This window comes from Schistocerca piceifrons, chromosome X (genome assembly GCF_021461385.2).
Source record: "Schistocerca piceifrons isolate TAMUIC-IGC-003096 chromosome X, iqSchPice1.1, whole genome shotgun sequence".
Lineage (NCBI taxonomy): Eukaryota > Metazoa > Arthropoda > Insecta > Orthoptera > Acrididae > Schistocerca > Schistocerca piceifrons.
Window position 1 is genome coordinate 833,010,666 of NC_060149.1, and position 288,358 is coordinate 833,299,023.

The window sequence follows — 288,358 nt, forward strand, 5'->3', positions numbered from 1 at the left end:
AGCGACGTCCATGTCAGAAAGAGGTGCTCAAACCATCACAGTATTTCCAGAGAGCAGGTTTACATCGAATATAGCTGGCATATGACAACATATTAGCTGCAGCCAGTTATTATGAGGAAGGAAAACTCACAGAAGGAAGGCGTTTAGAATTGCAAGGTAGTGGGTTGTTGATCAACGGTTCTAAGTGTGATGTTATGCAAGCTACGTTTCATTTACCGGCCATAATGATGTGAGGTACTCTGTTGAATATATCACAGCCACATCTGTATTGGCCAGACAAACCTCTACAGATGTTGTGCAAACAGAACATTACCATCGTGAATGATGCTTGGTAACCCAGCCTGCACCATTCATGGACTCAGATGATAGCCGTGGTAGAACAGCGAATCACAGTAAAACAATTGTTGCAGCATGTAAGGCAGCATCAGGATAGCAGACATCAAGTAACTGTGTCCTTCAGTGACGCAATTCCTAATGTCATTGACTCTGATTTTGTTTGGCTTATCCTTTACGCAACTGAGACGATGAGTCATTCAAAAACCTAATTCAGCGACGATTCGAGTTCCCATGGCCTGAATTCCCTGAATGAGGTATGGAGACTAGATTGCTAGGTTCAGGATTAATATGGTAATTGTGTAGTTGGTTGGAGTCGAGGGGGGGGGGGGGGGCACTCAGGCGAAAACGCTTGCTATTGGGTGGAGCGCCGTGACGTCATGACGAGGACCCTAGGGCATCGCAGCCGTATGCTTACACGACAAATGCGCCACTTCACAGACTTAGTGCCATGTTACTTGTTCATTTTACTTTCGGTTTCGTTCGATACGCATCTGTACAAGTCAAAACAAGGGTTTTGTACACATTAAGAGTAAATAAATGATAATTAAGATGAAAAATAACTCGCTCGTTTGATGAAGAAGCACATGTTAATGTAGTCTGTTTCTACTGCCATTTACCGGACGACGATGCAATCCATAACTGCTTCCTCTTTGCGGCACATTTCTTCCAACTTTGCTTCTTGATTGAGATGTAATCCATAACTGCTTCCTCTTTGCGGCACATTTCTTCATTTCTTCCAACTTTGCTTCTTGATTGAGATGTCTAATAGTTATAAATGTTCTCGTTTTTACGTAATGCGTAATAACTGCTCCATGAACCTCAGGAAACTTTTGTTTTAAAATAGAGCACAGAGACTTTACGACATTTTTTTGTTTACACACTCCATTTCCGTGAAAATCAGCAAATTCTTCTTCAAACTGACACACTCTGTTTTGCCAAGCTGGCGTTGGAGTGTAAAGACCACCACGAGATATAATTGATATTCAGTCTGCAGCATGATCTCCTTCACTTTTTGCTGCTGGAAAGCTTAGTGATTTATCAATGTTGTGGCACTTAAATGCAATATAGCCTGCAATGTATTATACCGCATCTGGAAGAACATCTGAGATTACAGAGTCATTCCCTATTGTTACCACATCTGTCAGTAAATTTTCTGCCACATTCACAGTTTATGGGATTTCTCGTAGCGGCGCTTCGTCAACAACATTTACACAGAGCTCACTGGAAATGAAACTTAGGGATGCAGAATCCGGGTCGACGTCACACTGGGAAGATTCTGTGTTTAATTCTTTAGTAACTGGCGTTTTCCCAAACAAAGAAATAGTACTTGCATTACCCGTCAGTATAAGGAGACGTATTCTGTTCCTTACGGCACTTCAAAAGGTGTAGGATTGTTATAAAAAATACCTAATCCTCGTACCCTAGAAAAAAAGTTTTCCAGGCAATCTTGATTCAGTCTACAAGTTAATATATAGCTAACTTTCATACTTTTCAGACTTTCGAAAAGACCAAAGAGAGATTTTATTGAAGTTATGAAACCTTTTGGGAAAGGCAACATTCTTTCTTTGGCACTAACGTGCATTGTTGAACAGATATCTAAGAACCTCTTGAAAGTATTTTCTTGAATTGTGAGATTCATTCCAAACCCACTACGCAGGGGTGAGCATTCATCTTTTGGAACTCTAGAGTTCAGGACATCAAAGACGTCGTTAACGAGTTCAATAAAATTATTTTCAACACCTTTATGAAAAACATACTTCAAAGCCTGAGCTGCTCGTCGTAAAAATAGGCGCGCTGCCATCCGTACATTCTGCCTTGCTCGTCCAGTTACGTTTAAGTGAGCTTCACTAATGTGGTGTGTTATCGTTAAGTCACTCTTTTGATGCTTTAAAAGTTCCTGTACAGCTGCCTTAGATATTTTGGATCCATCAGGTACCGTAATGCCTGTATCCAAGAAATGGTTCCGTAATAGCTTTAACAGATGTGGTACATCGAATAAAACCTATACATTCCTGGTGTCGTCTGCTGGATTTACAAAATAAGTTCTTTCTGTAATGACAGACAGTTCCTTCCAAATTTTTATATTTTTTCCGCCCATATCACACGTCACAGCAACAACACTGATTCCTGATTCCTCAACTGCCTTAATGATACTCTGAAGCAAATTACTAGTCATCACAGTGTCGAAATCATAATAAAATGGTTGTTTCAACTGCTTACACAACCCATGTATCATGCAGACTTGTACATTGGAATGTGGTCCGACTACTACGTCTTCAGACGAATCGTAACATATGTGGCCATCAACATTCATTTCGTCAAATGTCAGAACTGCTAGTCTCTCTTGAGTAGTAAAAGTGTGTGACTTGGCTTTCAATAAACACAGGAATCTTCAAGAATTCCCGGTCTGCATTTAAATTCCTTCGTCCATTTCCGAAGGGTTGCCATGCACGGTAAAGGGATTTTTCGCTTTCGCAAATAAGTGTATGCTTTAGGTGACAGGGCTCTTAAAGTCAATGCATGGGCAATGTCCCCTGAATTCCACGTTACCCTTTTATTTTCGTTTAATAGGCATCTTATTTGCGCCGGTGTAAAACACTTTGACAAATACACTATTTACACTTTTGTGCAATTTGACTTTTCTGCCCGCTTCAACGAAAGAACACGTCGGAGATCGTTCGTTTTACTTCGTAAGGCTGCATCACATTTTTTTTTAGTGCCGCTTCTTTCTATGCATTCAGTTTTTTTTTAAAGTTCAATCTCGGCCCTCAGTTCCTTAATTTCCAAATTCTTATTCACTACTTCAGTGAGTTCATGAACGCAATCTGTACATGTGGTTCAGTCGACTTTCTTTTTTTTCGGTGACAGTTTCTAGTCGTCAAAGCTCGCTTTTGCAAACTTCTTGCTCCACAGCGTTGTGCACAACTTCCAGATCCCTAAGGAATGAATTTAATTTTACTTTTATTATTCCTAAAATTATTTACCGAGTAGGCATACTATTCATAAAAAATTTTAATAAGTACTGGGCAACTGGAATAATTTCTCACTAAAAATCAGATAAATTGACAAAAGCGATAAAATATCAGTGGCATAAGCGGCTACAATAGCTTAAATTCATAAAATGTAAAAATAGAAATTGAAGAGGATATACAGGTTGTTGTTGTTGTTGTTGTTGTTGTTGTGGTCTTCAGTCCTGACACTGGTTTGATGCAGCTCTCCATGCTACCCTATCCATATACAGGCATACGAAGTGATAAACTCCCACACAGGAATCTGAAACCATACCACCACGCTACAAAGTCAACTTGTCAGTATCAGCTATTCTTACAGAAGTAATCTAAACAAATTACGCGAAATATGCTGATTTTGTCGTTTGAATTATATACTAGCTTTAAAATAGTTAACATATCGAGAATATGTAAAAATAACGGGTATTTCTACGACAAATGAAGCTATTATATCCAGGAGGAAAAGCAAATACACCTGAGCAACATTATTTATTGCCTGTACTATATAGTGAGTCATTTACTCCCGTAAAGGAATATAGTAATGCGCCAAAAAGCGTAGCATTTATGTGAATACGTTTGTATTACGGTTATTTTTCAGTTTCAATTATTTAAAGTGTTATGTATGTGCAGACGTCTTACCCTTTCGTTTGCATCACCGCGTTCCGCAATTTCTTCTCCATGCCAGCCCGGAATGTTTATGCAGGGGATTGTTGTTGGTAATAACTCCTTTCTTGAAAGTAACCCTAGAAGCTCATTTCTCAGATCCTGTTCATAATCGTCAGACCGAAAATGAGCTGAACACACTCGTGCCGTTTTACATTCACTTTGTCCTTGCGTTTGCATCTAACTATCCATTCACGTTGAAAGTGCTCATCTTTGGAAAAAACGTGATAAATAACGTCCGTCGTCGTTCGAGCAGTATTAATGCAATGTGCCACGGCACAGTTACAATGACCCTTGCTCATGACGTGTCTCAAAACAAATTACTTTCATTGGATGTACACTACCACTTACGTGTTCCACTGAATGCACAGCACTGCAGCGTCCTCTCCATGACGTCAAAGCGCGCAAGGGGGTCTGGGAGTTTTTTACTCACTTGGGGCCAGAATGGCCTACCTGCTTTTTCTATATACCTTGGGTAGGAGTAACTGGTGTAGCGGTAACTATATTTACTTATGGATTGGGGGGGGGGGGGGAATATTCTTAGCAGGAGACCTGGCCCAAATAAGACCTGAGGGGCTGGTTCTTCTCCTTGGAGTGGGGCACTGTGACGCACCTACCAGTTTTTAGCTAAAATAATAAGTTGTGAAAAAGCTGCCATGACGCAATGCATTAACAGCAGCAGTTTGGTACCCACAAGTGTGGCGACATATGGTTCAGATTAACATACACACATACAGGGATAGCAAGGAGAGGCTAGCCACGGTCAGTAGAAAACTGCAGCGCACGGCGGTAATGACTGTGGGAGGTGGGTCAATGTCACCAAATCATGGCAAGTCACTTATTATGGACAACATAACTAGAGGCCAGGTTTTAGCGAAACAAATGTGTATTGGAGCAATAGAAATATGCCTTGGTTTCGAGGCAGAGGAAATTGTATTGTTTTTATTTTATTTATTTATTTATTGATTTATTTAACCTGGCAAGATTAGGGCCATCAGGCCCTCTCTTACATCTAACCAGGCATTCTACTTATTTTACATTCATATGTTTTAGTAGGCATGTTAAACTACATCTAGTACAAAAAGTGAGATAAACAATTTGAAAGGTACACCTGGAAAAATACATACATATAGAGTTTATATTCTTAGGTCACAAGTACTGTTATAATTAGACATTATTGAAGAGACAGATTTTAGATAGGAGTGCCGGCAGCACGGAGTATGAGGGAGACTCATGGTGAAGGGAGGAGAAGAATAGAGACATGATGAAACATAATTAAGGAAATATAAAGGAAAAGAAGATTGCGTGGCTAATAGAGAAAGATGAAGAGGAAGGCATCTCAGGAGCAAGATAGGAGACGCTAGCTTTGCTATTTGACAGATGAGGGGATTGTCCTTGTACATTAATTTTGTGGAGAACTTTGTGAGGATGATAGTAGGAAATGCTTCAACTTCTTCTTAAAAGCAGCAGGAGATCGAATTTTGCGCAAGGTAAGGGGCAGTTTGTTCCATAGGCGGACAGCGGCAACCGAGAAGGAGTTTGCAAAAGTTTTTGTTTTGTGAGTGGGCACAGTTAGGATACCAAATAAGAGTGACCTCGTGTTTCGATTATGATGACATGACAGGTTTTTAATCTCTGAAGCAAGGTACTGGGGTGCTTGCGCGATGAGGAGTCGGTGGAGTAGACATAGAGTGTGGTAGTCACGCAATTTGTCAGGCCGCAGCCACCCTAGCTCGGAGTATGAAGCACTAACATGATCATATCGGCGAATGTTGCAGGTGTAACGCACACAGGCATTCATGGTTAGCTCTAGCCGTCTTTTGTTTTCACTACTCATGCCTTGTTGAATCACATCACAATAGTGGAGGTTCGGTAGAACGAGTGCTTGCACGAGCTGGCGTTTCAAGTCCTGTGGAAATATGTTCCGAAACTTTTTGAGAGCATAGAGACAAGCAGACGTCTTTCGGCACACTGCGACTGTATTCTCCGCCCAGTTGAGATGCTCATCCAAAGTTACACCCAAGTTCTTCACTGTTTTCTGATATGGTATTGGAGTACCGTCGAGCAGAATAGGAGGTAGCCGTTCGCGGAAATCTGAACTTATTAATTTCTGATGGGCTATTAAGATTACTTGCGTCTTTTTTGCATTTAGTTTAAGCCCCAGGTTTTTCGCCCATCTCACTACTGAAGACAGATCATCATTCATCTGAGCGATTGCAGTGTTTACATCTTCAGGTCTGACACTTAGGTAGAGCTGGAGGTCGTCGGCATAGAAATGATATTTACAGGAGGACAGAACCGACGAAATATCGTTGACATATAAAGAAAACAAAAGTGGTCCTAAGACTGATCCTTGTGGCACTCCCGAGGAAACATGTTTCCAGGAAGATTTTTCATTTACGCAGACAACACATTGCTGTCTGTCTTTTAAGTAGCTTTCAAACCATCTCATTGCACTATCAGAGAAATTAAGCTGTTGCATTTTTCTGAGCAATATGTCAAAGTTAACAGTGTCAAAAGCTTTGCTGAAGTCCAGTAGCGTCAATATTGTTGCCTTTCGATTGTCGATGGCATATTTCAGGTCATCAGTATTGTCGCCATAGTACAGCACCACCACCATGATGCCAATGGCTACGCCATGCATCAAGACAACTAGGTATCACTAGCAGCAATTATAGGTTCAAGACAAGGTTGCACCTGACACTAGCACTAAGTTCGTTACAGGAGTTGGCGACAAGGTCGAACCAGCCTACCGTCCATAACTGCTGCCACCAGCAATGAATTCCTAATGAAACTTAGTGCCTCAGCACCAGCTACTGTCTGACTCTTGCCAGAAGTCAGAAACCTTACACAGACAGCTCCATGTGCTGCCGAGGTAAACACGTGTGGAGTCAAAGGCAAATGGGGGCTTCACAGCACTGAGGAAAGTAGATCGCTGCTGACTTCGTGGCCATGGTCTGCAAAGGCCACGCATTCCATCAGCACCACAGGATGCCTACATAGCACCCAGAGCAGAAGCCGTCACCCAATGTCAGTGATGGCCAGGGACAACCGACTGAGGCATGTTCACCTCATTGGCGTGCAACACATGATGTATGGGAATTAAACACAGGAATTCTCTATGGTCAAAAGTGTTTCCATTGCGCCTACCAGCATATCACCCCCCCCCCCCCCTCCCCGAGTGCAACTGCACTCTCCAGAGAGGTATCAGAAGTGGGATTGTCAGCATAACCCTGATGCACGATGTTGCAATGGATGGAAGTACATGTATCATGAAATTCAAGAGCGCTACATCCTTCAATACTGCCAGCTCAACCACCGTAGTAGTTACTTAGTCTTACAAAACAATCGATCACGCACACTGAACTGTTGCTATTTGTGGTATCGTTTACATTCCTTTTTGGTACTCTGTGTAGTCCGGTATTCCTCAAGGTCCTGACCCTGAGTTTGTATTACCGCTATCTTCCTGCTCAACCCAAATGCATTTCCATGTTTTTCCCCACAGTTTGGGGATTATTTCGCAGTCAAATTCACTGATTTTTAATGGTTACCTCATCAGTCTACTGGTTGGTTCTTTCACACCTGGTAACCACTTCAAAGCAGCATGGTCTGTCATTACCTTGAACTTTCCATCACTCAGGTAATACTGGAAGTATGTTACTCTGTACACCGAGCTAAGCATCTCACTCTTTGTTGTAGGATAACTACTCGCTGCTCTGTTCAATTGACTCAATGAAGGAAAAAAAAGGGAAGAAAATGGAAGTTTCCTAACCTTCAATCTCATGAGTCAGAACACACCCAAGAAATTGATTTGATACATCACATGACAATATGAATTCTTTCTAAATGTCTGGAAACACCAACACCAGACTCAATGTTAACACCTTTTTCAATGTGACACACACTCGCCGGCCGGAGTGCCCGAGCGGTTCTAGGCGCTACAGTCTGTAACCGCGCGGCCACTACTGTCGCAGGCTCGACTCCTGCCTCGGTCATGGATGTGTGTGATGTCCTTAGGTTAGTTACGTTTAAGTAGTTCTAAGTTATAGGGGACTGATGACCTCAGAAGTTAAGTCCCATAGTGCTCAGAGCCATTTGAACCATTTTTGACACACACTCCTTTGCACTGCTCTGACCACATGAACTTAATACCCTTTTCCAAAAATTCTGTAAACTGTGGTGCTATATTCACAAATCCCCTCACAACAACCTTCTACACTCCTGGAAATGGAAAAAAGAACACATTGACACCGGTGTGTCAGACCCACCATACTTGCTCCGGACACTGGGAGAGAGCTGTACAAGCAATGATCACACGCACGGCACAGCGGACACACCAGGAACCGCGGTGTTGGCCGTCGAATGGCGCTAGCTGCGTAGCATTTGTGCACCGCCGCCGTCAGTGTCAGCCAGTTTGCCGTGGCATACGGAGCTCCATCGTAGTCTTTAACACTGGTAGCATGCCGCGACAGCGTGGACGTGAACCGTATGTGCAGTTGACGGACTTCGAGCGAGGGCGTATAGTGGGCATGCGGGAGGCCGGGTGGACGTACCGCCGAATTGCTCAACACGTGGGGCGTGAGGTCTCCACAGTACATCGATGTTGTCGCCAGTGGTCGGCGGAAGGTGCACGTGCCCGTCGACCTGGGACCGGACCGCAGCGACGCACGGATGCACGCCAAGACCGTAGGATCCTACGCAGTGCCGTAGGGGACCGCACCGCCACTTCCCAGCAAATTAGGGACACTGTTGCTCCTGGGGTATCTGCGAGGACCATTCGCAACCGTCTCCATGAAGCTGGGCTACAGTCCCGCACACCGTTAGGCCGTCTTCCGCTCACGCCCCAACATCGTGCAGCCCGCCTCCAGTGGTGTCGCGACAGGCGTGAATGGAGGGACGAATGGAGACGTGTCGTCTTCAACGATGAGAGTCGCTTCTGCCTTGGTGCCAATGATGGTCGTATGTGTGTTTGGCGCCGTGCAGGTGAGCGCCACAATCAGGACAGCATACGACCGAGGCACACAGGGCCAACACCCGGCATCATGGTGTGGGGAGCGATCTCCTACACTGGCCGTACACCACTGGTGATCGTCGAGGGGACACTGAATAGTGCACGGTACATCCAAACCGTCATCGAACCCATCGTTCTACCATTTCTAGACCGGCAAGGGAACTTGCTGTTCCAACAGGACAATGCACGTCCGCATGTATCCCGTGCCACCCAACGTGCTCTAGAAGGTGTAAGTCAACTACCCTGGCCAGCAAGATCTCCGGATCTGTCCCCCATTGAGCATGTTTGGGACTGGATGAAGCGTCGTCTCACGCGGTCTGCACGTCCAGCACGAACGCTGGTCCAACTGAGGCGCCAGGTGGAAATGGCATGCAAGCCGTTCCACAGGACTACATCCAGCATCTCTACGATCGTCTCCATGGGAGAATAGCAGCCTGCATTGCTGCGAAAGGTGGATATACACTGTACTAGTGCCGACATTGTGCATGCTCTGTTGCCTGTGTCTATGTGCCTGTGGTTCTGTCAGTGTGATCATGTGATGTATCTGACCCCAGGAATGTGTCAATAAAGTTTCCCCTTCCTGGGACAATGAATTCACGGTGTTCTTATTTCAATTTCCAGGAGTGTATATTAATTACTGAGACTCATAAAAGATTGTAACTCCTTGGTTGTTCCTGGTACCAGAAACTCTTGCACTGCTTGTATTAATGTAGGATCAGTCCTCAAACTGTTCTCTTTAATGTTGTGTCCTAAATAGTGACTTCTTCCAGGGCAAAGTGATATTTTTCCGTGACTGGTGTCAAATGGGCAATTAGCAACCTCTTGAACACTTCCCTCGGTCGTTGTCTATGCTACTGCATATTCCTTGAAAAGACAATTAAGTCATCATGATACATCAGAAACTGATGTGATTTTAATCCTTTCAACACAGCAAATAACTGTTGGAATGTTTGAATGTCTATTGGCTATGGCATGATCCTGTGTTAGACTTTCTGCATCAACATCATGCTTATTAAAATCAATTGACACATATCGGTATATGTAGCCACACCCTTTTATTTAAGAATTTTATATGTTTTTGGGCATATACCTCCATAAGCAAGCATTAAGTAGAATTTAATCTGGTATGTAAAAGACAATGTCAACAACAATGACCTGGCAGGACACAGCCAGTAGCCACACCTCATGTTGACTGGCTTGGTGAAGTAAAGTCACCTCACTGGTCACTTTATTGTTTTTAGAACTGCCTGCGATCCTAGGGTCTCCATGTGAACAGCAGCTTTATAAGCCAGGAGGTGTACAGAATTTGCAGTACTGCTGGCCACAAACCCCTCACTGTGAATAGGTAAGGAATGCAAGGAATTAAAAAAAAACCTTTAAATAATTTGTTCTCATTTATTTCACACTTATTCACTTTATTTAAGAAATAGTTACAACAATGTATTCTCTAAAGAACCAAGTTCTACGTGGGCCAACCCTCTCCTTTTTGGGAGGGAATGATAGATACAAGGAGTCAATTACGAGAACGAACATTGCGGCTGGACCACCATCAGATCAATGATGGACCACGGTCTGTGCATTCCTTTTCTAAACCATTATTGCATTCAAAATTCTTTACCTGTGCTACTGCATGGAGAACTGTATGGCAGCTCCCTCTTCCAAAACATGTCAGAAGTGCATTGTTTACGTGAAGTAGATATTCAGTTAAAAAGGTGTGCGAGGAACGGGTGTGTGACTATGTTCCATTAGAATTACTCTGATGTTCCGATGAAAACTTACAGTAAGGAATGGAGCAATCACACAGACTTTCTAATCAAACTGTTTCCCTACACAGGCAACTATTTTATGATGTGTCCTGTTAACGAACATTAACATTCCATATCTCCCTTTATACTGGTGGGTCTCTCTCTCTTAACATCTACTGGTCAATTGCACATTACATAGGGTGTGGTGGTTTGGCAAGTCTTGTACCAAGCTCTTCCACAGGGATATGATCCCTGTAACAAGAGGTTGGGTTTGGGAGTGGCATAGGGATGGAGTAGGATGTGGAGATAGGGGTGGGTGGTGGAACACAACTTTGCGAGGGGTGGGAAGGATCTTGGATTTGATGTTCCTTATATCATGGCATGATGTTAGATAACCCAATCCCTGACCAAGGAAGTGGTTCAGTGTTCCAGTCCGGGTATTTGGTGTCAAGGGGGGGGGGGGGGGGAGGGACTCCTTTGTAGCTGGTACTTGAGGACGAGGGGGGGGGGAGGAGGATTTGGGGTGTGTGGGAATATGTGATGGGAAATCTGTTTGCTGACTAGGTCTATGGGTTAGTGCCTATCTGTGAAGGCCTTTGTGAGACCCTCAGCATACTTGACAAGGGAGCTGCCATCACTACAGATACGCCATTCCCAGATGGCTAGGCTGTCCAGAATGGTTGTTTTGGTGTGAACGGGATGGCAACTGTCAAAATGCAGGTACTGTAGGTGGCTGGTGAGTTTAATGTGGGAAAAGGTGTGGATAGAGGCCTCAGAGAGGAAGAGGTCAATGTCCAGGAAGGTGGCATGTTATATCAAGAAGAACCATGTAAAGTGGATGGGACAGCTGTTGCAGTTGTAGAGTAATGAGCATAGGGTTTTCTGACCCTAAGTCCAGATCATAAAGACATTATCAATGAACATGAGCAAGATCAGGGGTTTGGAGTTTTTGGGAGGCTATGAAGGGTTCCTCTAGACAGCCCTCAAACAGGTTGGCAATGCCGGCAGCCATGGCAGTGCTGCAGATTTGTTTATATGCATTCTCTTCAAAGGAGAAGTAGTTGTGTGTTAGGATACAATTAGTAAGGTGTATGAGGAATGAGGTAGTGGGTTTTGAGTCTGAAGGACATTGGGAGAGGTAGTGTTCAATAATGGCAAGACCATGGGCATCAGGGATATTGTATAGGGAAGTGGCATCAATAGTGACTAGTACAGATATAGGAGGTAAAGGGGGTGGGATGGTGAAGAGTTGATGAAGGAAGTTGTTGCTATCTTTGATGTCAGAGGCTGGATTTTGGGCAACAGGTTGGAGGTGTTGGTCAATAAGAATCTAAATTCTTTCAGTGGGAGCTGAATACCTAGGAACAATGAGCATCCAGGATTGTTGGGTTTGTGGATTTTGGCGAGCATGTAAAACATGGGTGTGCAGAGTATATGTTTTGAGAACGTGTATGGCTGTCTTCTCTTCTGCTGAAAGGTTGGTGTTCTTGGGAAGGGGCATGGGGAAGGATGGTGATGCCAAGTTGGAGGTAAAGAATTCTTGGAAGGCGACCAGTTGGTGGTTAGGTGGAAGAGGGGGCAATTGTGGTTAGATCATGGTATGAACTGGGAGCGGCAGGGTTCAATGTTGGGATTAGGTTGGGGGCATTGGTGGCAAAGAAGTGTTTACATTGCAGTGCTTGGGAAAAGGAGAGGAAGTCTTTGACAAGTCCAACATGGTTAAATTCGGATGTAGGGCTGAAGGCAATGCCTTTGGATAGGACTGAAACTTCTGTGGGCTGAGGGTCTTCGTGGAACAGTTAACAACACTGTTCTGGGACTGATTCAGCTCTGGATTTAATGGAATGTTTGAAGGGAGGTTTGGGGAATCTTGCAAGCTGAAAGATCAGTTAGGCATGTCTAGATGATATAATGTGTTGACGAGGAGGTGCACTGTGGGTAGGATAGGGGTTGTATACTGGAAGGCCAAGGTGGCACTAGGATGTCAGCAGGCTGGTGATTCGAGTGCTCTTCCAGGTGCTGGAGTGCAAGGGATCAATTTCAGAGATGTATGTAGTAGTGAGTGCACAGTAGCATTATCTTGCAAAAGGAGCAAAGGTGGGATACATGTGCCAAGGGGGGGGGGGGGGGGGGGGGAGTTTACAGGACTGATGGAATCTTGAAAGGGTGAAGGTCACAGTGACAGGAGGGGCAAGATCCAGAAACAGGAATGTTTATACAATCATGCTCATAAATTACGGATAATGCTGCTACATGGTGAAACGACACTCTGGTGGGTGGTTTGCAGATTTAAATCGCCTTGGGGTATGACCATGCAGTGCATTTGATCTGCAGATGTTGCACGGTGGCGCTGGCAGCAGTCCACATACACAGAGGTGTGTTGGTGCATGTCAGAGTACGGTGCAGCAAGTGTGCAGACGTGCTAATAGTGACTGTGTGTTGAAAATGTCTCAAAGAACACATATTGATGAAGTTATGAGGAGTAGAATGCTAGGGTGACTGGAGGATGGTCAAACACAGCAGGTCGTAGCATGGGTGCTCTGTGTGCCACAAAGTGTGTTCTCAAGATTATGGCAAAGACTCCAGCAGACAGGAAACATGTCCAGGCGCTACAGTACGGGACGTCCACAGTGTACACCACCACAAGAAGACCGATATTTCACCATCAGTGCCCACAGACAGCTGCGGAGTACTGCAGGTAGCCTTGCTTGGGACCTTACCGCAGCCACTGGAACAGTTGTCTCCAGACACACAGTCTACAGACGACTGAACAGACATGGTTTATTTGCCTGGAGACCTGCAAGGTGGATTCCACTGATCCCTGGTCACATGAGAGCCCGTAAAGCCCAGTGTCAGGTACACAGTATATGGTCATTGAAACAGTGGTCCCAGGTTATGATCACGCATGAGTCCAGGTATAGTCTGAACAGCGATTCTCGCTAGGTTTTCATCTAGCGTGAACCAGGATCCAGATACCAACCCCTTAATGTCCTTGAAAGGGATCTGTATGGAGGTCATTATTTAATGGTGTGGAGTGGGATTATGATTGGTGCATGTACACCTCTGCATGTCTTTGACAGAGGAACTGTAACAAGTCGGGAGTATCGGGACGTTATTTTGCACCAGTATGTCCGCCTTTTCAGGGGTGCAGTGGGTCCCACCTTCCTCCTGATGGATGATAACGCACAGCCCAACCGAGCTGCCATCGTGGAGAAGTACCTCGATACAAAAGATATCAGGTGAATGGAGTGGCCTGCCTGTTCTCCAGACCTAAACCCCATCGAGCACATCTGGGATGCTCTCGGTCGACATATCGCTGCATGTCTTCAAACCCCTACGACACTTCAGGAGCTCCAACAGGCACTGGTGCAAGAATGGGAGGCTACACCCCAGCAGCTGCTTGACCACCCCATCCAGAGTACACCAACCCGTTGTGCGGCCTGTGTACGTGTGCGTGGTGATCATATCCCATATTGATGTCGGGGTACATGTGCAAGAAAAAGTGGCGTTTTGTAGCACAAGTGTTTCGGGACAGTTTTCTCAACTTATCACCAATATCATGGACATACAGGTCTTTGTCGTGTGTGTTCCCGATGTGCCTATGCTATTAGTGCAAATTTTGTGTAGTACCACGTTGTGTGGCTCCAAATTCTGCAATTATCCTTAATTTATGAGCATGAGTGTAGTTAGGCCACTGTGGGGGCGATGGGGAGGGGGGGGGGGAGGATTACATAGTTCAGGCAGCATTTGAAGATAAGAATGTGGGACTTGATTTTAGTACGAAAAGGGATACTTTTCTGAATAAGTACAGAAATTCCAATCCTCACTTAATGCCTTAGGCCCCTCTCAGAACCTCTTCCTTAAATCCATTTCCCTCCTCACCCTATCACACCCACCTTCTGCTTGCTCCCCAAAATCCACAAACCCAACAGTCCCAATGTCCCATTGTAGCTGGTTATTGTGCTCCCACTGAAAGAATTTTCATCCTCACTGACCAACACCTCCAACCTGTTGCCCAAAATCTAGTGTCCACATCAAAGATACCAACCACTTCCTTCACTGACTTAACTGTCGCCTCACCTATACCTCCCGGATCCCTTCTCTTAACTGTTGATGCCACTTCCCTATACACCAACGTCCATCATGCCTGTGGTCTTGTGGCTATTAAACACTACCTCTCCCAATGTTCTTCAGACTCCAGACTCATTCCTCATACAAGTCACTAATTATATGCCCACACACAACTATTTGTTCTCTGAAGGGAAGGTATACAAACAATATCATTGACACTGTCATGGTCACCTTCATGGCACCCTCTTATGCCAACAAGTTTATGGGATGTCAAGAGGAAATCTCCTTTGACTCTCAAAAACCCCAAACCCCTAATCTGGTTCTGGTTCACTGATGACATCTTCATGATCTGGACTCAGGGCTAGGACACCCTATGCTCATTCCTTCACAATCTCAACACCTTGCCTCTCATTCAATTCACTTGGTTCTTCTCAATCCAGTGTGCCACCTTTCTAGACATTGACCTCCTCGTGTCTGTGGGTTCGATCCACACCTCTGTCCACATCAAAACCACCAACCAACAACATGACCTGCATATCAACCGTCGCCATCCCTTCAACACAAAAATGTCCCTCCCACATAGCCTTGCCACCCTGGGATAGCATATCTGCAATGATGGCGGTTTCCTTGCCCAGTAAGCTGAGGGTCTCACGAAGGCCTTCACAGAGAAGCACTATCCCCAAGACCTAGTCTGCAAATAGATTTCCCGTTCCATACTTCCACATACCACAAATCCTCCCACCACCTGCAAGAACCAACTATACGAGTGCCCCCCTCATCACCCAGTACCATCCTAGACTGGAGAAACTGAACTTTTTTCATCCTTCGTGAGGGATCTGATTATCTGTCATAATCCTGTGATATGAGGGATATTCTACCCAAGATTCTTGCTACCCTTCCTGAAGTGGTGTTCTGTTGCCCACCTAATCTACCTTTCCTAGTCCATTCCTACGCCACTCGCAATCCCAACCCCTTGTCACAGGAATCATACCTCAATGGAAGACATTGGTGCAACATCTGTCAATACACCCACACAACACTTCCTATTCCAGTCCCGGCACAGGCTTATCCCCTACCATCAGAGGCCAGGGCACTTGTGAAAGCAGTGATGTCGTGTACCAGCTCTGCTGCAATGTGCGCCTGCTTATTTGGGGGGTAACATGCTTGCCTCCCATGCAAGCGGGCCCAGGTTCGATTCCCGGCCGGGTTAGAGATTTTCTCTGCTCGGGCATTGGGTGTTGTGTTGTCCTCATCATCATTTCATCCTCACCACCGGCACGCAAGTCGCCCAATGTGGCGTCGACTAAAATAAGCCTTGCATTTAGCAACCGAACTTCCCCAGATGGGGCCTCCCAGCCAACAATCCCATACGCTCATTTCCATTTTTTCTGCTGCAATCACTGCTCAGTTCTTTATATTGATATGACAACCAATAAGCTATCCACCAAGATGAATGGCCACTGCCGAATGGTAACAAAGAGAAAAGTGGACCACACTGTTTCACAACACACAGCTGAACATAGCATGCTTCATTTCAATGGTTGCTTCACAACCTGGGCCATCTGGATTCTCCCATCCATCACCAGCTTTTCTAAGCTGTGCAGATGGGAGTTATAGTCACAACACATTGCTCACTCACAGATTCATCCCAATCTCAACCTCCTACTGTCTTTACACCCTCCACCCATCAGTCTCTGTCCTATCACCTCCTCACCCTCACTGTGCACTGCTCTCTGCCAATGCACCTACTAATCTTTTCCCCCATTTCTGCTCCTCTCCTTTCCACTCTTTATTCTTTCCCTGCCTTCCCCACAGCCTCCCAACGTGGCACTGGGTAACCTTGTCTGCCACCTCTAGCACTCTACCAGGCAGCCCTGTTTCCCCTTCACCCATCCATACCCAGCTAGCCCTCCCCCTTCCCTGCTCCACTATGGATTGTTGCTCCCATTCAACACACTTCAATTTCAGTCTGGCCTGAACAGCCAGTCTTTGTGTGTGTGTGTGTGTGTGTGTGTGTGTGTGTGTGTGTGTGGGCACGCGTGCACGACGCATATAAAACAGGGGGCATGAGATAATACATTAAACTTCATTAACAACATGTTCACTATACTTTTATTGCTAAATAATACATCTTTGTAAACAATCTTTTACAAATAGCATCTCAAATAAACGATTTTGTGGATAAAGCAACAAGTTTGGCAAATACATTTGTGATGAGCTTGTATATTACAAGTACATTCCTGCTGAAATCATTGTTGTTTGTAATGTATTTCTGACAAATTTCTTAGTCTTTCTGCAGCCTGCTCTGGAGTTAAATCACGTTGGCACTGTGCCAGCATTTCATATCTGAAATCATACAGAACAATTTATATAAAAATTGTCTAATTCAGTTGCAAAAAAACATTAACACAATTACTCACCCAACCATAAATTTTTTTACAGTTGCTGATCGAAGGAGGGGAGGATAATAAATCCCATGGAACAGCCAATGATCACCATTGTCTTTGTATGGGCCAGTAGGAGCACCTTAAACAGAAAAAGTAAAAAAAAAGTAAAAGCACTACTTTCCAAATGTCTTCTCTTCACACAAAAGTGTGTGCAGGTGTAATACAGTAAACCACGTTTTCAACAAATCTCTGGGAACACAAATTTTATTTCCATAAATAGGGTCTTTGTCAAAGTACATGGAAGGAGTGACCCAGAATCGTAATTCAAGCATATTTAGGTGGTGTAAGTGCTATTTAATTACAAAATTACCAACATGTTGTGCAAAAAATTTAAATACAGTAAATATATATTTATCACAACTTTCACAGAACACATCCTTTTTCTATATACCAAGAAGTCTTGTTTTTAACTCCTAGCATACAATAGTCAAAGAAGTTGTCGCTCCAGCTGGTTATAAGTTTTAATTAATTCATCTGCATTAAGAGAGTAAAAAAAGTTCCACACAGTACCAATTCCTTGGTCAGCAGCAAAATTTGATGCAACACCCCCTTTTCTTCTTCTCCTTCTTCTTCTTCATCACTGCCACCTCCCATCTGTGTTCCATCATAGGCATTTCACTTGCCCCACTCTCAGTTACGGAAGTCAGAGTGTCATCAACACAAAAAACAATGTCCTAGAATGTTGTATTTTCAGAAATATCGGTTTTGCTACTCCAGTCTTCTTCCGGAAGTATCTTCAACAGCAATTGATGTACCAGATGTGCCTTTGTGATACAATTTAACACAGTATCTTGTGTTAGGCTACAAAATTCCAGATGGTAAAACCATATGCATAGGTTGCACAATAATCAGTCCTATCAGTTTCATCTTCTCAAAGAATGAAGTTGACATCTACATGGCTGCGACTCTATATTTGACATTAACGGAGTGAATTATGCTTAGGTCCAGCAGCTGCAGATGACTTGTGCAGTTTGGAGGAACAACACAACATTTGCATTCCTCAGAAAGTCGAAACGTCAATCATAAGTACATTTTCCCTTCCTGCTGTGCCCATCTTGGCATCTAAATGGCTGAAAAGTCAAAGATTTATCATCCTCAGGGACTTCTGTTTCAAGTACAAAGTAGCGTTTTTGTGTTCTGGAAACACCTAGAAATTAATAGTGGGGGAAACTTTTCACTTGTCACACTATTTACCTCCGTGACATTCTTCTCCCTTCCTAGAACACAATTTTGCAGGAAGAAAATGATAAAAGAAGCCAGTTTCATAAGCCTGAAAATTTATCTGTTAATATAAAGTAATGTTCTCCCAACAGCTTACACTTTCAATGACTAGAGTCTCACTCTCTCCACTTACATTTTGAAACGACAGATTATGATGTTTTTTAAAAAGATTCAACCACCTGTTTGACGCACAGAAATTTTCAATGATGATCTTCAAAGTGATTTCAGCTCAAGGGATTGCTCCCTCTCCTGGAGAAACATTAATGGTCGCTGGTCATTAGTCCTATGTATGGTAGCACTGGTGGATCCCACGTCCTCGTTGTGTTGTCACATCCTCTTCAGTATAACGAGTTTCTCATTGCATCTTTGCAGTCATCGAGTGAGTCTTCAGTTTTCTTCAATAAGATGCCTTCACTGTCAACCTTTGCCTTAGGACTGTAGTAGAACTTCATACGGAGGACATGGACAATGTCTCTGCATTTTTGTCTTCTGGATTAAGGGTGATAATTTTTAACTTCGCAGATGATGTCCCACAAGCAACGAAATTCCACGAAAGGGTTTCTTGAAAGGCAGTTAATGTCCCTGTGTTTGAGCTCATTTTTGTATATCACTGTGATGACGAACTCCACAAGCCTCAGCACCCATCTCACCAGTTAACAGAATCGATTTTCCCAACATACTTTTCCCCATCACCATACAAAGATACCATACACTTGCCTAGCTGCTGACTCCATGAAAACTAAGCGAGGAAACCATCTATGGAGGTGAGGCCGCTACCCAATGGAGCCTTCTGGCTAATCAGCACGTCACAACAGTGAACTGTTTGATGGATAAATACAGCTGGACCTTGATAATGGCCTGACAAACTGCAAGGCACTCTTCCTCAGTTGTACAGTAGTCCATCTTGGACTTGGAAAGTACTCTCGAAGCATAAGTTACAATTTTTTAGCATCTTCGTGAACAGCATCTACTTCACAACAGATACCATCAGTGTGAAGTGTGCCTTGCAGTCTTTGTCACTGAATGCTGGGACTGAAGATTACTTTTGTGCATCCTTAAGAGCAACGAAAGCTCATTTCTGTGCCTCACTAGAGGAAAATTTGGAGCATCCCTGCAATACTTCTTGTAAGGGGGTATGCTTTGGTACAGAAATCCTTTATGAATGAGTAGATGTACAAGCACATTCCAACAAAAGCTTCTCACAACAAAAGAGTGCTGCCGAGTTGGAAAACTTTTGTGCTTTTTTTTCTCGAGATTGAGGTGGACTAATTGTCATTTATTAGATGACCCAAGATTTTTTATTTATTGGGTGGCAAAGAGCTTTTACAGGTTCATGCAGGGTCCTGCAGTTCGAACACACTTCAACAGGCTGTAAGGTGACTTACATGTTCTTCAAACATCTTTGAAAAAATGACATTCAGTTAGCAAAGACACGGCATCCATTTAATGTGTTCAAGCGAGATGTCCACCAAATATTTCAAGGTGGCTGGCACCATACCTAATGCAAACGGCATTACTTTGAACTCATAAGAGGGCATCCGCAGTTATGAAGGCAATCTTTTCCCAGTCAGTTTCATCAGCACTGACTTACCAGTTGCCTGTCTGCATGTGCATAGTTGAGAAATATCTTGCTCCTTTCAAGCAGCCTACAGTGTTATCAACGCACACAATGGGTAGACGTTTTTCCTGATTTTTTTTTCAGTTGCCGGTAGTTGATGAAGACACGCTATGTGCCATCCTCGTTCTTCATGAGGGCCACAGGAGAGCACTAAGGGGGGCATGGAAAGTACAATGATGTCATCTTGCAGCATCTGCCACAATTCTTCCCAGATTATCCGTCATTCAGCAGTGATATCCTATACATATGCCGGTTAATTGGTTGATGATATTCAATGTGGATGCAGTATTTTATGATGGACCACTTAGTATCTCTTTTCTGAAGTCCAGATATGAAAGCATTCAAAAATTGGTGCAGAGCCACTAACGCTTGCCGAAGTTGTATATTGGTCAAGCAGTTTGATAGTAGCTTCGTCCTCTGCATTGTTTGCAGTGATAGTGGAGCACAATTCGTCATTGGTGGAATGAAGTTGTCTTTCCTGACTGGTCCAGCTGTTCCTACGCACATACCTTTACATGTGAGTTGTGGCTACTTGTGAGATTTAGTGATCCAAAGTTCTGGATCACCTACCTGCTTGTAATTGATGCTGGCAAGTAGATTCCTTTCACAAGCCTGAGTAGCTTTTTGCAATCGACAAAACTTTACAGTTTAGTTGAGCATCTGGAACTCATCTTATTGATGATGGTGGGATAACAAACATCTTTAACAGCAAAAACTGTCCAGAGCAGTATTTTGTGTGTGCTTGTTGAAATAGCTTTGTCAATCTGGTACATTTATTTTCCACTGTCGATGACTACCTGTGACGTCTTCAAGAAGTTTCATCTGTGAATAAAAGGATTGCCCCGAGTTGACTAGCACCTGGGCAGATTGGCCATCAATGATGATAACGAGATTTCTTAAGATTTTGGGGATTGTCGTGCATGGAGGGTTTCCATCTATGATAGCCTCACCTCCATAGATCGTCATCTCACTTAGTTTTCCCATATTTGGCAGCTATGTAAATGGATAGTACATCTGCAGGGCTATAGGAAATAGCATGTTGGGGAGCAAGCTTGTCTAGGGTATGGCAATGGGCTTTGTCCCGCATTTCGACTATTATCATCTCCGGTTGCCTGGCATTAATAAAATGGTTGTGACGGTTGATGTCTTTGGTGTAACTGTCGTAGGAAACTTTACTTCTTTCTCTGCAGCAGCATAAAATGTGTCCAGGACATCTACAGTAGCAACATAATGGTGTGATGTCCTATGTCCACCAACATCTGTTCATTTTCGGGGCGATATACTTAGTGGAGGAATTGATTGTAACTGCACTGATGGGTGCTAGGTTGTCATCTGACAGCTGCATCATAAGCCCAAGTTCACTTTCATGATTCATTCAACTGTTGGGGGAGTGTGTGTCTTTGGAGCTTACGAGCGCTCAACGGCAAGGTTATCAGCAAACTGTTGAGGGAGATTGGTGCTAAGAATCTGCTTCAACATTCTATATTACCTACTGATGTCAACATTTATGGCTGCTATATCTCGCTTACTTGGTCCAATGGTTGTGGCTGCAAAAAATGCTTTCTCTCTTCTCTTACAAGCTAGTGCACAAGAGGTGGTCTTCCACTACACTTGATGAATTCCTCAGTTCTTGTGACAAATGTGGATACAATGACTAAAATAGTTGTCACATAGTGAAGAGAAAAGCTATAAAATGACACTCACTCACTCCCACTTGCACTTGCTTTGACCCACACAACTGTTCTATCTCACAGGCCTTAGGACAATGAAGAAAGGGTGGAAAGTGCTAGACCTGGGGTTAAACTGTAAGTACAACTAAAGAGAAGCTAAAATAATGGCACAGGGAAATGTATATGGCTGACCACTTACAAAAGACATGTGTGAGCCAGTATCTGTGTTAACATATTACGAACATCTTCCTAAAATTTTAGGAAACAAGTTGAATGCATCACTAAACCTCAAAACTCTCATCACATTAGTTTGAATGTTACTTAAAATACACTCCTGGAAATTGAAATAAGAACACCGTGAATTCATTGTCCCAGGAAGGGGAAACTTTATTGACACATTCCTGGGGTCAGATACATCACATGATCACACTGACAGAACCACAGGCACATAGACACAGGCAACAGAGCATGCACAATGTCGGCACTAGTACAGTGTATATCCACCTTTCGCAGCAATGCAGGCTGCTATTCTCCCATGGAGACGATCGTAGAGATGCTGGATGTAGTCCTGTGGAACGGCTTGCCATGCCTTTTCCACCTGGCGCCTCAGTTGGACCAGCGTTCGTGCTGGACGTGCAGACCGCGTGAGACGACGCTTCATCCAGTCCCAAACATGCTCAATGGGGGACAGATCCGGAGATCTTGCTGGCCAGGGTAGTTGACTTACACCTTCTAGAGCACGTTGGGTGGCACGGGATACATGAGGACGTGCATTGTCCTGTTGGAACAGCAAGTTCCCTTGCCGGTCTAGGAATGGTAGAACGATGGGTTCGATGACGGTTTGGATGTACCGTGCACTATTCAGTGTCCCCTCGACGATCACCAGTGGTGTACGGCCAGTGTAGGAGATCGCTCCCCACACCATGATGCCGGGTGTTCGCCCTGTGTGCCTCGGTCGTATGCAGTCCTGATTGTGGCGCTCACCTGCACGGCGCCAAACACGCATACGACCATCATTGGCACCAAGGCAGAAGCGACTCTCATCGCTGAAGACGACACGTCTCCATTCGTCCCTCCATTCACGCCTGTCGCGACACCACTGGAGGCGGGCTGCACGATGTTGGGGCGTGAGCGGAAGACGGCCTAACGGTGTGCGGGACCGTAGCCCAGCTTCATGGAGACGGTTGCGAATGGTCCTCGCCGATACCCCAGGAGCAACAGTGTCCCTAATTTGCTGGGAAGTGGCGGTGCGGTCCCCTACGGCACTGCATAGGATCCTACGGTCTTGGCGTGCATCCGTGCGTCGCTGCGGTCCGGTCCCAGGTCGACGGGCACGTGTACCTTCCGCCGACCACTGGCGACAACATCGATGTACTGTGGAGACCTCACGCCCCACGTGTTGAGCAATTCGGCGGTACGTCCACCCGGCCTCCCGCATGCCCACTATACGCCCTCGCTCAAAGTCCGTCAACTGCACATACGGTTCACGTCCACGCTGTCGCGGCATGCTACCAGTGTTAAAGACTGCGATGGAGCTCCGTATGCCACGGCAAACTGGCTGACACTGACGGCGGCGGTGCACAAATGCTGCGCAGCTAGCGCCATTCGACGGCCAACACCGCGGTTCCTGGTGTGTCCGCTGTGCCGTGCGTGTGATCATTGCTTGTACAGCCCTCTCGCAGTGTCCGGAGCAGGTATGGTGGGTCTGACACACCGGTGTCAATGCGTTCTTTTTTCCATTTCCAGGAGTGTACATATATATACCGTTTGGAAAAAGTGGAACACCATTGCCAAGAGATGTGATCACTATGAAATTTATTCAGCTGATTAGGGATATGACAGTACAAAAATGATTAGCATTACTGAACTGTGCATGCGCTGTGAGTATGGAACTGCAGTGCGGAGTAGTGCCACCAGGTGCTGCAATCAGAGCTGCTAGCTGTCATGACATGGAATCAAAGAATTCCTGAATATGCTTCTGGGGAATACTCAGCCACATAGCTTGTAGGCATGTCCGTAAAGCATTAACTGTCGCTGCAGGAGGACCTGAACAAACAAAATGCCGACAGAGCATAACGCAAATATGTTCGATGGACGACATGTCAGACAAATGGAAGCACTGGAACCCATTGTTCTTTAAAAGAGGTTTGCACATTCCTGGCCACATGCTACCAGGTGTTGTCCTGTTGAAATATGTTATGCTGAATAGCTTGCATGAGGTGTCCTGCCTCGGGCTGTAAAACATGTCTGATGTAGCGGTAACTGTTCAGATTTCCCTCAAGACGTTGGAGGCGAGATCGCGTGTTATATGAAATGGCGACCCAGAACATCGCACTTGTTGGGGTTTGACCACTATGCTTCTCAAAAATGTAGTCTGTCCAATTGCTTACACAATGGCGACGTCGATTATATATGTAGCCATCACTATAGGACATGGTGAAGTGGGACTCATCCGAAAACATAACATTTTGGCACTTATCACACCAGTGTCGACGTTCAGATACCCATTGCAGTCTGCAGTGTTGGTTGTTCTAGTCAATGGACGCCAACGCAATGGCATACATGCCATCAGTCCAACCCGCAGAAGACGCCATTGAATCATCGACGTGAATATGTTCACACTTGTTGCAGTCCTCTAACAACACGCAACACAGTGGATGAAGTTGTTCTGTCTGTTACGCCCAAGCGGACAAGGTGGCAGTTGTCTCACACTCTGTCGGCACAGTATGACCGTCTTATCTCTACTGGTTCCTCATACGCCTCTCTTTTGAAGCAGCATGTACTGTACGAGCCTTAATGTGACAGAATGTCAGACCCGCCTCCCGGAGACCAATCATTCTGCTCCGTCTGAATGCCCTCACATGTCAATATTCCACCCTGTGATGCTGACGAGGCAAAGTGGCACTTTTTTACGTGTTTCCACTTGTATGATGGCTCTGCAGTGACTGATCATTGCGTAATACTGGCCTGTCCAGTCACACAAAAATGGACGCTGTCTCTGCCACATAAATTACTAATCATGGTTACATGTCTCTATATGTCCTCTTATGGTGGTTTGTTGCAGACCATTGCTTCTCAGTCTTTCGCTTTTTAAAAACAGTAATCTACTATCCCTTTTACATAAAAATAAGGAATTTACATGTGAATATTATTCCTAATCAGTCTTGTTTTTCTGAATCTGCATACGAGCTGCATATATATCTAATCACTAAGCACTCGGTTGTTTATGGAGCACAGACACTCATTAGGACGCTAGTTAATATCCCAAAATTGTTGAGATAGAGAGGACTCATTACGCCGTAAATGTTTGAAGGGCGAAGTTCAATGTTTACAACGGCACTGCATTGTCGCTTCATCCTTTACTGGCTGTGGGAATTTACTGAAATCTTCGTAGTATTGGTAATGAGCCAGGATATCTGCTTCGCAGTTGGCAAGAATGATGACAAATCGGCCTCTTCAACACATCGCCAGATCTATTCTTCTTTTAGATACGTGCAGCAAAATACGTTGCTCATGACTCTGGGCTGCAGAACATTGTTCCTGGTTCAAATGGCTCTGAGCACTATGGGACTTAACATCTTAGGTCATCAGTCCCCTAGAACTTGGAACTTCTTAAACCTAACTAACCTAAGGACATCACACACATCCATGCCCGAGGCAGGATTCGAACCTGCGACCGTACATTGTTCCTGAATAAGTGGTAATACCAGTATTCTTCTCAGTGTCTCTTCTTCTGCTGCTACAATCCCTTTTTTTAAAAAAAAAAAAAAGTCTTAAGAAGACATAGCTCTGTTTTGCATGTCTAGATGGTATTTTTCACCTTCTTGAGAGAATGGAAATTAGGGAGTGCCCTTTGATCCCATTCAAATGGTATGTCCAGGAAGTGTTTAAAGGAAAAATAAGGATCTGTACAACAGTTACGATGGTTGGGAGGATTTTGGAAGGTTCTTCACTGGTGTTTCTCCGCCTTGACGATACTTCGTTGCTGCACCCTGATGATTCAGAGAGAGGGAGTGGAATGCTTGTTAAGGTCTTTACCCCACTGCTAGTGTGACATGAGTGCCGACGACTTGCTCCACAATTCTACTTAGAGCTGTACAGACAGACGTGCCATTGCTGTCGTTAGCTGCCGCTCGCTACGTGTCTTGTCAGAGAGTCGAATCCCCTGAGCTGCGCATTCCCCAAGGCGCCGCAGGCGATTATTCACCTTTATCGGCCTGCTTTCCAGCAAGTGCCAGGCATTTTTGTCAGTTACAGTCTCCTTTCTGGCGCATACCAGGCATTTGTCATTTGGCGGTGCCAGTAGTCTCTGCTGTCGACGGGATCCCTACTTGCTGTAGACCCACAACACCATGCTCGCCATCCTTCGCTCTGCTGATCATGCAACGGAAAATAGTACTGGTGTGCTTGCCCTGTGAAGTGCTCAGCATCTTTGTGCAGGTTAACAAAAGCTCTCTTAGTTACATATTATACACAACATTAAAAACATGAAAGTATACTCTCGTGACAAATCTTTACAATTTCCTACTATGAAGCAGACCTATCTTCATCAAAAAGAAATTGTTTTATGGAAATGTTACTATTCATAAGAGGTTCTGTTTATCACACAAACAAACCAAAATAAAAACTCTACCGAATAGGATAATACATAATCTATATTCATGGTACGCACTTCATGTTTTCAGAGCAATATTCTTAAAAACTAAATTCATCACCATACAGACCAACAAAATTTTACAAAGATAATAGTTTAATTTTTGTATCCTTTTTTCCTACCCCTAGACACATATTTTTGGTGTGGATAAAAAGTGGGCGGTGGTTCGAGATAGTGGGTTGGGTTGTGGGTTGTTTGTGGGAAGAGACCAAACAGGGAGGTCATCGGTCTCATCGGATTAGGTAAGGATGGGGAAGGAAGTCGGCCGTGCCTTTTCAAAGGAACCATCCCAGCATTTGCCTGGAGCAATTTAGGGAAATCACGGAAAACCTAAATCAGGATGGCCGGATGCGAGATTGAACCGTCGTCCTCCCGAATGCGAGTCCAGTGTGCTACCACTGCGCCACCTCGCTCGGTAGAGATAGTGAGACAGGTAGATTGCCACTGCACATTCTACTTGACGTCGCAGCACTTCACGCAACTTAATGCCACACCAAACGGCTTCTCTATATCTCTAAATAGTGCTACCTGCATTGTCTGACAACAGATGCGTATATCACCTATTCCGTATTGCATGTCTTTTTCTGTTAATGTATCAGCTGGTTCCCGCGGAAGTTCGAGTCCTCGCGCGGGCATGGGTGTGTGTGTTTGTCCTTAGGATAACTTAGGTTAAGTAGTGTGTAAGCTGTGGGACTGATGACCTTAGCCGTTAAGTCCCATAAGATTTCACACACATTTCAACATTTTTTGTTAATGTATGTTCCATTCTCACATCAGTATTCCCCATATTCAATTTCATTCTCTGTCTCATGTCATTCTTCTGAGATGATCTACCGAAAAGCTCTGTTTTTCGTCATTCAGTGCTCTGTGAACAATATCATATATGAAACTGAATAAATAAGTAAATTCTCAATACAGATTGCTATATCCTTAGGCACATGGTAAGATAAACCTTTTTTATCACCAGTTTTATCTCTATTTGGCTCTAGTTGGAGATACTTGTGACGTCGATAAAGTTCACTTTCCCTTTTTAAACATACGGTTTTGTGGTCTTTTCTTCTTCCTTTCGTTAAGATTTTAATTTTTGTCTATAGTTTCCATTTTCACTTATTATCTTTCTATTGGGCTCTTCTCGTTGACTGTTTCATTTTCTGTACAAGTTATCATTTGTACTTCTGCGAGTCTGTATACAGAAAATCAAATTTTGTTTACTTGCCTTACCTACGTCGCCTATTATCTTCCAGAAATGACTGTCGTGCCTCATGACTGGTGGTTGTCTTTTTCGATTTACGCTATGATTCTCGATAAGTCACATAATTCTCCCATATTCATGGCTAATCCACACATTTCTGAGCTCCAAAAGAATATATATAAATTCTATTTATAGATACCACCACACCTTCCTACCATCTCCCCAAACCCCTCTGCAACCACATAATTATCACACTGTCGATAATCCCCCAAAAAAATCCTTATAAATTCACGAAAATACTGTGCAGATGCATTCTGGTGTGCACCCAAAATACCATGTTACGTCCACAACGACAGATCCCTACAGACTACCGTCAAAATGCGTGATCTCCTCCATCCAACTACGGCTCCTCACTGACCTACTCTGAACTAGTGCCAATCCTCTACCACTTTCGCCAACTTTCCCATAAGATGTTTTGGTTCTGCACGTAGTGCGTTCTTACCCTTTCACACAGCATGCATCAGTAATTATCTTACAGCGGACACAAAAATTACAAGAGACTCCGCTGATACTACTAAAGCTCAGGCTATTGCGAAATCCATTAATGCTAAGTGAAAAGAGAGCAAAGCTATGGTGACGAAAGCAGACAAAAGAAACGTCATTGTGATTATCAATGATGTAGGTTATGTATCAAAAACTGAACAGTTGTTTGCTGAGAATAATATAAATCATGTTAATAAAGATGAACCAAGAAATTTAATCTCGCCCTCAGAAACGAAATAGGTAAATGCAATTTTATTTTAGTTGACTAAGAAAAGTGACATGTGAAAGTAATGAAACTAGTATTCCGAGACTGCAATCACAAATAAAGACACATAAAATAAATAAGACAATACGACTGATAGTTGACTATGGGGCCTCACCCACTTATGCACTGAAAAAACTCTTAACCAAAAAGTTAAAAGAAGCATTTGTCAAGGGAAAGTCTACCACTATAAAAACAGTCACGAACTTTCTTAAAGATAAAAAAAATCCCAAAAGATTATATATACATTAATATATCAATAGGCGAATGTTAGTGATCATAAAAAACAATTTGGTAACGTATTACAGGTTAATACAAACAGAAATAGTGGAATTAATTGAACTTCTAGCGTTGTCACTTTCCTACAATTATTTCCAGTTTAACAGTAAAACATATCATCAAAACGAAGGGTTAACCTTGGCTGTTAAGCCTAGTGAGGACGTCTTTTCATAAATAATTCAGAAATAAATTCTTTCATCGGCAGGAGCAACTCACTGGAAAAAGCAGTTTGTTTCAAACGATATGTAGATGATATTATTATTCAAGGGGACCATACCGTGGTTCAGGTCGAAAAAAATCGATCTTCGGTTTTCATCATATTTCGGTAGATCAAGGTTTAATTTAAGTACTCTGAAAAGGATTTTGCTGAAAAAAATTTTTTCGAGCTTTTAAAGAGCATTTTCCTACCACGTGTGTTTATGTGCCAAGCCCACTTTTCTGTCACCCACTTTCTGCATATATTTCGGATCTTTATATTCCCAACATTGGACGTTAGGAATTCTTTTTTTACTCCCGAGTGTGTTGGCTATCTTTAGAATGCAACCGTCGGTATTCTTTTGTTTCTGCTGTTTGTAAACAACACGCTTTCAAACATTCGGTTAGTTTTGTTCAAGTGTGATTGCAAGGAGTTGTTATACTTACGTTTGCAGTGCTTGTTTATGTGTGTTTTGTTGAGTTTATTGAAGATGAAACGCAAAGGCATTTTCAAGAAACGACAATTTAGAGGAAACAAGTTTAGAAAGCTTTCTGTACAAGAGGTTATGTCGCCTGGCAACGAAGTTTCTAATTGTAATTCTTCAACAAGTGCATCATCATAGAAGCTCTCACCATTTCAAGAGAGTTACAACGAATTTCCTGTAAGTGACAACACCCAGTCCCTAAGCGGAGAAAATCTCCGACCCAGCTGTGAATCGAACTCGGGCCGTTAGGTATGACATTCTGTTGCACTGACCACTCAGCTACCAGGGGTGGACTGTAACTTAGTGGTATTGTATAAGGTGGTACTCTAAATGGCTTGTGTTCTTTGACTTCAAATTTGCATTGGAAGTGTTTGATACTGCCTCGCTTAAGTAAAAACGCCTCTACCTCGTCCAGCAAAAATTTTCTAATTAAAATGGTTCAAATGGCTCTGAGCACTATGTGACTTAACTTCTGAGATCATCAGTCCCCTGTCCGCCCCGGTAGCTGAGTGGTCAGCGTGACAGACTGTCAATCCTAAGGGCCCGGGTTCGATTCCCGGATGGGTCGGAGATTTTCTCCGCTCAGGGACTGGGTGTTGTGTTGTCCTAATCATCATCATTTCATCCCCATCGACGCGCAGGTCGCCGAAGTGGCGTCAAATCGAAAGACCTGCACCAGGCGAACGGTCTACCCGACGGGAGGCCCTAGCCACACGACATTTCCATCAGTCCCCTAGAACGTACAACTACTTAAACCTAACTAACCTAAGGACATCACACATCATGCCTGAGGCACGATTCGAACCTGCGACCGTAGCGGTCGCGCGGTTCCAGACTGTAATGCCTAGAACCGCTCGGCCACCCAGCCGGCTTTTCTAATTCCCTTTCACTTTCATCTGGAATGTCTTTTACTCCTAATAATTTCCCATCGATTTCTTTACGTACTTCAAACAGGAGTTCTCTAGTGATATAAGGTGATTCCTCCCTTTGTACATTGTTCTGGTTGCTCATCATCCTTGTCTGACATCAGCCTTAATTGGTTATTCATTACTGGTATTTCCTGTAATTTCAGCCTTTGCTCAAAGAGCACTGTTCGTCTTTCATTCAGAAAATCTGCACCTATTATCGTGCCCGCCGTTAATTTCTATGTAATAAAGAAATTGGCTTCGATCTTTTGACCTCAGCACGAAAGAGTTAACCTTTTTTGTTCACTGGCATCCGCAGAATAATTTTTGATGAGACCCTTCACTTTAATCTTCTTCGTTTTCAAAATCTGTAATTCTTCATTAGCATTTCATTGGTTAAATAAGTTCTCCGAAATCGAGGTTAGCTCGCTTCAGCTGTCTATGACTATATTAATTGAGATTTTTGCTACCACGGCCTTCACAACTGGTTGAATCGCGACCGGTTTGCTTTGTTCTTCCTCATCTCCCTGCATTAAAGCATCCTCCATTGAATCATATGTGAGTCGTTTCAGGATTTTTACCTGAGAATTCGAACCTTGTGTAGGATATGTCTCGACCACTATCTCTCTCCCTTCTACAACTTCTTCTCCACATTTAACTTCATCTTCCCTCAGCTCAACTAGATCTGCCTCTTGTTTCTTCGTAGAAACTCCAAAATAATTGCATCTAAATGCCCTTATTATATCTCAGTAACTTCCATCATTGCACACATTAGGACCTGTGTACAATTGCAATTTATCTTCAGCTGTGCATTAACATCCTTGAGTTCGTTTTCCCTGGTCTTAACCTCACATAAGTCGGCAATTCTAATTACTTCGTCCGTATTCTCTTCTCCCGTTGTGCCTGCCTCTGGTAGTTTGTTTTCCTCGTCGGTATCCTCCCAATTAATTTCTCCCCAGCCTGATGTTGTCATTTTCCTGCCATCGTTTGATCCCTATGATCCTATTTCACTCTATGGTACATTATCCTCTTGGAATGGCCGCACCCTAGTTGCAGTATTAAATAACTCTGCAATGCTAATTACTTTATCTCTTAACTCGACTTCCGTTATCCTTGCCTCTTTTTGCTCTGGTAGTCCATTTTTCACGAAATCTTCCCAACTAAATCGTCTCCAAATTGATGTTCGTTGTATTTCGCCTTCTTTCGGTCCATGCGATTCTGTTCCTTTATCTTTCACCTCTCGTGTCAAGTGTTTATTTCTCTCGTTATGCTGCTGGCTTGCCTGGGTTGGTGCGCTGTTCTCCTTGGCTTGAGCGCTGTCTCGTCAATTGGAACATTTATCGGGGTTTGGTGGCCTTATCTCCACTCTTCTTTCGGTCCTTCCTGTCCTAGTTCGACTTGTGGATACGGGTATCGCTGCTGGAAATTTGTCGGCCTGTTTGCCCTCCAATATCCGCAGCGATTGCCGTTATTCCCTCTGTAGCAATTACTGCCATTCCTGGGTGGATAATCGTTGCCATTTCTTGTCCCATACCATAACTACCTCTTTGTTCGAATCTATTGTCACTTCTTAGCGCTGAGTTATCACGCGGTTCGTAATAGCTGACATTCCTTCGTGCGGTCCCCGCCGCATTTCGCGGTCTTTCATTTACGTTTTCACGCAGGTTTCACTTTTTTCTTCCCTCATCTTCCGAGACTATGAATTCTAGTTCTCTCCAAATTCCTTTGAAGCCTTCCACGTCATTGCCTCCGCGCCCTACCAATGACTGTTGGTATTGTGGCAGCTTCATGGTACACAACTGAATCAATTCTCCATCGTTGTATGGCAGATCTAAACGTTGGTTTTTCTTTGCCATTGCTTCGAAAAATTTTAGAAGGCTCTTCTCTCCGGAATTTTCGAAGTATGGATTTTGTAGTAGTTCATGCTTCACCCTATTTTGCGCTTCACTCGACCAGTGGCGTGGACGAAACATATCTCTGAAATCTTCATATGATCGACATTTATCTGCTACGCTTTGCATCGTTTCTGTTAATGTTCCAGGCAAATGGCCACATATAAAGTCTAGTTTGTGTGTTAATGTCCAATGTTCTGGTAGTCCTACTCTGAACTGATCAATGAAGGTTCGTGGATGCAGTGAGGTTCCTTCACAGAAATGCTGAAACTTCCTTACAGAGAGGAAATGATCATTGTCATACCTCGTCATGGTACCATAAGAAATTCGAGAATCCTTGGCGCTTCAGTTTCCGATCATTGCACGTGTCAGTCTTTTACGTTGTGGTATATCCAGTGGATATCGCCCACTGTAACTTGCATGATATCGTTGCAATGGGACGCAATGACTTCCTTCCATTGGCTCTGCGGGAATAGCGGTATGCATTACGCTATTACCTTTGCGCCCTTGCAATTCCCTGTCATGTATTGGCTCGGTATCTTGCCTGGCTAATCTTGCCACTTCTTCATGTGGTTCGAATTCTACCGAAAAGTATGCCTGAGGTATCCGATGTCTTAGTGGTGCCGTCTGCTCTTCGGAAGTTTCAAAACTGCCTGTGGCATCGCAGGTGGTCGGCTATCGCGTGACTTCTTCCCCGCCTGTGACTGGAATTGTATTTGCACGAAATATTTTTCCATTCCTTGTAAAACTTCTTGGCTTTCTGGTGGCGTTATTGACTTAAAAGTTGTTACAGATTCAGAGCTTGTACAATCCTGATCGCTTCGCTCTTGTGTAGTTCGCAACAGTTCTTCCCTGAGTTTTTCGAATTGGTGCTTTGTTTTCGCTTCTACTCCCACGATGCGAGTATCGTACCTCTTGAGGACCGCTTTCGTGACGTGTTTTTGCAACACAGTATATTCAACTATTTGCCGTGCTGTATCTGCTGCTTGGCGTGTAATTGCATCAACCTATTTGCTTATCTTTGCAATTTCACCGTGGGTATCGTCACGTAATGCTTTGTTGTTTTTGTGTTAGCAGAAGAGCCAACACAGTGTTACGAGTGGAGGCCGAAATGCACGCGTTTTAGCTCACGCAGGCTGGCGTAAGGAGGGAAGAACGATACTGACGTGAGATAACAAGGAATGAGAATTCAGAAAGCGGACGTAATTAATTTCATACTTAACTTTAATCCATTAATGATGAACGTCGCTCTTGGCGGTACATGATTCACAATATTATCTGTTCAGAATACATTCTTGAAGTAATTATAGTAACTGAATATGGCGCCTTGCTAGGTCGTAGCAAATGACGTAGCTGAAGACCATGCTAAACTGTCGTCTCTGCAAATGAGAGCGTAAGTAGACAGTGAACCATCGCTAGCAAAGTCGGCTGTACAACTGGGGCGAGTGTTAGGGAGTCTCTAGACTAGACCTGCCGTGTGGCGGCGCTCGGTCTGCAATCACTGATAGTGGCGACACGCGGGTCCGACGTATACTAACGGACCGCGGCCGATTTAAAGGCTACCACCTAGCAAGTGTGGTGTCTGGCGGTGACACCACAGTTGTCATCACATAATGTTTTGACGTGGTCACGTAATGTTCATTGAGTATCTGGTGTGAGTGGAAAGAGTAGCTGCTGTTGAGGAGTAGGTGCAGAACAAGAAGAGTCCTATAAATAACCGAAATTACAGTAGGAACGTAAATGTTAGAAGTATGGAAGTTCAGAATACACGATTTAATTATCGTAGTTAAGTCTGCGGTAGTGGTGAAGGAGGTAGACAGCCACCACACTTTCGCGATAATTGTTATAATGAAGGCAGAAATATAAGTAGTGTACCATTGAGACAAGGCGGAGAGTAGAATGCTACCCAACCTGATTCTGAATCGAATGAACACAGGTGCTGTGTGATAAATTAAGTCCCATCTATGAGGAAACTGGCGCTCAAAAATGGTTCAAACGGCTCTAAACACTATGGGACTTAACATCTGAGGTCATCAGCCCCTAGACTTAGAACTACGTAAACCTAAATAACACATCCATGCCCGAGGCAGGACTCGAACCTGCGACCGTAGGAGCCGCGTGGTTTCGGACTGAAGCGCCTAGAACCGCTCGGCCACCACAGCCGGTAAACTGGCGCTCACCGGGCGGAAAGAGTGACACAGCCAGTAACAAAAACACAGTCAACAGTCAGTCAGTCAGTACATGCAAACCGATAACAGGGATGATGAAATAGGAACAGATAGTAGCAGTAGTGTGTTATACCACTCTCATTATCTAGTTGACCGCATTCTGGACACATTAGAAAAGTGGGACAAAAAGGGAAAAGAAAATCCCGCAGATAATAGGAAAAAACAAATTAACTGGTTTTAACCAAATGAGGAAGAAGGTAAAGTAAAGACATTTGCGACAGTGATAGCAATCTGAAGATTAAAGTTTCGATGGAGGAAGAAGAGTCAGTTTTGCAACGTTTTGAGAAGGAGCAGTTATTAGATGAAGGGGGTAGCAGTAATAATGAGGTTAAGGAATCTGTTACCTGTGTTGAATGGCCACAAACTGTAAAAGCAGGCGACAGCATCACAGATAGCAATTTTGCACAGAGATGCAGTTGCTCAAGGGTAGAGAGTATTTTAGCTGATGTGCAGCAAACAAAAGTACAGGAAGTCTTCAAATGCTTTGATTTAAAATTAGTGGACAAGTTGGAAAAGGCAGCTGCGGATGTGGAGCTAGATGACCACGTGAATCTAAGTGTGAATGTACTTGCAATAGACGAAAATACTTTAGTTGGAAACAGACTGAAAAAGATTTATTAGAAGACTTTCTTGATGAAACTGTTCAAACTAGAATAACTCACCCTATTTTTAAAACTAACAGCTCAGGAATAACAGCGCGTTGTCTTCTTCATAACGGCTGCGAAGTAAGTGCTTTGTCCCAAGTATTCTATGATTATAATCCTAATAAATATAAGTTATCTGTCATGAAAATAAGTGGCTTAAGAATATTAAGTACTAATGGAAAACTTCCTAGACCAGTACAGCACAAAGCTTTGATACCAATTGGTGTAGGTATAATAGATCGTCCCTGTTTAATCGTGTTTGGATTAAGTATCGAAATGTTGATTGGTACAGACCTTTTAATTAAATATCGCGGGCGGTGTGGCCGAGCGGTTCTAGGCACTTCAGTCTGGAACCGCGCGACCGCTACGGTCGCAGGTTCTAATCCTGCCTCGGGCACAGATGTATGTGATGTCCTGAGGTTAGTTAGGTTTAAGTAGTTGTAAGTTCTAGGGGACTGAGGACCTTAGATGTTAAGTCCCATAGTGGTCAGAGCCGTTTGAACCATTTTTGAGCGCCAGTTTCCTCATAGATGGGACTTAATTTACCACACAGCACTTGTGTTCATTCGATTCAGAATCAGGTTGGGTAGCATTCTGCTCTCCGCCTTGTCTCAATGGTACACTACTTATATTTCTGCCTTCATTATAACAATTATCGCGAAAGTGTGGTGGCTGTCTACCTCCTTCACCACTACCGCAGACTGAACTACGATAATTAAATCGTGTATTCTGAACTTCCATACTTCTAACGTTTACGTTCCCACTGTAATTTCGGTTATTTATAGGACTCTTCTTGTTCTGCACCTACTCCTCAACAGCAGCTACTCTTTCCACTCACACCAGATACTCAATGAACTTGTTTAGCGTTGACTTTACCAGAGTCTAGAGTGTTTACGGAGCCTTTCATAGGTAATTAGATGGGCAGTAATAATGATGCATGGGAACTGCTTATTATGGTAGTGCAGAATGAGGGATATTTGCGGGAGGATAGTGAATTCGGGAATGTTGTGCAACATGCTATTGTGGAAGTAAACTATATCCTGGAAGAAATGGTGGCTAAGGTACAGTCAATAGATCAAATTTCTGATGAACAAAGTATTCTCAAATATGCCTGGTGAAATTAAAGGCTATGAATGCCGTTTGAATGTAAAGCCTGGACAGGTACTTTTCAAGAAACCGTATCAGATACATGTTGCGAAAAAGGAAGCTGTTGGAAAAGAAATTCAACATCTCTTGGCATCGAGTGTCAATGAGCAAGCAGTGAGTGAATATAACAGTCCTCTTGTTGTCCTAAGCGTGACGGAAGCGTCAGATTAGCACTTGACGCACGTTGCTAAATGAGATTGTGATAAGAGAGAGTGACTACCCTCAAAATATGGACGAACTGATACAAAACTTTCGATACTTTACGTATCTTACGTCAATGGACATAACATGTGGATACTGGAATTTGCCCCTGTGAAAAGAATCTCGTAAGTATAAAGCCTTTTTGTATGAAGAATAGTGCTACCAAAATAAAGCAGTTCCATTTGGATTAAATATTTCTGTGTGTGTCTTTGTAAGAGTGATGGCTCATATATTGAGACAGGAATTGTTAGACCACGTGATTATTTGTGTAGACGATATACTGTTGGCAACTTCCACGTGAGAAGAACATGTAGGTCTACTAGACAGGATGCTAGAAGCTATAGAAAAAGGAGGTATGAAATTAAAGCTCGAGAAGACTGAGTGTATTAGAAACAAAATAAAGTTTTTAGGCCATGAAATTAAGAGGAATGGTATATTACACGATCCTTCCAAATTCTCAGTCACTAAAAAGTTTGAAGCGCCCAGGAGTAGAAAGCAACTTAGATCAGTGTTCGGTATGTTCGGATTCTACTGCCGTTTTGCAAAAGATAGCTTGTTTAATGCACTTTGTCTACTCCAAATGTTGAAGAAGAATACCCCATGGGTGTGGACAGAAGAGTGTTAGTCCGCTTTTAAAGAATTAAAAAACTGTTTGCTGAGTATTCCACTATTACACTATCCAGATTTTTCAAAAACTTTTTGTTTGTCAGTTAACGCGAGTGGTTACGGGATCGCAGCTGAGGTGTTTCAGATGGAAACAGAAGGCGACAAAAAGGTACACAAAACAATTGCATTTGCTAGTCGTTCTCTACAGCTTGCTGAGCGAAATGATGGAATTTTGGAATTAGAGGCACTGGTTATTGTGTTTGGTACGCAAAAGTTTGAGTATTACTTGGTAGGCCACAAGGTGATATTATATAGTCATCACAAGCACTTACATTTTCAAAAATTTGCAAATTGAGCATCCAAGACTATCAAGATGCGCTATGTATCTTTAGCAGTTCGACCTTGATGTTAAATAAATCCAAGGGAAGGACAATCTGTTGGCAGATGGGCTATCAAGAAGTGCTGAGTTATCCAGGGAATCGGAATCTTCTTCTTCTTCTTCTCAGCGATCACAGGCCCTGTAGACCACGCGCTGCATCAACGATCTGCTTCCACCGCCTTCTATCCTTCGCAGCCTCTCTCCACCCTGCGGAAATTCCTAATGCTGCGATGTCCTTCTCTGTGTCATCTTTCCACCTTGTACGAGGTCGGCCCAATGGTCTTGTTGCCTGGAGAGTTCCTTCAAATGATTTCTTGGTGATTCTGTTGTTCTCCATTCTGGCCACATGTCCAGCCCATTGCACTTTCCTCCTTTTTAATTTCTGGATGATAGTGGGTTGGTTCATTAAATGATAAATTTCATTGTTGTTTCGAATTCTCCATACGCCATTCTCCAACACAGGTCCCCAGATTTTTCTCATTACTTTTCTTTCGAAAACATTCAGTTTTTCTCTTTCATTCGTTGTAAGCGTCCAGCTTTCTGCACCGTACAGTACTATGGGGCAGATGATAGTGTTGTATATCTTCATCTTTATGGTATAAATCACCTGCATAACGCAGCACTTCTTGATAGCCCATCTATATGTGGGGGGGAGTGTGGTTAATTTTGTGGGTGCGTATTAAGGAAAATTTACCGAAAAGAAATTTCATTTAAAATAGGTCAGCCATAGTAACATCACTTGTTTACAAAAAATTTTCATAAGAATACATAGGAGATGATGTGGTGAAAGAGTGCTGAGGTACAGAGGCGAGCGAGTGTGCAAGGGCTTACCACAGTTTACAACTACTACTGCCTCGTCATCATAATGTGCCTGTGCTTAATCTACCAAGAACTGCATCATAATTTAAGAGCGTTAGTCAAAATATACGGTTTTAAGAAAATATAAATGGCGCTCAGTAATAAAACAAGAAACCTATAAATGGGTCAGAATACGCAAATGCATGTGACAATTAAAAGTTACAGGTGGCAACCTGATCAGAGCAATATTTTGTTCAAAATCGGCATTTTTACGAAAAATTGAAGGCGCGAAGTGGTAGACTCAGAAAGCTGAAAATTGGTATATAGCCTCAGTTTCATTTAAAAACGTTAAATACGCTGAAGCGCCAAAGAAACTGGTATAGGCATGCGTATTCAAATACAGAGATATGTAAACAGGCAGAAGACGGCGCTGCGACCGGCAACGCCTATATATGACAACAGATGTCTGGCGCAGTTGCTACAATGACAGGTTATCAAGATTTATGTGAGTTTGAATGTGGTGTTATAGTCGGCGCACGAGCGATGGGACACAAGATCTCCGAGGTAGCGATGAAGTGGGGACCACCAGTCCAGATATCAGTCTGAATGGCGGGCGAGAGTCAGCTTAGGATGCCACTGTTGTCTGAGGCGTCTCCAGACATGTCTTGGCTGGTCTTCGGGGCCCAGTTCGAAGTGGGACTCATCACTGAACACAACTATACCCCAGTCGATGAGATTACAGGCCGAATGTGTTCGACACCACTGCAGATGGGCTTGTTTATGTACAGAGGTCAATGGTAGTTGGTACAAGGGGTGTTGTGTGCTCAGTCCACTTTCTGTCACTCCCCTATTAAAGATCCTTGTTGTTGCCGAAGCACCAGTTGCACATTAGATCGATGATAATGATAAATCTGGGATTCTGAGTGCCTCTCTGACGATTCCTCCGTTCTCACTTTCTGTCCTCTCTCTAGGTCGACTACTTCCTTCTTCACACTGTGTTCGGTTATGGTTCACACATTCTTGGCAACACCATCGATTAGTGGCAGCTCTGCTGTTCAAATTATGAACGATTCATTGCTTACTCCAACTGTTTTTTTTTTTTTTTTCTCTCTCAAATGCAGACATCTGTGTATATTGTTGACACACCTGTCTGGGAGGCATTGTTACTGTCCAGCTGAGTACACGGAACGAAGTTCTCAAAAGACTTTATGTCCTGGTATCGACCTATCCCCTGTTCACCTTCCCTTGCCAACTGCACAGTGATACTGCCTGTCAGTGTCATATTCATCCATTAACCGCAAAAGTTTAAAATTTTGCTTTTTCTGTCGACACCTGTATGACTATCGATTTTGAACTAATTTGCCTAACTCCTTCATGGTGAGCCTTTTTTTGTGTCATTGTCGCTACAAACGACGCCGAATGTTACCTGCCTGAACACAGAAAGTGTCACTGACGGCTGTCCAGGCTGAACAGCTATTATGTTAGTAGTTAGTCATTGTTCACTGTGTTAGTTTAGAGCAGTGTATAGAGCTTTTAAATCTGTGTCACACCTTTTGTTCAAACTGAAGTACATTATTTATATAAATAATTGTAGCTTGTTTAGCATTCTGCATTTTTAAGTACAGCATTACCTAGTGACCAGACAGTTGCGTGTGCGAGCATTCCACCTCAATACAGCAGCTGTTTTCTGTGTAGGCCACCAAATTTAATTGGTGGTGGTGGTGGTGGTGGTGGTGGTGGTGGTAGTGATGATGATGTTGGTTTGTGAGGCGCTCAACATCGTGACCATCAGCGCCTGTACAACTTCCATATCTTTCCATGTCCAGTCTCGGCACTTCCCAAATGATGATGAGACAATGAGGACAACACAAAAACCCAGTCCCTGGGCGGAGAAAATCCCCAACCCAGCCAGGAATCGAATCCAGGACCCTGTGATCCAGAGGCAGCAACGATTACCACTAGACCACGAGCTGTGGACAAAGTATTTGGTGAATACGACATATACCTTTCTATAACTAAAAATTTTGGCGGAGAATACAAATAAATTTTAATACTAGCTGCTCTCTCAGCGTATAGACTCGGCGACATGAGGCAATGGAGTTAGTCTGCGTTGGGAAGGGTCAACAAGTTTATTATTGTGACAATGAAAGTTTTCTGTCTTCCCCATTGATTTCTGGAATATGTCAGATCAGTAAGGACGCCATTCTGATAGGAGTAAAAGTTCTGTACATTAGTGCCAGAGCTTCCTTCAGTAGCTAATCACTTTCCTAACTTATCAGTCACTTTGCAGGCAAAACCATATGCTTTCTCCAGGTTCTTGAAGAAGACTGGTGTGCCTCAGCTGTCACACACAACATTTGGGTCGTATCCAAACTGGTGCAGTAATTTCTGAGGGAGATGGACTACCTGGAGTTATGTTGGTGTAGACCGGAATTTTAAACAAGGACGTGAAAGGTCAGACTTGTGGTACTCTGCCTACACACACTCATAAACAAAACCATCTCTATGGGAACATTAGACCTTATAGTATTAGAATTAAATGAAACCAGTTTTGGATTTGAAGGACTCCCTATGACCTGGGACAAAATAATGGCTATTTCAAGACGCAATGTTGCAGCAGCCCGTCTGATCTAATACTTTTTGCTATAGAGTAACACAAGAACGACTGAAACAAATAATAACGTGAACAATACTCTCACAATGCAAAGCAGCGCTGTTGATATGATATTTTGATAACCAGACACTCATTTAAATATGTCTCCTAAGCTACAACGATAGGTTGAAGTATCTAGTAGATAAAAGATGTCTTTACTCTATCTCTTCGCTCAACTGAAAAATTTCTTCAGGTTGCTTATAGGTATATCCAGAAAACCTTTTTCAGAACCTTTTCCAGAATCTTCTAGTAAATATGAATGGTCTCCTACGGCTTTTTTTACTGTGTAAGGACCGTCAAACGAAAGACAAAACTTTGCTGTTCTCTTCAAATCAAATCGGACTGTGAGCTGTTCCAAATAAGAACAAAGTCATCAGCTTAGAAGGGATGAGCTTCAACTTTGCTGAAATGACGTAGTGTATTACTTCATTTTGTGTATTCAGATTAGTTGGAATGTCATTCACCACACTATATTGTGGTTAATTTTTCTACCTCTAGGGAAAACAGTACTACAGGGTTTCTGGCACCATGGTGCAAAAAAGTCCTGTGGATCGTGATGTTCCGTTGGTAAACCAGCATGCACCATTTGAGGAACGGAAGACAAATTGGAGGGAATGCCTTGGAATTTCCTGCACTGCGGCAGCACTACGCTCAGCTAAGGTGACAATTTCTGCCATTAATGGAGGCTGACTAACACTGTTATTACGATTCCGTTACCAGCTCCGCTTCCTGGCTACCTGTTATTCTTTGCGACCTGAATTATCATTATCTGGTTCACCTGCGTGTACTGGTGACAAATTATTTTATGCAGGTCAACTGTTAGGACGTGAAGTGTTGATAGATTTAGGTCATTTGTTACCGGAACACTGCGCCTGCAGCACTCATAAGAAAGACTGGGATCGAAACATGGTAATGACTGGAGTGGACTTAAGCAGTATCAGTGAAATGGCCATACACCGACATGTAAGGATGCAACAGGTGGAATTAAATGTATCATGCACCTGTTCAGAGACAGAGCAGAGCGACGTCCATGTCAGAAAGAGGTGCTCAAACCATCACAGTATTTCCAGAGAGCAGGTTTACATCGAATATAGCTGGCATATGACAACATATTAGCTGCAGCCAGTTATTATGAGGAAGGAAAACTCACAGAAGGAAGGCGTTTAGAATTGCAAGGTAGTGGGTTGTTGATCAACGGTTCTAAGTGTGATGTTATGCAAGCTACGTTTCATTTACCGGCCATAATGATGTGAGGTACTCTGTTGAATATATCACAGCCACATCTGTATTGGCCAGACAAACCTCTACAGATGTTGTGCAAACAGAACATTACCATCGTGAATGATGCTTGGTAACCCAGCCTGCACCATTCATGGACTCAGATGATAGCCGTGGTAGAACAGCGAATCACAGTAAAACAATTGTTGCAGCATGTAAGGCAGCATCAGGATAGCAGACATCAAGTAACTGTGTCCTTCAGTGACGCAATTCCTAATGTCATTGACTCTGATTTTGTTTGGCTTATCCTTTACGCAACTGAGACGATGAGTCATTCAAAAACCTAATTCAGCGACGATTCGAGTTCCCATGGCCTGAATTCCCTGAATGAGGTATGGAGACTAGATTGCTAGGTTCAGGATTAATATGGTAATTGTGTAGTAGGTTGGAGTCGAGGGGGGGGGGGGGGCACTCAGGCGAAAACGCTTGCTATTGGGTGGAGCGCCGTGACGTCACGACGAGGACCCTAGGGCATCGCAGCCGTATGCTTACACGACAAATGCGCCACTTCACAGACTTAGTGCCATGTTACTTGTTCATTTTACTTTCGGTTTCGTTCGATACGCATCTGTACAAGTCAAAACAAGGGTTTTGTACACATTAAGAGTAAATAAATGATAATTAAGATGAAAAATAACTCGCTCGTTTGATGAAGAAGCACATGTTAATGTAGTCTGTTTCTACTGCCATTTACCGGACGACGATGCAATCCATAACTGCTTCCTCTTTGCGGCACATTTCTTCCAACTTTGCTTCTTGATTGAGATGTAATCCATAACTGCTTCCTCTTTGCGGCACATTTCTTCATTTCTTCCAACTTTGCATCTTGATTGAGATGTCTAATAGTTATAAATGTTCTCGTTTTTACGTAATGCGTAATAACTGCTCCATGAACCTCAGGAAACTTTTGTTTTAAAATAGAGCACAGAGACTTTACGACATTTTTTTGTTTACACACTCCATTTCCGTGAAAATCAGCAAATTCTTCTTCAAACTGACACACTCTGTTTTGCCAAGCTGGCGTTGGAGTGTAAAGACCACCACGAGATATAATTGATATTCAGTCTGCAGCATGATCTCCTTCACTTTTTGCTGCTGGAAAGCTTAGTGATTTATCAATGTTGTGGCACTTAAATGCAATATAGCCTGCAATGTATTATACCGCATCTGGAAGAACATCTGAGATTACAGAGTCATTCCCTATTGTTACCACATCTGTCAGTAAATTTTCTGCCACATTCACAGTTTATGGGATTTCTCGTAGCGGCGCTTCGTCAACAACATTTACACAGAGCTCACTGGAAATGAAACTTAGGGATGCAGAATCCGGGTCGACGTCACACTGGGAAGATTCTGTGTTTAATTCTTTAGTAACTGGCGTTTTCCCAAACAAAGAAATAGTACTTGCATTACCCGTCAGTATAAGGAGACGTATTCTGTTCCTTACGGCACTTCAAAAGGTGTAGGATTGTTATAAAAAATACCTAATCCTCGTACCCTAGAAAAAAAGTTTTCCAGGCAATCTTGATTCAGTCTACAAGTTAATATATAGCTAACTTTCATACTTTTCAGACTTTCGAAAAGACCAAAGAGAGATTTTATTGAAGTTATGAAACCTTTTGGGAAAGGCAACATTCTTTCTTTGGCACTAACGTGCATTGTTGAACAGATATCTAAGAACCTCTTGAAAGTATTTTCTTGAATTGTGAGATTCATTCCAAACCCACTACGCAGGGGTGAGCATTCATCTTTTGGAACTCTAGAGTTCAGGACATCAAAGACGTCGTTAACGAGTTCAATAAAATTATTTTCAACACCTTTATGAAAAACATACTTCAAAGCCTGAGCTGCTCGTCGTAAAAATAGGCGCGCTGCCATCCGTACATTCTGCCTTGCTCGTCCAGTTACGTTTAAGTGAGCTTCACTAATGTGGTGTGTTATCGTTAAGTCACTCTTGATGCTTTAAAAGTTCCTGTACAGCTGCCTTAGATATTTTGGATCCATCAGGTACCGTAATGCCTGTATCCAAGAAATGGTTCCGTAATAGCTTTAACAGATGTGGTACATCGAATAAAACCCATACATTCCTGGTGTCGTCTGCTGGATTTACAAAATAAGTTCTTTCTGTAATGACAGACAGTTCCTTCCAAATTTTTATATTTTTTCCGCCCATATCACACGTCACAGCAACAACACTGATTCCTGATTCCTCAACTGCCTTAATGATGCTCTGAAGCAAATTACTAGTCATCACAGTGTCGAAATCATAATAAAATGGTTGTTTCAACTGCTTACACAACCCATGTATCATGCAGACTTGTACATTGGAATGTGGTCCGACTACTACGTCTTCAGACGAATCGTAACATATGTGGCCATCAACATTCATTTCGTCAAATGTCAGAACTGCTAGTCTCTCTTGAGTAGTAAAAGTGTGTGACTTGGCTTTCAATAAACACAGGAATCTTCAAGAATTCCCGGTCTGCATTTAAATTCCTTCGTCCATTTCCGAAGGGTTGCCATGCACGGTAAAGGGATTTTTCGCTTTCGCAAATAAGTGTATGCTTTAGGTGACAGGGCTCTTAAAGTCAATGCATGGGCAATGTCCCCTGAATTCCACGTTACCCTTTTATTTTCGTTTAATAGGCATCTTATTTGCGCCGGTGTAAAACACTTTGACAAATACACTATTTACACTTTTGTGCAATTTGACTTTTCTGCCCGCTTCAACGAAAGAACACGTCGGAGATCGTTCGTTTTACTTCGTAAGGCTGCATCACATTTTTTTTTAGTGCCGCTTCTTTCTATGCATTCAGTTTTTTTTAAAGTTCAATCTCGGCCCTCAGTTCCTTAATTTCCAAATTCTTATTCACTACTTCAGTGAGTTCATGAACGCAATCTGTACATGTGGTTCAGTCGACTTTCTTTTTTTTCGGTGACAGTTTCTAGTCGTCAAAGCTCGCTTTTGCAAACTTCTTGCTCCACAGCGTTGTGCACAACTTCCAGATCCCTAAGGAATGAATTTAATTTTACTTTTATTATTCCTAAAATTATTTACCGAGTAGGCATACTATTCATAAAAAATTTTAATAAGTACTGGGCAACTGGAATAATTTCTCACTAAAAATCAGATAAATTGACAAAAGCGATAAAATATCAGTGGCATAAGCGGCTACAATAGCTTAAATTCATAAAATGTAAAAATAGAAATTGAAGAGGATATACAGGTTGTTGTTGTTGTTGTTGTTGTTGTTGTTGTGGTCTTCAGTCCTGACACTGGTTTGATGCAGCTCTCCATGCTACCCTATCGATATACAGGCATACGAAGTGATAAACTCCCACACAGGAATCTGAAACCATACCACCACGCTACAAAGTCAACTTGTCAGTATCAGCTATTCTTACAGAAGTAATCTAAACAAATTACGCGAAATATGCTGATTTTGTCATTTGAATTATATACTAGCTTTAAAATAGTTAACATATCGAGAATATGTAAAAATAACGGGTATTTCTACGACAAATGAAGCTATTATATCCAGGAGGAAAAGCAAATACACCTGAGCAACATTATTTATTGCCTGTACTATATAGTGAGTCATTCACTCCCGTAAAGGAATATAGTAATGCGCCAAAAAGCGTAGCATTTATGTGAATACGTTTGTATTACGGTTATTTTTCAGTTTCAATTATTTAAAGTGTTATGTATGTGCAGACGTCTTACCCTTTCGTTTGCATCACCGCGTTCCGCAATTTCTTCTCCATGCCAGCCCGGAATGTTTATGCAGGGGATTGTTGTTGGTAATAACTCCTTTCTTGAAAGTAACCTTAGAAGCTCATTTCTCAGATCCTGTTCATAATCGTCAGACCGAAAATGAGCTGAACACACTCGTGCCGTTTTACATTCACTTTGTCCTTGCGTTTGCATCTAACTATCCATTCACGTTGAAAGTGCTCATCTTTGGAAAAAACGTGATAAATAACGTCCGTCGTCGTTCGAGCAGTATTAATGCAATGTGCCACGGCACAGTTACAATGACCCTTGCTCATGACGTGTCTCAAAACAAATTACTTTCATTGGATGTACACTACCACTTACGTGTTCCACTGAATGCACAGCACTGCAGCGTCCTCTCCATGACGTCAAAGCGCGCAAGGGGGTCTGGGAGTTTTTTACTCACTTGGGGCCAGAATGGCCTACCTGCTTTTTCTATATACCTTGGGTAGGAGTAACTGGTGTAGCGGTAACTATATTTACTTATGGATTGGGGGGGGGGGGGGGGAATATTCTTAGCAGGAGACCTGGCCCAAATAAGACCTGAGGGGCTGGTTCTTCTCCTTGGAGTGGGGCAGTGTGACGCACCTACCAGTTTTTAGCTAAAATAATAAGTTGTGAAAAAGCTGCCATGACGCAATGCATTAACAGCAGCAGTTTGGTACCCACAAGTGTGGCGACATATGGTTCAGATTAACATACACACATACAGGGATAGCAAGGAGAGGCTAGCCACGGTCAGTAGAAAACTGCAGCGCACGGCGGTAATGACTGTGGGAGGTGGGTCAATGTCACCAAATCATGGCAAGTCACTTATTATGGACAACATAACTAGGGGCCAGGTTTTAGCGAAACAAATGTGTATTGGAGCAATAGAAATATGCCTTGGTTTCGAGGCAGAGGAAATTGTATTGTCGCCATAGTACATCACCACCACCATGATGCCAATGGCCACGCCATGCATCAAGACAACTAGGTATAACTAGCAGCAATTATAGGTTCAAGACAAGGTTGCACCTGACACTAGCACTAAGTTCGTTACAGGAGTTGGCGACAAGGTCGAACCAGCCTACCGTCCATAACTGCTGCCACCAGCAATGAATTCCTAATGAAACTTAGTGCCTCAGCACCAGCTACTGTCTGACTCTTGCCAGAAGTCAGAAACCTTACACAGACAGCTCCATGTGCTGCCGAGGTAAACACGTGTGGAGTCAAAGGCAAATGGGGCCTTCACAGCACTGAGGAAAGTAGATCGCTGCTGACTTCGTGGCCATGGTCTGCAAAGGCCACGCATTCCATCAGCACCACAGGATGCCTACATAGCACCCAGAGCAGAAGCCGTCACCCAATGTCAGTGATGGCCAGGGACAACCGACTGAGGCATGTTCACCTCATTGGCGTGCAACACATGATGTATGGGAATTAAACACAGGAATTCTCTATGGTCAAAAGTGTTTCCATTGCGCCTACCAGCATATCACCCCCCCCCCCCCCCCCCGAGTGCAACTGCACTCTCGAGAGAGGTATCAGAAGTGGGATTGTCAGCATAACCCTGATGCACGATGTTGCAATGGATGGAAGTATATGTATCATGAAATTCAAGAGCGCTACATCCTTCAATACTGCCAGCTCAACCACCGTAGTAGTTACTTAGTCTGACAAAACAATCGATCACGCACACTGAACTGTTGCTATTTGTGGTATCGTTTACATTCCTTTTTGGTACTCTGTGTAGTCCGGTATTCCTCAAGGTCCTGACCCTGAGTTTGTATTACCGCTATCTTCCTGCTCAACCCAAATGCATTTCCATGTGTTTCCCCACAGTTTGGGGATTATTTCGCAGTCAAATTCACTGATTTTTAATGGTTACCTCATCAGTCTACTGGTTGGTTCTTTCACACCTGGTAACCACTTCAAAGCAGCATGGTCTGTCATTACCTCGAACTTTCCATCACTCAGGTAATACTGGAAGTATGTTACTCTGTACACCGAGCTAAGCATCTCACTCTTTGTTGTAGGATAACTACTCGCTGCTCTGTTCAATTGACTCAATGAAGGAAAAAAAAGGGAAGAAAATGGAAGTTTCCTAACCTTCAATCTCATGAGTCAGAACACACCCAAGAAATTGATTTGATACATCACATGACAATATGAATTCTTTCTAAATGTCTGGAAACACCAACACCAGACTCAATGTTAACACCTTTTTCAATGTGACACACACTCGCCGGCCGGAGTGCCCGAGCGGTTCTAGGCGCTACAGTCTGTAACCGCGCGGCCACTACTGTCGCAGGCTCGACTCCTGCCTCGGTCATGGATGTGTGTGATGTCCTTAGGTTAGTTACGTTTAAGTAGTTCTAAGTTATAGGGGACTGATGACCTCAGAAGTTAAGTCCCATAGTGCTCAGAGCCATTTGAACCATTTTTGACACACACTCCTTTGCACTGCTCTGACCACATGAACTTAATACCCTTTTCCAAAAATTCTGTAAACTGTGGTGCTATATTCACAAATCCCCTCACAACAACCTTCTACACTCCTGGAAATGGAAAAAAGAACACATTGACACCGGTGTGTCAGACCCACCATACTTGCTCCGGACACTGGGAGAGAGCTGTACAAGCAATGATCACACGCACGGCACAGCGGACACACCAGGAACCGCGGTGTTGGCCGTCGAATGGCGCTAGCTGCGTAGCATTTGTGCACCGCCGCCGTCAGTGTCAGCCAGTTTGCCGTGGCATACGGAGCTCCATCGCAGTCTTTAACACTGGTAGCATGCCGCGACAGCGTGGACGTGAACCGTATGTGCAGTTGACGGACTTCGAGCGAGGGCGTATAGTGGGCATGCGGGAGGCCGGGTGGACGTACCGCCGAATTGCTCAACACGTGGGGCGTGAGGTCTCCACAGTACATCGATGTTGTCGCCAGTGGTCGGCGGAAGGTGCACGTGCCCGTCGACATGGGACCGGACCGCAGCGACGCACGGATGCACGCCAAGACCGTAGGATCCTACGCAGTGCCGTAGGGTACCGCACCGCCACTTCCCAGCAAATTAGGGACACTGTTGCTCCTGGGGTATCGGCGAGGACCATTCGCAACCGTCTCCATGAAGCTGGGCTACAGTCCCGCACACCGTTAGGCCGTCTTCCGCTCACGCCCCAACATCGTGCAGCCCGCCTCCAGTGGTGTCGCGACAGGCGTGAATGGAGGGACGAATGGAGACGTGTCGTCTTCAACGATGAGAGTCGCTTCTGCCTTGGTGCCAATGATGGTCGTATGTGTGTTTGGCGCCGTGCAGGTGAGCGCCACAATCAGGACAGCATACGACCGAGGCACACAGGGCCAACACCCGGCATCATGGTGTGGGGAGCGATCTCCTACACTGGCCGTACACCACTGGTGATCGTCGAGGGGACACTGAATAGTGCACGGTACATCCAAACCGTCATCGAACCCATCGTTCTACCATTTCTAGACCGGCAAGGGAACTTGCTGTTCCAACAGGACAATGCACGTCCGCATGTATCCCGTGCCACCCAACGTGCTCTAGAAGGTGTAAGTCAACTACCCTGGCCAGCAAGATCTCCGGATCTGTCCCCCATTGAGCATGTTTGGGACTGGATGAAGCGTCGTCTCACGCGGTCTGCACGTCCAGCACGAACGCTGGTCCAACTGAGGCGCCAGGTGGAAATGGCATGCAAGCCGTTCCACAGGACTACATCCAGCATCTCTACGATTGTCTCCATGGGAGAATAGCAGCCTGCATTGCTGCGAAAGGTGGATATACACTGTACTAGTGCCGACATTGTGCATGCTCTGTTGCCTGTGTCTATGTGCCTGTGGTTCTGTCAGTGTGATCATGTGATGTATCTGACCCCAGGAATGTGTCAATAAAGTTTCCCCTTCGTGGGACAATGAATTCACGGTGTTCTTATTTCAATTTCCAGGAGTGTATATTAATTACTGAGACTCATAAAAGATTGTAACTCCTTGGTTGTTCCTGGTACCAGAAACTCTTGCACTGCTTGTATTAATGTAGGATCAGTCCTCAAACTGTTCTCTTTAATGTTGTGTCCTAAATAGTGACTTCTTCCAGGGCAAAGTGATATTTTTCCGTGACTGGTGTCAAATGGGCAATTAGCAACCTCTTGAACACTTCCCTCGGTCGTTGTCTATGCTACTGCATATTCCTTGAAAAGACAATTAAGTCATCATGATACATCAGAAACTGATGTGATTTTAATCCTTTCAACACAGCAAATAACTGTTGGAATGTTTGAATGTCTATTGGCTATGGCATGATCCTGTGTTAGACTTTCTGCATCAACATCATGCTTATTAAAATCAATTGACACACATCAGTATATGTAGCCACACCCTTTTATTTAAGAATTTTATATGTTTTTGGGCATATACCTCCATAAGCAAGCATTAAGTAGAATTTAATCTGGTATGTAAAAGACAATGTCAACAACAATGACCTGGCAGGACACAGCCAGTAGCCACACCTCATGTTGACTGGCTTGGTGAAGTAAAGTCACCTCACTGGTCACTTTATTGTTTTTAGAACTGACTGCGATCCTAGGGTCTCCATGTGAACAGCAGCTTTATAAGCCAGGAGGTGTACAGAATTTGCAGTACTGCTGGCCACAAACCCCTCACTGTGAATAGGTAAGGAATGCAAGGAATTAAAAAAAAAAAACCTTTAAATAATTTGTTCTCATTTATTTCACACTTATTCACTTTATTTAAGAAATAGTTACAACAATGTATTCTCTAAAGAACCAAGTTCTACGTGGGCCAACCCTCTCCTTTTTGGGAGGGAATGATAGATACAAGGAGTCAATTACGAGAACGAACATTGCGGCTGGACCACCATCAGATCAATGATGGACCACGGTCTGTGCATTCCTTTTCTAAACCATTATTGCATTCAAAATTCTTTACCTGTGCTACTGCATGGAGAACTGTATGGCAGCTCCCTCTTCCAAAACATGTCAGAAGTGCATTGTTTACGTGAAGTAGATATTCAGTTAAAAAGGTGTGCGAGGAACGGGTGTGTGACTATGTTCCATTAGAATTACTCTGATGTTCCGATGAAAACTTACAGTAAGGAATGGAGCAATCACACAGACTTTCTAATCAAACTGTTTCCCTACACAGGCAACTATTTTATGATGTGTCCTGTTAACGAACATTAACATTCCATATCTCCCTTTATACTGGTGGGTCTCTCTCTCTTAACATCTACTGGTCAATTGCACATTACATAGGGTGTGGTGGTTTGGCAAGTCTTGTACCAAGCTCTTCCACAGGGATATGATCCCTGTAACAAGAGGTTGGGTTTGGGAGTGGCATAGGGATGGAGTAGGATGTGGAGATAGGGGTGGGTGGTGGAACACAACTTTGCGAGGGGTGGGAAGGATCTTGGATTTGATGTTCCTTATATCATGGCATGATGTTAGATAACCCAATCCCTGACCAAGGAAGTGGTTCAGTGTTCCAGTCCGGGGTCCGGGTATTTGGTGTCAAGGGGGGGGGGGGGGGGGAGGGACTCCTTTGTAGCTGGTACTTGAGGACGAGGGGGGGGAGGAGGATTTGGGGTGTGTGGGAATATGTGATGGGAAATCTGTTTGCTGACTAGGTCTATGGGTTAGTGCCTATCTGTGAAGGCCTTTGTGAGACCCTCAGCATACTTGACAAGGGAGCTGCCGTCACTACAGATACGCCATTCCCAGATGGCTAGGCTGTCCAGAATGGTTGTTTTGGTGTGAACGGGATGGCAACTGTCAAAATGCAGGTACTGTAGGTGGCTGGTGAGTTTAATGTGGGAAAAGGTGTGGATAGAGGCCTCAGAGAGGAAGAGGTCAATGTCCAGGAAGGTGGCATGTTATATCAAGAAGAACCATGTAAAGTGGATGGGACAGCTGTTGCAGTTGTAGAGTAATGAGCATAGGGTTTTCTGACCCTAAGTCCAGATCATAAAGACATTATCAATGAACATGAGCAAGATCAGGGGTTTGGGGTTTTTGGGAGGCTATGAAGGGTTCCTCTAGACAGCCCTCAAACAGGTTGGCAATGCCGGCAGCCATGGCAGTACTGCAGATTTGTTTATATGCATTCTCTTCAAAGGAGAAGTAGTTGTGTGTTAGGATACAATTAGTAAGGTGTATGAGGAATGAGGTAGTGGGTTTGGAGTCTGAAGGACATTGGGAGAGGTAGTGTTCAATACTGGCAAGACCATGGGCATCAGGGATATTGTATAGGGAAGTGGCATCAATAGTGACTAGTACAGATATAGGAGGTAAAGGGGGTGGGATGGTGAAGAGTTGATGAAGGAAGTTGTTGCTATCTTTGATGTCAGAGGCTGGATTTTGGGCAACAGGTTGGAGGTGTTGGTCAATAAGAATCTAAATTCTTTCAGTGGGAGCTGAATACCTAGGAACAATGAGCATCCAGGATTGTTGGGTTTGTGGAATTTGGGGAGCATGTAAAACATGGGTGTGCAGAGTATATGTTTTGAGAACGTGTATGGCTGTCTTCTCTTCTGCTGAAAGGTTGGTGTTCTTGGGAAGGGGCATGGGGAAGGATGGTGATGCCAAGTTGGAGGTAAAGAATTCTTGGAAGGCGACCAGTTGGTGGTTAGGTGGAAGAGGGGGCAATTGTGGTTAGATCATGGTATGAACTGGGAGCGGCAGGGTTCAATGTTGGGATTAGGTTGGGGGCATTGGTGGCAAAGAAGTGTTTACATTGCAGTGCTTGGGAAAAGGAGAGGAAGTCTTTGACAAGTCCAACATGGTTAAATTCGGATGTAGGGCTGAAGGCAATGCCTTTGGATAGGACTGAAACTTCTGTGGGCTGAGGGTCTTCGTGGAACAGTTAACAACACTGTTCTGGGACTGATTCAGCTCTGGATTTAATGCAATGTTTGAAGGGAGGTTTGGGGAATCTTGCAAGCTGAAAGATCAGTTAGGCATGTCTAGATGATATAATGTGTTGACGAGGAGGTGCACTGTGGGTAGGATAGGGGTTGTATACTGGAAGGCCAAGGTGGCACTAGGATGTCAGCATGCTGGTGATTCGAGTGCTCTTCCAGGTGCTGGAGTGCAAGGGATCAATTTCAGAGATGTATGTAGTAGTGAGTGCACAGTAGCATTATCTTGCAAAAGGAGCAAAGGTGGGATGCATGTGCCAAGGGGGGGGGGGGGGGGGGAGTTTACAGGACTGATGGAATCTTGAAAGGGTGAAGGTCACAGTGACAGGAGGGGCAAGATCCAGAAACAGGAATGTTTATACAATCATGCTCATAAATTACGGATAATGCTGCTACATGGTGAAACGACACTCTGGTGGGTGGTTTGCAGATTTAAATCACCTTGGGGTATGACCATGCAGTGCATTTGATCTGCAGATGTTGCACGGTGGCGCTGGCAGCAGTCCACATACGCAGAGGTGTGTTGGTGCATGTCAGAGTACGGTGCAGCAAGTGTGCAGACGTGCTAATAGTGACTGTGTGTTGAAAATGTCTCAAAGAACACATATTGATGAAGTTATGAGGAGTAGAATGCTAGGGTGACTGGAGGATGGTCAAACACAGCAGGTCGTAGCATGGGTGCTCTGTGTGCCACAAAGTGTGTTCTCAAGATTATGGCAAAGACTCCAGCAGACAGGAAACATGTCCAGGCGCTACAGTACGGGACGTCCACAGTGTACACCACCACAAGAAGACCGATATTTCACCATCAGTGCCCACAGACAGCTGCGGAGTACTGCAGGTAGCCTTGCTTGGGACCTTACCGCAGCCACTGGAACAGTTGTCTCCAGACACACAGTCTACAGACGACTGAACAGACATGGTTTATTTGCCTGGAGACCTGCAAGGTGGATTCCACTGATCCCTGGTCACATGAGAGCCCGTAAAGCCCAGTGTCAGGTACACAGTATATGGTCATTGAAACAGTGGTCCCAGGTTATGATCACGCATGAGTCCAGGTATAGTCTGAACAGCGATTCTCGCTAGGTTTTCATCTAGCGTGAACCAGGATCCAGATACCAACCCCTTAATGTCCTTGAAAGGGATCTGTATGGAGGTCATTATTTAATGGTGTGGAGTGGGATTATGATTGGTGCATGTACACCTCTGCATGTCTTTGACAGAGGAACTGTAACAAGTCGGGAGTATCGGGACGTTATTTTGCACCAGTATGTCCGCCTTTTCAGGGGTGCAGTGGGTCCCACCTTCCTCCTGATGGATGATAACGCACAGCCCAACCGAGCTGCCATCGTGGAGAAGTACCTCGATACAAAAGATATCAGGTGAATGGAGTGGCCTGCCTGTTCTCCAGACCTAAACCCCATCGAGCACATCTGGGATGCTCTCGGTCGACATATCGCTGCATGTCTTCAAACCCCTACGACACTTCAGGAGCTCCAACAGGCACTGGTGCAAGAATGGGAGGCTACACCCCAGCAGCTGCTTGACCACCCCATCCAGAGTACACCAACCCGTTGTGCGGCCTGTGTACGTGTGCGTGGTGATCATATCCCATATTGATGTCGGGGTACATGTGCAAGAAAAAGTGGCGTTTTGTAGCACAAGTGTTTCGGGACAGTTTTCTCAACTTATCACCAATATCATGGACATACAGGTCTTTGTCGTGTGTGTTCCCGATGTGCCTATGCTATTAGTGCAAATTTTGTGTAGTACCACGTTGTGTGGCTCCAAATTCTGCAATTATCCTTAATTTATGAGCATGAGTGTAGTTAGGCCACTGTGGGGGCGATGGGGAGGGGGGGGGGGGGGAGGATTACATAGTTCAGGCAGCATTTGAAGATAAGAATGTGGGACTTGATTTTAGTACGAAAAGGGATACTTTTCTGAATGGGTACAGAAATTCCAATCCTCACTTAATGCCTTAGGCCCCTCTCAGAACCTCTTCCTTAAATCCATTTCCCTCCTCACCCTATCACACCCACCTTCTGCTTGCTCCCCAAAATCCACAAACCCAACAGTCCCAATGTCCCATTGTAGCTGGTTATTGTGCTCCCACTGAAAGAATTTTCGTCCTCACTGACCAACACCTCCAACCTGTTGCCCAAAATCTAGTGTCCACATCAAAGATACCAACCACTTCCTTCACTGACTTAACTGTCGCCTCACCTATACCTCCCGGATCCCTTCTCTTAACTGTTGATGCCACTTCCCTATACACCAACGTCCATCATGCCTGTGGTCTTGTGGCTATTAAACACTACCTCTCCCAATGTTCTTCAGACTCCAGACTCATTCCTCATACAAGTCACTAATTATATGCCCACACACAACTATTTGTTCTCTGAAGGGAAGGTATACAAACAATATCATTGACACTGTCATGGTCACCTTCATGGCACCCTCTTATGCCAACAAGTTTATGGGATGTCAAGAGGAAATCTCCTTTGACTCTCAAAAACCCCAAACCCCTAATCTGGTTCTGGTTCACTGATGACATCTTCATGATCTGGACTCAGGGCTAGGACACCCTATGCTCATTCCTTCACAATCTCAACACCTTGCCTCTCATTCAATTCACTTGGTTCTTCTCAATCCAGTGTGCCACCTTTCTAGACATTGACCTCCTCGTGTCTGTGGGTTCGATCCACACCTCTGTCCACATCAAAACCACCAACCAACAACATGACCTGCATATCAACCGTCGCCATCCCTTCAACACAAAAATGTCCCTCCCACATAGCCTTGCCACCATGGGATAGCATATCTGCAATGATGGCGGTTTCCTTGCCCAGTAAGCTGAGGGTCTCACAAAGGCCTTCACAGAGAAGCACTATCCCCAAGACCTAGTCTGCAAATAGATTTCCCGTTCCATACCTCCACATACCACAAATCCTCCCACCACCTGCAAGAACCAACTATACGAGTGCCCCCCTCATCACCCAGTACCATCCTAGACTGGAGAAACTGAACTTTTTTCATCCTTCGTGAGGGATCTGATTATCTGTCATAATCCTGTGATATGAGGGATATTCTACCCAAGATTCTTGCTACCCTTCCTGAAGTGGTGTTCTGTTGCCCACCTAATCTACCTTTCCTAGTCCATTCCTACGCCACTCGCAATCCCAACCCCTTGTCACAGGAATCATACCTCAATGGAAGACATTGGTGCAACATCTGTCAATACACCCACACAACACTTCCTATTCCAGTCCCGGCACAGGCTTATCCCCTACCATCAGAGGCCAGGGCACTTGTGAAAGCAGTGATGTCGTGTACCAGCTCTGCTGCAATGTGCGCCTGCTTATTTGGGTGGTAACATGCTTGCCTCCCATGCAAGCGGGCCCAGGTTCGATTCCCGGCCAGGTTAGAGATTTTCTCTGCTCGGGCATTGGGTGTTGTGTTGTCCTCATCATCATTTCATCCTCACCACCGGCACGCAAGTCGCCCAATGTGGCGTCGACTAAAATAAGCCTTGCATTTAGCAACCGAACTTCCCCAGATGGGGCCTCCCAGCCAACAATCCCATACGCTCATTTCCATTTTTTCTGCTGCAATCACTGCTCAGTTCTTTATATTGATGTGACAACCAATAAGCTATCCACCAAGATGAATGGCCACTGCCGAATGGTAACAAAGAGAAAAGTGGACCACACTGTTTCACAACACACAGCTGAACATAGCATGCTTCATTTCAATGGTTGCTTCACAACCTGGGCCATCTGGATTCTCCCATCCATCACCAGCTTTTCTAAGCTGTGCAGATGGGAGTTATAGTCACAACACATTGCTCACTCACAGATTCATCCCAATCTCAACCTCCTACTGTCTTTACACCCTCCACCCATCAGTCTCTGTCCTATCACCTCCTCACCCTCACTGTGCACTGCTCTCTGCCAATGCACCTACTAATCTTTTCCCCCATTTCTGCTCCTCTCCTTTCCACTCTTTATTCTTTCCCTGCCTTCCCCACAGCCTCCCAACGTGGCACTGGGTAACCTTGTCTGCCACCTCTAGCACTCTACCAGGCAGCCCTGTTTCCCCTTCACCCATCCATACCCAGCTAGCCCTCCCCCTTCCCTGCTCCACTATGGATTGTTGCTCCCATTCAACACACTTCAATTTCAGTCTGGCCTGAACAGCCAGTCTTTGTGTGTGTGTGTGTGTGTGTGTGTGTGTGTGTGTGTGTGTGTGTGTGTGTGTGTGTGGGCACGCGTGCACGACGCATATAAAACAGGGGGCATGAGATAATACATTAAACTTCATTAACAACATGTTCACTATACTTTTATTGCTAAATAATACATCTTTGTAAACAATCTTTTACAAATAGCATCTCAAATAAACGATTTTGTGGATAAAGCAACAAGTTTGGCAAATACATTTGTGATGAGCTTGTATATTACAAGTACATTCCTGCTGAAATCATTGTTGTTTGTAATGTATTTCTGACAAATTTCTTAGTCTTTCTGCAGCCTGCTCTGGAGTTAAATCACGTTGGCACTGTGCCAGCATTTCATATCTGAAATCATACAGAACAATTTATATAAAAATTGTCTAATTCAGTTGCAAAAAAACATTAACACAATTACTCACCCAACCATAAATTTTTTTACAGTTGCTGATCGAAGGAGGGGAGGATAATAAATCCCATGGAACAGCCAATGATCACCATTGTCTTTGTATGGGCCAGTAGGAGCACCTTAAACAGAAAAAGTAAAAAAAAAAGTAAAAGCACTACTTTCCAAATGTCTTCTCTTCACACAAAAGTGTGTGCAGGTGTAATACAGTAAACCACGTTTTCAACAAATCTCTGGGAACACAAATTTTATTTCCATAAATAGGGTCTTTGTCAAAGTACATGGAAGGAGTGACCCAGAATCGTAATTCAAGTATATTTAGGTGATGTAAGTGCTATTTAATTACAAAATTACCAACATGTTGTGCAAAAAATTTAAATACAGTAAATATATATTTATCACAACTTTCACAGAACACATCCTTTTTCTATATACCAAGAAGTCTTGTTTTTAACTCCTAGCATACAATAGTCAAAGAAGTTGTCGCTCCAGCTGGTTATAAGTTTTAATTAATTCATCTGCATTAAGAGAGTAAAAAAAGTTCCACACAGTACCAATTCCTTGGTCAGCAGCAAAATTTGATGCAACACCCCCTTTTCTTCTTCTCCTTCTTCTTCTTCATCACTGCCACCTCCCATCTGTGTTCCATCATAGGCATTTCACTTGCCCCACTCTCAGTTACGGAAGTCAGAGTGTCATCAACACAAAAAACAATGTCCTAGAATGTTGTATTTTCAGAAATATCGGTTTTGCTACTCCAGTCTTCTTCCGGAAGTATCTTCAACAGCAATTGATGTACCAGATGTGCCTTTGTGATACAATTTAACACAGTATCTTGTGTTAGGCTACAAAATTCCAGATGGTAAAACCATATGCATAGGTTGCACAATAATCAGTCTTATCAGTTTCATCTTCTCAAAGAATGAAGTTGACATCTACATGGCTGCGACTCTATATTTGACATTAACGGAGTGAATTATGCTTAGGTCCAGCAGCTGCAGATGACTTGTGCAGTTTGGAGGAACAACACAACATTTGCATTCCTCAGAAAGTCGAAACGTCAATCATAAGTACATTTTCCCTTCCTGCTGTGCCCATCTTGGCATCTAAATGGCTGAAAAGTCAAAGATTTATCATCCTCAGGGACTTCTGTTTTAAGTACAAAGTAGCGTTTTTGTGTTCTGGAAACACCTAGAAATTAATAGTGGGGGAAACTTTTCACTTGTCACACTATTTACCTCCGTGACATTCTTCTCCCTTCCTAGAACACAATTTTGCAGGAAGAAAATGATAAAAGAAGCCAGTTTCATAAGCCTGAAAATTTATCTGTTAATATAAAGTAATGTTCTCCCAACAGCTTACACTTTCAATGACTAGAGTCTCACTCTCTCCACTTACATTTTGAAACGACAGATTATGATGTTTTTTAAAAAGATTCAACCACCTGTTTGACGCACAGAAATTTTCAATGATGATCTTCAAAGTGATTTCAGCTCAAGGGATTGCTCCCTCTCCTGGAGAAACATTAATGGTCGCTGGTCATTAGTCCTATGTATGGTAGCACTGGTGGATCCCACGTCCTCGTTGTGTTGTCACATCCTCTTCAGTATAACGAGTTTCTCATTGCATCTTTGCAGTCATCGAGTGACTCTTCAGTTTTCTTCAATAAGATGCCTTCACTGTCAACCTTTGCCTTAGGACTGTAGTAGAACTTCATACGGAGGACATGGACAATGTCTCTGCATTTTTGTCTTCTGGATTAAGGGTGATAATTTTTAACTTCGCAGATGATGTCCCACAAGCAACGAAATTCCACGAAAGGGTTTCTTGAAAGGCAGTTAATGTCCCTGTGTTTGAGCTCATTTTTGTATATCACTGTGATGACGAACTCCACAAGCCTCAGCACCCATCTCACCAGTTAACAGAATCGATTTTCCCAACATACTTTTCCCCATCACCATACAAAGATACCATACACTTGCCTAGCTGCTGACTCCATGAAAACTAAGCGAGGAAACCATCTATGGAGGTGAGGCCGCTACCCAATGGAGCCTTCTGGCTAATCAGCACGTCACAACAGTGAACTGTTTGATGGATAAATACAGCTGGACCTTGATAATGGCCTGACAAACTGCAAGGCACTCTTCCTCAGTTGTACAGTAGTCCATCTTGGACTTGGAAAGTACTCTCGAAGCATAAGTTACAATTTTTTAGCATCTTCGTGAACAGCATCTACTTCACAACAGATACCATCAGTGTGAAGTGTGCCTTGCAGTCTTTGTCACTGAATGCTGGGACTGAAGATTACTTTTGTGCATCCTTAAGAGCAACGAAAGCTCATTTCTGTGCCTCACTAGAGGAAAATTTGGAGCATCCCTGCAATACTTCTTGTAAGGGGGTATGCTTTGGTACAGAAATCCTTTATGAATGAGTAGATGTACAAGCACATTCCAACAAAAGCTTCTCACAACAAAAGAGTGCTGCCGAGTTGGAAAACTTTTGTGCTTTTTTTTTTCTCGAGATTGAGGTGGACTAATTGTCATTTATTAGATGACCCAAGATTTTTTATTTATTGGGTGACAAAGAGCTTTTACAGGTTCATGCAGGGTCCTGCAGTTCGAACACACTTCAACAGGCTGTAAGGTGACTTACATGTTCTTCAAACATCTTTGAAAAAATGACATTCAGTTAGCAAAGACACGGCATCCATTTAATGTGTTCAAGCGAGATGTCCACCAAATATTTCAAGGTGGCTGGCACCATACCTAATGCAAACGGCATTACTTTGAACTCATAAGAGGGCATCCGGAGTTATGAAGGCAGTCTTTTCCCAGTCAGTTTCATCAGCACTGACTTACCAGTTACCTGTCTGCATGTGCATAGTTGAGAAATATCTTGCTCCTTTCAAGCAGCCTACAGTGTTATCAACGCACACAATGGGTAGACGTTTTTCCTGATTTTTTTTTCAGTTGCCGGTAGTTGATGAAGACACGCTATGTGCCATCCTCGTTCTTCATGAGGGCCACAGGAGAGCACTAAGGGGGGCATGGAAAGTACAATGATGTCATCTTGCAGCATCTGCCACAATTCTTCCCAGATTATCCGTCATTCAGCAGTGATATCCTATACATATGCCGGTTAATTGGTTGATGATATTCAATGTGGATGCAGTATTTTATGATGGACCACTTAGTATCTCTTTTCTGAAGTCCGGATATGAAAGCATTCAAAAATTGGTGCAGAGCCACTAACATTTGCCGAAGTTGTATATTGGTCAAGCAGTTTGATAGTAGCTTCGTCCTCTGCATTGTTTGCAGTGATAGTGGAGCACAATTCGTCATTGGTGGAATGAAGTTGTCTTTCCTGACTGGTCCAGCTGTTCCTACGCACATACCTTTACATGTGAGTTGTGGCTACTTGTGAGATTTAGTGATCCAAAGTTCTGGATCACCTACCTGCTTGTGACTGATGCTGGCAAGTAGATTCCTTTCACAAGCCTGAGTAGCTTTTTGCAATCGACAAAACTTTACAGTTTAGTTGAGCATCTGGAACTCATCTTATTGATGATGGTGGGATAACAAACATCTTTAACAGCAAAAACTGTCCAGAGCAGTATTTTGTGTGTGCTTGTTGAAATAGCTTTGTCAATCTGGTACATTTATTTTCCACTGTCGATGACTACCTGTGACGTCTTCAAGAAGTTTCATCTGTGAATAAAAGGATTGCCCTGAGTTGACTAGCACCTGGGCAGATTGGCCATCAATGATGATAACGAGATTTCTTAAGATTTTGGGGATTGTCGTGCATGGAGGGTTTCCATCTATGATAGCCTCACCTCCATAGATCGTCATCTCACTTAGTTTTCCCATATTTGGCAGCTATGCAAATGGATAGTACATCTGCAGGGCTATAGGAAATAGCATGTTGGGGAGCAAGCTTGTCTAGGGTATGGCAATGGGCTTTGTCCCGCATTTCGACTATTATCATCTCCAGGTGACTGGCATTAATAAAATGGTTGTGACGGTTGATGTCTTGGGTGTAACTGTCGTAGGAAACTTTACTTCTTTCTCTGCAGCAGCATAAAATGTGTCCAGGACATCTACAGTAGCAACATAATGGTGTGATGTCCTATGTCCACCAACATCTGTTCATTTTCGGGGCGATATACTTAGTGGAGGAATTGATTGTAACTGCACTGATGGGTGCTAGGTTGTCATCTGACAGCTGCATCATAAGCCCAAGTTCACTTTCATGATTCATTCAACTGTTGGGGGAGTGTGTGTCTTTGGAGCTTAAAGCCCAAGTTCACTTTCATGATTCATTCAACTGTTGGGGGAGTGTGTGTCTTTGGAGCTTACGAGCGCTCAACGGCAAGGTTATCAGCAAACTGTTGAGGGAGATTGGTGCTAAGAATCTGCTTCAACATTCTATATTACCTACTGAAGTCAACATTTATGGCTGCTATATCGCGCTTACTTGGTCCAATGGTTGTGGCTGCAAAAAATGCTTTCTCTCTTCTCTTACAAGCTAGTGCACAAGAGGTGGTCTTCCACTACACTTGATGAATTCCTCAGTTCTTGTGACAAATGTGGATACAATGACTAAAATAGTTGTCACATAGTGAAGAGAAAAGCTATAAAATGACACTCACTCACTCCCACTTGCACTTGCTTTGACCCACACAACTGTTCTATCTCACAGGCCTTAGGACAATGAAGAAAGGGTGGAAAGTGCTAGACCTGGGGTTAAACTGTAAGTACAACTAAAGAGAAGCTAAAATAATGGCACAGGGAAATGTATATGGCTGACCACTTACAAAAGACATGTGTGAGCCAGTATCTGTGTTAACATATTACGAACATTTTCCTAAAATTTTAGGAAACAAGTTGAATGCATCACTAAACCTCAAAACTCTCATCACATTAGTTTGAATGTTACTTAAAATACACTCCTGGAAATTGAAATAAGAACACCGTGAATTCATTGTCCCAGGAAGGGGAAACTTTATTGACACATTCCTGGGGTCAGATACATCACATGATCACACTGACAGAACCACAGGCACATAGACACAGGCAACAGAGCATGCACAATGTCGGCACTAGTACAGTGTATATCCACCTTTCGCAGCAATGCAGGCTGCTATTCTCCCATGGAGACGACCGTAGAGATGCTGGATGTAGTCCTGTGGTACGGCTTGCCATGCCATTTCCACCTGGCGCCTCAGTTGGACCAGCCTTCATGCTGGACGTGCAGACCGCGTGAGACGACGCTTCATCCAGTCCCAAACATGCTCAATGGGGGACAGATCCGGAGATCTTGCTGGCCAGGGTAGTTGACTTACACCTTCTAGAGCACGTTGGGTGGCACGGGATACATGCGGACGTGCATTGTCCTGTTGGAACAGCAAGTTCCCTTGCCGGTCTAGGAATGGTAGAACGATGGGTTCGATGACGGTTTGGATGTACCGTGCACTATTCAGTGTCCCCTCGACGATCACCAGTGGTGTACGGCCAGTGTAGGAGATCGCTCCCCACACCATGATGCCAGGTGTTGGCCCTGCGTGCCTCGGTCGTATGCAGTCCTGATTGTGGCGCTCACCTGCACAGCGCCAAACACGCATACGACCATCATTGGCACCAAGGCAGAAGCGACTCTCATCGCTGAAGACGACACGTCTCCATTCGTCCCTCCATTCACGCCTGTCGCGACACCACTGGAGGCGGGCTGCACGATGTTGGGGCGTGAGCGGAAGACGGCCTAACGGTGTGCGGGACCGTAGCCCAGCTTCATGGAGACGGTTGCGAATGGTCCTCGCCGATACCCCAGGAGCAACAGTGTCCCTAATTTGCTGGGAAGTGCCGGTGCGGTCCCCTACGGCACTGCGTAGGATCCTACGGTCTTGGCGTGCATCCGTGCGTCGCTGCGGTCCGGTCCCAGGTCGACGGGCACGTGCACCTTCCGCCGACCACTGGCGACAACATCGATGTACTGTGGAGACCTCACGCCCCACGTGTTGAGCAATTCGGCGGTACGTCCACCCGGCCTCCCGCATGCCCACTATACGCCCTCGCTCAAAGTCCGTCAACTGCACACACGGTTCACGTCCACGCTGTCGCGGCATGCTACCAGTGTTAAAGACTGCGCTGGAGCTCCGTATGCCACGGCAAACTGGCTGACACTGACGGCGGCGGTGCACAAATGCTGCGCAGCTAGCGCCATTCGACGGCCAACACCGCGGTTCCTGGTGTGTCCGCTGTGCCGTGCGTGTGATCATTGCTTGTACAGCCCTCTCGCAGTGTCCGGAGCAAGTATGGTGGGTCTGACACACCGGTGTCAATGTGTTCTTTTTTCCATTTCCAGGAGTGTAGACAGCAGATCTGTCAGGAAATCTGCTGCTGCCCTCTGGTCTGGAAATATAATACTGTCTAAGAAAATGTGGCACACAGTGCCATGTACACTGCAAGCACCACACATGGGAGCATCCCCTCACCACAGAAAGATGCCATGCATTACAAGGCTGTAGTCTAAGACAAGTAAGGAGAACCTCATTTCATCTGTTTGGCTGAAGGAGGTACGCCACCGCCAGCCACCGCCACATTGTGGGCTTTATTAGACACTTTACTGTCACTTCCTGCCACTTATCTTCCCTTTGATGTACAACTCTGTATCTCCACAGAAAGACTATAGTATGTAGCGGGCTGATAAGCTGAACTAACCAAGGGTCATACGTTGAACTAACCAAGGGTCACAACATGCCTTCTTGGCGGCTTCCTCCACCCTTTCATTCCCGACAAAATCCATGTGGTCTGGCATCCAGCAAAAAGACACCTCCTTCCCCAGGCTTTGTAACTGTAATATGGCGTTCTGGATATTGTGGGATATGAGAGGCGACTGAAAAGTCCGTGCAAAGTCCAAGAGATGGCACCACCGGTGCGTATTGAGGTCATGTTTAGTTAGTAGCATCTTTGGAAAGAATGCACACCAAGTTTCAGCTATATTGGATCTATTTCTTTCTGTCTGCCATTCGTGTGAATCAAGGAAGTTGAGTGATTGTCAAAAAATGGACGAAAAAGAATTTCGTGTGGTGATTAAACTTTGCTTTATGAAAGGCGAAACACCTCAGGAGACTAAAGAGAAGCTTGATAAACATTACGCTGACTCTACACCTACAATAAGAACAGTTTATAAGTGGTTTCAGAATTTTCAGAGTGACCATATGGGCACAACTGATGCTGAACGTTCTGGATGCCCTGTCAAGGTTACGACTCCAGAAATCATTGATAAAATCCATGATATGGTGATGTATGACAGAAGAGTTAAGGTGTGTGAGATTGCTAGTGCTGCCGGCATCTCAAATGAATGGGTACATAATATTTTGCATAAACATTTGGACATGAAAAAGCTATCAGCAAGATGGGTTCTGCAATTGCTCGTGCATGACTAAAAACGGAATCGTGTGAAGTGTTGCAAGGATGGTTTGCAGCTGTTCAGGAAGAATCTGCAGGACTTTAAGAGTCATTTTGTCACTGTGGATGAAACATGGATACATTACTATACTCCTGAGACCAAACAACAATCTAAGCAATGGGTTACCAAGGGAGAATCTGCAACAAAAAAGGCGAAGACCACTCCTTCAGCCGGAAAGGCTATGGCTACTGTGTTTTGGGATTCACAAGGCATAATCCTCATCGACTATCTGGAAAAGGGTAAAACTATTACAGGTGCATATTATTCATCTTTACTGGACAGTCTGAAAACCGAGCTGCAATAAAAACGCCAGCGATTGGACTGCAAAAAAGTACTTTTCCATCATGACAATGCATCAGCACACACCTCAGCAGTTGTGCTCGCAAAATTAATGGAAATAGGATTCCAACTCGTTTCACATCCCCCCTATTCTCCAGACTTGGCTCCCTTGGACTACTATTTGTTCCCCAATTTGAAGAAATGGATGGTGGGACAAAGATTTTATTCACATGAGGAGGTGATTGCAGCAACTAATAGCTATTTTGCAGACTTGGACAAATCCTATTATTCGGAAAGGATCAACAAATTAGAACAGCATTGGATGAAGTGTGTAAGTCTAAAAGGAGACTATGCCGAAAAATAAAAAAGGTTTACTCCAAACACATAAGTAGTTTTTATTTTTCCACGGACTTTTCAAATACCCCTCGTATTTTTTGGCTGGATACATATACTGCAGAGAGGGCACTCAGAGTGTCAAAATAAATGAGGAATTTAGCAGGCATGGAAGATCTCATCTGCTCCATCACCCTTAAGGTCATGGATAATTTGGCACCGAATCTTGAGGACACAATCTGGAAAAAACAACAGTGCAGCCAATGGAATCCACCAGTTTAAACCCATCCATGAATACAGCTACACAGTTGTAGTGCTCATTGAGTATGTCAGTAAATATCGTATTTAAAAAAGAAGCAGAAGTGTAATCTCTCCTGTTCTGCACTAAATCTAAACTTACCCTGGGCCTCCGTAGTAACCCCAACCGAAGAGGAAACAGCAAAATCACTAAACGTAAACACAGGTCACATGGAGACTACCCAACTCCCCACTACAGCTCAGACTGCTCTGTGCATCAGCCCCGGATTTACGATTTCCGAACCAGAGCAATTTAGATAGTGACACCAAGCCACACATCTGTAGCCAGAAGCGGGAGGAGGTACTACTCACACGCGACTCAACTACGTCATGCTCTTCGGAGGCAATTTGTTGTTAGGAAGCACTGCATATTTTTCCTAAAGCCTTTGACACACTTTGGTTGGCAGACGCTTGTATGAGCACAGTGTTTTGTTGTTGTATATGGCGCATTTCCTTTGCGCCTCAAGTCTTATTTTCGTTTTTTTTTCTCTCGTTCATGTTTTGTTGCTGCAGTATTATTCTACAAAAGCGGGATACAGTAATATCCTTCGTTAGAGTATTGGTTCTTACCAGTCAAAATCACAAAAATATGACTGGTAACTAAAACAATGAAAAATTCCCAGAATTCTAAAAAATTCCCAGGTTTTTCCCGGATCTCCCGGATGTCCCGGGTCGTATACACCCTGTTACATAGGAGAGCTTGCTGAATAGTTGCCTCTAGTAGGGTCACATTGTCTAAGTGGATCGAAATCTCTGGAATCCATACTGAAAGCAGCTAAGAAGTTGCCTGGTATCTAAAAGCCATAACAGATGACAGTTAACCATTTGCTTCAGGGCCCTTGCTACACAGTTCGTTAAGGCGACACTCCCGGTAACTACAGGGATGTGGGTGGTACTTTCATGCTTTGAGGAGAGGTATTGAAATCACTTTTCTCCACAAGCTGCCAGATTTGGTAACAACCAGGTCTAATACCACAAGTCTCAGACAGTACCGATTCCAGCTCCCACATGAAGAAAGGGCAGTTATGAGACTCAGAACTGATGGATCTTAAGTCCAATTTACCCCTCTCTACAGTCACATGGTAGTGGCAAAATGCTGAATCCTGGCTGGCACTGGCAGTAGTGACAGAAAAATGCTGTATCTTGGTCTGAGCAACATCTCCAGGCATTGTTTGGGGACACCTGTTTCACCACTGCTGTTACTGGTAAATGATTCTGTTTACCAGAAAGCCTCCAGATAGCTTTTGTAGAATAAGTAGAACAGTTGATAAACAGTCTAAGAATCTCTGCCATGATCTTTTCTTGCTCCCCTTAATTACGCATGAGAGTTGGCTCTCGTGACTCAAAGGCTGTGAAATGTCTACTGTTGGGTGGTATTTACACCGTCAGAGAGACACACGGCTGACTTGGATTGCTGAGCAGCACTCATGAGTCCAACATGGTACAGGCTGCATCCGAAGATGACCTCCAGTCAGTGGCACGATGGATCACTTGTGTGATATGGTCCACCTATTCCTGGACACTTACTGAGTGCAAATACAGCCAGCTGGTTGAACAGCATCCAGTTTGTCCTGCTGACAATCTGTTTCGGTGGCTTCTGTTCACATAATGCTCCATCCAGTAGGTGGATCCAAGCTGGGAAGTGCTCACTGATGGAGATCATTGGATGCTGCCCACTGAGCCGAGTCTGCAAGGGTTGGAGAGTAGAAAGACAGGTTGATGGCTGAGGATGCACAGCTCCTGAAATGACATGAGGTTCTCCCAAACTTGACCCCTACAGCAAGTATAGTTAGAGTCCCACAAGACATTATGTGCACTGAAATCACCCAGTAGGAGAAATGGGCAGGGGATTGTTTTATAAGATCCATGACAGCCTCAACATCTACTGCATCCTGTGGAGGTAAGAACAGTGAACAGAAAGTGATGATCTGGCCCAAATGAAATACAATGGCTACTGCTTGTAGGACACTAACCAAGGAGAGAGCAGAGGAGTGGCATATGTTATTGGCAAACACAGCAAACCCCTCCCAATCAGGTCACCCTTTCAGTTGAGAGCATAGCCCCACAGTCAGTGGCTTTAAAATGTGTTTCTTGTAGAAGCAACACCAGGAGGTGTACCTGTGCTAGGAGTTTTAGTTTCAGTTCCTCCATGTGGGTTCTGAACCCATTCATGTTCCACTGTAGTATGAGAGCCATTTATGATGGAGGTTGTACTTTCACTCTGTCTTTCCTCCAGGTTGGAGGGCCCACAATGGGTGAAGGTTCAGCCTTGGGGCAAAATGGTTGGCCCAGGCTGACTTCACATTCCATTCAGTCTCAAGCAGAAGCAGCAGAATCATCAGGTTGAATGACATCAACATGATTTAATGGTCTACTGCCTGGTTTTACCGTGTGTTGGAAGCTTCCCCATTTGCTTTTTTCCCTAGGACAGTTTTGTAGGAACTATTACATGCAGCAGCAGTAGCGGCAGTGCTGAATTTTTTACCACACACTGCCTTTAGAGGTACTGAGAGTTCCATGGTGGTGGCAACTGTGGTTTTATCTTACGTTCTCGGGGAGGGGGGGAAGGATGGGGCTGTGGGCTCTGAAATAACTGCAGTTCGAAACGTGCACTGACAAATGCAAGTGTTAATGCCGACACTAGCAACCTCCATTATTATAGCACCATCTGGTTTTTGAACTGGCTGTGGAAGAACTTAAGCAAAGGAGGTAGAGAACGTAGGGGGCTGCACGGTCTTATAGGTCTTTTTGGCCTCACTATATGGGATGTGCTTTGTTGGCTTAATCTCCTGTACCTTCCTTTCTTCAAGGAAGACACCACAGTCTCTACTCCAGACAGTGTGATCCCAAGAGCAATTGACACACTTTGGAGATGAACAACCAATTCCTCCATGGGTGGCCTTGCCACATTTGCCACCTTACATATTAAGGTGGTGTGCCCAAGATGCTGGCATTTAAAACAGTACATTGGGTTGGGGTCAGAGGGCTGCAAGTTTAAATGAAGTAAACCTACCTTAACATGCTCTGGGAGTTTTGTGATACTGAAAGTGAGGATAAATGAGTCTGATTTGACCAGATCGCCATCCACCCTTTTCATTGTATTTTGCACATCCATGATGGCTTCTTGGGCCCACTCAGCTCTTAGTTCCTCTTTCGGAATGTCTGCCAGATCTCTGCATGACAACACCTTTGCTATAGTTCAATGTGTTGTGGAGCCACGTTTCTATGGCAAATTCCCTTAGGCATCCAGCTGATTCAATGTTCGCTACTTACTGGGAAGGAGTTTCCACTAACAGTATCCCTTGCACAAGCACTTGACAGATTTTAAAGTGCCACAAATTCCCTCTAATCCCTTTTGGATATAGAAAGGCGAAACTGAAGCTGCCCTCTTTCCTCTTAACCATTATAAACACATTCTGACCAGCAGCACAAGGTTTGTTACTATTTCCACAGGTACTCTGAAAAACCCATGAGTCAGGATGTCTACCTGACTACATGATCGCTCTTGTTGGATTGAGTGTTGATTACCCCCCACTCCCAGTGGTCCACCCACTCTGCTGAGAGGAGGAGAAGGAGAAACTTTCGTGGGTTCCATCTCGGTCCCACAACCAGCTAGGGAAATTAAAGCCTACCTAAACCCTGTGTGCTACACAACTAAGGTGCAGGAGGTTCCCCAGATGTTGCCCACTAATGAGTGTGCCACCTCAACAGCCATGCATTGTATCAGTGTGCAGCACACATTGAGATTCAGGTTTTTTTTACTAGAGGTTGTTACCAACCTCAGGATCAGGGCAGTCAAGCCAAGATCCCCGTTCCCTGTAACACACAACATTCCACCACTGCATCGTACAGTGGTCACTGAAGATGCCCAGAGGTGACAGTGGCAGGACTGGTGGCGCTTACTGTCCCCAGTTCAGGAACCCCGGGGTATTAAAGCCCGTACCCAGCAAATGAATGCTGAGTCCCTTGGAGTTCCACTATGGTGAGCTTCAACACTGTCATGACACTGTGTAATAATACAGCACTGAAGTATTTTTGGTATTACCAGACTGTTTCCTTGCATTGTTTTACAATATAAAATACCATCTTTAGACACAAATTCCTGTGGTGTGACAAGTTTGACACTTTTCATCCTGTTATTACACTTTCTGCAATTCATCTGTGAATACTTCTTCTGCTTGTAACCCATAGAATGTGTCAACTTGTTGGTGCAATTTCTCAGGTCTCTGGCAGAGCATATCGTACTCAGTTTCAGAGCCATTTGTGTCAATCAGCTACTCAGATCTCTTTAATTTAGAAACCGTAGTAACTGTGGAACGTATCTGCAGAGATAACACTGTGAATAATTCACACCCAAAAATAGACCTAGCAACTCATCCTTGGTAGCATGTAATTAATTTTTGCTTTGTTAAGCTGTTGGGGTGCATAACCAGATGATGCTTGACACCACCTTGTTCCTAACTTAGAAAACAGCCAACAAGGTAATTGCAAGCATCACATGACAATGAATGGTTTCTCAAAATCCAGATAAACTAAGAGGAAAGATTTTGCAAAACTCTTCAATTCATTGCTGCAATGGTTCAAATGGCTCTGAGCACTATGGGACTTAACTGCTGTGGTCATCAGTCCCCTAGAACTTAGAACTACTTAAACCTAACTAACCTAAGGACATCACAACCATCCATGCCAGAGGCAGGATTCGAACCTGCAACCGTAGCGGTCACGCGGTTCCAGACTGTAGCGCCTAGAACCGCATGGCTTCATTGCTGCATCACATTCAGTAGACCAACTGAAAGGTACCCCTTCTCTCACCAGTTTAGTCAAAGGCTTTGTGAAGGTCGCATAATCTTGCACAAATCTGTGGTAATAACTGGCTGGACCCAAAAATAATTGTAGTTCCTTTACATTTCTTGGCATAGGAAAGTTGCCAATGGTCTCAGTGAAATGCGGATCGAATTTAATGCCCACAGAACTTATAATGTGGCCCACGTATCGCACCTGAGATTTAGCAAAGGAACATTTCTCTAGTTTTAAGCTCAGGATACCACTTTGTAGACACAGCAGTGCACTTCTCAAGCATCCTTTATGTCCCTCAACTGTCTGCGAAAATACAATGATATGATTGAGATACACTAAACATTTGGTGGGTTGCAATCCACACAATAATAAATTTGCAAACCTCTCCAAACTAGTTGATGGATTTAAATCAAAAGGCATTATGAATAATTCATACAGCTCAGAAGGCACAGAAGGTGCCATCTTCAGTATATCCTCAGGAACAGATGGTGCCTGGTGATATTGAGGCCTCATATCCAGGGTGGTGAAATACTTTTTAGTGGTGAAATATTTTTTTAATTTTCAAAGTGGTTGAGCATTTCATCAATGCCAGTTTTCTGTTTGCATATCACTAAGAGGCGGTAAGTTTTCTCCACTGATGTTCTTTTTAGGTACTCTGCCAATGGGCAATGCCCATAGGCTAGAGGTAGGCTTAATTATTCATCTACATCTACGTGGATACTCTGCAAATCACAGTTAAGTGCCTGGCAGAGGCATCTAACTGATGTTGGATGCTTTCTTCTATGACTGATGAATGACAGGGAATGTGGTATGGTTTCTGAGCTATTGGCCATGCACTCCCAGTTCGACTTTTATGTTGTGTTAGCTCTGTGGGTGGTAAATACTGTCTTTCTATAAACAGCCACCAGCATTCCTCCAATAACCTATACAACAGGTTCCTGTCCACCTCTGAAAAATGTATTAACTTCTCCCTCAATTGTATCTTTGTAGGTGGTGCGATTGTACACACTTCCAGGATTGGCAACAGTTTTTGATTGTTCACAGACCACTTTCTGTCTCTACTAACACAACTGTAAGTTCTCAAAATTTCGTGAGATTATTTCATGAACACTGACGAGTACTGTTCCACACGGAATTCTAATAGCTTGTGTTCTGAAGTTATCTAAGAAACCAGTAACAGGTATCTCTCTGCTTATGCTTTCGACTCAGCGCATGTGTCTCTTCACATGTACTCAGTTTCTGGCAAGTGTATTGACCAGAAAAATAATTCCTGCAGACTCTTGGATTTTGGTGTGCTTATGACGGTAAGGTATGTGATTTAATACAGATTCAAGGGACAGTTCTTTCTCCTTGAGTTACTCATGCCTTTGCATTGTCGACACCATAAAATGAGTATGTCGAGTCATGGTATTGGGCAGTTAGCAACCATATGTCCACGAATCCCTGAAAGTGTCATAGCAAAACATTCCACAGATAAACATCAAAATCCTATCCTGTTTTCCTAAGCACCTTCATATCAAAATCATAATCTCTTTCACCAATATCTACATCGTCACAGTATGTTCACAATGAACTAAATGTTATGTTCCCAGTACACTAATGCAATAGCACAGCAAATTTAATGCCTGTTTATCACCAAAGGTTAATTAAAAAGCTCACCTGAGCACCTTTGTCTATTAACACTTTGCCGTCTGCAGGTCTCGTACAAATTTATTCGCTTGGCGCCGGCAGCGCTAAGTCAGATTACTTGGCTTGTCGCCGGCCACTTGTCACCTTTCCGTTGATGACAAGCTTCAAACACATTGACTTTTGTGCGCTTTAATTTTCCGGAAATCCTCTATTTTGCTGTATTGTTCCACAAACTCGAATTTTCTTTTCAAGTAGCTTCTCTACAAGTTCCACACTGTTATAATAATTATCCATGCAGAGGTGATGCCACTTTCCATCATACGGTGTCAATAGTTCCATCACTGTTTTTGCCAAAGTCTGTCCAGTGCCGGAATATATCATGAATGAGGAAATGTATCTCGTACTCGAATCACACAGCATCTGAATTAGTATGTCATATTTCATAATTTTCGACAGATTGTAAACTTTAAAATTTAACCGCCCAAGCCACAGTATCAGTTCTTCATCAATTGAGATGTTTTGACTTAGATTAAATGTTTCTTTAAACTTTTTGGAAAAATAATCAATTACGAATTGCACTTTGACAAGCCAATCAGCATTATCTGGTGTATTGTTGCTGTCAGAAAAATGTAAAAATTATAATATTTGTCTGAATCGGTTGGGGGACTTTTTTTGCAAAATATCGGTGTGTCTATGAACGGATTTGTTGACTAATAATCATCAATCCTTGCTTTTTTTACAATTTCCATAAGGATAGCAAGCCCAAACTATTTTCTAAGTTCGAGTCCTGTAATGTCAACAAATTTGGCATTTTTTAAATCCAGTTTCCTTCTATTGCAATTTTGACTGTAGTACTTGTTGGTTTGATTGCTAATATATTCAAATAGATCATTCCCAATATATAATTCTATGATATCCTCAACACTCTGTGTATCTTTGGGAAATATGTTTGGACCCGGGGACCCTTCAAATTTTTTACTCGTCCTCGGTATATCAAAGTCTCACCACTTTGCACTGTCTTCTTCGTCTGATGCAACCGAATCAGTTGGCAACCGTAGCATTCGCTGAATTATTCTTGGATGTATTTCACTATCTTCCTATGATTCTGCTTCACTTTCATTTTTTTGATATCCAATGTCTTCTTCCCAATCGGCCAAGTCATCCGGAACATCAGACAGGACATCTGCGCATTCATCGTAAATAATCCTATTGTCTCTTCGTCCACCATGATGAAAGGGCACAAGTCACTTGTTGACGTATGTAACTTACTGTTACCTAAACAAAACATCAAGAGAATGCAAAAGATACTAAAGTGCTGTCGACAGCCACTGCGCAATACTATGCTCACAACACCACTGAGGTGTCACTGGCCACTGAGCGATACTATGCAGACAACACCACTGCGGTGTTGCCGACCGTTAACCACTGTTTCGCGCACGACACCACTGTGGTGTCGCCAGACGTCGTAGTGTAAAAATCTTGACCAGTTTGGCTTAGATGTTGCCTCTAACAATCAGATTTTCCACCTCAATTAACTAGGTTAGCAGATTTTATTGGGATCTCGGAGCAGTGGCCATACCAGCACCTCTTCCATTCCCTGGTCCATAACTTCCATTACTGTGAAATCCGAAATCCTCTTTAGCCTCTGTTCTGCCTATACCTTGAGCAGCTATACTATTTAGGTGGCTGATCTCTACAGTAAATAGAGCAAGGGGCATGACACTTTGCTGTTACACATCCTAAGGCACTTGCAACACATACAATTTGTCTCTGTTCTGAAAATGTGGCATTCATCACATCCACAAGAGGGCGACAAGCCAAAGTGGTTATCTTCTTCCCTCAACAATGTGAGGCGCACAGCCTCTAGTAAAGATGGGGGGTGAGTAAAATTTTATCTCTCAGCCAATTTGTGGACTTATCCCCTTGACAAACACATCCACAGTTCTAACCTCTGCCTTTTCAAGACTAACATCATTTCTTCTTTTGTTCAGCCCTTAGAGATGGGTATGGCATAAAATTGAGCAGGTGTGATTGAAAAAGGCCTCAATATATTCTCCATTCCTCTGTCAGAGGAAAAACACATTGTCCCAATAAAACCTTACACATTTTTATGTCAGTGTAACATTCAGCCAACTCTTTGGCTAATACACCAAAGCTACCGGCATTATGAATGGCTCCTTATGTTCTCGTGTCTCTTGTTGACTTGAAGTGTGAGATGTCGAATTAGCCTAGAAGAAATAGCTCTGAAAAAGGGGTTGGATGCAGAAGGTGGAATAATTTTTATTTCCAGGTATGTTTCTCATTAAAAAAATCCAAGTTTTAGACCTTCTCCCCCCTGTGTGTTATCCACCACCTTGAAAAAACCACTAAGAAAGGGCACTTTTTCAGTTTTTCCTTAGTAACTCACTTCCAGTGTGCTTTAGGCAAAAATATGCCATTAGCATCGTTAAAGAGCATTAAATGTCCTGTTAATTTCATATATAACATGGTGGAAAATTCAGAACGTCTACTGAGATATCAGGCTGTGAAAATCTGGAAAAAGTGTCAAGAAGTCTGAAAAAACATTAGATGTCAGTTGTTTCACCTTCACTTTCTTTTTCTTTTTTCTTTTTTTTACTTCTTTGTGCAGTTATGTGCAGAATGCGTAATAAGCTATGTTGTAGAGGATTTAATTTCTTTCAAGATTCTTACAAAATAAGTCCTGTTGAAATACAAGTATTCAAAAAATAAATTACTGTCGATTGGAAACAATGGGGATACTGAAAAATCACATCCACTGCCTGGCAAAACTGTGCTTTCAACTTGGGATTTCATGAGGCTTTATGTGAAGTGGTCAGACCATGTGTCATTACCTGGGTGGTATGGCTTCATAGAAGAGGTGTGTTTGGCCAACCTTGGTATGTAATAGCATATGACATAGTGTCTAGTGGTCAAGAACCAATTTTGAACTCTGTCGTCATTCGTCTTGGTGGGATTCACACAATAATGTCCTTCATGGGAGCAGTAGGCTACACTGAAGCCGGCAGCAGCCTGAAGGAACTTCTGTCATGTATTTATGTGGAAAATAGCCTTGAGAAGATGATGTCTGGCCATGTCTATGCTCGAGCATTGACAGCTCATGTTTTAGTTCATCAGGCTTTATCCAGCTTAATATCTGATGCTATTCAAATTACCCTGATGAATGTGATGGTTTGAACAACATGTTTTATGATAATGATAGATGTGTTATCATATCCACACAAGACAACCCATATTTCTGCAGTGTCAGTGCAAAATTAACAAAGAACTGGAAGGACTAGGGAAAACTGACAGCACAGCCAAACTGTGGATTTAGTATTTCCGGATGGTCACACTGATAAAACACTTTGCTGAACCAGAAAGGATGAGACGTTGACAGCTTCATCTTGACATGGCTCAGAAAATGATTCCATATTTCATCACCCCCCCCATGAACCATGGACCTTGCCGTTGGTGGGGAGGCTTGCGTGCCTCAGCGATACAGATAGCCGTACCGTAGGTGCAACCACAACAGAGGGGTATCTGTTGAGAGGCCAGACAAACGTGTGGTTCCTGAAGAGGGGCAGCAGCCTTTTCAGTAGTTGCAAGGGCAACAGTCTGGATGATTGACTGATCTGGCCTTGTAACAATAACCAAAACGGCCTTGCTGTGCTGGTACTGCGAACGGCTGAAAGCAAGGGGAAACTACAGCCGTAATTTTTCCCGAGGGCATGCAGCTTTACTGTATGATTACATGATGATGGCGTCCTCTTGGGTAAAATATTCCGGAGGTAAAATAGTCCCCCATTCGGATCTCCAGGCGGGGACTACTCAAGAGGATGTCGTTATCAGGAGAAAGAAAACTGGCGTTCTACGGATCGGAGCGTGGAATGTCAGATCCCTTAATCGGGCAGGTAGGTTAGAAAATTTAAAAAGGGAAATGGATAGGTTGAAGTTAGATATAGTGGGAATTAGTGAAGTTCGGTGGCAGGAGGAACAAGACTTCTGGTCAGGTGACTACAGGGTTATAAGCACAAAATCAAATAGGGGTAATGCAGGAGTAGGTTTAATAATGAATAGGAAAATGGGAATGCGGGTAAGCTACTAAAAACAGCATAGTGAACGCATTATTGTGGCCAAGATAGATACGAAGCCCACACCTACTACAGTAGTACAAGTTTATATGCCAACTAGCTCTGCAGATGACGAAGAAATTGAAGAAATGTATGATGAAATAAAAGAAATTATCCAGATTGTGAAGGGAGACGAAAATTTAATAGTCATGGGTGACTGGAATTCGAGTGTAGGAAAAGGGAGAGAAGGAAACATAGTAGGTGAATACGGATTGGGGGACAGAAATAAAAGAGGAAGCCTGGAGATACTAAAAGGTATCAGATAGATTATATAATGGTAAGACAGAGATTTAGGAACCAGGTTTTAAATTGTAAGACATTTCCAGGGGCAGATGTGGACTCTGACCACAATCTATTGGTTATGACCTGTAGATTAAAACTGAAGAAACTGCAAAAAGTTGGGAATTTAAGGAGATGGGACCTGGATAAACTAAAAGAACCAGAGGTTGTACAGAGATTCAGGGAGAGCATAAGGGAGCAATTGACAGGAATGGGGGAAAGAAATACAGTAGAAGAAGAATGGGTAGCTCTGAGGGATGAAGTAGTGAAGGCAGCAGAGGATCAAGTAGGTAAAAAGACGAGGGCTAATAGAAATCCTTGGGTAACAGAAGAAATATTGAATTTAATTGATGAAAGGAGAAAATATAAAAATGCAGTAAGTGAAACAGGCAAAAAGGAATACAAACGTCTCAAAAATGAGATCGACAGGAAGTGCAAAATGGCTAAGCAGGGATGGCTAGAGGACAAATGTAAGGATGTAGAGGCCTATCTCACTAGGGGTAAGATAGATACCGCCTACAGGAAAATTAAAGAGACCTTTGGAGATAAGAGAACGACTTGTATGAATATCAAGAGCTCAGATGGAAACACAGTTCTAAGCAAAGAAGGGAAAGCAGAAAGGTGGAAGGAGTATATAGAGGGTCTATACAAGGGCGATGTACTTGAGGACAATATTATGGAAATGGAAGAGGATGTAGATGAAGACGAAATGGGAGATACGATACTGCGTGAAGAGTTTGACAGAGCACTGAAAGACCTGAGTCGAAACAAGGCCCCCGGAGTAGACAATATTCCATTGGAACTACTAACGGCCGTGGGAGAGCCAGTCCTGACAAAACTCTACCATCTGGTGAGCAAAATGTATGAAACAGGAGAAATACCCTCAGACTTCAAGAAGAATATAATAATTCCAATCCCAAAGAAAGCAGGTGTTGACAGATGTGAAAATTACCGAACTATCAGCTTAATAAGTCACAGCTGCAAAATACTAACACGAATTCTTTACAGAGGAATGGAAAAACTAGTAGAAGCCAACCTCGGGGAAGATCAGTTTGGATTCTGTAGAAACACTGGAACACGTGAGGCATTACTGACCTTACGACTTATCTTAGAAGAAAGATTAAGGAAAGGCAAACCTACGTTTCTAGCATTTGTAGACTTAGAGAAAGCTTTTGACAATGTTGACTGGAATACTCTCTTTCAACTTCTAAAGGTGGCAGGGGTAAAATACAGGGAGCGAAAGGCTATTTACAATTTGTACAGAAACCAGATGGCAGTTATAAGAGTCGAGGGACATGAAAGGGAAGCAGTGGTTGGGAAGGGAGTAAGACAGGGTTGTAGCCTCTCCTCGATGTTGTTCAATCTGTATATTGAGCAAGCAGTAAAGGAAACAAAAGAAAAATTCGGAGTAGGTATTAAAATTCATGGAGAAGAAATAAAAACTTTGAGGTTCGCCGATGACATTGTCAGAGACAGCAAAGGACTTGGAAGAGCAGTTGAGTGGAATGGACAGTGTCTTGAAAGGAGGATATAAGATGAACATCAACAAAAGCAAAACAAGGATAATGGAATGTAGTCTAATTAAGTCGGGTGATGCTGAGGGAATTAGATTAGGAAATGAGGCACTTAAAGTAGTAAAGGAGTTTTGCTATTTGGGGAGCAAAATAACTGATGATGGTCGAAGTAGAGAGGATATAAAATGTAGACTGGCAATGGCAAGGAAAGCGTTTCTGAAGAAGAGAAATTTGTTAACATCCAGTATTGATTTAAGTGTCAGGAAGTCATTTCTGAAAGTATTCGTATGGAGTGTAGCCATGTATGGAAGTGAAACATGGACGATAAATAGTTTGGACAAGAAGAGAATAGAAGCTTTCGAAATGTGGTGTTACAGAAGAATGCTGAAGATTAGATGGGTAGATCACATAACTAATGAGGAGGTATTGAATAGAATAGGAGAGAAGAGAAATTTGTGGCACAGCTTGACTAGAAGAAGGTATCGGCTGGTAGGACATGTTCTGAGGCATCAAGGGATCACCAATTTAGTATTGGAGGGCAGCGTGGAGGGTAAAAATCGTAGAGGGAGACCAAGAGATGAATACACTAAGCAGATTCAGAAGGATGTAGGTTGCAGTAGGTACTGGGAGATGAAAAAGCTTTCACAGGATAGAGTAGCATGGAGAGCTGCATCAAACCAGTCTCAGGACTGAAGACCACAACAACAACAACAACAACAGTTAAATCTATACTCGATGTTAACAAATTTCTCTTCTTCAGATATAATTTCCTTGCCACTGGCAGTCTACATTTTATATCCTCTCTACTTCGACCATCATCAGTTATTTTGCTCCCCAAATAGCAAAACTCCTTTACTACTTTAAGTGTCTTATTTCCTAATCTAATTCCCTCAGCGTCACCTGACTTAATTTGCCTACATTCCATTATCCTTGTAAATAGCCTTTTGCACTCTGTATATTACCCCCGCCACATTCAGAATTTGAAAGAGTGTATTCCAGTCAACATTGTCCAAACACTAATTGTACACTACATGCCAATTTGACATCTTTTGTATGTAGCCTTCATGCTGCTGCTATTTTAATGTCCAGCTGTGTACACTGAAATGTCATGTGTATGTTTTACAGCAAGTAAAATGTGGTGAAATTCAGCCCATAATGCTGAAACTTAACTCCCAGTGAAATCATGTACTGTCCACTGGAATGCAATCTGTTGCATTTAAAGCAAACAATATGGTGTGTTCAGAGTCCATCAACTGTATGCTGCAGTCAGAGACCTAGTATTTCATCACAGCTAAACGGTAAACAAGCATATGTCTCGCAACTTCTACTGTAACTGACTGCATCATGGGTACCACTGATGCAGCAGTGACCCACACTCAGGTCATGGCTGACTGACTGCTGTAGCAGTGTAGCACAGCCAAAGAGTTAATCAACAATGCATAGATCATCTTTTATAACTGAATAATTGCAACTGTATTTTAATTAACTACTCAAATTCTGTATGTTTAAGGAAGGAAGGAAGATAGGAGTTTAATATTCCATCGATGGTGAGGTCATGTGCTAGGAGAAACTGCTTAAATAATAAATCTGGATGGCTGGTTGGAAATTTCTACTGCTGCTGTCCCAAATGCGAATCCAATTTCTTACCTTATTACACCTCGCTCATTCTAAATATGTTCACACAAATATATACCAGTACTATTCTAGGCCAGTTTTCTGTGCACAACCACAATCATCAAGTTTAATTCTTTCTTCATTGTATTGCTAATTATCTGGTGATTGCCTGGAAGTGATTAATTCATATTTACATCTCAAATTCATCAACTGCACTACTTTACCTTCTTTTATGCTCACATAACAATCTCTCCAAGACACTATCCATCTGTTCAGCTGATTTTCTAAGTCCTTTTGCCAGCCCTGACACAATTACAATGGACTCAGCAAATTGTAATTCCCTTTCTAAATTTATTTTCATTTCCTTCACTGCCCACTCAATGTACAGATTGAATAAGCTGGTCGGTTGGTTGGATTAAAAGAGGGGGAAAGGGACCAAACAATGAGGTCATCAGTCCCTTGTTCCAACTAAAACAATGCCACAAGTGTGAGAATAAAACAAACGAGACTGACAACTCAAAACGGAATGAAAGGAAAAATCACAAGAACGAAGAAGGGCAACAAACATGTAAATGGAAAAAAGGAGACAAGAAAACCACAGAAACGCAAGAAACGGGATGAAGAGATTAAAACAACAAAGCAGATTACCATTGCTGGCTGACCAAGAGAATAAAAAAGAAGCCAGCCACTCTCCAACACATTAAAACCTTCACCGTAGAAGCACTAGGGTGGAGGACACAGAGGGACAAAGAACATGTGCTAAAACTTAGATCAAATGATAAACCCACCATCATGAATAAAACGTAAAACTAAATCAGCCGATGAGGTGTTGTCAGATAAAATTAGCGACGAGTCCGGTAACCCAAGATTTTGTCACTTGGCAGTCAAAGTGGGACAGTGCACAAGAATATGGGCCACTGTCAACCAGGCACTACACAGACACTCAGGCAGCTCTTCACGGCGCAGAAGTTAACCATGGGTCGCCCAACCATGGCCAATGCGGAACCGGCAGAGAACAACTGATTTCCTGCGAGAGGCCCACATGAAAGACTTCGACACATTAGCAGTCTCCTTAATGACACGCAGTTTGTTGTGTGTACTGTTATGCCATTCCGTCTCCCAATGCCGAAAAACCGTATGACGTAAGTTAGAATGCAGATCAGGTTCAGAGATGCCCATCTCCAGAAGAGGTTTCCGCACAGCCTGTTTGGCCAGCCTGTTGGCAAGTTGCCTGGGATACCAACGTGTCCTGGGGTCCACACAAACACCATTGAATGATGAGACCGATCCAGGGCATAGATGGACTCCTGGCTGTACGCTACCAAAAGATGGTGAGGGTAGCACTGGTCTTTAGCTTATAGGCTGATCAAGGAGTCAGTACACAGAAGAAACAATTCCCCGGGGCATGAACAGATATACTCAAGTGCACGACAGACGGCCACTAACTCTGCAGTCATTGGGCAAGGACTGCTGTTCAAAATGGCATACATGACCATCAGCCATCGAGCCATTGGTGTAAACCACTTCAGAGCCCCAGAACACATCAAGAATCGAGAGGAAGTGACAGTGGAGAGCGGCAGGAGTAACTGAGCCCTTAGGGTCATGCGAAAGGTCCAGACAAATCTGTGGCCTATGTGTACACCATGGAGGTGTATGCAAATGGACCTGGATGGGAGGTGGTAAAGGGAAGGACTCCGGTTCAGGCAGAAGGGATCACACACAAACCACAATTATTAGGCCTGACCTATGCCGCCGTTGCGGGAGATGAACTGCCGCGGTGGAAAAAGGAGACGGTAATTCGGATGCTCAGGAGAACTACGAAAGTGTGCAACGTAACTGGCTAGCAGTTGTGAAAGTCGGATCTGCAATGGAGGGACTCCAGATCCCACAAGGACGCTGGTCACTGGACTCATTCTAAAAGCTCCTGTCGCCAGGCGAACCCCACAGTGGTGCACTGGGTAAGCACATGCAACGCAGAGGGTGCCGCCAAATCATAAATCAGACTCCCATAGTCAAGGCAGGATTGAACAAGGGGTTTATTGAGCTGCAGCAGCGTAGAGCGATCTGCACCCCAGTTCGTGTTGCTGAGGCAGCAGAGGGCATCCAGGTGCTACTAGCACTTCCACTTAAGCTGATGAAGGTGAGGTAGCCAAGTCAATCGGGCATTGAAAACCAATCCTAAGAATCGATATGCCTCCACTGCAGTGAGTGGATCATCATGAAAGTAAAGTTCTGATTCCGGATGAACGGTACGACGCTGACAGAAGTGCATGACACACAACTTAGCAGCAAAAAACTGAAAGTCGTGGGTGAGAGCCCATGACTGCGCCTTGTGGATGGCTCCCTGGAGGTGCCGCTCAGCAACACCAGTGCTGGTGGAGCAGTATGAAATGCAGAAGTGATTTGCATACAGAGAGGGTAAGATGGACGGCCCTACAGCTGCTGCTAGACTGTTAATGACCACTAAAAATAGTGATACAGAGTCCTGCGGGACCCCATTCTCCTGGATATGGGGAGAACTATGGGAGGCACCAACTAGGACACAGAAAGTACGGAGCGACAGGAAACTCTGGATAAAAGTTGGGAGCGGACCTCGGAGACCCCACCCGTATAATGTGGCAAGGATACAATGTCGCCAGGTGGTGTCATACGCTTTGCGTAGATTTAAAAAAAGGCAACAAGGTATTGGCATCTGGAAAAGGCTGTTCGGATGGCAGACTCAAGAGGCACAAGATTATCAGTGATAGAGTGCCCCTGGCGGAAGTCGCCCTGACATGGAGCCAGTGCGACACCTGACTCCAGGACCCAAGCCAACTGCCGACACACCATACATTCCAGCAGATTACAAACAATGTTGGTGAGGCTGATGGACTGATAACTATCCACATCAAGTGGGTTTTTGTTGGGTTTGTGCACCAGAACGATGGTGTTCTCCCTCCATTGCGATTGAAGGACGCCATCGCACCAGATTTGGTTGAAGATGACTAGGAGATGGCACTTGTAGTCCGACGGGAGATGTTTAATCATAATCATCTGACGGTGGATCTGATTTGGCCCAGGAGCTGTGTCGGGGCGATGTGCAAGTCCACTGAGGAGCTCCCACTCCATAAATGGAGAGTTATAGGGTTCACTGTGGTGTGTAGTGAACGAGAGGACTTTCCTTTACATCCGCCGTTTGTGAGTGCGAAAGGCTGGGGGTTAGTTCTCCGATGCAGAGGCTCGAGCATAGTGCTCAGCAATTGCATTTTCATTGGTACATAGCACGCCATTGACGGTAACGCCAGGGACACCTGCTGGGGTCTGGTACCCAAGAAGATGTCTGATCTTCATCCAGACTTGGGAAGGTGACGTATGGCACCCAATGGTCGACATGTATCTCTTCCAACACTCCTGTTTCTGTCATTTAATAAGCTGGTGTACACGGGCACGGAGCTGCTTAATGGCTGTCAGATACTCTAGGGAAGGGTGTCACTTATGTCGCTGTAGAGCTTGCTGATGCTCTGTAATTGCCTCAGTGACTACCGGCGACCACCAAGGGTCTGTCTTTCGCCGGGGGCACCCTAAAGAGTGAGGGATCGCGTTTTCTGCTGCAGAAACGATTGTGGTAGTCACCTGCTCAACCATCACATCGATCTTACCATGTGGGGGAGAGTCAGTGGTGACATCAGAGGTGAAAGTTTCCCAGTCCACCTCGTTTAAAGTCCACCTGGGCAGGAAGATGGGGAAGTGGTCATTCCCACACAGGTCATCATGTGCTCTCCAGTGGACAGATGGGAGAAGTCCTGGGCTGCAAAATGATAAATCAATGGCCAAGTAACTATCTCGAGCCACACTGAAATGTGTGGTGGCCTCCAGTATTTAGGAGGCACAGGTAGAACTGAGACAGTAAAGTTTCGACATCTTTGCCTTGGCCAGTAAGCACGGTGTCACCCCACAAGGGGTTATGGGTGTTAAAACCTCCCAAAAGTAAAAAAGGTTTAGGGAGTTGATCAACCGGTGCAGCTAATACATTCAGGGGTACTGCACCATCTGAGTATACATTGCAGACAGCTATTTCCTGTGTCGTCTGTATTCTGACAGCCACAGCTTCAAGAGGGGTTTGAAGGGGGCACAGGTTTACTACAGACTGAGTTTAGGACATAAATGCAAACTCCACCTGACACTCGATTATAGTCGCTATGGTTCCTGTAATATTCCTTATAGCCGCGGAGGGCTGGGGCCTGCACTGCCGGGAACCAGGTTTCCTGGAGGGCAATGCAGAAAGCAGGTGTAAAGGTTAACAGTTGCTGTGACTCAGCCAGGCGGTGGAAAAAACCGCCGCAATTCCACTGGAGGATGACATCATCATGAGACTGGGATGGCATGGAACACTCAATGAGGCAGTTTACGCCTCAGGGTCACCTGCTGACACCAACTTTTTGCCTGACCAGTCTATATCCATTTTGTCTGAGGGCCCGGCAAGATAAAGGTCCTGAGCGGATGCCAGAATCTCCATCCCATCCTCACACACAGAACTTGTAGGTAGCGGTGGTGTGGGCGCCACTGCAAGTTCCTTGTTCTTAGGGGTCTTCTTTTTCGATTTCTTGCACTGTTCCTTGGGTTTCCCTGGCTGGGAGGACTTCACTGAATCAGTCTCCGGGACTGAGGATGAGCGTGAAGCCCTACGACCAGCTGCTTTTGGGCTCTTCAGCCCCTGGTGGGTGTCATCTTTCCCCTTAGCAGAAACCTGGGAAGGGAGTGACCCAAGGGGCCCCTTCCTAGCTAGAGCAGCCGAAGAAGCCTTACGCTTCTCTGGTTCAGAAGTGGGGACTGAAATCCCCGATGATTTGGGGGGGGGGGGGGGGGGGGGTGTTGCTCCCAAAGTAGGTGATGCGGGAGCAAAAGGGAGAGAAGTGCCCCCCCCCCCCCCCCCCCCCATCATCAACGGGGCAGGTGTAGTCTCTCGGTTTTGAGAGGTGACAGGAATTCGAGAAGCTGATGGGGTGAGAGCTGTTCTCATAGCGGTAGCGTATGAGCAGGTCATAGCCACAGGATGTAGGCTCTCAAATTTCCTCTTAACCTCAGTGTAGGTCAGTTGGTCCAGCGTCTTACATTCCATGATTTTTCTCTCTTTCTGTAAGCAAGGCGAATGATGCTCTCTGCAGTTGACACAGATTGGAGGCAGGGCGCAAGGAGTAATACGACAGGTGGGGCTGGAAGCACCGTATTGGGGGAAGGACATATGGCTTGACATCACAGCGGCAGACCATCACCTTGATCTTCTCGGGCAATGTGTCACCCTCAAAGGCCAAGATGAAGGCACTGGTGGCAACCCGTTTATCCCTCGGACCCCGATGGATGCGCTGGATGAAATAAACACCTTGCCGCTCTAAATTTGTGCACAGCTTGTCGTCAGACTGCAAAAGAACGTCCCTGTGGAATACAATACCCTGGACCATATTTAAGTTCTTTTGAGGCGTGATGGTAACAGAAATATCCTCCAACTTGCCACAAGCGAGTAATACCCATGACTGGGCAGAGGATGCTGTTTTTATAAAAACTGACCCAGAGTGCATTTTGGACAAGCCCTCCACCTCCCCATACTTGTCCTCCAAATGCTCCACAAAAAACTGAGGCTTCATGGACATGAAAGATTCCCCATCAACTCTCATACATATGAGGATACTGGGGCGAGTAAGCTTCACTGCCATCCTTAGCCTGGCATTCCTCCCATGGTGAGGCCAGGGAGGGGAATGACTTGGGGTCATATTTCTTACTATTAAAGTTAGACTTTGCCCACTTAGAGACTGCTGGTGGCAGACCATCAGCAAGAGATGATGTACTATGCTTCATGGCATGACATCTGCCCTGATGCCACCCACTCGGGCTAGGGGCCCTCCCATCGGGCACCACACACCACAGCAAAGGTCACCTCTGGCTACCATGCTGGGTACAAGGTACAAAGAAGTCCATGGTCATCGTCAGCACAGCAAGTGACACTGCATAGTGCATTGGGGAAAACGCACCCAGGTAGGTGTCCTCGCCCAAGAGATGGAGAATGGGCGGGACTGCAATGCGATGACGAGAAAGTGGGCTAAAGATCTCAATGCATGATGGACATGATGCACCATGTAAAGCGCCCTTCCCCAATCGGCTCACTCTTCGGGAAAATTTTGAGAAAAGGAGGTCAAATCCTTCAGGGGATCATCACATAAAGGCTGAAAAGTGTGAGACTCCTTTTAGTCGCCTCTTACGACAGCCAGGAATACCTCGGGCCTATTCTTACCTCCGGACCCGCAGGGGGGAAATAAGGTGGGGTATAAGCAACACCCATGTATCACTCTTTTCTTAATAATTGCCATTCTTTGATGTTTTTCAACTCTTATAGTGCAGTATGGTTTCTAGACAAGTTATAGATAACCTTTTGTTCCTAGTTTCTGATTCCTGATAACTACAAAATTCCAGTTAACACTATGAATTGCTTTCTCTAAATCAATAATTGCCATAAATTTGGGTTTGATTTTCTTCAGATTATCTTCTAAGATAACCTGTAGGGACAATATTGCCTTGTGTGTTCCTATATTTCTGCAGAACCCAATCAGAACTTCCCCAAGGTTGGCTTCCACCAGAAGTTACATTTCTCTGTAGATAATCCCTGTAAATAATTTACAATAATAATTGATTACAGTGATAGTTTGGTAATACTTACCCCTTCAGTACCTGCTTATATTGATATTGGGATTACTACATATGATTCTTCAAGTCAGTGGATACCTCCCCTGTCTCACATAGTCTGCATACCAGGAGGAATAGTTTTATCACAACTGGTTCTCCCAAGAATATTAATGCTGAGGTCGTCTGCTCCAGGTGCCTTGTTTTGATTAAGAAATTTTAGTGCCCTGTCAAATACTTCTCACAGCATTGCATAGCCCACGTCATCTTCATCCACCTCCACTTCCTTTTCCATAATTTCGTCTTCAAATTTCTTTCATTTATATAGCCGTTCCATTTATTAGTTCAACCTTTCAGCCTGCCCTTCTTTGCATAGTACTTGCTTCCCAGCCGAGTTCTTGTCATTCAGACATATGTTTGTTTTTCTATACATGGCATCTATTTTTCCTAGTCATGGATGCTTCTACAGCTTTTAGCTAGTACATTTGCTGTGTTTTTATATTTCTTCCTTTCATCAATTACATTCAATATCTGGCATGATGGAAAATCCACGTCGAATAACAATATGAATCAGCCTATACTGTTACTTACCACATAGAGGAGGCAATGAAGAGCAGAACACATTTAAAACACCTGGACATTGTATTCTCTGGGTGCCGCGCGAAAGACTACAAGGCTCTTATAGGTTTTCTACCTACTTGTTCATTCATATTCTCCAGGTACTACAGATTACATTCTGCTAACTTGCCTTCATACCACACACAGGGAAGTTACCCAGAAACATATAAGGACTTCTCTGATGTCATGTGAGAATTGATGTCATGTGAGAATTGAATAGCCTACTACCTACAATAGGTACATACTTTATATTTTATGCATTACCATTCTTTAAATATAAATTTCAGTAGAAGCCATGTGCCATTGTTAACAATGTAAACAGTGATTGAAAGTTATTACTGTGTAGCAGTTTAACTTCCCAATTGGATGTGAAACAGAACAGTTGTGCCAACTCAGGAGTTCAGATTAGCATTACTGTAATTAATATTGTTTGAAGAATAGTTTGCTTATGATAGAAAGTATAATGAGGTCTGGCATGCAGTCTAATGTTATAGTACAATGTGAGTGTCAGGAAGACAGTAATTAATGGAAAGTCTAGATGTGATGGTACAGCCAACAGTCAGCTGCAGTTTAACGGTGTAAATTTATGTAATCACAATAATTTTTGTGTTGTCATGTACCTAGTAAGCATTACAAAGTTCATTTCAGTCATGTGTAGATTCCTTGTTGCAATTTTCACACAGATTAGCATCATTTCCATGTATTTTTTTAAGGAAAGAGATATAAGCACAAAAATTTTAAAATAAATAAAAGGTTATATCATCTTCACCCAAACACTGACAGTTTTCCGACACTCTCACCACATTAGATCAACAGTTATTCATAAAGCAGAGCACTATTATCCCCTATTATTACCATGATGATTGGTCACTAAAGAGCACATAACAAGACACGAAAAGCAAACATCATTAGAAAAATAAATTTGTTATCATTTATATTGTAAATGTAAATAGGAAAATTTGAGGTTTCAGGGTATGTTTTTTGAGAACTGAACTCACCATGCCAGCCCATTGAGTATGGAAATGAGGTCTGGAATAAATTATCGTATCTTGTAGTTAGTCTTTTCATTATGCTTGCTAAACTTTCTATCTCATATTGCGTTAGATCAGTCATTTGTTTAATATGAGTTCGAGGAAGGATCATTGTCTCAAATGGCCATACAGCCCAATATGGAACTAAAACCACCCAGTCACTATTTTCTATAACCACGCGAACCTGGAGAAATACAACAAAATGTTAAACAACCACCACACAATTTTATACTCTTTTGTACAATGTTCCAACTACAAACCACTTTCCTGAAATTATTATTTCTATAATTACGGTAACAACTGATCAAATTTTAGCACTTGCTGTTCATTGTGGTATCACACAATACCTGGAAAAAGATTCTCACTTAAAATAATTTAGAAAAAATCACAGTTGTAAATGAAAAGCATAAAATTGTGGCTGTTACACAATATTAATTAATACTGAAGAGTCTCTAACTGCAATGAACTGATTTTAGTGAAAGTAAACATGCTAAACACATTTATAAGGAAAGTCATGAAATGAATTCAAAATTCTGTACTAATACCTGTTACACCATGATCTTATAAAAGCTAAATGTAATCATTAATACTATAAGGTACAGGGAGTGGTTGCAATTTTCAAATTCTCATTAAGTATTACATAGTATTCTGAGAAAATCTATACACGAAAGGATCAAGTGGCAACCACTAAGATTTATGTGTGTCAACAATTTGGCAGAATTTTTTTGTAGACCTCTTATTGATGTAGAGCTTAAGTTACACACAAGTTTCATTTTATGCCAATAAACATAATTAGGCAATTCATTCTCAAAATATTCATACTTCTAAAAACATTATAGTTAAAGATATCACTGCATTTTATCATGAGGGCAGTGAGGCAGTTTTTTTCCTGTTCCATCATTTGACAGCATGGCAGCAGCATGAAATGCTGTAACCTCCTTTCTTTCTTTCTTTCTTTCTTTCTTTCTTGAGGCGAGCAATTAGTTTTGTCTATTCTGAGACTAAAGCAGTGGACATTAATTCACAGGATGTGGTTGCAGTATGGAAATAGCTGTCTTTGTGGAGAAAAAAATTCGAGTCGATAAATTTTTTAAAAAGTGGACTTGTATCTGTCTGTGATGAAGAGTGTTCTGGCAGGCCACCCACTTTGAAAATACACACAAACATTGAGACAGTTGAGTGAATTATTCTTGATTATTGTTGTGCCGGAACTGATACTGGGCATGCCATGGTACAGCACTTCCAGTTGTCCATGAATCTCTGAACTATGACAGAGTTTTGACTAGCTACACATCAACTGACAAACACCAACAGGAACATTTGCAGATTTTGAAATCTCATTTAATGCACTTTGGAGAGGAGGACTTAGTCACACAGTAACAGGTGATGAGATGTGAGCCCATCATTGCAAAGCAAAGCATAAGCACCAGTGTAAAAATGTGTATCTTCGCTTAGAGCAAAAAATTTCTAAAGGGAAGCTTCTACAAGACAGTGTCTTGAGATATGAAAGCTGAACTGCCAAATCAGTACATTCCTGAAAGTCAAACTGTGTATAATGACTGCTACTGTAAGATCTAAAATCAAAATGAAGAGGAGAAAGGAAACTTCGAAAAGGTGTTGATTTTGATTGAGAATATGGCTTTGTACAGCTGGGAAAACACTCCATTGCAGCCAAAATCTTGATTTTGAGCTGCTGGACCATGCATTGCACAGTAATGAGTAATGACCAACCTCCTGGAGATTTTCAACATTTTCATCTGATGAAAGAGCACCTGTGTGAATCCAAGTTTTCATCAAATGATGAGGATGGAGATGATGTAACAGTGACACCACAGTTACTAATAAAAACAGAACATTTCACACCAGAATCAGAGACACTGGGCAGAAGTGTATACAACTGGAGAGAGAGAGAGAGAGAGAGAGAGAGAGAGAGAATGTGTGTGTGTGTGTGTGTGTGTGTGTGTGTGTGTGTGTGTGTGTGTGTGTGTGCAGAGGTGGGGGAGGGGGGGCTGCTAGTGCCTGCTATCTATTAGGCTGATGTATACGTTCGTAGCATTTTTGTTTTGCATGTTGATATGTTGATATTCTGGTTGCTGTGGGTTTGTTTATCAATTACCACATTTTATTTGTAGTCTCTCAATTACTATTTTAGTTTATGTATTGGCATTTGCAGATAGTGGATGGGGCTGTAGATGGAGTGTCAAGTGTAAAAATCACTACATTTCTGACATGTTCTTAAGTTTCAGTTCATTACAGGGCTGACAGAAGTGAAGGCAGAAAGAAACATTTGAACCACGTATGCGGATAATGCCACTGGACAGAGCTTGGCAAGAAAATGGTTTTCTCGTTTCAAGGTGGATCATTTTGACATTAGTGACCCTCTCTGTTCAGGAAGACCTTCAACATTTTATGAAGAAAACACATTAATATGTAACGATCCATGTCAGTGATGCTATGAACTGTGATCATTCCACCACCGTGCAACATTTGCAGGCAATGGGGAAGTTCGAAAATCTAGTGTATGGGTACCGCCCTCATGCTCTAAGCCAAAATCATAAAATTTTGCGGGTGGCCAAATGTGCATCTCTGCTTGCTTGACATCAACTGGATTATAAACAACACTGACTATTTCTATCCTGTATTGTTACTGGTGATGAGAAATGGTGTCTTTATGCTAACATAAGGAAAAGTAAGGAAAGGCTGAGCCCAAAAAAGCAGCAATTCCCCGTACAAAGACCTGTGCACATCCACAATAGACAATGTTATGGACCTGGTGGAACAGCAACAGTGTAGGAGTAGGTCTAATACTGAATAACAAAATAGTATACTACATGCATTATCATAGCCAAGATAGACACGAAGCCAACATGCACCACAGTAGTACAAGTTTTTATGCCAACTGGCTCTGCAGAGGAAGAGATTGAAAGAATGTTTGATGAGATAAAAGAAATTATTCAGATAGTTAACACTTTGATGACTAGGCAGCTAGGGTGTTATTCAACTGGCTGATATTGTGTTTTCCCACAGCTTTTCTGCATTTTGTGTAGCAGGTTCTACTGCACAGAACTTCAGTTTATTGTATTTGAAACCGGCAACATTTTTCTATGAAATACTGCAAAGAAACACAGTTAACATCAGTGACATTTTCTTCATATTGAAATAAAAATGTTTTCTTTTCACAACAAAAGAAATTTCTTCCTCATATTCCATTCCCTAAATAGAGATAGGATTGCAAGTTGTTAGCACTAAAAATGAACTGTTTGAAAATGTGGTTCTTTAGTGACAATTACTTAGTTACGTTTTCCTTGATATGGAAAATGACACAGTATTTTGGGAAACAGCGTCCTACATCACATTCTTCACCATCATAGCCAGCACTTTTCCTTGCTACTTTCCCACATCTTTCCTTGCTTCAATCAGCACAAACCTTACATCTCCTCTGAGGCCATTCTGATATTTCTGTAGCCAGAATTAATTTAGGAAACTGTCTTGCATTGTTTACGGGTGAACTATTTTGAGTGGAACTTGATTCAACCAGGTCTTCTTTGCTCACCAGAGTTTCTGCTTACTCAGCTCTGAATTCAAAGACATTTGCTACTAGGCAGATATTTTTATACATAACACACAAATTTATTGTCACCATTATGACCAAGCAAGAAATCTCTTCCACTACTTTATTTCCTTCCTCTCAGAAGGGTAGTAGCCCATTAGTTGGGCACTGTAGGCCACACAAGCCTTGTTGTTATTATTATATTGAGTCTTTTAGAAAACTGCTCAAAGATATGAACTGGAAAGATGTTTATAGTGCTCACAACATGAATGAAAAATACAACACATACATAAACAATGTCAGTACCATGTTTGAAAACTGTTTTCCTCTAAAAGTTACTCAAATTAAACAGAAGTATATAATAAAACCATGGATTACACAAGGAGTAATGATTTCCTGTAAGACAAAAAGGGAAATGTATCTGTCGACCAAGAATAGCTCCAATGCTGATGATTTAGCTAAATACAAGGAATACTGTAAAATATTTAAAAAAAGTAATTCAGACATCTAAACAAATGCACTACGAGAAGAAGATAGCAATGTCAGGGAACAAAATAAAAACAATATGGGATATAGTGAAAGAGGAGACTGGTAGAACCAGAAAGGAACAGGAGCAAATAGCATTAAGGGTAGATGTCACATTAGTAACCAATGGGCATAGGGTGGCAAATCTATTTAACAAGTACTTTATATCCGTTACTGATAGAATGGGATTGTCAGGATCAGTAAATAATGCCCTTGAATATCTGAAACTAGCCTTTACAAATAACTTCAGGTACACGAATATGTCACTCACTTCACCAAAAGAAATAACTTCCATAATAAAACCTTTAAAAACAAAGCATTCTTGTGGATATGATGAAATATCGACAAAGTTAATTAAGGCATATTCTTGTGAGTTTAGTACAATTCTAAGTTACTTGTGTAACCAGTCAATTATAACTGGGACATTTCCTGACTGGCTAAAATATGCAGATGTTAAGCCTCTATTCAAGAAAGGGGATAAAGAGATACCATCAAACTACAGACCGATTTCACTTTTGCCAGCATTCTCAAAAGTTTTAGAAAAAGTAATGTACAGGCAGCTTCTCAACCACCTGACCACAAATAACATATTATCAAGAACACAGTTTGGATATCTGAAGGGTTCTGATATCGAGATGGCTATTTACACCTACTGTGAAAATGTACTTAATTCATTAAATAACAAATTAAAAGCAGCAGGTATTTTCTGTGATTTGTCAAAGGCATTTGATTGTGTGAACCACAACATCCTTTTAAATAAATTAGAATTCTACGGTGTCACGGGCAGTGCTGCAAAATGGTTCAAGTCATACCTCGCTAACAGGAAACAAAGGGTGTCAGTACAAGGGACTAGTGAATTAAGTCATCAGTCATCATCAGAATGGGAAGAAATTACATGTGGTGTCCCACAAGGATCCATCTTAGGGCCATTGCTTTTTGTGTACATCAATGATCTCTCATCAGTTACACTGCCAGAAGCAGAGTTCGTTTTGTTTGCAGATGACGTAAGTATTGCAATAAATAGTAAATCAACTGTAGTTCTAAAAAGATCTGCTAATGATATTTTCATGGATATTAATAAATGGTTTAAAGCCAACTCACTGACATGAAACTTCGAAAAGACTCACTATATGCAATTTAGAACCTGTAAGAGGTTTCCACCCAGCAAATGCATAAAGTATGAAGAAGAGCAGATAGAAGAGGTTGACAGTCTTAAATTCCTGGGATTACAACTTGATAATAAATTCAGTTGGGAGGAGCACACCACAGAACTGCAGAAACACCTTAAAAAATCTGAATTTGCAATTTGAGTGTTAGCAGACATAGGGGACATAAAAATGAAAAAGATTGCATACTTTGCCTACTTTCATTCCATAATGTCATATGGTATAATATTTTGGGGTAACTCTTCAAGTCAAACAAAAGTTTTCAGAGTCTAAAAGCGTGTAATACGTATTATTTGTGGAGTAAATTCACGGACGTCCTGTAGAAACCTCTTCAAAGAACTGGGTATGCTAACTACTGCCTCTCAGTATATTCACACCTTAATGAAATTTGTCCTAAATAATATATCTCTTTTTCCAACAAACAGCCCAGTTAATACATACAATACCAGGAACAAAAATGACCTGCTCAAGGACTTAAAAGCACTTACTTTAGTTCAAAAAAGGGTCCACTACTCAGGAACACTCATCTTCAATAATTTGCCAGCAAACATAAAAAATATAGTTACAAATAAAGATCAGTTTAAAAGGAGCATGAAAGACTTACTAGTGGCCAACTCCTTCTACTCCATTGACGAATTTTCTAATAGAAACAAAAGATGTATTGTATATATTCATACTATTAGTTTTGTTATTTCAGCTTTTTTTTAAAAAAAAAGAACATGTTCCACATCCACGAGGATCTCCTCAGCGAGGATCTATGGAACGAAAAACTAATCTAATCTAATAATCCAAAAATACAGTCAGTTTTCGTCTTCCCTATCATTTCCAATTTTTTTCTAACATTTACAGTGGCCGCAGTCATTTTGTGTTACATCCAAAAAAATACATCCCTGGAGTCTTTCAATTTTACAAGGCAGCAAACTGTCTCATCTGTGAAACAAAAGTTCATTTTTTCAGTGTTTGGGCAACTGGAGTTATACGGAATTCCAATGTGGACGAAAAGCAGTTCGGACAAGAAGAGAATAGAAGCTTTTGAAATGTGGTGCTGCAGAAGAATGCTGAAGATTTTATGCATGGGTCAAGTCCTCTATTCAGGATGTCATGAAAAGGGTGCCTTTCCTCTCCCGACTTCAAAATCAAGTTCCCTTTTTCCTCTGCACAAGTATTAATTGCAGTTTTGGTTATTTTTAAAAACTGTACTGTAAATGTAGTGTCATGTGAGCATTTTCAGACAACAATGTTTACAGTAAAATAATAGCATGTTCTACAATGTAATATGTACAAGCTATATTTACAATATTTATGGTGGGAATATTTGTATTACATTAAAATAATATGGAACTCCTATTCAATATACGCAATTCACTTCAGTCACTTGGTGGCTCAATATGTTTACTTTGTAATGAGTGACACAGTGAGAGCCAATCTGGCATTTGGATATTATGACTAGATGCCATGAATCCATAAGGTATGTAATTCAACTTATGCACTACCACAATTCCTCTGAACACTGTTATCTTATAAATTGTGTTTCATTCATTCTAATGTACCACAGATCTATCTGATGATGCTGTTAAAGCAAAATGTGTAATAAGGAGTACAATAAAAATAATTTAAAAATAATTTAGCAACCCAGACAACAGTATATTATTGAGCCCAACATGGTCGAAGACCGAATACAAGTCTTTACGTCCAAAGTAATGAAATACGTGCCGGGTAAGGCAATCTGAGACCTTAACATGTGATATGTGTCAAGACATAACAAAATAAAGAGTGTGATGCAGATTAGATTTAATAAGATATGTTTAACGTGATTAAACAAAGTTGAAACTGCTGAACTCGTCAATGTCAGCATTAAAAATCAAACACAATTCCAAGAAACATGGGTGAAGAATGAAATTAGTAATACATACAAAGTGAAACATCTGAACAATACAGAAGCAGTTAAATTCCGTGTTATTCTATAATATATTTTAAAGCTCTTGCAATTTACATTTTATTAATATTTTGAGCAACAAAGGTGAGAGTGAGAATAGATTTATATTTTTAAGACATCAGGGAAAACTAAGAAAGCTACAAGCAACTCAAATTATGAAATGAACAGGCTGTGAAGTGTAGATAAACATAAGTTTGCAGACAGGATAATAAATTTAACTGACATGGAGCTCAGTCACAAGGAGGATACATTAGTACAGAAAGGTTTACAACACAATATAGCCCAGAATAAAAATCAACAGTCAGTCAAAAATATCACTGCTGAAGTAAAAATCACTTAGGAGTAAGCAAACTGCCTTATTGTAAACAAGCTTATAGGGCCGTTTTAACTAACAAGGCACTCCATAGTTGTTAACAGGAAAATCAAACCTGCATTATCGTTAATAGGACTTTTAAAGGCTTGAATAGTGAACTAGAAATGAATCACGTTCTTGTCAAAAAGGCAGATACGGGGAATGCTGTAATTTTAATTAATAACAGTGATTACATTTCTGAAGCGGAATTTTTTTTTTCCACCCAAAGATACTGATATTTGCGAAATTAGGAAAAATCCTCTGCAGACTATCCATAAGAATCTTGTACACTGTAATTTTCTTTTCAAAGACATCTAGGACAAGTGGAAAATGAATGTCATGAATCCGCAATCATCATTGCTTCGTGTACAAAAGAAGCTGCTACATAAACCAGATAGGTAAATGAGACCAATAGTAGATAACTGTACAAGTCCAAATTATAATGTGAAGAGGATGTGTAACAGAATGCTGTGTGAGCTATCATTACACACACTTAGTAACAATAAAAGTATAAAAAACTGTTATGAGCTTGTATCCATAATGGATAACATCAAACTGCCTGAATGTGTAAAGTAGCTTTCATTTTGATATAGTCAGTTTGTATACTAACATATCAGGGGGATCAAATAAATGTGTGTTAAATATATTGACCATGCTGATAATGAAAATAACAATGTAAAACTCAAATTAGCTCTTGTTTCCAAGTTACAGGGAGGTGCATTTAATTACACATGGTGTTTGGGGATGAAAGGTCAATATTTTAAACAGTGATAGTATAAGTAATTCTAAACAAAAATGTTATATGAACATAGGTCCACAAATGCTTCATTAGGGAGGTACGAGTATTGAAAGGAATTTTAATTCTGCAAAAGTGATGTGCACACATGAACATATACGCAATACAAGTGGACGTAACATGATGTGATTTTCTTGCAAACAAAGTATGGGTACATGCCATGTTTACGCTATGCAGCCTACCACGTATTATGGTCATGTGATGTACATATTACAATCACCCGTTGTTTGTGCAGTTGTGTGGTGTAAGCTGCATTGTGTAGTGTACCGGCGACGGATCGGTTAGCTGCATAGTGTATGGTGTTAACTGTTTGCGTAAAAGTGCTGCTAACAATGCCACAGGTCTAGAGTAACGAGGAATATGCAGATATGGTGTATGTTTATGGCTTCTGTGACGGTAGTGCTACCACTGCAAGAGAAGAATAGCACAGGCGCTTTCCGACTCGACGATTACCTGATCGCAGGGTGTTTACCAAAGTGTTTATCACTTTGCTTGCAACAGGCTCTCTTCCAAGTAGACATTTTTCATCTGAGCATGCACGTCAACAAACTTTGCAAGAACAGGAAGAAATGATCACAAGTGTTGAGTGAAGTCCCGGTACGAGCATACGAAGAATGTCCCTGCATATGAATGTCTCACAGACGTGTGTATGAGAAACATTACATGTGGAAAACCTGTATCCATTTCACATACAGCATGCCCAAAATCTCTCTGTTAGTAACAATGCCCAACGACTTCAATTCTGTCATTGGGTAATTGAGAGTAGTCATTTGCTTCAATACATATTATTTACTGATGAAGCCCAGTTTTCATGGCACAGAATAAACAACACATGCAATAACCATCTATGGTCACAGGAAAATACACACGCTTCAATGGGTAGCTATTTTCAAGCTTGTTTTGCCATAAATGTTTGGTGCGGCATGATCAGTAACCTTTCAATAGGTACATTTATTATCAATCAGCAATTGACAGGAGAAAGGTACCTGCATTTTTTGGAAAATTCATTTGTGGAATTATTGGAAGACATTCCTTTAGCCAAGTAAACTGGAATGTACTTTCAACATGATGGTGCCCCTACACATGTTACCTTACATGTGAGGAATCATCTCAACCTCACCTACCCTAATCAGTGGATTGGCCGTGGCTGTGCTATTAACTGGCCTCCAAGATCACCTGACCTTACACCTTTAGATTTCTGTTTATGGGGTTGGATGAAATTGGAGGTTCATAAAGTAAAGGTAAACACATGAGATGAACCTGCTTCGTCACATCATGGACGCTGCTGAATTGATTAGGAACCAACCACAGGCAACTGAACAAGCAACACAACATTTTAGGGCTAGAGCGCAAAACTGCATTGACATTCTTGGTGGTATATTCGAACCTCTTCTGTGAACTGTACAACATCTGTATGATAAGCATTAAAGCCATTTGTAAAAGATGTGGTACATCTTTTTCAACTGAATTCATGTAAGATGTTGTATTGCATTATGTACTAAATGCAAAGTAAATAAACATTATGTAAAAATGTGTAACATAACTGTAATTCTCTGTGACATTGTTTTCAAGAAAATCACTTTACGGTCCAGTTGTATTGCATATATGTTCAAGTTGTGCACATCAATTTTGCAGAATTAAAGTTCCTTTCAATACCCATACCTCCCTAATGAAGCATTTGTGGACCTATGTTCATATAACAGTTTTTGTTCAGAATTACTTATACCATCACTGTGTACAACATTGACCTTTTCTTCCCAAACACCCTGTAATTATATTTCATTAGTGTTCATTGTCAGTCCCTTCCCGTATAGGCTTCAAAATCCCACTGATGGTAGACAGAGTGATGAAGTTTCAGGCAACAATAGCTGTGTGTATTTGTTAGAAAATACCCTGTAATTATATTTCATTAGTGTTCATTGTCAGTCCCTTCCCATATAGGCTTCAAAATCCCACTGATGGTAGACAGAGTGATGAAGTTTCAGGCAACAATAGCTGTGTGTATTTGTTAGAAAATACACACAGCTATTGTTGCCTGAAACTTCATCACTCTGTCTACCTTCAGTGGGATTTTGAAGCCTATATGGGCTCATAGTAATAAGAGGATGGGGAAGGGGAAGGGGAAGGGGAAGGGGAAGGGGAAGGGGAAGGGGAAGGGGAAAGTTACTGAAGTGCAGTTAGTGTGTGTAGTCACTGTAATTTCTGTGATTCAACATAGCTCACAAAAATGCCTAAACAGTGCTCACAATTTCTGCTACATTTGCAGACGGGCTGTACTGAAATCGCAAAGCAGATTAATAATGCCATATACGCTAAAGAGTCAAAGAAACTGGTACATCTGCCTTATATCGTGTAGGGCCCCACGAGCACGCAGAAGTGCAGCAACACAATGTGGCATGGACTCAACTAGTGCAAGAGGGAACTGATACCATGAATCCTGCAAGGCTGTCCATAAATCCGTAAGACTATGAGGGGGTAGAGATCTCTTCTGAACAGCACTTTGCAAGGCATCCCAGATATGTTCAATACGGTTCATGTCTGGGGAGTCTGGTGCCCAGCAGAAGTGTTCAAACTCAGAAGAGTGTTCCTGGAGCGACTCTGTAGCAATTCCGGACATGTGGGGTGTTTCATTGTCCTGCTGAAATTGCCCAAGTCCGTAGGAATGCAAAATGGACATGAATGGATGCAGGTGATTAGACAGGATGCTTACATACGTGTCACCTGTCAGTCTTATCTAGACATATCAGAGATTCCATATCACTCCAACTGCACATGCCCCACACCATTATAGAGCCTCCACCAGCTTGAACAGTTCCCTGCTGACACAAAGGATCCATGGATTCATGAGGTTGTCTCCATACCCGTACATATCCATCTGCTCGATACAGTCTGAAATTAGACTTGACCAACCAGGCAACATGTTTCCTGTCATCAACAGTCCAATGTCAGTGATGACAGGTCTAGGTGAGGCAAACAAACAGCTTTGTGTTGTGCAGTCATCAAGGGTGCACAAGTGGACCTTTGGCTCCGAAAGCCCATATCAATGATGTTTTGTTGAATGGTTTGCACGCTGACACTTGTTGACGTACGAGCATTGAAATCTGCAATAATTTGCGGAAGGGTTACACTTCTGTCACACTGAACAATTATCTTCAGCTGTTGTTGGTCCTGTTCTTGCAGGGTCTTTTTCCAGCCAGAGTGATGTCAGAAATTTGATGTTTTACCAGATTCCTGATACTGACAGTACACTCATGAAACGGCAGTATGGGAAAATTTCCACTTCATTGCTATCTTGGAGATGTTGTGTCTCATCGCCTGACTATAACACTAGGTTCAAAATCAATTAAATCTTGATAACCTGCCACTGTAGCAGCAGTAACTGACCTAACAACTGTGCCACACATTTGTTGTCTTATATAGGCACTGCTGACTGCAGCGCTATATTCTGTCCATTTACATATCTCTGTATTTGAATACTCATGCCTATACCAGTTTCTTTGGTGCTTCAGTGTATTAGGGAGGCATAAATACTGTACTTTGGCTGTGACATCGAGGACATGGTCAAGCCCTGGGTTCCTCATGTATGTTGCATATCTTGTGTCTCAAGTCTTCATTCATGGTTGAATCATAAAAAATCTTCCATGGACTTTTGCTATACCCATGATCTGCTGAGAACCATCACCAGTGAATTATTGTTATTTTTGTATGACAACTCCATTAACACATGGTATTTCCGAGAAGAAAAAGTCTTCCCTGGCATATGCTAACGTACCATCAGCCATGTAACACATGCCTCACAGAGACACACAGCCTGTTCCTATCCCACCTGATAGTGACAGTGATGAGGGCAGCAGGAAAGTAGTGCTGCACCATCACCTTCCAAAACCCTGTTCTTCGAAAGATCCTGATTTTGTGTGTAACAATGAGTATACAACAAACTAGAAAATAAGACAGTGTGACCTTAATGACCTAGTGAGAGATCTGGAATTGCTGACAGGTATAGCTGAGCTGTTGGCATCAAGATTGCAACAGTGAAATTCTCTTGGTAAGATAGCAAATGTGACTGCATTCCGAAACCACCATATCCCATTCCTTCGATTTTTCTGAAAGTGAAAAAAACTTTCACAATTAACAAAATTTTTTGAGCTATTATGCCATGGTGGAATGGATTTCCCATTAAAACACATCATTTCATCGCCATCCGCGAAGGATATTTTCAAGAGGGATCATAGCTTCTTTAAATGTCCAACTCACACCCTGGCTTGCTACTGACTGCAGCAAAATTCCGCTTCCACGTGCTTCCAAGCAGTGGCATGATGTCACTTGTTTTGAATACCTGAGCACAACTGGCCATTGTTGACAGCCATCATCTGCTGTTGCTATCATCCTATGGTGGAAGACATCATCTTCAGCACTGGAATCCAGGTCTCATTTAATTTCATGCCCTCCTCCTCCTCCTCCTCCTCCTCCCCCCTCCTCCTCCTCGGGTGTTTTACAATCTCTATGGCCTCTCTGAATAGCCTCTCATGGTATCCACTTGTGGCTGTCAGTACTTGAGTCCTATTAAAATGAATGTTATGGTCTCCTGGTTGCAAAGCATGTTCGGCAACAACTGATCTGTCTGTCTCCCCTCTTCTGCAATTGTCCTTGTGCTCTTCTAGTAGTTTTTTGACCATTCTTTTCATAGTACCCACGTACTGTTCTTTTCATTGTGCCCCCATACACCTCCCCACAGCAACACAGAATTCTATAAATTCTTGCTTTTTCCAGCAGTTGGTGAGCATCCTTGGCTCATTTTAGAATGTCTTGTATCTTCCAGATGGGTTTGTAGATTACCACAAAGTACTGCTTTTTCAAGATTTTTCCTATGTGTTCAGTTATAACCTTAATAACAGGCAGTAAAACTTTTGATTTCACTGGTGTTTGAACATCAGTACAATTTCGACGTGGTGGTCTTAATGGTCTTTTTACCTCAGCAAACAAATAACCATTTTTGAGCAATGCGTTGGTGAGATGTTTTAATTTTGCATCAAGTAGCTATGGTTCTCAGATGTCCCTTGCTCCAGCCACCAATGTTTTTATGATGCCTTGCTTTTGTTGTGGGTGATGGTTCATATCCAGGTGCAGGTAATGGTCTATGTGTGTGGGTTTTCAGTAAACTGTATGGCCCAACCTACCATCTTCTTTCTTGAGAACTTACCCACCAACAAAATTTAATCTTCCGCCTCCTCTTCCTTCATAGTAAACAGAATCTTCAGATTGATCCCACTGAGATATTTGTGAAAACAACCTAGTTTCTCTCTGCCATGCTGGCACAAAACAAATGTATAATCCATGTACTGGAACCAAATAGTCGATTTCTTGTTCACATTTTCCAATGCATGCTCCTCGAATTCTCCCATAAATAAATTCATTCTAACTGGGCTTATGGGGCTCTCCATAGCAATACCACACATCTGTTCATAGAACTCATCATTCCATTTGAAATACATTGTTGTGAGGCAATATTTAAAATGTTCTGCAATATTGAGAGGAAAAATCTGATTCAGCTGTTGCAATACCTCAATGTGTGGAACCGTAGTGGATAGCGATACCACCTCAAAACTAACTAATATGTCCTCTGGATTGACCACTATGCCTTTTAATTTACTGATAAAAATGTGCCAAATTATTCATATACAAATCCAACTGGCCCACATACGGTTGTAATGATGGTGGCAAGAACTTGGCAGTTGCTGGAAAAAGCTGGAATTTATACGGTTTCATGTAGCTGTAGGGGTTATACATGAGTACTACTAAACGAATAGTCAAAAAACAACTAGAAGAGCACAAGGGCAACTGCAGAAGAGGGAAGACTGATTGATCAGCTGTTGTGGAACATGCTTTGCAGCCAGGAGACCACCACATTCATTTTGGCAGGACTCAAGTACTGAAAGCCACAAGCAGATACCAAACAGATTGTAGAAACACCCTAGGAGGAGGAGGGTGTAAAACTGAATGAGATCTGGATTATGGTGCTGAAGATGATGTCTTCCACCATGGGGTGATAAAACAACAGCAGATGACGGCAGTCAGCACTAACCAATTGTGCTCGGGTATTCAAAACATGTGACACCATGCCACTGCGCAGAAGCACGAGGAAGCAGAATTTTGCTGCAGTCGGTAGTGAACCAGGATGTGAATCGGACATTCAAAGAAGCTACAATTGCCCTCGAAAACGTCGTCTGCAGATGGGGACGAAACGCTGGGTTTTAATGTGAAGTCCATTTGACCACGGAATAATAGCCCGGAACATTTTATTAATTGTGACATTTCTGGCAATGAAACTTTACATTTTATGAAAAGAACTTTGCATTTTGTAATGATGTACAGGGACTAATGGCAGCTATGGGCACTGAATACAAAAGTGATCAGTGGAGGTTGTTCATCAACTTCTCCAAACCACGTCTCAGGTGTGGGCTACTGCATAATACCAAGGTGTCACCATCAATTCTGACTGGGTAAGCACCTTACATGAAAAAAACATATGATAACATTTGTTACTGCAGTTGAACTATGACAAGTTTAAATGGCAGCTTTCCGGGGATATGAAACTTGTAGGCATATTACTTGAGCTACAACATGGCTACACCAAATTCTGTTGCTTCCTGTACCTCTGGGACAGCACTTTGTTATAAAAAGAAAGATGGATCTAAGCGTGAATCACCTGAACCAGGATCTCACAATGTTATGCGCGAAGCACTTGTTGACTACAAGAACTTAATTCTCCCTGCTCTTCATGTAAAATTGGGCCTAATGCAACACTTCGTTAAGGCCATTGACAAAACTGGGGAAGCATTTCACTATTTGAGCAACAAATTTTCATATCTTAGTGTGGTACATTAACATTTCTTCCAGATAATGTACAAACTAGTTTCTGACTATCACAAATGTAGCACCTCTTGCAGAAAATGTATAAACTGCTTGGGATTTGTTGGAAAATTATGTCACAAAAATGTAATAACTATGAATTGTATGGAGACCACTGTGACCCAAGGCACAACCGCTGGTCTAGTCTGCCCTTCAGTCGTGGGTGGTGACTGGATGGCCTACATGTCAAGGTGTAGCCAGTAAGGCAGCAGTTCGGCAGTCTTCAACAGATGTCACTACTTTGTGTGTGTCTATCATGTACAATCAATCAGACAGAATTGTGGTATCACGCCACTTGACAAGCCAATGAAGTGCAAGCGCAATATCACTCAAATGTCAGTCAGTAGTGCAGAGTCAGTATATCTGTCCACACAGCTATTTAACTCCTCACAGCTCTGTGAGTCAGCTGCATTTCAGTTCTTCAGTGGGAGCTTCCATTTGGAGTTGCCCATTGGAAGTTATTCAGCAGTCTACATGTATAATAGCCGCCGAAGTCAAGCGGTGCTAGCCATGTCAGTGTCAGACCATATTGTGTTGTGGATTCAGTTCTCAACGAGGACAGTATTATACTTTGATTGTATCAGAAGCAGAGTAGAAGGTTTATGATTCCTTGTAATAATGAGTGTCATTTTAACAATGTACTAAATACTGTTGTAGTGGCATTATAGTAGGAGCCGACACATCAACACGTCAGTGGCAATGTCTCAATGAGATGACTGATGCAGCCCATCAGGGTTATAAGAGATACATTAGCAAGCAGTGTACGTTTTCCAAGATTGTGGTTAGTTTTGGAGCTAACAGCACACCTTAAATTGCTGTGAGTTAAGAAAGAAATATCAATTTTTACTATGATGATTGTCACATGCTTTTCGTGGGTCTTGGTCCAGATTTCTTAAGTGTTTGTCAGCTTGAGACCCAAGAGCACAACTAAAATTTAACTGCACATTCCACTCTATATCATGTCCTAAAGAATTACATTTCATTAGGCTACCAAGAATCTTCATACATGTCACATCATAATGTTGTTTATCAAACCCTAGTTTAGTTGGTTCCACCATATTATGTAATCAATGAACATCACACCTTGCCAACTGCTGCCCTATATATTGCATATTTTTCTTAAAAAATATTTTTTAGCATACGGTGTAGCAAGTATTATGATTTGAGGTAATACATACATACCTCCTGTCTGCAGTTTAGTGTCATGAATATGTACGCAACATACTTACTTTTGGACTTCTGCTAAGGTTTTACTAAATACAGCAGCGAATATCGTAAAGAAATATATTTCTGCTGCAGATGTCATCAAAACTTTTGAATATAACAGCTTATAAAAAACTCATCAGAAGTACATTAAATGAACTGCAGTCCTGATTTTTATAGTAGAATAGTTAAAACCACCGATGTGTTCGTGAAATATCAAACTTATGTAAAACAAAGTATTTCATATTACAGGCCAATACAGTTAGTAAAATGGCTTACTGATGATTTATAAAGTATATGCTTAATAAGTAAATTCCCATCATTTCCATTTGCCCACAATTTACATCAATCTAAGTCCCTTGAAAAGTGTGAAAGTGGACTTCCATTGTATATTCCATCCATATTAGCCACTGATGTGCACAGTACTACACAGCTTTTAAATATTTGAAAAATGACAACACAATCACTTAAGTTGTTTATTACCACCACCATCATCATCATCATCATCATCATCATCATTATTATTATTATTATTATTTATTATATTTCTCTAACAAGTTTTACTCTAAGTGACAATAATCTGGCAGAATGTATTATAATCAAAACAGTAAGTTCTTACACAGTTAGTGCTATGGCATAAGGTACTTAATTGCTAGCAGTCATGTAAAACTTCTTGTAGAGTCATATGTCTACATAAGAAGCAGCACTATCAGTGAACTGAAACAGCTACTCAAAACTTAAAAATGTGAGGACTCAGACGGTACAACAGGTCACAATCAAGCAAGTTTTATGGATTAGCCCCACCAATATTTCATTGACATATGTTACTCTTCACCAAATCAAAACAAAGTCAGTTATATCTCACTTATCCACTGCTAAGCAGCCATGGCTTGGTCATCTCCAAAGATGCTGGGATTTCAGGTTCTCCCAGCAATTGCTCCTTGCCTTGAAAAGTTACTATTGTTGCTAGTATATCAACCTTTCCAACCTCTGCATGCTGGGAGAAGTTTTCCATCCCATGGCAACACTAAGACTTGGCTGTTCTTGATGTTAATATTGTTAATCAGTTCTGAGTCTTGCTTCTCTATTTTTCTTTTTTTTCTGTGCCTCTTAAAAGCACAGTTTGCCATCTGGTTTTGAGTATCACGATCAAAAGCTTCTGCAGCAACCAATAAAACGGAAAATCCATTTCTATAACGGATCTTGCACCTAAAAACAACTTTAGCAAATTATAGTAAAGATGTACGAAGTATCTCGTATTGCTGAAACTATCACTGCTGCTGCAGTTAATGCTGTTATTGATCTTTACTGAACAATCACTGACAAGCTCTACTGTCATCACCAACATCACAGCTTTTGATGCACCAACCTGATGAGTGGGGAAAATGACATTCAACTTTTTTCTTAAGTACCTTGGTGATCTTCCTTCCTCACATTTTAGTTTTTTATCCACACGAAACACAGAGACTGGGTGTACTTTTTTTTGCATTGAAGCTTTAGGAAATTCTTATTCGCTTTTTTCCATCTCTTACAAAGCATTTCAATAACCTATGACAAATAAATGGTCCATCATTTCAACAAAACCATCTCTTTTTTCAATTTTCCTTGTCTGCACTTCTAGTTAAATGTTTCTGTAAATGGCTCTATTTGCCATATACCTTTAATAACTTACTGATGATGTAGTCAGCTCTTGAAGTGAGAATTTGTGTTTTTTGCCAAAAACTGGAAGCTTTTTGAATCACCAATGTTAGATATCCTTTACTGTAAGTTTTACTTTATTCTGTTGCAACTAGTCCAGCATTAACACAGTGGAACCAAGTGGGTCCATGTATTACATCATCCAGCACATAAATACATTTGTGAACATTTCAGAACTTGTCATAGGGGGCTGCTTTGCTCATCTGAGTCTTTTGTTGTTTGGAACAAGATAAGGAGGTTGTATCTGAACTTTTAGAAAGTTGAAAAATGAGGGTCAACATTATCAGTGTCCATTAATCAGACGTTTACTTTTGCTCAAATTAAAAAACTCCATGATAATATTCTTAGTTTCTAAAAAAATTCAGAATTAATGGTAAACTTACAACTCACGAAATCAACATTTCTGATACCTGCAATCTTAATATGCACAAGCACGAACCTGCTTCTGAAGTTCCTTTTTGAGGTAATCCAGTAACATTGGGTTCCCAAATTTTTCGTAGTATTTTCTTTGGTGCATATCTTTTATCCTTGCTTCATTTGGTAAAAAGGACGATGCCCAAATCTGACAATGAGGGTGTGGATTTGAACAACCCATAATAGAACCCTTATTTTCAAAAACCTGGACCCATGCATACTTTTCTCCAAGTTCATTCATTTGTTCTATCCACCTGTAGAAAATACGAGAAATTTAAGTTAGAGCACTCACATCTAGAGTGCAGCAATATTAGTTGCTTGTTAACTTATCAGCTGAATGTCACTACACAAGAAAGGTAGCATTTACTGTATTACAGAGCAGATAAGTAACAGAGGTACGTGTGTAAACTAAAAGTGAATCACTGTATTTTTTTGTTTCATGAAATTTTCAGTTTCTTGCAAAGTCATTTGAATGAGTAAATGTTTTAAGTCAATCTTCTCATGGAAAGAATCGGGCAAGTCATGCATTTGCTTCCACTGTTTACATTACGCCTGTTAGATAAGTTGCCTTGTGACTAAAAATGTGATCGGTTGAATTTCTTACTCTGTTTTGTTTTCTTATAGTTATACTTCTTAATTTGAAGTCTGATAGTTCATGGTCCTTTTAGGATCTTTAAAATATATGGATTACCAGAAGATGAAGGTGAGAAGCCACCTCTTTATCAGATAAAAAGAGAAAAAGTTGTAGCAGAATTAGTAATGTTTGTAGTGACCTTACAACAATGTTTCACCAGTTAGGAAGTGACTGCAAATGCTCATGCTTTGAGTGTTTAAACAATCAAACAACACATAAAGAAGAACAGCTTATCAAGAACTTGGATGACTAATTTACCCAGCTTAATTTCTGACATTAATTGCTGGTAGAAGGTCAAAGCATGACAATTTGAATGCCAGAGATTGATCTTTCCCATACACTGTAAGAATGAAAAGAAATGATATTATGAGTTTGATAAAAGATCTTCATTGCTTTACATAGAACAACAAATCACAGACTGCAGACTGTATAAGCATTTATGAAGAGTACTGTAATATCTCCCAAAAACAAAAGAGGAGTGGTATCGTCCAAAGATCGTGGTGTCACATGGAAGTCGGCTATGCGCATCGATGTCTCGGTGTATCCGCAACAATGAATGGGAGGCGCTCCTGAAGACACACCCTTCATCTCACCACTGTAGCACTATCACACAGAGGTCAATATGGAGACGAGCACAGACTTGCTCACCACAGTTCATGACCTCCAATGAAGCAGTCAACACCATACAGTTAGGACACCAGCACTATTCAAGCTTCAGATGCAACTGCATTTTTTAAAATGTTCAAGGTGTACTTTAAGAGAGGAGTTTGTAATTGTGTGCATCAAATGATGCTTTACTGTTTGAAGACAGTTGTAAATATTCGACACACTGCCGCGGCAAAAGATTGTATCGAGATAAGGAAGTCTTTTTTATCATTCTCTTAATGAGGCAAACCAATGTTTTGTATGTTTTAGTTCCAATCAGCCATCTCCCAAATTAATCAAAGAACCCACCGTTACGACCGGACAATTGCAGTTTCATCAGGTATTTGCAAGAGGCATGCATGCTAACCGTCCTCGGAAACCATCCAAAGAAACGGAGGCAGATATTAGAAACCACATAGATGCACTTAAGGGAATAAAGAGTCAATATGACAAGCAAAAGAAACAGAATTTACCTTCCAGAATAACTATCAATTAAAAAATGCCATGGTTTAAATAAATAAATATACCCTGAACTCCCTGTTGCGTGAAACACGCACCGGAAAATATTTAACAGTAAATTCAACATATCATTTGTGTACCCGGTTACAAATACCTCCTCAATCTATCACAAATTTCAAGGAGAATTAAAAGGTTCAAATGTAAAGCTCTTACAAAATGCAAGGTAATAAAGTAAAAAGGTAGTGGAAAATAAATCAGTAGGATAGGTGGGGGTACAGGCCCACAGTTTTCAGTTTTTATAATACTGTGGTCAGTGAGAACAATCTATCCAAATTCCTGCTCTGTGTGATTATTAATTACAGAGAAGTTTATAATTTAGGTAAAACAAAAATTGCAGCGTTTCACCCTCATAAATGGGGTAAAGCCTGTATGTATGTGTTTTTGCCTTATTTGAGACAAACATGGAAAAAATCAATGACTGCACAATGAAAACACTTGAAATAACCCTTTGTAACATTCTACATCTACATCTACATCCATACTCTGCAAGCCACCTGACGGTGTGTAGCGGAGGGTACTTTGAGTACCTCTATCAGTTCTCCCTTCTATTCCAGTTTCGTATTGTTCGTGGAAAGAAAGATTGTCGGTATGCCTCTGTGTGGGCTCTAATCTCTCTGGTTTTATCCTCATGGTCTCTCGCGAGATATACATAGCCTGAGCTAATGAGTGTCTCTCCTGCAGTCTTCCACTGGAGTTTATCTATAATCTTCGTAACGTTTTCGCGATTACTAAATGATCCTGTAACGAAGCACGCTGCTCTCCGTTGGATCTTCTCTATCTCTTCTATCAACCCCATCTGGTACGGATCCCACACTGGTGAGCAATATTCAAGCAGTGGGCGAACAAGTGTACTGTAACCTATTTCCTTTGTTTTTGGGTTGCATTTCCTTAGGATTCTTCCAATGAATCTCAGTCTGGCATCTGCTTTACGGACAATCAACTTTATATGATCATTCCATTTTAAATCACTCCTAATGCCTATTCTGAGATAATTTATGGACTTAACTGCTTCCAGTTGCTGACATGATATATTGTAGCTAAATGATAAAGGATCTTTCTTTCTATGTATTTGCAGCACATTACACTTGTCTACATTGAGATTCAATTGCCATTCCCTGCATCATGCATCGATTCGTTGCAGATCCTTCTGCATTTCAGTACAATTTTCCATTGTTACAACCTCTCGATATACCACAGCATCATCCGCAAAAAGCCTCAGTAAACTTCCGATGTTATCCACAAGGTCATTTATGTATAATGTGAATAGCAACAGCCCTACAACACTCCCCTGGGGCACACCTGATATCACTCTTACTTCAGAAGACTTCTCTCCATTTAGAATGACATGCTGCGTTCTGTTATCTAGGAACTCTTCAATCCAATCACACAATTGGTCTGATAGTCCATATGCTCTTACTTTGTTCATTAAACGACTGTGGGGAACTGTATCGAACGCCTTGCAGAAGTCAAGAAACACGGCATCTACCTGGGAACCCGTGTCTATGGCTCTCTGAGTCTCGTGGACAAATAGCGCGAGCTGGGTTTCACACGATCGTCTTTTTCGAAACCCATGCTGATTCCTACAGAGTAGATTTCTAGTCTCCAGTGAAGTCATTACACTCGAACATAATACGTGTTCCAAAATTCTACAACTGATCGACATTAGAGATATAGGTCTATAGTTCTGCACATCTGTTCGACGCCCCTTTTTAAAAATGGGGATGACATGTCCCCTTTTCCAATCCTTTGGAATGCTACGCTCTTCTAGAGACCTACGGTACACCGCTGCAAGAAGGGGGGCAAGTTCCTTCGCGTACTCTGTGTAAAATCGAACTGGTATCCCATCAGGTCCAGCACCCTTTCCTCTTTTGAGCGATTTTAATTGTCTCTCTATCCCTCTGTCGTCTATTTCGATATCTACCAATTTGTCATCTATGTGACAGTCTAGAGCAGGAACTACAGTGCAGTCTTCCTCTGTGAAACAGCTTTGGAAAAAGACATTTAGTATTTCGGCCTTTAGTCTGTCATCCTCTGTTTCAGTACCATTTTGGTCACAGAGTGTCTGGACATTTTGGTTTGATCCACCTACCGCTTTGACATAAGACACAAAATTTCTTAGGATTTTCTGCCAACTCAGTGCATAGAACTTTACTTTCGAATTCATTGAACGCCTCTCGCATAGCCCTCCTCACATTACATTTCACTTTGCATAATTTTTGTTTGTCTGCAAGGCTTTGGCTATGTTTATGTTTGCTGTGAAGTTCCCTTTGCTTCCGCAGCAGTTTTCTAACTCGGTTGTTGTACCACGGTGGTTCTTTTCCATCTCTTACGATCTTGCTTGGCACATGCTCATCTAACGCATATTGTACGATGGTTTTGAACTTTGTCCACTGATCCCCAACACTATCTGTACTTGAGACAAAACTTTTGTGTTGAGCTGTCAAGTGCTCTGAAATCTGTTTTTTGTCACTTTTGCTAAACAGAAAAGTCTTCCTACCTTTTTTAATATTTCTATTTATGGCTGAAATCATCGATGCAGTAACCTCTTTATGATCGCTTATTCCCTGTCCTGCGTTAACTGTTTCAAATAGTTCGGGTCTGTTTGTCACCAAAAGGTCTAATATGTTATCACCACGAGTCGGTTCTCTGTTTAACTGCTCAAGGTAGCTTTCAGATAATACACTTAAAAATATTTCACTGGATTCTTTGTCCCTGCCACCCGCTTTAAACGTTTCTCTCTCCCAGTCTATATCCGGCAAATTAAAAACTCCACCCAGAACTATAACATGGTCGGGAAATCTACTCGAAATATTTCCCAAATTATCCTTCAGGTGCTCTGCCACAACAGCTGCTGAGCCAGGGAGCCTATAGAGACATCCAATTACCATGTTTGAGCCTGCTTTAACCGTGACCTTCACCCAAATTATTTCACATTTCGGATCTCCGTCAATTTCCTTCGATACTATTGTACTTTTTATCACTATAAGTGTGCCTCCCCCTTCACTGTCCAGCCTATCTCTGCGGTATACATTCCAATCTGAGTTTAGAATTTCATTACTGTTTACATCTGGTTCCAGCCAACTTTCTGTCCCTAGTACTATGTGGGCGTTGTGACCGTTTATTAATGAGAGCAGTTCTGGGACCTTTCTATAAACGCTCCTGCAGTTTACTATTAGCACATTAATATTGTTATTCCCTGTTGCGTTTTGCCTACTACTACCACCTTATCACGTCTCAGGAGGTGTCTTGTCGGGCCCAGGGAGGGAATTCTCTAACCTAAAAAACCAACATGTGCACTACACACGTACTCCGCTACCCTTGTAGCCGCTTCCTGCGTGTAGTGCACGCCTGACCTATTCAGGGGGACCCTACATTTCTCCACCCGATAGCGGAGGTCGAGAAATTTGCACCCTAGATCTCCGCAGAATCGTCAGAGCCTCTGGTTTAAGCCTTCCACTCGGCTCCAAACCAGAGGACCGCGGTCGGTTCTGGGAATGATACTACAGATAGTTAGCTCAGATGCCACCCCACAAGCGAGGCTTTCCGCCTTCACCAACTCCGCCAACCGCTTGTATGAACTGAGGATGACCTCTGAACCCAGACGGCAGGAGTCATTGGTGGCGACATGAGCAACAATTTGCAGTCGGGTGCACCCAGTGCTCTCTATCGCTGCCGGCAGGGCCTCCTCCACATCTCGGATGAGACCCTTCAGCAAGCAGACAGAGTAAACACTGGCCTTCTTCCCCGACCTTTCCGCTATCTCCCTAAGGGGCTCCATCAACCGCCTAATGTTGGAGCTCCCAATCACTAATAAACCCCTCCCCCCGTGTGCCTGCTTGGACCTTGCTGAAGGAGCAGCCACATGTCCACTCACAGGCTGAGCAGGTGATGCCACACGGCCAGCCTCCACATTGACCCTCCACCTCGTGCGCCGTGAACGCCGCTGAACCCGTCACTCCCCTTGGGGAGAGGGTGGCCCAACCGCACCCGGTAACCGCGAAGACGTCTCGACAGCAGGGACCATAGGCGAAGCATGTAAAACCTGGGGTGCACCATGTGACGCACCAGACTCCCCACTGCCGCTACACTCCGAGGAAGCAGCCTGAAGGCGGCTGACCACGGCCATCAACACGTAGAGCTGTTCGCGAACAGTGGCCATCACCTCCTGCGTCCGTACACAGCAGTCACATACCCTGTCCCTTCTAAGAAATCAATTTACTGTAGAGAGTTAATTAACCTTTAACTAGACTGCTAATTCACTAAAGGCAGCTGATAGCTGACTAAACTGTAGTTATTGGACACTTCTTGTTGAAAACAATGAAAATAAGCACTACCTGTCTCTGGACTGTATTCAAAACAAACGCTAGCACTACTGGCACTACAGCTGACTAAGGGGACTCTCTCTGACTGTATTCAAAACAAACACAAAATATATGGAACACTATTACTAGTACTCGAAAATTAAAGCTTCCTAAAAGCAAAAACACATGGAAGAAGTAGTGACAAGTAAGAAAAATACAGTTAATACTTAAAATAATGTAGCTTGCTGCACAGCAAATGTGAAGCAGACGGCAGTTACGACGACACATTGTTATATTATAGCCAAGTTACCCAACACAATATCGAGCGGACATATCTATTAAATTTGAACATAATGCTTAGAAATACTTGTACAAAACATATTCTTCTTCACAAAAGAAGGATTAGAACAGTAACCTGAAAAGAGTTCCATTACTGAAGCTACACTATCGAGGTACCTGGTAAATAGTGTACTTTTTTTAAGTCCTCTGATTCTTCCTTGAAGTCCCTAACCAATTGTTGCATATTGGAAATGGTTTTGGTATATGTTCACAGTATACAGAGAGGGCAGACTATCTATTTGCTGTGGGTGCATTCTCACACTGGCACCCCCTATAATGAGGAAGCTGGCACATTAGCGAAGCATGCTGCCTCTACAGGCACTGTCCTTGAGCTGACTTATGTGAGGCCAAGAGTCAAGGAAAATATCAAAAGGGAAAAGATGTGGAACGTATACCAAAAAATGAATGGTTGTTATTATGCAGTGTTACCACCACCACCACCTCCTCCTCCTCCTCCTCCTCCTCCTCCTACTCCTACTCCTCCTCATCCTCCTCTTCTTTTTTGGATACATCTTGACCAAATATTCAAGTCCATATCTACATCTACGCGGTTACTCTGCTATTCACAATAAAGTGCCTGGCAGAGGGTTCAATGAATCACCTTCAAGCTGTCTCTCTACCATTCCACTCTCAAACGAACACTTAAACTTTTCTGTGCGAGCCCCGATTTCTGTTATTTTATCATGATGATCATTTCTCCCTATGTAGTTAGGTGCAAACAGAATGTTTTCGCAATCAGAGGAGAAAACTGGTGATTTAAATTTCATGAGAACATCCTGTCGCAATGAAAAATGCCTTTGTTTTAATAATTGCCACCCCAAATCACATATCATGTCTCTGGTACTATCTCCCTATTTCACGATAATACAAAATGAGCTGCCCTTCTTCACAGTTTTTTGATGTCATTCGTCAATCCCACCTGATGTGGATCCCTCACCGCACAGCAATACTCAAGAAGAGGGTGGACAAGCATGGTGTAAGCAGTCTCTTTAGTAGACCTGTTGCACCTTCTAAGTGTTCTGCCAGTGAATCACAGTCTTTGGTTTGCTCTACCCACAACATTATCTATGTGATTGTTCCAGTTTCGGTTACTTGTAATTGTAATCCTGAGGTATTTAGTTGAATTTACAGCCTTCAGATGTGCGCCACTTATAGCACAATTGAAATTTAGCGGGTTTCTTTTAGTACTCATGTGAATAACTTCACACTTTTTTTTAATTCAGGGTCAATTGCCACTTTTTGCGCCATATAGATATCTTGCCTAATTATTCTGCAATTCATTTTGGTCATTTGATGACTTTACAAGATGGTAAATTACAGCATCATCTGCAAAAAATCTAAGACTGCTACTCAGATTGTCTCCTGTGTCATTAATACAGATCAGGAACAACAGAGGGTCTATAACCCTTCCTTGGGGAACACCAGATATTATTTCTGTTTTACTCGATGACTTTCCATCTATTACCATGAACTGTGACCTTTCTGACAGGAAATCACAAATCCAGTCACACAACTGAGGGGATATTCCATAGGCACGCAGTTTGGTTAGAAGACGCTTCAGAGGAACGGTGTCAAAAGCCTTCTGGAAATCTAAAAACATGGAATCAATTTGACATCCCCTGTTGATAGCACTCACTATTTCAAGAGTATATAGAGCTAGCTGTGTTCCACAAGAACAATATTTTCTGAATCTGTGCTGACTATGTGTCAATAAATCGTTTTCTTCGAGGTAACCATAATGTTCTAATACTGTATATGTTCCAAAACACTACTGCAAATCAATGTTAGTGATATGGGCCTGTAATTCACCGGATTACTCCTATTTCCCTTTTTGGGTATTGGTGTGACTTGAGGAATTTTCCAGTCTTCAGGTACGGATTTTTCTGTGAGTGAGCGGTCGTATGTAATTCCTAAATATGGAGCTATTGTATCAGCATAATCTGAAAGGGACCTGAATGGTATACAATTTGGACTGAAGGCCTTGCCTTTATTAAATGATTTAAGCTGCTTTGCTACACTGAGAATACCTATTTCTATGCTTCTCATCTTTGCAGTTGTCCTCGACTGGAATTCATGAACATTTACTGTGTCTTCTTTGGTGAAGGAGTTTTGGAAAACCATGTTTAATAAGTCTGCTTTAGTGGCACTGTCATCAGTAACTTCATTGTTGTTATTGCACAGTGAAGGTACTGATTCCATCTTACCACTAGTGTGCTTTACGTATGACCATAATCTCTTTGGGTTTTTTGCCAGATTCTGAGACAGAGTTTCATTGTGGAAATTATTAAAAGCATCTCGCATTGAACTACACACTATACTTCCAACTTCTGCAAAACTTTGTCAATCTTGGGGATTTTGCATTCATTTAAATTTGGCATGCTTATTTCATTGCTTCTGCAACAGCAATCAGACCCATTTTGTGTACCTGTGGAAATTTTCCCCATTTTGCCATTTTCTGACAAATGCACAATTGTTGACTTTGGGGACCAACTGGTACAATTATTTGCACATGAAAGTGAAGCCTAAAGATGCTAGTGTTAACTAGTAACTTGCTGATTCTGCTTTTCAAACCACACTATACAGTTGTCAAGTGAAACACAAGGAAAGTTACATATAAGTGGTAAAAAACACACGTTTCTCATTTTCTTATCTCTTGGGTGATCTGCTGGGCCGAACTGTCATGGAACACCAAGTTATTATGCATGGACTAAAAAACCTACCCTTGCCAAATAGCAGCACTAGTTATGTTTAATAAAAGTGTCAATTATAATTTTACAGTTTCATCATTCATCAAATGTCCAACAGTGATGCAATATTTTATACTTAAATTGAAGTTGTAGGGAATAAACGAGTGAATGAAGTTATTAAATTTTTTGCACAATTATATGAATGAAATCCCTGACCCAAAAGTAAGGGTTCTTCTAATATTCTGTAATTCATGCTCAGGGAAGAATAAGAATTATGCATTGTTCTTACACCTTCGCTATGTCATTCATACCATTAAGAGACAGTGTCAAAACAGTACCTCCAATAAGAGGACACACTTACATGAAATGTGATAAAAACATTAGTTTGATTGAAAAAAACTACAGAGTTGCCAAAAGACAGTGTTAATGTTTCTGAAATCACAAGAGGGAATGAGACTCAAGTTTTCTTTGAACTGTTCAGCAACTATATCTTCTGAGTTGGAGGGGGGGGGGGGGGGTTTCAAAAACAAATACGAGATTAGACAACCTTTTCAGAAGCATGTTGCAAACCAAAGTGTTCTTTCAAGACACTACTACTCACAGAAACGTTGTGAAGGGCGATAATCTGTTCAAATACAGGATTGCAGACAATGCAGCCCAGACACCAGCAGATTTGGATGTTCTAGTAGTCCACATACAGATTTTCAGCCTGAGTATCAACCACAGGGGCCTGACGAATTCTTATGGCTTCATCAGGCATGTAATGATAAGTGTTTTGTAATACAATACTTTATGTATGGTAAAACATGACTGTTTTGCAAATAATAATTCTAGCACTATATTTCTAGAGCTCCTGCCAGTATCTTACAAAAAATATGCAAACTGTTTTGTGATTAAGACACATACAATTTCTCTTCCAATCTACCACATAACAAACCACAATCCAAGACCAACAAAAAGAACCTTCTGAAGTTAAACAATACAAAAAAGGGACGAAAGCCTACCAAAAAGTGATTGATTTACCACGTTCTTTTTGTGACAAAGAGGTACGTTCTATGCATGTTTCGTATTTTTTATCACATAATTCAAATTACTATTTTTTCCAATGCAATTCCTCTACAATTAAATTTGGCATCAATTATATTTGTTACACTCGAGTGGAATATTTTAAGTATATTTTTGCCATCTTCAAAGCTTAAATTTCCTCTCCTGCAAAAATGAACAAAATGTGACTTAGACCATTTTTTCCACAGGCTCTTCCTTTATGACGGTGTCTTGAAAAATTATACCAAGTGCACAAATATTTGGCACAATTATTGCTGTAGCAATGGAACTACCAGCTGTACTGATATGGAATTCTAATCACACATTATTTTTCATTTAATATATTCTATGTGTCTGTCTCTGTTGGAGTTAGAGAATAATCAAGATTTTTACAGGTCTTGAACAATCATCAGTCTTAATTTGTGATGTATCTCAATTAACAATTGTAGTACAGATTGTCTCAAAGAGTCCTTGAAGTTCTCTCATTGAGCCAAAGTATCTAGATTTTCTGTAGCTCAATTACACAGCACATAAATTAATAACACGCTCAATAAACTGTGCTTTCATGCAAATTCTCTCAATTTCCCCCCCCCCCCCACCCCCCCCCCACCAACAAGCTTCTTGCTTAAACAAGCTCTTGGATTATACCTTCTTCCATTCTGACTATCAGTTTACTACCTCACCCCCTTTACTTTACAACGATTCCACCTCTCAAAGCTACGCTTCTCGAGCAGCAGATAAGTGCCATCTCTGTGTCCTGTCTTAGGCTTTCAAGATAAGCCCCACTCCTCAGAACATTACACCAGCACTTAGCCGAACTCTGATGGTCAGCCACAATTTACAATGTCACACAATAACTGATCCCTGATTGCGTAGTAAAACAGTATCGATTCTTTTTGTCTATATATGTGAATTATATTACATTTATTATTGGGCTGGATCAGCTGCTAGTCTCTATACCAAATTCTGATCATAGTTTAAGTATTCCTGCATGTTGTAACTGTTTCCTAATGAGATGACCTCCCTACATGTCTTTCATGCATCGTCTATAATTTGTCTGAACTAAAAACTGCTGTGCATAGTTTGAAAAGTAAGGAACACAGACAAATTTCCTTGACATACACTGGATGCTACTTTGACTTATGATTATGTCTCCCCCACGAAGATAAACTTACTAGAGTCTCCTTCCTAGGAAGATTTCAATCCAACACCATACTTGTTTCAAAATTATACAGTTTGTTTACTAAACATGTAAAACTAGATGGATTTCCAGAAATCACTTCACATGCCTGCCCTTGGTTGCCAAGCAGCATTGTTTATGCCATTAAGGAACTGGATTTTTTACCAAAGGACTATATGACTTTAGAATGGATGCATTGTCTGAAATATTGTCTACACAAACAGTCACATGGTTCTGCAGTATCCAGTTTACCTCCTTCAATATGCATCTTTGTAGCCCTTATTAATTATTCAATTTGGAAATTTTCATTCCTAGTAATTTTTGGCAGGCTCTGGGAATCCTTCCAGAAGTAGAAATTGTTTATATGAAGTAGTACCTGTAGCTTGTCTTTTTTCCTCTGGTAATACACAGTTAAACCAAGTTGCTCTTTTGATTCTCATAATTGTAATCTCAAGATTTTGTGCTCATTGATGTTATTAATTAATGTGTAACATCAAATTTTGATTTTTATTTTTTTGTTCATAAGCTCATCTATAAGTGGGCAGAACAGCACTTCAGTCAGTCCTTGTTTAGGTATTAAAATGTTAACACATTTGTCATCATCAGTTGGTCTGCCGATATGTACACCACTTCCTTGTGAATCAGCATCAAGTTCACAGCTATCAAACTTTACGATAACATCAAGGTGCGGGAGAAGTATATACCACGTATTTCTGAATCCAACAGGACTCCAAACGCAAGACAACCCATATTCTTCATACATCCACATACTAGGTTTATTTTGAGAACTCACATATGGTTACCTTACTACAGCTAACTGAAGGAGACAATAAAAGTACCAGTACACAGAAAATATAATCAGTCAGATAAAGGCCACCCTTTGTCAGATACAGATGCCACTAAGACCTCCTCACTAGAATAGTCATGGTTATCTCACATTTCATGCCATAGTAGATTGTCTTCACTTCCAACTAGTGCCTTTGTTCCACAGCACTTCTTAAAGCCATTCACAACTGATGCAATGGATATGCATGTCCAAGAAGTCTGGATCCATTCCACAATTAGATAATGGAGGCTTCATCAACTTCCTGGCAGGGGCCAGGGCTTGACCACCTTGAAGTAAAGCTGCTTCAGATGTTCTTTAAATGGCTTTTTCACCACCACATCTAACACTTGTAGTTGCAAAGTCATGCCTCCTGAAATGATGACAAGATCTGTGTTTAATTTCATGATTTCTGCCTTCACTGCTGGTGTCAGATGCCATATGAAAGCATTAAGGGGCAAAAAATGAAGCAGAGGTTTGCGTGAAAATGCTACAGAATTTTTTACAAGCCAATAAATGCAGAAACACAGTAGTTGCCACACTTCCTCATAGGCATGATCTGATTTATAATTCGTGTGTAAACAAAGAAATTCAGAAAACAAACATTAAAATAAGGAAACTGTGTTCTCAATACATTAAGTGCGATGTACTGGATATAAGCAAGCTACATGGAAATCTGCACACGAAGCATGGAATGCATTTGAACTATGATGGGAAAAGATTTGTTTGTGATCGTGTTAGTGAAATAATCAAAGAAAGACTTGTAAGGGATAGAACAATTTATCAGCTTCCTGAACATCCTTCCAACAGCGAGGAAAACAAAATAAACAAGAAAGAAGAACGAAAATACAACGCTGCTGACGTTCCTAATTTAAACTAGAGGTATGTGATGCTGTAAATATGATTCCCAATTACCAAATCGTGAATACGCCCGAACTAAAAATTTATCACCATAATGTGCAATCCCTGCGTAATACGATCGATGAAATTAACGTTCTATTAACACATGAACTTAATGATATCTCAGTGTTATGCATTTCAGAGCACTGGCTTAACCCAGAATTAATCCAGAATACGAAAATAAACAAATTTGTCTTGGCTGCTTACTACTGCAGGAAAAACAGCAAACAGGGTGGGGTAGCAATTTACACAAAGGATAATGTAGATTTTATTACACTACCTGACTTAACTAGGGCAAATGTCGAAAAGGATTATGAAATTGCGGCTATAAAAATTACTCAGTTCAACCTGGTTATTGCTACAGTTTACCGATCACCGTCCGGGAATTTTGAACTTTTCTTAAACAAAATGGAGTCATTGCTAAATAAAGTAAATGAAATGGATTGTGAATTGATAATCTGTGGTGACTTCAATATTGACTTCCTCACGAATAGTGGAAATAGGGAGACCATTTTGAACCTTGCAACGTCCTACAATTTAAAGGCTGAAGTAAAAGCAGCTACCTGAGTATCAGAAACTTGTCAAACAGCTGTTGATCAGTTTCTAGTACAGAAGAGTTTACACAACACCTCGCTAAAAATTTTCAATGCAGGTTTTAGTGATCATCTTGCTCAAATATTAAGCATAAAAGTACAAGGCAGTATTATTAACAACATGTCTTTTAGAACAGCATATCGAAGCTATAATCAGCATAATGTGAACTACTTCTACAACTTATTACAGAAAGAAAAATGGCTAGGAGTGTACAAAATGAACGATATAAATGAAAAATTCGACACTTTCATTGATACATTAACCCATTTCTTTGAACTTGCATTCCCACTGAAAACATTAACCATACAGGGAAACTCTAGAACAATCAGCTGGATCACAAAGGGAATAAGGGTTTCATGCCAGAAGAAAAGACTACTTCATGAAATATGTAACTCAAAAAATTCCTCACCTGTAGTACGCGCATACTATAAAAAATACTCCAAAATATTAAGAAAAGTAATAAAAGCAGCAAAAATAATGCATAATGATGAAATCATTTATAATTCAGCTAATAAATCAAAGGCTATGTGGAGTGTTATAAAAAAAGAATGTGGAGAATACAGACAACCTTGGAAAAATATAACACTATCACATAAAAATAAAAAAGTAACAAACCCCTTAGAAGTAGCTAACACATTTTACAACTTTTTCACAGGTGTTGCTGAAAATATGTTACAATCAAACTTTAAGAGCATCCAGGCAAATGAATATAAAATAAGTACATGTAGAGGATCAATGTACATCAGTTCTGTTTCACAAGATGAAGTAGCTAAAGCAATAAAAGGACTAAAAAATTCCAAATCGGCAGGTATTGATGGTATACCTGCAACAATGTTAAAGAAGAGCGCATCAAACCTAATTGAAGTACTCACACATTTATGCGACTGCTCACTTCAGGCAGGCACTTTCCCTGATGTGTTAAAAACATCAGAAGTTATTCCTGTATATAAAAAAGGGGATAAAGACAATGTAAATAACTACAGACCCATCACAATTTCCTCCTGCATCTCTAAAGTACTGGAAAAAGTTATGTATGAGAAACTTATGAAATTTATAAATAAAAACAGCATCCTATGTAATGAACAACATGGATTCAGAAATAAGAGGTCAACGACAACTGCTGTCTATGAGTGCATCAATTCCATCCTAAACTTGATGGACAAAAAACAGGAAACAATAGGAGTCTTTATTGACTTGTCAAAAGCTTTTGACATGGTGGACCATAAAATTCTGCTATCAAAGCTAGAAAGATATGGTATTCGAGGTCTGTCCAACAAGTGGATCAGTTCCTTCCTGACAAATCGTATGCAGGCAGTGTGCGTCAAGCACACAAATATTGAACTAAAAACTGTATCTAATCACTTATCTGACTATAAACAAATAAAATGTGGTGTACCCCAAGGATCCGTATTGGGACCCCTTCTGTTTCTTCTGTACATAAATGATCTAAGCTTAAATATTGATGCACACAAATCAATCATATTTGCAGATGACACCACGATTCTACTAAAAGGAGACGATGATGAACAGTTACAGCAGACAGTAAACACGGTCACGAAACAACTTAGCAGCTGGGCACAGAGTAATCAGCTTGTAATAAACAGTAAGAAAACCGTTGCTCTAAAATTCCACAATGTTCCTAACAAGGACATGTTTATCCCATCAGTCTCTATCAATGACGAACCAGTTGGTAACAGTACTGAAACCAAATTCTTAGGACTTTGGCTGCAGAGTAACATCAGATGGAATAAGCATATTGAATGTCTCAATGCAGAACTGAGCAAAACATGTTATCTTCTTTGTTCATTAAAATCATGCTGTAGTGAGAAAACAGTATTGAATGCATATCATGCGTACTTTCATTCTCGTCTTAGATATGGGGTCACCTTCTGGGGAAACTCTAAAATAGCTAATAGCACTTTTAAACTACAAAAAAGGGCCATTAGAATCTTGTTTGGGTGCAAGCCTAGAGACTCTTGTAAACCCCTGTTTAAGAAATCTGGTATTCCCCCATTACCGTGTGTATACATTATGGAAACCCTTTTGTTCTTTAAATTAAATGTAATAGGCAAGGACCAGAGGCTACAAAAAAACTGTGATATACATGAGCACTTTACCAGACAAAACAGGAACTTACATATGACTCAAATCAGCATAGCACTGTGCCAAAAAGGTACTTTTCACATGGGAGTTAAGCTTTATAACAAACTTCCTGAAAACATAAAAGCTATCACTGAGGTCAATACATTTGGAAAATCTCTAAAGTCATATTTACAGCATCACTGCTTTTATTCCATTGAAGAATATTTAAATTTATGAAATGTGTTATATAAATACTTGTGTGTAAAGTGTATTATTGTAAGCTTAAATATGTATGCCTTGAAATTACTTTCAGCCTGTATATTTATAACTTGACTTGTCCAATGTCTTATGCATAAGCTGCTATGTAGACAACAGGACCAATAAAATACAATCTACAATCTACAACATCCCACAATTATTCAGAGGAGCACTTCATCTCCTACTCATACCATACGGGGCCTATCTATAACCTACTTATTGGTCATCCATGCTTTTCTGTTGTAATGAAATGTGACACAAGGTGGTAGTTTTTCCTTTGACACAGTTTTATGATTGAGGATGATGTAGGGTCACAGTTTTGTTCCATCGGCCAGCACATACAACATAGCAGACCAATACACTTTTGGTGCCTTCCTCTTCAACTGTTGTACTAGCTGGCATGTCGGAGAATACAGGAATCTCATCAGTGTTTTAGAATTTCCCTAAGAGGTTACCATGTTCATTTCTTAGTCTCATAACATGTTACTGACAATCGAGCAATTTCTCCACATAGAATGTTGGAAGACACCGAGCACGGTATGTTCAATGCAGCAGAGCAAGTCCATTGCATTGCATCATCCTAGTACACCACCCCGAGCGGGTTTAAAATTGAGCACTATGTTCCTGTGCCAATTCGTGTGCTTTATTTCATATGACATTGCAGGGAACTGCCATTCCTTCTTTAGGTTTCTCGCACACACACGCCACTACTTCCATTTCAATATTTTCAAAACTAACACTTTCTTCTCCTTCCTCGTTCTAACGCACAATCTTTTCATCACTAATTCTGTAACTATTCCTGCCAGTGTCAAAACTTATTCTCTGGTTAACTTCACTAACCCTGCCATAATCACCAGTTTAGTTATCCCGCATTTATTCTCCAGTTTGTACAACATGTTTTCCACGCTACTCCCAGAATACAACTTTAGCAGCTGCTAGCTGGGGACTGTATAATTGGCCCTTAGTAGTGTAGCGGTGTGATCAAAAATTTTCTGTCAAAATTCCATTTTCTTGGATACATGGAGAAAACTATACATAATCTTTCTTGCCTGTTATTCCTGTTAATCATTTATTTCCATTCTGGTAGTCTGAATATATGGAATTTGCTAGTAATTATAACAATGCTGATCATTTGCAAGCCCAGTCAACCACAAACAGCGACTGGCATTCACCTGTTCAGCTTTATTCCGCTCAGCTCGTATAGACCTCCCCTTTTGTCTGCAGGATAGTTTATTTCTAGATGTGAAAGGGATTCCCCTGGCAGAGACATCACGTACACTATGTACGCATTCAAAATCAACTTATGATTCATTCAGAAATCAACTCAGAATTTGTTCAAAAATGTTCATAAACCAACAGGGATGCATTCAAAATCATATGAGTAATTGATAGACCAATGTGTGCTGGATGCTAGGCACTTTGTGAAACAAGGTCTTTTTCCTCAATAATATGAATTTGCCCCCCCCCCCCCCCCCCCTCTCCCTGAAACGGCCACCCGAGGCAGATACCCTGGTTTGTCCCCACCTCCTAGTTCCGGACCAGTTGCGCATACACGAATCTGGCAGCTTAGGTGCACCAGTAAAATTTTTCTGGATAGCATCTGGCTGCTTGCTGCTATTGCTTATATAGCTAACTGCTACACTTCTGTAGCCAGAAGCAGGAGAAGGTACTACTCATACGCGACTCAACTGCACATGCGCATAAGCTCGCTTGCAACCGCTCAAACAAATCTAATGTAAACAGTTGTGATGTCACGCTCATTGGAGGCAATTTGTTGTTATGAAACATTGCATAGTCTTCCTAAAGCCTTTGACACATTTTACTGTTGGCAGACGCTTGTATGAGCACTGTGTTTTGTTGCTGTATATGGTGCATTTCCTTTGTAACTTGATTTTATTTTATTATTTTTTTTCTCTCATTCATTTTTATTGCTGCAGTATTATTCTGCAGTAGAGAGATATAGTAATATGCTTTGTTAGAGTATTGGTTCTTACCAGTCAAAGTTACAAAAATTTAACTGAAAACTAAAACAATGAAAAATTCTCGAAATTCCAAAAAATTCTCAGTTTTTTCACAGTTTCCTCCTGGATAAAAAAATTCCCGTGTTTTTACCACATCTGCCAGTTGTCCCAGATCGTATACACCCTGTATATTAAATGAAAGTTAGAGTAGAAAGCAAAATTCAAAACATGCAAGAAAATCTGGAAGATTGTAGATTGTAGATTGTATTTTATTGGTCCTGTTGTCTACATAGCAGCTTATGCATAAGACATTGGACAAGTCAAGTTATAAATATACAGGCTGAAAGTAATTTCAAGGCGTACATATTTAAGCTTACAATAATACATATTTAAGCTTACAATAATACACTTTACGTACAAGTATTTATATAACACATTTCATAAATTTAAATATTCTTCAATGGAATAAAAGCAGTGATGCTGTAAATATGACTTTAGAGATTTTCCAAATGTATTGACCTCAGTGATAGCTTTTATGTTTTCAGGAAGTTTGTTATAAAGCTTAACTCCCATGTGAAAAGTACCTTTTTGGCACAGTGCTGTGCTGATTTGAGTCATATGTAAGTTCCTGTTTTGTCTGGTAAAGTGCTCATGTATATCACAGTTTTTTTTGTAGCCTCTGGTCCTTGCCTATTACATTTAATTTAAAGAACAAAAGGGTTTCCATAATGTATACACACGGTAATGGGGGAATACCAGATAAATTGGAGTGATTCAGTACAGACAGTGAGGATGAAATTGAAAACAGTAATAATAGGCAGATGGCAGTAGTAGTTGATTTCTGTCAAGTTAATTCACAAGTAGTCACAGAGTCATGTTTTGAAAACGACAGTAATGAAATGATGTCACAAATACATCAGTCGAAGCCACTAACAGTAGGAGAATGATTGAAGGGACAGAGTATGTCACCACTGTAGGTTAATTACTACACTGGTGTCCAAAATTAAAGCAACAAACAGAAAGTTTGCATGGTTATATTTACTTTGCCACAGAACAGTATAAACAGCTAATAGTAAAATAGAAACAATGTAAAGAATACAGAATGTAATCAAGTGCAACATGCATACTAGTAGACAGAAATGCTCTTCGTCACCCCCCCCCCCCCTCCAGCTTAACGGATTTGCAGAAACATTCTGACAACTGGTTAATGTGCTCAGTGTGAGGTGTGACCACCTCTGGAACCAATACAGGCCTGACAATGATGGGACATGCTGTGAATGATATCATCAATCTCATGTTGAGGCAATAATGCCCATTCTTCCTGCAGAGCAGTTCACAAGCCTTGAAGAGTGGTTGGTGCATCCCAGACATACTCTATGGGATTCAAATTGGGAGAGCGAGCAGGCCATGCCATGCATGCATTCTCTTCCATTTCCTAAAAGTCATCAACCACCCATTCTTTATGATGTCGAGCATTATTGCCCATCAATACAAAGTCTGGGCCCACAGCACCTCACAAAAACCGTGCATGAGAACCCAGGATCTCCTCATGGTACCTGAAAGCAGTTAAATCTTGCTGAACTGAAGTGTATAATTTTCTACATATAGTAGGATGTAATGCCAGACAAACATTCTTTGCTTCAGCACTGACTATTAATATAATCTCTGATACATTCTTCCCATCCTTGAGGTATTGAGAACAGCCTGGGCTTCAAAAGTAGTAAATGTTGAAGTAGATACAAGAAGGTCAGGAGCATTCTGCTCCCAGTTTGTGAGGCAATATATAGTAGCTTTCATATGTCCACTACCCTGTATCACAAGCCATTGGCAGATGGAGCAGTACATAGGGATACACACATAGTGCCACACCTATGAGAGAAGAAATCTCTTCTCAAAACACGAAGAGCAGCACAGATGAATTTAACATTAAGACTGAGGTCATTATTCTGTTTAGTTCACCACTGATTGTTTTGGTAACATATCTGACTTCACTCACTCTTTCTCCAACCTCTCCTTCTGAAGTTCTCTGTCATCTACAATTTCCCTAAATGACACTATGCCCTAAGGTTTGAAGCTCAAAAAGAGGAACAGCTGATGTAACATCTCTGGCAGTGTACCATTGCAAAATTTTATGAATTACGTGTCCTACAGCCACTCCTGAGCCCTCAAGAAAGGAGTATAAAAACAGATTTACCCATTCATAATTATAAACATGTTTCACCACATTTGTGGCCTCTCACTAATTGCCTGCTTGTCTCGCTAAATGACTCGAGTGCAACGGGTTTTCTCTGTGGGTCGGTAACTGAGAGCTACCTGAAAGCCCACTAAAAATCATAACTGTTCCAGGTTGTTGCTTTTGAGAATACATTATGGCTCCGCAAAATGCCAAGGAAATGAAAGGCGACTCTCGAAATTAACCTAAAATAACTAAGAACCTGCTATGCAAGTTACTCGCAATAAAGTGCTCATCCTCAAACCGCCATTCGTCTCATCAGTCCATAGCTCATTCTGAGGCGCACATGTTTTTTAAGGGGCACAGGGTGGAAGGTGGAGGGTGGGGGGAGTGGGTGGAAGGGAGGGGTTGTCATTCTTGCAACCTATGTGGGGAAGCTAAGATGTCCACCCACTTGATCTCCAACGACATTAATGCCGAAGAGACATTAAAGCCTAATCTTGTTTCTTTACCACATGGCCCGCACACGACTGTATGAGAGAGAGGGCAAATACACTTTGTGAACATTGGCAGAAGTTGCCAAAGGTGACGGATGCTGTCTCATCTGCTAATGCAGCTATGTGAGCACTTCCTGATGGCCACGCATAAGCCACAAGCTCATCTACTACCATGTGATGCCACACACTTGCACACTGGTTGTGAAGTTCCATTGTGCGCATGCACAATGCACTACACTTCACCTTACGCTTCCTTCCTCTTTCCAGTCAGTGCAGTTAACATTATTGACTGTAATGTGTCATATTAGTTCATTTGCTCGATTTAGTCACGAGATGCATGAACAAAAGCAGAACACTGGTGCAAGACAATCATTCTCTGGGGAAGGCTCCCAAAAGAAGACAATGGAACAATTAGAGAAAAAATGCCCAGGAAAAAATTTAGCAGGTGCCTGGGCGATGCAGGACAAAATAAGTAGTCACATAATGAAGCCAGGCAGGGAAAAATTTGGAGAGGGATTCGAAAGGAGCACAAACAGATACATTGGTTTTGTAGAATGGTTTTCATATTCCAACATAAAAATTTTCAAAAAAGGTACAAGTCCCTCCTGGTTGTCAACACATAAGTGTGCAGTGCAAACACTCATATGGACACATGTGCAATGAAAGTTACTTCCAAAATGAAGATTAGGTTTATGGATGCTTGTGTTAATATGAGTGTCGGTGACATTCGGCTGTTCACTACATTCACCGGTCCACATATTATGAATGTAGTGCAAGTATGCATTGAGTTGGCAGCAAAAAAAAATTGTTCATATGGCTCTGAGCACCATGGGACTTAACATCTGAGGTCATCAGTCCCCTAGAACTTAGAACTACTTAAACCTAACTAACCTAAGGACATCACACACATCCATGCCCGTGGCAGGATTCGAACCTGCGACCGTAGCGGTTGCGCGGTTCCAGACTGAAGTGCCTAGAACCGCTCGGCCACCACGGCTGGCAGTTGGCAGCAAAATATGAGTGTATCAATGCATCCGAGTTACTGTGCAATCCTACAACAGTTTTGGGTGCACTTGCATCATGTGCCAATGCTGCTAAAGACGAGGTATGGCCAGAAATTTTGAAAGCTTTACATAATGAATGCATCACATTTACAACTGACTTTTGGACTGAGGATTCCACACAAAATCATAATTTGACTTTAACTGTCCATTATATTGACCAGAATTGGAATCTTACCAACAGGGTTCTATTCACCAGAAAATTATCTCATGAATCTGAAACAGCAGAAAATACTAATAAGTAAATATTACAGGAAAGTGACAAAATAGGGCTAACATCTGAAATATTGAGAACTGTAACATTTGTGACACATGGTGGTCCCATCATTGTAGAAGTATTGTCCCTTGCAAAAGCAGAGCAACTATCTTACTCCGCTCATTGCTTTAATGTTGGTCTGAAGACCACATTTACTTGGAAGCTGGCAGATCTAAATATTTATGATGATGATGGAAAGAAGATTGTAGTATTAGCTCGGCTTGCTGCTGCTTTTGCAAGATATGCCGACAAGTGCTTAAAAGACTCACTGACAGAAGTTTCATAACAAATGAAGAGAGTATTTAAGTCATTAGTACCTGCACAGCAGCATCTGAATTGTAATTCAGAACAAGTAAGTCACAGTTTCTCAGTAAATTACCTCTACGTACATTTTTGGTGATGATATGAAAGTGTACTGTATAGTTTACACGTATGTCAAGTATTAAGACAGGGAAACCAGAAAAGCTTGTGGAAGACCTGCAGGAGCACATCAATGACCAAAGAGAATAAATAAATTTCATGAAAGCAATTGAGAGTACAGCAAGAGTGTGTGGAGACACTCTGGAATGCACTGATTTGAACTGGTTATCTCTGTACATTGAAGATAAAATTCAATAATCCTCATTTTTGAAAGTAATAAATGCACCTGTCACAGATGAACTGGCAGTTTTAGATCGTTTACAGCTTACTCATAAGTGAAAACAGATTGTTATACTTTGCAAACATCTTGGAGTGAGGAACCAATGTGAAATAACCTTAAAACAACACACAGAAACAAGATGGAATTCAAAATTGCTAATGTTGTTTTCATTTCTGCGCAACTTTGAACAGGTACCTTTAGTAACACTCATTCACATAACTGGATTAAGCCCTGTTATTTAATATTTTTAACCTGTATTATTATTTTTCTTTTTTACCCATAAATATTATTCTGGAGACTTATTCCAAATATCATTTAATTCTTTCGTCATCAAAACAACTTGAATTAACTAGTTTTTTGACTATTTTCACAGAAGAAACAGGCAAAATGGCAGCTGAAAGAGCATTGACAGCTCAGTACATTCCACTGTCACTCTCTAGGCTTGTGAAACACCACCCACCAAGGCCAGCGAAAGTGCGGCAACAAGCAATTTCAAATACAAATTGCAATCTGTTGCGTGAAACGTTTGTGGCACATATATTCCAAAAAGTAGACGTGTTTTTATGGCAACAATTCCACAAGCGGAGAAAAATGATGTATGCAATTTTTTTTTTTTTTTTCGTATGAATCAATGGGCAACAAACTAAAACATGACTCAACTCTGTGTCAGGCCACAATTCCGACTGAGGATATTGTGACTGAGCCAGCTGCCCAATCATTCCTGAAGAAATCACATGATGACAGCCATCACAGATCGCATGACAGTGACGAGATGAGGGTGAAATCGAAGCCTGTCTCAGGGATAGAACCAGAGATGACCAAGATGTGTACAAATGGTGGCAATCTAAGGTAAATTATTATCCTTTTGGTAGGACCTGGAAATTTACCTTTAGAAATAATATTACTTTGGCGGTGATTTGTTTTCACAGTAACATCGTTACCCTAAACTGGTGACCGTGGCTGAAAAATCATGGAATATCAGCTACCGATGCATCACCTAAAAGTGTGTTCAGCACACGTGGACAATTACTTTCAGCACGGAGATCAAGTATTTCCCTTATAAATGTTGACGACATCCTGTTTCTGAACAGTTACTTGGAAACCTCTGACAAAGGAGAAATCAGACATGAAGTAATGTAACTGCTGGAGATTACCGTGAAGCTGGATGCAACTTTTTTGTTCATTATAAATGAATTTAACAATTACAAGGGGGCATTCAGCATGTAATGCAACACTTCTTTTTTTATCCTTTTTGGTTGAAAAAATATGGAATTTCTAAGCATATTTTGTTTTGCAATTGCAACTACAAGAAAATGTACATTTCCCTCACCAAGCGTGTTTCGATTTATTGAAGTAAAGCATTATCAGCGGTCTGTGATTAAAGATATTTACAATTTGATTTGCTTTCTATATCAAAAAACAGTTTGTTAACAAATGGTTGGTTTTTACTTATGGTAATTTTTGTGCTTTGTTTTTCACCTACAACGGGAAATGCCATATGCCAGCATGTTTTAGGTTCCTGTTTTCATTAGGGACTGATAATTGTGGTCTAATTTTATACTGCTTTGCAGAACTATGCATCTTTGACATTTAATACAGCACAATTTTGTACATCACTGTTCACTGTTTATTTGTGTACTTCTATGTATATCGTGTTTTGTAGTGTTCTAACATTGCACCTAGTTGTTTTTTTTCTCTCTGTAGTTCATTATATCTGTTATTCTATTTAATTGTGTTACTGTGTAAAAGGAATGGAGTAGTGGAGGAGTTTAAAGTTTGTGTGGTGACTAGATTGGGTGGTGGAGGAATAAAGATGAATGGACAGCAAGTGCATAGTAGTGTGATGGAGAGTGAATTGGAAGAAAAAGGTGAGGGGCAAGAAGTGATATAAAATTTGGGGAGGGGAGGGGCACTTCTTTTTTTTTAAAGTGATCTCTTCAGTTATTTTATATATTTATATAGTCTCTGGTTTCCAATATTTATTTGGTCATTGAGCAACTGTTTATTTTGCGTTAATGCTTTTTGTATGTGGAAGTTTTCTTGGACAGGAGAGAGGTGTCTTTCTTTACTGACTCTTATGATGTTCATATCTTTTTCAATAGTGCTTGGTCTGTGGTATTCCTGTTTCAGATGGTCTGCAAATGTTGAATGGTTGTACTTTATTTCCACGCTCCGACGTGTTCTTTATGTTCTGTAAATGTTCTGCAAGTCATCCTAATGAATATTTTTTCACAGTCTCTGGAACTGAGCTGATAGATACCAGATTGCTGGCATCTGTTTGGTTTTCATTCCCATTTTGGGACATGGATGATATGCATGGTACATGAACCTAAAAACATAAATACTACACACAGGAACATTAAGTTTACAATAGAAGAAGAACCAGAAAACACATTCAACTTTCTATAAACAACCATAATAAAAGACCTTCACACACACACACACACACACACACACACACACACACACCTGATATATACAGGAAACCCACAACAAGTAACACTATTTTAAATGCAACCTGAAACCACTCGCAGAAACAGAAACAGGCAGTAATCAGATACATGTTAAACAGACCAAACAGGATCCCTCTTAACACTTCTGATTACCAAAAAGAGCTGGCCATTATAAAACAAACAGCATTAAAAATGGACACAAAGAAACACTGGTAAACAAACTTAACAGAAAAATAAAGGCACAAATAATGAAAAAAATTAAGCAAACCACATCAACACATACAACTCGCACAACAACAACAACAAAAAATGATGTACAATGATCTACCATAACAAATTCGCATGTAAAATACGTAACATATTCAAAAACAAGGTATAAACATTGCTTACACAACAAACAACTCTATACAAAAACGCATCCCAAAACTGAAATGAAACCAGATAGATACCAACAGCACACTTCCAGAGAACGTGAAAAAATATACATTAGGATGACTGGCAGAACATTTGACACAAGATATAAAGAACACATCAGAGCATGGAAATACAGCACAAACCGTTCAACATTTGCAGACCATCTGAAACAGAAATACCACAGACCAAGCACTACTGAAAAAGGAATGATCACCATAAGAATCAGTAAAGAAAGACACCTCCTCCCATTCTGAGAAAACTTCTACCTACAAGAAGCATTAACACAAAATAAACAGCTGCTCAATGAAAAAATAAATATTGGAAACCAGACACTATACAAAATAATTGAAGAAATCACATAAAAAGAAGTGTCTTTTCCATTCTTCACCCTCTCTCACTCAACACCTCTACCACCCAATTTTATATTACTTCTTGCCTCTCACCTTTTTCCTCCAACTCATTCTCCATCACACTACTATGCACTTACTGTCCACTCATCTTTACTCCTCCCCTCCCAACCTACTCACCACACAAAATTTGAATTCCATCACTACTCCTTCATTCCTTTACACAGTATATACAGGGCGACAATTATTGAACTATATGAAATAAAATAGTCATAACTTCTGAACAGTTTAAATTAAGAGATTCAAACGGAATGGTTGGCCGGGGGCACGATGAGGATTAGTATGTGCATGTGCACACACATAGTTGTTGTCTGCCATTTGCACGTGAAAACATCATGGTACAGCATGTGTGAGCATATAGCGCTTGTGAAGGCCTACTATGTGAGCAATAACAGTCCAACTGTTGCTCAAAGCATGTTTGTGACCAAGTTCAAGCTGAAGACAACCGGTCCACTTGTGCTAACAATCAAGAATTTCAGTCGCAAGTTTGGGAGAACGGCTAGTGTTCATGATGACAGTACTGGCAATGTCGGTTGTCCAAAAAGGGTGAAACTGCCTGAAAACACTGAGAAGACACGTGCAGTGTTTAAATCAGCCCCAGGAAATTGATCAGATGAGCTGCAAAACAGGTGGGAATCAACCAGGAGACACTGCAACAACTTGTTGTTGAAGACCTGCATCTCTTCCCATACAATATTCAAACCCATAAGCCATTAAGCACCAGGGTCATGAAACTATGGTTGTGTTTCCCCAACACTACTGTCCACAGAATTGACGAACAGGACTTCGATGCGAATATGGTTTGGTTTAGCAACAAAGTCCACTTTAATTTGGAGGGTTTCATCAGCAAGCAAAATTGGCACATTTTGTGGATAAAGAATCCACATTTGACAACTGAGAAGTCTACATCTACGTCTACAATTACACTCCACAAGCCACCCAACGGTGTGTGGCGGAGGGCACTTTATGTGCAACTGTCATTACCTCCCTTTCCTGTTCCAGTCACGTATGGTTTGCAGGAAGAACGACTGCTGGAAAGCTTCCGTGCGCACTCGAATCTCTTTAATTCTACATTCGTGATCTCCTCGGGAGGTATAAGTAGGGGGAAGCAATATATTCGATACCTCATCCAAAGGTAGTCTCCTCACCTTCAGTGGGTGACTGTGTGGTGTGCAATGCCCAGTCACAGAATAATAAGTGCAATATTCCTTGATGGCAAGGTAACTACCAAACGGTACATGAAGGTTTTTGAAGATGATTTCATCCCCATTATCCAAAATGACCCTGATTTCGACAAGATGTGGTTCATGCAAGACGGAGCTCGGTCCCATCGAAGCAGGAAAGTGTTTCATGTCCTGGAGAAGCACTTTGGGGACCGCATTCTGGCTCCGAGGTACTCAGAGGCCACTGACGTTGACCTCAAGTGGCTGCCCTATTCTACGGATCTGAACACATGTGACTCCTTTTTGTGGGGCTATATTAAAGACAGGGTGTACACCAATAAACCCAAAACCATTGCTGAGCTGAAAGAGCCATTAAGGAGGTCACTGACAGCATCGACGTTCCAATAGTTCAGCGAGCAATGCAGAATTTTGCTATTCGTCTGCACCACATCATCGTCAATGATGGCAGGCATATCGACCATGTCATAACCTAAATCTGAATATCTGTAGTGATGTTTACATGTTGAATAAAGAGTGTGCACGTCATTGTTTGTAATTAATTAATGTCTTTTTTTTCAAATAGTTCAATAACTGTCACTCTATAATTACACAGTAACATAATTAAATAGAATAACACATAAAATGAACTACAGAGAGAGGAAAAAATGTAGATCAAAGAAAAACTAGGTGCAATGTTGGCAACACTACAAAACACAATACATGCTTAGAAGTATACAAATAAACAGTAAACAGTGGTGTACAAAACTTTGCTGTGTTAAATGTCAAAGGTGCACAGTTCTGCAAAGCAGTGTAAAATTAGACCACAATTATCAGTCCCTAACAAAGAAAGGAACTAAAAATGTGCTGGCATATGGCATTTCCTGATGTAGGCGAAAAACCAAGCAAAAATTACCATAAGTAAAAACCAACCATTTGTTAATGAACTGTTTTTTATATAGAAAACAAATGTAATTGTAAATATCTTTAATCACATATCACTGATGATGGTTTACTTCAATTAAGCAAAACACATCTGGTAAGGAAAACATGCATTTTCTTGTGGTTGTAATGGCAGAACACAAATATCTTCAGAAAATGTAAAGTAGGTCACGGAAATAAAGAAAACATGAAATTTGTTGTGGAACATGATGGAATCTTCCCGTTTCCACCTCTATAGTGTAATAAAGTTCTGATAGGTGGCGTCACTATATGTAGAACTCAAAATTGCATCTGTAAGGGAGGTGCACTACAAGCAGAGAGCTGTCATTGAGTTTCTCTTGGCAGAACTCCAGAGCATCACAGATATTAATAGGCACTTGCAGAATGTCTACAGAGACCTGGCAGTGTACAAAAGCACAGTGAGTCATTGGGTGGGGCATCTCTCAGCACTGCAACAAGGTTGCGCAAACCTGTCAGATCTCCCAAGTGCCTGCTGGCCGCACACAGCTGTCACTCCTGCAATGTTGGAACATGCGGAGAATTTCACCCAAGATTCATCATCACAGAAATGCAAATGAACTACTCCTTCTCCATGACAATGCAAAGTCTCACACAAGTCTGTCCACTTGAGAGGAGCTCACAGAACTTCACTGTTCTTCCTCAGCCACCCTGATGCCCAGATCTCGCACCTTCTGACTTCTATCTGTTTGGTTCAAAGAAGACTGTACTCTGTGGGAAGCAGTACATGGATGATGGGCAGACTATTGCTGCAGCAAGACATTGGCTTCGACGTCGACCAGAAGAGCAGTACCATCTGAGCATACAGCCTCTCCCCCCCCCCCCCTCCCCCCTCCCGTAAGGTGGTGTAAGGACATCACATTGAATGGGGATTATGTTGGGGAAAGAAATGGTTTTGTAGCTAAAAGAGTGGGGAATAATATGGTGAATTGAACTCCTGAATAAAACCAAACTGCTTTCAGGAAAAAAAATTAAAAAAGTAAATAAATCATACCCATCGTATAACCATGTGACACTTTCCTCAACACATATTGTTTGCATTTGTTCTGTCCACAACATCTCACTGACAGTGTGATTTTATCTGCAGACTGAATGCAAGCATTATTTCACAACCTATTCATTCACATGAATTTACAGTTCCGCAGCTAAATGCCCTACAGTAACATTCAGTATTTGATTATCACTTGAACATTCATTATACATAACCATATTCATTTGTTGTGGTAATACTTGGTGATTCTCAGGATCACAACATACACTTTCTCCATATAAAACACAGTAACTCCACAGCTAAAATGGAACTCTAATGATAAATGGATTCCAATATGCATGAGGCCATCAGTGCCACTTCGTTATGACTTAACTTAAGGCCCATTTCATGCTTTAAAAGTGTTTTTACAATGAAATTATCTTCTGCTCCTCCTCTGCCTTTCACAGATTGGGTCTATTGACCAGTTTTGGTCTCAACTGCAGTTTTTAACTGGCCATCCTATGTCCCTCTTTCCTTAGGGTTTGTATTGTAAGGCCATTTTTTGAATCCTCATTTCTTTCATTCATTCCAGATGTTCTTTCCATTTTTTTCTGTTGCTCTGTTTTGTCATTTACAGTTCTTGTCCTACGTGTTAATTAGGGATCCTGTCCAATGTACAAGGGAACATTCCCGAACGTCAATAAACAATCTTGATGAAACTTTGAGGAAAAATAGTGCAACACTTTTACTTTTTCTTTTTTTTTCTTTTTCTTTTTTTTTCCGCAATTTCACTTTTAAGGGATAAAACACACCCCACAAGGTAATTCGGCATTTTCAGTTTAGAGGGACTATCTTGGAAATAATGATACACAAAAATTTTTTTCATATAAAAGTTAATATGTAATTAAAGTTCTTGAAAACTCCACAATCAACTTTTGTAATTGTTATAACCTATAATCACCAATAATTGCGTGGATATTCAAACACTCTCACTTAGGAAGAATAGCTCGTTATATAATAATAACTCAGTATCTCTTATTCGACTGCCTTGCCGTGACATGCGGCCGGCGCCGTTTGTAGCTAGGTGGCGCTCCCGCACTCAGCCGAGTTGCGGAGCGCCTCTATCGCCGTTTGCGCGTACTGTCGTGGCGGCACTGTTAAATGTCGTGGCACTGTCACAACACTTTTGCCCTCTTGAAAAAAAAAAAAACCACTCACTTCCTTGGAGACATGGACAGTGCGGAGACATCCATGGTCTCTGGTGAGACCCCGAGAAGATCCCGCAGAGAGACACGAGAGTATAGTCGAAAATGTCCAGGACGGAAGCTTGTGAGTGGAACGTGCCTCCTGGATGAGATGCTGGGTGAAAACTCCGGAGCAGCATCCATATGTCTCGTGGACCTGGGGGTGTGCTCCAGCGAGATGGGTCCCGGAGAAGGCGGCGTCGCGACTGGGGCCGGTTCCGGCGTACTCGGAAACGGTAGCGATATCGGCTGCATCAACACGTACGGTAGATCGGCAGCAGCGACAGGACTGGCTTCTCGGCCTGGTGGAGGCGAAGGAAGGGGCGGTGGCACCGGCATGGCCACCACTCGTGGGCGCATCTGGTCGCAATGGCGAACAACCATGCCGTCGTCCGTACGTATTTCACAAAGCCGGCGGCCGCGAAGAGCCTTGACCACCCCTGGAATCCATTTAGGGTGAGATCCATACCCTCGTGCCCACACGTCGGCGCCCACCGAGTACTTTCCCGCACTAGGGGACACAGCACAAGGCCTGACAGGATGAAGCAGGTGCAGTAGAGTGCGCGGTTGGCAGCCATGCAAGAGTTCAGCAGGGCTGCGATCACCCAGAGACGTGAAGCGATAAGAACTCAGAAATTGCAGCAGAGCATCATCTGTGGAAAAATCACTAAGGAATTTTTTCATCTGGCTTTTGAAAGTGCGGACAAGGCGCTCGGCCTCCCCATTCGACTGCAGATGGAAGAGCGGTGCTGTAACATGACGAATCCCTTGTCCAGTACAAAAATCACGAAAGGCTTGCGAAGAGAACTGAGGGCCATTGTCCGTGACGATCGTGGATGGAAGACCTTCTAGCACAAAGATTTTGGACAAAGCCAGCGTCGTCGCCGCAGTGGTGGGCGACGGACATCGAACAACAAACGGAAACTTTGAGAAGACGTCAATCAACAGTAGCCAATAAGTACCGAGGAAGGGGCCGGCAAAGCCGTTCCCATGGCTGCGCCAGATCAGGCCACGGAGAGGGCATTGTACGAGGTGCAGCCAGTTGTTGAGCACACTGACCACACGCAGCAACCATGTGGGCGATGTCCGAATCAATACCGGGCCAATAAACGTGCCTGCGGGCCAGGGACTTAGTCCGAGAAATACCCCAATGGCCTTCATGCAACAGTTTGAGAACATCTTTGCGAAGAGAGGCTGGCACCACGACCCGTGGGGATGCGCCATCCATGGCCAGAAGAACAACACCATCACGAACAGACAGACGAAGGCGCAAGGCATGGTAGTTGTGAAGGGGATCCGATGCCCGGCCCTTGGTCCTGTCCGGCCAAACCCGCTGAACAAAACCGATCACCTGACGCAGGACCGGGTCCCGGGTCCCGCGCAGTAGCCGACGCGACCTGTGAACCGGTAAGTGGAAAACCATCGACCGTACGACGTTCTTCCTTATCAATGTGGAAACAGAGTAGTTCATCACGATCGAAAACCGGGTCGGGGCCCATCGGCAATCGCGACAATGCGTCAGCGTTGGCGTGCTGGGCCATGGGGCGATAGTGAATCTCATACTGAAAACGAGACAAGTATAAGGCCCAACGTTGCAGGCAGTGAGCTGCCTTATCCGGAAGCAACGCCGATGGTCTGAACAGAGAGACCAGCGGCTTGTGGTCGGTGATGAGGTAAAACTTAGAACCATACAAAAAAAACGCTGAACTTTTTAGAGCATAAATGATAGCGAGCGCCTCCTTTTCGATTTAAGAGTAACGCTGTTGCGCATCGTTGAGGGTCTTGGAAGCATAGGCGATGGGTCGTTCCGACCAACCCTCATACCGATGGGTGAGAACAGCCCCTAGGCCATACTGTGACGCGTCAGTCGCCAGAACCAAGTGCTGACCCGGACGGAATGTGGCAAGACAAGGTGCCGACTGCAAATGAGCCTTCAGGCAGACAAAAGCCTGCTCACACTCATCGGACCAACAGAAAGGGACGTTTTTGCATAACAGCTGATGCAGAGGATGAGCTACTGCCGCTGTGGATGGAATGAATTTGTGATAATAAGCAATCTTGCCTAGAAACGCCTGAAGTTCTTTGACCGTAGACGGCCGGGGTAGAGCGTTAATGGCTGCAACGTGCTGACGTAGAGGACGTATACCCTCACGGGACAAGTGGAAACCAAGATACACAATGGAGGGTTGGAAGAACTGTGACTTGTCCAGACTGCACCTCAACCCAGCTGAATGCAAAACCCGAAACAGTGAACGCAAATTGCGAAGGTGCTCCTCAGTGGAGGCCCCCGTGACAACAATGTCATCCAGATAGTTTATGCAGCCGGGAACGGAAGCCGTGAGCTGTTCCAAAAACCGCTGAAAAATGGCCGGCGCGCTAGCGACGCCAAATGGTAACCGCTGGTACTGATACAACCCACAAGGAATGTTGATGACGAGAAATTCCTTGGAAGACGCATCCAACGGCAACTAGTGGTACGCCTCCGATAAGTCAAGTTTGGAAAAGAACTGGCCCCCAGCGAGCTTGGTAAATAACTCCTCAGGACGGGGAAGAGGATAAGTGTCAATGAGGCTCTGAGCATTGACAGTGGCTTTAAAATCACCACACAATTGCAGACTCCCGTTTGGTTTAGAAACCACCACGATTGGCGATGCCCATTCGCTGGAGGTAACAGGAAGGAGAATCCCTGAAGCTGTAACCTGTCTATCTCAGCCTTGACAGGTGCACGCAACGCCACTGGAATTGGGCATGCCCAGAAAAACTTAGGGCGAGCTGTAGGTTTAAGAGTAATGTGGGCTTCAAAATCCTTGGCACGACCCAGACCAGCAGAGAACAAGGACGAAAATTCAGAACACAATCCATCCAGCTGTTGATACGGAATATCCTCAGATATGAGGTACACATCATCATCAATGGAGAACCCAAACAACTGGAAAGCATCATAACCGAACTGGTTTTCAGTGCCCGCATGATCCACCACATAAAACGTGAGGGGCCTAACAACAGACTTGTAGGCAGTGGAAGCATCAAACTGGCCAATGATAGGAATTTTCTGTTTATTGTAAGTTCTCAGATTTCGCGTAACTGGAGACAAGGGAGGGGAGCCCAACTCCAAATACGTGCGAGAATTAATGAGAGTTACTGCAGAGCCAGTGTCGACTTGCATGCGAATGTCTTTATCCAGGACACGAACAGTAACAAACAACTTATTTGTTTGAGAAAGCACACAGTTAACATCCATGTCTGATGCCTCGTCCTCGTCGACAGGAACTTTAGGGGACTGACACACAGAAGTAATGTGGCCTTTTTTCCTACATGAATTACACGTGGCCCGACGTTTTGGACACGCGGCCGTCATGCTGTACGAAACAACGTGGACAAGAAGGAAGTGCGGAACGAACCTGCTTCTGTGGTTGCTGTTTTCGCTGCGAGCGTTGCGGCCCAACGCGACGTTGTTTATGCGAGTGAACCGCCGCCACATCTTCGTTCTCCTGTGAAACAGGCAAATTGTCCATGTCGAAAGTGGACTGTACAGCGCCTACATCACACCACGCGTCTATTTGCGTGCCAGCAGCATGAGACACTTCAAAGGATTGAGCAATGCTTAGAACTTCTGACAACGATGGGTTTGGCAGTTGTAGGGCACGTTGCCGAACTTCTTTATCAGGAGCAAGCCATAGAATAGCATCCCTAACCATTGAATCAGCATAAGACCCATGATGAGTGTCCGTGAAAAACTGACATTTCCTACTCAGACCATGTAGTTCCGCCGCCCACGCCCGGTAAGATTGATGGGGCTGTTTACGACACCGGTAGAACGCCACGTGGGCAGCAACGACGTGGGTGTTTTTTCGGTAATAGTTAGACAATAAGTCACACATTTCTTGGAAGGACAGAGAGGCAGGTTCCTGCAGAGGGGCTAACAGAGATAGCAGCTGATAGATCAGTGGGGAAATCCAAGATAGAAATAACGACTTACATATAGGAGCGTCGACAACGCTGAAAGCCAAGAAGTGTTGCCGCAAACACTTCTCATAATCCTCCCAGTCTTCAGCGGCCTCGTCGTAAGGAGGGAATGGAGGCGGAGAAGAGGAAGACAGACGATGAGTAAGCAACGTCGACAACGCCTGAATAGCAGCCGTCAGCTGTGTTTGTTGTTCAATGAGCACTTGCATAAGCTGTTCCATGTCTGCCCCGTCACGAACACACAAATCCACAATGCAGTGAAAATATCCGACCTCGTCACCAAAAAGTGTTTTAACCTTTAATCACCAGTAATTGCGTGGATATTCAAACACTCTCACTTAGGAACAATAGCTCGTTACATGATAACAACTCAGTATCTCTTATTCGACTGCCGTGCCGTGACATGTGGCCGGCGGCGTTCGTAACTAGGTGGCACTACCGCGCTCAGCCGAGTTGCGGAGCGCCTCTATCGCCGTTTGCGCGTACTGTCGTGGCGGCACTGTTAAATATCGTGGCACTGTCACAACAGTAATATTTTGAAATTTTGCAAAATACCCCACCAGCATAAATTAATTTTGGAAACTGAAAACTTTTCTTACAACATAAATTAAAGACGCTTTCAAGCCACATACATCCCTGCGTAACAAAGCTGGATCTTGAACTACCATTTTTGGAAAATAGGCTGTAATCATGACTCTAAAACATAAAATAACAACTTAAAACAAATATAAGTAAAATTAATAATTAGAACAGTAATGAATGTTTATATATTTTAATTAGGTATGTTGAAAATACTCTGACACAACACTGTGTACAGCTAATTTTCCAAAAATGCTAACTCCTCAATGGGCTGATAAGGTTCAGTGACAACCCTCTTAAAGAGAGTGGTGAAAGCCCCCTTCACAAATAAAACTTAAAACAAAGCCAGCCAAGCCTATGTGACCACCAGCCATCAAGCCGTCAGTATAGATTGTTCCTGAACTTCGGGATGCACCGAAGATGAAGAAAAATTGGTGGCAGAGAGCCTCGGGATGAACCGAGGCTTTAGGATCTCGTGATGAGGGATGCACCACAGAGGCATATGTGAGTGGCCCAGAGGAGAGATGGTAGAGGAAACAGCTGGAGTTCAGAGAGGAGGGACCACATGTGGATTGCAATCGTAATCCCTAATCTGGACCGCCACTGTGGGAGATAACGAGTTCTATGTCTGGAAAGAGGAGAAGGTAGTTTGGATGATTAGGGGAGTGGAGAATGTGTGTAGCATAGCTGACAAACTGCTGTTGGTGCCCAATCCTCAATGGAGGGGCCCGAGCCTCCACAAGTAAGCTGCTCAGCTCACAGGGCTAGTTCAAAAGGCTCCTGTCACAAGTTGAACCACACAGTGGTGTATCACAACCAGTATCTGCAATGCTGAGGGTGATGTCAAACCATATGCCAGATTCGAATAATCAAGATAGGACTGTATCAGGGCTTTGTAAAGCTGCAGAAGGATAGTGCTATCTGCACCCCACCTGGTGTTACTCAAGCAGTGAAGTGTATTAATGCGCAGCCGGCATTTTCACTTAAGCTGGCGAAGATGGGGAACTCGATGTCAACTGAGAATCAAAGACCAGTCCCAAAAAGGATTAAGTCTATACCACATTGAGTAGTTGGTTGTCGAGGTAAAGTTCTGATTGTGGGTGTGAAGGGTACGATGTCGACAGGCACGCGCCGTGTGTCTTGGCGGCTGAAAACTGAAAGCCGTGGGGGAGTGCCCATGATTGCACCTTTCATATGGTGCCTTGAGACGACATTCAGCAATACCCAAACTAGTGGAGCAATAGTAGAGCTAAAAGTCATCAGCATACAAGCAAGGTGATACTGAGAACCACACAGCTGCTGCTAAACCATTGATGGCTACTATAAAAAGAGGGGCACTCAGTAGAGAGCACTGCAGGACTCGATTCTCTTGGATATGGGGCAGTGGGGGTGGGGGGTACTGTGGGAAGCACCAACTCAAACCTGGAAAGTAACATGCGACAAAAAGTTCTGGATAAAAATTGGAAGGGCACCCAGGAGACCCCATTCGTGTAAGGTAGTGAGAATGTGGTGTCTGCATGTGGTGTAGTTTCTGCATGTGGTGTAATAAGTATATCGCAGATCAAAGAAGATAGCTATAAGGTTTTGACATCTGGCAAAGGTTTTTAGGATGGCAGACACCAGGTAAACCACATTATCAGTAGCAAACAGCCTAGGCAAAAACTGCCCTGAGATGGAGACAGAAGACCCCAAGACTTAAGGAGCCAACACAGCCACTCGCTCACCGTGTATTCAAGCAACTTACAGAGAACTTTGTGAGACTAATTAGGAGATAACTAGCCATCGGCACAAGGTGCTTACCTGGTTTCAGAACTGGGATGATGATGCTTCCTCACATTGCGATGGGAAACTCACTCTCACTCCAGGTGCAGTTAAAGATGACAAGGATATGATGCTGACAATCCACTGACAGGTGCTTCATCATTCGGTCATGGATACGGTCCAGCCCCAGGGCTGTATCACGCAGTGGGCTAGGACACTGACAAATTCCCACTCTCTGAATGGAGCATTATATGGCTCCAGGTGACATGTAGCGAAAGACAACTGCTTTCGTTCCACCTACTGTTTCAGAACACAAAAGCCAGGTTGATAACTCTCAGATGATGAAGCTCGAAAATAATGCACAGCAAAATGTTCAGCAATGGCGTCTGGGTCAGTGCAGACAGTGTCATTCAATATAATACCAGGTACACCTGCAGGTGTCTAGTATCAGCAGAGACGTCTGATCTTTGCCCAATGCTCTTGTCATTTTATTAGATGGCAGACTCAGGCACAAAGCCGCTTAAAGGCAATGAGGTGCTCCATCAATTGGTGCTGCTTATGGCGTTGGAGAGCCTGCCTACGATCTCTAACGGACTCTGCCATTTCTGATAGCCACCAAGGTACTATCTTCAGTCAGGACAGGCCGACGAATATGAGATCCCTAAATCAGCTGCCGGAACAATGGCTGTAGCTGTATTCTGGCCTGCCTCACCAATGTCACCATGGGCAACAGCAGAGAAAAAAGCACCCCAATCAACACTGTTGAGAGCCCACCTGGGCAGGTGTCCAAGGGAGTGACGCTGAAGGAGGAACAGGAAGATCAGGAAGTGGTCACTACCACAAAGGTCTTCATGGACTCTACAGTGGATGGATGGGAGAAGACAAGGGCTGCAGATGGAAATGTCAGTGGCCAAGGAAGTACCATGTGCCACACTGAAGTGTGTGGGAGCACCAGTATTCAAAAGGCGAAGGTCAACTTGTGCCAGTAAATTTTCAAGGTCATGACTGCAGGCAGTGATCATGGTTCCACACCATAAAGGGTTATGGGCATTGAAATTACCCAGGATTAGGAAAGATGTGGGAAGCTGAGAAACCAGTGCAAACAATATGTTCTGAGACACTTCACCATCAGGAGGGAGGGAAACACTGCAGATGGTAATATCCTGAAATGCGCTTACCTGAACAGCCACTGCCTCCAAAGGCGTTGTACTAAGAGGCACAAGTTCACTATACAGTATGTCCAGAATATATAAGCGAACAACCCTGTCATAGCTAGCACGATTCTTATAATATCCCCAGTAACCACAAAGGGACAGGGTCCACGTTGCTGGAAACCAAGTCTCCTGAAGGACAATACAGAAGGCAGGGGAAGTGCTTAAAAGATGTCGTAGCTCAGCCAGGTGGTGGAAGAAACTGCTACAATTCCAATGGAGAATAATATTGTCAGTGTACCGTGAGGCCATGAAGGGCCAAGGAGGCAGGTTAGGCCCTAAAGTCACCTTCCGGCACTGGTTGTGGGGTTAAGGCATCAACACACATAGGTCCTGAGCTCCATAAAGTTGTGCAACTTGTGGTCTCAAGGGCCACAAAAATCTCTGCCTCGGCCACAGGAGTCAAACAGGCACAATCTAGTGGTGTAAGTGCCACCGGAATCTCCTTCTTCATGGAGGACTTTTTCTTATCTTTCCTCTCCTTGGAGGATTTAGATGATGGTGAGGGCTTCTCTGAATCAGTTTCAGGTAATAATGATGATTGCAAAGCCCTGTGGCAAGCAGCCTGTGGCTCCTGCAGCCACTGGCTGGTATCCAGCCGTAGGCAGAAGCCTTAGAAAGAAGTGTCCCGAGAGACTCCTAAATGCCAAGAGAAGCCGGAGGAAGGTGATTTGTCTCCAGCTGAGAGGTGGGGACCAATGCCCCTGCTGGATGGGAAGCCAACAATCCCGAAGTAGGTGTGGGGGAAACAACAAGAGGAGAGCCCACAACCATCAGGAGGGTATGCTTGGTCGAGCAGCCCTGAGGGGCCACTGTAGGAGATGTAATGGGTGGAGGTATCGTCGCCAAAGGGAACGATGTCATCATAGATGCAGCATATATCACTGTTCTACATGCTGGGTGCAACTGCTCATACTACTTCTTGGACTCTTGATAGGTTATTTTGTCCAGTGTCTTATTTTCTTGTACTTTCTTCTCTTTCGGGAAAACTATGGAATCTGGCGAGCAGAGAAAATGGTGCTTTTCCCAATTAATGCAGATGGGGAGCAGGGGCACAAGGAGAGTTCACATGCAACAGTCATCCACACTCTCTAAGATGGAACTAGTGTTGCAACACGAAAACATGCCTAATTGAAATGTCAAACACTTGAAGGGAGGGGGACATATGGTTTCACAATGCATTGGTATACCATCACCTTGACCTTTCCAGGGAATGAATTGTCCTCGAAGGCCAAGATGCAGGTACCGGTAGTGACCCTATTGCCCTTTGGCCCCCTATGTACACGACGGATGAACTTTACACCCTGTCGCTCCAACTTGGCGTGTAGCCCATCATCTGATTGCAAGGGCAGGTCTTGGTAGAAAATGATGCACTGATCCATATTTAGACTATTAAGGGGAGTGACAGTCACCAGTATGTCACCCAACTTGTTGCAAGGTGCAGTGCCCATGACTGAGCAGGGGATGCTGTTTTGATAAAAATTGACCCACTTTTCATTTTAGAGATGGTTGCCATTTCAGCAAACTTGTCTTCTTTGTTCTCCACAAAGAATAAAGGCTTCATGGTCAACAAGGAATCCCCAATCAGTCCTCACACAAACTGGAATTCCCATCAGTCCAAGCACAAACTCAGTATTGGGGGGAGTATTTCTCTGTTTGCCGGTTAGCCCTACATTCCTCCCATGGAGTGGTCAGGGGAGGGAATATTTTAGGGTCATACCTCTCAGTATTAAATGAAGACTTTCCTTCCGTAGAGACTTCTGGGGCCGTGTGGCCAACAGCGGGAGATAACTTCATCCACTTCATTTGCATCGCTTCCATCATGGTGCCACCCATTCCGAACAAGGGCTCTCTCCATGGGTGCCATCCAGCCTCAGTAATGGCTACCTGACCAGTAATCCACTGCTCAGGGTACCTGTGCCCCAGTCACAACGGGCACATACTCCTTGGCCTACATGGGGAGTTCTTATTAAAAGGAAGGGTGCAAAGATGGAAAAGCACAAAGGTGGATCACACACTGCTGTGAGAGACCTTCTCTGCACGACCCACACTTCTGGAGAATTTTGAAAATTGGTGGCAGGTCAGACCCATCAATGGGAACCATGCGTTTATTTAATTAAAAGTTCTACAAAATGCCGGAAGTGGAAACTTGAGTCCCAAATCATAAACTAGGTCCAAGCAGGGTTTGCACCAAGAAAACCATCCGATGGAGAGGCAGTGGGGAAAAGGGATAGTGGATGTATAAGCCTGCACCACGGAAGGGAAGTAATGCTGCCAAGGCCGGGATGCTGTGGTAGTCAAGCATGTACTCACGAAAGAGTTGTGACCCCCCTGTGGGAACCTGCAATTTAATAAAGTACTGTACATTATTTTGGCAGTTGTTCTTTATACTTTACAAGACCAGTAATGTACATGAAAATAATTTATTAAACATAGTTTGATTTTTTTCTATGATTCATTTTACGTAAATCATAATCATTAACAGACCACAAAAGTTGATCATAATTATGCATATAACAGACTGGCAGAGTAGCTGAACCATGAAATACAAGCTAAACTTAAATTTCAATACTGACAATGCCGAAATTTCATGTCAGAGTTTCAATTGGGAAAGACTAAGAGCCCATTAATTTCATATTCTTCACAAATAGCAAGCACCACATATGAGTGTGTTTGTCTGTGCGAAGTATGCAAACATCTCTCTGTGGGTTATTTACTTCATCAAAAATTAGCCAACGACCTCCAAAGTACTGCTCATTAAATACCAGCACTAGTTGCAACATTTTGTTTCCATGTGAAATAACTCCTCCCAACCTAAGCAACCTAACAGTTATGGTACTACTGTAGCATAGCAAATCCTTGTGCTGTGTGTTTCAGTTTGCTTTGTGACAGACAAATTCAGTGCAACTAAGTTGGATTATTTGGATGGACGGGTGGATTGATGGCATTAAAGCACTTAAACTACAAGGTAATTGGTGCTTAATCCTTTGTGTGTCAAGCAGGGACCAGCCCTAGAGAGGACACAGAGGACAAATCCTAATGGACTCAGTTGTACCAGAGAATCAAGAAGCCAAGACATAGAAGCAAGCAGAAGGGAGACAAGAGTAAAAGGGTGAAGGTGGGAGAGTTGTCCCAGTCAGAAAGCAGCTGGAGGCCCTCAGGACATGTTATGTAATTGGAGACAGACCCTCTGCAACTGACCAGTGTTTCCACACCCTCCATTATTATAAGTAAACTATCTACACGGACAAGATAAAATCTCAGGAAGGAGAGCAATGACAACAAGTCTGTCAACTAACAACAGATGTAAATGAATAAGATTTTCAAAAAGGTAGGAAGGGCAAGAGCCAGGCCACACCACCAAGCAAGGGCAGCCATTGGCCCCCTCGGGTCGGAGAAGGCAACAGGGCACCCCTCCATCAAGTGGCATATGAGGCTCATGTGCCCTACATAACATAATCAAATGCGCCGTTTTGGCATCATCCACTAGCACCAGAGGTAACACATCAGAAAGTTTAAGGTATTGCCACAAGGCACCCAAATTAGGCCAGTCCAGTAGGATGTGTTTTTGAACTTATAGGCGCTCAACGGCAAAGTTATCAGCAACCTTACACTCATTAAAATAAGTGAATGTGTATAAAATTGCCAAACTTGTTGCACACAGTGAAGAGGAAAATCATAAGGTGACACTCGTTCACTGACTCCCACTTCACTCGCACTGAGCGACACAACCACGCCTGAAGACAACTGAGAAAGGGTGCAAGGTCCTACACCTGGGACTAAAGCAGATGTAAAAGCATAGAAGAGCTAACATGAAGACACAAGGAAATGTAACAGGCTGATCACTTACAAAAATAATTGGTGAGCCAGTCATCCTGTTAAGACTTTAAAAGTATCTCTCTAAAATTTTTGGAAATAAGTTGGACACATCACAAAACCTTAAAAGCCGCCCCAGCAGGGTGTGGGCCACTGACAGTGGGGTGGATCCTCACGTTGGAGGATGTGGCCACAAGTCAGCCAAGTGCCACCAATGTGAAGACGAGGGAGGACAGATTTCCTGCAAGAAGCGTGAAGGGAAGACTGCTACACCGTCATAGTCTTCTTCATGGTTCTCACATTATTTGTATTTGGAGAAACAAGGGCTCAACAATCCATATTCAAAGCCTCCAATAATTGTCAGTGCAGAGACAACCGAAGGTCCAGTTGCAGTACAATCACCGCCAAAGACAGTATTCTGGTAGCTACTTTGGCCAACCGCTCAGCACATTCATTACCTGGGATTCTAACGTGATCCTGGATATTCACAACCAGTGGGTGTTAATGGTAGTGAGAATTGTATCTATAAGTATGTTACTGGCTGTAATTTTTTTAGGTGGTGATTTTTACTCTTTAATATTTCTTATTAAGATTGCTCTTACATTTTTTGGATTTCTTTGGGTCCGAGAGAGAGCTCATCTCAGTGCACACTACAGCAAGCGACAATGATGGAGAATCAAAACAACTGGAAAATTAACAGTCACACAGGTCATTATGGACTCTGAAGTACATGTATGGGAGAAGACCTGGGCTGCAAATGGAAAGGTCACTGGCTGAATAAGACCCACACGAATTGTGTGAGAACACCAGTATTCCAGAGAAAAAGATCGAGCTCTGCGAGTAACTTTTCAACAGCTTCAGCAGGGCCAGTGGTCGTAGTTCCACCACATCAAAGTTACCCAATATAAAGAAGGGTTGGGGGAGATGAAAAACAGTGCAGACGACATCGTCAGCCTCCATGTTGAGTGATACGTGTTTGTCGTAAACAGTGTCAAGAACAAACAGCGAAACACCACCCAATTCTCTTTCACAGTCAGTGGGATTCTTAAAATAGCCAATTCTCTTTCACAGTCAGTGGGATTCTTAAAATAGCCCCAACAGCACCTGAGGATAGGTGTCCACATTGCTGGAGGGCGGTGAAAAAAGACGGGGAAAGCACAGAGAAGATGTCACACCTCCACAAAGTAGCAGAAAGAAACAACTACAGTTCCACTGGAGGACCACACTATCAGTATCCTGTGGCATGAAGGGACCAAGGGGGCAGGTCATCAGTCAGTGCTGCCTGCTGCCACCGGTTGTGAAGATACATCATCAATAAACATTTGTTTCGAATGAAGGTGAATAGGGGATTCCACGGCCAAGGTGGCCACCAGGAATGTTGCCTCAGACACAGATCCAGAACATGTGGGGTCTGGCAGCAGGGGGGGGGGGGGGGGGGGACATCAGAATCACCTTCTTTTGGAGGACTACTACTTGTCCTCCTTGCACTTAGAAGATTTAGACTCCTGCAAGGACTTGTCTGCCCCCGTTTCTGGGTCAGAGGAGGAACACAAAGTCATATGATCTGCAACCTTTGGCTTTTCAGCCACTGGCTGGCATCTAGTTGCAGATCAGCAGAGTCCTGGGAAAGGACAGTCCCGAGGGACCCTTCCTGGTAAGAGGTGCTGGAGGAGGGTGTTGCTTCTCTGGCTGAGGACTGACATCCCCGGCAGATAGGAATCAACACTCCTGAAGGAGGTGTGGTGGAAGCAGAAAGACAGGGACCCCCAACCACCAGGGTAGTGCGTGCAGGTCGGGTGGCCCCGAGGGCCAGATGTAAAAGACTGAGAGGGCGGTGGCACAGTAATTAAAGAGGACATCATCTTCATAGCAGTAGCATATGTCATTTGTCAAACGCTTAGAATATAAGCAATTATATTTCTTCTTGGCCTCTTGATATGTGGAACAGTCAAGGGTTTTGTATTCCTGGATTTTCTTTTCATGTTTGAAAATGGTCCAGTCTGGAGAACAGAGGGAATGGTGCTCCCCACAGCTGACACAGACGGGGTGTGGGATGCAAGGAGCATGTGCGTGCAACTGGTGGCCACAATCCCTACAGACTGGGTTGGCACTACAACACAAAGACATATCCAAATGGAATGTATTTGCAGTGCCACATGGGAGGAGGAATATACAGCTTGACATCACAGCGATACACCATCACCTTGTCCTTTTCAGGCAATGAGTCATCTTTAAAAGCCAAGATGAAGGCCCCAGTATCCATTCTGTTCTCTCTTGATCCCCACTGGACATGACGGACAAAATGTACACCTCATCTCTCCATATTAGCACGCAACTTGTCATCAGTCTATAAAAGGAAATCTCAGTGAAAAATGATACCTGTACCCTATTCAGAATTTTATGGGGGGGGGGGGGGGGGGGGGTTATATATCACCCAGCTTGTCACTGGTGAGCAGCACCCAAGACTTACCAGGCGGGTGGTGGGGGAAGGGGGGGGGAGGTTGAGGGAGAGGGAAGGGGGAGTGAGAGAGTGGTGAGGGTGAGCGGGGAGGGGAGGGAAGGTCATTATAAGCAGAATGGAGTCACTTTTCAAATTGCTACACTTCCTCAAACCCATCTGCAAGATGTTCCATGAAGAACAAAGGCTTTGTAGTCCGAAAGGATTCCCTGTCCATCACAGAAGAAACCATGTGTTGAGGGGCGAGTATTTCTCACCTTGTCTCTGAGCTGTATGTTCCTCTCATGGAATAGCCACGGACGGAACATTTTGGGGTCACGTCTCTCCAAATTGTACGATGTCTTAGCTTCGGAAGAAAGCAGAAGAAAGTTTAAATCGCCTTATGTGCAAATCTTCCACCATAGTACCAGCCACTCTGAATGAGGGCTCTCCCCATGGGTGACACCCAGCCATAGCAGCAGTTACCTTGCCAGTAAAGCATTGCCTGGTGTCCTCATGTCCCCACCACGATTGGAACGTACCCCTTGGCTTGTGTGGGGAATTTCCAGCTCAGAGACCAATACCACGATCCCTGTGTGGTCAGGAGGCTACAACCATGCAGGTACTTGGCCACTCCCCACCCCTGTTCTCCCCAATGCGATGGCTAGTGTTTTGGGCATAGTACCTTCGCAAGAAAGAAGATTGCAAAGAGAGAAGGGGCACAAAGGTGGAACATATACCATGCTGGACAACCTTCCCTGCACAAACCACACTTCTGTAAAATTTAGAAAAGAAGTACCGAGACAAACCCACCAAAGGGAAATAACAAAAAGTTGTAGTAGACTAGAAGATCAGAAAACGAATGTCCAAAACACAAACCAGGTCTGAGCACAATCGGCACCAAGAACAGCAACCAGTGGAAAGGTAGAGAGGAAAAAAGAATAGTTGGAAGGCAGACTTGCAGCACAGAAAGGGAAATAGCACTGCAAGACCTAGGAGGAGCCTATGGTGGCCAAGTATGTACTTACAAAACAGGTGTGGGCCCCTGGGAGGGCAGGGAGAGAGGGGGGGGGGGGATTTAGTTTGATAGGATAAAGGTGGTTTGACAACTTTATGTAGTAGGGAATGATGTATAAAAGTAACTTTATAAAACTGAGTGCTCTCCATACACATGCAAAATGTAATCTTAATTGTGAAACAGGTCAAGTAGTGAAGATATTACACCCAAAAAAGTGCCAAAAAGATTAATACTACAATACAAAAGACAAAACAATTGCAGAAGTGTAAATGCCCATGGGAAATCGAACATGGCGCTTGGTTAACTAATGATCCACAAAACAAATACAATGGAAAATGCAAATTATGCAGCGTTATAATTACAGTTTCTGTGGCTCGAACAGGAGAGGTAAGTGGAAAAATCATTTATGCATGTATATGTAGTGAGAGAGAGAGAGAGAGAGAGAGAGAGAGAGAGAGAGAGAGAGTGTGTGTGTGTGTGTGTGTGTGTGTGTGTGTGTGTGTGTGGGCATGCGTTATGGTTATGATTGTTGGCTGCACCAGTGGTTGGAGGTGGGAGATGTGTGAATGGTTTACTCTTTTATTTCCAGATTAAGCAGTAGCTGGAAACAAAATATCATAAAAATATACCAGAATAGGAAAAAAATATATCTGACCAACTTGAGAAATTTCTGGGCTCTCCTTCTGCTCCTATATCTAAAAGTTGAGCCTTCAGTGGTAAAAAAACTGTTTCTGTGGATAAACTAGACTCAACATATCAGACTGTAAAACATCATCTGTCCGACAACTGTATGGACTGTATTGTAAAACTGAATATAATTATTTATGTTAATTCAAAAACAGCTTCAAGTATTCGTCTGAGTAGAACCAAAACAGAAGCTCTAGTTATAGATGTGTTGGATCCATATTATATTCAAAATGCAAAGATGATCTAAATACAGATAATTCATTTTATTGCGTACAGAGTGATTCTTCTAACAAGAAAACAATATAAATGTTTCCATTAGTGGTGCATTATTTTAGAGCCAAAAATGGTGTTCAAAACAAGTTAATAGATTTTTATGAAAATAGTGATGGGTCTACAAATGGCATATTTGAAGCAATTCAAAAGCCACTTGAAACATAAAAATTATCTTTTCATAACCTATCAGGGCTAAGTGCTGACAACAAAAATGCTAATTTTGGAGTAATCCATTCTTTATTTATGAGAGATTTAATTCATGCACACACAGTGCATAAGTGTATCAGACATGCCAAGAGTTTATTACATGAAATACAGACTGTAATTTTGAAAATTTGTACTAGTTAAGCCCACTCTGTTATGAAAATAGAATCAATGGATTGAGACATTCATGAAGTGAAATGCCATGTGGAAATGAGATGGCTCTCTTTTACCCTGAAGAGATACATTATAAATAAATTGGAAATCCATCAGAAGTTATTTTGAGAGCTAAGGACAAAACTGTCCAGTGATTTTACAAACTTATTGATGCTTAACACTTTGCCTGGAATTTAATTGCATTATTGCAGCCATATTTTTAATTTTCTTAATAATGCTGTAAAATGCCTGGAAGGAAACTGCATAACAACTTTGGATTTGTATAATATTGTGGACAATCTTGAAAATACACTAACAAAAAGAAAACTTGGTCTTTTCTTTGCATATAAAACAGAGAAAAAAATTAAGCTCATGTCTTCACCTGAAATGAACAGTAAAATTCAAACAAGGTTGTTATTATTTGTTGACAAAGCTTTAAAGTACCTAAATAAAGAGTTTGATTTTAATGATACAATTGTTTATTTACACTAAGCAATATGAATTTAAAAAGCAATGTTGCATTTGGCATTTTGTTAAAATAGTTGAAAATTTAAAGCTGTAAAATCTTAATTTAAATATGGATGAGCTACATAGGGAAATTGCATTATTAAATAAATTATATAATTGAATATATACTTCTGAAGGTTTTGCAGAATTATACACTGCACACAAATGACAAGAAATATTTAACAAAAAAAAATGATAAGTTTACGAATGGGTACAAATTATTCTCTATTGTTGATTCCCATGACTTCGACTTTCACAGAGAGTTTTCTTTCCTTTTTCTCCTATGATGAAAGAAACAAAGCACTTCTGAATTTGATAAAAATTAATCATTTATGTATTTTAACTTAATTATACACTGGCAATATATTGTGAAGCTGTTAAGCAGTGACAATTGTTTGTTAAATAAATATTTTTAGCAAAATAATTAAGAAAAATAAATAGTACTTTATTTTGATACAGTGTATTTTATTTTTCTACCATTAACAACCAGACTACCTCATTTGCTCAAAGAAAGGGTGGCAATATTAGTCACATTGCTCGCTTGCCACGCCACGTCTGTTAGACCCACATGCCATTTGCCCCATACTCGGCGAGTCACAGCCAGTTGACACATGAGGTGACTGCTGGCTGCATTCTTCCATGTGCATGTGCATAGCCAGTGATGGATGCAGGGCTGTAGCACACATCATGTACCATCATTGTACCCAACTGTGGTCATGATTAAAATACACTCAGAGTCAAACCTGGATCCAACCATTATTAGCTTGGCTCCGTGAGGTACTTGCCACTTAGCGTTACCCAATCACTTCAGCGATACTTTCCTACAATAACATTAAGCCAAAATATTTCCTGCTTCAAGAAAATGTCTACCTTTCATTGGCTGACAACTTCATTTAGATTTTTTTTACTCAGTTACCCCTCCCATTTTGACTTCACATCTTTTTCTATTCCTGCTTTTCAGTTTCCACAGTTTCTTTCTCTTTGGGTTCTTATTCATATCTTATGTCATTTTTATTATGGTTTGGATACCCAAATAGCCATTTCTTCCATAGGCTAACTTTCCCATTCCTCTCAATTATGCCACACTCATTTAACACAATTTTCCAAACTACTACAAATATTATCCCATAAACTTTATAACAAATAGGAATATTCAGTTAATTTTGCCTGCTGGCATTGAAATTGGAGCTCAGTGGCCCTTCTACTTCACTCGGATTCATTTTTGTTTTCTCCTGATTTGTTCTCTCTCTCTCATCTTGCCCCCATCTTCAACTGAAGGTTCACAACGCATCAACCAGTGGCACAGAATAGCATGCACACTGATTTCTCAGTGAGTTAACATCTAATGGAGAACAGAAAAGTGGAAGTTGTAAATTATCTCATCACTTACTAATATAATTCAAAAGACTGTTTTCTTTTGAGTTGCAAACATATTTTTAAGAGCTACAGGGAGATGATTTTCCGACGGCAACATTTACTAGATGATCACCACAGTTCCAATAAGGGAATGGTCCAGTCTGACATGATGAAACATGCCTTGAAATTTTTTATACAGGAAGAATACACCAAAAGAAAGATCCTGGTTTTGCTTCATAAATTCTGACCATGAACTGTGTAAACAGAAGAAAGACTTACACAAAGTAATAAATATGTTCCAAAATTAAACTTGCAAAATTGTGAACGCAAAGTATCTGAAACATTTACTGTATAGGGTGGCCATGAAGTCCCCTTACCCCCCATTAATAACCAACATAAACCCCTAAGCTTTAATCAATGATATGAACAACAGTTCTTTACAGTTCTTTTGACATATGAACCATGTAGAGCTGCTCATGAGAGGCAATGCACAGTTACCGATGGAGATCTACAAGACTTGGTCCTCCAAATTGCAACTGAGATGAACATTGCTGGTGTCACGTCTTCTTCGACCTGGTTATGCAGATTCAAGGAATCATACCATATAAGAAGTCACAGAACAATGGCGTTTACTTCAAGTAAAAGTATATAGGGGAGATGCCATTAATTCATAGCTGATGCGAAGACAAAGCTTGCTGTTCTGCCGTGTATAATGCTGATAATCAGGTTTTGTGAAAGAACTGTGAGTAAATCACACTCAACCATTTAGAAGTGAAAAAAGACATGAGTCTGTTGTGCAATCGATTAATGCTATGACACATTCGTTTACAATGACAGAGATAAATATGAGTCAATTACTGTTTCCACAGCTTTATATCAGTTTTCAGGGACCTCAAGGCATATTAGGACCAAAAATTAAAAAAGTGCTGTTTAGTGGCAAACAATCTTATAATCGACCTATCATAATCTGGAAAAATAGTAAAGAATAATTTTTAACATTTCATTTAAAATAGTTTCGAACCAGTTGCAGAAATTAATTCATTGCTTTTGTTGTACTCTTGGTCTGGACATAATGCCTGTCTTTCAGGGCAATGACAAAAAGACTGTCGAAATAATTTAGATTCCACATGGAACAACCAGTGCAACTCTTAATAAATAATTTCTTCGACTATGGACAGTATTTTTAAGGAAATTGTCAGACAATATGATTTCCAATGGCTCTGTGTCATTTGAGATTTATCAGGAGATCGGTATTCTTAAATTTCAGTCATTTGTGCATTATCAATTTGCACAGGCACATTTTATGAATTGCTTTAAGTATGCTTGGTATGCAGTACAACAAGCAGAGCAACAGCCAGAACCATTTCTTACTCCACTGCAATTCTGCATAAATAAAACTAATAGTTACTGTGACATGCCTGAAAGCATTAAGGTCTATTTCATCAGATGTGCCTGGTCTCAGGAAAACATTTCTTTTCATGATTCAAATGACGCTTCACTTTATTGTGATGATTATGGGGAATAAACAAAGAACTGTTTCCATTGTAACTAAATATACATTATTCAAAAATTATCATACGAACTGTGCTACAGGAACTGTTATAAAATGATGTACATGTAAGAAGTATTTCATTTCAATAAATTAAAGTCATGATCAATGGAAGTTATCTGTAATGTAACATCAAACACTGTCTTGATTTACCTCTGGTAGTCTCCTACGCAAGAATTATCTATGCAACAGTTTAGCTGTCAACACGAACTATCTCTTATTCAAAACATTAATGATACACGACATTTTTTTAATGGTTTAAGTGCTTCAAATCTTCTTGTGTCACTCCATATATTAAGAGATATTAGCACAAAGCAGTGCTATGCTTTTGTCAGAGCTGATCACATGCTACACATGAAAGGCTATACTAACAGCTGTCATAAGCAGTTCTACATGCAACAAAAATCAGTAACTTCAACTATTTTCAAAAGATACCTGCAGTGCATCTTAGCAGTTAAAATTTTGACAGTGTATTTCTTTCACTGTATTATTCCTGCACAAAGAATTTCAGAGTGGGTTCAACATGTTGACTGGACAATTCCCTTGTAGGTAAATCAACCATATTTAACACTAGTGCCTTGAAGATCTGTCATACATATGTTAAAAGATCTGTCATACATATGTTAAAAATGGAGCCTTGAATGTGAAATTCAGTACAATTACAGGAAAGCAATTTTATTTCATTTTTGTAACTTGCCTTTTGTATGTTGAGATCGTCATTATCACACCAATACCACCAATCTTATACAAGACTTTAGCTTAGTAAACACATTTGTAAATGCAGAGTCCAATATTTCAGAATTGGTCTGCAATACATTGATATCTGCTCTAGTAAAGTACGATAACAAGAGTCTGAGTTCATTACAAGTGCTCACCAATTACTTTAAATTTTGTCACACTCCTCATTTCAACTATTTTTCGAGTAGGGCCCCACAGGTTCATTATTTATATGTATAATATCTGACATTTATCACACACAAATGACATAAATGAAGTAGTGAAATAGCTAACCCTGCAATAACAGTACTGATCTCCTCTTCAGTCATCAGTGGAATGGTCACATTAGATTTTGGATGGAAGCACATAACTCTACAGGTACCTTCGGCTTTCTTCATTTGGAACAGAGGATCACCACTTTCTGGTGGTTTTGGGACATTTTCCAGGAGAGCAGGAAAATCATTTGTAAACACAAATGTTGAAGTGTAGTGTGGATTTATCTGAAAATTAAAATGCAATACACATAACAGAAAAACAATAACCCAGGAATTTAATGTAAACACGATAAACACAAGCTAGCATATAATTAATTCTTTTGACACTGAATGACTGACTTTTGACACTGAATGAAAACTTGTATGCTAAACAGTCCTAATCCTAGTGCCTTGGTATCAGCAGGCACAAGGGAAAAAATGTCACTCAGATCTAATACACACACACACACACACACACACACTCTCTCTCTCTCTCTCTCTCTCTCTCTCTCTCTCTCTCTCTCTCTCTCTCTGCAAACAAACAATAATTTGCATATTTTAGCTTATGAAACCACAAGTTTCTTCATCTAGCAGACGTGTGGAAAGGTCTGAATACAATGAACACCCTGAACCTGGGTCCAGCAAGAGGATCAAGTCTGCAATTTTTTTCAATGACCCTGGGTGCAGTTTCTGGTCAGGACCTGTAGCTCAGAAAATAAGTAAGGGAGAACATTTAGTGCTCCATCTACTGTCAACTGTGATATCAGTAAAGACAAAGCTGAATGCTTAAGCTAAATGTGTAACAGTCTTTTCATTGTTCCTGCGTGCAAATCAATGTGCCACCTTTGCAGTGAGTAGCAGTCACACATAACTTCTTAATCGATTTACTTCAAATTCTTACAGGATAGTCTACTAAGCATTGAGATGAACATAGGCTACATATTTTTTAAACAACAATGTCCAAATTTTCTGTTAAAGAAAGAAAATGCTGTGTTGTGGAAATGTGCGGTTTTGTTTTTTTTTTCGCAGTCAGTTTTAACTATGATAGCAGGTCATTTAAATCTGCAGACAGGTTGTTTCTCACATATATATTCTCCCTCCTTGTATATATTTTTAAATAAAAATTGTACACAAAACTATGTGCTGTTTTGTTTTCTTCATCACAGACAGTTTTAACAAAAAACCTGGAAGTTTTATGTATGGCTTATTGCCCTATGATTACAATACTGGTACCTGCTTGCTATTATGGAATCTGTATTGTGTAAAACTCTGTAATCCTACCCATTTGTTGACCAGAACTGTCGAAATACTGTCACTGAACCTAGCAGATAGAGAGATAGATAGATAGAGAGAGAGAGAGAGAGAGAGAGAGAGAGAGAGAGAGAGAGAGAGAGAGAGAGAGGGGGGGGGGGGGGGGGAGGAAGAGTAGGAGGAGGAGGAGGAGGAGGAGGAGGAGGATCTCAGGATGTATATCCAATTCCTATAGACATTTAGCAGTTGTGAATCATTGCTGGGTTCACTAATCCTAAAAATATTCGAGCAAAACATTTAATGGGAAAGAATGCTCCTCCGCATCTAGCCACCAGTGAGAACTGCGACGTAATTACCTTGGATTATTTAAAGATTTAATTAATTGTGCCAGAGTACAAAGGTCTCTGTAGTCTAGGAATCTTCTTATAAAATTACAGGGAAAATCTATTGTAGTACCGGTTAAGAACAATCAATTGTAGTGAAACTAATTATGTGGGGTTGTGTTCTGTTCAGATCCAGAATGTCAGATGACTGAAAACTGTAGGTCCTCAAGTAACAGTAGAATTACACGTTACTGTAAATCAGGCTGTTCCGATACTGCCCCATGGAGGCCTGAACCACACACATTCCACAGAAGTGCAAGACACTCAGCCCTCTCTGCCCATGTGTTCTTGGCCAGTGGAATATGGTCACATATTGCTGTCCAGGTTTTGAGAGGGTGCATTTCTGGATGAGGTATCGAATATATTGCTTCCCCCTACTTATACCTCCCAAGGAGATCACGAATGTAAAATTAGAGAGATTTGAGCGTGCACGGAGGCTTTCCGGCAGTCGTTCTTCCCGCGAACCATACATGACTGGAACAGGAAAGGGAGGTAACGACAGTGGCACGTAAAGTGCCCTCTGCCACACACCGCTGGGTGGCTTTCAGAGTATAAATGTAGATGTAGATGTAGATGTAGATATGCCACAGTCTGTCTGCAAGATAGCCTGTGCATCAGCCCATTTGCACACCCTGTCCACCCGTTCCCACCTGTGCCCATTCGTCCGCCGATGGGCAGACATGCGAGCCAGAATGGCCTACCATAAACAGACAACAAGCGGTACAGTAATTACAGACCAGAGAACAGTCCTCATCAGGTTGTGATAACCACAGCTCAGTGGTCTCTGTACAAAATCGAGATACAGAAACAGTTCACAGCTCAACTAGACGTGAAAGTCTTACTCTCACCCGAAAAGTACAGCCCTAAACGAGGTCTAGATGAAGCAGCAAGCAGATTCAATGTCTCTCAAATAAGAGAGACGAAGATTACTGGTACTTATTTAAAACTCAAAAGTGCTCCTCCTCCACTAGTAACAAAGATGCAAATTAAAATTTTAAAAAGCTGGTAAATGATTAAAGTCAACAAAAATATTTTTTCAGGTGAAATATTAAAAATTGGTATTTTCCCTCAACCTGTCCAACCACTTTTTTATTAAACGTAACAGAACATCTGCAGTCAGAACAGTAAAAGAGGAACTGAAAATAGTAGTGGTATCTTGAGAGGGAACATGCACACATACCACTCTAGCCCTTCATCTTTTCCTCACTACACCCTCAAAGCAGATGGCTACTTCTGAGTGTTCTGTTGAGTTGGAAACGACAACTCAGCAGAAAACCTGGAAGCACGATATTAATCAAATGCTATTAATCAAGAAAACCTGAGAGCTCTTCCTTTCCAACTTATCTCTCTTTCTTCCCTGAAGATGAAACTACAAGCTCCAAAAGCAAAGGTACAATCTTTCTTCTATTTTTAAGTCTCTCTATACACAGGCCATTATAATTTCACCTCCTGACGGCAAATTCTGGTCAGTGTTTCCTGCATTTTTGTAGGAGGGAACTGGAAACCATAGGAAAGAACAGATGCAGAGGCCCACACTATATGGTACCATGGAGCTGGCATTCAGCAGAAAATACATAGTGGGAGCTGTAGCAAACGCAAAAATTGTCACATACAACAACCCAGGAATGATCAGCGGCCTAATAGAGGTCACTAGCCCATTGATGGTGATGAAGAAGAGTGTGACACGCTCAACACAGAGCCCTGAGATGCCATTCTCTTGGACCTGTGGGGAGTTGAGTGAAGCGCCAATTCTTAATGTTGAGACACATTGGGTCCTTGCATAGCTTAAGGTTTGGAACAACTATGTTATCTCGGCATTTTGAGAGGAAAACACACTGAAAACAAATACTGTTGAAGCACCTGAGTAGATGTTGCCTTTCAGGAACGTTCAGGTGTTGAGTCTTCCGATTGTGAACTGAATCCGAGGCTGGAGGAGTATTGTGTGACGAGACAAGAGCCTGAAGTATTTCACAGTCTATGAAGAGTTCATTATAGGGTTCATCTGGGTGGGAAGTGAAACATCAGATGTCTTCAACTTGTCATTTCTGCAGTAGGAAGGTAGCCAAATAGGATGAGAACATCGATGCTGTTGCAAGGTGTTCTGCAAGAACCAATGAATCGGTACTAAGACCTCCCTGTACGACAAGACCCAGAACATCTGTTGATCATTGGTGGCCGAGAAGATTATGCAGCTTGGCCCACACCTGGGATGAAGAAGCATACCTCCCTATGGAGAAGACATAGTGGGCCTCATTTAAAAGTGATAAGGGTCGTCTGTGAAGCGTAGTCTGAATCGTTGCAGGTCTCATCGGTGATCCTAAACAGCTATTGAAATGTCTTTGCTCCACCATGACACTACCTCACAGTGGGAAGGATGGGGGAATGGAAGCAGAGGCTGTAGAAAGGAGGATAGCAGTTCTTGTGGCACGGATGGTTGTGTCTGACATGCCTTGCACAATCTCATCAATGCAATCCAATGGAGAGGCAATGAATAGAACAGCAGGGGCATACAAAGGCCAGTTGGCTCTTCGAAGCACCCAATGTGGTAGACAGTCTGTCAGGCAGTGGCAAGGAAATGGCAAGATTGCTGGAAACTAGTCACTGTCAAAAAGGTCATCGTGTAGTTGATGAACAGATTGGTTGGTTAAAGGAACCACACTATAAAGTCATTGGTCCCTTAATCCTTTGTCTTTCAAGCTGGGAATAGTTCATAGAGAGGAAGGACATGAAAGACAATGCACTTGATTTCATCTGAGAATCAAGAAAACCAAGAGAAAGAAGCAAGTAGAAGTGAAAGAGGGGTTAAAAGGGTGAAGATGGGAGAGTTGCTCCACCCTGAAAGCAGCTGGAGGCTGTCAGGACCTGTTTGCAACCGGAAACACACCCTCTGCATCTGACTGGTGCTTCCATACCCTCCATTACCACAAGTAAACTAGCTAAAGGAACAAAAAAATCTCAGGAAAGACAACAATGATGATCATTTGTCGAGCAATGACAGATGTAAAAGAATAAGAACAAGTAACATGGCAAAAGCAGGAGCCAGGCCGCCCCACTGAGAAAGGGCAGCCTCGGGCCCCTCAGGTAGAAGCAGGCCACAGTGCACCGCTCCAATCCCTCAATCGGCCAATGAGGTTACTGTGCTCTATGTCACAAAGAGGACTAAAAACCACTTTCATGGGTAAAATGTAAAACCAAATCAGTTGCTTTGGTCTTGTCCACTAGCACCGGAGGTAGTGTGTCAGCAAGTTAAAGGTTTCGCCATAAGATGGCCAAAGTAGGGTAGTCCAGTAAGGTGTTGGCACACTGTGATGGGCATCACACCAACAGTGTCATGGATCCTCATGTCAGAGGATGTGGCTGCGGGTCAACCAAGTGGCACCAATGCGAATCTGACAGAAGACAGTAGATTCCCTGAGAGAAGCACGGAGGGAAGACAACCACACAGTTGTGGTCTCCTTTATGGTTCTCAGTTTATTCCGAGAAACCACGGCATACCAAGTTGCATTCCAAGCCTCGAAAAACTGTTGGTGTAGAGTCAACTGAGTCCTGTTCCAGTACCTACATCTCCTAACTTTGAATCCTGTTAGCCAACATGGCCAACAGGTCAGTATTTTCTAATTTCCTGGAATGCCAATGTGACCAGGGGTCCATACAAAGACACTCGACCATCCAGCGTGGTAGAGGTCATACAGGAGATTCCTGACAGTCACAACCAATGGGCACTGACGGCAGCACTGCCAATTATGAACATCTTCCCAGTGCAAGAATGAGCATGACTGCAGTAAATATACTGCATCAATTCAGCTGGGAGCATTGTTCACTGCACCTTGTGTGTGTTTAGGCAAAACCGGTTCACCCATCAACAGCAAAGTCATCAGTGTATACCACTTCTGATCCCGAAAATGCATCAAGGGCATCCAGGAATAAGTGGCAAAAAACCATGTGAGTCAACAGAACCTTTTGCATAGGTTGAGGCAGATCTGATGATGGGGTACACACCATGGGGATTGCTTCCTAGTAAGTAGTGACAGTGGGGGGTACCATGAGTTCACAGAAGAGGCCCTGTGTGTGAACTGCGATTGTGATTCTGGCCCAGGTGGAAAACCTGTGCAAGGAGCTGTTTAAATGCAATGAGGTGCTGCATCAACAGATGTCGCTTATGGCACTAAAGAGCTTGCCAGTAATCTCTAATGGTCACGGCAATTTCGGATGTCCAATAAGCTACTGTCTTCCAACACAGGGATCTAAAGGAAGAAAGGTTCGCTGTGCCAGCTGCTGATAGAATGGGGTCATTCCACGTCAAGTGTCCTAGAATAAAAAACGGTCCCCACTCGACCATCTCAAATTCGGTTCAAAACTTGTTTTTGTATACATATGTATGTGTTAGGTCAACGTGCAAAATTTTGGCTCAATTGTTATAGTGGTTAAAGAGCTAGGGGCTCCTTAGTGGACCCCATACCAAGCCACAAAGCACATGGTGTGAAGAATTTGGTCAACTTTGTTATAACTTTGTGCATGTTCTGTGATATCTATCACTCTGAATTTTTGTACCATAGTACAACTTTTGTTGCTGAATGCAGCTAAAGCATTCAAATCCCTTAGAAATGACTATCCATTATGCTACTTGGTCTGAAAGTGCCTTGTAAAATTTATCACTAAAGATTTAAGTCAGACTATAAGCTTCTTTTACTATAAGGGATAAGCAGCTATGACCTTGATTTTTGAGCTGTTAGCCAACAACCAGGTACTAACTATACTACACCAGTATTAACATTTATGAGGACTGTTTTATAACACAGGGCATGGGTTCCAGAAATTTCTGTAAAATGAGATGCAGATATTGGTGTTTTATAACACAGGGCATGGATTCCAGAAACCTCTAGAAATTCGGTATGCTGGTATGACTGTTTTATAACAAGCCATAGGTTTTGGAAATTTCTGGACATCTGATATGCAGGTATGACTGTTTTATAAAACAAGGCATGGATTCCAGAGACTTACATGCAGATACAACAGTTTTACAACAAGGCACTAGAAACTTCCGGAATTTTCTGGAATGTTCTCCAGTATTCTCATTTTTATTATGTAATTTGATTTGGATCTCTTTCATGTTTGTATGCAAACTGTCAATTATTGTATCATTTGTGGTTATTGCCTGTGGATGTTTACCTTGCAGCTTGGTTGATTCCTTCAATCCATTGTTGAATCATTGCTGAAGTTGTTATGGCTTCGAACAATGGAAATATGGACCTAGAGCAGTGCACCATTGGACAAATTAAAAAGTTTGTGTGTCATTTAACTAAGTTCACCAAGGACAAAGGCCTTCTGAAGTCAATTAGTGACCTCTCTGAGGAGGTTTGGAATTTGCTTATTCGACGAGTTGGATTTATGCTCGATTGTGATGCCAAAATGTGTATACATCATGAAGCAGAACTGTTGACCAGGTTTCAATATCTGCAGAAAACATGCTGCAATCCATTTCAAAAGAAGAATCGTGTTCAACAAAGGTCTGCTTCCTATTGACATTGCAACAGTCAACTTTTTGAAACAACTTACAACAGTTGATGTTAAGCCTGAATAAAAGCTTTGGTCTGCTTGTAGGGTTGACATCAATGCAAAAAAGGCCAAGCCATTGCCATCATTAGAGTCTGATGAAGATGATGCTACAGTTGCTTCAGACAGCTTGAACTCTAGCTTGACAGCAATTGGTGTGTCACCACTAAAATTTGAACGTGTTTCAAACTGGCATTCTAGTGGATACGCAAAACGAAAGATAAGGCAAGTTCAAATGGTTGTGGGTACCAAAATTGCTGAACTTGGCAGGCTTGAAGCAGGTGATGTCATAGAACTGCAACCAGGTCAAAAATGCCATGATTGCTCTTCGTACAAAGTGCTCATCAATGAATTGAAAGCAAAGCTGAAGGTGTCCTCAGCTTCTGAGAAACTTCAGATTTTAACTTTGGCCCCTAGTAGTTGGAACATTAAAAAAACGATGGAAGAATTCAACATGTCTGAGAGAATGGTGAAAACTGCCAGAAAGGTGAAGGAAGAGAAATGCATTTTAGCGAAACCAGATCAAAAGCGAGGAAAGGCTTTGCAAGAGTCTATTAAGGAAAGTGTAGCAAATTTCTATGACAGTGATGAAGTCAGCCGAATCTGTCAAGGAAAAAAGGACTTTGTTGCCATAAGAACACCAACTGGCCAAGAACTTCATATGCAGAAACGTCTGTTGCTTTGTAACTTGAAAGAAACCTATCAAGAATACTGCAGACAAAATTTACCAAAAGTTGGCTTTTCCAAATTTTGTGAGTGTCGACCAAAGTGGTACATCACAGTTGGTTCAGCAGGAACACACTCAGTTTGTGTTTGTACAGCTCATCAAAATGTCAAGTTGTGGCTAGCAGTGACTCCAATTAAGGATGACTACAAGGGTTTGTTAGCCAAAACAGTTTGCAATATGAATTCAAAAGATTGAATGCTCCAATGATGTGAGCAATGCCCTGGATTAGAAGTCTTGGAAAGATTTGTAGGAGCTGCAGTTGAATGTAATGACACTGATGAAGCAATTGAATACAGGGAATGGATACACACTGACGGAGATACCCTGAAGACAAAACAGTCAGCGAGTGAAGAATTTATCCAAAACATTGTGATCAAAAGTGTGACTCTCTCATCACATCATTACATAGCAAAGTATCAAAGCAACTACCTAAAAGAAATTAAAGAAAATCTAGAATGTGGAAAGGTGGTTGTTCTGATGGATTTTGCAGAAAATTGTGCATTTATTGTGCAGGACGCTGTACACGGCTTCCATAGGGAAAATAGTCAGGCCACACTACATCCCTTTGTTATTTATTACAAGGCTTTGACTGGAAAGATTGAGCGTCTTAGCTTCTGAGTCACCAGTGATTACTTGCGACATGATACAATTGCAGTTCATGTTTTCTGCTCCACACTGATTGATCATCTGCAAAACCACTTTCCAGTGCTGAAGCACATCAGCTATTTCAGCGATGGATCAGCTGCCCAATACATAGGTTTCAAGAACTTCATGAATCTATGTCAGCACTACAGAGACTTCAGTATCAGTGCAGAATGGAACTTCTTCACCACAAGCCATGGAAAGTCCCCATGTGATGATATTGGGGTCACAACAAAGTGATTAGCAACAAGAGCAAGTCTCCAATGGCCAACTTCAGACAAAATTCTAACACCAAGTGATCTATTCAGATTTTGTGATGAACAAGTTCACGGAATCAAATTCCTTTTTATCACAAAGAAAGATATTGATGCTACGAGACCTTTGCAAGAAAGGAGTTTTGAAAATGGTTGTACAGTTGCAGGGACCAGAGAAAACCACTGCTTCAGACCAAATGATCAAAAATGGTTACAAATTTGCAGATTTTCGAATGACACAGTGCCATTTATTGCAAGTGTTGATCAATCAGCATACTTCTCGAGTGTTCCAATTGACAGCCTCCAATCTGGGCAATACATAGCCTGCATTTATGACAACAAATGGTGGACTGGAAACATCTGTGACACATCATTGGTAGAACAAGATGCCTTAGTCAGTTTCATGCATCCAGATCGTCCAACTTATTCATTCCATTGGCCCCTTAGGAAGGACACCTGCTGGATCCCAGAGCAGCAGATATTCAGCATTTTGCCAGCTCCAAGTGCCAATTCCATGGGTCAGAGATACACTTACCCATCAGAGGTGCTGAAGCGCATTGAAGAGAATTTTAGAGCCATGAAAGGAGTTTCATGAACTCCAGCAACAAATTTATGATGCTTTGTTCATTTTGTGAACCTACTGCTTTGTTATGTTCACAACAATGTTGTTTATTTGCTCATTTAGGCCATTCTGACAAGCACGCAGTACATGCAAAAGCTACGGTATATTTGAAGCCAGTTTAAAAACCTTATATGGAAAATTACCATTCTACTTTTTAATGTTCCTTGTAGCAAAAAATGAGCTCTTTTCAATGGTGTCAGTTAAAAGAAGATCAGAGGTGGTAGCCATATTAAAAACTGGTCCTGAAAAATACTGTAAATTTGCAATTTTCAATTTGACACTTGAGACAAGGGTCAATAAAATCATAACTATACACTCATAAATGTTAATACTGGTGCAGTATAGCAAGCACCTGATTGTTGGCTAGCAGCTCAAAAATCAGGGTCATAGCTGCTTTTCCCTTATAGCAAAAAATGCTTAAGTCTGACTTAAATCTTTCACAATAAATTCTACAAGACACTTTCAGACCAATTCACATAAGGGATAGTAATTTCTGAGCAATTTGTGTGCTATAGCTGCATTCAGCTCTGAAAGTTGTACTAGTGTACAAAAATTCAAGGTGACAGATGTCACAACAAACGCACAAAGCTATACCCCATGCACTTTGTGATTTAGTATGGGTCCACTAAGGTGGCCCTAGCTCTGGAACCACTGACAGAATTGAGCCAAAGTTTGCACAGTGACCTAACACATACATATGTATACACATACAAATTTTTAACAGAACCTGACATGGTCGAGTGGGGACCACTAGGACACTTGTGAAATGACCCAATGTCTACAGTTGTGCTCTGCTCAACCGTATCGATATCTCCATGTGACAGGGTGCAAAGGGCAACAGCAGTGATTTAAAGCATCCCTATCAGCTTTGGTGAGATCCCATCTGGGTGGACACCCATGTCAGTGACATCGAGGGAGGGTCAAAATGGTCGGAAAATAGTCACTGTTGCACAGGACATTATGGACTCTGCAGTGGACAGATGGGAGAAGACTGTGGCTGCAAATGGAAAGGTCAATGCCAAATACGACACACGCCATACTGAAGTGTGTGTGAACACCAGTAACCAGTATACATGAGGCAAAGATTGAGCTCTTCGAGTAAGTTTTTGACAGCTTTACCATGGCCAGTGGTCGCAGTTGTACCCCACAAAAGGTCATCGGCCTTTAAGTAACCCAACACAGCCTGGGACACATACACATTACAGGTTAAATTCCAGAGATGTGTTCACATGAAAAACCACAGCCTTCAAATTCATGATGAGTGACACCACCCAATGCTCTTTCATAGTAGTGTAGTTCTTAAAATAGCCCCGATAGCAGCCAAGGGTAGGGGTCTGTATTGCTGGGAAACAAGTCTCCTGGAAGGCAATGTAAAAACAGGACAAGTACAAAGAAGATGTCTTCGCTCAGCCAAGTGGCAGAAAAAACTGCTATAGTTTCACTGGATGATCGTATTATAATATCCTGTGGTGTGAAGGGACAAAGGCGGTGGGTCACCCCATAGTGCTGCCTGATGCCACTGGTTGCATCAATACACATTTGTTTTGAATCATTGTATGTGGTGTGCGAGGTCTGGGGCCATAGAGGCCAAAAGAAACGTTACCTCGAATACAGAGCCAGAACATGTGGGGTCTGGCAGCATGGGGACCATCAGATTCTCCCTCTTTTTGGAGGACTACTTCTTGTCCTTCTGACTTAAGACGGTTTAGAGAAGGCTTGTCTACCACAAGTTCTGGGACAGAGGAGGAATGCAAAGTCCTAAAACCTGCAACTTCTTCAGTCACTGGCTGCAATCAGGTGGCAAGATAGCAGAGTCCTGGGAAGAGAGTGTCCTGAGAAATCCCATCTACATCCATACTCTGCAAACCACCACATTTAAAGCAAGTTGCCAGTCTTTGCACTACTTTAAAATCATATCAAGATCTGACTGAATATTTATGCAGCTTTTTTCTTAGTTATAGATAACTGCATATATGCAAAAAGTCTGGGGCTGCTATTAATATTGTCCACAAGATCATTAATATACAACATGAATAACATGGGCTCCAACACACTTCCCTGGGGCACACCCGAAGATACTTCTACATCTGACAATGGCTCCATCCTGTATAATGTGCTGCATCCTGCCTACCAAAAACTCCTCAATCCAGTCACAAATTTCACTTGATTCCTCACATGATAGTACTTTTGACAATGGTGGTAGGTGTGGTACTGAGTCAAATGTCTTTTGAAAATCAAGAAATATTGTATCTATCTGCCTGCCTTAATCCACGGCTTTCAGTATGTCATGTGAAAAAAGTGCGAGTTGGGTTTCACATGATCGATGTTTTCAGAGTCCATGTAGGCTGCCATGGAGGAGGTCATTCTGTTCATGATACCTCATTATGTATGAGTTGAGAATATGTTCTAATATTCAACCACAAATTGATGTCAAGGATATCGGATGGTAGTTATGTGGCTCACTTCTACTGCCCTTCTTGTAGACAGGTGTGACCTGTACTTTTTCCAAGAATTGGGCACAGTTTTTTGTTTGAGGAATCTATAACAGATTATACTTAGAGGAGGGGGCAGCTCAGCTGCAAATTCAGTATAGTATCTGATAAGAATTCCATTGGGCCCTTGAACATCGTTCCATTTTAGTGACTTCAGCTGTTTCTCAACACCACTGACACTAATACTCATTTCACTCATTTTCAGTGGCATGAGGATTAAATTGGGGCAATTTTCCTGGGTTTTTCTTTGTAAAGGAAGATTTGAAAACAGAGTTAAGCATTTCAGCTTTCGCTTTGCTGTCATAAGTTTCTGTCCCTGTCTCAGTGACTAGCGACTAAACACCGATTTTGGTGCCACTAACAGCCTTTACATGTGACCAGAATTTCTTTGGGTTTTGTGAAAATCATCTGACAATCTTCAGCTACAGTAGTCACTGAAGGCTTCAAGCACTGTCCTCTTGAGAGTCAAATGTATTTCATACAGCATCCCTCTATCTTTAGTCCTATGCTTTGTTTTACATCTATTATCCAGTACTCTGTTTCTTTAGAAAATTCTTTACAGTGAATGTATACAATGGAGGGTCCCTCCCATTACGAACTGTTCTACTGGGTACATACCTATCCAGTAAATGGTCAACTATCTTTTAAACTACAGCCATAGTTCCTCCACATGCTCCTGCTCTGTGCTGAAACTTCACAGTTCATCATTGTGATATGACACTACTGATTTTTTATCTAGCTTACTGAACATGAACATATATGTCTTTCTGCTTATTTTAGCTGCCTTTGTACTTTGGTAATTATTGCTGCCACAACAGTGTCACGGTCACTTATACCAGTTTCAATGTGGACATCCTCAAAGAGGTCAGGTCTATTTGTTGCCACTAGATCCAATATGTTTCCATCATGAATGTGGTTCTGAAGTGTCTGTTCTGGGTAGTTTTCGGAGAAGGCATTTAGTAATGTTTCACAGGATGTCTTACCATACCCACCACTAACAACACTGTAATTTTCCCAATTGGATGATAAAAGTCTCCATTGATGATTACAGTACGACTGAGAAACTTATGTACACGTGAACTGGGGTTTTCCCTAAAGTTTTTGATTACATCAGGGTATGAGTCTGGTGGGCGATAGAAGGAGCCAATTACTATTTTATGCCCACCACTGATACTGAGCTTTGCCCAAATAATTTCACATGCAGCTTTAATTTCTATCTTGGTGGATTGGAGTTTCTTGTCTACTGTGACAAATACATCATCTCCATTTCCCATTAGCCTATCCCTTCGAGATGCACCTAAAATTTTCCCCAAAACCTCACTGCTATCAATTTCAGGTTTGAATCAGCTTTCTGTACCTAGAATTAGGCGAACTTCACTGCTTTCCAGAAGCACTTTGTTGTAAATGCTTCAGCAGTTAACCACTAGCATTTTGATAACCACACCACCTGTGGGAGGCATCTCTTTCAATCTTAAACTGACGCTTCTGGGCTGTGCTGTGTAGCGCACACATGACCCACTCAGGGGCACCCCACAGTTTTTAATTCTATGGTACGAGTCCAGGAAGCCACAACCTAGCTTGTCATAGAACTTTTGAAATCTCTGGTTCAGTCCCTCCACCTGACTCAGAACCAAGAGTCCATGATTAGTTCTGGGGACAATGCTGCAAATTTTGAGCTTTGTTGAAACTCTGTGAACAAGACTGGTCTTCTCAATCTTCTCTGCCAGTCACTAGAACGATCCAAGTATGACCTTGGAGCTCAGATGAAAGGCACCATTTGTTCCAATGTGCATTACAATCTGCAGCTGCTTGCACCCTGTTCTCTCAATGGCTGCTGGAATAGCTTCTTCAACATGCTGAATGAGGCCCCCAAGTGTACACATTTAGTGTAACTGGTGACCTTTCCTGTACCTTGCTGCCATTTGTCCAAGAGGTACAATCATTTACTGTACGTCTGAACTGCCAATGATTAATAAAACCTCTACCCTTTTTCATTTGCCTCCTCCTGACACCGTACAAAATAGGTTTCCCAAAATAAGTGAAGTGAGTCCCACTGGCTCAGTTTCAGTTTCAGTGAAAGACAGCACCTCGACTTGTCGAATAGGAGGTCGGCATAACACCCTGAGGCCTACCTGTTCCTCACCCATACTTACAGGATGCCTAGATCTACCATGGAAACACTACTCGCAGTCAAGTGGATGAGTAATGATAGATTCTGTACTTTTTGAAGGGGAGAGAGGATCCACAAGAGTGGACAATACTTGAGCTTTTCCAAGACAAACACGCGCAGCAGCTGCCAACTGTTTTGACAGCAGTCAGGACGATATCCAGCTGCTTACGAACATCAACCAACTCATCCCGTTTTCGACAACAGCAATCATAGTGGGGCTGCATTTTGGTTGGTGCAATGTATTACAGAACAGTGAGCAAATAACTTTAAAGGAAGCCTGCTGATTAGCTTTTAAATCCACTGGGCTAGAAAAATTAATAATTCCCTATAAGAATTTAAGCAAATACACACAACAAGCTTTCTATAAAGGCAACAGAAAAACCTCTGGTAAAAATTACTGGTTTCCTAAAACTTTTTGAGGTTGATTATATTAGCAAACTCAAAAACAGAGCTAATTTATGTTAAATGTAGATAGTATCTACTGCTCTTTCATGGAAAACTAGATGTAACACAATACATTAGAATATCTGCTACAGTTACTAAATCATAAACACTGATTTACTACAAATTAAATTACGCACAGGACAACGGAAACTTCCAAAAATTCTCAAAAATGCGCATTTATTTGCATTCATAACAATGAAATTCAGTGTAGAAGGGAATAAAATTAGGGTTCAAAATCACAAACCAAATCCAAGCACTATCATCACAAAGAAAATCATCCAGTGGAAAGGCAGAGGAAAAAAATAGTAGGAGGACAGATTTGCAGCACAGAAGGGGAAGGAGTGCTGCAAGGACCAGGGCCCCATGCTGCCCAAGAATGTACTCAAAAAATAGATGTGAGCCCCTGTGGGGAGTAGTGGCAGAAGTCAATATCTTGGAGACAGAGAATACATGAGTGTACTTTCTCCGAGCTTAAAAATATGAGAGGCTATCAGATACTAAGTCCTTGGGTTTTGTATTCCTCAATTATGATAGCACACTTTAGGAATCAGGAAGGGTAGTTGTTTCCACAGTTGACATAAGCAGCTGGTAACTCCACAAATTGGGTCATATATAGTCTGGGAAGACAGGACCAAAGTGTCAGCATTTAAAGTGAAGCATCTGGGGTGAAAAACATGCCTTCACATCACAAGAGTAAACCAAGATGAGCAATGAAGAGGTTCTCTGCAGAACTGACAAAGAAAGAAACACATGGAAAACACTGTCAAGAAGAACAGATGGGATGATAGGATACTTGTTGAAACATCAGGGAATAATTGCCATGGTACTAGAGGAAGGTACAGAGTGTAAAAACTGTAAGAGAAAACACACATAGGAATAAATAAAAAAAAATAATGAGGTTGAGGAAGTTGGGTGCAAGTGCTACTCAGAGATAAACTAAATGGAGTAAAAGGAATTTGGAAGTGAGAACGAGGAGGCATTCCACATGTATATGAGCTACTATTTGTAAAGTTCTGCAACTCCAACGGGAAGGGGGCAGGGGGGATGAACTATAGGTTACCTGATATGACCAATGAGGAGGTAACATAAGATGGTGGATTTCTTCCATGAGGAAAAGCAAGAGAAAGATGATGCCACGCAGCTGTCGTCTCCCCAGTAGTGCGGAGTTTATTAGAGAGCACAGTAGCCCACCGGACATCATTCCATATCCGAGTGAACAGAGGTCTTATTTCCACCCACAAATCTGCACCTCGGATCATCAAAGTGAATTGGGGGCAAGTAATCACTCCTCTAGCCAAATGGTTGGCCTGCAATACCCACATGACTGGGACCCACATAACATCAGTTAAAAGCCTTGAGACTGTTCACTGAATCACTACATATCAAAATGCAGTCAAGGGAGATCCATTTAATACAACGGAGGGCTCTCTTAACAATTAACAGCTCCACCATAAAAAACACTGCATTTTCACAGCAACAAATTGGACTACGGACTGGCTGGAGATGTAAAAGCATATGCGATCTTACCATATTTTTAGTCATCAATGTAAACTCCTGAAGAACAACAGAATGTCACAGACACTAGGAGGTCATGGGGATGACAGACTTTAGGTTCTTGAAATAATTTTGTGGTCTGGGTACAACCAAAAGGAGAGGAACGGTGGGGTTGGGGGTGGGAGGGGGTGGGGGGGGGGGGGGAGGCATGGGCGGTACATTCTAAGGAAGATAGTGTTAGGTCCTGGCAGACAACTGCAAAATCCATTCCAATGGTGATCCCACCCGAGGCAGGTAGCAGGGGTCGATGACCCTCCCCCTTGCCCCCGTTCCCAAAAAGGAATGGATACATTGGATGAGCAGAGAATTGTCAAACAGCATTTGCATACAGTGGTACTGTTGGAAATGAATAGGGAAGATCCCTGGTTCAGTGAGGACATTACCTACAGGACTAATTCAGGTGTCACTAGTAGACAGCTGCATGCAAAGATGCTGGACAGGATCTAAGAATTTCACAGCAGAAGGCGCAGCTGAGCCGTAAACTTGGCAACCATAGCCAGTCAGGACAAGACTGAGAACAGTAGCACAATCCACACACCAAGATATGTGGCCAAGGAAGCAGAATCATTAAGCTCATGCATGCAACTAGTCTTTAGTTGACAAATATGGGGCAGCTTTTATGAAAATGGAGGCCCCAAAGTGGAACTGTGCAGCAACTTCCAAGTGCTGGGTACCCAAGTAGAGTTCTGAGTGAGGATGGACCACAGTAAGAGGACAGAAATGAATGATGCAGGTTTTTGCAGGAGAGAACACGAAACCATGGGAAGGTCTCCAAGTAGAGGCCATTCGAATGGCACCTTGGAGCTGGCATTCAGCTGAGGCTGCTGGAGTGGGAACAGTACCAAATGCAAATGTCATCGACATACAGTGCTGGGGTGATCAGTAGCCCAGCAGACGTCACTATCCCACTGATGGCAATAAGGAAGTGTGTTCTCTTGGACCTATAGAGAGCTAAGTATCAACTCTAACCCGGAACAACTATTGGGATAAAAATTGATGAATAAAAATCAGGAGCTTTGGAAGCCATAGTCACGGAAGGTAAGTAAAATGTGACAATGGAAAATGGTGTCATATGCCTTATGTAAGCCAAAAAAGACTGCAGTGAGGTGGTGGCATTTAGAAAAAGCCAATCACATTGCTGTTTCCAACCTAACAAGATGGGCGTTGTGGACTGTCCCTGATAGAGGGAGAAAAGGCCCTATGATTTGCAAACCAAACATAATCTGCCAGAAATTATCATTACAAGCAGTTTGCAGAGCACAAATGTGAGGCTAATCAATTAGCAGCTGTCAAGAGATGTTGGATTTTTGCCTGGTTTCAGGGATGGGATGATGATACTATCTCATCATTGCACTGTGAAGGCCAGACACCTTCGAGCCAAATATGGTTGAAGACACTGGAACAGATGTAGCCTTTGAGTAACATTCAGGCATTGGAACATCTGACTATGAATTGAGTCAGGAGCTGCGGCTATATCGTTAGACAAGGCAAGAGCCTGAAGCAGTTCCCTGTCAGTGAAAGGAGGGGGAGGGAGAGGGGGGGTGGGGGGGGGGAGAGAAAGAGTGGGTTGTCTTCAACTTTTAATTTCTGCTCTAGAAAGGTAGCTGGTTGAGGAGGACACCGATGCTGTTGCGAAGTTGGTCAGAAGGTGTCGAAACAAGAACCAATGCACCAGTACAAAAACCACCCTGAAGGACAAGACCACGAACAACTGCTGATCTGGGGCAGCCCTAAGGACTATGGAGCTTGGCCCACACCTGGGAGGACGAGGCATACGTTCCCAAGGAGGAGATGCAACACTCACAGCATTCCTTCTTATTGTTCTTAATTAGATGGCAAGCCTCAGCATGAAGTCGCTTAAAAGTGAGGAGGGAAACCCGGGAAGGATGCTGCTCTACATGCTGGAGCACCCTATGATGATCCTCAATTGCTATTGTGAAGCCTTTGCTGCACCATCGCACCAATCAGCAAAAGAGGGGACACTTAAAAAGATGAACAGCAGTTCCAGTGGCACAAGTTATCACATCAGAGACTCAGTAGAAGGAAGCTGCTTCTCCATCTGAGCACAGGATGCGGTTCCCGAAGATGGTGTTGCACAAACAACAAAAGAGGGGGGTGCTGGGAAATATGGTCTGGAAATGGGTAGGTGATGCCTTTGACTTTTGCATAACTGGTCATCATGTCAACAGTATGTAGGCATTCATATTGTTTCTGCATCTCAGTGTATGACATGCAGTCAACAGACATGTTCTCGTATCTTCTTCACTTTCTTAAAGACAGGACAAACCGCTGAACGAGCCAGACAGTATTTCATTCAGCTGACACACAGAGGCAGTTGACTGCAAGGACTACTTTCCTGGAGTGATCATCCACAGTTTCCGCACTTTGAGTCTGCCGTTCATCAGGATGACTTATGACCAAAGCGTAAGCATTGGAAATACCTTATGGATGGTATGACATACGGTTTCATGTCACATCTGTACACCATGATTAGCTTTTTCTGGGAGGACATTTCCTTTAAAGACTAAAATGAAAGCACCTGTATCTTTTGGATTATCCTCAGGACTTTTTTGTACAACCTGCCAAATGTACACGTCACAGTTTGAGATGAGCCCATAACGCCTTGTCTGGAGTGTACGGTCTCCGTGGAAGGGGACTCTTGGACCATGTTCATAGTTTTATGTGGGGGCAATGGTATATCACCCAGTCATTCACACGCCTAAAGATCTGAAGATTGGGCAGCACAGGAGACTTTAATCAGTAACAGTTCCTTGTACATTTTTCCCAATGACTCAACTTCAAATTTATCTTCAATGTTTTCCACAATAATAATGGTTTCGTCTCAGTAAAAGTATCTCCATCTGTTCAAGTACATATCAGGAATTTGATAAATTAAATCATCATTTCCATTCATCTGGCTTGTTGCTGTTAACATGGGGTAGTCAGCATAGTGAAAGCAGTAGAATTGTAACTATCTGCATTAAAGTACCTGTATCTGTCTCATGAGGTGGTTGGATCAGAATGGCCACTGTTTTCATTTAATTTTGTGTGTGTCATGTCTGAAATGTCTAGTCTGATGCCACCAAATCCGATCAAGGGCTCTGCCCATGGGTGGCACACAGTCTCAGAGAAGGTTATCTGGCATGACGGCCTTTGCCAGGATTCCTGATGCCCCAGAATGAGAGGAATCTACTCCTTTGCACACATAGGGAGCTACCAGGTCAGACATCAGCAGTGTGATCTCTGTGTTATCTGGAGTCTCAACTTAAAACGTACATAACAACTCCACTACATTGCAATGGTTACAACATTGCAATGGCTACCACACTGACTTTTAAGTGCATATATGAGATTACTCTGGTGTTGTGCACAGCTGATCTTGAACACAGGATGCAGTAGACACTATTTACGGTGTTCTCTCCCAGCCAGTTCACACTACAGAAAAAGATTTGAGAAAGAAGATCAAAGCCAGAAAGGGACGAAAATTTGCTTCAGCCAAAAGGTGGTGATAAGTAAATAAATGAATATGTCAAAGGAGGAAACGAGAATCTTGGAGATAGCTGGCTCGACATCAAAGGCTGCTGTCATGAGAAAGTAAGAGAAAGGAAGGAAAATCTGAGATGAGACAGGGGAGCACAAAAAATGAAATAGATGCTGCAATTGCTTGTTGTCCCATGCTTGCAATGCAAGTACTCACGAAAGAATCATGTGCCCCTGAGGGAGAAAGTGAGGGAAGTAAATTTCCACATGTCACTCAGTTTTGCTTTCTTTCCGTGGCTTGGCCAAAGAGGGAATACCAGTCTGCCTGAAGAGGCTACCGGAGCCTTGCAGCCACCAGCTGACAAGTTAGGTCTTTTCACGGGACCAAATATCTGCGATGATTCCCGCCTACTCTGAACGAAGATTCTCACAATGGGTGCCACATATGCAGAGTAATGGCATTCTGTCTCGATGGCCCTGTGCCCCCAAATGGACAGGCACCCATTTCTTGGCATGCATGTGGAGTTAACAGCTCAGGCATTAATAGTATGTTCCCCATGTAGTCCAGGGTCTATCACTTTTTACGACCCTCTATATGAACCGTCTACCGTGTCAAGCATTGGGTAACCTTTCCCACACAGCCCGCACTTCTGTAAATAAAATTGTGAAGGAGCAGGTGAAACACAGACATGGGGTTTGAAAATGAGTTACCTGTAACAGGTCAACATCCTATGAGCAACTAGATTGTCAGCAGGGAATCTCACCTAGAGACCGAGTCTGAGAAAATATATTGCAGTACAGAAAGGAAGTGGTACTGCAATGGCTCAGAGCCCACCACACACATACTCACAATAGATTTATGATCTCTATGAGCATTAGCACTCACTGTCTGAAAGGCTTTGAAGTTTTCTGCCCATTTGCTATTTAAACTGTTGCAAAGCCACACACCAGACCCAAATCGCTGAGCTTCATTCCCACTGTATTGATGTACAGACTGTCTTCTGAGATGACATGTGGACTTTGGGACAAATACATTAACATACAGTGGATTATATCTGTAATGTGATCCACCCATTCCAAGGCACTGTCTGTGTTGAAAAACAGCCAGACTGATTTGTCAAATAACCATCTCGGCGGCTTCCTACTATGTACTGCACTACCTAGTAGCCAGATCCAGAGTGGTACATGGTCACTGGCATGCAAGTCAGTAACTTTCCACTGAGCAGAAACTGTGAGAGCTGGACAACGGAATGAGAAGTCTACAACTGAGGATGAAACTGTAACACAACAGAAATGTGTGTGTACAGTTGCTGCTGTCTAGGACACACAGCTCTTGAGGTGTCACGTTGCCCTCAAACTTGAAACCTGGGCCAAGTAGTTGCTGAGCATAAAAACAAATGGGGGTCATGTGGGGGAGGAGGGGGGGGGGGGGGAGAGAGAGAGAGAGAGAGAGAGAGAGAGAGAGAGAGAGAGAGAGAGAGAGAGAGAGAACATTCTCTGGAAAAGATTCTCACAACAAAAAAACATTCCTTGAGATAGTTCAAAATTTGGTATGAAAAAAAAAAAAAAATTCAAAGTATATTCTCTGATGATGGTGTTGCTTCTCACTACCTCCCCCGCTCCTTGAGAAGATTCTTGGTGTATGTCATCTACTGTGTCTGACACAGAACACGCATTTAATCTTACATTTCATTCAACTTGATCAAACAAGCAAATTATTCACTGAACGAATATGAAACTGGTGGCATCAATCTGTTTTGGAAGAGTTGCACAACATTTCACTTTTCCTTTTATGTGCAGCAACAAATAATTAAGACAATAACGGACAGGTTACGAAAATGCATATTCTGCCTATATTACCAAATTTTTGACATGTGGGATACTTTTTTGTTATTGAAGTTAGGCAAACACATTATGTGAATTAAATCTTTAGGCTACAGTACACTTTTATCTACTCCAAATAGGAAGTCTGTCAGTTTTCTAATACAAGTTAATTTAGGTTAAATAGGACGCATGAGGGTCCACTCGCACATCATGTACTTAAGCAGTTGCCCATGTGGTCTTGTTATAAAAAAACAGATAGCTAGGTTTCTAATAAACCAGTTATTAATTTCTCTAGTCCACTTTCTTATTTCTAACATGACAAAATATAAGATTTACGCTGCGAGAAAACATGATGATGAACGTCTAAAAACATCAGTGATACAGCTGTTTGATGTATTTCTAAGTCTTCTTGTACATTGGTCTGAAAACTTTGGTCTCCTAAGTAGCACAAAAATGTTTTCATTTTTGCCTTGTTTGAAAGGTCGCACCTTATTCTTTCATGATGTTTGGGAAGGAAGTCCGCCAGCCAATTATTTCTAATGTTAAACCCACATAAATTTGCGCAGTTTCTCTCTTCGCTATTTCTTCGGGCTTTGTATACCTTTTTTGCCTTCACAGCAACATAAATTCTATCTTTACTAAAAAAAAGTAAAACTTAACCTTAGCAGAACTTACTCAGCTCAAAGCACGCAACAGAGCTCACTTCGAGAAATGGAGAATATACTCCACTACTTGTGTGAAGCTTCTCTGGTTTTATTCATACCAAATCAAAGAATGTTCTTCGTGTTAAGGAAGTTCATCTACCCTTTTATTAGAGCTGAGAACAGTGTCAGGTGAAGTATATCCTCAGACTATTATTCACGTGTACCTGAGAATGTTCTCCAGAATTATGAGAATAAAGTACAATCTCAGTTTTCTTCGTACATCCCATTGCATTCCAGGAGGAGAAATGGTCGGCTGAGTTGGTCTATAAGAACCTCAACACCCTCGTAATCTAATACCCCTTGTGTTGGTACGTACAGAGAGAATGCTGGTAGCCTCTGTTTCAAATCAATTTCGTCAGCAATGGCTCAAAGTCCCATAATCAGATGTACAGCAAAGAAATAGTATACACTCTTTACAAGCACAGCTGCTATACACTCTTTACAAGCACAGCTGCTCTATCTTTGCCCAGTAATGTCATCCATGCGCTGGATGGTATAGCCCATCATCACACGGACATGAGTAAGTTTAAAATGTGTTTGCAAGAAATACAAGTCATCCCTATGCTAGAAGCCTCAGTTGCTCCATGTGAGTCTTAAAGCCATTAACACTCCAATGCAATACAGGAGCCATTTTAACAGAATTTTGTTTTTCATCTTACCTTTCCAGAATTGGGGAGCCTAAACCAGATGGTGGATTGGATGAGTGGTTCAGTGGCTCCAACACACAAGACATCTCATCGATATCATCTGTACAAGTGTCATCAGATTAGTCACATAAAACTATTACTAAATGCTTTTGACTGTCTTATATTTCCTGCTTTTTATTCCCTGGTTATCTATTAATGGTGTATGTGAGGATATAGTTACAGTACTAAAAACTGTTAGATTCACCTTTGATTGTTCTTGGTGTAGGCACTGTGCAGTATTTGCAGGTAAAGGTTTCATTAGCTTTTTGGTGGAGATAAAATGTTTTGTGGCTTCTGCACTTTAACAAGTGCATTTTAATATAAATGTGTGTTTTTCTTTTTGCATTTTCTGAATTTCTCTCATTCTGAGCTTATATGTTTACTATTTGGAGAATTTTTTTCACTGTTATAGCAAATAATGTTGCAAAAGTATGTGAGTGTTGGGCCTTACATGTCCTTTTCATGTCACTGTAGGGTTCTCCCTATATTTCCTGGATCTTTTCCTCCTTAAAAGTAATTGGGACAATCTCAGTTCTATACAACACAGCTTCCACAGCAATTAACAAATGAAGGCAGAGATGTGCATGTGGTGCACATTCATGCTTTTACATTTGTCAGTCACTCTGTAAAGTTCCCACTTTTTTACTTACTACCTGGGATGCCTCTTGCAAATAGGAACAACCACCAATCATTTAAGATGGGTGGGGCCAATGTACAATCCTGAATAATAGTTGCTAATTTATATAGTCTTAGGGTCGGGTCGCATACCCTTACACATGTGTCTTACAGGTATTCTAGTTTTTTTAAAAAAAATATATGTTTTATAAGTAATCACATGGTCAAATATGATAAATTAGGTGAGTTTCAAAATTAAATAATAATTAAATGTCTATGATCCAGGAGAATCAACGATGGTTCTGTTGTTGAGATCTTCACTCAAAAGGCTGGTTTGATGCAGCTTTCCATATGATGAGTGATCATCACACAGCGGCTCTGTGCTTCAACAAGATGTTTTCTACAAGGAACTTTGCAATTTCTGGAGTTTCAACAGTTGGCACAGCATTCTTGATGATACAGCAGACTTTTATCTATCAGTTCTCATTTACTGACTTTAGGAATCTCAAGAGGTCAACTCCAATTCAGAGGGACAGTGTTGCTCAAGGTGTGATAGCTATCAGATGCCCCAGAGGTAATTGCAGCACACGCTTCTGTAGCTGCCATTCCTTCAGTTTTCAGTTGCTCACATAATGTCGAACAGATCGGTAAAGACTTGGCAATGATAACTGCATCCAATTCTCTCTAGAGTTTCACGAATCCCAGGTGTCAAGATGTTGGAGGGTGGTGGAAAAACTGTAGGATAGCTGGCCATAGATGGGCTGGAATAACAAGCAACCATCTCCACTCCAATGGATCATAGTTCCTCTTGTACAATCTTTTGTTTATTAATTGGAATCACATTTTGGTCGATTCCTCATCCTTCAAGGCTTCTGCAGTTTCCAGCAATGGTGAATCTTCCCTCTGTTCAACAGCTATTTCATTTAATGCAGAGATAACTGAGGTTTCTTCCACACTACTGTTTTCTAGCAAATGATTCCTTAAAAGGCAATCAGCATCCTTGTGTTTATGTCATTTTTGTATACCCTATGATGAGGTATTCCTGAAACCTCAGCGCCCATCTCACTTGTTGACCTGATGGATCTTTCAGGCTAGTTAGCCAGCACAGAGAATGGTTGTCCACCACAACAGTGAATAATTTGCCAAATAAATATGGCCACGAGTTGATGGCTCAAACTGTAAGGTACTCTTTCTCAGTTTTGGAGTGATTCATCTCAAACTTGTAGAGTACTCTGGAAGCATAATCTACAACCTTTTCAGCACATTACTGAATTTGTACTAGAACTGCACCTATCTCATAACATACACTGTCGGATAGTAGATCCGTCTCAGCATTCTCCTCATCCAATGCTAGAACGAGAAATGATAATACGGCCTCCTTAAGGACAGCGAAAGATCTTTCTTGGGCCTCATTACAAGAAAATTTGAAGTCCCCTGCAGTAGTCCTTGCAAGGGATGTGCCTTGATACAGAGAGTACCAGCACATTCTAAGAAAATATCTCACATCACAAACGTGCTGAGAAGTTGGAAAATCTGTGACTGCTCTTAATTTCTCTGGATTGTGATGGATTCTGTCACCAACTAGATGACCAAAGATTTTTACTTCTTGGGTACTGAAGAGGCACTGTTTTGGATCCAGGCAGAGACCTGTAGTCTGAACACACTTCAACACAGTTGTCAGGCAGCTTAGATGTTCTTCAAATGCCTTCTACAAAATAATTCACAGAGGACATCAGGAGGTATCAAGGCAACCTTTTCCCTGTCAGTTCTGTCAACCATGATTTACCTGTAGCCTGTCTGCATGTCCATAGCTAAAAAACTTTGCTCCTTTCAATCAGTCAAAGGTGTCATCAATGCACAGCTATGGACAGACACCTTTTTGTGTGATTCTGTTCAGCTGGCAATAGTTGATGGGGAAATACCATTCGCCATTCTCCTCCTTCACGATGACCACAGGAGAGAACCAAGGACTCTCCAAAGGTTCAATGATGTCATCCTGCAGCATCTTCTCCACTTTCTCCTGAATTATACATCATTCAGCTAGTGACAAGCTACACAAGCATTGGCTATTAAGTAGGTGATCCTCAGTGCTGATACTGTGTTTTATAATTGGCTGATTGGTTTGTCTATTCTCCACACAGAATTTGAAAGTATTTGGAAATTGATGCAGAATGGCTATCACTTGTTCCTCGGACAGGCCAGATCCTATCAGCAGTTTGATAACAACTTCCTCCCCTACGTTGTGTGTAGTTCCAGCAGAGCATACTTTTTTGTTGATGACACTGAGCTTCCCATCCAGCAATGGTTTGTCTCTATTTTTATGCATTTACCTTTAAGGATGAGTTGTGGCTCCTCATGACAATTAATAATCCAAAGATGTTGTTGACCATTTGTAACACTTATATTTGTTGCTGATATGTAGGTTTCTTTTGTGAGCCTGAGTAGCTTTTCGCAACTGACAAAAGATACACAGTTTCAAATAACTTCCGGGAATTCAGCCAAGTAACACTTTCAGCGACTGCCGATATTTCGGCAGAACACCACGCCATTTTCAAGGCAAACTGCAACGGACAGGCATGTACGTCACTTGGCCATTGCAGTTTGCCTTAAAAATGGCAGGATGTTCTGAAAGTTTTACGTGGCTGAATCATGGAAGTTATCTGAAAGTTGTATACACCAGGAGAAACTCAGTAACACAGTTTATCTGAGCATCTATACTGATGAGTAAAACTTCTTTCTCTGAAGCAGCATACATGTTCAATATGTTCACAGTGGAAACATAAAGGAACATTGTCCTCTGTCCTCCAAATGTCTGCTGTCCTGCAGGCTGTTATACGTGGTGGAGGAAATCATATCTGTGTTTGTTGGATACTGGGCTGTCGTTTGATGGCTGCAGCGTAAGTCCAACATGCCATAAACTGCTATATTTCTTTTCTTCTTTCAAGGAATAGCAGAGAGGCAAGGTCACTGTGATCTCCCACAACTATCATAAGGACCATGTTTGGGAGTCGATCATACCTCTTCTGTCTGACTTTTCTGTTGCATATCCTTGATATACTGGCACCACTTGATGAATTCCTATGTCACTGTGAGATCATTTACCAGAAGAGTCTCCGAATCCTTTCACCAAGTGTGAGATTTTGTCAGCTTCTGCAATACGTGTACACAATTGTGAAACACAACTTCTCATCCTACCTGTTGCACTTGGCAGCTCGGTCAAATCCTCTTGGAGATTTCACCAGGTTCTGGCCACCATCTCCAGAAAACATTGATGAATCCCTGAAGTGCAGTTGAATTCTTGATGTTTTGAAATTCAGTGATCTTCTGAATACACAAACCTTAGGAATGATCAGCTGCTTCTAATCTGGTTCCTATCTATGTAGGCAACAGTTTTTACATAGCCTAATTGGAGCCATGGTTGTGTATATGTTTTGAAGTACCTGACCTCTCCACCACACAATGTCACATCATTAACAACAATCAAAACCCAATCTGAAAGCAGAGTTGTAAATGAGGTACAACAAGTAGCACTGAAAGCAAGTTTATTATGAACACCAACATACAGTTGGAAGACAACTGACCTCCTAGACCAGAATATATACGCGGACAAGAAAAAAAAAAAAAAAAAATCTGAATTTTTCCCACATTTCCCAGTTTCGAGCAAATGTGCACTCAGTGGTCACTTTGAAGTGGAATTGTTGATGTTTTCTCTGAAGCAGGTTCCAAAGTTTCTTCCTGTCTGACCTATTTATCGTACATAGCATTACAATCGTCAAAAGTGATACTATAAATCCCTGATGGCTTAAATTTATCTCATGTTGGAGTCTCCCTATGCCCGAGTTTTTGGTCATTATTCTTTGGGATGTAAAAAGCAGAAATTATATCCTTTGCAGTCTCACATTTTCCGATTCTGTGTGAAATATTACCGTACAGTAAGTCAGCATTAAACACGCATTTGTGTGAAACTGGCCACCATATCACCAACATCCAAAAGATTATAAAGGTTACATTATGAAAGCAAAGGACATACCCTTAATATTTAAGAAAGATTTACCATGCTCTAAAAAAATTCCCTGAACTGAGAAGGGCACTGGCCAGTGGCCGGAAGATTACTTTAACTTGATGTTTCCTTAGGATTCTGCCTATGTTAGATGAAAGGTTGCTGACATACAGAAGGAACGCCCTGGACTTGAACAGTTCCTTATCTTCTTCTTGTGGGTGGTCACGTTTCTTTAGTTTCACAGACTAGCCCTTCGCATTTGTTCACAATATGGTACTGTAATTGTGAAAGAGGGAATTTGTATTACCACTCGGGCTTTATTAATATTTTACACTTTTAACCAGCCACTTTCAGTATTTTATAAACTGTATTTGTGAAAGAGGGAATTTATATTATTACTCTGGTTTTATTAATATTTGCATTTTAATTATTCACCTTTAGGATTTTTATAAATGGGACTCATCCTTATTACTTTTTTCTTTTAAGTAGCTGCCCCCCCCCCTTCCCCTTCCCCCAATTGATACCCTTCATAGCATCGGTTTTGTTCACATTACCTTTGATACCACCAGTAAACATCTTCCCCATTGCACAGCAGTCAGTACTGCCTTGCCTGCTGTCACTCAACCACCTTTTCGATTGTGCAAGTCTCTTCTCGTTTACTGGGTTCACACTTTGATATTGTCTCAATGCATTACTAGTTTTTATCCAGATTTTATTTTTATAGGGTCTGCTACCCCTTTTGTTTTAAATAATAACTCCTGGTTTTAGCACACTATTTATTTTCAACATGACATGAATGATTAGGAGTGGCTCTAAGTAAGGCAGCTACCTTTCGGCAATGACCTATTAAAAATAATTTTTGTGAATATTCTTCAAGCACAACTCCATAATACTACTTACCACTATCCCTTTGTTCTTTACACCATTGAGGAGTCTTCACAAAAGAATTTTTCCATATTTGTACAGATCACCTAAGGATGCATCTTCTAGTGATACAAAACTGGTCGTGACTTAATAAAAAAGTATTCTACAGCCAATGTGGATTATTTCTTTCAAAATGTGGAAGTTCAGCTGTGGTAGCCAGCAATTTAAAATGAAACAACATGTTTTGCAAAGATCTTCAATGCACAGCAACATGTACACTGTGTATTTTATTGTTACGAAAGTACAAATACAAAGTCCACCAAATACAGCACATTAGTTTCTGAAGCATTATAATCAAGATTGCAATGCATTTTTGTCAGCCCATCACAGCTCAAATCACGTATCTCGCCAGCCAATGAGAACACATATTAAGAGCATACAACACGTGATGTAGTCAGCCAACAGCAACAGCACTGTTAAGTAGCACAAACACACAAACAGAAAAAGTTAATAGTTTGAATTAATACTATATATAGTATAGCAACAAGCAAAGCTAAGATTTCACATATAATATTGGTCCCTTTTTGTGTGTGTTACCCTTTAGGATATATCAAACACAAATGTGTTAGCAAAATTTTAAATAAAGACATAAATGGCTGATCTGCTGGGGCCAAAATTTTTCTAAGTGGCTGGTCCCCAAAGTGTTTAGTTCTGAATGAGAATCAAACACTGTACAATTTAACAAATTCGTTGCACATTCTCACATGTAACATAATTCATCTTGTATAAAAGGAAGTTTACTTTGAAAGTAACACTTCTCAAACAACCATTCACAATATTTTCCTGCAACCTATTAGAAACAGGTTGGCTTGAGTAGTTGCCAGATAGTGCCAGAAAACAGGCATTACTATGTGTGTGCACAGCTACGATGATGTAGGAAGCCCATCCTCAGTGTTTTCTCTGCTCATATGCCTTTCTGTTTGGAATTTCGTATATAGTGGCGTATCACATGACCATGTGCAGCACTGCGGCATGTTGTCTGGAGGGGACATACAGAGTTATTGTACTTAGGGCAACTGCTTTATCATATCCTACCCAGATAAAGAATGCAAAATAAGGAAGCATTACTTTGCATAATACTCATTTCAAAATTAGACTTTACAACTCAGTGTACCCTAATATTTCACTATGTGGTGATTTTAACATAGATTTTTGCTTTTATTCATTCTCTGCAATACTGTTATTTAGCATTTCCAATCAGGTTTACATTCACACAGTACTGCAACAAGTTTGTAAGAAGGGATACAAATTTCTTGGAAAAATAAAAAGAACAGTTTTTTTGTATATACCAGAACTACATATGATAAATTTTTCATGACTTTTTCAAATTTCATAAAAAATTAAGAAGGTAATCTGTGAATCCAAGAAAGTGTATAACTGGCAGTTTATATTCTACACCAGGAGTAAATATAAAGTTTTGTTGGGAGTTAATAATGATAAAACACAGTGTGCTGCCAGCTTCTAATTTACTGAAGAATTGTGTTGTGTAAATTTAAGAAATAAACAAAACAAATTAAGAAATAACGTTAAGCCCAGAAGACACAACAGACTAGTGTTGAAACATGCCTTGTGATTGAAAAACATTGTGTTTCACGGAAGGCAGATGTGTAAAATTCTGCTAAAGCTGTCAACATATTTGAAACGAAACATTTTATTCAATACTACTGACCACATTTGCTACTTAGTCATCTTCCAGTGAAGATTTACGTTTGTTCGTATATATATATATATATATATATATATATATATATAGTAGAGGGAAACATTCCACGTGGGAAAAATATATCTAAAAAGAAAGATGATGAAACTTACCAAACAAAAGCGCTGGCAGGTCGATAGACACACAAACAAACACAAACATACACACAAAATTCTAGCTTTCGCAACCAATGGTTGCCTCGTCAGGAAAGAGGGAAGGAGAAGGAAAGACAAAAGGATATGGGTTTTAAGGGAGAGGGTAAGGATTCATTCCAATCCCGGGAGCGGAAAGACTTACCTTAGGGGGAAAAAAGGGAAAAAAGGACAGGTATACACTCGCACACACACACATATCCATCCACACATACACAGACACAAGCAGACATTTGTAAAGGCAAAGGCCTTTACAAATGTCTGCTTGTGTCTGTGTATGTGTGGATGGATATGTGTGTGTGTGCGAGTGTATACCTGTCCTTTTTTCCCTTTTTTCCCCCTAAGGTAAGTCTTTCCGCTCCCGGGATTGGAATGACTCCTTACCCTCTCCCTTAAAACCCATATCCTTTTGTCTTTCCTTCTCCTTCCCTCTTTCCTGACGAGGCAACCATTGGTTGCGAAAGCTAGAATTTTGTGTGTATGTTTGTGTTTGTTTGTGTGTCTATCGACCTGCCAGCGCTTTTGTTTGGTAAGTTTCATCATCTTTCTTTTTAGATATATATATATATATATATATATATATATATATATATATATATATATATATATATATATATATATATATATATAGCATTAACAGATCTTACATTATGTCATAAAAGAAACAGGACATCAGCATACTCCAAGAGCAATGGACTCTCAAAAACCATGCTGAATTGCGTAATTTGGCTTAAATTGCACATTCATGTGTCCAGATTCACACTGATATAGGCGCTTACGTGGTACTGAGCTTCTCAGCATGGTTTTCGGGATGCCAGTTGTCTTTGAGTACCAGTACTGTATCATTTCATAGTTGGTTCTTTATTATAGCATTAGGTCATAGGTGCCATAGGATGAAAATGTGAACTTGACATTGAGGGAACAGTTGAAACTAGCCAATAGTGTGGAATGAAACACTTTGTTTCAAATAAATTGGCTGTCTCTGCAGAAAAGATCAATAAAAGCCAAATTTCTTTAGCAAACCAACAAAAATATCTTGACTGTTCTGCAAGACAATTAACGCCTGATTGCCAATAATGTGGAAATAAAATGAAATCAGAAAACTGAAACTAATAACATATTTTAGTCTTCCATAATTATGTGACTGTATTTTAATTCACTTGATAGCTCCCAGCCACAGAAATCCATTTTGTTTACAAATGACATGAGAGCTGTAAATTAAGAGAAAACAGCCCAATCATGAAACATAAACATGGTTGACATGGAGAGTACCCCCCCTCCCCCCCCCCCCAACTACAACCCAGACTACTCAGCACATGTGCGAATCTGTAGTGGTGCCCGCTGCTTCTGTAGGTAGAGCGATGCATTAAGATGCTGTAATCACAAGTTATAGATAAATAACAGCAATAAGATGACCATTCAGTCACACACATGTCGCAAAGTAACAGAGTGTCTAAATCAGTTAAGAGCATTGTAAGAGACAAACACAAGTGAGCTCTGGTAACACATTGTTGTACATCAGTTATATCTTAATCACTTTCAATATCTTTTGTGTAGTCACTAGAACTGCTGTCAGAATTTAATGAAATACTAAGTTGTTCTATGTTATTATCCATGACATTAATTTTCCCATACTTTAATGATTACTTCCTTCATGTGTCTTACACCATTCTGCCAATCTGATGATGTTCGGCTTGTAGTATCATTTGTCAAGCTTTCCATTTCCACCAGGACACATTTTTTATTGTTCCTTTCCACACAACACTTAAATTGCGCCCATATGAGCACAACTGAATTGAAATGGCAGTGATATGATGGCAGTCTGAGGATACTACAGCCACATTTTTTTGCTAGTTCATCTACAATATAGAGATTACAGAGGTAAAGATGGCTTGTTCTGAGCCATGAAAAACTAGTAATTCACCCTTTCTACAGTCATCTGGTATAGGAATGTTTGTTTTATTGTAGCCACTCAATAATGTCATGTTTTCTGGAAGTAACTGTAGGTGCCTTATCAATAACAGTTGAATGATAATAATTACTAAATGTTTGTTCATGTTTTTGATGGCTTTTGATATAAACAAAAGTTACACAATGATTCATATATTCCAATTCTGTATACCTTTAGAAGAGAAAAATCTTCCAAAAACTGAACCCAAGGAAAATACACACACACACACACACACACACACACACACACACACACACACACACACTCTCTCTCTGTGTCTGTGTATGTGCGGATGGATATATATATATATATATATATGTGTGTGTGTGTGTGTGTGTGCGTGTGCGTGTGTGTGCGTGCGCGTGTGCGTGTGCGCGTGCGCGTGCGCGTGCGCGTGCGCGTGCGCGTGCGCGTGCGCGTGCGCGTGCGCGTGCGCGTGCGCGTGCGCGTGCGCGTGCGCGTGCGCGTGCGCGTGCGCGTGCGCGTGCGCGTGTGTGTGGGCGTGTGTGTGTGTGTGTGTGTGTGTGTGTGTGTGTGTGCGTGTGTGTGTGCGTGCGTGCGTGCGTGCGTGGGTGTGCGTGCGTGTGGGTGCGTGACTGTATACCTGTCCTTTTTTCCCCCTAAGGTAAGTCTTCCCGCTCCCGGGATTGGAATGACTCCTTACCCTCTCCCTTAAAACCCAAATCCTTTCGTCTTTCCCTCTCCTTGCCTCTTTCCTGATGAAGCAACCGTGGGTTGCAAAAGCTTTAATTTTGTGTGTGTGTTTGTGTGTCTATCAACATACCAACACTTTCGTTTGGTAAGTTACATCGTCTTTGTTTTTAGATATATTTTTCCCACCTGGAATGTTTCTTTCTTATATATAAACAACAAAACAGTTTATTACATTGATAAAGGTATTATACAACCTAAGATGAGTGCTATTAGTTTTATGACTGCATTACTACACGAACATAAGTTTTCTTAAGACAAATAAAAACAATCTTAAAAAACAGTTGACTGTATTGAACCCACAACATTTCCATTAATGGATCAGTGCTTTGTTCTTATGCTAATGTGTCACACAGATAATTTCATTTCATTTCATTTCATTTCGTTACTGTGCACTGTAGCTGTAATGAAAACTTATACTGTGGACGTGACCAATGTGGTAAATTTCATAAGAAATAGAAACACAACACATGAATTTGGAATAGTGAACAGGGACAATTTTGACTGTAGCACACAGTGGCGTACTGTCAGTATATCAATTACATTTCCTTCACACTGAATTTAGATACAACTCTCCATCCACCCTTGAAAACAATTTCGGTATGATGGCTGCATACCGCATATAGTAATATATGCCCTTAAAATCCACTGAACGTAAAGTGACAACATTTTTCACTGCAAGATCTCCAAATTAAGTGCTACAGGTTTCTTAATTTCAAAACATCATAATAACAATTACCTCTAAAGGCAAGCCATGATGTCAGACTATAAGATATGAAAGAATCCAAACTTTTAACCATATATTTCATTTATGATCATGTGATACAGATCTTGAATCTGACAGTTTTCCTTCCAATATTTTTGTACGGAAACTAAATCGTTTACCAAACACTAACTTTAGCAGCAGATGTAATTCTGCCTTATTTGCATACCAATATGTTTATAGTGGTACAATGCAAAAACTACTGTATATTGGGGCACTCCCTTGCCTCCCCTCCATCCTTTGCAGGTGGCTGGGTTTGAACTGGCGTACTACAACATGCCAGCCAGCAGCAATTATTGATACGTCACATTGCATTTAGACAGCTTGTGTCAATCAATATCTGTCAAGAATCTCTTAGGCAGAAGTTAGTGACTGGAAAACATGCAGAACACACTTGTTTGCAAAAAGAGTAAGTGGATGCAAAAAATTGCAGACAAATTGCACTGATACCTTTTTATTTCAGGATCACCAAGCACATTCTAAGCTCAAACTTTATGATGTTCCCAGAGGAGATGAGGCTTCTCTCAAACAATCAGCATAGCTTCACAAAGATGAACATGTGTGAAATACATCTTGCACTGCAGCACTAATCCACAGTTCCTAGAGTCCTATCAGAGGTATAAAAAAAATACACAAGAGGGTATGCTGCAGTGAAAATATATTTCAACGACACATTAATATATAATGCAGAAAATAAATGCAAAGTGCTGTAGAATGTCCTCTCCATTAATGGCCAGCCTATTCATGATGGTCGAATTTATCCGCATTTCTTTAGTTTTGCAAACATTTACCTTGAGGCCTGCAACTTCTGTCTCTCTCTGTAACCTGGCCAGTTTCTCTTCGATGTCTTGATATTGTTGTCCCATTACTCACATGTCGTCTGTGAAATCTAGATTTTCGAGCCTATCCCACATTCCCCATTGTACACCTCTCTTCCCCCCATCACTCTCTTCATCACACGGTCCAACACCAAAAGAAATAGTGTTGGCAAAAGAATACATCCTTGTCGTACTCCCGAATTAACTTGGAAAGGCTTTGTTAGTTTTCCATTATGTATTACTTGGCATTCATAGCCTTCATACATTTCCTTGATGATGTTAATAATCTTTGTTAGAATGCCATATTTTGCAAGAGCATCCCATATGACTCTTCGGTTGACAGAGTAGAAAGCCTTTTCAAAGTCAATGAAGGTAAGGTAGAGGGTGTGTTGCCACTCCGCACTTTGTTCCAGAATAACTCTGAGAGTATTGATAAGGTCCACACAGCTTCGATGTTTTCTAAAACCCACCTGCTCTCTCCTCAGTTGTGCTTCCACAGAATCCTTAATGCAGTTTAAACTGATCCTCGAAAGTGCCTTACTCGGTACTGACATTAGGGTAATGCACCGCCAGTTGTTGCAGTTAGTAACATCTCCTTTTTTGGGTCTTTTTACTATAATACCTCATTTCCAATCTGTTGGCAGTTTTTCCTCTCTCCATATCTTCTCTAAGAGGATGTGCAATAACTCAACAGTGGTGTCTAAGTCTGTTTTCAGCATCTCAGATGTTATATTATCTGGTCCTGGTGCCTTCCCATTCTTGATCCGCTTCAGTGCTATACGAATTTCTGCTTTCGTGGGTGCATTTACAACAATGCTGGGACTAGGATCATTGTATTCCATTTGTTCTTGTTCTTCTACCTCCCCACCAAAGTCTCTATTTAGAACTTCTTTAAAGTGTTCCTTCCACCTACATGATTGTTCTTCATGTGTAGTTAGTATCTCTCCTTTCTTATTCCTTACTGGTCGGTTCCTCTGGAAGCTTTTCTTTGAGAGCATCTTAGTGATATCATATAGTTAATGGAAAGGACGTAGAACAGGTCCAATCTTTCCTCTATCTTGAAAGTAGAGTCACGACTACAGGAGGCGCTGAGGAGGACATCCGTAGTCGCATCCGCAAAGCAAATGGTGCATTTGTACAACTGTACCCTGTCTGGAGAAACAGAAACACCTCAAAGAAGACCAAACTCCGGCTTTTCAATAGCAATGTGAAGGCTGTTCTGTTGTATGGTAGTGAAACTTGGAAGGTGAGTAACCACATCAAAAACCAGCTCCAAGTTTTTATCAATCGCTGTCTCTACGTATTTTAAATGTGAGGTGGCCAGATATAATGACAAATGAAGATCTTTGGAGGAAGACAAATCAGCAACCAATCAACATACAAATCAAAGAAAGAAAATGTAACTGGACTGGGCATACATTGATGAAACTTGGTTGCACCAAACAGATGTGGAAAAAGATGATCGAGAGAGAAGCTGCAGAGGATGGGAAAACCTGGAGTGAAGTGAAGAGACTTGCTAGAAATTGTACCAAATGGAGGAATCTCGTCATGGCCCTATGTTCCAGAGGGAATGACAGGAACTAAGCAAGCTGTAAGATGTCATAAAAAAGGAGACTGGAAAGGCAGACAAATAAAGGATGGGGTAGGATAATGGAAAGTCCTATGGCATTAGCAAATTTTGTAAATGATCATTTCCCTGGTATTGCAGAGAACCTGTAGCAAAATCTTCCTAAAACATACGTATCACCCACATTTACTTACACAGCAAGCACAATGATGATGATTTCCACAACAGAGCTAAAAGTCAGGAAAACAGTATAACAATTAAAAAATAAATCACCAAGCATAGATGACATTCCAGTCTCTGTTCTCAGGGAGTGGACTGATACCATACAAGCCCCCATTAATAAGCATAATAAATGAATCCTTTGGTTCATATGTTTACCCAGAGTACCTAAACGATGCACGAGTGGTGCCTTTACTAAAGAAAAGTAATTCGGAAAGCACTGAAAAGTACAGGCCAGTTTCAATGCTGTCATCATTCTCAAAAATAATTGAAGCAATCATGAAAGAGACACTCATGAATTACATGAGTAACACTTTGACTGCTGAGGATAAGTTAGCTTCCATGCTACCCCACTCCCCAGCTGCTGAGGACGTATTTAAACACTATTGACGAGTTTACACGACCCATCCTGCCAACCTTTCACTGCTGCAGAAGAGTTACTTACATGTCTCGGTGGAAAAAAAAAAAAAAGTTTTGAGGGTTAATCATACAACATACAGGCCTATTTGGGCACTGTCACTTGCAAAAAAATCTCATTTCGATATCTTTAACTGTTTATGAAATATGAAGATTGTTATTCCCAATGTACATGTCCAACCATCTGGCAAATACAAAAACAAATAGCTCTAGAAAGAAATGTGACATCTTTCTCCACTCAATTTTAAATAAAATTTCGATATCTTTTCTACACTTCATACATTGCGATATCGAGCTAAAATAAACCATATACAGAGTTTACACAATGCATTTTCACCTCTACAAACCCTTTAAAATGTCATGCAGTGTTTTACTTAATTTGATGCAGCACAGTAACTATGACAAATAATGAAAGGAAATTCAGTCCTTTATTGAGAATATATCTGAATGTAAGATGAACAAAAATCTAATTTTTTCACAGAATAGTTTTCTTAAAAATCTGATTATAATATTTCATATCTCTCAGCACAGCTAGCAGCATTTGGTAAGCAGTACAGTGACAACAAAGCCATGCTCAGTACGGAATTCAGAGAGCACATCGATAGCAGTTAAAGGTTAGCAAAGCATAGGTTACTTTCAGAAGTGGCAGAAGTACAATATCAGCCATTGCAGAGTTCTCAAGAGAGGTACTTGAAGCTCATGATAGGGATAATTGTGTTACATGCATTTTCTTAGACTTGTTCAAGGCTTTTGACACCGTTGATCATAAAACATTATTGAGAAAGCTATAACCATTAGGTATAAGAGGAACAGCAGATGAATGGACTTTGAAAACAGGGTGCAAAAGGTGCAGATTGTTCACATGTCTGCTGCTGATAAATTTTTAGTAAAACAACGGTCAGACAAGAAACACATAAACACAGGTGTTCCTCAGGGTAGCATATTGGGTCCAATTGTTTAGCAACTTGCTGAGGAGGGCTCAAAAATGCCAAGAGATGAATGGTGGTCACTTTTAACATCTGCCACAATCTGGTTAGTACCTCAGGTTACTACTGAATTTCCTTTCCTCTATTGTGTTGCTTTGTACCCTGGTAGTTTAAGACATGGAGGAAACGTTCTCTTTGCTGATGACAGCAATATCATAATTACTGATAAAATATTAGAAGTCCTATTACAGAACGTAAATGAAACCCTCAAGAGTGTTTACAACTGGACGACATGTAATAAATTAACATGAAACACAACGAAAATAAACAGTATACATTTCAGCATAAAGAGAAGAAGCAACTCTATCACATTACACATAAATGATAAATCTAAGACTGTGTAGCAAACACCAAGTTTTTGGGGATGAACACTGATTGTCAGCTAACATGGAGTGAACCAACAAAGATACTGGAAAAAAAGAATGTCCTGTGTAAATTGAAGGTGGAATGGAAAGAAAGGAAATGAAAAGGAAGGGGAGGGGTTATTAACGTAAGCTGCATTGTGACATTATGCGGATAAGTGAACAGACATCACACATTGATTCACTTAGATGGGCAATGGAGCCACCTTCTTTAGTGTGGAAGCACAAGAATGTACGACCTTCTGTGGAAATCTCAGAGTAGCGAGCATGGAGGAAATTGACAAGTGAAAATGTGCATTGACCAGGACTCAAACCTGGGATCATCTGCTTACTACACAGGAGAGTTAACAACTGTGTCACCCAAGACACAGTGTTCATCGCAACTGCGCAGACTATTTTGGCACGCCTCACGGCCGACTCACAGTCTCACCAAGCTCTACCTATCAGCAGTTCCTGTCAATTTCCTCCATGTTCACTACTCCGAGATTTCCACAGAAGGTCTGACGTACTTGTGCATCTGCACTAAAGAAATCAATGTGTGATGTCTGTTCACAGAATTCATCCGCATGTATGGGCATTGGATCCACCTTCTTCAGTGCAGATTCACAAGTACATCCAACCTCCTGCAGGAACCTGAGAGTAGCGAGCATGGAGGAAATGGACAGGGACTGTGGATAGGTGGTGATCGGTGGAAATATGGGTTGGCCATGAGGCATGCCGAAATAGTCCATGCTGTTGTGATGAACACTGTATCCTGGGTGGCGCAGTGGTTGTTGCACTTGCTTAGTAAGCACGAGATCCCAGATTCAAGTCCCAGTCCAGTACACATTTTCACTTGTTGCTGCTGATTCCGCATAATATCCCAATGCAGCTGACATCAGTAAGCCCTTCCCTTCCCTTCCCTTCCCTTCCCTTCCCTTCCCTTCCCTTCCCTCCCCTCCCCTCCCCCCCCCCCCCCCCCTTCCACCTTCAATTTACATATAATGCATCACAGCAGTGGATTCTGCATGGTGTCCATTCTTTAAGACATGTCCAAAAGAATAGACACCAGGCATTCATATAAAAAATAATGTCATCAGCATGCTATGCTCTCAGAGTGTTAGCATCATTTTGTAACAGTCAATGTGTTGTGATGACATAATGTGCTTACATACACTCAGTTCTTAGTTATGGGAGTCTTTTCTGGGAATTGGAGGCAAAAAAAAAACATGGACAGGGCTTATAAAATACAGGGCAAGGCCATAAGAATAACAACTGGAAATAGTAGTTGGACTCATTCTAAAGAGCTATTTAAAAAATACTACACTAATAGTTTTATACATAATCATGGAATAAGAGCCAGTTTGCAGTTCCATTTACCCAAGAAAAAATATTCAGAACAGCATTTTATATCAGGGAATAAAATTGTATAACAAATTGCCTGAGGAAATGAAAAAGATTACTAAAATTTATTTGTTTAGAAACACAGATAAAACATTCTTCACAAGTAATGCACATTATACAGTTAAAGATTACTTACAAGGGAACTTCCCCATTGCACCCCCCTAAGATTTAGTTATAAGTTGGCACAGTGGATAGGCCTTGAAAAACTGAACACAGATCAATCGAGAAAACAGGAAGAAGTTGCGTGGAGCTATGAAAAAAATAAGCAAAATATACAAAGTGAGTAGTCCATGTGCGACATATGCAACATCAAGAAAAGTGTGAGTTCAGGAGCTCAGTGGTCCCGTGGTCAGCGTGAGCAGCTGCAGAGCGAGAGATCCTTGGTTCAAATCTTGCCTCGAGTGAAAAATTTATTTTCTTTATTTTGGCAAAGTTATGATCTGTCCGTTCGTTCATTGACGTCTCTGTTCACTATAATAAGCTTAGTGTCTGTGTTTTGCGACCGCCGCACTGCAAAACGGTGTGATTAGTAGACGAAAGGACATGCCTCTCCAATGGGAACCGAAAACATTTGATCGCAAGGTCTTAGGTCAACCGATTCCTCCACAGGAAAACACGTATCATATACTCTATACGACACTGGTGACATATAATAATTGTCTGAAAATAAAAAATTAAACTCTTCACCCAAGGGAAGACTTGAACCCAGGATCTCTCGTTCCACAGCTGCTCACGCTAACCACGGGACCACGGTGTACCTGAGCTCGCACTTTCCTCGATGTTGCCTATCTTGCACATGGACTACTCATGTTTGTATATTTTGCTTTTTTTTTTCGTAGTTCCACACAACTTCTTCCTGTTTTCTCGATAGATCTGTGTTCAGTTTTTCAAGGCCTATCCACTGTGCCAACTTATAACTAAATATGAGGGGGGTGCAATGGGGAGGTTCCCTTGTTAGAGGACCCACAGTAGTGGATAGTAATTGAAAGGGGATAACTACAGCAACTTGACAAAATTCAGTACAATATTACTGTTTACTGCTTTCACAAGGGTCATATGTCAAGATGTATAAAGCATGATAGCAATGTCTGTTGGCTGAGTTTTTCAGGTCGACAGCAGTACAGAGTTGAGAAGAGTCCGGAACTGAGTCAAGGGGCACAGCACCATCTTCTCAACCCAGGAGTCATTAGTAGGTGTCTTACTGAGTGTGGCCATCAGGGGTGGAACTACATTTGACATAGCAAGTGACAGGAAACAGCCCAGGAGTCATCAGTGGGTGTTCTCAATGTATGGGCAGTAAACAAGGAAACAACATTTTATATTGCAAGTTGCCTGAAACAATGTGTGTGTAGATGAAGAAACATTGGGTAATAGAGAATTACCAAATGCAGCAGTGCAGCTGTGAGGATATTGCTCTCACATTTGGGGGATGAAGCTGCTCTGTCCGGCCATCCTGATTTAAGCTTTCTGTGGTTTTCCTAGATTGCTAAGGTAAGTACCAGGATAGTTTTTTAATCAAGGCCATGGCCAACCACCTGCCCTATCCCCACAGGCTACCTGTCCTATCTTCTTAAAGCATGTTATGTATGCCATGTGTTATATTTCGGCTCACTGATTAGCATTGTACTACGTTGACAAATCCTGAATAACAGTGAGATGGTCCTTCATATATGCTATCTTGTCAAAGAAACAGTAAGAATATTTTTGAAGATATATGATTGTCTTGTTGAATTTTGGACTAATAGAACTCGGTATGCTACCAGCACCCTTTTCACTGGTCCTCTCTCATGGTATTTTGCGGGACAGCAGGCATCGCATGTATCCGTGACTGCACCACTTCTGCACTTACTCCCTGGTTCCAACCTGGAACATCCCCATGCCACCACTGCCATCATCATCATCTGCAGCTTCTGCCACAGAGGCCATGGATGTTTCAACAGTCGCCCCAGTGCCCACATTGGTGGACCGCCCTTTCTCCAAGGAATAATGGGTGCTAAAATCCTGTACATAACACTTCAATACATGCAACATCACGATGTCACTGGTACTCTATACTTCAAATATTCTGCTAACGGCATCTGCGCAGCCTGGCCACCAGAGGCAGTGGGTTACATATCTTGGCCACATGGCATGGCATCCACCACACCATCTACCAGAGCCCTCCACTTTATAAGAGCAGCGCAGCAGGCACTCGCTCTCATATTGTGTTCTCCCTTATTCTCAGCAACTGCTTGTATCAATACCTGGAATGTTTTCATGTTTGTGTCTATGTTGTCACCCGCTGCTCGCCGATATGTGGGGTAAGAATAATTTTGGTTCACTGTGGCTGTGCTATTGTTTGTCTCTTACATTATGTCAATCCTCATAATGAAGAGAAAGAACAGTATTACATTATAAGAGTAATGGTGAAGATGCGGAGAATATCAGAATCTTTAAATATTTAGGGATAATGCTAAGAAACATTGTGATTAGGGACAAACATAGTGAATGAAAATGGAATACTTAAATTTGTTGGAAGGGAACTTGAAAAGTGCAATTAATCTATCAATTTAATCACTTACAACATACTAGTGTGACCGATTCTGCTGAACGGAATCTGTATCAAGCAAGACTGCAGACACCAAAGGAACTCAGAGACACATCATTAGGATTGTAACTGGTCCAAATAGTCCATGCAAAAGTGCAACAGATATTCTCGGGAACTTAGATGAGTATATTGGGAAGAAATGGGACACCATTTTTGTCAAACACTGTTGGGTCAATTTATAGAACCTGAACTGAAGGAAGACTTCAACATTTTTGACATCACCTTATATAGGTCACATAGGGATCCTGAGTTTAGATAGGAGAGGTTAGGTCATTTACAGAAGCAACAGATGATCATTTTCTCTTGCTCAATATACAAATGCAACAGAATAGAAGCATAACATTAGTCAATAGCCTGGAGATTTCTCACTGAGTCAGTTCATATTAAAACACAGTCAAGGGAAGTCTGTTTAACAAAATGGAGGGTTCTGCTAATGGCTGTCACCTCTGCTATAAACACACTACATGTTCCTGGCACCTAATGGCTTTCCATACTGGCAAGAGATGTAAAAGCATATCCTGCTCGATTCACAGATTTAGAGCCATTGGTGTAAAAGATGGTAGCACCTTGGAACTCTTTTAAAAACTCTATGTAACAATGTCAAAAGGTCATGGGGGCAACATTTAGGATCTTGCAAGAGATCAGTCCTAATCCATGTCCAAGTGCGTGAGAAAACACAAGGAACACAGCCCAGGGAGGGAGACGGAGACCTTGCCATAGGGAAGCAAGGTGAATTCCAACTTGTACCCCCACCCAAGGCTGGGTGTCACAAGGACAACACCCCTCATACACAAAGAGAATGCAATACATGGGATTGCCAAGGAACTGTTGAATCCTGACTGCACAGGAGACCAAGAGCTGGTACCGTCGATTCTGAAGAAGGCAGATCCCCACTTCAGCAAGGAGACTGTCTACGAGACTACTCTACAAGAACTGCATATTTCTAACACACACAACTATGGATAAAATTTACTTAGAATTATTATTAACTGCATTATTCTGTATTACAGTTCATTCAAAGTAATTTTAATAACTATTTAGTAAATCAGAAAGTGTGAATGGAGTGTCATTAAAATATTGTGGACAGTCCAGTAAACGCACAGTTGCCATTCACATAAAATGTTACTTTCCGTGCTGTATTGCAATCATTTATTACCTGTCCATTAGGTCTTGTAACACCTGGACACAGCGGGTTATTTGGATCATGTTCTGGAATTTCCTCTTCTTGAGGACGCTCAATTTGACCACTCCACGGACGTTTCATGCGATGAGGTGACACAAGAACCCATTCATCTTTCAGTGGATTGTACCGTATGTGTTGGTGATCTGAAGCAAAATATAACACTACAGAAACTGAACTTGGTACAATGTAATGCTTAATTACAGATTAAATCTAAATTTTTATGAAGACTGTCCAATGTTTTAAGAATAACTGACTCCTGGTCCACTGTTCCATATTCAAGGAAGATATGATAATAGTCAACATAATGATTACAAACTGCAACAATCTACAACTATTACAAGCAGGAATGATTCACTTAATTCATCCAACAAATTTTCTCTGAACAGTGTGGTTGAGATGGTACTTATAATTCTGTTAAACTGTATTTCTCCCTCATTAGCTAAAACTGATTGAAAGGAATGCTTTATTGGCACTATCTGACCAGCACAGCCGGAAAAAAGAAAATGGCTCACATCTATTTCATGAAAGACAGTGGTTGCAACTGTGTCCATAATTATTTGGCAGTTGCTGTTTGGAAACTGTTACCCTAAAAATGCCTACTGAAAATACTCGAAATAACAGAAATTGAGAACACCTCCAATTACACTAAATACTTCTGGGAATTGGTTGTACAAGTAACCTCTTACCAGACATTAGAATGTAAATGTGACTGTATAAAGGGTGATCCCTAAATTACATCCATCGTGTTGGGTGGCTCCTGAAGCTCTGGATGTACATGTTCAACAGGCCATTTCATCATGGTGTGTGAGTAATATTCTCGGCTATGAGCCCAGTGACCACCTCAGTTGTCAGGCAAGTTTGTCAACTCTTCCTGGTCCCTTCCCCTAATAATCACCACACAATCTTTTTAGAGAAGAGCTATCCCAAGAGAGCCTATATCACAGGAGACATAGGTGAGTCCTGCACTTTAATTAGTTGCTTGGTATTCAATACCTAGGGAATTTTGTACGAAGTCAGGCATTCCCCCTCCATGAATATTCTCTAGCGGAAGGCTCTTCTTAGTCTTTTTAACCCCCTCATTACTTTTAATCTTGACTTACATTTTCTCCCCATCTTGTTTGTCTGTTACTCAACCCCTTAGATTGTCTACTAATTTTTGTCAACAGTACTGAAGGCACTGGAGATTTTTTTTTTTGTTGTTTTTGTTTTGGTTTAGGGTGCAAGAACAACTAGGGTCATATGGCCTGATACAAGGCGAAGAGTTCTGCTGTAAATACTGAGAAGTGTTCCGGAAGCCAATACCGAAAGACATCGGTGCCAATGACAAAGGCACACCTGACACCATAGTCAGTCTGGGAACCATCAGTGTACACAAAGGTATTATCACGAAGTTCCTTGCTAAGGTCGTGAAACTGAAGGCGATAGAGTGAGGCTGGAGTAGTGTCCTTAGGAAGTGAATGAAGGCCGTGGTGAACAAGGGCTGTAGCACAAAGCTAAGGTGGTGAAGGGTTCACACCAATCGGGAAAGTGGCAGATACGTGAAGTTAAGTTGCCGAGAAAAAGCCGAAAGCAGAAGTCCACGAGGTAACAGAGAAGAGAGACGTGCCCCATACAGGTTGGTGATCAAAGAAGTCATCAAAGAATAAGGCATATGACAGGTGGCCGTGCATGGCAGACAAATGGCATGCATATTTGCTGGGGTGAAAGTCAAGGCAGTAGGACAGCAGTAATTTGCCAGCTTCTGCATACACTCTCAACCGGGCCAGTGTAAAAGCTACAGTGGCCAAATGGATGCCACAATGGTGGACAGTATCGAGACAGCATAAGAGGGATGGAAGTGCATAAACGAAACACTCATAGTCAAGTTTCAAACGAACAAGGAACCAGAACAAACAGAGAAGGGTGGTTCGATCTGCTCCCCAGAAGTACCACTGAGGACGTGTAGGACACCAAGGGACCCATGAAATGGACCACCAGCTAAGACAAGCAGAAGGACCAAGAAAGTTTCCTATCGAGCATGAGCCCCAGGAATTTTTTAGTTTCAATGAACAGAAGAACAACAGGCCCACGATGTAAAGATAGTGGAAGAAACCAACTGCGTCGCCAGAAATTCATACAAACAGTTTTGCCAGTGGAAAAACGAAAGCCATTGTCAATGCTCCATGAGTAAAGATGTTCGAGACATCGCTGAAGATGCCGCTCAATGAGAGAGTTCTGTGGAGAACTGCAATAGATGGCAAAATCGTCAACAAAAAGGGAGCCAGAGATGCCCGGCGGGAGACAGGCCATTATAAGGTCAATGGTGATCAGGACGGAACCCTGAGGCAACCATTTTCCTGGATAAAGGTGTCTGACAAGGTAGAATCCACACATACCTTGAAAACTCGGTCTTTTAAAAGTCCGTGAGGAAACAGGGCATCTGGCCAAGGAAGCCCCACGTGTGAAGAGTATTGAGAATACTAGTCCTCCAGCAGGTATCGTAGGTTTTCTCCAAATCGAAAAACATGGCCACAGTCTGAGATTCTGCAGAAAACCATTCATGAGACGTGTGGACAAAGTGATGAGACTGTCAACTGCGGAATTGCATGCTCAAAATCCACACTGTGCAGTGGTTAGTAAATTGTGAGATTCGAGCCAGCATAATAGCTGGGCGTGAATCGTATGTTCCCTCACCTTGCAAACACAGCTCATGAGAGAAGTGGGGCAGTAGCTAGAAGGAAGGTGGGTCATTTCACATCAAATCATCCAGAAATTTTAGGAAATGACACTCTTGAAATTTTGGGTAGTGAAAGTTTATCTAGATATATTCACATTTCCAAAATGTAAATGTTGCAGGTCAATTACTTTTTCACTTATGATAAAAAGAAGTTGTATAGACTCAGGAATTCAAACTTTCATAGACGAGCTCCTTTATAATTTAAAAATAGTTCCTACAAGTTTTGTAGTGGAAGCTTGAAATTTTTTGAGTTTAATAGGAAGGTTTATATTTTTATAGTCATGCTTCCTGTAATGAATATCCATCATCTACATCTCAGAAAAAATTGTAAATAATTTCTTTTAAACAAAATCCATCCAGTGACATTATAAATTTTTATGGTATTGCCCACTCATTGATACATTTGAAAAATTTACAATATTATTATAAATATTCCACTATGTCACACAAAAAGAATCAGTTTGTAGAAATAATGGGAACTGTGAAAAACAATGTTATTGTAAAAGAAATTTTGAAGTTGCTAATTCATGACTACCATGTCACCACTAAATCACTGAAGCTGGTTACACTGGATTTTCATAGGAACAAAACATATCTGAGAACACTGTTTTATTGCCACTACATGTATTGCATCATCCAGTCCCTTTGTTTTGAGTCATGTGTTCACTGAGCATGCAGTTCTGAGCTCTTGTACTGAGTTGTACCCAGAGTCAGTTATTGGTTAAAAATTCAATTGTTGCAGTTTTTAACTATTCATTCTAAAACAAAAGTAAGTCCCCTAATGTTACAACAATAATGTGAAACACTTTTGTAATGAAACAATGGGATAGAATGATTTTTCATTAATTACTTTTTAGGTTACACCAGTCATCTTTTGAATTATTTACAACAAATATTGATTTTATGACTGAAGCAGTATGGAAAGTACAAGTAGGCAGTGTTTTCTTGGACAGGATCTGCAAGATAATTGCCTGACGTGTGTGAATGCACTGACCAGTGAAGAGCAAGAACTTTTATTATGGTGAAGCAACAGTCATTTATATTGTAATTTAAGTGTTTTATGTGTGTGTGTGTTAAACACAAAGACAGGTACCTATGCAGATTCTCTCTACATAAGAAAATTTGCTGTGATGGCTTCAAGCGTCATAAACGATCTGTTTCATCTGGATTGTGTGAAATTACTTTAGAAAAGGCAAATACCTTCAAAATGAGAGGCTTTAGCGTTATTCCTGGAGAGAAAATGTGTCCAACCTGTATCAAACTTATTAATGAAAAACAAGCAAGTGACAATCATCACCAGACTATATAAATGACAGTAATGTGAAGGTGCAGACTCCTGAAAAATCTGTGCTCAATACTAGCTTAAGAGTATCTCCTGCAAAGCTGCATTCAGTTGCTCAGCATAGTCAGTATGCAGCAGCCAAATGAAAATTGGAATCAGCAGCTGGGGCTCTGAAAACAAATTTCACATACATATCAAGTTGAGCTTGCTGCAGACAGTGATTTAACAGAACTGGAAGAAAAGGCAAAACATCATGATGAACTCATGGACAAAATCAAACATAAAATTGAATATGCAAATAATCATGTAAAAATTCAGTTACTTACTCTTGTGCTGCCAACCTGGTCTCGACAGGAAGTCACTTCCAAATGTCAGGTTTCTGAATATTTGGTATGACAAGCAAGAGCTCTTTTAATGGAGAAAGGTATTTTATCGATGGCTGAGCAGAAAAGAGGAAAGACACTGCCACATGATACAGTGCAAAAAGTAAAGAGCTTTTTTTGGATGACGAAAACACAAGAATAATGACTGGGAAAAAAGACAAAGTGTGCACCAGCAAAAATACCTATGAACAAAAGCATCTTGTTTTAAGTAATTTAACTAAACTGTATTCTCTCTATAAAAAAGTATCCTGAAAACAAAGTAGGATTCTCAAAATTTGTTTCTCTTCGACCAAAATAGTGTATACTTGCAGGATCATCAGGAACACGTAACGTGCGTGTGTGTGTGTGTGTGTGTGTGTGTGTGTGTGTGTGTGCGCGCGCGCGCGCGCGCGCGCGCGCATTTACCACCAAACTGTTAAATTGCTTCTAAATTCCATTTCTATTAAACAAACACACCAAGATCTAATTAAAATAACAACTTGTGATATAAATAACTGAGCCAGTATGCTTTGTCTGTGTGAAAAATGCCCCACCAGTTCATGGCTTCAAACCCACATAGAAGATGAAATAGAAGACTATGATCCTGATGAGATGGTTCAGTACAGTCAATGGGTATCAACTGATAGATCAGAATTCTGTGACACACTAATTAAGAAAATTGAAAAACTTGCTCAATCACAATCTGACTATTTGAAAATGAAGAAGGAAACACTTGATGAAGGATCAGTGTTAATTTTAATGGATTTCAGTGAAAAATCTCAATTTTGTTGTTCAAGATGAAGTACAGGGGTACCATTGGAACAATGGCAGCTGCACTCTTCACATTGTCCACATATATTACAAAAAGGACATACAGTTGCACGCAAAAAGTATTTGTATTGTTTCTGATGATGTAGAACATGATGCTGCCTTGGTGTACCAGACTCAGAAGACTGTATTGAATTTTTTAAAGTGTGAATTTCCAGAAATTCATTTTGTGTATGTTGAATATTTCACTGATGGTTGTGCTGCACAATATAAAAATTGTAATTATTTCAGAAATATCTGCTACCATGAACACGACTTCAACATAAAATGCAGTTGGTCCTTTTTTGCAACCAGCCATGGCAAATCTCCCTGTGTTGGTATTGGCAACACTGATAAAAAGACTTGTCACAAAACCAAGTTTGCAAAGAGGTTATTAAATTTCAAATACATACAGCTTCACAGGTACTTGAATTCTGTCACGAGAACTTGCAAGGCATTTCAGTTCTCTTTGTTTCAAAAGATGAAATGGTACAAGTCAGACATTATCTTTCTCAGCACCTCACAAGTGCAAAAACAATTCTTCGAACACGATCTATGCATCACATTGTACCAATATCACCAACCAAGACTGGAGCAAAAAGGCTGAGCTGTGATATGGATTTTAGTATCGTGTATGATTTCTCAGATGCACTTCTGCCACTAATGTCAGAATGCACTGTGCAGCCCAACTGCTATGCTGCATGTGCATATGACTTTTCTTGGTATTTGGGAATTGTTGAGAAGGTGAATTGTGAAGGAGGAGACGTTACAGTAAGGTTCATGCATCCACATGGACCATCCCCGTCCTTCTATTGGCCTGATAATGATGATTGTGATATTTCTTTCTCTCATATTATGTGTGAAGTTGATATCACCACAGCAACAGGCTTTACTTATTCTCTGACCAAAGAGTCGGTTGGTTGTTTTGGGGGAAGAGACCGAACTACGAGGTCATCGGTCTCGTCGGATTAGGGAAGGACAGGGAAGGAATTCGGCTGTGCCCTTTCAAAGGAACCATCCCGGCATTTGCCTGGAGCGATTTATGGAAATCACGGAAAACCTAAATCAGGATGGCCGGACGCGGGATTGAACCGTCGTCCTCCCAAATGCGAGTCCAGTGTACTAACCACTGCGCCACCTAGCTCTGTGTGACCAAAGAGCCCTCACAGCTGGTGGAAGAAAAGTGGTTCTCATACAAAAAAAATATTATATAAGCCTCAAAGTGTCTCATCAACCTGAATGCAGATTTTTGTGCAGTGTTGACAATATTGGCTTTTGACAAAATGCTTAAATATTATAAACAAAATGCTGTGTATTTTTACATCAAGTTAATATGGTTATGGCAGAGGTCCACGAACCTACTATGCTGTCATAGTAGGAGGAGAGGTGATACTCCTACGTGGCGCATCCCAGGTGGCGGATAGGGAAGTCCTCACCGGTTTACTGGTGGACTTGAGTGAAATAAAATAGCTCTCGCGGACCAAACACACCCTCTGCGGTTAACAACCAGAGTTGCAAATCGGAGCTTGCTCCAACTAAGGTTGACAACCTTCGACAGTCAAAAATGGAAAGGTCTTTTAGGAAAAAAATTCCACCGTCCTGCTCAAAAAGGCTGGAAAAGGCTACATCGGATTCGGTGGGTAGTCAACTAGAAGACAGCAACGAATCGGAGTGTTTGCAACCATCCAAATGCACACTAAAACACAAAAAGAAGATTAAACATGAGCAAATAAATTATATAGCAACACACAACATAAACTCACTACTTCAGACCTGAAAACTCAAGGAGCTCACAGATGAACTAAATAAACAAAAAAATTTAATAACAGGGATCCAAGAAATGAGAAACACCACAGAGGACCCATTCGAATCACAAGGATACAGAATTTATAATGGGAAACCAGGACCGAGGGCAATGAAACAATGTCCCCAGTTTGGAACAGGATTTTTAGTAAATATAAAAATAATAGATTCAGTAACGGATTTCCAAGGAGTATCACCAAGAATTGCGACTCTAAGCTTTAAAACAATGAATAAAACCTATACAATAATAAATGCTCATGCCCCAACAAATGAAAAAAATTGTCTAACAAAAACAATGGAAGAGGTAGATAAATTTTGGGACTTTCTAGAACAAACTGTGAACAGAGTAAATAAAAAGAATGTAAAAATCTTATTGGAAGATTTCAATGCTCAGTTGAGAAAAGAAAGGAAATATAAAGATATAATTGGAAAATGGAGTCCACATAAATTTACAAACAAAAACGGTCCAAGACTTGTAGAACTCTGCAGAGAACACAACCTTATATCTAAATCAACATACTTTAAGAGGAAGCCAAGTAAACTTAATACATGGAAACATCCAGACTGGAGGAAGGGCGAGTGGCAGCTAGACCATGTCTGTATGGACAAAAATTTTCGTAAGGAGATCCACAATGTTAAAGTACTGAGAGGAGTAGACACAGGCTCAGACCATTATATGGTTAAAATTAAAATTAAAATCAAATTCACACCGTTAAAGAAGAGGACCGGAAAAACTAATAAAATAAAAAGGAGGTTTGACCCACATCAGCTAATTAAAAATAATAAGTACCAACAAATAACACAAACCATCAAATTAACAGATGATCTAGAACAACTAGTGCCTAATGTTAAAAAAGAAGCAGAGAATCTAGCTCCCTTGAACCCACGAAGGAAACATGCATGGTGGACATCAGAATGTGACAAATTCCATGAAGATAGACACCAAGCATGGTTAAAGTTTCAAACACATAAAACTGAAGAAAATGCCATCAACCTAAAAAATGAAAGAAAAAAATTCACTCAAAATATTAGAAGAATCAAGAGAGGATTTCATAAAGATATTATAAAGTCTATAGAAGGTAATTATCATAAAACCAACTCCAGGAACTACTACAAAATCTTTGGGAAACAACTACAACAATATGAGGCCCCTACACTAATACTGAAAGATGAAGATGGGAGAATGACACACAGTAACAAGGAAAATGCAGAAATCACGGCAAAAGCATTTTACAAACTTCTGAATTGCGAGGAACCCAAAGAACCCTTACAAATCAACATAAATACCCCAATAAAAACCAAACCTAACAAACTAGACCCTCCAACTTTCCAAGAAGTAGAAGAAATTCTTAAAGAACAAAAAAATTATAAGGCATGTGGAGAAGATCAGGTTTTTGTTGAAATGTGGAAATATGCAAGTGACACAGTCAAGACCTCCTTACACATGGCTCTAACAAAAATTTGGGTAACAGAACAATTTCCCGAACATTGGACCACAGCTATCATCCACCCACTACACAAAAAGGGAGATAAGAGCAACCCAGAAAACTACAGAGGAATCTCTCTCCTAGATCGCACATATAAAATTCTATCCAAGATCCTATATGAAAGAATCAAGGAGCAATTAGAACAGGAGTTAGGGGAATATCAGGGAGGTTTCAGACCATGGAGAAGCTGTGCAGAGCAGATAATTAGTTTAAAATTGATTATGGCATACTACAAGAAACGGAACAAACCTCTGGCAATAACATTTGTAGATTTTAAGAAAGCATATAACTGTCTCCACAGACCTTCAGTATTAAAAATTTTAAGAAATCTAGGACTCCATCCAAAACTAATTAAAATAATACAACTCACTCTAACTAACACCAAATCAAAATTGAAGTTTAGAGGAGAAATTTCGGAACCATTCCTCATAAAAACAGGCTTAAGACAAGGTGACTGCCTATCACCATTACTTTTCAACTGTGCACTGGAATACATAATGAGAGAATGGTACAAGGACAATCCAAAGAGGATAAGAATTGGAAGTGCAAAAGATGATATTAGCTTAAACTGCTTGGGATTCGCTGATGATCTTGCTCTCCTAGCCAACACCGTTCAAGAAGCCAGGCAACAAGTGAAATCACTACAAGAAATAGCAGAGAAAGTAGGCCTTAGAATATCATTTGAAAAAAACGGAGATTATGCTAACTGATCCACCACTTGCAAACAAAATTACAATAGGAGAACAGGAAATCAAAATTGTTGATAAATTTAAATATTTAGGCGAAATAATAACATACAATCTAAATGAGAAGCCATCATGGCAAAATAGAATAAAAAAACTGAACTATGCAAATTACATTACCAAAACTACATACAACAAAAAAAGCCTATCTATAGATGCAAAATTAAAACACTATAAAACAGTTACACAACCAGAAATAACGTATGCAGCTGAAACTATCTTCAAAACAACTAATACAGCAGAAATTGACAGAATACTAAAAATAGAAAGAAGAATAATTAGGACATGTATAAATAAACAGTATAAAATAAATGGACATTGGAGAATAGCATCAAATGAAACAGTATATAAGAAAATAGAACCAGTCATGAGCACAATCAGGAAGAAATGCATCTCATTCTTTGGACATCTGATGAGAACTCCAGAAAACAGAATTAGTAAAAAAATAATACAAAAATTGTGGAATAGCAAGAGCGACATTAAATGGATCACAGAAATTAAGGAAGATATAAAAGAACTTCAAATTACAGTAGATGACCTAAAAAACAAGACAGAGAAAACCAGAATACTGTAAGACCTGCAAACCAGACTACAAATGAAAATCAATAAAAGGAGTACAGGAAGAGTTGTCTCAGATGAAGAAAGAAAGAAAATATCTGAAAGAATGAAGAAATATTGGGCAGACAGAAGAGCAAAACACCTTTCATATAAGAATAGCCTCTAATAATTATATTACCTAAATATATTAAGTTATTGTCGAACCAAATTGTATCCATGTGTAACAACTTGTTTAGAACTTTGTATTTTTGACTATAGTGGTCCAATGAAGGCCATAAAATAAATAATAATAATAATAATATGGCAGAGGTAAGAACGTGTTCAAAATTTTTTCCCCAGTGCCATTCATTTCTCAAACTGGTTTTTTGTCTTATGAATCTTTATTATTTGTAGATCACTTTCTAATTTTTTCAGTGTTTTCCAGATGGGGACAATTGTCCAAAATAGTTTTTCTAGTTTAAGAATAAAATTAAATAAAATTAATTTATAAAAATTTAATTGGACAATTCTAACATCGTTTCAGAAACTACGTGTCCAAAAGGATGTTCAGGGAAAAAACTGTCAGCATACCATTTTTCGTTTAAAAACTGCAGCCAATTTTCAAATTTTTACAGTTGGCCTTTAAGTAACACATTGCATCAATCTTCCAGCAATTGCTACCAACAGAATGTATATAAAGCAATAAAAATAGGCAAAAGTTCATCATATTAGACACAAAAGCAGTACACAATATCTTAGTTCACAACTAGATAATGGGTGTCATGGCGTCATTACTGGGCTTCGGTATGGGTATGGCAGTGGCTTCACGACAGTGTCTGGGAAACATGCCCTCTGCCCTGAGGTGGTTGGACACATGAAGGAGAAAGTCCTCGCCCACAAGAGAAAGGTGCTGCTACATCTGAATACGAACATCATCTGGCCCTGGGGTGGAGGATCGGGACGAAGTGAGAGCATGATTTAGCTCCCTCGTAGTACAGACGGCACTGAATCACTCACTATTCTGGGAAGAGAAGGGAATCACCCAAGCCTCCTTTGCTCATTTTCGATGGAGGAAGGCAGGGTGATAGTGGGAGGATCTCAAAGTCTCCGGAAAATGGTAGCTCAAGGTGTTGGAGATAGGAATACAGTACACTATGACATCGTCTGCTACCATCAGGCCAGAAATTGGTGAATGGACTTAGATCCCAGAGAGCCATCGGAGGTTGGTCCACATGATGGAAGAGGGAGTGGAACTGTTAAAAGAACTAGTAAATGAAACCCAGCTAGCTTCTTTGCCATCTCAAAGAACATGACGACACTGAGCATACAACCATTTATAATGAATGCAGTTTGCCATTGTAGGATGACAGTCACAAATGCGGAGAGCACGTCTCTCTGTTCGAGTGGCGTCGTGGCATGCCTCAGTCCACCAGGGGACTGGGACACACTACGGTAAAGAAGAAGTGCGAGGAATGGAACGTTCTGCGGCAGTAAGAACTTTTGTAAGACATTCCAGTTGGTCATTGCAATTGGGGAAATGTTCATCGAAGGTCACCAGGGAGGATTTAAGCCTACAGTCGGCCTTACAAAGCTGCCATTTGGATGTGCACATAGGTAGGGTAGGAGTCAGCAATTCAGCAATTGGATGGAGAGAATGGACCACTCGAGATGACGGGCAAGCTGGGCAGTACAGAAGGAGATGTCGAAATGGGAATAGGTGTGAGTGGAATCTGTAAGGAATGTGGGTGCTCCCATGTTAAGGCAGATGAGGTTAAGATGATTGAGAAGGTCAGCCAAGAGGGCTGAGGGAGTTGCACAATAAGCTGGAGGAAGTTTGCCTTGGTGACACCGAATGTCAGAGGGATGCAAACAGTACAAAGGGAAAATGTCATGTGAGGAAGAAAAATAAGGTCTGCAACAGCTTGGGACCGGGTAGTCATGGGGATGGGTTGACTATGAACATAATCCTGGATGAGCAGCATGACTCCCTCATCAGATGTATTGCTTTTCTCGGGAGGGGGAAAGGTCAAAGTGGACCATGAGGAAATGTGAGAGCTAAAAGCAGTTGTGAGGACGCAATTTTGTTTCCTGGAGGTAGAGTACAAGCGGACACTGCAATTCCATGAGCAGCCATAAGTATTTGTTGGAGCGAAGGCCGCAAACATTCCATTGGAGGAGAGTCATGATAAGGAAAAAATTAAGGGGTGTCACCTCGGCGGCTGCTGAGTGACAGCCGGTGAAGTCGCTACTACAAGGCACAGGAGGAGGAGGATCCTGCTCCATGGGGTCCACAGAAGCATTCGCTTGCTTGTGCTGTCAGTCTATGGACTCCAACGCTGAAAAATGGTTGGCGGAGCGTACCAGCGATACAGAGGCCAGCCGGGCTAAGGTATCCCATGCCGACAATGTCAAAGAGGACCTTCGAGTTGGCAAAGGTGACGACCATTTTCCCTTGGTGGACTTCTTTGAGCCTTTACTGTTACAGGAAGACTCGGGTGTTGTTTGGCTGGAGGGACAGAGGAAGTCTTCATGCAAGTACTACTACTGTCCTTTCTGTCCTACCAGTTGTGTAGCTGGTGGCTTCGCCCCTTGAGGTAAGAGTTTGACAGCTTGTTGCACAACTGGATGGGGGAATGGCGATGCTACCTTGATACTCGTCAATTTCACAACCTCAGAGCTGAAATGGGGGTTGTATGTCTGCATAGCTACATCCTTCATGGAGCAAGGAGTAATGAGAACAGAACTTTAGGTGCCAGACAGGAGAAAACAGCGTTTACGACTAGCCAGTAACTAGCGAGCACCTGGGTAAGGCACTGTTTCCTTTACCCAGAACTCTTGGACAGCTCGCTCATCAAGATACACGGGACAATTCCGAGAGGCGGTGGCATGGCTGCCATTGCAGTTGATACAGCAGGGAGAAGGAAGCAGACAATTGCACTCGTGTGCATCCCTACCACATGTTACATATTTGGCTGGGTGTCGACAAGATGTTCTAGTGTGGTTGAAACGATGACACTGGTAGCAGCGCATCAGGTTTGGAATGTACAGCCGGACTGTGATAATTTCATAGCTTGCTCTGATCTTGGACAGAAGCACCACTCTATCAAAGGTGAGAAAAAGAGGGCAGGTGGGCACTAAAGAAGAATCTACCTTTTTCATTACACGATGGATGGCAATGACACCCTGATCAGAGAGGTAAGATAGGATTTTGGCCTAGGTTTGACCGTCGAGCAGCCTGGTGTAAATTACACCATGGGAATAATTCAAAGTTCTATGGGCCTCGACACGAACAGGGTAGCCGAGGAGAAGAGAGGCAGCAAGCAGTTGTTGTGCTTAATAATCAGACGTAATATCCAAAAGCAATGTGCCATTCCCTGAACGAGAGTAGGATTTCACAGGGCCGGCAATTGCATCAACACCTTTCTGAATAACAAATGGATTTACCGTGGCGAAGGACTGACTGTCTTCAGTACGGGAGACCATGAGACCTCAGGTCACACCTTCCAAACACCTGACAGAAGGACCAATTGGCAATTTGGGAAGATTGCAACTCAGGCAATCACCCCGCCCGGGGTCTGGCCTGTACCAGGGGGTACGTGCGAACCCTATCTGTCAACCCGGAACTGGGAATTACATGTTACCCAGTCACCTGTTATGATTCAGACGCGTGGGCCAGCCTTCAGGAGCGCAGAGGGAGGAAGAAGAAAAAAGGAATCTCAAATGCCGAAGCAGAGGAATGAGAGAAGGGAAACAAAGAAAGGAAAAGGGGGCAAAAACGAAGGTGAGACTGTTCTTACGTCAGCGACAGACAATGCAGAACATTCCCAATAACACCCCAAACATGTTCTCCACGGGAGGGGAAAAAGAATAGCAACAGGAGAGACATGCAGCACGGAAGGGAAAAAAATGGTGCAAAGCATGGGGGCCTGTGTGTGGGGGGGGGGGGGGGGCGTATGTAATTGTGCTCTGCTGTTCATAGACAGTGCCCCATCTCACCCAGAAGAAATGAAACTTGTTTGTCTACACATTACAGCAGGGCATGTTGCAGGCCACTAAACAAAAATTGTAATAAAAGATGAGACTTAATGGTTGGATGAAGCATGGGATAACGCACTAAAGGTGCATTATAAAAGTCATGGAAAAATCTCTGGCCTACATTGGAATTTGTTGAAACAAGTTTTACACCAGTTAAAAAAGACTGTGACCTTCCACTAGTCAAGAAAATCCCTGGCTATGGAAACAGGGAAGAAAGCTATGTTGAGCAATGGACAGCTGTTCATGAAAGTGGCCACCGGGTGTACGGAGACAAAGACATCTTAGCAAAGGTGCACGGCTCATCAGCTCAAATCGACTAGGAGGAAACAGAGGAGGAGATGAACTCTCAAACTGAACTCTTATCACACACAGATGCAGCAAATGCTCTTGACTTCACCTTATGCCGAGTCGAACAGCACCAAATGATGATATGTTCATGCAACGATGGTGGAATATTGCATCCTCAAGTAGATTCAGTTGTCTTCGTCAGAAAAAATGACTGACTTTAGTTTTTAAGTGTGTGTAAATTGGTTACTTTATCTGTTTAGCAGTGATTAAAAATGATTCTACAGAAGCCAACATGTACTGTATGTACTGCACTGTTAGTAACCAGCTTTCATTCCAATATGGTTTTAGGTGTTTTCGCCAGGCTTAGGCTGTATGCATATCTCTATTTAACTTCTTTGTGTAATAGCAAAGGTACATTTTTTCAAAAACGTCTTTAATTTCTCCTGTTTTTAAGTTAAAAAAAGATCAGTATTTTTTCTGAACTATGTTCGGAATAGTTGGATTTTCAAAATAGTGGAGTTTGGAATAGCGGTACTCTACTGTACCTTAAACTTACTGGAGGACATAGAAATGTTTACCCACAAAATTAAAACCCTACAAAGAATTCTGAACAGAGTGAATTTAGTCCTAACTGGTTTTTAGACCTTTTTCAAGAACTGATAGTGTGACGTGTTGACTGTGGCGTGTTCTCCTGCTATTTGTGAGGCCATACCTTGTCTGGTATCTGCTGGGCTGGCAAAGCTCTAGCTGGGTGCATGGCAACCAGTTTGACTCAGGAAGCAAGTTACTAGTTCTTCCACAAGATGCAGCTGCCTTCCAAAATATTTTAATTTAATAATCAAACTGTTTTCTTTTTTGTCATTGTTTCACAAGAGTACACATTTTAGTGCAGAGTTTTGCTAGGTTTTAGTTTGTAGGCCACAGCTTTTTTATTTATCAGACATGTGTAATTATAACAGCAAGTGCTACTTTAATAATAACATCATGTTAGTGCAAAATGTACTTAATACTAAAGTTTGTGTGTTTCTTGCATAGGTATTATTGTGTACCAGATCCAATAAATAAATGTTGTCAAATTTAGGATAACTCCAAATAGTCTAACTTCTGACATCTGTAAAGTCAATTTTATGAATACGCAACCGCACTCATTTAAATTGCGTTTTACAATTTGAATTTGGATGTTTGTAATTTGAAGACTGTCTGTCTATTTGCAAATATAAAATAATAATAAAAACAACAACAACAACAATAATAATAATAATAATATTTTTACACACACACACACACACACACACACACACACACACACACACACACACACACACACATATATCTGTTGGCTAGAACTTATATCGTTGTATAACTTTCTGAGTCATGCAATTAGCTGACACCCTGATTAGGCATAGGTTTTGCAAATTCTAAGTTTAGGTGAGTGGATTTTTTACAAAATTTAAAACTTTGTTAGTTTCATCTTTTGTAGTTGAGGTCGTACAGCAAATGCTTGTTGCTCTTTATGTTCCTTTAATCTTAATGACACAGCTGATGATGACAGTAGTTGAACGTCATAATAAGTAAAGAAACACAGAGCTGATAGCTCCTATTATTGTGCTTACTTTTGCCTGATGAAATGCAGTAATTCAAAGTGGTGTGGATTTAACAATTCTCTGGAAGTCACCTGCAGAAATAATGAGCCATGCTGGCTCTATAGCCACCCATAATTGGGAAAGTGCTGCTGATGCAAGACTTCGTGCACGAACTGACATCTCGATTATGTACCATAAATAATCGAGGGGATTCATGTCAGGCAATCTGGGTGGCCAAATCATTTGCATAAACGGTCCAAAATGTTCTTCAAACCAGTTGCTAACAACTGTGACCCAGTAATACTCCTGGCACCTCGTGTCCGTGCTGCTAATAAGGCGAGTACACCATTAGTTTGTTATGTTATATATTTTTACGAGCTTCCAACAAGAGCGACTTATTTACAGATACCTACGTAGTTACTAGATTATTTTTGTAATTTCTTGCGTGTTCGAGTGCTTACTGGGCACAACCTTTTTTTTTAATAACAGCATAGCATACAGTACCACTATTTTTATCGACCCTCATATTGTATTGGCTTTTGTTTGTTTTGGTTAGTGTAGCTCAGTGTCGTTTAGACCGTTAGTGAAAGAGCACTTTGAATTACTGTTGCTAATAAGTCGAGTATACCATTCGTTTGTTACATATTTCTACGAGCTTCAAACAGGAGCAACTGTAGTAATGGATGGGAACTGTGATTGCTGTCTACAGATGCGAGCTGACCCGCACTCACAGCTCCAGGCTGTTCTGGCTTCTGTCACACAGACTGGGGCCACTGCCAAGGGGCATCACTGTGGGGGTCAGACGAGGGGATGCGAGGGACACAAAGCACATCCCACGTATCCCTCGATCGGTCCCCACTGCTGCGGCCACGCTGGGTACTACCTGCACTGAGGTTGACCCCTCACCTGTGGTTGAGTAGGAATCATTCCAAAGTCTGGCAGGCAGCGAAAAACTTTCGGAGGAGCCAAACATAGGGCCTTCCCAGTTCGTTTGATGAACAGTTTTCGGGTGTTATCTGTGGCTAATGATTTCTCTTAGCAGTCATCCACCCTGTTCCAGAGGAAGCTTCTTGGGCCGCAAGGTCTGGGCATTCACAGAGGGTGGGTTTGCTGGTAGTTGGGAGCTCCAACATTAGAGGCATAATGGGGCCCCTTAGGAACACGGCTGCCAAGGAGGGGAAGGAAGCCAGTGTGCACTCCGTGTACATAACCAAGGGGGGGGGGGGGGGAGTCTGGGGTGTCATTGCAGATGTAGAAAGGCTGCTTCCAGATGCCATGAAGAGTACAGGGTGCAGCCAACTGCAGGTGATGGCTCATGTCAGTACCAATGATGTGTGTTACTCTGGATCGGAGGAGATTCTCTCTGGTTTCGGGCGGCTAGTGGAAATGGTGAAGACTGCCAGCCTTGCTTGCGAGATTAAGACGTAGCTCACCACATGTAGCATCGTTGATAGAACCAACTGTGGTCCTTTGCTGCAGGACCGAGTGGAGGGTCTGAATCAGAGGCTCAGGCAGTTCTGTGACCGTTTAGGCTGCAGATTCCTTGACTTGCGCCAACGGGTGGTGGGTTTCCGGGTTCCGCTTAATAGGTCACATGTCTACTACAGACACAAAGCGGCTACATGGGTAGTGGGGGCTGTGTGGAAGGGACTGGGCGGGATTTTTAGGTTAGAGGGTTTCAGGGAACCACAGAAAGGGCATTGGTCTAAAAGGGGCAGGTCAAACGCAGCAAGTTAGTTGTAGAAACAATCAGTATAGTAGTTGTAAATTGTCGTAGCTGTGCTGGGAAAGGACCAGCGCTCCAAGCTCTAATAGAAAGCACTGAAGCTCAAATAGTTATAGGTACAGAAAGCTGGCTAAAGCTGGAAATATTTTCAACCGAAATATTTCCAGACAATCTAACAGTGTTCAGAAAGGATAGATTAAATACAGTTGCTGGTGGAGTATTTATTGCTGTCTGAAGTAGTTTGCCTTGTAGTGAAATTGAGTAGATAGTTCCTGCGAAATAGTATGGGTAGGCATTATACTTGACAATCGGACTGAACTATTCATTGGATCGTTTTACTGACCCGCCACTCAGAAGATATAGTTGCTGACCAGTTGAAACAAAGCCTAAGTCTCATTTCAAAGAGGTACCCCACCCATACAATTCAAACTACCCTCAACATGCAGGAAAAATTATACGTCTAACACCAACGGCAGGCACAAAACGTCATCCGAAATTTTACTGAATGGTTTTTCAGAAAATTATTTTGAACAATTAGTTCATGAGCCCACTCGAAGCGTAAATGGTTGTGAAAGCATACTTAACCTCTTAGCAACAAATAATCTTGGACAAATAGTGAGTATAGAGATGAATACAGATATTAATGACCACAAGGCAGCTGCTGCTAGGCTGAATATCGTAACACCTACAATCATCAAAAAGAAATGTAATGTATATCTATTTAAAAAGCAGATAAAAATGCTCTTAATGCCATTTTAAGAGACACTCTTCACCCCTTCTGATCTGATCATGCAAGCATAGAAAAGTTGTGGAATGACTTCAAAGAGAGAGTACCAACAGCAGTTGAGAGATATATACCACATAAATTAATAAGTGATAGTACTGATCCCCCATAGTATACAAAATGGGTCAGATCATGGTTGCAGAAGCAGTGAAAAACAAATGCCAAATTTAAAAGAATGCAAAATCTCCAAGACTGGCAAAGTTTTACGGAAGTTCGAAATATAGCGCGTTCTTCAATGTGAGATGCTTCCAATAATTTCCACAATGAAACTCTGTCTTGAAAACTGGCAGAAAACCCAAAGAGATTCTGGTCGTACATACAGTACACCAGCGGGAAGACGCAATCAATACTTTCACTGTGCAAGAACAACGGTGAAGTCTCTAATGACAGTGCCACTAAAGCCGTTGTTAAACACGGTTTTCCGAAACTCCTTCACAAAAGACGCGAAGTAAATATTCCTGAATTCCAATAAAGAACAGCTGCCAAGATGAGAAACATTGAAGTAGATATCCTCAGTGTCGCAAAGCAGCTTAAATCACTTAATAAAAGCAAGGCTTCTGATCAAGACTGTATAACAGTCAGGTTCCTCTCTGAGTACGCTGATACAATAGCTCCATATTTATTATATACAACCACTCAACCACAGAAAGATCCATAGCAAAAGATTGGAAAATTGCTGAAGTCACACCAATACCCAAAAAGGGAAGTAAGAGTAATCTGTTGAATTACAGGACCATATCACTAATGCGAATTTGCAGTAGAGTTTGGGAACATATACTGTATTCTAACATTGTGAAGTACCTGAAAGAAAACAATTTATTGATACATAGTCAGCATGGATTCAGAAATTATCGTTGTTGTGAAACACAACTAGTTCTTTATACTCATGCAGTAATGAGTGCTATCAACAGGGTATTTCAAATTGATTCCATATTTTTAGTTTTCCAGGAGGCTTTTCACACCATTCCTCATAAGCGTCCTCTAACCAAACTGTGTGCCTATGGAATATTGCCTCAGTTGTGTGACTGGATTCATGATTTCCTGCCAGAAAGGCCACAGTTTGTAATAATAGATGGAAAGTCTTTGAGTAAAACAGACGTAACATCCGGCATTCCCCCAACAAAATGTTATAGGCCCTCTATTGTTCCCGATCTATATTAACGACATAGGAGACAATCTCAGTAGACGTCCTAGAGACTGTCTGCAGATGATGCTGTCATTTAGCGTCTTGTACAGTCATCAGATGACCAAAATGAATTGCAAAATGATTTAGAAAAGATATCTATATGTTGCAAAAAGTGGCAATTGACCCTGAATAAAAAAAAAAGTGTGAAGTTATTCACACGAGTACTACAACAAATACACTAAATTTCAATTACACGATAAGTCACACAAATCTGAAGGCTGTAAATTCAACTAAATACTTAGGGGTTACATTTACAAATACCCTAAATTCGAACAATCACATAGATAATGTTGTGGGTAGAGCAAACCAAAGGCTGCAATTCATTGGCAGAACACTTAGAAGGTTCAACAGGTCTACTAAAGAGACTGCTTACACCACATTTGTCCGCCCTATTCTGGAGTATTGCTGTGCGGTGTGGGATCCGCATCAGGTGTGACTGACGAATGACATTGAAAAAGTACATAGAAGGGCAGCTTGTTTTGTATTATCACGAAATAGGGGAGATAGTGCCACAGACATGATACGTGAACTGGAATGGCAATCATTAAAACAAACGCTTTTTCGTTGGGATGGGATCTGCTCATGAAATTTCAATCACCAGTTTCCTCCTCCGATTGCGAAAACATTCTGTTGGCACCCATCGTCACGATAAAATAAGAGAAATCAGAGCTCGCACAGAAAAATTTAAGTGCTCGTTTTTCCCGCGCGCCATTCGAGAGTGGAACATACAGAGAGAGCTTGAAGGTGGTTCATTGAACCCTCCGCCAGGCACTTTATTGTGAACAGCAGAGTAATCACATAGATGTAAACACTGTGGATCTCGGAATATTGAATTCCCTAATAACTTTGGAAAGGGACCATCCCATGTCTAGCTCCCACATGTCAGTCTGCGGTACAAGTCTGTTCATTTCTGTCATGTGGCAATAATCATGTCATAAACCTTTTCACATGAATCACTTGAGCACAAATGACAGCTCTGCCAACAAACTGCACTTTTATATCCCATGTATGGGATGCCACTGCCACCTGTATATGTGCATATCACTACCCCACATCTTTTATCACCTCAGTCTATGTTAAATTATGTAACTGTTTTAGTCACAAAAAAGTTGATTTTTATTTCTTCATCTTCATCTTCTTCTGTGTTTAGCACAACGTACCACCCACAGCTGTCCTAGCCCTGATCCATTAGTCAAGAGTGCCCATTATTCACCAGTGTGTGACACCTAGAATGGAAAACTCCATGAATTGTCCACCAGTACTAAACACAATGAGTATGGAAGTCCGTACATACCAATGAAGGCCAAAAGGACGGGATATTCTAACAAGACATAAGCTATGGCTCCACAACCACAATGTGGGGGTGGCTCATTACATAAAACGAAACTGGATTAATTAGTATGACCAATGTGGAGACGAAAATAGACTGTGGATTCTTTCCAGAAAAAGTGGACAGAAGAATATCATGTTGTAGTAGTCATCTTGATTGCGTAGTATGTATTTGACAGGGAAGTAGCCCACCAGATGTCATTCCATTTCTCAGCAAGTAGAGCTTATGTGCACCTGCAGGTCTGCACCTGGAATTGTCAGAGTGAATGGAGAGTGAGTAATGGCTCCTCTACCCAAACGATCAACTGGTTCATTCCCCAGGATACCCAGTGACTTGGGGCACTGGGAAAGACAACTGAGTAGGCAGCATGATGGTCAGTGAGAAGGTCATGAATAGCAGAGACCAAAGGGTGGCAAGAATACCATCCGTCAATAGCCTGGCGACAGCTCATTGAGTCATTACGTATTGAAACATGGTCACGGGAAGCCTGTTTTATAAAATGGAAGGCTCTGCTACTGGGTAGGCCACATATCAGGATGACAACACTCCTCGCATGCAAAGAGAATTGGATACAGAGGATTATCAGGGAATTGTTGAATGGCAATTGCATAAGCAACCAAGAGCTGGTACCATAGAATATGAACAAGGAACATCTCTGCTTTTCCAGGAAAACTGTCTACGGGACTAGTCCAGAAGGCACTAGTAACCAGACGCACACCAAGATAATTGATTGGTTGTAACAGTTTCAAAGCTGGAAGAGCCGCTGAGCCGTAAACTTGGCAACCGAAGTTAAGTCGGGATGAAAGCATGGCCTAGTAAATACGAATAAGAGGGACATGATCCACACCCCAAGATGTGTGCGCAAGGAAGCAGAGAGCGGTAAGTTTTGACATGCAGCTAGTCTTCAGCTGACAAATGTTTGGCAGCCAAGTCAGCTTTTTACCAGAAAGGAGGCCCAACAAACAGGGGTAATCTGCAGGCAACCACCCTTTCATGAAGCTTGACGAGAGTCTTGGTCAGGCTAATTGGCCAGTAACTGTCGAGACATTGGTCAGTTGTGGGAGCGATTCCTGAGGAAGGTACCATGAGAACTACTGGAGAGGAGAGTGGTGGGACATCTAGTCTGGGGAAGGTTGAGGTATGTGGTGACAATGGTGATGATTTTTGTGTAATTGATTGTCATATCCACAGGATGTAGGTGTTCATGTTTCTTCCATGTCTCAGTGTACAACAGGCAGTCAAGAGATTTATATTCCTGGATCTTCTGTTCCTTCTTGAAATCTGGACAAACTGGTGAATATGGAGCATCATTTTCCGTGTAGTTGGCACACCAAGGTTGATGTTCAAGAGGACTATTTTTGTGGAGTTGCCACATTCTGGGTCTGCCGTGCAGCAGGATGATGTGTCCTAAGCTTAAACATCTGAAGTGCAGCATAGATGGTGAGACATACGGTTTCACATCACACCAGTATGCCATGGCCTTAACTCTCTCCAGGACATTCCCTTCAGAGGCTAAGACAAAGGCACACGCACCTCAGCACTGGAGGTGAGCCCGGACTTTCCCATCTCTTTGGAGAGTAAGGTCACTATGGAAGACAATTCCTTGGACCATGTTCAACTTTTGTGTGGGCAAAATTATCATCTAGACAATCACATGCCTGAAAAGCTGTAGATTGGGCACCACAGGGAGTTTTAATTAATAGCAAACCATTCTGCATCTTTCCCAGAGACTCAATGTTACCAAATTTGTCTTAAATGTTTTCAAAAAAATAATTCCTTTGCTGCAGTAACAGTATCCCCATCAGTCTGAGTACATACCAAGTATTGGGTGAAGTGTTTCCCTCCCAAATGTCCAGCTTGTCCCTCTCCCCACAGAGCAGACAGAGAAAGAAATGTTTTAGGGTCCTATTTATCTGCATCCTAATAATCTTTTTAATCTGAAGAGACTGCTGGGGCCTTGCAGCCGTTAGTGGAAGAAAGTGAGTTGCTTCATGGTATTCCCACTAGCTGTTAGGGCTAAAATGTCCACTCAGACAAAGCCCAACTTGCCTGGGTAAGCCTTATACAACAGACATGTGACAGATTCCCCAGAGACAGCCTGCTAATGACTGTGGACAGCACTTCTTGAGATTAAGGAATTTTTCACAGAGGTTTTTACCACTTTCACGATTCAGATGGCTAAGCCAAGATCCCAATTCCCTGTGAAACCCCACGTTCCAACCCTACACCACACAGTGGTTATTGAAGCAAGCCCAGGGCTTACAGTTACAAGGGACTGGTGACACCCTTCGGCCCAAAGCTCAGGAAACCTGAGTGTCAAAAGCCAAAAAATAAATCCAAGCAGAATCAGCACCAAGAAGACCATCCAATGGAAAGCCAGAGGGGAAAAATAAAAGTAGAAGGACAGACTTTCATATGTTTTGTGATTGGTAATAAACACTGTTGTGTTTTGTTACACGATCCCTGAGAATACCTTGACCATCCACAGCATCTTGTTATGGTGAATGACAAGATGGTAGGAAAGTTTTTACAAGAGCGCAACCAGGTCGCTTTGCGGTTTGAAGTGTAGCTATGTGTAGCCCTCATTCAGAGATGGCCCACATGCCACACTTGATGCTAAAACCATTAGCAATTGTCGCACCACACTAATGATAACGGTCAGTTGTGGATAAACCACGAGGACGACCTTCAGTGGCACAATCTCCAGAAAACGTAGTGTCAGTGACAGATGTTTTCACGAGCAAGCCTGGTAAATCAACACACCAGACATCTCATGAGAGTGGAATCAGCAGGCACATGGTGTGTGTGGTGTTAAAGACAGACCCGATCTGGAAACCCTGTAAACCTCATTATGTTCAGGAGTTACAGTTGGAGGATTGTGACAGGCAGATGGAATATGAGGAAATTATGCCATCATGGTCAGATTTGTTGAAGAACATTATTTGGAACAGTGAGGGGGTATTTCACTTTGGAGGATTCACCAGTTGAAACAAATGTCATTGGGCACAACAAATCCTGAAATGACAACTGAAAAATCACCAAGTCGAACAAATTTGACAGTCTGTCTCATTGATCCATCAATATTGCAAAACACTATGAACAGCGACCAGTATTGCCAAATGCTGAATGAATGTGTATGGCCACTGATAGCATGATAGGGCAATGTTGTGGATATACTGTTTCAGCAAGATGGAGCACCACCTCATTTTGCCTGCATTGCTCATGACTGACTGGTCCAGCGCTTTCCAGGATGTTGGCTGGGATGGCAAGGACCCCATGAATGGCTTCCAGTAAGTTCCATCCTCACCCCTTGTGACTATTTCTTGTGGGGGTTGGGCCTAGGGCCAAAGAGGTGGTTTATCGAAAACACACACACACACACACACACACACACACACACACACACACACACACACACACTGGAGGAGTTAGAGGAGAGGATAATGTTTTTCCACTGAAATGTAGCTGTGAGTTCGCTGCAGAAACTGATGACATTTCTTTATGTTTGGTCGACAACACAGGAGCATATGTAGAATTGTGGTGTAGTACACACACTCCCATGGTCTAGAGAATCGACTGCAGCTTGTTCTGTGGGCAAATATTCATTAATAAAAAGTTTATGCACATTTAAAGCTACAGAGCTACTTTTCACCCATCCTGTACATGGGTTTCTTAAAGAGTTGTTCCCTTATTAGATATTTCATGTGTGTGTGTGTGTGTGTGTGTGTGTGTGTGTGTGTGTGTGTGTGTGTGTGTGGCGCGCGCGCATACGCACCACAGTTGTAAAACTGAATCACTCTACATCACAGCGATAAATTATAATTAAGAGCCATGTGACATGCCAATAACTTCTTTAACATGTTGGATTATTTCTTCAAAGTTATTTTCCCCCTGGTAGTTCTCATCAGACTGAACTTTGTTGATGTTTCTGTCCTGTGTTTTACTTTCTGATGTACCATTTTTCATACTGAAGCATCTGAATGAAATTTGACATACTTCATTTTCATAGCATCAGAGCTTCTGTCGTGAAACTGATTGTTTTACTGTACACCTAAAAGCCTTACACAATAAGACTGAAGTACTTTTTGTAGACAGAGAGCCTCACGTGATTTGCCCTTGAGCCTGTTCTGGCTCTCCATGAGTTTGCAGATCATCATCATCAGCAGCAGCAGCATCATGGATTTAATGTCCTTATGTGTAACATGGAATAACTGCATAAAATACTATACTGAGACAAAGGTGTAGGGAAAAAAAAATTCTTAAAGTCACTCACTTTATCAAATTTGCTATTCGATTGGTTTTTATTTTCTACCACTGTGGAATGGGAGATTAGTATCTAGTTCCAGCCCAAAACAACTCTCCCAACTGAAATTACCTACCTTAAAGAATAGTGACGGTTTGACAATACTCTACTGAAAACTTACATCATTTGTATAACTAGGCACTGTCCCCAATGTGCTGGACTGTATCATTTTACCTATCATCTACAAACAATGTCACACTTAAAACACCCAGTGGAGATGGCACCATTATCTTGGAGAACATGGTTTAAAACATTATCTCCCAGCCTACACTGGAAGAAATGTTCTGTAAATAAGTATCTCAATCACATACATGCATGGATTTGGTGTAGCTGATATACAGTATTTAATACTTGAAGTGGGGGGAAAAAAAACTGATGGGTAATTTGAGCAAGACCATGACCTCTTCTAACAAATTACAGAATGAAGAGGTCATCCAGCGCTGACTGACAAATTGCGTAGCTTGTTTGTGATATCGAGTAGATGTTGGTAATGTGTCCCCGCACCAAGATGGAGACACCTAGTGGGAGGACATTGAGTTGCAGACAGGCACAACAGAAACACTGCTAAACATGTGAGCTTTTAGCCAAAAAACCTTTTCCTAAGGTAGACATCAATCACACACACACACACACACACACACACACACATTCATGTTAGTGCAATTCACACACAAACGATCAGCTGGACTTCCATAATATTGTCATTATTTCTCATTACTCCATCCTGGATTTTCCACTGTTTGCCATATGAATTAGTCATATTTTACAGAGTCCCCCCCCCCCCCTTCTAATTTTGAGTTTGGGATCAAATCCTGAAGAATTTGATCTGGAGAAAATTTGATACAAAAAATTACGAAATTTAGAGTCACAGATACAAAAAAAGACATAATTAAGACTTTAGTTGATAATTCTTCCAGGTTATATGGCCGTGGTCCATGGAATACTTCTATTTCTAACATTTCATCCACTACTACGTTGGACATCCTCAGAGGTATGGCTGGTCCTGCTGAGTGGCAGGACTCAGCAGGTCCAGCCATACCTCTGAGGATGTCCAACATAGTATTGGACGAAACGTTAGGAATAGAAGTATTCCGTGGACCACGGCCATATAACCCGGAATAGTAATCAACAACAGTACCATCCGGTCGTGAAAGCCTTCATTGTATAATTAAGACCTTACTTCCTGCAAATCGTACTGAACAGCATTATTAAGATCAAACCTACAACGCATACAAAATGGAAAGCTGTCATGTGTAAACAGTGACAGAGAAACCTAAGCCAAGGCATCTGCATGCAGCCGTTTAATATGCTAATACAATCTGGCCCAGTGGGTAAGTGCCAGACTACAAATCCTTGGGTTCACTCCTTAGTCTCTCAAATCTGACAATGATTTGTTAGCACAAAAAATGCCCAGCTACACTTTGGTTCCCAGTCCATCTTGAAATTCATGTCCTCCTGTAACTGACTAAGTCAGTTGGGAGATGGGAGAATGGCAATGGCATATCAGACTCTAAAGCATGCTAGGGAAATACTGTGGTGTTCATACCAAGCTTTAGGTTGAGAGCAGTGTTTCCTAAATCATAATAATGAATGAATGACAGACTGCCTGCTGAAATATCATTTACTTTTCACAAGCACAAACAGCAAGTTTTCCATTAACAGTTGCACAAATGAAATGCTGGATATATTCAAAATCACACCTTCAAATAATTTGTTGTGTAAAATCTAACTTCTGCACACCTTCAGTGTAATAATCTGATCAATGTCAATTAAGTGTTGTAAATTGATTTTCTGTTCCATGATCCATGGCTACCATAGCTAAAGAATAATCACAAGCACTCAGAGTACTATTCATTTGCATGTTTTGTGACAAATTTAACAACTCTTAAATGAGAATATGTTTCAGATTTTTTTAGTTATTCCACATACTTGTGGGCCATTTAACTTAAAATCTGTTAAAGGAACATTACCATAGCTGTTTTACTGTATATATGTATTGCGTATGCTCGTTTACGGCATGTACTAAATCCTTGGCGATCTCCAGAGTATGAATAAATGAGGCAAACAGCATAAATGATCTGATCTAATCTAAGCCCAATCACCAGAAAACAGTTCACACTCTCCATCACAAGACATAGCTCACAGTGGTCATCAGTTGGCTGCCACACCACACTTCTACAAAGTACTTCATGTATTCATTCATTATTTTATCTTCATTCATCTAAGGATCATCTCACAATGATTCAGGATTTGTCAAGGTAATACAATGCAAATCAATTGGCAAAAATATACAACACACGGCACACACATCATGCTTTATGAGGATAGGACAGGGAGCTTACTGGGATAGGACATGGCCTTAATTAGTGATTCATCCCGACATTTGCCTTAGCAATCTAGAAAACCCACGGAAAATCAAAATCAGGATGGTCAGACACAGTAACTCCAGTATTCCAAGTATGAGGTCAGTGTCTTAAAAGCGGCACTGCCTCATGGTAAATCCCTATTGTATAACATTCCTTTACAACACACACAATTCGTTTCGTGTAACTTGCAATATAAAGCAGTTTCATTCTTCATTGCCAAAGTCACTGAGGACACCTCTTGATGACTTCTGGACTGTTTCTTGTTACTCGCAACATAAAACATAGGTCCGCTTATCACTGTCACACACTAAGACACATACCGATGACTCCTGGACTATTTTAATAATAATCTTAAAAGATTCTGCTGTGCCCCTTGCCTCAACTTCAGACTCCATTACTATTTAATGCTAAAAGAGAGGTGATGGACCCCCTGTTTTTCATTGTTTGAGCATCATGCTCAAACATATATATAGATATAATATAGATACATAACAATACCCTTACACCTTTTGATTATTTACTCCAAGGTTTTTGAATTTAACTATCAGTTTTAGTTCTTATGACGGAAGATGCATTAAACATCGCAAAGTGTGGTAAATATGGAGCAAATGTAAACACTGGGCTAAGCTACAGATCATCTTTTGCTACGAACTATTTGGCATCCACATTTGTTGGCTTCACCAACTCGCACCCAAATTATGAAACTCCACTCTAACCCAGAGCTTTGGCTACACTACTGATAGTCTGTCACCACAATCAAGGTTTCAAGGGATCCAGTATGACACTCGATAACACTATGTTAATACAGAAATGTGACAAATACACACTTTGACTGAATTTGTACACCGAGAGAAATTTGTACCTCATTCTAAATGGGTTATTTCAGTACAAAATTTAACAGGTATTTTGCATGGACATGACAGGCCTATGCTGTGACAATCATCATTTACCAGTTACTCATTCTCCAGACTAAGGCAAAGAACAGTACTGTTGGTTATATAGCAGCCTATACCCATGAAAATGTTTTTTGGTATGAATTTAGGCAGCTGACACCTGTACATAATTTTTCAAGGATCAATCATCTGTAAATGCAAAATTGACAAAGAAAGGTGATAGATGGGATCCTTTAGGTTATGGTGACATCTAAAGTATGTCTGCAGCAACAGAAAACTACAGAATGTGACGATTACTAGTATATTAACAACTAACATTACTGATGCGCCATTTGTCATGGTATCAATTGTCAAATAAAATTTTCCTGTATGTGATTTTTTCACAAAAGATCATTCAACTTCATAAATTGCCACGTTTTTAAGCTAATTAGAATGTGAGACCATCGTAGGTTTTTACAACAGTATGACATGCTAAATCAGACATACAATTTTTCTCTTAACTGCTCTAGGCCCTAACATTGATGTTTACGTGCTATTGGCTGCTGACAACTTTTCCTTTTCACCTTTCTGGTATCTCTGGAGTGCTCTAAACAACTCCAGATTCCTTGTCCACGGTGGAGTATCTTATAAATAGAACGTCCGCGCTCAACATGATCAAAAATAGTTTAATTATTTCAATGTTTCAATATCCTTCGTCACTGTCCACAGGCAAGTAACACTACACACTTTGCAAATGGGCCCTGAAAGTAATTAAACAAAAACAGGACACACATAATTCAGGATCTTCAACAACTACGATTTGTAGGACACTGTGTGCAGACTCTTTAGCTTTCACTCTACACAAATAATATCAAACACAATGTCATCTCTGTAGCTTTAAACTGTAGCATTACCGTTCAATGAAACGCAAAATAATACGAAACTTACCCTCTGCATTGAACTCCATTCTCCAGATAAAGCCAAACAAAATCTGAAAAAAATTATCTTGGCTATCAAGATTACTTCTCACGCCACAGATAACCACAACCCTTCGTTAGTACCACGTACAACTATAACCCTACACAGTCCAGCAGCAACCAACATACTACGCTGAAATGTAAAAAAAACATTTTCATTGTTGACACTTACGCGTATTATACCATTTAGTAAAAATTAGCGTCTGTCTCACCATTTCAAACTTCCACCTCCCGCGCAACTAAGTGTCGATCTACAATATCGATAGTTCAAGCTGAACGATTTGTAGGTTCTAAGCCTCTATAGATCAACTGATTGATTTTTATTTGATCTCTTTTGATTACATCATGTGCAGAGTGTCTATTTGTAATATAGGACAAGTCAACTTAATATTATGAAATATTTTGCCTCCATATTACAATATTAAACAACATTCTACAAATGATTAGAAGCTTATTCAAACTGGTCGCCATGCCACGGCACGGCACTTCCCGTCAAAACATTCTGCACTAATGCACTGCATTTCAAACGACAGTATCCACACTCACCGTCCCGTCACGTCACGTCACGGTACCGTCAAGGTTCCTTGGGAAGAAAGATTTAGTCGTGGATGATATCAGTAGTTTGTTAATCATTATTTCTTAGAAATTGTTACGTTTCGTAATTTCTTTTGTTAAAATTTATAATAATTGACGAAAGATTAACTGAAGCAGTGAGACAGTAGTCTGATTGTAGGACATGAGCTTACTAAATTACTTTCCCTCTACTACATCTATGAAGTGGTTTTTTATACTACCAGTACCACATTTAATATTTTAAAATGAAATGGACTGCAATATGACTGCAGTTCTAAGTAAAAAAAGCACTGTCGGTAGAATCAGGTTGCTGAATGAGTGGAATTTAAGGCCAATTCACACTGTCCGTCACGGCATGTCATGTCACGTCACGTCAAGGCACCATCCATGTTACTCGGGAAGGAAGTTTTGACGACTGATATCATCCGTTCATCGTCGAGAAAGACGGCCACATCCGTTGTTGATCACGTGACTCCGAAGCTCATTTCCACCGTGTGAGTTTATTGTGCCCTTTTTATTCATTTATTTATTATTGCTCCTGTAGATCATACAATTTGTACAGCAAAGCCCATGATGATATAGGACAAGTCAATTTGAAAATTATGTTAAGATGGTGTATGATGAGAGATGATAGTAGTGATACAAAACTCACATAGCAGAATACATAGGATATATAGATAAAATATAAAAAAGGTGGTGTGTGATGAGAGATGACAGTGGTGGTACATACTACACAGAGCAGACTACATATAAAAGACACAGCCAGAATTCGAATAACATAAAATAATTAATACATACAATAGATACAGACAGAATATGAATAACATGCAATAATTAAATTATCTTACTAAGTAGAAATGCCTACAAGTTAATAAACAGCTTTTTACAAATAATTAAAATTTTGTGGTACATACTTCACATAGCAGAATACATATATGAAATATAGACAGAATATAAATAAGGTACAATAATTAAATTCTCTAACTAAGTAGAGCTATCTACAAGGCAATAAACAGCTTATTACAACTAATTAAAATTTTGTTTCAATAAATTCACATACAGAATAGAAACAGTGATTTAGTGGTAATTCCTTTAATTTAATTCTCATTATTTTTGGGTTTTTGCTTGTTTTTATATGTGTTGGGAGGTGGTTGTATATTTGAATGCCCATATACTGAACTCCATTCGCATATAATCTTGTGTTGTGAGCTATAATTAGTAATTGGGGTTTGTTTCTGGTGTCATGGGTATGGCGGTCTGCATTTCTGTGGAAAGATTCCAAGTGCTGTACTGTAAAACAAGCTAGCTCCATTATATAGAGGCATGGCTTTGATTGGATTTTTAACTGTTGAACCAGTGGTTTACAGTGTTCAGTTCTTTTTTTTTTAATTTCATTATTCTTACCACTTTTTTTTGTAACTTGAAAATTGTGAGAGAATCAGAGCTATTTCCCCAGGAGATTAGGCCACAGCTCAAGACAGGCTCAAACAGGGCATGGTACACCAGCTTCAAGGTACCTACACTGACTGTGTCTTTTGATAATCTTAATATAAAATAGATTTTATTAAGGTTTTGTGACAGTGCCTCAGTATGTGGTTTCCAATTTAGAGTGTTGCTGATGGTAAATCCAAGACATTTGGTGCCCTGCCTGTTTGTAATTTCATCTTTTCCAATAACTATGACTGCAGTGAAGGGAGTAAGATTATCTCTAGTGTGGAAGTTCATATTTACTGCTCTTTGAGTGTTTATGAGTAGTCTATTTGCTTCAGACGAAAATTGTAATTGACAAGTAGTTTCACTGACTGCATCTTGCAATCTGTCACCTCTACTAGTTATCAGGATATTTGTGTCGTCGGCATACAGGAGGAGCTGGCATTTAGTATGTATTCTGGGAGATAACAGGGGAATAAGTTTTCAAGATGGGAGGAATAGTGTCAGATGGAGTTGTAGACAGCAAGGACGAGGTTTCTTGTGAACTGCTCATGAGAATAAGGAAGGAGAAACTAGTGAGACGACGCAGATTCCGAATTTATATTCAGATTTCACTTACCAAAGGAAGTCGTACTTTTCTTTTCAATGTTGCATGTGAGAAAGTAGAGCATATGACGGACAGTTGAGACTATTTATCTGTTTTCTAAAATAGTACTGTTTATTTGTACTAGTATGCGTTTTATTTCAGTCCTTCATGAACTCCGTCGTGTTATTTACGCAAATCATGCACATGAAAATGACGAATTATGCCAAAACAGTCTTATTCATCTGATGTGTGTTACAATTCTTGCGGTAGTGGAAAGGATTGTTCCGTTTTATTTAGCAGTACCTTAATAGTCTTAACCAGATCGAACAACCACACCAGTTATAGGTACTATTTGCATTAACAGCTGTTTCAGTTTTAGATAAAAACATTGAGTTTTCATACAGTCAAACATTTTGATGAAACGGTAGTGTTCCAACTTCATTCAGCCACATTACTTCAATAGCAGAAAATTATCTTCCACTCTGTTTTCCCTTAGGAATGACTCTTTTTGTAAACATCACATCAGAGTTACAACAACTTTCGTCTTTCAGTGAAAATATTAGGATTATGGGCCCATTAATGCTTCAGAGCAACAACACTATCTCCCTCCTAGTATTATTCACTGAAGCCTGTGAACTATCTGTGCTTCCTCAAGCTAAGTCTAATACAGTAAGAGTAAAAGGAAATTCAGTAGCCGGTTGGGGTGGCCGAGCAGTTCTAGGCACTACAGTCTGGAACCGCGCGACGGCTATGGTCGCAGGTTCGAATCCTGCCTCGGGCACGGATGTGTGCGATGTCCTTAGGTTAGTTAGGTTTAAGTAGTTCTAAGTTCTAGGGGACTGATGACCTCAAAAGTTAAGTCCCATAGTGCTCAGAGCCATTTGAACCATTTGAAAGTCAGTATTTAAAAATAAAACGGTGATGGCTGCTCAGCTACAGAACATAGCTGTTGTATACACGGTGTTACAAAAAGGTACGGCCAAACTTTCAGGAAACGTTCCTCACACACAAATAAAGAAAAGATGTTATGTGGAATCGCTTAATTTCCATGTTAGAGCTCATTTTAGTTTCGTCAGTATGTACTGTACTTCCACGATTCACCGCCAGTTGGCCCAATTGAAGGAAGGTAATGTTGACTTCGGTGCTTGTGTTGACATGCTACTCATTGCTCTACAGTACGTAGCATCAACAGGTTAGTGTTCATCACGAACGTGGTTTTGCAGTCAGTGCAATGTTTACAAATGTGGAGTTGGCAGATGCCCATTTGATGTATGGATTAGCACGGGGCAATAGCCGTGGCGCGGTACGTTTGTATCGCGACAGATTTCCAGAACGAAGGTGTCCCGACAGGAAGACGTTCGAAGCAATTGATCGGCGTCTTCGGGAGCACGGAACATTCCAGCCTATGACTCGCGACTGGGGAAGACCTAGAACGACGAGGACACCTGCAGTGAACGAGGCAATTCTTCGTGCAGTTGCCGATAACCCTAATGTCAGCGTCAGAGAAGTTGCTGCTGTACAAGGCAACGTTGACCACGTCACTGTATGGAGAGTGCTACGGGAGAACCAGTTGCTTCCGTACCATGTACAGAGCCGGCCGAAGTGGCCGTGCGGTTAAAGGCGCTGCAGTCTGAAACCGCAAGACCGCTACGGTCGCAGGTTCGAATCCTGCCTCGGGCATGGATGTTTGTGCTGTCCTTAGGTTAGTTAGGTTTAACTAGTTCTATGTTCTAGGGGACTAATGACCTCAGCAGTTGAGTCCCATAGTGCTCAGAGCCCGTACCATGTACAGCGTGTGCAGGCACTATCAGCAGCTGATTGGCCTCCACGGGTACACTTCAGCGAATGAATCATCCAACAATGTGTCAATCCTCATTTCAGTGCAAATGTTCTCTTTACGGATGAGGCTTCATTCCAATATGATCAAATTGTAAATTTTCACAATCAACATGTGTGGGTTGACGAGAATCCGCACGCAATTGTGCAATCACGTGATCAGCACAGATTTTCTGTGAACGTTTGGGCAGGCATTGTCGGTGATGTCTTGATTGGGCCCCATGTTATTCCACCTACGCTCAATGGAGCACTTTATCATGACTTCATACGGGATACTCTACCTGTGCTGCTAGAACATGTGCCTTTACAAGTACGACACAACATGTGGTTCATGCATGATGGACCTCCTGCACATTTCAGTCGAAGTGTTCGTACGCTTCTCAACAACAGGATCGGTGACCAATGGATTGGTAGAGGCGGACCAATTACCTGGCCTCCACGCTCTCCTGACCTCAACCCTCTTGACTTTCATTTATGGGGGCATTTGAAAGCTCTTGTGTACGCAACCACGGTACCAAATGTAGAGACTCTTCGTGCTCGTATTGTGGACGGCTGTGATACAAGACGCCATTCTCCAGGGCTGCATCAGCGCATCAGGGATTCCATGCGATGGAGGGTGGATGCATGTATCCTCGCTAACGGAGGTCATTTTGAACATTTCCTGTAACAAAGTGTTTGAAGTCACGCTGGTGCGTTCTGTTGCCTTGTGTTTCCATTCCATGATTAATGTGATTTGAAGAGAAGTAAGAAAATGAGCTCTAACATGGAAAGTAAGCGTTTCCGGACACATGTCCACATAACATATTTTCTTTCTTTGTGTGTGAGGAATGTTTCCTGAAAGTTTGGCCGTACCTTTATGCAACACCCTGTATATATATACACATGGTGTTCCACTCAAACCTCCCTGATTTCAAGGACCCAGGAGAGAAAAACCACAGCAGATACGACAATGAAAAATGCACCACATTGTAGAGCATCTCAAAGAATTTATATTCCCACGTTAGAAGTGCCAAGTATCTTCGCCAGAGTGCAGCATGGTCACAAAATGGCGACTCCACAGCAGTGCGGATGAGCAGTAGTGTGGTTTGCAGAAACAAAATCGCTGATTACTGTGCAAAGAAATTATCTTCGTGTGTATGAATGAGATCCCCCTGATGTGAAACAATAAAGGAATGGTATAGGAAGTTTCTGGCAACTGGAAGTGTTCTGAAACATTCTGGCGATGCACATTATGGAGTTTCAGAAGAGACAGTGGTGGACATCAGACAAACGTTCCTCAGAAGCCCACGTAAGTCAACTCATCAAGCATCTAGGCAACTTGATGAACCTCGATTAACATTGCATCGTGTCGTTTACCAGCGTCTTCGTATGTGTGCTTACAAAGTGCAAATTCTGCAACATCTGACGCCAAACGACAAACCAAACTGACAGCAATTTGCTGCAGTGTATTGATATGGATGCCAGCTTCCTGGGAAGATGTTTATTCTCAGATGAGGCAACCTTTCATCTATCAGGAAGGGTTAATAGGCATAATGTTCAGATTTGGGGTTCATAAAATCCGCACATTGCCATTGAACATGTTCGTGATAGCCCTGAACTAAACGTCTGGTATGGGGTAATGCATGACAAGATTGTTGGTCCGTCCTTCTTTGTGGAACAAACAGGGAATGGGTCAGTGCATCTGGACATGTTGGAGCAGCTTGTGTACCCTCAGATACAAGACTTTTAACCCAACATCGTTTTTCAACAAGATGGAGCTCTCCTGCATTGGTCAACGACTGTTCGGAAATTCCAAGATAGGAAATTTCCCAATCATTGGATCAGAGTCAGAGGACCCATTGCCTGGTCACCACATTCACTCGACATCACGCTGCTTGAGGTCTTCATGTGGGGATTCGTGAAGGATGACGCGTATGCGACCAAAGTGAATGATATTGCCACACTGCAACATCATATCACTAATGCAATTGCAACAATAATGTAGGAAATGTTACAAAGAAATTGAATATAGACTCGATATTCTTCGTGCTACAAATGGTTCACATGTAGAGGTATATTGATGATAAATAAATAAATTTTATGAGATGCTCTACAATGTGGTGCATTTTTGATTTTCGTATCTAATGCAGGTTTCTTTTTTTCCTGGGTCTTTGAAATCAGGGAGGTATGACTGGGACACCCTGTATAATACGAGCAGACAGGAATCTAGAAAAAGTATTGACATAGTTGTAGTATGTGGAAGAAGTGCGTGGAATGCTGTGTTTTTATCTTTCTTTGAGTATCAAGTTATTTTCAATGTCCCCCTTTATTTCAGGTTGTAACTAGCTGAAGGTAACTTAAACTGAAGTATCTTATATTTCACTTCTGCTAAGTGCCATTTCCTGAGATTGATGGCTTATTATGATTGTTTAATGTAACAAATAGTCTGATAGTGAACTAATTAATATGTAGAAAGAAGGAATTGCCACATTTGTCAGAAACTGTTTTGATTTCAATGATATTGATATTAATACAGTTCGCTCAGAGCAGCACTTAGAAGCTTCTGCAGCAGAAGTAGTATTTCATACTAAGTCCTCTATAACAGTAATGCTGTGTCGTCCGAACAAGACACAGCCAGGTCAAAAGCATCACATGCCCAAATATGTGAGCTGGTGACTCACCAATTGCGCGAGCTCCACCAGCGCCACAGACGGCACTGAGGATGAATATATCGACTTCGACTTGGCCAATTGTCGGCCGAGTACAATCCACCAATGACCAAACGACAATGGACAGAAGTCTACTCGAAAGACAGATCATCGTGCAGGGCTGACTCAGACATGGAACCTCATTTAGCGAACTCTTAGAAATTAAGAGACAGTTGTTGTAATTTGTATTTGCTATGTACTGTGAAGTCTACCTACGATTATTTGCATTTAGGTGTTGCAGGCTGCATTTTTCGACGGGTCACAAAACTAAGTAAACCTTTTGAACTCAGTTGTGCGACTTCGTTATTAATTTGTTGGAGTGTTGTAGAGCCGTCGTTCTCCTATTCTGTTACCTGACTGTACGGCATAGTTGTGTAATAGTGGTAGAGAGAAATTGTCATAGCAGTGTACTGCACGAGAAGCCATTTCACGAACTCCAAACTTGTCCTCCACAGCAGTAGCGACGAGACCATTACAAAACTGGCGACGAGGGTTTACAAAAAGTAAGTATATACAGAGCACCTTCCGTGACTTTAACCTCTTCATAAAAAATCTGGAAACTCTGTTATCCCATCTCACAGTAAAAAAGAGGGAAATAGTGATTGCTGGTGATTTTCATGTGGATTTACTGAAAAGCTCTGTCAGTGAACAATTATTGCAATCAGTAACACTGTCATTCAATTTAATGTCTACTGTGAACTTTGCAACTAGGGTATGTAAATGCTCTGATACTGGTATTGATAATATCTTTGTAGACAAATCTAGGAAAAAAGTCATATCACAAAACAAATAGTAAATGAGCTATCTGATCATGACGTGCAGCATCTTGTGTTAAATGTTGACACTTACCAGGATAAAATAGATATTAAATCTGAGGACAGGAGGGTAATAAATCAGTAAAAAATTGAGAATTTTAGGAGATTGCTCAATGACATGAACTGGATAAATGTTTTCAATTGTTCTGACTCAAATGGAAAATACAAAGCATTCATTAATAAAGTTACTTCCTGCTTTGAAAATTCTTTTTCTGATGAAGCAGAAGTCTGAAAATAAACCATGGGCTACAAAAGGAAAACAGATAGCAAAAAGGAGAGTGTATCAACTACATGGGAACAGCTCTGATGTTAGCATTGTTATACATTACGAAGAATACTGCAAAATATTGAAACAAGTAATCCAGAAATCTAAGCAGCTTTCAATATGAGAAAAAGATTATCACATCAGGCAACAAAACTTCCTGGAATATAGAGAACACAGAGACAGGTCGGGCCGACATTGCAAACCTCTCAAAAAAGTACTTTGTTTCTGTTATTACAGCTTGGGGTTATCAGGTTTGGTGAACAGTGCAATGGAGTATCTGAGACCAGTCTCTACAAATAAATTTAGTAAAATGGAATTGACGCTCATGTCTCCCAAAGAAATAGAATGTATCATAAAAATATTAAAATCGAAGTATTCTAGTGATTATGATAACACATCAACAAAGTTATCAGCAGAACATTTCTAAACTGGCTAAAAAAGCTGAAGTTAAACCTCTTTATAAGAGGGGGGATAAAGAGATAGCATCAACAAAGTTATCAGCAGAACATTTCTAAACTGGCTAAAAAAGCTGAAGTTAAACCTCTTTACAAGAGGGGGGATAAAGAGATAACATCAAACTTATGATCAATTCCACTTTTGCCAGCTTTTTCAAAAATATTTGAAAATGGTGTGATCCCCTTAAGCATCTGACTGCAAATAATATGTTGTCCATGTCACAATTTGGTTTTCTTAAGGACTGTGATGTAGAGAAAGCTTTTTACACGTACAGCGAGAATGTACTTAATTTTTTAGACAACAAACTGGAGGCTACTGGAGTTTTCTGGGACCTGCCAAAAGCCTTTGACTGTGTGAATCACAGCATTCTCTTAAATAAATTAGAATATTATGGTGTCATCAGCAGTGTGGCAAAACGGTTTGAGTCTTATCTAACAAACAGGTAACAAATGGTGTTGTTGCAAAATACCTGTGTTGTAAGCAATCGGTCTTCATCTGACTGGGAATTAATTACATGTGGTGTTTCTCAAGATTCCATCTTGGGTCTGTTGCTTTTTCTTGTGTACATTAATGACCTTTCATTTGTTACATTGCCAGATTCCAAGTTTGTTTTGTTTGCAGATGATACAAACATTGCAATAAGTAGTAAGTCAAGTACAGATTTAGAAATGGCTGCTAATCAAATTTTCACTGACATTGACAAATGAGTGAAAGCTAAATCACTGTCATTAAACTTTGGAAAGACCGACTACATGCAGTTCAGAACCTGTAAGAGATTTCCTTCCACCATGTGTATAATGTGTGAAGATATGCAGATTGAAGAGGTTGACAGTGTTAAATTTCTGGGATTTGCTGAAGCGTCTAAACAAGTCTGTATTTGCAGTGAGAATGGTGTCAGATGTAGGAGATATAAATATAACAAACTTGCATACTTTGCTTTCTAGTATGTCATTGGGATCATATTCTGGGGTAAATCATCAAACCGAGCAAAAGTTTTTAGCATGCAAAAGTGTTTAATAAGAATCATTAGTGGTGTAAATTCAAGAACATCATGTAGAAACTTGTTCAAAGACCTTTGTATTCTAGCTAATGCTTCTCAGAATAAAATTTGTTGTAAGTAATATATCTCCATTTCCAACCAATAGCTCAATACATAGTATCAATACTAGGAGTAAGAACAATCAACATAAAGAACTAAAATCACAAACCTTGGTACAAAAAGGGGTCCAATACTCAGGAACACACATTTTCAATAAATTGCCAGCAACCACTAAAAACTTGGTTTCAGGTAAAGCACAATTTAAACAGAGTTTGAAAGACATTTTGATAGGCAACTACTTCTGCTATGTAGATGAATATCTTAACAAGCACTGTTAGAACAGCTTAACTAAAAATGTTTATTAGATTTCAGTTTTGACAGCACTTTGTCACATCAGTCAAGATAAGGTATTTTGTGTATGATAAAGTTATTAAAAGTGCACACTATGTATTAATTCTGTAAATATTAGCAGTTTCAGTTTACTGTAGTGTATTCATCTATTTTGATGATCTCCTCACAAATGAGTATTATATGCAAGTGTTTTATTTTTTAATGTTATTCTTTCTGACATGTTCCACACCCATGAGAATCATCTAATTTTTGGATTTATTGAAAGGAAACTGAATCTAATCTAATTTAATCTAATATCCAGAGTTCACTCAGCCACATCTATAGCAGAAAACATTGTTCGTTCTTATCTCCCACTGGGAGAACAACTTTCTATCTTTTAGCGAATGCTTCAGAGCAAAAATAATTGTACATGACCAGAATTATTCCTATAAACATATAAATTATTTGTGCTTACTCAAGCTAGGTTTAACACACTAAAATTAACAAATGGCTCTGAGCACTATGGGACTTAACTTCTTTGGTCATCAGTCACCTAGACCTTAGAAGTACTTAAACCTAACTAACCTAAGGACATCACACATATCCATGCCCGAGGCAGAATTCGAACCTGTGACCGTAGCGGTCGCATGGTTCCACACTGTAGCGCCTAGAACCGCTTGGCCAATCCGGCGGGCTAAAATTAACAGGAAAGTCAGTGTTTTTAAGAAAGCTATAGGATATAGCTGTTGTGTTTCTTAGTTATTAGTATTATCCGCATAACCATATCCATATTCATCATAAAGTAATTGTTATCTGTGTGTCATAAGAACATACGTACTTGTCATTCTGCTAACATGAAATCTTTACTTATTGAATTTACATAATCATAACAGTGGAAGGAGTAACTTGTAAGTTATATTTTTAAATTTCTCTGGAACTGTTAAACAAATTGTCTAATGTCATTGTTTTTCTTTCATTCATAATAACCAATGAAGCAGCTACTATTAACACTCAAATACTTTACCTCTGGTGATTTTTTTCTGTTCGTTAGACCCTTCACTGGCATTGGCAAGGGGACAAGCAGCAGGATTATTGAAAGGATGTGCATGACACTGGACAACATATACAAGAGACAGTTTTGGTGATTATTTCAGTTCTCTGATGTAATTACATGAAAATAAAATAAACACATGTATATGGAATAATGGACTTTTATTCTGAAATTATTTGTTTAATTTGTATTTTCTGGTCCTAATTTTGAACTTTATGTTTTTTTTTTAAGCAATACCGTTCTTCCTCACTTTTCTGTTTCTTGTCATGCTACTTTCAAAGTAGCACCATCTGCAACTCTGATAATTCTTCCACATTTGAGAACAGGTGTTTTTATTCTAAAAATTGAACTGATAATTTTAAACTAAGGTGACAAGAAAAGGAAGAATGCAGCGAAGGTGTTAGACCTCTAATTACTTTCCCTTCCCTCGCAGATTACATACAGGTGCTCAAGATGATTGCAGAAGCCAAAATTATTTATTAAATAGTTACTGTTCCTCAAACATTTAGGGTGAGATACAATAACAGCTTCCAGCTTGGACATGTGGTATAGGTACATTTCTACCCTAAGATTACAAAGAAGATTACAGCTGTTTATTGCAAATATTGGCATCTTATTCTTCACATATATGTTCAATATAATTATTAAAAATCATATCTTATAAACAAGATTTATATACGCCAAATAACTGCAAAAGTGGATGCACACTGTTCAGTAATTCAGCAAATGTAGTTTCTGTAGACACCTCTTGCTGCTGTAATCAATTAATCATTGTAAGACATAAACACAACAGCAAGTTACCCAGTAACACCTCTCAGGATTGTCAGTTAAATCAATCTCAATTATGTTTGTGTTGTCACAGTTGGAGACTATGAAAAGACCAACTATTTCACAAAGCAGACTGCATTTCACAGTTGCTTTTATATTATGTCCCTACCTGAATTGTTGCGTCCTTCCAATGACAATTTTTTCAAGACGTAAATTTCATTGTACACAACTTGGAACCTACATTTAATGTATGGGGCGCGACCAGTCTGTGTAGCCTCTGCTACCTTTTCTAGACATGATATTTACATGTTTCCTTCTGGTGGTGGTGGGGGGGGGGGGGGGAGGGGGGGTTTCGTAGATCTGTTGTAGCTGCTCTATCGATCTGTGTGGAGCTGTTCAAGAATGGAAACTATTGCACATTTTTTCACATATTTTATTTGGAAGTCTAGAGATTTCTCTTACTGGTCAAACAACAAATACCTGATCTTTTAACTAATTTTACGATAGATCGTTATATTGTTAGGCATGTAAGTACCCTACAAACTTAGTTAAATGTTTTGCACAAATGTTTTCACAGAATGAGACAGCAAAAGTTTCCGTGTTTTCTGCTACACTCTTGAACTAATGTACGGTATTTACCAGCCTCAAAATAGTCTCAACCGAACAATTTTGCGATGTGGTACGCTTATCGCTCACGTTAGGCACGCTATTTCTGCAGACAACGACTAAAATAAATATGAAATGACATACGCGAAAATACCCAGTGTGATTTTAAGTTGTCGCCAACGTAACTGGATGGAAACGCTATTCCAGGAATAACTAACTGGGGAATAAAATGTTGTCATACAACGAGAGCACTAAGATAACCCATGGTTTAGCCTATTCCTCGATTAGCTTACCCTGAATTTAACTGTAGATTGTATAATAGGCCCAAAGGAAATCATGCCATGAAGGAGGTTCTATATTCGAAACTTCGTGGAGTAAAATTTTTTTTAAATGCGAAAATTGCCTCCAAGTAGCAGTGTGCAGCATGGTACAGAGTCCACATGAAACTAGTTGCAAGTAGAGAATTACTTTCATAAATAATTCAGTTGTCAAAATTGAAGACTGGAATAACTACTGCCAGAATATATCCTCCATATTGTCAAACATTTACAAATGTCATTGAAGAACTTCATCAGTATGTCTGAAGTTTGTTAGCAAGGATTATTGGTTCTGACCTCCAAACACACTTTTGAGATTTTCAATCCCACCAGGGAGAGAGACTGGAGCCAGTCTGACTTACTTGCTGTGGGACATCAGGGAAGTCATTAATCATACCTAATGCTAAATTTAATTTCTCATTTAGTTTTTGTGTGCATGATAGCTGCATCATTGTTCCTGGTAATAGGTGATCAAGGGGCTTTTTTCTCAAATGCCAGTCTGGAGTGGCTGTAATGAGCTGACAACGTTTCCAAATGATCTTGAAATCAGTAAAATGCAAAGTTCTGTTAACATTACTCATTTGACACTTGATCCTTTTTTTTCCAAAAATTCGCGGGTTCACACACATCAATAGCTTCCAAAATTGTAGTGAATATTCCATTTGAGGATATAATTTAGTGTCTCAAATTATCACAAAAGTAGATACACGGTCTATGTTGACTTCGATAAAACGTGTACACCTCATAATGTCACACGTGACACTATGAGCATGCAATAAGTCTCACCCATTTCTGCCACATACACGGTCATGTGCACATCTCCATATTTCGTTTCGTCGTGGTTTTTCATGGTTCATATCAGTTGTTTGTTGTTAGTTATTTGTCATAAATTGTATCGTTTTGCTATTTCTTATGTTAAAAGTTATAATTTTATAATAAATTACGAAAGATTAGTTGAGGTAATGAGGCAACAATCTGAATTGTATGATACTAGCGTACTAAATTACTGGCCCTTTACTACATGGATAAAATTCATTTTTATACATATCAGTACCGTATTTAATATTTTACAAGATAAGGATTGCAATATGGCTGCAACTTCAAGTGAAAAAAAGTTTGGGTAGAATCAGATTGATTAGTAAGTGGAATTTATTTATAAGTTGTCAGGTATTTGTGGCATTGCGAGGTGCTGGGGTGGAGAAGAGTTTGTACCTTTTTAATTCAGATGAATTTTGCATGAGAACTGGACATGCACTCGACCCCCTCTTTACATACCACCTAATTCATTACGTGCGCAACAGTAACGGAAGAAAATTATGGTGGACCCTGCTAGTTGGTAAAATAAGGAGTGCACACTCACAATAATTTAACAAAAATCGTAATCTACTCAGAAAAAAAGAGAACTTTATCATAACAAACAACATTAAAAGGGATTCTGCATATATCTACGAAATAATATGCGGATTAAATATTCCAATGACATTTATTATACATCACAACATAAATGTACGTATTATCGACACAAACAGTGGGTTAAAGTACAGCGTATACTGAAATATTATGAGAATAAGAGTTGGCTCGAGAACAAGGGGCTCCTACTCTCTGTGTTGCAAACGATTGACGATAATGGCTGGAGGCCCTAATGAATCAAATATTAATCTCCCAACTATATAGCAGTATCGCAATTAGTAGTGAGAGCTCAAATGGGATCACATGGAGAAACAAGCAAGGTGGACTTGTAGCAAAGCGGACGCGCGTGCTGCTGAGGGATTCAATATACGATTGATAAGGTCCTACAATGCCGGAGCCACAAAATACTGTACCAGTACTGAAATCTGCAGCACATCGTCGGTAGGCAGCGTCCTGATGATGTAGGCGCCGACTTCTGCCGTGCAGCGAAGGCTGTCTGAGAATTCTAAGTTCTACCGAAAACGAGCGACCAAGTCGCAAGACCGTCCGACTCCGAGGAAGATCAGATCCCGAATCCTCTTTGTGATGCGATGCAAAAATGGAGTCAGCATTGCTCAACTCCCTACTCTCCTCGAAAACCGCGAATCAGCGTTCAGTTCTGATTCCAAAATTCCCCCACACTGTCTGAGAACATCATTCGCGCCAATAGCGACCATTCCCTCCAATTTCGAGCAGGGCTTTATGACATCAACTAGCATCAGTTTAAGTTGACCAAACATGCCTCTGCTGTTCAGCTGAGGGCACTGGACTTTCCGTTTGACCGGCTAAGAAAACAACCTGCCTAGACCACCAGCCCTCCAGTGCCGGACAGTCGCACCCAGCATGGCGTAGTCCACAAGTATTCTCAGAATGATGAGGACAATGCAGTCAGTCGGTGCCAGGAATCTTCATTCCTGACGCGCCGGAACGGTAAAGACATAAACTGCGGCGACACTCAGACGTCTCGCAGGTCGTTTCGTCCTATATACAATAGGCGAAACTCGACCGGAGTCAGTCGTTCCGCTAGGCGCTTAAGCCTGTTGTACGAAACCTCTCAGAATTCAGGGAAGTGCAGCTCCCAACCGGAAACGCAGTGTGCCGCATCCTACAATGCTTGCCTCGCCCAGACCACCCACAGAAGTAAAACAACATGTTTAGGAATCAAGTAAAAAGTATTTATTGAGCTCTCAGTACTTAATACTCTCATTACATTAACCTTATTCGGTCTGTTACCACCGTGCAATGACATAGAACATTAATAAAATTGGTGAAAATGAGAGGAGACATGCAAAAGACGGCATGGAACCTCTCATTACCCCCCAGTCACTTCAGATTAATTTTGGTAGTGGTTGATTCACTTGACAAAGGTAGTGTGTCAATCACTCAAAAAGAATCGGTCTAAACAGTTTCCAAAATGTCACAACAAATTGGCAGATTAAATTGGAAATTGATGATAAAATGAAAGGTGGAATTTTTCTTATGACTTTGCCAACATCTTACTCACATTGACGAATAAGTCACATGCAGCACATATTCATCCTCAGGGAGCCCACTGTCATACAAGGACATACTCGCACAGTCATACAAATGTTGAATACGTGCCAGAAGTCCAAGTTCGAAGCTGCAGTAAAATGTTGACCTAATGGACCTGCAAGCTTCTCATTAAGGTAACAGTTAAGAATTAGCTACTGGTGCCCAACTCAAACACACACAAACTACTGCATGGAGCCAAAAAGACTAACAATATTTCTATGCTTCATGGTCGAAACATTTAACCACACTCACGCCATTTCCCTGAACAGAAAGGATGATAATTTTTCACAGTGATTGCTTGACTGGTGGTTCATTCACCATTAACCAGAATTGTAAGCGCAGATATCCCATTCACGTACACAAACAAAAATACTCTCGTGTAACTGTAGCATATTATTGTGTGTAACATTTTGTAACTATTGACACATACACAAAAAATTGGTACACATAGTGACAATTGACAGGCATCAACATAAATGAGATGGAGAGACATAGTGTACACAAAAAAATAGAAATTTTGTGAGTATACCTGTGTGATCGAAAATTATGTAACATAGTGTGCATAACAAAAAAAAAAAAAAAACTTTGTTCCAAACTGACATGATGATAGGGAACCAGGATGCCTTTAGTTTTAACATGTATATATATATATATATATATATATATATATATATATATATATATATATATATATATATATATAAATATAAAAGACTGAAAGATATAAAACAAAACAATATACATGCAGTTAAGATTGTATTTCTAGTTTCTAGTGTCTTAAATAAAGTTTGGGGGCTGGAAAAACAACAATGTTTTCACTAAAGGCACAAATATTACTGTGTTCACGCAGTTGCAAAAAAAAAAAAAAAAAGGGGGGGGCAGTTGACCATAACATCCTTCAGATGCTAACATCACACAACGAATCACTCAACACACGGACATTTTCGCACTCGTCTGTGGAGTGGGGTGGTGGTTCCTGGCGTGCAGAAAGGGGTGCCTCCTGGGAGGAGTGCGTGTAGTGGTGTGGGCACCAATCTAATGTTTCTCGGAACCAGGTGCGGCATCCGGAAGAAGCTCCAGTCATCCTTCAGTCTGTAGTGGCGTTGTCCATCGACAAGAAGCTCGTGGGGTGGTGCGACAGCCTATTGTTGATGTGCAGTACAGTGCAGTACAATGGCAAGCACATATACAGGCTCTGATTCTACTGAGGACCGCAAGATTTGGGACAGAGCCATAGGACAGGTAGTTCGCTGTCCGAAGACAGTAACACTTGGTCTTATCTAGACCGAAAAATTGCAATACAGGATACTACTCTTAAAGTGACTCCAATGCTCGTGGAGTTATCTGATTGAGGTTGAAACAAGGATAGCAGATCGATCAATGTGGCCGATTGCTCGGAACTGCTCTCTATAGGAGAGGAGATAATCACGACAAACTGCAGTTCAGCAATACCCAGCACAGAACTGCTTTGACCGTGCAGTCCTGGCTATTGTAGTGACTTATGCGAACTCGTGCAGGAACTGTAAACGGCGTCTGTGGTAAGTGCGGCTTAAGAGGTCTCTCCAAAGCTTCGAGCCGCCTCTGTTAGAGCACGCCCTCGTCGTCCGGCACCTGCAGTGCTACCTCCATTTCTGTGTCACTGCTAAGCGGCGCCATGCTATCTCCTCGGCCAGCTGCCAACGGAGTCACCTGTCCGAGTGGGAATCCGGGGTTGTGTCCGCCCTCAGCCGACCCAGAGCTGTCCACCACGTCAGCCGCTGCCTTTCTTTCACTGCACTGAGCAGGTAAGCGGCACGCGGCTCTGAACCGAAGGGGAGAGGGGGGATGTGTCGTGACTGACAGCTGCATCCCTCAGTCATTTCCCTGCGGCTCGGCCCCCATTTACTCCACACCGACCACCTTGTAGTGTCAATTCTCGCTTAGCAGTCACTCACTGTTCCCAGTACCTGCACAACACTTAAGGCACGCCCTCGTCATCCGGCACCTGCAGTGGTATCCCCATTTCTGTGTCACCGCTGAGCGGCGCCGTGCTATCTCCTCGGCCAGCTGCCAACGGGGTCACCTGTCCCTCCTCAAAACTTTTCACAAAAACAGCATTCAGAATTCGTAAAGATCGTATTTTGTACAATCAATAAATAATTAACAGAAATCAATATTTTTATGAATAGAACTGTTACACTAATACAATACAAAATTCCTATACTCTGCTGAGAGACTTTATAATTAATGCTTATTGTAAAGAATAGTGACTTAACCTATGGGCCCATTGTTAATACTAATGAGTGTGTGTGTCTGTGTGTAATTATGGATTCATTAAGGTAAATAAAAGCTCAAGTACGCTACCCATAACCCTAAAATACTATATGTAATCTCAACTATGGCGTACCCATCACTGGAGTATGCTCACAACTACAGATGACACTTTAAATTTGCTAACTACGCTATCTACAGGCGCCACTGCAGTTCCCTCGCCATCTCTGATCCCAGAGGCCTCAATGGATCCCTGAAACTACTCAAGACATGGCAGCCGTACACAAAAATTAGACGAGAAAAAATTAGATGCAATGGCCTTGTAATGAAAATTAATAAAAATACTATATGTAACTTATCGGCTACCCCTATTTACCATACACACTCCCCCGTCCTACCCCGCTGAGACAACTTGATGGATGTTGCTGTCTCTGGCGTGGCCAATACGCCAGAGTTGGTCGCTACTCATCTGAGATGGAACTGGATGTACTGAAACTTACGGTGGAAAATTTACACACACAAAAAACAAACACGGCAGACTTCTCAAGTTACAATGCAAAGACTCTACCTCTGTAAACAAGTTCTTATAAATATCATACTTTTATACTTCTCTTGTGTGCTAGGTCTCACACCAAGACACCAATTACCGGACTTGTTGAGGAATTGCAAACCTTCTGCAAAACACCACTCATACGATAAATCCCGACGACCGCACACGCTCAGAGACGTGACGTACCATCGTACGAGAAACTCACCACACTCCAGAAAGGTTGCGCCCAACAGCACTGGCATGGATGGGCACAATGCCCACCTTCGTATATCCGCCTCCAAACCCTAAGAGTATGGTGCAACGCGCTGTGGCGCGCCCAACACGCCAACGAAGAAAAAAAAAAAAGCCTCACTGAAAATAGGTGCAACATTGCAATTGTGTGCCCATGACAGCAGTGACAAATACCGCGAAAACAAACAAATGGTGCAAAGCTGTAAGGCGTGCCCAGAACACTGTCGATATGCATCCAGTAGCTCTTCCTCAACAAAGACACAGCAATAGGTATGGTGTAAAGACAAAACACACATGAAGATCGAGTCTGTGTTACCAATGACTGGGAAGAGTGGTGGCTCCTCCATGTAACGGAAAGTCCGGAAGAGTGAGTTAGACCGACACTTCGCTTTCTGAGTTAACCAGTTTCGCGCAAGATCATATGTCGCTTCGTAGCCTCCTCGAGTTACACATTTACGTGTTAGAGAATATAAATAAAAACAAATTACCACACTTAATGTCTAATATGTACACAACAGTAAGTAGTTTTCTAACCCAATTTATTTTACAAATGTTTCCTTTTTGTTTCACACACAGACACCACTTTTTTTTCCTATACGAAAACTACGTTCCCACGCTCCTTACATTTAAACATATGTTAACGGCTCTGTCCGAGTATTTGTGCGGATTTTCCCCGAGCCGAATCCGCACGGACTTGGCTTCAGTCTCGCCCTCCATTTCTGTTTCGGTGACTAGAACTCGAGTTAGGACAACGTATTTCGGTTGACTCATCCCGCTGTTCATCTGAATCTCTGCGCTTCCAGTTCGTGTCGTACTGGTGGGTATCATTTTGCCTCTGCCAGTTATTCTGCCGTCCTGAATTTTGTCTCTTATAGTCCTGCCTCCCTGATGTTCCATCACGCTGATGGATGGTATTGCGCTGTGCTCCACGAAAGTCGCCATTGTAGTAGTTATTTTGCCCTTTCCGTCGATCATGCGCTGCTTCTTTTTCAAAAATTAACTCTAACTCGCACAGAAGGCTTTTGAATGTTTCGATATTCACTCCGTACTTTCCTACAAGCGCTTGCTGGTAGTTGCTTGGCAGTTTCGCGAAACAGAACTTAATTATTTCACCATCACTATGTGGCACATCAGGAAACTGATTCATTTTAACTATAGCCTCAAAGAACTTCGTGGGGCTTTTCTATCCTGACGCCTCCAGATCTGGACGCAAAATGATTTCTTGTTTTATTCGGTCTTGCATTCACGCGACCAATACGTTCCGAGAAACGCGTCGGTGAATTCCTGGTACGTTCGGCAAATACCCGTAACACCGCGTATTTTCTCAGCTGCCGTGCCCTAGATGTGCCCGCAGATAAATTCTAATTTTGCTGTCAATGGCCAAGATACTGGTAGCGTTTTAGAAAACTGTGACAGCCAAATTTTTGGGTGAAGTGAGCCTCCATATTCCCAAAAAGTTTGGAATTTGAGGACCGATAAAAAGTGTTTGTATTCAAACTCTGGTCCCTCTTGCGCATTTTTATTGGTTCTAGAATCAAACGCGCCCGTCTATTCGGCGCGAGCTGACATCTTCTGGTGCGTGCTGTGACTTCATAGTTCTGCCCCATAATGATACTGGAACTGAGCGTTAGTTGTTGCGGTCGGGCTGTAATATTGCATCCGTGCGCTCTCTGGGCTGCCGTCTGCGCTTCGTAGTCCACTACCTTGCGCCGAGCCGGTGCACAATAGACCGCCATCCGGCGTCACACTCCCGTGTCCGCCAGTCGTCGCCTCTGGACGCGATTTACCAATTCGTACTTGGCGTTCCAGGCGTGCTACACGTTCTTCTACGCTTTCGCATCTTTGAATGGTAACCGCAACGCGCTCTTCAACGCTTTCCATTCTTTGCGTCGTACTCGCAAGTGCTTCCTTCCCCTGGGCTTTTACTGCAGCAATTTCTACCGCATCGACGTGTCCAGTTCGCCTAGCGATTCTGGCACTGTTATTTGCGATTTTTGCCAATTTTTCTTTGCCCCAGCTGCCTCTACCCTTGCTACCTTTGCATCCCTCCTGGCTTCGGTCGCTCTTTTCTTGGCTTCGACACTCATCTTGCCGACCTCCGTTATTTCAGTCTTGACTTCATTCACAATCGCAAGTAGCTTATTCTCTACTGCATCCAGTTTCTTTTCTAGGTTCTCCTTTGTGTCCTTTACCACCCCCAAAAACCTCTAATAATAAATCCTTCGGCTGACAAGGCCTGTCTTCACTAATTGGTGATGTTACTCTAGACACTTGAGTACTGTTACACTGTCGATGCCGAATTTTCCTCCGTATGTTCTCATCTGTGTTCTTATTTATATTAACAAGAGCCTCCATAAGCCTATTCACTTCTACCTCCCCTTCTTTCTCACTGATTTCACAGTTCACGTTCTCCTGTTCTCCGCCTGCCTCCGATTCGCGTCTAACGTCTGTGTTCCACATCTCCCGTCCCGTGGGAAAACTCAACAATTCTTCACCTTGCTCAGACCTGTTACTACCCTGATCCTGCTCCATCGTGTGCAGTCTGTTTATTCGAGATGCGTTAGACAACAGTCATGCCCTGCTACGAGTGAACATTCATTCACGGAACATCAACAACAAGAAAAATATAACAGCGAAAACCCCATATCCCTATATAACACTTGACACAAAAATTGCACTAATCGACTCCTACTACCAAAAAAAGAATTTAACCCACAAGTACAAATGACGATAAAACGACCCCTTCAAAATAATTTCAACGCTGTCAGTTTCAACGGAATGTGATGTGGTATAGAACCCACACACATCAACCAACACACATCAAATAAAACAACATGTAATTGTCCGCAGCTCGTGGTCGTGCGGTAGCGTTCTCGCTTCCCACGCCCGGGTTCGATTCCCGGCAGGGTCAGGGATTTTCTCTGCCTCGTGATGACTGGGTGTTGTGTGATGTCCTTAGGTTAGTTAGGTTTAAGTAGTTCTAAGTTCTAGGGGACTGAAGACCATAGATGTTAAGTCCCATAGTGCTCAGAGCCATTTGAACATGCAATTACTAAATAAATGAAGAAAATCAATGGCTATTACATGCGTGCCGCAAAATATTTCTATCGCAAAATCTAATTACAGCAAAGAAAATTAATTATGGTGTTTTACTTTAATCATGAAATGTTATCGATCAAGTCCTGACAGCGCCTCAGCAGTCACAGGAAACAAAACCGAGGCAAGGGTCGCCATATTATGCGAGCTGTCGGGGTGGAGAAGAGTTTGTACCTCTTTAATTCAGACGAATTTTCCATGAGAACTGGACATGCACTCGATCCCCTCCTTACATACCACCTAATTGTTTATGTGCGCAACAATGACGGAAGAAAATGATGGTGGACCCTGCTAGTTGGTAAAATAAGGAGTGCACACTCACAATAATTTAATAAAAATCGTAATCTACTCAGAAAAAAGAGAACGTTATCATAATAAACAACATTAAATGAGATTCTGCATATATATACGAAATAATATGCCGATTAAATATTCCAGTGACATTTATTATACATCACCACATAAATGTACATGATTATCGACACAAACAGTGGGTTAAAGGACAGGATATACTGAAATATTATGAGAATAAGAGTTGGCTCGAGAACAAGGGGCTCCTACTCTCTGTGTTGCAAACGATTGAAGATAATGACTGGAGGCCCTAATGAATCAAATATTAATCTCCCAACTATATAGCAGTATCGCAATTAGTAGTGAGAGCTCAAATGGGATCATATGGAGAAACAAGCAAGGTGGACTTGTAGCAAAGCGAACGCGCGTGCTGCTGAGGGATTCAATATACGATTGATAAGGTCCTACAATGCCGGAGCCACAAAATACTGTACCAGTACTGAAATCTGCAGCACATCGTCGGTAGGCAGCGTCCTGATGATGTAGGCGCCGACTTCTGCCGTGCAGCGAAGGCTGTCTGAGAATTCTAAGTTCTACCGAAAACGAGCGACCAAGTCGCAAGACCGTCCGACTCCGAGGAAGATCAGATCCCGAATCCTCTTTGTGATGCGATGCAAAAATGGAGCCAGCATTGCTCAACTCCCTACTCTCCTCGAAAACCGCGAATCAGCATTCAGTTCTGATTCCAAAATTCCCCCACACTGTCTGAGAACATCATTCGCGCCAATAGCGACCATTCCCTCCAATTTCGAGCAGGGCTTTATGACATCAACTAGCATCAGTTTAAGTTGACCAAACATGCCTCTACTATTCAGCTGAGGGCACTGAACTTTCCGTTTGACCGGCTAAGAAAACAACCTGCCTAGACCACCAGCCCTCCAGTGCCGGACAGTCGCACCCAGCATGGCACAGTCCACAAGTATTCTCAGAATGATGAGGACAATGCAGTCAGTCGGTGCCAGGAATCTTCGTCCTGACGCGCCGGAACGGTAAACACATAAACTGCGGCGACACTCAGACGTCTCGCAGGTCGTTTCGTCCTATATACAATAGGCGAAACTCGACCGGAGTCAGTCGTTCCGCTAGGCGCTTAAGCCTGTTGTACGAAACCTCTCAGAATTCGGGGAAGTGCAGCTCCCAACCGGAAACGCAGTGTGCCGCATCCTACAATGCTTGCCTCGCCCAGACCACCCACGGAAGTAAAACAACATGTTTAGGAATCAAGTAAAAGGTATTTATTGAGCTCTCAGTACTTAATACTCTCATTACATTAACCTTATTCGGTCTGTTACTACCGTGCAATGACATAGAACATTAATGAAATTGGTGAAAATGAGAGGAGACATGCAAAAGACGGCATGGAACCTCTCATTACCCCCCAGTCACTTCAGATTAATTTTGGTAGTGGTTGATTCACTTGACAAAGGTAGTGTGTCAATCACTCAAAAAGAATCGGTCTAAACAGTTTCCAAAATGTCACAACAAATTGGCAGATTAAATTGGAAATTGATGATAAAATGAAAGGTGGAATTTTTCTTATGACTTTGCCAACATCTTACTCACATTGACGAATAAGTCACATGCAGCACAGATTCATCCTCAGGGAGCCCACTGTCATACAAGGACATACTCGCACAGTCATACAAATGTTGAACACGTGCCAGAAGTCCAAGTACGAATCTGCAGTAAAATCTGGACCTGCAAGCTTCTCATTAAGGTAACAGTTAAGAATTAGCTACTGGTGCCCAACTCAAACACACACATACTACTGCATGGAGCCAAAAAGACTAACAATATTTCTATGCTTCATGGTCGAAACATTTAACCACACTCACGCCATTTCCCTGAACAGAAAGGATGATAATTTTTCACAGTGATTGCTTGACTGGTGGTTCATTCACCATTAACCAGAATTGTAAGCGCAGATATCCCATTCACGTACACAAACAAAAATACTCTCGTGTAAGTGTAGCATATTATTGTGTGTAACATTTTGTAACTATTGACACATACACAAAAAATTGGTACACATAGTGACAATTGACAGGCATCAACACAAATGAGATGGAGAGATATAGTGTACACAAAAAAATAGAAATTTTGTGAGTATACATGTGTGATCGAAAATTATGTAACATAGTGTGCATAAAAAAAAAAAAACTTTGTTCTAAACTGACATGATGATAGGGAACCAGGATGCCTTTAGTTTTAACATGTATATATATATATATATATATATATATATATATATATATATATATATATATATATATATATATATATATATATATATAAGACTGAAAGATATAAAACAAAACAATATACATGCAGTTAAGATTGTATTTCTAGTTTCTAGTGTCTTAAATAAAGTTTTGGGGCTGTAAAAACAACAATGTTTTCACTTAAGGCACAAATATTACTGTGTTCACGCAGTTGCAAAAAAAAAAAAAAAAAAAAGGGGGGGGGCAGCTGACCATAACATCCTTCACATGCTAACATCACACAACGAATCACTCAACACACGGACATTTTCGCACTCGTCTGTGGAGTGGGGTGGTGGTTCCTGGCGTGCAGAAAGGGGTGCCTCCTGGGAGGAGTGCGTGTAGTGGTGTGGGCACCAATCTAATGTTTCTCGGAACCAGGTGCGGCATCTGGAAGAAGCTCCAGTCATCCTTCAGTCTGTAGTGGCGTTGTCCATCGACAAGAAGCTCGTGGGGTGGTGCGACAGCCTATTGTTGATGTGCAGTACAGTGCAGTACAATGGCAAGCACATATACAGGCTCTGATTCTATTGAGGACCGCAAGATTTGGGACAGAGCCATAGGACAGGCAGTTCGTTGTCCGAAGACAGTAACACTTGGTCTTATCTAGACCAAAAAATTGCAATACAGGATACTACTCTTAAAGTGACTCCAATGCTCGTGGAGTTATCTGATTGAGGTTGAAACAAGGATAGCAGATCGATCAATGTGGCCGATTGCTCGGAACTGCTCTCTATAGGAGAGGAGATAATCACGACAAACTGCAGTTCAGCAATACCCAGCACCGAACTGCTTTGTCCGTGCAGTCCTGGCTATTGTAGTGACTTATGCGAACTCGTGCAGGAACTGTAAACAGCGTCTGTGGTAAGTGCGGCTTAAGAGGTCTCTCCAAAGCTTCGAGCCGCCTCTGTTAGAGCACGCCCTCGTCGTCCGGCACCTGCAGTGCTACCTCCATTTCTGTGTCACTGCTAAGCAGCGCCATGCTATCTCCTCGGCCAGCTGCCAACGGAGTCACCTGTCTGAGTGGGAATCCGGGGTTGTGTCCGCCCTCAGCTGACCCAGAGCTGTCCACCACGTCAGCCGCTGCCTTTCTTTCACTTCACTGAGCTGGTAAGTGGCACGCGGCTCTGAACCGAAGGGGAGAGGGGGGATGTGTCGTGACTGACAGCTGCATCCCTCAGTCATTTCCCTGCGGCTCGGCCCCCATTTACTCCACACCGACCACCTTGTAGTGTCAATTCTCGCTTAGCAGTCACTCACTGTTCCCAGTACCTGCACAACACTTAAGGCACGCCCTCGTCATCCGGCACCCGCAGTGGTATCCCCATTTCTGTGTCACCGCTGAGCGGCGCCGTGCTATCTCCTCGGCCAGCTGCCAACGGGGTCACCTGTCCCTCCTCAAAACTTTTCACAAAAACAGCATTCAGAATTCGTAAAGATCGTATTTTGTACAATCAATAAATAATTAACAGAAATCAATATCTTTATGAATAGAACTGTTACACTAATACAATACAAAATTCCTATACTCTGCTGAGAGACTTTATAATTAATGCTTATTGTAAAGAATAGTGACTTAACCTATGGGCCCATTGTTAATACTAATGAGTGTGTGTGTCTGTGTGTAATTATGGATTCATTAAGGTAAATAAAAGCTCAAGTACGCTACCCATAACCCTAAAATACTATATGTAATCTCAACTATGGCGTACCCATCACTGGAGCATGCTCACAACTACAGATGACACTTTAAATTTGCTAACTACGCTATCTACAGGCGCCACTGCAGTTCCCTCGCCATCTCTGATCCCAGAGGCCTCAATGGATCCCTGAAACTACTCAAGACATGGCAGCCGTACACAAATACACAATGAACACATATTAGACGAGAAAAAATTAGATGCAATGGCCTTGTAATGAAAATTAATAAAAATACTATATGTAACTTATCGGCTACCCCTATTTACCATACACACTCCCCCGTCCTAACCCGCTGAGACAACCTGATGGATGTTGCTGTCTCTGGCGTGGCCAATACGCCAGAGTTGGTCGCTACTCATCTGAGATGGAACTGGATGTACTGAAACTTACGGTGGAAAATTTACACACACAAAAAACAAACACGGCAGACTTCTCAAGTTACAATGCAAAGACTCTACCTCTGTAAACAAGTTCTTATAAATATCATACTTTTATACTTCTCTTGTGTGCTAGGTCTCACACCAAGACACCAATTACCGGACTTGTTGAGGAATTGCAAACCTTCTGCAAAACACCACTCATACGATAAATCCCGACGACCGCACACGCTCAGAGACGTGACGTACCATCGTACGAGAAACTCACCACACTCCAGAAAGGTTGCGCCCAACAGCACTGGCATGGATGGGCACAATGCCCACCTTCGTATATCCGCCTCCAAACCCTAAGAGTATGGTGCAACGCGCTGTGGCGCGCCCAACACGCCAACGAAGAAAAAAAAAAAAGCCTCACTGAAAATAGGTGCAACATTGCAATTGTGTGCCCATGACAGCAGTGACAAATACCGCGAAAACAAACAAATGGTGCAAAGCTGTAAGGCGTGCCCAGAACACTGTCGATATGCATCCAGTAGCTCTTCCTCAACAAAGACACAGCAATAGGTATGGTGTAAAGACAAAACACACATGAAGATCGAGTCTGTGTTACCAATGACTGGGAAGAGTGGTGGCTCCTCCATGTAACGGAAAGTCCGGAAGAGTGAGTTAGACCGACACTTCGCTTTCTGAGTTAACCAGTTTCGCGCAAGATCATATGTCGCTTCGTAGCCTCCTCGAGTTACACATTTACGTGTTAGAGAATATAAATAAAAACAAATTACCACACTTAATGTCTAATATGTACACAACAGTAAGTAGTTTTCTAACCCAATTTATTTTACAAATGTTTCCTTTTTGTTTCACACACAGACACCACTTTTTTTTCCTATACGAAAACTACGTTCCCACGCTCCTTACATTTAAACATATGTTAACGGCTCTGTCCGAGTATTTGTGCGGATTTTCCCCGAGCCGAATCCGCACGGACTTGGCTTCAGTCTCGCCCTCCATTTCTGTTTCGGTGACTAGAACTCGAGTTAGGACAACGTATTTCGGTTGACTCATCCCGCTGTTCATCTGAATCTCTGCGCTTCCAGTTCGTGTCGTACTGGTGGGTATCATTTTGCCTCTGCCAGTTATTCTGCCGTCCTGAATTTTGTCTCTTATAGTCCTGCCTCCCTGATGTTCCATCACGCTGATGGATGGTATTGCGCTGTGCTCCACGAAAGTCGCCATTGTAGTAGTTATTTTGCCCTTTCCGTCGATCATGCGCTGCTTCTTTTTCAAAAATTAACTCTAACTCGCACAGAAGGCTTTTGAATGTTTCGATATTCACTCCGTACTTTCCTACAAGCGCTTGCTGGTAGTTGCTTGGCAGTTTCGCGAAACAGAACTTAATTATTTCACCATCACTATGTGGCACATCAGGAAACTGATTCATTTTAACTATAGCCTCAAAGAACTTCGTGGGGCTTTTCTATCCTGACGCCTCCAGATCTGGACGCAAAATGATTTCTTGTTTTATTCGGTCTTGCATTCACGCGACCAATACGTTCCGAGAAACGCGTCGGTGAATTCCTGGTACGTTCGGCAAATACCCGTAACACCGCGTATTTTCTCAGCTGCCGTGCCCTAGATGTGCCCGCAGATAAATTCTAATTTTGCTGTCAATGGCCAAGATACTGGTAGCGTTTTAGAAAACTGTGACAGCCAAATTTTTGGGTGAAGTGAGCCTCCATATTCCCAAAAAGTTTGGAATTTGAGGACCGATAAAAAGTGTTTGTATTCAAACTCTGGTCCCTCTTGCGCATTTTTATTGGTTCTAGAATCAAACGCGCCCGTCTATTCGGCGCGAGCTGACATCTTCTGGTGCGTGCTGTGACTTCATAGTTCTGCCCCATAATGATACTGGAACTGAGCGTTAGTTGTTGCGGTCGGGCTGTAATATTGCATCCGTGCGCTCTCTGGGCTGCCGTCTGCGCTTCGTAGTCCACTACCTTGCGCCGAGCCGGTGCACAATAGACCGCCATCCGGCGTCACACTCCCGTGTCCGCCAGTCGTCGCCTCTGGACGCGATTTACCAATTCGTACTTGGCGTTCCAGGCGTGCTACACGTTCTTCTACGCTTTCGCATCTTTGAATGGTAACCGCAACGCGCTCTTCAACGCTTTCCATTCTTTGCGTCGTACTCGCAAGTGCTTCCTTCCCCTGGGCTTTTACTGCAGCAATTTCTACCGCATCGACGTGTCCAGTTCGCCTAGCGATTCTGGCACTGTTATTTGCGATTTTTGCCAATTTTTTTTTGCCCCAGCTGCCTCTACCCTTGCTAACTTTGCATCCCTCCTGGCTTCGGTCGCTCTTTTCTTGGCTTCGACACTCATCTTGCCGACCTCCGTTATTTCAGTCTTGACTTCATTCACAATCGCAAGTAGCTTATTCTCTACTGCATCCAGTTTCTTTTCTAGGTTCTCCTTTGTGTCCTTTACCACCCCCAAAAACCTCTAATAATAAATCCTTCGGCTGACAAGGCCTGTCTTCACTAATTGGTGATGTTACTCTAGACACTTGAGTACTGTTACACTGTCGATGCCGAATTTTCCTCCGTATGTTCTCATATGTGTTCTTATTTATATTAACAAGAGCCTCCATAAGCCTATTCACTTCTACCTCCCCTTCTTTCTCACTGATTTCACAGTTCACGTTCTCCTGTTCTCCGCCTGCCTCCGATTCGCGTCTAACGTCTGTGTTCCACATCTCCCGTCCCGTGGGAAAACTCAACAATTCTTCACCTTGCTCAGACCTGTTACTACCCTGATCCTGCTCCATCGTGTGCAGTCTGTTTATTCGAGATGCGTTAGACAACAGACATGCCCTGCTACGAGTGAACATTCATTCACGGAACATCAACAACAAGAAAAATATAACAGCGAAAACCCCATATCCCTATATAACGCTTGACACAAAAATTGCACTAATCGACTCCTACTACCAAAAAAAGAATTTAACCCACAAGTACAAATGACGATAAAACGACCCCTTCAAAATAATTTCAACGCTGTCAGTTTCAACGGAATGTGATGTGGTATAGAACCCACACACATCAACCAACACACATCAAATAAAACAACATGTAATTGTCCGCAGCTCGTGGTCGTGCGGTAGCGTTCTCGCTTCCCACGCCCGGGTTCGATACCCGGCAGGGTCAAGGATTTTCTCTGCCTCGTGATGACTGGGTGTTGTGTGATGTCCTTAGGTTAGTTAGGTTTAAGTAGTTCTAAGTTCTAGGGGACTGAAGACCATAGATGTTAAGTCCCATAGTGCTCAGAGCCATTTGAACATGCAATTACTAAATAAATGAAGAAAATCAATGGCTATTACATGCGCGCCGCAAAATATTTCTATCGCAAAATCTAATTACAGCAAAGAAAATTAATTATGGTGTTTTACTTTAATCATGAAATGTTATCGATCAAGTCCTCACAGCGCCTCAGCAGTCACAGGAAAGAAACCGAGGCAAGGGTCGCCATATTATGCGAGCTGTCGGGGTGGAGAAGAGTTTGTACCTCTTTAATTCAGACGAATTTTCCATGAGAACTGGACATGCACTCGATCCCCTCCTTACATACCACCTAATTGTTTATGTGCGCAACAATGACGGAAGAAAATGATGGTGGACCCTGCTAGTTGGTAAAATAAGGAGTGCACACTCACAATAATTTAATAAAAATCGTAATCTACTCAGAAAAAAGAGAACGTTATCATAATAAACAACATTAAATGAGATTCTGCATATATATACGAAATAATATGCCGATTAAATATTCCAATGACATTTATTATACATCACCACATAAATGTACATGATTATCGACACAAACAGTGGGTTAAAGGACAGGATATACTGAAATATTATGAGAATAAGAGTTGGCTCGAGAACAAGGGGCTCCTACTCTCTGTGTTGCAAACGATTGAAGATAATGACTGGAGGCCCTAATGAATCAAATATTAATCTCCCAACTATATAGCAGTATCGCAATTAGTAGTGAGAGCTCAAATGGGATCACATGGAGAAACAAGCAAGGTGGACTTGTAGCAAAGCGAACGCGCGTGCTGCTGAGGGATTCAATATACGATTGACAAGGTCCTACAATGCCGGAGCCTCAAAATACTGCGCCAGTAATGAAAGCTGCAGCACGTCGTCGGTAGGCAGCGTCCTGATGATGTAGACGCCGAGTTCTGCCATGCGGCAACTCTGTGTCAACCCATTGCCGCGAAGGCTGCCCGAGAATTCTAAGTTCTTCCGAAAACGAGCAACCAAGTCACAAGACCATCCGACTCCGAGGAAGATCAGATCCCGAATCCGCTCTGTGATGTGATGCAAAAATGGAGTCAGCATTGCTCAACTTCCTACTCTCCTCGAAAACCGCGAATCAGCATTTAGTTCTGATTCCAAAATTCCCCCACACTGTCTGAGAACATTATTCGCGCCAATAGCGACCATTCCCTCCAATTTCGAGCAGGGCTTTATGACATCAACTAGCCTCAGTTTAAATTGACCAATCATGCCTCTGCTATTCAGCTGAGGGCACTGAACTTGCCGTTTGACCGGCTACGAAAACAACCTGCCTACACCACCAGCCATCTGGTACCCGACAGTCGCACCCAGCATGGCACAGTCCACAAGTATTCTCAGAATGATGAGGACAATGCAGTCAGTCGGTGCTAGGAATCTTGTTTCCTGACGCGCCGGAACGGTAAAGACATAAACTGCGGCGACAGTCACACGTCTCACTGTAACTGTGTAGCCTCAGTTGATGCTGGTCAATTGTCAGGATGAGCATTACTGCAAAGGGCATTTGATTCTAAAGAAAAATGTCAGGGTGAAAAACACTAAACAAATTACTTTTTCTCTCTGAACAACATGTGAGCAGGGTGGCTTCTACCTTGGCTCGGGTATGAGGTAGAACGAAACAGCATTTTTACAGAAGATAACTTTTATTGAAAGTTTTGTACAATGGTTTCCTTACTGGATTGTTCTGGCTGGGAGAGCGGCAGCTGTGTCGTTTGCGAAGCCTTTTGCTGCGTGAGCGACAGCGTCTGATAATGCCTGGCAGTGTGTATCTCGTGTCACCGTCTCGCCCAGTTGACTGGAGACGCACATTGCGATGTGGCCAATTTAATTATTGAGAACGAAGTCGTGAATCGGATGGTGATTCCTTGGATGTGGCGTCCCAGTGTTTCTCTTCTCTATGAGGCCACGTGTGACAGTCTTGTGCGTCGGCCAGATGAGTGGCGGGGAAGGCCAGTGTCGTCCTGGACTCGAACAATGGACTCCAGCTTGCCAGTCCTCGGCTGTCATATCTTCATCACCAGCTCACAGGTGACTGCTGATGTGAGGCCGTCTCCGTCCCGTCCTCACAAGTCACACGGGTATGTAAAAATCAGTCTTCAAATACCTTCGAACTTCTCTCTTATGGAGGTGAGGCTGCTGCTTGCTATTCCATTACAGCGGCGGACTTGGTGCTTCTGTGCACGAAGTAGTTTCTTCCTGCATGATGGTCTTCAGCACCGAAACTGAACTGAAAACTACTCCTGTTGGGCCCACTGCGTCTCGCGTATTTATTCACTTCAGTTCACTGGAGGTGAACGACTTCACGGTCATTGTCTCTTCTGTCACGTTGAAAAGCTTCTCGAAGAATCTTCTTAATGTCGGTCATTGGCTCTTGGAATGTAGGCGAGGGCCTTTGATCCCATGTGACAACTGAGAAACACGTGAGCCGGTCGGGCGATGCCCTGATGGCTGAATTGACAGCTTCCGCTTATGTGGGAGGACGATGGCTTTTCCTGAACGTGCTGACTTCATGGTCATTGCCTCTGCTGCTCTGCCCGCTGTTTGCCAGTGTTAAACTAAACTAAATTTTTCATTTATTTTCTGATCTCTACTTCACTTCACATTGATTTCGCTAATTTATTTACCTGTCTTAAGTACCACTCAACATCGAAGGTCGTTTCGCCTTGTACGAACCCCTCAGAATTCAGGGAAGTGCAGCTACCAACCGGAAACGCAGTGTGTCACATCCTACAATGCTCACCTCGCCCAGGCCACCCACGGAAGTAAAACAACATGTTTAGGAATCAAGTAAAAAGTATTTTTTGAACTCTCAGTACAAATACTCTCATTACAATAACCTTATTCGGTCTGTTACTACCGTGAAATGACATAGAACATTAATAAAATTGGTGAAAATGAGGGGAGACATGCAAAAGAGACCAAGGAACCTCTCAATGTTTCATAGAGAATTGGACTGAAACTTTCAGGCACTGCCACAGTAGAATAATATTTCTTGTGAAGTATACATTAAGTAATGTATTAGAGTTGTTTGTGCAAATGTGTTTGTGGCAGGCTTATTTATTCTTAAGTAGCTCTCTGGATAGAGTGTGAAAAATTTATGCAAGCGTCAGTAGTCAATATTTATGTAGTTTCATTAGCTAATCGTAGTACAAATAGGGTACCTAAACTATTAAAAGTGAAATACAAGAAGTAAAAAAATCTCTATAAAACTGGAAAAGAAAGGTATTATGGGAGATATGACTACAGCGCAAAAATTTGCACTGGACTGGCAACTAAACTTAACCTACTCAAACCAAGTTTTTACAGGATGTGATGGCAGCTAATAACATTGTGTTCTTTGTAGTAATTCAGGTGCTATTTGAGGCATAAAAAGAAACAACTGGTGCTTCAAGTTCCTAAAAACTTAAAATGCAGACTCCTCTTGCTCGAGCTCCTTGTATAGTGTGTGGAATTCCCCTTCTGTGCTACGTAACGACATTTTGAACCTACATTCTTTTTGCATTATTTTGCACTCCCATCTTCCTTCTCTAATATACAAGCTTTCCTGCAAGCCGCACTTCGTAGATAGAAAGATTTGAAAATCATCTTGCAAAGATAGCAATACCCGCAAAGAAACAGTTGCAGACAGTCAAGCGAGTTGGGATCACATGACTTCTGATAAAGAAGTGGATTGAAACCTTTCGACACTACAACGTTATTTGTGAACTATAAATAAAGTAATGTATTAGGGTTTTTTGTTTAAGTGTGCGTTCATGGTAGGGTTATTTATTGTTAAGTAGATCTCTGGGTTGTTTGTGAAAAAGTTTTGCAAGTAGCAGTGGTCAAAATTTATGTAGTTTCACTAGCTAACCCTAGTACAAATAAGGGACTTTAAGTATTAAATGCCAAATAAAAGTTGTGAAGAAAATCTGTAAATCTTGAAGGGAAATTATTGATGGAGATATGACTGCTACACAAAAATTTACCCTGGACTGGCAACTAAACTGTACCTTAATCAAACCAATTTTTCACAGGATGTGGATGGCAGCTCGTAACACTGTGTTCCTTTTAGTAATTCGGGGTGCAATTTAACGTAGCAAACGAAAAAAACTGGTGCTCTGACTTTCTAAAACATAAAATGCAGATTCCTCTTCCTCAAGCTCGTTGTATGGTGTCTGAAATTCCCCTTCTCTACCACATAATGACATTTTTAGGGGCCCACACTCTTTTATGTGTTGTTTTGCACTTCTGTCTTCCTGCTCTAATATACAAGCTGTTGCTGCAAGCTGCAAACCATTTGAGTCCAATCAATGTCATTTTTGTACAAAAGTATACATCGACTTCCACAGATAAGCTACCACATTGTGTGTGCACTTTGTGTGTAAAAACAGTTGAAAATCGGCTTGCAAAGATCGTAGTTATTGCTGAAAAACAGTTGAGGGCAGCCATGTGGGTTGAGATTGCATTACTTGAATTGACTGGATGTGCTGTGACACTATGGACAGTATGAGTACACTGTGACGTAATGGTACTGTGGTGTGATGGTGCTGTGATGGTCAGTGCAAACTGGTCTTTATATTGCTGTGACTAGTGAACGACAAATAAAGAGTAACTGCAACAGTGAAGTATGATATATTTTTCATGTATTATTTTATGGCGTCTCTTGCACTGTAGGGTAAAACTGTATTGTACGTCTTTATGATCACTAAAGGAGTGTTTATAACAGCTTGTGTCTTCTTACTGCATCTACTTTCATAAGGAGCATTCCTACAATGGTGACCCAGCTTTCAACAGAAAGTAACGACTTCACAAAGCAACGATGGGGTAAAACAGGAGGACATGGCAACGATCAGCTCCCGCTTCAAGCTGCCAGACCGGCCTTCCGAAGGCCTGCAACCACCACTTCAATGGTCCACAGCACAAGGTAGGACTGCACAGCACATCAAATTGCCAGCGTTCTGGGCATCCACACCCGAAATTTGGGAAGGTTTTACATTCTTGCAGCTACATGCTGCTTAATATGTGCTATATTAATATCCATCCCAACACCGGAAAACAAACAAAAGAGGTTAATGACTGCCGAAAATTTCAGGACAATTCACATTACCAACTTCTGCCCAATCTTCGTTCGCTGGCAGGACTGGATTTGTTGCCAGAGCCATCCTTATGCATATTTTGGCATAAGGCGCTGCCAGAAATATGAGAATAATTTTGGCTGCAGACAAAGATCTCCCCTATCAAGTGTCCTCAGAAAAGGGTAAAGTTATGGCGGCAGGCTTATAATTGAAAGTTGGGAGCACTGTCGACTGCCTCACATTAGGTAGAGGCCCTGAACCGAGCATTTCGGAGACGGGCGCGCACAGTGACCCCAGAGCAAACATTGAGGGGCAAGCACCAGTGTCTGATACCAAGCAGCTAGCAGAAAGCATTCAGGCTCTAGCAGCTCAAGTGGCAGCACTGCGGAACATGCACGATGCGTCGGATGCAAAATCTAGCTGTTGACAATGGCAAGGCAATAGACAGTATGACGACAGGATTTAAAACGATAAAAATCACTGGTGCTGATTTCGTCAGAGATTTAGAGATAAGGCACATAACTGCATGGCTCCGTGTCACTACCCAAACTCCTTTGACGACCTCTAATGAGCATAGCAGATCATCAAACAATATTTCTCAGTCGCCCTGTTCTACCCTCTATTACCTTGGCTACTACATCAGATTCATAGGAGTCGTTAGGAGACGATATTTCCTGCTTTGCACACCCAGACATGCACCACAAGAAGGTATGCATAGCGGAGATGTCAAATCGTCGTCCTTTCTTCACGTGTAACCGTACAAATGGACACATGTCCTTGAAGTTAGTGACAATAACAACAACAGAGGAAAATACCAGACGTACGAGAATATTTAACACTCAGGATTCGACACACAATCAGCATCATAAGTTGGAACGTCTCCTGGGCATGGAGTTGGTGCACACATGGCGATACTGTATTATAGCTCCATCTTGATATGAGAATTTAAGCCAGCCGGAGTGGTCTTGCGGTTCTAGGCGCTACAGTCTGGAACCGAGCGACTGCTACGGTCGCAGGTTCGAATCCTGCCTCGGGCATGGATGTGTGTGATGTCCTTAGGTTAGTTAGGTTTAATTAGTTCTAAGTTCTAGGTGACTGATGACCTCAGAAGTTAAGTCGCATAGTGCTCAGAGCCATTTGAACCATTTTTTGAGAATTTAAATTTTGAAGAGTACTAATTCTAGGCTGAAATCCAGCAAAAGAATAACTCCGAACACAAGAGCAACATCTGAGAGTTTTATTTACAAACATTACAGAACGACTATGATGGATAGACGGCCATAAAGGACTTTTTGGTTGACACACAGTGAGTTATTAGTTTGTTGCTGAGAGACTTGTCTGACCCAGATGGCACAGCAGCACCTCTCCATTTAACCATCACGAATAATTCTACAGTAGAAGGTTATAGCAACAAGAAGATATTGTCAGATCTTGGCGTACACGAATACTTTACATGGACTTTTCTGGTTGTGAAGATCACTGAGCCCATCCTGGGGGCAGATTTTTTTGCACTATTCGTGTCTTCATTGTGGGTGTCAACAAAAGGCAACAATAGCTATAACTAGCCATGATGAAGAATGTCACTGTATTCTCAAGGAATTTCCAGGCATTTATTCTATGGTAGAGCCTAAGACGATGATTCAGCACAACACACAGCATTTCATACACATCATGCCAGGTCAACCACTGGTGGTTGAGCTGTGCTGCCTTACCCCTGAGAAGTTTACGGTAGCAAAGGAAGACATGGACAAGCATATCAATCATGGAGTGATTAGGCCTTTGGAAACCCAATAGGCTTCACCATTGCACATGGTGCAGAAATATGAGAGCACATGGATGCTGTGCAGCAATTTCTGGATATGATTCTGGACTGGTGTCCTATACCACATGTTACGGTTGTTAACAGTTCAATGGTAGGTACTACAGTCTTCTCTGTTATCGATTGAACACGTGCATACTCTCCAATTCTGGTGACACCATCTGATGTAGATAAGTCAGAAACCACCACCCTTCAGGTTATTTGAATACTGGTACATGCAATTTGGGTTAAAAAAAAAGATGTTGCTCAAGTGTGAAGACTGTATAATGGCACAAATTGCACAACCACAATCACTCAACCAAGAGATAAGGCTGCAGAAGGAGCAAGGTCGATCCGGTTTGAACCTGAAGCAAGTCAAGACATTGTCAGATAATTTAACCTTCTGGTGCTATGTTGCACATGACATGACACAAATTTTCGTACCAGGCTTTTTTGCATGGCATACCTGAGGGGTTCTACATCCTGGCACATCCAGGGATATGGGCTACCATACAGCCGTTGACTAAACAGGTGTACTGGCCTAGAATCAACAAAGACTGCTGTAAATGGGAACAGCTGTGCGACTGCTGCTAGAATGCAAAATGGGAAGTTATTTGTCTGGACAGATAGGATCCATCATAACACCTACAGCAGGGTTTGGACATATCCACATGGATCTGGTTGGTCCACTCTCATACTCCAACAGCTACTGTTATTTGGTTACCATTGTAGGCCATTTCACAGGGTGCCATGAGGATATTCCAGTTGTTGACATCACTGCCAAAAACTGGTTCAAATGGTTCTGAGCACTATGGGACTTAACTTCTGAGGTCATCAGTCCCCTATAACTTAGAACTACTTAAACCTAACTAACCTAAGGACATCACACACATCCATGCCTGAGGCAGGATTCGAACATGTGACTGTAGCGGTCAAGTGGTTCCAGACTGTAGCGCCTAGAACCGCTCGGCCACTCAGGCCGGCCATCACTGCCACACCCATGACAAGGACACTACTCAGCAGATGTATTGCAAGATTCGGCATGTCCCAAACAGTAGTTACTGGCAGGAGCAACAACTGGAGGCCACATTATTCCAGGAATTTCTTTGCTTGTGCGGCCAGAGCCACATTCATTCAATGAGTTACCACCCATCCAGCAACAGGATGATAGAAAGATTCCACAGCACCCTGAAGGTGGTGCTGATGTGTAAGGAAGTTACATGGACAGAGGCTTTACTGATGATTTTGTTAGGATTGCAGTCAGACTTCAGTGAAGATGTGGAACATAGCCAGCACAGTTGGTTTATGGTGAAGCATTACACCAAACTGCCAAACTGATGTCAGAGAAGCTGGCAGATATCATGTTGACACATTCGATTTTGGAGTTTGACGGCCTGTTCTGTAAGACAGTGGACTTCTTTTGACTAACCTATCCCAAGCCTAAAGGAGACAAACCCAAGTTCATCCACAATGGCCTGTTCAGCTCATCACAGGACAACTTTGTTCAACCCCCTCTATCGGCTCTTTACACAGGACCATTCAAAGTGGTACAAGGGAGCCCCCTACACATTTTAGATTCGCTGGAATAGAAGTTTTGTCTGTAGAACGACTTAAACTGTCTCATCTGGACATGGAGTCGGGACTTGGCAGTTCCCACCCCCTAACTTTAGGCACAAGTTCTTCTCGTAGTCTGCACAAAACTGGAAGTCAATGTGAGTGACAGCAGCTTGAACATTGGGCCAGGGATTCGGCAGACAGATACACAGGAATTTACACCAACAATATCAGCTGGAAGCATGGTCAGACACCAGTACCCAGATACATATATACACATTCAAAGTGATGTTTTCTGTTTCTTTTTTATATTTAATTACAAAGAAAGTTACTTTATTGTTCATTTTGCATAGAAATACAATACTATACTACAATATAAACCATTAGTATATTCATTTCCATAAACTTTGCTCCAGGTTTCTTTTTTTGTTTTTGTTTTTTTTTAAGAAAAAGAAACAAGGGAGCATTTGTAGCAGCTAGCGATCGACAAATAACAAGTGACTGCAACAGAGAAGTGTGATATATCTTTCATGTAGTTTTCCTTGTGTTCTTTTATGGCATCTTTTGTACTGTGCTATAAAACTGTATGCCTACAACATATATCACACTACGATATTCTGAACTGACTGCAGTACATACACACAAGTAATAACAGCACAACTCATTATTTACACCTATATTCCACTAACCTACAAAATTCTTTTTCCATTAAATAATCCATTAGCAGGTTTTGCAATGTCTTTTCACTCATATTATACTGTAGACTTCTAGGAAGATGCTTTGCCAACTGATGAGTGTGTCTTTAAAAGTCAATAAACACAAAAAATTGAGGAAACGCATTTTTAAGCATCATAATGAGATACTAATTATATAAACGAGATCATTTAACATTTACAATGATTTTTAAAAATGATTCTATTTGTGTGTTTGATTTTTCCAAAATTTCTAATTTTTTATATCAGAGTAGAAGGACAAAGTTTTTCCAAAGTCAATAAATGCGCAGGTATAAGTTAAAAGTTTTGTTAATATACACATTCAAAGTGATGTTTTCTGTTTCTTTTTTATATTTAATTACAAAGAAAGTTACTTTATTGTTCATTTTGCATAGAAATACAATACTATACTACAATATAAACCATTAGTATATTCATTTCCATAAACTTTGAATCGCCAAAGTGAAAAATAGCAGCAGACATTGAAATACCACACAAAATACTGGCTACAACAACACTAAACTGGAACTCTATCGATCACTTTCAACAATGTCCTTATAAAACTCTTCTGATCCTTCTGGTACTTTAAAATGCCTCATAAGGTGTAAGACTTTTTTTTTCCTTATCGACCATGTTCTTTTCCAAGGTGGCTGCATTCCTCAAAATGGTTCAAATGGCTCTAAGCACTATGAGACTTAACTTCTGAGGTCATCAGTCCCCTAGCACTTAGAACTACTTAAACCTAACTAACCTAAGGACATCACACACATCCATGCCCGAGGCAGGATTCGAACCTGCGACCATAGCAGTCACGCGGTTCCAGACTGTAGCGCCTAGAACCGCTCGGCCACTCCGGCAGCCTTGGCTGCATTCCTCACCTACTGGCTGTGTAGTTTCTGCATTTTTCTACCTCAACTACCACAGACATTCTTTATATGTGTCTGATGCTGACAAGAATACCTTCATCTTAGACTTTTTGTAAACTATCGCTCGCTAAGCAGTTATTTTGTAAGGCATCTTACATTGTAGGGCTTTTAGTGCACTGGACTTGAAATCCTTCGTTTTCCAATGTTTATTTAGTATGTTGACGATGCCATGTTGTTCCAACAGTGAAAGTGGGAGAATATCTTCCTTTTTTCTACACAAATGGCCATTAAAATTGCTACAAGAAGAAGAAATACATATGATAAACGCATATTCATTGGACAAATATATTATACTAGAACTGACATGTGATTACATTTTCACACAATTTGGGTGCAAAGATCATGAGAAATCAATACCCAGAGCAATCACCTCTGGCCGTAATAACGGCCTTGATACGCCTGGGCATTGAGTCAAACAGAGCTTGGATGTACAGGTACAGCTGCCCATGCAGCTTCAACACAGTACCACAGTTCACCAAGAGTAGTGACTGGGGTATTGTGACAAACCAGTTCATCGGCCACCATTGACCAGATGTTTTCAATTGGTGAGAGATCTGGAGAATGTGCTGGCCAGGGCTGCAGTCGAACATTTTCTGTATCCAGAAAGGCTTGTACAGGACCTGCAACATGCGGTCGTGCATTATCCTTGCTGAAATGTAGGGTTTTGCAGGGATCGCATGAAGGGTAGAGCCACAGGTCGTAACACATCTGAAGTGTAAAGTCCACTGTTCAAAGTGCCGTCAATGCGAACAAGAGGTGACCGAGATGTGTAACCAATGGCACCCCATACGGTACCATCATGCCGGATGATACGCCAGTATGGCAATAACGAATACACGCTTCCAATGTGCGTTCACCGCGATGTCGCCAAACACAGATGCGACCATCATGATGCTGTAAACAGAACCTGGATTCATCCGAAAAAAATGACGTTTTGCCATTCGTGCACCCAGGATCGTCGTTGAGTACACCATCGCAGGCACTCCTGTCTGTGATGCAGCGTCAAGGGTAACCGCAGCCATAGTCTCCGAGCTGATAGTTCATGCTGCTGGAAACGTCGTCGAATTGTTCGTGCAGATGGTTGTTGTCTTGTAAACGTCCCTATCTGTTGACTCAGGGATCAAGACGTGACTGCACGATCCGTTACAGCCATGCGGATAAGATGCCTGTCATCTCGACTGTTAGTGACACGAGACCGTTGGGATCCCGCACGGCGTTCCGTATTACCCTCCTGAACCCACCGATTCCATATTCTGCTAACAGTCATTGGATCTCGTGATATGATAAACCGCAATCGCGATAGGCTACAATCCAACCTTTATCAAAGTCGGAAACGTGATGTTACGCATTTCTCCTCCTTACACAAGGCATCACAACAACATTTCACCAGGCAACGCCGGTCAACTGCTGTTTGTGTATGAGAAATCGCTTGGAAACTTCCCTCATGTCAGCACGTTGTAGGTGTCGCCACCGGCGCCAACATTGTGTGAATGCTCTGAAAAGCTAATCATTTGCATATCACAGCATCATCTTCCTGTCGCTTAAATTTCGCGTCTGTAGCACGTCATCTTCGTGGTGTAGCAAAGTTAATCATTTGCATATCACAGCATCATCTTCATGTCGCTTAAATTTCGCGTCTGCAGCACGTCATCTTCGTGGTGTAGCAATTTTAATGGCCAGTAGTGTACTTTACCAAGCACTGTTATGAGGCATATAGCTGTGACTATGAATAGGGAAATAATGTACCAGCAGATTAAATTTTCCACTTTCTTCCACGAAAGACATTAGTGTACACATCATTACGTTATTTATATTTTGAATGGTATGGAAGTAATTAAATAAATGAATTTCATTTTGACAGTTTTCTGGCTGGGATGCCTAAAGATTTCTGGGAAAATCCAATAAAGCACAGACTACTTTTTTGCAACCTTTTGATCCCTCTGTTTGAAGCCAACCATAAAAAGCAATCCTTCCCTTTGTCTGTGCTTGGGAATGAGTCTTAAAGCGCAAATTGCGTAGTCAAACTTGTCTTGAATAGAATACTGCACCTGCAGAGACTTTTGATGTTAGCTGATTCTCCTGTATATCAAAACATACTTTAACCACATTTGGATTTCCCTCCTTCAGTAATGCATTGAACGCTTTTGCACAATGTTTCTGCAACCTATGGCTTGTTACTAATTAATTCATTTTTCCAGTTTTATTTCCTTGTTTAATTCCGGTAGATCAATCTTACACATTGAACATGTGTATGTAAGGGCAGTGATTAAATCAGTGATAGAAAATATGTTTGTACTTCGATAAAGAAGAAGTAGGAAGGCCTGATGTTTCCCTTTTTTACAGAAATGTTTCCACATTTTAGTTGTCTTCCACTTTTGGAGTTTTTCCTTGAATAGTGGCTCGCACTATACCTATATTTTCTGATATCATTCTTTATATCTGGTGTAACGTTCTTATATTTACTAGTGCTGCAATTTTCCACTCGGTTTTTACTCAGTAACTACCCTGTTACATGAAATTTATTGACCAAATTTGGGAGTGTGTCTTTCGATATACCTGATGTGTGAGCCACCTTTTTTCCTTACGTTGTACTTTGTCGAAATACTGTTTTTCCTCTTTGCTTGTTTCATGATACCACTGCATTTTGGTGATGTGGTTACCATGTATTTTGTCTCTCTCACAAAGCTCTCTTGAACTGAGCAATAATCAGGAGTTAAGATTGCCGGATAAACCAATAATTTCTATTGCTGATTCTGGCAGCAGTGCTTGCACGTTTATGTTCCTTTTTTTTTTTTTTTTTTTTTTTTTTTTGCAGAAAACTCTCTTACATTATCATTGACAATCACATCCCACATTGTTATTGTCCTACACTGTCACTGAAGACCTACATTGTTATTCTTGATTCAGGGCCCACAGGAGCAAAGTACAGTTTGTGTTCATAGATTTTTGCTTTAACTGGCTGAGAGCAAATGCCGAGTTTTGCAAAATCTCGTATTTTCCAACACCCTGTAACAACAGCAAATATCGGATTTCGACCAAAGCATTTCGATAAGTCATGCATGGCAAGAAGCTTGATTTGTAACTACAAAAATCTGGATTTTTGAAAAATTAAACATTTATTGACTTTTGGAAAAACGCTCCTCAATAGGGTATTTGACTGTTTTCTGGAAACTGTCTACATGGTTATTATGTCATTTTATGCTACTAACATGCGTTTCTTTCTTTTGAATTTGAGTATCCTTTTATAAAAACGGAAATGAAATTCAAATAATTTGAAAGATCTCTAAAACACTTCATTCGAGTCATATGATACCTGTGTCATCACTGGCTAGGTCACTGCTTCTACTTTCATAATGCTAATTCACAGTGACGTCTTGTTTTGGAATTTACGTTTCGAAAAATGTGTTACAGATAGTGTGTGGTACCATACAAATACATCTATAAAAGCTCCTAAACGGTTGTTTTTGAATGTTGCAGAAAATGAGAAGATGTGTAAAATGTGTTAGCACGGTACTGGCAAATTGCCACCTCGTCGACACGCAAGTTCACTAACTTAATGAAGAATGTGTTATACTGTGAAGTTAACATTAACTTACCTCCGAGATATGCTCTCCCACTGTTACAACGAAGGAAAGCGTCATTCAACAAAATTGAGCTCTTAATGAAAATTGTCGTTTTACCAAACTACACCTTAGTTATTTGGTAGCCTAGTTGTTAGAGTGGTCAACTGCTGAATTTCATAAAATGATGTTCACACATCACTCTTTCGAATCTAACTCGAAGGAACATTTTAACTTATTTGCAAAACGACTAGACAGTCCTCTCATATGAAAACCAAATCACAATTACAAAACTTCACCACATCGACCAGAAACACTATATTATTGTGTTTTCCTTCCTGTTTACACTTGCAAGCGGCGTTCACACGCCTCGCGTTCAAAAAGATATTTTCTAGTTAATGTGACCACACACTTTTCACTTTATTAGAAACGGTGTTTTTATCTTCGCACTATCCAGTTAGGATCCTTATCGTTTAAATTTTTGCAGTTTCATCATCTTACATAAAGTTGAAGTAAGTCTAATGTTACTTTACTCTCACAAACATCACAGTCCTAACATTTCTGTCACTTGTATTTTGTACATGCTTTATATCTCTCCGTATAACTTCATCGTCCTGCACCTCATTGTACTGTGGGTGTATAGTGATAATCACCACTACTAGCAATGCTTTCCAAAAAAGTGCATTGTTTGTTGGCATAGCAAATGCATTTACGCTCTTTTGTTCATTTCTCAAACAAAGACTGATGTGTAGCTATATATAATACATCCCACAATCGAAACAACTGCTACAACCATTTCTTGCTAACGCTATTTTCGTTTTTTGTGTAAAACTATTAAAAATATATGACCCTCCACGATTCAAACATGTGACCCTTTCATCTGCAGACTAAGGCACTACCCATTGCACCACCGATTGCCATATGGAAGCAGAAGCTCTACTGAGTATCTTCTAGACAGGAAAAGACCTAAGTTTTGCCAAGAATAGTTTTATTGTCTTATTGCGCTTTGGGTCGCAACTCATGATTGACAATCTAGTTATAATGTATTTACCCATTTGCAGTCGACAATCTAGTTATAATGTATTGACCAATTTGCAAAAGTTTTATAACTCCTTAGTTTTGAGCGAGTTTAATGATGTTGCAAGGAGCAGCGAAAAAGAATGTCCGTTGTTCAACATATCGCCACTCTAAATGCGTGGACCATAAACGCATCAACTTTTGCAGGGATTCCACTATCAGCATTCACAAAATTCGTTTCTATTATTATTTAAAATTGTCATTGGCTTTCCATCACTAAATAGCCAAACTGTTTGCAGAAAAAGTACATAAAACCCCTGTAACTTCGGCTAACACTCCTATAACACAAATATACCTTTGTGTTACACCTAGTCTGTGACGCCACTAGAGGATCAGTCAATAACAGCGTTTTTGATCACGTGACCAGATCTTGATATTTAATGGTTTTTAAGCTTTAATTACATAAAAATAACAGATATTTTGTGGGAATATTGACTGTAAATGCTATTTAAATGCTATAATCAATCAGGATAACAACAATCCAAACCATATATTTGACCTAGGAAAATAGCCTAATCTACACCCTTTTTTAGCAGCTCTTGGTCTGTGATTTATACTTCTCACCTGGCCTTCATTTTGTGTGTCATATGAATGAACATTTGCATTTTTTATAGTATTCTACTGTCTTTGATTTATAAAATTATTGCTTTGTATATGTACGTTAGGGTGACCCTTATTTTCTGACTTCAACAGTTTTGGCTGCTCACAATTCAGTATTATTTGAATGACTCTATAATATGACTGATCAAAACTTTGTTGCGATCAAAGCACTGTAACCCATGCCGACTTGGGAACAAATTTGCTTGAGGCACGTGATCTTTCACATTTTTCGCAAATGTTGCACTGACGTGTCACCTCAGCTTATCAGTGCATGCATGCGTAGTTCAGTCAGTTATTTATTTGTTATCGATTGTGCCATCTCAATTATGCAGTGCCAAGGAAGTGTGTTTTTAATGATATAAAACACCAAATAACTGGACATAATTTACCAGTGCCGGAAGTTTTAGTATACGGGAAGTAAAATTAACCATTAACGAAAGTGCTACCATGTGGTTCCCAAGTGCATTATATTTTGGGAGAAACCAAAAATTACGACAAGAGATATTCAGCATCATTCACAAAAACGTATTAACTTGATATACCAGGTGGTTACAATTAAACTTTCCCAATTTTACATGTTATAACAAGGAAACCAATTATAGTACGAGTACCAAACTTGGTAACATTAATGTCAAGGATATAGGGAAGAGAAATAAATGAGAATCATTTCAATTGAAACACTTTCAATGAGCTGCTACGGTACACCATACCATTACATACCGGTATCATTACTGCTACAAAAGGGGCTGTATATGGCGCCCATCAGTGCCCAGAAGATTCTGAAAGCGCAGGATTCCATTCTGCACAGCAGAACGAAGCATGTCCATAGGTATGCTGGCTACTTTTCTTGATGTGCTGCACTTCAGATCAGCACATTTCTAAATGTTCCTCAGGTACACCCTGTCCTTCAGGTAGCCCCACATCCAGAAATCACAGGGAGTGAAATCAGGTGATCATTCTGGCCAAGCATTTGGAAATGATCAGCTGATAACTCGATCGTGTCCAACTGTGTTTCAGAGAAGCAGGTAAACTTCACGAGCGATGTGCGGTTGGGCTCCATCTAGCATGAAAACTGTTGAGTTCAGTGCGTCTCTGTCCACTAGGGCGAGTATGACATGCTGGCGAAGCATATCGCAGTAATGCTTTCCAGTCACACTGCACATCTTTGGTCCTTGAGCGCCTGCCTGTTCAAAATACATATATATATATATATATATATATATATAAATTAAAAAAATGAGCCAATGATGAACATAACCGTGAAACCACACCATACAGTGACACAATCACCATAAGGAGGAACTTCATGTACAGTGACTGAAGGTGAAGGTCCCCGTACTCGGCAATTCTGTGTGTTCATCTCATCAATCAGAGAAAAATTAGCTTTGTCTGTCCATAGGATGGTCCAGGGCCAGCCCTCATCAACTTCAGTCCTTGCGAGAAAGTGGAGAGCGAAGTCAACACATTGTTGTGCATTTTGTGGTGCAAGTTGCTGTACGATATGGATCTTGTATGAATACCATACCGATAAAGCACCAATTGCGGCGTGGCAGATGAAAAAATGTTCGCTAGCACTGAGTGAAGCAAGCTGCAATTTAATGTACACCTACCTCAGTACAGCGTTCGTTCACCATCCGTTGCTCTGCATTCGTAGGTACTATGTAGACGATGTTAAAAGTAGCGTTGAAGAAAACCATCGTCCATACTTACGATTGCATAATCCGCGTAACTCAGGTAGCAAAATAAATCTGTAAACCTCTAGAAATAACGGGCAAAAGTGGATGCTTCCTTCCTTTATTGAAAATGATTGCTTCCCAATACTAATGTTTTTTATTGTCTTTTAGTTATGGTCGATAGCACGTCTACCACCGGTTCATGCAGTTTATATCACAATCAAGACAGCCAGAAATGTACTAAGTCCAACCCGAAATATTACGAGATTAATACAGTCAATACTCCGCTACGAAATGAGTTTCACACTCCGTCCTTTTCAGTGGGTTCTTCAAAGGAAGATGCTCGCCAAAAAAACTTTTCTGTAAATGCATACTGAACACCCCACGCAACACAGAATTCTTCACAAAGACCGATAGTTTCACGCTCGGTTTTCTCTACAACAGACACTCCAAAATCTCCCAAACTTCACAGAACTGTCCGTAAATGCGTCTGCTTGCACGGTGATACAAACCGAACGCGAAATAAGAGTCACTTCCTTATTTTACAAATAACTTTCTTGGACACGTCTAACGTGACCTTCTCGTCCGGCAGCTAGTCCACGACTGTCTGAATGCCGTTGCTTTCAGGGCATATAACTCATTCCAATGCGCGCGGGGGGGGGGGGGGGGGGGACTTTACTCTGATTGGATGATCAAAACGAACAGCCAATCAGATCAATCTTTCAAAATCATATTCGCGCTTAAACTGTTTTACTCCAATCCACATTCACAGATGTATTTGCGTCATTTCATGCTGCAAATATTAAGAAAATGTTCCACCAAACCAAACCAAACGAAAACTAAGAGAAAACTATGCTTGACATATAATTTAGAACTAATTATCCTCTTATTACCTTTCTGGCTGCCTTATTACAAAAGCAAACACTCGTAGACATACGTCATCCGCCCGTTAGGGGGATTTACAGTTTTCATGACACCCTGGTGGCTTAACACTTGCTATTTACGTAAGGTATAATACAATATAGACTTGGAATTTGACGTATGTCCCATATACACACTCACATTCACTCTTAATTTACTCTCACTCTAACACAAAATATAAATATTAACTTTTAAACTGTTATTTTTATTACGAAAGAAAAATTATAGAAAGTTTACGGTTGAAAATCTTTATAAACTAAATCAGCACAATGAGAGTGCTATTACTGATCCTATCTGAATTTACTTTAAGTGTCGGTTAAGTACTTTTTAATGTGCTTTTTGTATCTCCGAAACTATTATAGGTAGCTGTATCAAATTTTGACTCAAAGTTCGTCTGAATAACAAAAGGTCATGTACCAAATTTGGAATAAAACAGATAATATTTAACATAGTTATTTAGTTTCTTATGTGAGGTGAATAAGTGATTTTAGTACGCACCACAGTGAGCATTCTCACGGTCCGCTTTAGCGACAGGTGTGGCTATGACGGATACGGCAGGCCACAAGTCGGCCGTCGCCGAATGCTACTATACTGCAGGCTTCCAAAAAAGGTTGCCATAACGTAAGAAAACTTACTGCAAAAATCTGCAGTCGCGTAATAGCTGCGATGCTACACTACCACAACACATGGACGCTGTTGAGGTTACGTAGAAGCTACCTGTTTAAGTAAATAAAGAACTCTGTTAATACATGTGGGCAGTTGTGTTGTAGAAAGAGAATACTGGCCACCAAACAACATCCTCTCACTTGATTCCTATGCTCGAACACTCAACATAAGGAGCCTGTTCATGAACAGGAATCTGGTTTTTCGCCAAAAAAGTCTGAATTAAGTACAAAGAATGTGCTGGAGCATTGTCGTGATGGAGGCACTAATTTCCTGTTGACCACGAGGGCTGTCTCTTGTGCAGCATCACTTTGACATTGCTCCACACTATGTGGGCCATCTTTGGACTTGGTGAAAGGGATTGGTACCATTGTGACGACTGGGATTTCGTTTCTGGGCCATACCCATACACCCAGGACGCTTCGCCAGTGATTATGGCGTTCACTACGTCAGGGTCATTGTTTGTGGAGTCCAGCATGTCCTGTGAGACTTCAACTGAAAGTTGTTTTTGCTCTGCCATCAGCAGCTTCAGCACGAATTTCGCTGACACTCTCCTCATTGTCAAATCTTCGCTCACAATGGAATGTGCTGAAAAGGTGCTTGCTGATGCCTACCCCTTCCACAATTTCTCTGATACTCACGACGGTCCCACATCAGCACAGCGTTCAGTTTGCCAATGACCTTGTCATTTCGGCATGTTGATCGGCGACCAGAGCGTGGCTCGCTCTCCAACGTGTGTGGCCATCTTTAAACTGGATGTACCACTCCTTAATCTGTGTGATGCCCATAGTATCGTCACCAAAAGCCATCTAAACCTTCTGAGTGGCTTCCACCTGGCTGTCGCCCAGTTTCTGGCAAAATCTGATGCAGTAGCGCTGCACCAGTCGTTCCGTGATTTCCCTTGTAATGAAAAACCCAGAAGAAAACTACATACTACGTCACTCAACTGCTGCTTGCCAGAAACTGATGCTATCAACAGGCGGGAAAAATTCATACGTGAGCTCAAAGGTACAATGTCAGCTCACCAAGTTTCAAATCCATCAGGCGTGCACAAAAAAAAAGGTCAGACACTTTTCAAATAGGCTTCATATGTTTTGTTTGTGTTATTCTATTTGTGGCAAGCTGATGTTCCCTGCCACTTTTACTAGGTCTACAACTTTGCTTCCACCGTTTTTCTCGAAGTTCGGGGCTTTATTGTGAAAAACTTGCAAAAAATTATGATTCATAGTATTGCCCATCGCTGGCCACTACATTCTCCCCTCTTTCGGATAGCATACGACCCCCGTGGCGGAAGAACTGGGCGTCTTTTGTGGGGATCCATGAATCGATTCAATTTTACACTTGTTCATATGATCGGAAGTGCTGGTCAGCCAGACTGTATGCCACTGATCGAAAAAGGTGGTAGTCAGAGGCATCAACGTATGTAGAATTCGGCGGGAGGGATAGGGCTTCTCATTTAAACGTTTCCATGTATATTTTGGCGGGTTTTGCGACATGGGGTCGAGCACTGACCTGCTGCAAAATTACCTTTACGTTTCTGTCGCTGTTTTGCGGACGTTTGTGTTTCAGTGCTTTCGATAATGATTTCCTGTGACTGTCTTCGTGTGTTTCAGTAGCTATGAAAACGTTCTGTCTTCCTCCGCCAAGCCGGTCTTCGATACCAAAATCACCGTTCTTAGGGCGTTTAAAACATTCTCTGCACGTTCTTCCACTGATAGTTCCCTCGCCATTGGTCTTACCCAGCATTTTAAGAGCCACAGCCGCAAAATTCTTCTTGTTAAAGCAGAAAATTAAAACTTCCCACAAATGGCGAGAAATGGGTACGTAAGGTGACGTACTTAATCGAGAATAACTTTATGATGCAATCACAAATCGACTAGTATTTTCATGGCATTATGGTTTCAGATGCCTAAGCTTATTGTATTACATCTATGACCAACCACCAGAACCCCACTTGCCGCTACTGCCGTCTATTGCAAAACGGCGGAAGCAAAGTTGTAGACCTAATAATTACAATTTGAGGCAACATCACTATGTGACTTCCAATGCTGTAACAAGCATGTACATGTAATAATGTTATAGATCTTATAATGATAGCAAACATCTGTCAAAACTAGTCGTAGTAATATAAAGAATTACTAGCGAGCTTGGAAAACTTGAGTCTTCAAGAATAGTACTAAGTTGCATTCACAGTGGAGAAAATTGGGAATAAAAAATGAAAAGGAGTGTCAAGATGTGTTTAAGGACTATGAAGAAAAGTTTATAAATAATTCGGACAATTTATTTTATATCTGACATGCCAGTCTCTACAAACAATCAAACTTGGACAAGACAGGAACTTTTGCTTTGGCATAAAGAGTGCTGGCGAAAAGGCCAACATACAAAAGTAGATCGAATACTTGTGGATAAAGAAGAAAGGGTAAGGTAGAGAAACTTGGAAGTAGAGAAAAGGCAAGAGAAACAAAAGCGCACAACTTCTACTTCTACATCTTCTGCTATACTTCCTTCTTCATTAGCCGAAGAATCAGGTACGACATTTTTAAGTTCAGATGAAACTGACTTTAGTGATAGTGATTTTTTAAGATGTACTTCTGAAAACAGTTCATTGGAGAATGTTGTAAGGCGAGGTAGCAAAGATTTTATTACTGAAAAATTAACAACTGCCTTGGATAGATGCCAGCTGAATGTAAGTGGCAGCAGAGGCACTTGATCACAATACTGAAGAGAGTTGTATTAAGAAAGCTTCTCTTCATGGAATCACGCAGAAGAAGAGAACGATCTAAAACAATAAAATCAGCTTTCAAGAATGATATTCCAGCAGTTCTTCCTGTTCACCGAAATGGTAAACTCTTGCAGCACTAAATGTCATGGAGCCAAAAGAATAAAGATGTCCAACCACTATTACATTGGGGATAGTGAACAGCTCATTGACATTCCAGAATTAAAGAATGGTTCTGGTGAAATGTAAGTAAATGTAGTTTGGAACGCATTAACATATTGGGGTACTGACGACAATTTCTCTGCAGCAATTCAACTGCCTAAAACACTGCTTGTCTTAATGGGGTATGCATCTTACTTAAACACAAATTGAACAGAGAGTTGTCATATTTCTTATGATGTCAGCGCATGTATGAGCTTACTTTAAAAATTAATGTGAATGTAAAGCATTTGGTATAACAAGCAATCCTGACATACGAGTTTTTCAACATTTCTGAGCCAAATGGAAAAATGTCAGTGTCAGTAATTTTCACCCTGGCAAGAAAACTGTGGCTTAGTTTTTTAATGAGTCAGAAAGTAAGGAGATGTTAGAATTTTATGAAAGTGAATGAATTGAACCAACTGTGAGAGGTGATTACCCTGAACTCATAGAGTTCTGTGTGACTCTTTTTGGGGAGAGACTTTGCAAAAATCTGAAAATATACCCTCCTGGAGCAATGCATCAAGCATGATGGATGACAAACTCAATTTAGTGGTCAAAAATGTTTCTGCTAAGATCACTATTACAATTTTAGATTGAAAATAATGCATTGAGAGATACCTCTCTTTTCATTGTTAAGTGTTTATGTTAAGCAAGCCATAATTGCAGTGGATCTTTAAACGCTGCTCATCTCGGTCTCTGCTTCCTAAAATAATTGAAACCATATGAAAGGATAGATTCACGAATTCAAAAGCAGCTATAAGGAAATTTAGTAATCATTTGTGATATATATCGGAACAGCTATCTTTCTCACCGGTTTTTGATGATGATGTAGATGTCATCATCATCATCTTGGACAGTTTCCAGCCACTGGCTGGGTCTGCCGGGAACACAAGCCTCTCCATCGTGTTCTGTCTTTCCACCATTCCCCCTCTTCCACCTTCGTCCAGTTCTCTCCTCTTCTCGTCACACATTCCTTCACTCCCTTCACCCATCTATCTCTTGGTCTTCCTCTGGGCCTCTTCCCCTCCAGTTGCAGATCAAACATCCTCTTTGGAATTCTTCCCTCATCCATTCTCTTCATGTGTCCATACCACTGCAGTCTTGATTTTTCTATCCTGTCCTGTACTGGTTCCTCCTTTAGTCTTTCCCTCACATACACATTTCGCATTCTGTCCCGTCTTGTTACACTCAACCTGCTCCTCTGGAACTTCATTTCACTAGCCTGTATTCTACTTTTGTCGCTTTTGTGCATTACCCATGTCTCACTTCCATATGCCAATATGGGGACAAAGTAGGTTCGGTATATAATTCCCTTGGATTTCTGTGGCACCCCCTTGCTCCAAATAAGCCTCGTAATGCATTTGTAGAACTGCCCTGCTTTTCTGCACCTTTCATTTATTTCCATTGCGTTTCCCCCCTTACTTTCAATCATGCTTCCCAGGTACTTGAAGTTCTCTACCACTTGTAGTTTTTCTCCTCCACAAGTTATATCCACATTTGGCCTATTCTTCTTCCTTGTTGTGACAGTTATTTCACTTTTCTTTGCAGAGAAATGCGTTCCATATTGTGCTGCCGTTGCCTCCCATACATCTAACTGCTTTTGCACCTCCTTCTCGCAATTTCGTCATAACATCAGGTCATCGGCAAAAAGCACTGCTTTCATTTTATGATCTCCAATTGCATCTGATACTTGCTGTAGGATTTCATCCATAACAATAATAAACAATAAAGGCGAAAGTGCACTTCCCTGTCGCAGCCCATTTTCCAGCTTGAACCATGCAGTACGTTCCCTCCCCACTTTCACACAACTCTCACTTCCCTCATACATTTTTCTGACTTTTCGTGTTATCTCTTTATCTATCCCTTTTGCGTTCAGCACATCCCAGAGCTTGTCCCTACAGATACTGTCATACGCCTTCTCAATATCTAAAAAGGCCATGATTAAGTCCTTCCCGTACTCATATTGCCTTTCCTGCAGTTGCCTTACCACAAATATGAGGTCCGTTGTTGATCTTCCCGGTCTGAAACTATACTGCTCCTCTTGCAGTCTACTTTCAATACTGCTTCTTATTCTCTTCTCCAGGATCTTTTCATAGATTTTTCCACAGTGGCATAGCAGGGTGATTCCTCTGTAGTTCTCACATCTCCTTTTATCCCCTTTCTTGAAGATCGGGACTATAATTCCTTTCTTCCAATCCTCAGGAATTCTGTCCTCCTTCCACACCACCCTCAGCACTCTGTATAGCCACTGGGTTCCTACTTCTCCTGCTGCTCGTATCATATCCACTGTTACTTCGTCCCAACCTGGTGCCTTGCCCCCTTTCATCCTCTTTATGGCTTCTTCCACTTCATTCCAAGTTAGATCATCAATTTCCCCACTATTATAATCGTCTGCTACCTTAGGCTCTCCATCGCTGTTAGTTACCCGCTTGGCGGCATTCAACAGATCTTCAAAGTACTCCTTCCAAATCTTTTTGAGCTCATGCATTTCCTCCACAACTCTTCCATTATTATCCATGATCCTCAGGCACTCGCTTCTGTCGTTCCTCTTATTTCTTACCATGGTGTAAAGTACTTTTTTGTTCCCTTCACTGTCCTCTTCTAACATTCTTGTCCATTTTTCCATCCACTTCTTCTTCTCCGCCCTTACTATGGTCTGTGCCGCTTTCTTGCTTTCCTTATATTTTACCCTAGCTTCCTCTGTTTGGGTCTGGAAACATTCTCTAAAGGCTTTGTTCTTTCGAAGTACTGCCTCTTTACATATGTTGTTCCACCATGGGGTTTCCTTACTTCTCCTCTTTGTGCTAGTTCTTCCGCACACAGTCTCAGCTGCCTCAACTAGAGCCCTCTTAAAATCTCCCCATTCTTCTTCCACTGTTCTCTGATCTTCCTTTGGCAGCTTCTTCCTGATCAGTGTCTGGTACTGGGTCCTCCGTTCATCCTCTTTCAGCATCCATGTCTTCAACCTTTTCTCCTGTATATCTGTTGCCCTCCTATCTTTTTTCTCTCTCAGGGTGGCTACCAACAGCCGATGGTCACTGTCTAAGGCCTCAGATGGAATGACCTTAACATCCGTGAGGCTGCTCATCATCTGCCTATCCACTACTACATAGTCTACTACTGAAGTTTGGGACCAGTATCCACTGTACCAAGTTATTTTGTGGCTACTTCTCTTCTTGTACCAGGAATTTGCGATCGCCAGCCCATTCCTCTTGCAGAATTCCAGCAACAATTTTCCTTCTCTATTTCGGTTCACCCAGCCCTCTGGTCCCATTATCTCCTCGAATCCTTTCCTGTCTGTGCCAACATGTGCATTGAGGTCCCCTATTATAATCTGATTACCTCCATTTAGCTGCTTTTGCATGTCATCTTCAAATTCCTCCTTCTCCTTTTTTGTGCCCCCCACCTGTGGGGCATGTGCTTGGATGATTTCAATGCTTTTTCCTTTCACTCGTACTCTGGCTTTTATCATTCGATCATTGATACCTTCCACCTCCTCCTGCAGACCCTCTCTGACCACTATTGCCACTCCATTTCTTCCCCTCTCATTCCCTATCCAGTACAGTTTACATCCTTTACTTAGTGGTTTTTCACCAACTCCTCTCCACCTAGTCTCAGCAAGTCCCAAGATGTCCAATTTCCTCCTTTCCATCATTTCTACAATTTCTTCTAACTTCCCAGTTAGAGTCCTTACGTTTAAGGTGCCCAGTCGTAAACCATCTCGTAATCCTTTTCCATTGCTTGGTCGGTTTCCTTTAAATCCGTTCCGTGATCCGAGGTATTCCATTTTTAAAAGCAGTTGATTTATCCACTACTGGCTTGCTAGGCCATTTTCATTTTGGATTGTACATCTACATCATCAGCTGCGATGATGTAGATGTACAATCCAAAATCAAAATGGAAGCATATTTCGACAGAGAGAATCTACAAGTGGAAAAGTGATACATTCCTTTTTGTGGAGAATTGCATCGACCGTTGTATGTTAAGTTTAATATTATTCCGATTACCATTTATTATTGATTTTTACTAGCTAATTTACGTCTCCTAGTCCAGTCTGATCTCTATTTCAGAGAAAACGTTAGCTGACTCTCTGTGAACCAAGAACAGAGATCTCTTCTCATACGTGAAAATTATGGACACTACTTTTATTCAAGAACGCCCGTCAACATAGACAGGCCGCATTTCATATTTAGACGCTAAAAGGATAATTCAGGAGTTAGAAGTTGTTAACGACTTTGCTGGAAAGTGTGTTAAGTAATGCAAGATTTTCACGGCTACTGACCATAGATGAAGAGCAAAAGGAATATCTACTGCTCTGTGTTCAGGAACATCATACACTGTAACTGGACTGCAAGAAATAAACACCGAAAATTAATACTAAATGCATCCTAAACAGAAAAATGGAATTTAATTTTGATTTTATGCAGCCATCAGTAGGCCTAACAATAGCACTGACTTAAAACTGCAGAACCTAAAAATTCCTAATATTAAAATTTGGCACTCTGGTTGACATGGTTAATGATGATGATGTTTGGTTTGTGGGGAGCTCAACTGCATGGTCATCAGGGCACATACGAAGTCCCAACTTTTACACAGTCCAATTTTTTTCACAATTCAATCTGGCCAAAGTCAAAAATGATGATGAAGATGGTAATGATGAAATGATGTGGATAACGCTAACACACAGTCCCCAGGCAGAGAAAATCCCCTACCCAGCCAGGCATCGAACTCGGGACCCCGCGATCCAGAGGCAGCAACACCAGCCACTACACCACGAGCTGCGGATGGCTTGGGTTAATGTCATGCTATGGAGATGAAATTGGTTTCTAGAGTAAATGTAACCAAACAGAAAACATTTCAGGTGTGAGCATAAAATGTTTGTAAAAAACATTTTTAGGACAAAAAGGGACACCCTAATGTACATGGATGGAAAAGTCAATATTTTTAGATTCTGGAAGGCAGTTCGGTATGAGTCTGTTTGTTTTTTGTTCAAAATGGTCCTTATAACATTTTTTGCAGTAAAAAACTCTTTTTGTATGGTATTACTATTTATTTACATATTTATTCAAGGATTAGTGCCATGATAAACTTGTACTGTTATTTAAAATTTTTTGAGAACAGTAACCCTGTCCTTGTTCAAAACAATTGGTCTCTAATTTCATTCCACTTTTCTGTTGAAATAGGATATTTTTGAGAATTACCGGATGCTTACAAAACTAGATTCTTGTAAATTACTGGTACGAGTGTTTTGGACACGTAGCTTATTTTGTAGCAAATCAGTATTTATTGTTCACAGTTACTACCAAAAAATACATCACCCCTCAATTTATTGTATATCAAGGCAAATAACAGCGTGTTTTTGAGAATTTTCGAAGGTACCTTTTGTACATTGCAGAATCTACGAGTAATTTGTAGTAAATCGGCGTTTGTGATTTTGTTACTGTAGCAGACATTATAAATATTGTGTTGCATCTAGTTTTCCCTTAAAGAAGAGTTCCCATATATATTATCTACATTAATTGTAAACTAACTCTATTTTTGCGTTTGCTAATAACTTCAATTAACCTCAAAACGTTTCAGGAAACAAGTAATTTTCACCAAAGATCTTTCTGTTGCCTTGATAGAAATCTCGTTTTGTATATTTTCTTCAATTCTTATATGGAATTAACAACTGTTTAGTTCAACAGATTGAAAGAATATCAGCTAGTTTAATTTAAAGTTATTCGTTCACTGGCCCCTAATATGTTGCACCAGTCAAATGCCGCCCCTCTTTGAATACTGTTCTCGAGCATGAGCTAGGTTGTTTGACGTTTGCAAACAGCTCGAAATCACACACACTACTGGGAAACGATTGGCAGCTGCTGCGAGTCTGTGTGTTGGAAGAGCTCACGAGAGCCGTGTGCCTGTGATACCAGTACCAGAGGTACCCCAAGTACTACCTTCTCTTGTGAATCCTGTCTCCTCTGCAGAAAGTACAGGATCTATCATTAGTCGTCCACTTGACTGTGAGTGGTGTGTCAATGGTAGATATAGGCCTTCTCTAGAGGGTGGATGGGAGCCAGGAAGGACTCATGACCTTATACAAATCCTCCTAACGAACACGTTTAAGGCATCGTTTTCCACTGAAACTGAAACTGAGCCAGTGGGACTTACTTCACCTTTTGGGGAAACCCATTTTGTCCAGTGTAAAGAGGAGGCAAATGCAAAAGGGTAGTGGTCTATTAATCATCAGCAGTTCAAACGTAGAGTGAATGATGGTACCCCTTAGGGAAATGGCTGCAAGGGTTAGGGAAGGACACTATGTGCACTCAGTGTATATGCCTGAGGTCTCATTCAACAGGTTGAGGAGGCTATTCCAGCAGCCATTGAGGGAATAGGGTACAATCAACTGCAGATTGTGGGGCATGTTGGAACAAAAGATGGCTGTTGTCTGGACTCTGAGGTCATACTTAGGTCATTCTAGAGACTAGTAGAGAAGGCTGAGGAGACCAGCCTTGTGCTTGGAGTTTCAACGAAGCTCGTAAATTGTGGCAGTGTCCACTGGTTCTGAGTCGAGTGGAAGGAATGAACCAGAGACTTCAAAGGTTCACTGACAATCTAGGCTGCGACTTCTTGGACTTGTGCCAAAGGTTTGAGAACTGTAGGAGGTCTCTAAATGGGTCGTGCATGCACTACATGTCAGAGGGTGCTACTCAGGTAGTTGACTGTGTGTGGGGTGCACACAAGTGGTTTTTAGATTAGGCGACTATCCATCCAGTCCAGATAGCGACAGCTGTAGGATACCCAGAAGTATCGGTGAAAAATTGCATTAAATGCCTCCCACAAGTGAAAGTATTAAAATTCTAATGTTTAACTGCCAAAGCACTAGCAACAAAGTGCCAAAGTTTCAAGCACTGCTAAAAAGCAGTGAAGCTCTCACAATACGGGGTTTTCAAGCGCTGCTACAAAGCAGTGAAGCTCACATAATACTGGGTACGGAAAGCTAGGTGAAACCTGAAATTGATAGCAGTGAGGCTTTTGGGAAAAAATTGAGCGTAAATCGAGAGGACAGGCAAAGAGGAAATATAGGTGGTGTATTTGTGGCAGTAGATACGAAACTCAAATCCACTGAGATACAAATTTATGATGCATGTGAGATTTTTTAGGCAAGACTCATTACCAGGAGTGAGCATAAATTGATAACTGAATCCCTCTATCACCTACCAGACTTATCTTCTGATGTACCCGAAAACTTTAGAGAAAACCTCAGTTCACTTGTTCATGAGTTCCCCAACCATACTGTAATCATTGGTGGAGGCTCCAATCATCCAACAATCA

The 288,358-nt window shown here is 41.6% G+C and overlaps 1 protein-coding gene across 2 annotated transcripts; it reads right to left on the reverse strand.

Annotated features, from left to right (window-relative positions):
• Positions 1 to 57,203: 57,203 nt before the first annotated feature.
• Positions 57,204 to 230,149, reverse strand: LOC124721689 (probable galactose-1-phosphate uridylyltransferase). Of its 2 annotated transcripts, XM_047246767.1 has the most exons (8): positions 229,884 to 230,149; positions 229,643 to 229,804; positions 200,458 to 200,627; positions 157,402 to 157,607; positions 106,697 to 106,925; positions 88,090 to 88,306; positions 57,497 to 57,602; positions 57,204 to 57,422 (listed from the first exon to the last, which is right to left on the reverse strand). In XM_047246767.1, the coding sequence occupies exons 2-8, from the start codon at positions 229,659 to 229,661 to the stop codon at positions 57,326 to 57,328; spliced, it is 1,044 nt and encodes a 347-aa protein (XP_047102723.1). In that variant the 5' UTR covers positions 229,662 to 229,804; positions 229,884 to 230,149; the 3' UTR covers positions 57,204 to 57,325. The 2 variants fall into 2 exon arrangements, with proteins under 2 accessions (XP_047102723.1, XP_047102724.1); XM_047246768.1 differs by lacking the exon at positions 229,643 to 229,804.
• Positions 230,150 to 288,358: the final 58,209 nt, after the last annotated feature.

Excerpts from the sequence above, each read along its gene's own strand:
- LOC124721689 (XM_047246767.1), bottom strand. Across the intron at positions 106,926-157,401 it reads ATCAGTACTGTTATTGCAGG|GTGGATAGAACAAATGAATG; the intron begins GTTAGCTATTTC and ends TATTTTCTACAG. Across the intron at positions 88,307-106,696 it reads AAAAGGAACTTCAGAAGCAG|GTTCGCGTGGTTATAGAAAA; the intron begins GTTCGTGCTTGT and ends GTATTTCTCCAG.